At 31.1% G+C, this 278,983-nt stretch overlaps 9 protein-coding genes across 15 annotated transcripts in view; 3 read left to right on the forward strand and 6 right to left on the reverse strand.

Annotated features, from left to right (window-relative positions):
* The window catches only part of LOC136969337 (zinc finger BED domain-containing protein 5-like), a 1,473-nt gene extending 175 nt beyond the window's left edge, over window positions 1-1,298 (reverse strand). The window contains exon 1 of the mRNA XM_067263468.1: window positions 1-1,298. This exon is cut by the window's left edge and continues 175 nt beyond it. Coding sequence (XP_067119569.1) covers window positions 1-1,298 — 1,298 coding nt within the window.
* Window positions 1,299-12,374: 11,076 nt separating this feature from the next.
* Ttc7 (tetratricopeptide repeat domain 7) lies at window positions 12,375-98,298 on the reverse strand. 3 transcript variants are annotated; one of them, XM_067263429.1, is made up of 20 exons: window positions 98,141-98,298; window positions 86,234-86,275; window positions 67,523-67,674; window positions 58,692-58,860; window positions 55,305-55,599; window positions 51,064-51,142; window positions 48,568-48,698; window positions 46,152-46,215; window positions 43,298-43,405; window positions 39,115-39,252; window positions 37,423-37,506; window positions 37,058-37,341; window positions 33,090-33,162; window positions 32,437-32,597; window positions 26,457-26,573; window positions 18,674-18,765; window positions 18,333-18,562; window positions 17,551-17,655; window positions 14,059-14,150; window positions 12,375-13,952 (listed from the first exon to the last, which is right to left on the reverse strand). In XM_067263429.1, exons 1-20 carry the CDS (start codon window positions 98,199-98,201, stop codon window positions 13,820-13,822), a joined length of 2,610 nt encoding a protein of 869 aa, XP_067119530.1. In that variant the 5' UTR covers window positions 98,202-98,298; the 3' UTR covers window positions 12,375-13,819. The 3 variants fall into 3 exon arrangements, with proteins under 3 accessions (XP_067119530.1, XP_067119529.1, XP_067119531.1); XM_067263428.1 differs by lacking the exons at window positions 86,234-86,275; window positions 98,141-98,298 and adding an exon at window positions 75,429-75,777; XM_067263430.1 differs by lacking the exons at window positions 43,298-43,405; window positions 86,234-86,275; window positions 98,141-98,298 and adding an exon at window positions 75,429-75,777.
* On the forward strand, window positions 79,719-110,966 carry senju (UDP-galactose transporter senju). The gene is made up of 6 exons (XM_067263442.1): window positions 79,719-79,845; window positions 104,357-104,474; window positions 104,746-104,792; window positions 104,943-105,082; window positions 105,164-105,337; window positions 110,387-110,966. Exons 1-6 carry the CDS (start codon window positions 79,746-79,748, stop codon window positions 110,870-110,872), a joined length of 1,065 nt encoding a protein of 354 aa, XP_067119543.1. The 5' UTR covers window positions 79,719-79,745; the 3' UTR covers window positions 110,873-110,966.
* Window positions 110,967-113,576: 2,610 nt separating this feature from the next.
* LOC136969311 (WD repeat-containing protein 26-like) lies at window positions 113,577-192,348 on the reverse strand. Of its 3 annotated transcripts, none has more exons than XM_067263432.1 (15): window positions 192,212-192,348; window positions 189,309-189,576; window positions 171,945-172,044; window positions 162,736-162,792; window positions 148,377-148,513; window positions 140,741-140,838; window positions 137,075-137,231; window positions 136,860-136,998; window positions 132,815-132,955; window positions 127,194-127,313; window positions 126,960-127,105; window positions 122,612-122,690; window positions 117,144-117,273; window positions 115,922-116,104; window positions 113,577-115,848 (listed from the first exon to the last, which is right to left on the reverse strand). In XM_067263432.1, the coding sequence occupies exons 1-15, from the start codon at window positions 192,219-192,221 to the stop codon at window positions 115,808-115,810; spliced, it is 1,806 nt and encodes a 601-aa protein (XP_067119533.1). In that variant the 5' UTR covers window positions 192,222-192,348; the 3' UTR covers window positions 113,577-115,807. The 3 variants fall into 3 exon arrangements, with proteins under 3 accessions (XP_067119533.1, XP_067119532.1, XP_067119534.1); XM_067263431.1 differs by having other exon boundaries at window positions 189,309-189,741; window positions 192,212-192,236; XM_067263433.1 differs by lacking the exon at window positions 189,309-189,576 and having other exon boundaries at window positions 192,212-192,333.
* On the forward strand, window positions 192,308-202,235 carry LOC136969319 (actin-binding protein IPP-like). Of its 2 annotated transcripts, none has more exons than XM_067263447.1 (6): window positions 192,308-192,386; window positions 192,567-192,818; window positions 197,882-198,040; window positions 200,391-200,596; window positions 200,673-200,873; window positions 202,084-202,235. In XM_067263447.1, the coding sequence occupies exons 1-6, from the start codon at window positions 192,363-192,365 to the stop codon at window positions 202,184-202,186; spliced, it is 945 nt and encodes a 314-aa protein (XP_067119548.1). In that variant the 5' UTR covers window positions 192,308-192,362; the 3' UTR covers window positions 202,187-202,235. The 2 variants fall into 2 exon arrangements, with proteins under 2 accessions (XP_067119548.1, XP_067119549.1); XM_067263448.1 differs by having other exon boundaries at window positions 200,730-200,873.
* A 3,501-nt stretch (window positions 202,236-205,736) lies between these two features.
* On the reverse strand, window positions 205,737-207,425 carry LOC136969352 (putative protein phosphatase inhibitor 2-like protein 1). The gene is made up of 5 exons (XM_067263481.1): window positions 207,334-207,425; window positions 206,408-206,458; window positions 206,154-206,318; window positions 205,994-206,061; window positions 205,737-205,891 (listed from the first exon to the last, which is right to left on the reverse strand). The coding sequence occupies exons 2-5, from the start codon at window positions 206,452-206,454 to the stop codon at window positions 205,785-205,787; spliced, it is 387 nt and encodes a 128-aa protein (XP_067119582.1). The 5' UTR covers window positions 206,455-206,458; window positions 207,334-207,425; the 3' UTR covers window positions 205,737-205,784.
* Window positions 207,426-221,839: 14,414 nt separating this feature from the next.
* LOC136969338 (thyrostimulin beta-5 subunit-like) lies at window positions 221,840-222,905 on the forward strand. Its single transcript, XM_067263469.1, has 2 exons — window positions 221,840-222,037; window positions 222,684-222,905. Exons 1-2 carry the CDS (start codon window positions 221,840-221,842, stop codon window positions 222,903-222,905), a joined length of 420 nt encoding a protein of 139 aa, XP_067119570.1.
* Window positions 222,906-226,186: 3,281 nt separating this feature from the next.
* LOC136969353 (thyrostimulin alpha-2 subunit-like) lies at window positions 226,187-259,837 on the reverse strand. 2 transcript variants are annotated; one of them, XM_067263483.1, is made up of 5 exons: window positions 259,237-259,837; window positions 251,730-251,868; window positions 230,272-230,389; window positions 228,367-228,542; window positions 226,187-226,697 (listed from the first exon to the last, which is right to left on the reverse strand). In XM_067263483.1, exons 3-5 carry the CDS (start codon window positions 230,372-230,374, stop codon window positions 226,605-226,607), a joined length of 372 nt encoding a protein of 123 aa, XP_067119584.1. In that variant the 5' UTR covers window positions 230,375-230,389; window positions 251,730-251,868; window positions 259,237-259,837; the 3' UTR covers window positions 226,187-226,604. The 2 variants fall into 2 exon arrangements, with proteins under 2 accessions (XP_067119584.1, XP_067119583.1); XM_067263482.1 differs by lacking the exon at window positions 259,237-259,837 and having other exon boundaries at window positions 251,730-251,965.
* An 814-nt stretch (window positions 259,838-260,651) lies between these two features.
* Window positions 260,652-262,615, reverse strand: LOC136969305 (RING-type E3 ubiquitin-protein ligase PPIL2). Its single transcript, XM_067263422.1, has one exon. It carries the CDS (start codon window positions 262,477-262,479, stop codon window positions 260,941-260,943), a length of 1,539 nt encoding a protein of 512 aa, XP_067119523.1. The 5' UTR covers window positions 262,480-262,615; the 3' UTR covers window positions 260,652-260,940.
* Window positions 262,616-278,983: the final 16,368 nt, after the last annotated feature.

The following is a 278,983-nucleotide window of genomic DNA, read 5'->3' on the forward strand; positions in this document are numbered from 1 at the left end:
ACACCCTCGCCTTGTAAAGACATATTTAATTCATTCAGTTTACAAAAAATGTCAGCTAAATACGCAAGCTTTTGCAGCCAAAGAACATCGGATATACAAGAAGACAAATGAAACGGATGATTAATAAAAAATGATTGAACTTCAGACTTCAATTCAAACAAACACGTCAAAACTTTACCACGGAAAAGCCATCTAACTTCTGTGTGAAGTAGTAAAGAAACGTGGAAACTTCCAAAATCCTCACAAAGCGTACGTAATAGACGGCAATTTGTAGCACGCGATTTTATAAAGTTCACAATTTTCACAGCATCACTTAAAGTAGTAGATAACTCTGCAGGAATACGCTTACATACTAAAGCTTGTCTATGAATACAACAATGAGTCCATTGAATTTTCTCGTTGATCTTCTTCACCCGTGCCACAAAACCAGAAAATTTTCCTGTCATTGATTTTGCACCATCTGTACACACACCCACACAATAAGACCAGCTTATTCCATTCTTTTCAAAATACCCATTGATCATATCGAAAATCGCTTCTCCAGTTGTGTAGGTTTTCAAAGGTTTTGCAAATAGTACATCTTCTTGAACAATATTCGTAAAAAGATATCTAACGTAGACAAGCAAGACTGCGGCATTTGTTACATCCGTCGATTCGTCAAGTTGAATTGCAAAATAATTCAATTTTATTCTTTTTAGAAGTTCGTTCTCCACATAATTAGCCAAGTCATTAATTCTACGCGACACCGTGTTGTTTGATAAGGGAACTAGCTCAATTTTCTTTGCTGCCTTTTCCCCAAGCATACATTTGGCGATATCTTTCGCACATGGTCCAATTAAATTTTCTGCTATTGTATGCGCTTGTCCAGATCTTGCAATTCTATAACTTACTCGAAATGATGCTTCAAGGGCCATTTTACTATCTTCGTTTGAAGTCAAGAAAGAAGAAAGGCTACACTTTTTGATATCTGCTAATTTTCTTTTGAAATATTCAAGAGGTTTATCTTTGTGTGTCGGATGTTTTGTTTCAATATGTCTACGAAGAAGTGATGGTTTTAAACTGCTGTTGGCAAGAACTTCGTTACATATAACACAAAGCGGTTTAGGTTCCGACTCATCCCCAGTAAAATGAAAACCCAATTGTAGATAGTCGCTGTCATATTTTCGCTTTTTCCCTTTTCTATCATCATTTCCTTTGTTTTTCGTCTGGTGAAACGGTACCTCACTACAGCTTTCAGTACTATCATCTCGATTATCATGTCTCGTTTCTAAACGACCCGTTTTTAACCATCGATCCATAATAAAAATAAGCTATAATAATAATTAAATTAATAATTATTAAATCATTTACACGAGAACTTGACAGTCACAGTATCACTATCACTCAAGCTTTACAAGTGCTAAGCCTATGTATGAACGTCGGTTAATACAACACTACTCTCCCAGTTTCCGGTTGTGAACAAGTATCTAATTCTAAAATCTGTAGTAAACTGCCTTAATTTGATATTTATTTCCAATTGTATTGTAAAAAAAATATTACATAGAAGGGAAAACTGCTGCAATGATTTTAAATATAAAGCAGAACATGATACTAATCACATTGATAAAATGTTTTAAATATAAATAAATGTTTGTAATAAAAAGAGAATAGTATTTGATTACTTGAATAAGAGGACTAAATTATAATGTATAAAATTGTTGATATAATTTGATATTGATAAAGTAATTTTAAAAAACAAATACGGAAAAAAGAAATGAAAATATTGAAATTTATTATAGATTTCTTAACAAACAGGCAGCGAACAATCTGTTTTACAGTGGGTGTGTTCTTTAATTTTTGTGTTTTTGTTTTGTTTTTTTTTTTTTGCTTTTGATTTTAATGGCGTTTTAAAAAATCCGCCATTACAATATTATTTTCGCGAACCCCCTCTGCAAACACTGCGAACCCCCAGGGGTTCGCGAACCACCGGTTGGGAATCACTGATTTAGAAGGATCTATCTTTAATCTTGCCAAATATCAATGTCTAGGGCGCACGGAGACAGGAATATCTAACTCGTAGTATTTGCCGAGATCTGTGAAACCTTCCATCAGTCAGTTTTCTAATAAACAGACAGTAAAAAAATTCTTACAGAATCATAATGAACATATATAAGAAGCAATTACATATTAAAAAGGTTTCGTAAAATATACACCAACAAAGAGTGCAGATTACGCCTCACCTCCTCACGAAACTAGAAGTGATTAGAGACGGATTTCGGAGATGGCGTGACCTTATTTTAAAGAGGTACTAATTTGTTTTTATGCCATGTAGACCCATTAGAGATTGTTCGAAAATTCTGGACACTAAGAGATCTCTTTTTCTATAATCGTCGTGTCCACATGGGGGGTGACGAGGGACGGAGCCCGACGAATTCGGGACAGACCGTCTATAAAAAGTCCTGCAGTTTCGCCTGCGTGAATTCTATTCCTGTTTCCCAGAATGATAGATCGACGTCTTAACCGCCCGGGCTATCCACTCGTTTATTAATGATAATCACAAATTATAATTTAAATATTAAAATTTATAATTTAATAAAAACCATTTAAATGATTCAAATTTTAAAGATAATTAACAATAGATTTAAAGTTGATTAAATTCGGCACCTCTCGAAATATCGTTGATATTTTCATTATTAGCATAATTTTGTATTAATAACTAATGCGGTAGTATAATTTATATGTACACGTTTGAAATAATATATTTATGCATTTTTTTCGTTTGTTACGTTGTTGATATTTTTCCTCCTTTTGTTTCTCTTCTTTCTCTTCCTGCGATTCCTTTTTCTTTTCCTGTTTAGACGAAACAAATCCCGATTAAGTCTCTTTAACTTTCTTCTTTTTCTTCTTCTTCGTTTCCTTTTTCTTTTTGCTGTATTTTTCAATTCTCTTTCACAATTCTTCGATGTTTCCATAACTGATTCCAACGACATGAATTCGAACATTTCCACCATTTCTTCCATCGCTTCTCCTTCACAATCCTTTGTGTCGTTCTTATATATTGTCGGCATAAAAATAAATTGTTCTCTTTTGATTTCTTTAATGTTATTATTGTAAATTATCATCTCCTTTAATGTATGCGCGGTTTTATTTGTAATCGATAATTGTAAAAATAAAATATATATATTTTATTTTTGTTTACTTTTGGTCGGTTTTAGCATGGCAGCACTGTGTTGGTGGTGGGGTTGATATGTATGGGGTGCGGGACCGGCACAGGGCATTTTTTTTTTTTTTGTAACTCTTTCCGCCCAGTGGGCACTAAGAGGGCCTCTAATAGCAAGCCCATTATGGGTTCGGCCAGGCCCACAATGGGGCGGCTGGGTGGTGAGGGACGGGGACCGACATATCCGGACGGACCACCCCCCGAAAAACTCCTGGGGATTTTTCGACCCGTCCGGATTCGATCCCGGGTCCCCCAGGGCGGCAGGCTGCTAACCTTGACCGCTCGGCCGTCCGGCCGCTGGCACAGGGCATTCTGGTTCCGGACTTTGAGCTGTTAGGAGTGTGTCGTCCTTTGGGAGCTGTAGATGTAACTAGTGAATTTTTCTTTGTTCGTTGTGATGGAGATTGGTGATATTGTAATTCGTTTCCATCGGTAAAAGGAATAGTGAAACACGGGATAGAATTTATATACGTCCGTTAAGTGCCTGCTTTGCAATATCACCGAGTGGACATTTTTTCGTTTGTTGGAATTTTTTTGTTTTAATTTACTCTTCGCTAAAGGACTCTGTGAACCGCCACGTGCTGTGTACCCTAGTGTGTGTTGGATAATGTGTATATCTGTATATATAATTTTGTACATAAAGATTAGTTTTAAGTGACTGTCTTGCTTCTCTCTCCTTGTGGTAATCCGAATCACCCATTACCTGCGATTTTTAACATCACGGATCTTCGCAGTTCTCCACACCTTCGATGTTTTCATAAATTTGAACATTTCCACCATTTTTTCCATTGCTTATACTTCTATAATAACTCTTAACTTTTTTCAAGAGGCACCGAAATGAGAAATTTTGTGGAAATTCTCTATCCTTGATGGTCAGCTTTCCTCGTTTCGTCTTTTAAATTTGAAACTTGTTCGATATTTAGAATGGAACTAAAATATTCCGATATACAGTATTTCTAATTCGTAAACGTTACGATACTGTTCTACAATTTTCAAAACGTTGCAAGTTCTAATTAACTTAAAATTTCAAAATGCTGATTCACTCGAAAGTTCATTATAAAAATTAGCTTTCAATCCTAAATTTGAATTTTGAAATTAATTAGTATAAAGAATAATAACAACGTTAATTAACACGGTGAAAAATCGACAAGCAAAATATCCGACACGAGATATGGAAAAAGTAATCATTTTATTACTATTTTTACAGATTAGAATCGGATAATTGCTTATACAATGGTCTTCTCCACAATGGGCATGACAAATCCGGGATAATTTGTTTTTACTTTTCCATTCTGTGGATACTTTCGCTTTTTATCGTGTCCATTATGGCCAGGCCTACGATGTGGCCGACCAAGCGGTGAGAGAAATGGTCCGACAGACTAGGCGTAAAAAATTCCCGGACTTGCCTGTCCGGATTAGACTTTTAATTAATCAGATTTTAATACTGGCGATTCGGATCCGAGTAATTGTTAAAAGTATCACTTGTTCGAGATCCTTAATATTTTTATATCCGAAAATTATTTGGAGTGGACCAAATGCGTTGATATCTGTACTGATGGTGCTCGTTCTATGTCCGACTATTAAGATCGCAAGAGCTTATACGAAGCAAAGCTCCTGATGCTCTGTGGACTCATTGCGTTATACACAGGGAAGCACTCACATCAAAATATCCAAGTTCTACATTGAACCAGGCTTTAGAAAATGTAGTAAACTTTATAAAATCTCCGCCGTTGAAAGCTAATTTTTCAATAAACTATGTGAAGATATGGAATCAGAGAACACGTCTTTGTTGTACTACAACACTTCGCGATGGATCTCTCGTGGTAATGTTTTGTCTCGTACGTTTAAACTGCGACAGGACATTTATATTTTTCTTAAAGAGGAAGAAGATCACAAGTGCGTCGAAAATTTTGTGAATGAAGAATTTTTGGTAAAAGTAGCATACTTATGTGATATTGTTGAAAAGCTGAATGCTCGGATTCTCTTCCTGCAGGGAAGTAACATGCACAGTCGATTGGAAAAATTTTAGCTTTTATAATAATTAAAACTACGGAAGACAGAAGAAAAGAATGCATCCCCTTGTTGAAACAGTTTTTGACCTCCAGTGGAGTAGGTATAAAATCCATTTTTGAAAACCATTTATCACACCTTACTGTGTATCACTTGGTTTGAGAAATATTTTCAAAATGATAATATCGATAAATTTGCATGGATTCAAGATTCATTTAATGCCAGTTCTCCATCTGAATTTACTGCTGCAGAAGAACAGAATCTTGTTGAGTTGTCTTGCGATAATACGTTGAAAACAAAATTTAGCAGCATGGAATTAATTGAATTTCGGATACCAATAAAAGATGAACATCCTCTTCTGAGTGGTAAAGCTCAGAGAATTTTAATTCTATTTGCGACTTCTTTTTCGTTCAAAGCTAGGTTTTCGGCTGTAGCTGTGATAAAAACTGAGTATCGCACGAAAATCAATGTGGAGAATCAAATGAGGGTGGATGTGTTCAGTTGATTTCACGATGAGAAAATATGCGGTGATCAACAGGTTCATCATACCACTAATTATAATTAACTGATTAAGTAAATTGTTGGCTATTTCGCTATTTCGCAAATTTTATTTGTTAGAATTTGACATAGGTCGCCTTGGAAAAACCTGGATATAGCAATGGCGCCGAGAATCGAAAAAGTTTGGGAACCACTGGTATAAACAATATTATTATTTCCGTGCACGATGTCTAGTTTATTAAATGTTTACTCCGAGTAAGTGTTTACATTACAACAATAATACAGAATAGGAAAGTCACTTAGCACCTCTGCTACAGAATATAAAATATACCCAAAGTTAATTCGCTGACGTTACGAACACATTAGATTAAGGGGGAAACAGATTGATGTGTGTTACAAGATGGCGACCGTATCGATTGCAACTCCGAAAGTGTAAATGGGAAGGGGATGGTGTGATGTGAGGTGGTCATTCAGGGTCAGAATTTCACAAGGAATTGATTACCGAAAGATTTTATTGACCTACCTCGAACGGTTACATTTATGCACGTTACACGATGTGCTCGATGTACGGTACTGTACATTCTATATTCTGTAGCAGGTTTTAAGTAACACTCTTTCCCACCCTGTATTTCTATTGTTATAGTAAATCGATTAATAATATATTTATATAAAATTTCCGACACTATCTGTAATTACAGTTTTTCTCAAATCTGTTTCCAAATATAAATAAATATCTGTTCCCGCTTCGGGCCGATTTCTTTTCCTCCAGTTCCAAATTATTAAAATTATTTATTTAATTTAATTATAATTATTAAGTTTAGTAAGAGATGGCGCCTAACGCCAAGCTCTAGTGCCAAATTGTCTTATTAATTATTTATTTATTATAGCCAACTCTAGCCCGATAATTCGGCTCTTGTGGATGTATAGCTCTGTTTCCAAATACAAAAAAAAAAAAGAACTTTTATTGTATTTGGAAACCGACACTTCCGAAAAACAGATGCTTCTCAATAACGGACGTTATGTTTCACGAGATATACTGTATATTTATTTTTTACGAATACCTTCGTGATCAACTAACTACACGCGTACACTTATACTCTAAAGTATTCTTAATAGACATTTTAAATCCTAATAAAATGGACGTCGCTAATTTATTATTATAAAAACTAAAATTCTATTATTTACATCTAGAAAAATCTACAGTTTGAGAGATGAGAAATGGAATTCAAGAGAGAAAAACCAGGAATTTTTCAGAAAATAACCCGTCCCTCACTACTCGATCGCTTTCATCGTGGGTCTGGAATATGGAAAAACACCCTCTTGGTGTGGACGGGGGAGAAAAGAGTAAAAAATACAAAACTTTTGATGACGATCGATAGAATTTTGTTTGTCGATGATGATTTAGTTACTTGACGGACGATTCGGAGAGAAGCGATAGGGACAATCCTTTCAAAATTGAATATTGTTTTTATATAATTTAAGTTTAAGTAATTATTAAACCGATAAAACTTTCAATTTTTTTACACGAATTAAAAATCGGACCCTAAGATTCGTTCCCGGATACTTCTTCAAGTTACGCTTTGTAAATCCCGTTTAAAGATACTCGGAAAACGTCGGCATTTTCCTTGGTCGTTTAACTTTCGAGGGAATGTAATAGTCCTTATTTACTAAATTTAAATAAAAAAGAGGAGTTAATTATATGCGAAAAGTTAATTTTAATACGGTAAATAACCTTTTATAATGGTATACGGACAGGAGAAAGTGGAAATGTCGAATTCGTATGGTCGAAATCATTGTCGAAAACACGAAAAAAATTACGAAGGGGAGTTGAAAAATGCATAAAAAAGAAGAGGGAAACGAAGAAGAAAGTCAAAGAGGCAAAATAAGAGAAATAAGAGGAAAAGAATGGCAGGAAGAGCAAGAGACGGAGAAAGAATATTAACGAAATAAGAAAAGAGAAAAGAAAGCAGTCTAGTTTAAATGTATTATTGCAAAATCTGCACATTATAAGTAATTCTGACATAATCTAATAATATAAGAATACTCAAACGTTAAAGGGAAAATTTTATTCGATTTTAGTTAACGAAAGTTCTGACGTAGGAAATGATAAAAACTGTCGTAAAAAGTACGAGTCAATATAGAAACTTATTTATTAGATCAGGTAAGAATTAAACTTGTACGAATTATTTAAATATTCTCTTAAATATTACGGTTGGTCTGTGAAGGTTTGTAGATTACTGCAGCGGTCGACCAATGTAATTCGTTTATGTCTCGTCTACTTCGAGAAAATGCCAGTATTGTGGTTTCTCGACGTATCTGCCATTTACAGTTATAGCAAAAACCATTGAATCCTTTTTACGTTTGATTTTTTCTTGCAATCCATTGAGCTAAGGAATTCTGAAGAACTGCAAACGTTTACGAGAACCTCTAAATTAAAAATGATTAATTTAGAGTAAGTCAAGTCTGTTCAACTTCCTCGATAAATTTATTCTATTTGAGCAAGCCAAAGTCGAAAACATAATCTGGTAATTGTCGAGTAGAGCAACTCTTTCACTAAAGCATACCTATATTTTTAAACTATTTTACAGATGTTCGATACGTTTAATATGTTACTTCAATTTGAAAAAATTGGACTGACCTGTCTTACTACTAAATTCCAGCGATTGCCGGGTTCTAACTTTCTCCAGCCCGAAACATTACGCGTATTCCAAAATGTCCCACCCATGTTTTATCCCGGAAGAAACTAAAATAGCGGCAGCTGCGGGAGAAACGCTAAATGGACCGAAAGACGTTGGCCATTTTAGAACAAGAGGTTTGCGGTTTTATCAAATTGCATTCCAAAAAACCTTTACGAAATTATTCCGGTAGGAGTTACTTTTAGATGCACTTTTAATAATTTCAAAAACTTCTTTCTCTGCGGTTGGTTATCGGTTATAATAAAATAAATGACCAATATGAAAACTTTTTTAAGTAATGTTTTATTACTCGTTATCGTTATATTTTTATTAGTTACATCATTATCTCTCTCTTAATTACCGAGCAATTTTTCCACTGTCAAAGTATAAAATACAGTGCAGAGTCTGTCTCTAAAACGCTACAGAACATATTAAGAAGAATCAGAGTAATGGATGCGTACAGAAAATATCAAATCTGATATAAATTCATCTATACATCATTTTTGACACGTTCTGTTTAACGTGACTGCATCGATCCGAATTTAAATCTGATCTTACGTCACTTCCAGCGTGGGAGAACCGGTTCGAATTCGATTCGAATTTCATTATTTTTCACGGATTTAGAACTTTACCGCTATGACTCCGTGGAATCTGTTATGCATATTACGGATCGGACCAATCCACAAGGAGTCGCCATATTATCTTATACACTAAATTCGATACAGGAAATATTCCATTTTCGACGTACAGGGTAGGGGCTCTTATTATCGGTCGTCTAAGTCCAAATCCGTACGTAATTAGTCCATCTTGGCAGGAAGCATCGTAAGACGATCCTGTTGTCGATGGCACGTAAGAGTAACAGGTTGCCTCGCTCACGGAAATGGGAAAAATTATTGCGCGACACCTCTTCCGGTAGTCGACCGCGTAAGGTATTATCGGATCTTTAAAACATAACAAAGGTTCCATGTTTCGGGTGCGCATTTTCTATAAAATGATTTTTTTGAGCTGGCTTACTTATTTTTGTGGGTGGTAAACTATCAAAGCCGAAGCTAACAATTTGAGTCAATTCTGATTTAATATGTAGATAATGACTTTACTTTTTCGTGACGTGTGTCTATGATTGAAAATGCCCTTACCAGGTCTCCCTTTCACAGTTGCTACATATGTGAGGCTCTGGTGAAGAAAGACTCGGTTGTCGGTTGGCACAGAGTAACCAGTGATCGACCACTGATGCACACCGGCTTTCAATGCCTGTTATTCCAGTAATATTTAAATGTCGAGCCAATCGAAATCACCCATAAAACTGAAAATAACAAAATAAAGTCGTATAATTCGTAGTTTTAAAAACCTTGCAGATGTCGGAGCATAAAACTGTCACCGGTAAAAAGAAAAGTCCAAAAACGCAAAACAAATCGGTATAGGGAAAAAGCACTCTCTCTGCTATTAGAGACCAAAAAGTGTCTATCGGAACCGCATCGAGTTCCGAAAATTCCGAAACAATCCAGTCTCATTCGAATCTATCTCCGGCAATTCCATATACATCATCACGTTTTCACGTGATGATGTATATGGAATTGAAACGTGTTTCCTGGCTTTTTCGTCATTTGTGTCAGCCACGATTAATGGCTACAAAAAAAGAACGTCCACTGAGTGCTATTGCATCCAATTCGCAGAGAAGGTTCGTGTTGTAGTGGCAAAGGCAGAAAAGTTCTTGCATCACTAAATACAAATGCAGTTGGGATCACGAGAAGCAAGTGTGCAAGTTGTGCCGAGGATTCGGATAGTGATATAGAAATGAATGAACTAAAAAGTGTCGACTGTGATTATTGCAGCGGATGGCACCGTTTCAATAGCAGGAACCCCTTATGATATTGCTTGTAACAATACAGCTCATACCCGATGTTTGTGTAATAAATAAACCGTAATTCACATAAATGTTCGTATGTAGAATTTCCCATTTGTCCAACTGAATTTATATAAATAAACACTGCAGTTGATTTATGTGGTCGGACTTGAGAAATTCGTGGTCGACTACTGGGTGAACGGCCCACATGATTGTTTAATTTTTTTCATAATTTAAACAATGATCAAATAAAAAATGTTTTCTTTTCCATAACAAATACAGAACAAATTATTTTTATATATGAATTTTGCTTTTTGCGTTACTATTACTACGCATCGTAATAAAAAATATTAGGATCCAAAACAGCTGTAAACTGTGGACATTGTTGCCATTACCTTACTCTGTCAAAAAATCTAGCAACGAATGCTTACCTTTCCCGGCAATATTTGATGGCGCCATCTGTTACGATATTTTTAATTATTATATGATAACAAAACAACTTAATTTTGAGGGTAGGGACGGGTTTTATAAAAAAGAAAATTGTAAACGCTAATAACGAGTAAAATCGTCATCAAGTCCAACACTACTCGACATACGACCCCTTTTATTTCCCTACCTCCTTCAAACAGGGTAAACAAAATCCTGCCTCCCCACATACTGAAAACACTCTGAATATTTTCAAATTTCTCGACGTTCAAGATGTCCCGAATCCAAAAATGTAAAAATTTTGAAGATAACTTTTTGACCGATGGCCATACTCCCTCTGTTATATAACAGGGTCGGGAAAGTAAAAACTGTCCGCTCAACATGATTTTCTTTTTTCGGGCGAGCTCTTCGTGGATAAACATGCAAATGACCTTGATTTCGTCACTTTAGCACGACCCGTTGGCATATAATGGAAAACAAAACTTGTCGATGATCATCGTTCTTGGCCATCTTAGGCACTTGAGAAAACAAAAAAAAAAAAAAAAAAAAAAAAAAAAAAAAAAAAAAAAAAAATGCCTGGACGTTGTGCTAGAGCTTTCTAGCAAGTTAACAATTGGGCAGATCGCGGGTCTCTGTATTGCCAGCTGCTTTCTAACCTCATTGGTTCGCACCTTTTATTATTGGTATCTTGATAGTGTGGGGTACGTCGACATTTTACCACTCGCCGCCCTTCCCTTTTGGCCGAATTAGGTATTCCATTACTAGCAAGACATCTGTGCACATATAGACGATATCCTACGTACTGTACCTTCAAATCGCCGACACGCCACTCTGGCTAGTCGAGTCCCCGGATTAGCCCATCGTCATGTACGGGATGACGTAGGGCATGAAAAGTTAGCGAAGATTCGGCAAGAAACCACCTCATTGATACAGTAAAGAAAGTAAGTGGAATAATGTATATCTCGGGATTCTGTATGATTCGTTACCGAATCGTATTGCAGCATATATTACAGCAGGAGGTAGCGTACCCATACCGAATCTATAGTTTTTAGCGGTATATTTCTAAAATAAAACCGTGTTTTCTGTGAAATTTAGATCATTTTTTAAACTAAGCTACGTGGTTTATTTACTTTTTCTTATTGCTTTGAAATTCTTTTTAACTTCTAAATATCTAGTTAATAATTAATAGGCATATAATGTAAGTTAAAGTGTCATTGAAAGTTTTTAATTCGTTATAGTTTCTTTCAAAATTCGCTACCCGAAATAAAAGAAATACCAATTTATAATACTTAAAGTAATTGTCAGCAAAGTCAGATTACCAGATTAGTTGGAGATTAAGAAACTATAGTTTCCGGTTAATGTAACCCTTGGTACCAAGATGGCGGCTCGTCTCTGATTCCAGCAAGGAAACAGTGGGACGCACGTTTTAACCTAACCTATTCTAATAAATTACCATAATTATTAGCAACCAAATTATTAGAATAGGTTAGGTTAGGTTAGAACGTGCGTCCCACTGTTTCCTTGCTGGAATCAGAGACGAGCCGCCATCTTGGCACCAAGGGTAAAATTAACCTAGTTTCCTATATCCTACAGGTCGGCAATGGCATTTGAACCCAAATACGGCGCAACTAATTTCACATTTTTCTTATAGATTATTTAAATTTACGCAACTGTTTTTAGTATATAATAAAAAATTAATTTCTGTTTAAACATAAGAATGCACTTTTTATATAACAATATTTATTTTAAAGATTATTATAATTAAACCTTACAAGAGACTTAATTTATATAAAATAAAATTTTAAATCTAATTTCTTTAATCAATACAATTAAATTTACAAATAGGAAACGAGTATTTACAAACTCGTCAATATCTGTGTTTACATTCAAAAAATATTAAGTTTCTCTCCACTATACAGACTATAAACATAGAATTATCATTTGGAATCAAATATTCTTAGATGATGTCATTACAAACAATTTTATCTACATTTAATCAAAATATCGGAATTTAAAATTCTATAAACGGCAGTATATTCTCCAACTTCCACTATAAGTTAAGTACAATACTCATCGAACTAATTTAGTTTCGTTAGGTGTAGAAGTGGGACTATTAAGGTGCGAAACAAATATAAACGAACACAAATGATAAATCTGACCCTGTTAACGACGATTATCTTTGGATTTAAATTTATTATGCATAGTTGATAAAAACCATATTTTGTAAATCAATTTTTTATGGTTTATTAATGGTACATCTCTTACATCCGTGTGGATTAGTTTCTCTATATCATGAATTATACTTTTATTTACAATAACCCTTTATAAATTATACATTTAAATCATTGCAATAAAATTAATGCTATATATATATATATATTTAATAACATTATCATTAAATGTGTGTGTGTGTGTGTGTGTGTGTGTATATATATTGTATATATCTTCACAAATTCTATTATTCAATATTTGATAATGGTTAATTTAAATTATACAATTCTTTTTAAATTACAGAAAAAAACAATTTTAAAATGTATTCTGAATACTATTTACAATATTTAAATTTCCAAACTACACATTTATATACACACAAAGAAAGAAATTCAAATACAACTTCGTACATATGTACATAAAAATATATATATATATATATAATTACATCTTTAAACATATAAGAGGAGATTATGTTTTTACTTGCCATGGTTACGGAAGAAATTTTTACACTCGCAGTTTTTCTTGCTGTCCGTTAAATGAGTTGATTTCGTACCCGTTATCGACCTGGAGCGTTCCTACCTTCTTCGGTTCAATTTTGGCAATATCTTAGATCAGAGTTCGAATTTGTACTGGAATGGACTTGTTTGAAAACTTCGACGATTACATGTTGTATATTAAATACCTGGAAATGGTCTGAAAAGTATTGAAAAAATTTTACCTTCTATTGGAATTTTTGAATATTTTATCATTAAATGGTTGTCTGCATTTATTTAATACAAATATCGAGTTTAATCCGTTAATCTATACTTCGTATCCATATGACTTATCGAAAGAATCTTCTGTAGAGATACTTTAATACATAACATTTAGGCAAAAATTGAACATGGCATCAAAAAATATAGATCTATGTTCGGTAACTATGGATTATTAAATGTATCGTTTAAACAAATCCTGTCATTCGAGACAATGAGGAATGTAAAATAATGGAAGAATGGGACTGGTTGCTTCCAGTTCGATGGCAGTTGCCAGACATTCGCTTGCAGATTCATAATCGCCCATATCCTGTAGCACCTTGCCCATATTGAACCTAAAAGAAAAAAATATATATTTTTTTAATTCTACTAATTACAATTTCATTTATTTTCAATGAAATTTCATTTTTTTTAAACTATGAATTTTATAAATAACATTACCATGATTGATGGGACATGGGATCAATTGTTACTGCATCTCTCAAAGTCTTTTCTGCCAAGTGATTACTACCCAAATTGTGATATACAAGTCCCTATAATTATGTAATAATAGTGGCAATGAAATATGTGCTAAATAAAAGTAAGTTTTAAATTATAATAAATCAATATATCATGACAGTAGTCAGATGATAATCTAAATTATTAGAAATATGACTATTTTGAAAATAAAAAATAACTTCCTTTTTAATAAATAATTTGTTAGAACAATATTCATTCTGATCAGCTGTTAAAAATTGTTTTCTGATGAAATTTAAGGATACAAAAATCTTGTTTGGGGTCCCAGTAATTTCTATCAAACTTTCTACAAGATTTTCAACTTCTAGAAAGTTTCCAGTACACCTTTACCATAATAAGGTAATAATAGTGAAGAAATGTAAGCTTACATTTCTCTCTTACATCTCACTAGATGAATAACAACAATTTAACATAAAAAAATCTCATATGTAGTGAACTACAAATGTTATCGTTATTACTCACACTTGAAAAATTTAATTAATTACTCAATTAAGTAAATTTTAAATCAAAGTGCCTTTTGATTTAAAATTTTGTTGTAATCTATATATATATATAATCGAGACGAGTTGATAATAATAATAATAATCAGCGCAGAGCCCAAACGGTTAGGAGTTGAAAGTTGAAATTTGGTACACAGTTAGGGTATGTCACGAGAATGCACACTAAGAAGGGATTTTTCGAAATTCCTCCCCACGGGGAGAGGGACAGGATTGAGGCTTAACACTTCCATCAACAATGGAAGTGCTACATAACAATGGAAGTGTTAAGTAACAATGGAAGTGTCAACAATGGAATTGTTAAGAGAAAGTGACGTGCAAGATGCAGATGCAGTTTTTTTCGTTTTTGCAAGAAATCGAACATATTTTTAGACCCATCTAAAAATTCTCTAATTAGTCCAGAAACAGGGGGACCCAATTCTTGCATTCTGTGAAAACGGGTAAGGTAATAATCTTAATTTTTGGTATTGTTACTTTTGCCCGAGCAACACCAGGCCCACTCGCTAGTCTGTATATATTTTGATAGTACAGTAGAGAGTCGTTTATCCAAATCAATTGGGGACTGGGGTTGTTTGGATAACTGATTTTTTCGAATAACTGATTATGTACGAAAAAATATATTAACCTGTCCGATGTTGAAATTTTTCTCCATTGCGTGTTGCTTCGTGTTGAATTTTCGTCGATTTTAAAAATTTTTATAATAATAATCGAGGCTATTGTATCATTAAAAATTATTTCTTTATTTTGTACAAACAAAATAAATATATTGAAAAATATAAAAACATAAAAATTATACTTTAGAAGTAAATCTAGTATCAAAAAAGTTCAATTCAGCATGACACAGTCCGACTGGAAAGCGTTTGGATAACAGACGTTTTGGATAACCGGTGTTTCGGATAAACGACTCTCTACTGCAGTTATATATTTATTAATGACAGCACATCCAGTTTTGTTACAGATAGCTACAGTCAAATTCAAATTTTACTTTATAACATTTAAACTCTAATTTTTTCATCTAAAATTAAGATACAAATATCCATCATGTTCCCAGCCAATCACTGGAACTGATCTGTCCAGATACTAAAGATAATTTGCATTTATTTACCTAATGATTATATTAGATATGTTCAATAAATAATAAGACTTTTGTCTGAGGTGCACTCGTGCTTCCTAATTTTGTTAATGGATGTCACTAGGAACACTACACAGCTTCTGTAAGAAACAAGAAGTAATGTCCTGGTAAAATTTTATTTCTCTCTGGTAAGAAATAGTTGTGCTTGACATGTTGTAATGCAGTTTTGACTGTGGGAGTAATGCCACCAAGGAAACTCACAAGCACTTAAAAACAGTTTATGGCTCTGCTTGTCTGTGATTTTTCAATTGTGCAAACTCTTTAGTGGTAGACAAAATGAGAGCACTGCAGTCCAGCCGAGATCAGCAGCACCGTGTTGTGCTGTTTTGCCGACAACAACTATACATGCGATGTCGTAGTAAAGGCTGACCAAAGAATCACAATCGGAGAACTTGCGAACAGATAGACGTGAGCATCGGAACTGTCAACGGTATCATGCATTTGCACTTAGACTGTTGTTTTTTTTTGAATGATCAAGTGCATGAAGCTTTAGAGAACAAGTTGAAGCAACAGCCTTATTCCTTCTATGTTACAGGAATACACTTATGCAACAGTGGGATTGTTGTCAGAATGATGGCAGAAATTATTTTTAAATATATTGCATTTTGATTCTTTCAGGCAGAAAGTCTCGCTATTTATCAAACAAACCTTATTCTGATTTTTGAGAATGGAAATTGTGCTATTTTTTTCGTTGCTGGAAACACTTAATGTCATAATTTATATTCAAGATATTAAAAAATAAGAAGTTTAAAGAATGGGTGACTGAACATAATGCAACAAGAAACATTACGGGATTTCTAGAATATAAATAATAAACTGATATAAAGATGACAAATATGAATAAACTGCATTGATACAACAGTCAATGTAACTGAAGAGAATTTTTTTTAAATTTACAACTTAGAAATTAGTAGCAACAGTACAGTTATTGAATTATAAGATTAAGAAAGTGCTATAGTTTTCATATATTTCAAACCCCCCCCAAAAGTTCTGCATCAAGCTAGACTGGCAGTTCAAAATATTTAAAACCTAAAACTGTTTGTGCAAATCAGAATTGTCCACATTATCATAAATGCTATCGAGTATATAAAATTAATTCAATAATTAAAAGCCTATTTCTATTTCGGTTACATCATAATGTAGCTCTACCATTCTCTGAAATTTGAAAAATCTCTCTCTACCTAACAGATCTTGACTATTTGCTTACTGTCCCAAATTAAGTTTAGTATGTAAATAATTGAGAAATACAATAAAAATTTACAGTAAAAAACCAACATTTTTTTTCAATGAATAATTTCCAGCATCTTAAAAATATATCAAGAAAGTAAAGAAGATAATATTAAAAGAACTGTGATATTTAGGTAACAAGGATAAAAAAAGTAAAAACATTTTGAAAAATGTTAAATTAACATTATATTTGAATTTCTATATATAACAGTAGATATACTGTACTTTATTAAAGATAATACGGAAGATATACCACATTATTATTCATATTATAAAATAAAACATAACTTTTGCTTACATTGCATAGTTAAACATTAAAAATATCTTTTGTCGGTTTTTTTATTATTTCAACTACTGTCATAAATTAAAAATAAATTAATAAAATTACATATTAAAAGATTTTTTATGTTTAAGCTATATTTAAAAAAATGTTTCTAATCATTTTTTAAATTTCTGATTAAAACCTTTTACTAATAACTCATGTAGTAATGATAAATATTACTTTTCTTAATCAGTCTTGCATTAATTTTGAATGATATAAATTAAAATCATTAAACTTACTAAATGTTGAAGAGCTTTCACATGAAGTGGGTTAATAGCAACTGCATTTTGAAAACATGTTTTAGCTTCATGATATTCTCTTTTATATTTATGGATCATGCCTTTCTGTTAAAATATAAAAAATCAGCTTTGAAATAAATCTGATTATATTTTTTTATATAAAAACTTTGCCTCTAGATAATAATCAAGAACAGGTTATAAACTTATACCATCATCTTAAGCCAATAAAATTCATATTACATTGTTTTCTAAAAACTTTTAAAATATATTTTTTTAATATTTTACACAGATAGATAAACAAATTCATGGTTAATTGTAGCTAAGATTTTTTCTCATCCTTGATATTTGCATGGTATTATATCTAGAAAACACTTGTAGAAAAACTGGAAACAAATATACCAATCATACTACACTTTACATATTTTCTGGCACTAGTTTAATCAAAACAAACGTTTTTGACCCTGTTCAAAGGTCTGCCTCGGGTTTTCTTTAAATTTGTATTCTAATACAAATTTAAAAGAAAAGAACAAAGTTCTAATGGTAGAACTATAATGGTATAAAATCTGAAAAAGGTTTTTCAAATTTTGTAAATTTAAAAATAGCAGTTATAGTTCTACAATTAGAACTTTTTTTTAATTTTGATACATTTTTAACCCGAGGCAGACCTCTGAACTGAGTCAAAAACATTTGTTTTGATTAAACTAGTGCTGGAAAATGTGTAAAGTGTAGTGTGATTGGTATTATATCTAAGATATTATCATCAATTATAATAGAAGACTTACCATAACCATTAATTGATGACACAGTGGAAATATGCTGGAAGCTTCATGAATGCACGCTTCTGCTTCTGATACCTGACCCAAATGTAAATAAAGCTCAGCTATCAGCAGCCAGATGTGTAACTGTAGTAACCAAACTGTTTGTGGACCAGGTTTGGGTTGAAAACCACCAACTGAAGATGCAACTTCTGACAGAGCTTGTTCAATTCTAGTAGCTACTATCACAGAATTTCCTAATTAAAAATAAACAAAACTAAAATAAAACTATTTAATATGTAAAAATTTTCTAATTAAACAAGAAATAAATAAAATTTTCTTTCTATTACAGTAATACATTAAATTACCTGAATCACCATCAGACAGTTCTGAAGAATGCAACTGGAATACACTTTTATTTTCACTTGTGACTCTTTGCAAACCACCATCATTCATATCACTAAAAAGTAATAATCAACACTTTTATTTATCGGTAATTTAAAATTTTATTGACATTGAACTTTTGATGATTTATCTCTAAAACTAACTGTTTACAAAACAATTTCAACTTGGTATATTACCAGACACTTTTTCAAATTGGCTATCTTTTATAATTAAATACCAAATTAATTATTGAAGACATAACTAAAGAATGGAAAAAATGTAAAAGATACAATTGTTTCACCCATATATACAACTTTGAAATAATTATCATTAATCAAGTTAAATACAGGTATCCCAGTATAGCACAGTTTGAAAATTAGGGATATCTCCTGTACAATGCAATTTCTGGTTTCACTCTAACACAATTTGAGAATTTGGAAAAATCCTCCATACAAAATTTTGCAACTTTTAAGTGCAAATGTCTTTATTCGATACTTTTTTTATTCAAGTAAGCATGCATGCTATCTCAAATTTGTTTGTGGTTTTTAGAATATTAAAATTTTCAATATGTTTTGTGTTTTTCATCAGGTTTAATAAAAACTGATGAAACAAGGAAGAAAAAAATTGCACTAACTTTCCTATCAACCAAATAGCGTTGTCTTTGCTTTCAGACTTTAGCCTTCAAGACGGTCACTGTGTTTTTCTTTTTTATAGATTAACGGTTGTATTTAGTAAAGTGTATTTAAACATTTTGTAAGGAACCAAGTCCGAGCGTTATTTTTATTTTACTTTTATTTTGCTTATTATTCTATTTTTGTTTGGGGCTTATGTTTTGTTAGGACGAAGGTTTCCTCACCATTCACCTTAAGTATTTAAAAAGAGAAGAAATAAAAACCAACTCACCGACGGGAAAAAAAAAGCGCCATCGGACTCGCGCACATTTGCACTTCCCGAGCGGCAAAGAATAAGTCCGCACTGAGAAAGAGGGGGGAGACCCCACAGGAACGAGATAGGAACTCGCTAGACCTTAAATAATAAAACCGTCCCGGAAAATTGTAAAAACAAATAATGTAAAAGGTTAGTGAGTAATTGTCGGAAAAGAGGCTGCTAGACGACGAAACAAGTTATTGTTAGCATTAAGTATGTAAATGAGGGGAGTGATCGCATTCAGAATTGTGACGTCACCTCACACTATAAATCCCGAGTCTCAAGTGAAGACGGAGAGGTGAATTCCGGATAGCAACGAGCTTGGTGAGCTTCGTAGCAGTAAGCGAGAGAAGTGTCCAATAGGATCGAATAATTCCAAGGTGATTTTGAAGTGATTCGAATATTGGATCGACGATTATAGGAAGTCTTGAGAGTTTGAGGAAATAGGTTCTGAGTATATTGAGGTGACGATTAGGATCTCTAGTTTATAAGAATTATTGTTATAAGTTAAAATTTTGGTTTTGTCGGATTCCCAAGGGGAATAGAATTAAGTTAGAAATAGATTGAATTGAGTATTGTTGGGTTGGGTTTGTTGCATTTCATTGAATAAATTATTGTTTGATTTTTTACTAAATATTGTATATAGTTATTACTAGATGACTAATTAAATATTTGCTTTTGTTGTTGACAAATCTTGTCATTATTTAATTCGGTGCACGCTTAAAGTCCAGGCCTGGCACGCTAACGCGAATCCGCGTAAAGTACCCGGTAGGTTAACGGTTATTTCCGGCACACGGTAGAGTCGATAATCGTTGTAAACTAAAATAGTACTTTACAATTTTTAGGTAAATGTTATTAACCTTTCTTTAACCATAGGAAAATAATCATATGTAAAAATGACAAACAAAATACTGCGTTATCTCAGTACTTGAACTGTTCCCAACTGAAACAATTCGGTATTTGAACACACATTCTGGAAAAAATTGCTCGGTCCTCGATTGAACAAATGCAAGCTGCTAAAACAAATTTTCGATTAGTAACATATTTTTATTTTGTCATACATAAAAAATTTTTATGGTAAAAATAATGAAAAAAACAAAGACACTAGATATTTCTGATCAAGATCAAAACAAAGCTCAGATGATGACAATATCTTGTAAAAAGAAAACCCCCTCATTTAAAATTAATATTAATGCACAATACAGCATTTTTAATTGTGATTTTTAGTTAATTATTGATTGCTTTAATAAACATATTTCACTTACTAACAAAAAAGAATAGTATACTTTTGTTAACTTTTGGAACTTAACCCCATGTTTTGTATTAGTTCATTGTTTTGTATGGCACAGATTCCATAAACAACAAAAAAATAACAGATATGAGAAAAAGAATATTATAAACAACATAAAGTATAGAATACCTAAATGTAAAATTATAGTAAAAACACATAAGAAAGAAGAATCTTATAGACCAGGGCTTCTTAAACTTTTTTTATTCACGACCCATTTATGATTGTGATTTTTTTCGTGACCCAAAAAAATATAAAATAAAGATATATAAATATTTTGTGATGATTTATTGATTAGGTAACAATATATATAGACCTACATATGAAAAAATATAGTTTTAGAATTTGTTTAAAAACATACAAAAATATAAAATTAAAAATTGCATAAAAAGTTGTAAAATTGTATTTATGATAGTTACAAAAATTATATATCCTATTTTTCATCAAAACTGCATTTCTTGCAATAACATAAATAAAGAGAATATTGGGCAAAATATATTGTTGCTGGTATATATTCAAGCCCCAAGCTGGCATATATTCAAGCCATATAAGGCCATTTTGGCTGTCTTAGTTCATTCGAATATATTCGAGCGCAGCCGTTAAATGGGTGAGTATACAAAAATTAAAGGAAAATTGTTTTTTAATGAGACAGATGTGCTTGCTTTTTACTGCATAACAAACTAAATCTTGGTACAATGTTTGACACTGCTGAATGTAAAATCTCTAACATTTTTTAGCGATGAATGAAATTGGGATTTGATGTGTGTTAAAGCTGAAAAAGTAATTTCACATAAATATGTGGTGTTGAATGGCAGAAGAACATTTTCAAACTCTCACAAATTATTTTCAATATTTTGCATTAAAATCTCGCGACCCCAAATGGGGTTGCGACCCATAGTTTAAAAAGCCCCCTGTTATAGACCATTAGTGGATTTCAGGTATACAACCTTATATAATTTAGAGCATTTTTTAAAAATTAAATTAAATATTTATTCTAATTCTATGTGTATTACAAAGAATGCAAGTATTTAATAGTAAATAAATTAAGCAATTTTAAAAAGACACAAAATCATAAATCATTGAGTCTAGATGTAAAAAGTATGTACCCTTCTATTAATTGGAAAATGATAGAAATTAGCTTATTTAACCTACAACAAGTAGAAGATTGGATAATTGGACTTATAAACTTTGCTTATACTAATAATTATTTTGAGATTAACTCTTTTTTTTTTTAGACAAAAAGATGTAATCAGTATGGGTTCAAAGATAGAACTGAAATTGGCAGAATTAGCAATGATAGAAGCAGATAATTTCATAATGAATATCAATGGAGTCAAATTGTGTTTTAGGTATGTTGATGACCACATCATAATATTTGAGAGCCAAAAACTACAGAAGAGAACATTGTTAACCAAGCTAACCTTTGGAATACCAATATACAGTATGATTATGAAAAAGAAAATAGTAGTAAGTTGAACTATTTTGATTTAACTATTATAAACCAGAAACAAATTTATTTTTTGAAGTTATGAAAAGATATGTAATGTACAAAAAACAATTGAGTACCTTATGAAACCGATGATCAGAGCGCAAAGAAAAATAAAGCAAAAATTCACCACAAACATTTTTGAACTCTGGGCAGTCCAAAAATGTTCGTGGTGAATTTTCAAAAACAATTTAAGTCCTATTATCCTCAAGCCTTAAAGAAGAATGCATATAAAATGGAATTACAAAAAAGATCCATACAAGAATTACATATGAAAAAGATAAGAATGAAGAAATCAATAAAGTGAGAAATAAATTTATGAAAATTAATTTCTGTCTGTCTGTAGTGTTCCTGTTTTTGCCAAAAACAAGAACCATCAGTGTGAGGCCAAAAACAGGAACCACCATTTATTTACTTCTAGTGTTCCAGAATACGAACATTTGAAGACTTGACCTTTCTTTTTAGGCTGCTTGACTGTCAAATTTAAAAAAATCCTTAAAAAACATAATTGCCATCATAAGATTGCCATCTGACGAAATTCTACAATAGAAACTTTTGCAAAGATTCCTCACCATGGGAAGCTAAAAATCTACATTTACCAGTGCTACCTTTCCAGTAGATATAAAGCTCAAACATCCCCGTTTGGTAAGGATGGAAAAGAAAAAGATGATTCTTATGTATAACATCCTTTTAATCCAAAGAATTTTTCTTGGTAGATGATCTCATAGCTTTTTGGTCATAAAATTACAGTTTTATTTTTAAAAAAATTTGAACTATAAATGCATTTCGGGTTGGTTTAAGTTTCCAACCCCCTCTTCAGTGCTGTTAAAAAATAAACAAATTGTAATAAAGGACATGACATTATTTAAATATCACATAAAAAGATTTCTACAATACAAATACTTACATATCATATAAGGGTACATATTAAAAATTCTATTTCTATATTTTTATCTTTCATAGGTATATATAACAATTCACTATACAGTGGAACCTCGCTTAACGAGCACCTCGCACGAGTATTTCGCATAACGAGCAAAACAAACTGTAAAAATTTGCCTCACTTAACAAGCAATGAGGAGAGGAGAAGTTCCGAATTGTGCACATGCAGCATGCTCCATCAGTCTGTGTTTAGCACTCGTTCCGCTAACATCTTAGTGTCACTTGTGTTCACACATAAACATCAACACCATAGCCCATTATATAATAAACACGCCAAAAGATATGCCAAATTCTTGGGTCATTAAATTTAATGACCGATTCCAAATTAAATTTTAGAAATGTCTGAATTAAAAATTAACTATTTATAATTATTAAATTTAATATGAGATGGAAACATAACTGCCTACCTCTGGTCAAATTAATTAATTTCTAATATTTAATTATAGCCTTTACATAACCTAAGAATTTGGCATATCATTTGGAGTGTTTATCAAACATATTAGCTGTGATTCTTTTTATTTATGTTTCTGCAAATTGAATTCTCATTCCAGGATGGTTCATTCCACACTAGAAGAAATGATGATGATGATTCGCGTTCCTTAACAGTGTATATTGTACAATTTTTTTGAAATAAATGTTATACATAAAACATTTGAGTATTTTTTCAGCATAGAATGCATTATCGTATTTTACATTAATTTCTATGGGAAAAATTGTTTCACTTAACGAGTGTTTCGCATTATTAGTAAGATTCTGGAACGAATTATGCTCATTAAGCAAGGTTCCACTGTATTATAAAAATACAAATTATTGCAGTTTAAAACAATTTATAAAACTTTATACATTTTAACAGTATAAAACATATTCATTTAAGATTTTCTATGATAGAATTAAATACAGAATTTAAAATGTTGCTACAGCAGCATTTTTAATTCTATCCAACTCTTTTATCCTGTCATATATGTTGGAGCAATACATGAAAGGTGTTCTTATTAATGCTCTAAAAGCCAATAGCTTGTAAATTTAGGGGTCATTTGACCAAGAAGGAATATACAGAGGGTCGTGCATGGGTTTAATGTATACCTTTGTGGTCAAAGATCCATCGTTAAAAACAATGTCAATATCCAAGAAATGTATTTGTGTTGGACTTATTTGCTCCATTTTAAGATTCAAACCCTCATTATTTAAGTTGACCTCATCCAAAAACTACTGAATCCTATTTTTGTTTCTCCATAATATGAAGACATCATTTACATATCTTTTGTATAGTACTAGATCAGTCATAAAATGTATAATAGTATTCTTTTCCACAGAACTAACTCATATAGCAAACTTTCTATTTTATTTTATTAGTTTGTTATTTTAAATTATGTATATATTACTGTAATTTATTCTTTAGATTCAAATAGCTCATTATTCCAAAGAATTTTAAATGTTCTTAACTGTTCTATTTCAAAAAGAATAGTTATCAATGTTCCATGAATTACTAAAAACCTGAAGATGGCCTGTAGAACAGGTTGAAAATATTTGTCAAGGTTAATAAATAATTCTCAGTGAGATAGGTGTTGTGGAAATTAAAAAGTATCTAGATGAGTATTAATTAAGTATTTAATTACCAAAACACAAAAGCAATACAATACAAGAGCATCTAATTGCTTGAATCTCATCTTCCTGAACAATACAGTTTGCATGAATTTTTAAAAATAACTTTTATTTTTACTGCTATTTAATATAAAACAAGTAAAATAAGTTCTGTAAATAAATTATGTTTATTGTTGTAGTTATTTTGAAAAATGTTGTTATATGCTTTGTAATAAAATGTTATATGAATGTAACATTTTATTCATAATTTCATTTGTGGAAAATATATTTTTGTATCAGTAGGTGCTATTTTCTAAAACAGCACCTACTGATACTGATGTTTATTATAATATCAATCAAAGAATTTATAAAAAGATGAAAGCTTATCTAATACTGACAAATTATGAAGTTCTTTCATTAATTTTTAATATAATAAATATGTACTAGACCCTACACAAAATAATGAATTATATAATTTAATACGATAATCAAATTATCAAGTGAGCTGAAAATTCAATATACCTCAATTATGAAAAATGTCGACAATATAATTATATCCAACTTTTTATTTAAAAAGTATATTAAAAAAAATAAACATAACCAATTAAAAATAGATTAAATAACGTACTATACAATATGTATTTTGGGATGCATCACAAGCTTTATAAATTACTGACATATTTTGTGAAGAGCATCTACTTATAAAATCTAATATTGACTTGAAAATGTCAACACTTACAGTTTTTGAATATTAATTGCTAAAAATTATATTTGAAATTACTTAAAATATTTAATTTGAAAATGATCAATTCAATTATAGTGAAATTCCATTAATCCAGCCCTGTCGGGACCAATGTAGTGCCGGTTTATTAAATATGCTGCCGTATCAAATGACGGAAAATTTTCTAATTTTTCAATCTCCTGAATAAAATTTCTGATATCTTTGTGTGTAAAACTGTACAAAACTGTACAAATCTGCTTGTGCATCTCACACATTTAGAGAAGTCGAGATTTATAAGGCCGCTGGCAAATATACCTCCTTTAACTTTTGTGAAGAAGATTCCTTCTCCCAGAATGGAAGTCATTCTATGAATTGTAAACTTACTATCCTCCCCCTCTCTTTTTCTTTTATCACCTTCCCTCTTCACACATGTATGGCAATTCTCCGTTATTTCAACAGCTGTGGGGTCATTTAAAGGTAATTTTACTCATTATTAGTATTTACAATTTTTTATAAAACTCATTCTTACCCTCAAAATTAAGCTTTTTACCATTTTATAATAGTTAAAAATATAAAAAGTTCTTTTAATAAAATATGATAACAGATGACACCAAAATTTTAAATGTTGCCAGGAAAGTTGAGCAACTTGTTGCTGGTTTATTTTTTCAAACCAGCCCAATAATGAAATTAAAATGATATGCAACAGAACTTCAGATTCTTCCTTTTCATTGGCTATAAATACAACACTACTACCTAATACAATTAAATTACTTGTATTACCAAATATTGCAAATTCAAATGATAAAAATTTGAAATTTTTACCTTTTAAGTTTCTTTTCATATAAAGTTTTCCACTGTTGAAGCATTTGTTTACTAGTAAGAAGAGCAACTTCTCCACCAACACAATGCAGTTCTAAATGGGCTTTTGTGTACATAAGACTAGAAATAAATTAAATAAATAAGTAAAAGCATTGTATTAAATATAATTAAGTAATAAGTGTAAAGAAGTTTATTAATATTTACAATGCTGGACTGCAATTTTTAATCATCTTTTAATTTAAAAAAAATCATGCCACTTCCAGTCTAGATTGAAAATTTGTATGTAGTTAACCAGGATCTCCAGCACCTGATATTTCCATATCTAGTTTCAATTTTAGTAGTCTTGCCCCTGTATGTCACACTTCTCCTAACAGCAATCAAGTCACGCTGGTCATCCATTTAACTCCATTCTTGAGAAAATTTTGAATTGAAATCACGTGACTTCCAGTCCAGACTGGAAGTTTCTATGTAATTAATTGGAGCCGCTGAGCCCTAAGCTTTCCATATCCAGTCTGGATTTTCATCTAACTAACTCTGTTCTCAAGATTAATGAAGGACAGACAAATGGACAACAGTGGGAATGTATACGTTCTGAAATTTGAAAATTGCAGCCCAGTTAATAAATAATATACAAAGTTAGCATATTTAAAGATATCAATTATACGAGATGATCAAACAAAAAAAGGGACTCATGAGCAGTTTGATGACATTGCAAGTTGAAGTTGCCTCACTGATTTATTATACATCACTGACTCACCTGTTAGCTCATTACTATTGTTTAAATTGTGTTGCAATTGAAAATGCCTCATGCACTACAAAATAAAATTTTCATTCAATATGAATGCTTAAAACATTTTAATTTTAATTATGAATTTATAAATATATATTGATATATTGTGGAAAGTTCAATTAAAAAGTAAATAATATATTTAAGGAATGTTAACATTTCTGAATTGATTAATGGCCATATCACTTATAAAAATTTAGTAATGTATAATGTATTTTATTTAAATAGACAGTCATCTAAATTATAATGTTACATTGGTCTCACTCACCGACATAAAATGTTTGAACAAAGCATACTTCTTACAAAAACAAATCAAATGGTACAGTTAAAGGAAACATGAAGTAAATTAAGCACAACCTGCCTATTTTTAAACCTGTTTATTAATTTGTTCCATATTATTTAAAATTATAACATTTTTTTGTCTTATTATCAATTGTTCTTTAGTTATTTAATGAGTATATATATATAACTAATATTGCATATAAAATAAACAATTATTATGTAAATTGAAAGAGCAGAAGAGTATGTCATGCAACACTAGTTTGAATAGTTTGAAGACAAGACAGAGTCCTACTATTTCAATATGGCAAAAGTCCCATCTGAAATTGAAAATGTGGTTTATCTTAATACAGTGGTACTTCGTACTTCAATCGTCAAATTCAACAAATATTTGCTTTGGAATTTGAACTGTGCACAAAATAAAAAATGTACTCAAAGTGTAAAATAAGCATCTAAACAAAAAATAAAATTTCAAATTAGTAAGTATGTGTTAAAAGTCACAACTGTTTAATTAAATCATACATCTATGTTAAGTAACAACTGTTAAAAATACTCAAAAATTTTCTGTTTAACCCAATAAAACCTTTATTTATTAATCATGGTATCCAAGAAGTGCATGGAAGCAACTAAGTCTAAATAGTTTAGAAGAAGGCTTGAAAAAGGTTAAGATGAAAAAGGAATTTATTGCAAAGCACAAAACTGGTACGTATGTGACAAATCTGGGGGCTATGTTTAAGATGCCAATGTCAACAATATGCAACCAGTAAATACAATTTACATTTTATTATACATTATTAACATATTTTATTTATTGTTTTTGTGTTTTAATTTATTTTTAAGGCACTTCATTGTGTTATTTTTATTTTAAATAATGAGTATTTGCTGTTTTAAGTTTATCGAAATGGGTATTGTTTTGGGGTCTGAGGATGGATTAATTTGCTAATGGGAAAAATTGCTTTACACTTCAAATGATTTAGTTTAAACAGCCTCATGGAATGAATTAAATCTGAAGTACAAGGCACTAATGCATTTGTGAAAAAATTTTATTTTATTCAACACATCCTAAAATGAAGAAAATGTTAATTTTTTAATTATCTAACTCTAATAAATACTTTAAATTTTTTAAAATAAATTGCTCATTTTATCAAAGCATGCAATTTACATAGTTTTTCATCCACATTGTTATATAAAACCAGCCATTTCCACATGTATATGTTTACCAATAATGTTTGGATATACTGTATTTTCATCATCATCCAAGCTTTAACACATTCTTCGGTTAAAGTTTACCTAGGGAACCCCAATGGCCCCGCTTCCGGTTGCCATTTTGTTTGCTGTACTAAGCACGCGTACTACGTTCAAAAAATTATGCAAATTAGTATGTATAATTTTTTGAAAAAATAATAATTACATTAGTAAAAAATAAATGTTTTAAGATTATTTTGCAAGTTCAGCTAGCTATGAAATATAAAACAAACTGTTACTCACGTGTTTGACGCTCTGTCATACATTTCCTTTCCGTTTCTTCTCGCTTTTCCTTGATTTGCGATCCTTATCGCTGATGTTTCTATCTTTACTTGATATTTTTACACGTTTTTTAGTTTCGCCACACGAATGTGCCTTACTTTTTCTTCCCTTCTTACACTCGTCGCATTATGGAGCAGCTGGAACGGACTCCGGTTCTTTCCATTTCGGCTCGATTCCGGACCCTTCTCTGCACACACCTCCTACAACCCACCTCGTCCCCTTCAATTTTCTACCTTTCTCGTATTTTCTCTTTGCAATTGCTGTTTCGTCTATTTCCACAACTTTATTTATTCCGCCAATCTTAAAAGTACATAGGTTATTAATGGAAACCATCATAACAAAACGTAAAAAGTTTGCCCAGTCGACTGCTGTTTTTTTGGAGATTCCCGAAGCTCCAGCAGCAACAGTTAGCGAACACTCTAAACACAGTAGGTGCCAGATAAATGACAAAATACTCTCCCACGACAAACGACCACATTTTCCTTTAAAGGTTCCTTGGAAAGCTGAATAATTCATCTTGCAAACATTACATCGCATCGATAGAGTTTTTATCTGCTCTATACATTAATTTACGACGTTTCCCACATTTGTCACATACCTCTTCTACATGTTGCAAATTCGAGAATATTGCAAATTTCACATCACTAGGCATTTTCTTATCTATTGCCAAATCATCGTAACCAGAGTACATTAATCTAAAGAAACGACCGGAGGTACAATTAATCCAAAAATTTTCAGAATTAATGTATGCAGTTTTCCATTTTGTCGCCAAAAAAAAAGAAAAAAAGTCTTACAACAATTACGAATACGATAAAATTATTAAATTTGCTGCACGTTGCATCACGAAAAGTAGACGGAATAAAAACTTACCTATTTTACTATTAAAAATAGCAGAAAGTAGCATTTTTTCTTCAAAAATGTTTAACTGGTGGGAAAAAAAAACCACTCGCAGCAGTCGAGCCGTCACGAAAAACAAAAAATTTGCGCCACCTACACCGAATTTCTAACATCACCTGCCGTCGAGATTACCGGAAGCGCGGCCATTGGGGTTCCCTAGGTAAACTTTAACCCATTCTTCATTTACCAAGTCTCTAGTCATAAACTGCTAATTGTCCTTTGTCATCTTATAAGCATTATTTCTATAGCATTATTCAAGCTAATCATTTCTATTGTTATAAAAGTAGAGAATAACAAAATATGCTAAACTAGAAAACATGTTTAAAAATAATGAATTTTTTTAGCATTGTGAAATATGAACTCATATCATTCATTAATTTTAAATACAGGTACTCCTCACTTTACGACCTATCTGCTTAACGACCACTTGCACTTACGACCAATCGAGTTTCGATCTGCAATTCAGGGAATCCCCTTTCTCAGCTTGAGTGTCGGTCAGTGGCGAATGGTGACATGCGCACTAAGCATACTATAATAGGCTTGCGCATACTATAATAGTCTTATAGTACAGGTAGCCCTCGATTTACGCCACAGTTCTATTCCTACAAAAGCCGGCGCAAATCAAATTGGCGTAAAATGAACCCATATTTACAGTGAGGTATAGGGTTAGGTTCTACATAAGTGAAAAATAAACAAATAATTTTGTTTATTGATACAATATAATACAAAATACATATATTATAAATTTAATTTTTTAAAATGTATTTTATGATGAAATGTTTTTATTAAAAAATCTTAAGAAAAACAAATGATATTTCAAAGTTTCGGAATCTCTTACATGTTTCGGGAAAAAGTATCCATCTTTAATTGTTTAGATTTTTGTTTTCTTTCATTAAGAATTTCAGAATATGTTGAATAGATGCGATGATGCTCCTTTTTACATTTGTACTTCACTCCCAATTATTGTCTAACTCACAAAGTTCATCCGTCAACCTTTCCATAGCTGAAAGGATACGCTAACTCAACGTAGAGCTACAGACGAGCAGAGACACTGATTGGTCGACCACTGGCCGCCATAGCGCATATATAAGGTCAGTTTGAGCGGGAACATTGAAGGTGGCTAAGGAGAGAGATAGATATCGTCTGGCTAATAAAAAAGTATTGTCTGGCCAATAAAAAAGTATCGTCTAGCCAATGAGTAGTAGATTTGTCTCACCAACGATAATTTGTGATTGCTGGAAGTGCTACTGCGTCATAAGGTGTTTTCCTGAACGAACTATACAGGATACGTTCATTGGCGCTATGGATTCGAACGCCATTTATTGGACTATTAAGTTTAATAACTTGGCTCGTGGATACCTAAACATTTAGTATTTTAATATTAATTTAATGCAAATGTATACATACCCAATAATATTAAACAGAAAAAATAAATATATTCAATAAAAATCTTTGTTTTAACGAATGTACAATGTTGCGGCTCGGTAAATACGTCAACACTGAAACAAAAATCATTCTAACATAGGGAAAATCAGAGAATTACACCAGGAAATGGCGAATTGCGCCGCGGCGTTATTGTGAATCGGCGTAAACCGAGAGCTACCTGTATTATAATAGGCTAATAGCATACTATAATAGTCTTTTTATGAATAAATTTGAAGTTTGTTGCATAATTTGTATAATTTTATAATGATTCTATATTTCCAGCGCAAGCTCCTTGCTTATCGATGAATTTGCTTAATGACGTAGTCGTCAGAACGGAACTCGGTCGTAAAGTGAGGAGTATCTGTAATAAAATTGTAGTAGAATCTCATTTAGAATATTATGTTCAAAATATAATATTTCCATTAATCTTTTTACATTCTTTGATAATTAAATGATTTATACTTGTAAATTACTAGTAGTAGAAAACTGAAAACTATTATCAAATTTTTTAAACTTTAAAGTTATGAAAAGCAAGATATAGTACAGAAAATATCTATTACAGTAAAATAATGTTTATTTTAAAATGTAATGGTAATTTTCTGTTAAGCTATTCTTCAACATTGTGTTAACAAAGATTATATTATATTATAAATATTACATTGTAAAAATAAGCTACAAAATGTTTAAAATGATTGATAAACTGCAAAGTAATGTCTTAATGTTTTGTTCAGACTGTATTCAAAGAAGATTTTTTTAAAGAAAACATTTCAAAATTAACATTTTGCAGAAAATAAACTATATCTAATAACTATTAATATCTTTGTGTTTTCACATTTGACATGTTTTAAATGATTTTTCAGAAGCAACTGTTTTCAATTCAAAAAGGAATGCATATATTAAATTTATTTCTAAATTCAAAATCATTATTTATTATATTTTTGTGAATTTGAAATTAAAAATATTTATAATATAATTTATCTTATATCATTCATTATTTTAAATGATTCATTTTTGATTAATTCATAAATCATCACCACAAAAAATATAATAAAAATAAGATAAACTTACTTAAAATTATCAGGATATTCTTCGAGTGCTGCCTCAACCAACTGTAATGCTTCCAAATATTGTTTCTGTGCAGACAATAATAAAACTAACAGATGTAGAGAATGGACATGCTCTCCACGCAAATAAAGTGCAGATTTTGCATGTAATATAGCTTCAGGTAACTTTAAAATAAAATATATATTTTTATATTTACAGTCTAATAAATTAAATTTTTTATGTTAACAAATTATTTATTAATATACTTATTTAAGTAAATAAGCTAATTATTCATTTAATTATAAGAAGATTTTTTGATTATAATTATCAGTTATATTGCAGATTAATATACAGCTAATATCAAAATTAAAATAGTGTTTTTCAAATAAATAAAAACTGTTAAAATTTACTCATTTTAAATTTTCTATTTAGAATCCTTCTAAATTGCAAAGGAGTTTTATGTTGATTTTAAAAAATTCTGATTCAATCCAATATAAATCAAGCTTTCTAATTTCATTTTTATGAATTAAATTTTATTTTAAACAATTGTGGAGCAGTTATTTATTTACACCACAAGTTACATAACCATCCAAAATGTCACATGCTCACTTGATGATAATTTTTGTCTTTACTTCTTATACTGATTTAATTTTCTTTATTTTTAAAGCTTTACTTACTTGTCTGGCATGAGCATAATGAAGGGCAAGGTAAAATTCAGGCAAATGGTCATTAGGATCAGCTGCTTGTGCTCTAAAATTAATAAAATAATCAAAAGACATTTTAAATTATCAACTATATAAAATATTAAAAAGTTATGTTTATATTACCAAAAAAAAATTATAAAAAAATAAGAATAATAAACATTCATAATTCTAATGAGTATTTAAATGTTTTTGAAATTGTTAATCTATATATATAAATGAGGATATCTGTTTGTTTGTTCACTATGCATGCCTAGGTTGTTCAACTAATTGCTACAAAACTTGGTAGTTACGCTCAAATACTTCTAACTTAGATAATGCTGTACATCCCACCCCAAATTATCAGTTGAATTTCTGTATATCGATTAATTTCTGTCCACATTTGATTGCTAGCTTTACACATAGCACCATCTACTGGAAAAAAGTTAACAAAATAATTAACTAAATATAATTCTTACAAAAAAAAATTTTTTAATATATATTGTATTCACTGAATTACTGAGACAATGATGTAGTGTGAAATAGATGCACCATTATGCCTTTACTGTGACAGGTATCACATAGCACTTTGCCTGCGTAGAGTGTAGTCATGTTTTGCCCCTGTACAGTACACCATACTTTTCCTGTTAGCAATAGAGTCATGTCAGTCCCATATATCTAACTCTGTTCAAGGAAAAACGTTTTTGAATTGAAATAACATGACTTGCAATACAAATTGGAATTTCATATATAGTTAGTCTGGTCCTCTTTTTCTTATGATTTCCATGTCTGGTCTCAACTTTCATCTATCAAACTCCATTCTAGAGATTAAGGAAGGACAGACAACCAGACAGACAATAGTGGGAATTTATAGGTCTATAATTTTTTCAAATTGCAGCCCAGTTAAGTACCCTCCAGTAACCGAGTAGATAAAACCACCGAACACCAGTAGTCATGAGTTTGGAATAGAGTCAAGTCGGTCATATATCTAACTCCATTCGAGGGAAAATTTTGAATCAAAGTAGCGCTATGTCCATTCTAAACTGGAAGTTCGTATATAGTTACTCTGGGCCTCTTGCACTAAGCTTTACACATCTGGTCTCAACTTTCATCTAATTCTTTCTCAAGATTAATTAACCAGCTAATTTTCGTTTTACAAAATCTTAGTGATTTTAAATATATTATTTACAATTTGTTTCAAAATGAAAAGCTAACGTAGAAATGTAAATATTAAAATAGCTAGCTTGATTTCTTTGAAAAATGGACTTAGGCCACTTTCAAAATAAATGGCTCATTTGGGCATCAATTTATATCTAAGTCCAATTAAAGTTTTCCACAACTTTGATACTTTCTGTGATACACATTGTACAGAGTTAAACTGACACTAAAATTTGATGCATCAATTATTTAGTATTGCTAAAACAATCAACAGGTCACAATTTGTTACCTATGACCTGTTGTGCTACAATCTGAACATTTTGCTTAGAAATTAAGTGCTTGACATGATTATAAATAATCAATTAGTTGATTGATTATGGTAAATATGATAAAAACAGTCAGTTTTGGTAACTACTATAAAAAAAGTTTTTGAGATAAATGAGAGTGGAAAAGTGGTATAAGTGACAAAACAGTTTTCTTTATTAAACATATAGAAAAGTATTAGTTTAAAAATGAAAGGATAAAAATTCAATAAAAGTAAATATATCTATTTATTTATTTAATAAAATATGAATTTTTTCCCAATGTTAATTTTATCGCTAATACATGATGTTTCAAATAGAATGCAACCCAAAAGATAAAACAGTAAAATTTACTGTGCAGTTAGTTTAGTCATCATATTAGGCAAGTGGCAATGCTATACTCAAAGTTAATGGTTTCTAACTATTGAAATAATCTTGTCATGCACTAGTCTAACTTAAACATTCATTGTGTCAGATATGTCATTTTCCAAAAGATGAATGTGTATTTTGTTGAATCTTAGTTTTTCATAAAAGTCTTACAAATATGTGAGAGAAGAGTATCAGCTGAAGTTTCCTCAGACTGCAGTTCCTAACAAGTTGAAAATATGTTGTTTAATTGATAAATTTCAAGACACTGGGTCTGTACATGATTCAAAGAGCTCAGGGTAGCTATCACTGTTAATTGCCAAAATGTTATGAAATGGATAAGAATCTGTATCTAGGTTAGAGGAAGTCATTTTCAACGTAAGGTTAAATGGTAAATTGTGCCTTTTATTGAAATAAAATTTTGACAATAAAATAAAATGAAATAAAAATTTATGTATAAAAATACAAAAGAGGGTTGCATCCTTTTTGAAGTGCCCCTGTATACCCAAATTATACTATATTTCACTTGTATATTACTTTTCCACTGAATCCCTAAAATAAAAAGTTTTCAAAATCATTTAATAATACTTAAAATATATGTAAATTTAAACTGTAACTTAATATTACTTTTAAAAACTAAAGTTTTCTCATATTCTTTCAAATAAGAAAAAATTTAATTTTATCACACTTAAGAGCATTTAATGATTATAAATTACAATTTATTTTCTCCTTAAAATTTTTTACATTTTTTACCCTACCGTAAACAATACCAACAGTGCATTCACACACATACGCATCGTAATTAAATTCTATATTTGGTTGTACTGTATGATTTAATCTGATAAATATAAATAATTAAACAGACCTACCATATAATTTGCCATGCAACACTAATCTGATAAATTGATGTAAAAACTTTTTAAATTAAAAGAACACTTTAAATTTAAGCAAGTGATATCATTATAAGATAGCACATATAATAATATACTTGATGTAATATGTTGATTAAAAGCAATAAAATCAAAGTTTATGCCACAAATGATTTTTTTTTAGAATGCCTTGCTAATTAACAGGCTTTTTAATGACCAAAAAGTACAAAATTTCTTTATGACAACAGTGGTTGTGAAATTTTTCTCTGAAAAATTATTTAAGAAATGCATCAATTTTTTGCAAAAATATAAAAATTTTAAGAGTTTAAGAGTTTTTGACTGACTTTTTCATTATCATTATTGAAAATAACATTTATAAAATGATGATAAAACTAATATTCAGCAGAATACACAAGAAATATGCAAGGAAGTCTGCTTCCTTTGGCATAATATATATGCCAGGCAGTCTACTACCTAGTTCATAGCACATTATCTTGATTTTGTTTGGTAACTTTTACTAATTTCATTTTTATTGATATCAACAAAAATGAAGCTAAGATACAATGTTACATATAGGTGTCCAATGCATAGATTTCTTTCTATAAAACATAAAATCTTTGAGACGATTTTCTGACTGACTAGGTGTAATTTAAATGTAATTTGTAAAAATTACTAAGAAAATAATCAAAACTTTATTTATGCTAATTGATTCCCATATATTTGTAAATACAAATTAAAAAAAAAAAAAATGTAATTGAACCTGTCTAATTTTTAATAATCAATGGCATGGATAGAAAATAATCAAAATTTCGCATATTCTTGTAAAAGTTAATAGAACAGTAAAATTATGATCGACACAATTATAAAGAATTTCAAAAATGTTATGTTACCAACAACTTGGATGAAACAGAAGATGCTACTGTTCAAGAAGACTAAAAAGTATGACAGCAATGAAATAAGAAACAGGAATGATAAACAATGAAAGTGATGAAGTATTGTTTCAATGACTTTCCAATTTTTTAAATGAAAACTGCTAAATTTTTGTATAAAAATAAAATAAGAAATAAAAGGTTAACTTATATAATGTTCTAATTTCTTTCAAAAAGTAAGGATTCCAAATTTGTGAGTCAACTTATTTTCAGGCCAATACAGTATATTATGTATAAATGTTTGAAAAATAAAACATACATTTTGAGTGTTTTAGAAATAAATGGCAGTCATTTGATTGTTACATATTGCATTTTCTAAATTTAAATTAACAGAAACTCACTTCAGAAAGGCATCAAAGGCTTTACTTCTTAACTGCTGGCGATGAGTTTGAGGTCTAACTTGTTCTGACATCAACTCTAAACCAACCCCTACAAACAAATGACAACGAGACAGAAGTCCTTGTGATTGAGACAATTCTCTTTCCAAGGCTTTTTCAGACATTTTCAATCCATTATCAACTTGATTCAGATTTTCATAACAAATTCTTGCAGCAATAAGACAAGGTAATGGATTATTAGGTTGAAGTCTTATACATTCTTGAAGCACCAAATATGCACGATTGTGCTGAAATTCAATTTATATTGACATAAATACAAGAATTATTATTTGAATATTTCTATAAATATTTATTAAATTGTTTCTTACCTTCCCTGCAGAAGTTAAGGAAAGAGCAAATTGGAACCATATATGAAATTCTTCAAAAGCAAACTTCATCGCTCGTTCAAAAGACTACAAATACAATTTTTAATATATCAAATAAAACTCATAGCCAATTTTATAATTTTTTAAAAACAATTTTTATTGGTTTATTTATCTCGCACATGAACTAGTTTCGTAAAGAATAAAAAATTTAATTATTATTCTATGTACTTTAATTTTCAGTATTATTGTTATTAATATTTCTCTAATTTATTTTCTCTTTACATCATCAAAATATAACATTTCAAATTTTTTATAGGAAAGGAATAATTTTAATATATAATAGAACTAAGTTAAGCTTTAATTTCAAAGGTCCCAATTTTTCCCCCATAAGTAATGTGTAAATGTTTCCATATTTATGAAAATTTTCTGCATAAGTATACTGAAATCTGGTAAATGAATTTGCATAAGAAGTTTTTCAACTACTGCATGCTATATATATTTTACGTAACAAAAGGGATGAAGCAGGCTACACTAGACAAATATCTAATGTGGGAGACTTCACCTCCCTGCTTGTTTTGCTTACTTGTCCCATAGGCTTGTTCCCTTATTCATTTTATTCATTAAATTTTATGGTGATTCATTGATTCCTGGTGCTGCCATTTTTATTACTTTTTTCATCATGAGAAAAGTATTATGATGATTTTAAGCTAAGTATTTTATATACAGAATAGATAAATACTGTGTAAGTTTAATTCATAGTAATGTAGCAGAACATTGTTAAATAAATATGGATTATTTAAAAAAAAGCTACATTATTTTCATTTCTGCTTGGTCCCTAGAAAAATTTCTTAATTGAGTTTTACTGTATTTGCATAGAATCTACATGAAAAAAAATAGAAAAGTACTAATTACAGAATATTATTTTTTAACAAAAACATTACATTAATTTTGGTTTATATAGTCTTTACATAAAAATATAATTTTATTTAAAAATTAATTATTTGATTTTATAAATTACAATAGAAATTTAAATAAAATTATGGGTTCATTGTTAAGAATTTATGATGTTAAACTATTTAATGTAATATCAAAATATCTTAGATCTTACATCTTAATTATGATTCATGTGGTTAAAAACAAGAAATATACTGTTAATAACTCCACATTAAAACAAAATGTTTGTGATTCTGATATGATAACAATGTTGTTTTTTTTTTTTAATTTTCAATTATCTGAATTAAATAAAAAAATATATTTATATATTATTATTGGATGAAAATTAAAGAAAATAATAAATTATTCTCACTTATACCAAAAATATGATAAATGTAACCATAAGAAAAATTTTTAATAAAATATGAATTTATACTTAAAGATAATTTTTAAAAAAATATTTTTACAAACTGGAAATTATATATTAAAATTTCCTAACATATTTCTTTGTATGCCAAGTTCCATACTTATATATTATGTATATATATCTATACATGAGAAATTTATTCAATATGTAATTATTTTCAATCTAAATTTTAGAAAAAACTCAACAAAATTTTAAAAAAACTTAATTCAATTCATTAATAACAAATCTGTAATTAACTAATTAACTTAAATTATATTAGTCGCATACTTGAAATAATAATCATGATCTTAAAAATAGTTTTCAATTGTTTTAATCTTTTAAATTTAAAAAATTACCTCGCCTAACATTTGAAATTGATTCCGTCTCACTAATGCAATTGTAAGAAGATCATACACTGCAGTAACATTGAGATATGAATGAATTCTTGCGTCTTTAAATTCGGGTGACCGATCCAATACAGCATTTCTGACTGCCTACAGATAAAGAAAAAGTACAATAACTCTTGTTAATAAGCATAACCCTCAAAATATATACGGTAAATACTAATGATACAAAATAAACAGCCATATAATGAAAAACTAAGATCCAAAAATATATTTTAATGGGAATCTAAACCTTATCCTTTAATAATCTATCCTTAAACAAAATTATGACAGTTTTTATCACTAAGCTGTTGAAATTTAGTAATTACAGTATTCTTATATTAGTGTCCTAGAAATCTCAATTATATTATTTAACATTCCATCAAAAAATATGTTTCATATCTGATTGAAGTCAACTGTATTTTTTCTAATCCAGAAATACATTGTAAAATTTAGAAAACTAGAAAACATATTTTTTGAATTCTGTTGTGAACAGCCACATTTCTTCTGACTGACATATATTGAATGATAGTGTCATCTGATTAGTCCTTGTCAGTCAGAAGATATGTGGCTGTTCAAATCGAAATTTAAAAAATATATTTTTTAGTTTTCTAAATTTTACGATGTATTTCTGGATTAATTAATGTTATAACCTGATTCATAATAGTGAGATTTAAAGCTGTACGTTTTCTATTTGAAAAGCAATTTTCTGTTTGGATGAGCAAGTGTATTATCATATTGTTCTGACATGTTTGAATAAAACATTTTTAAAATATATTACTAAAATAAATCCAAATTAAAATTATTTTCTTTAAATTTTGATTTAATTATAGAATTTAGTATTTTATGTTAGTAAATTATCAATTAAATAGAATTACATTAAATATTGTATTAGTTCTGATTATTATTATTATTATTATTATTTTTTCTTTTTAAATTGGATTAAATTAAGAGCAGCTGCTATTTTAATTTTTAAAAAATTCACAAATATATAGTTTATATATTTGTGAATTTTTACAATTACCTTCCTGGCAATTTTTATTAAATGTATATTATGATTTTTTTTATTTACTAATTTATAAAAAACATTGACTTTTGCTTTTTCTTAAATAAATACAATAATGAATAAATTACATATTTAAAAATATAAAATGTTTATCAATATAATACATATGCTAATTACACATACTTAAAATCAAATAATACTCATTATAATAATAAATTTCATCATTTTTAATATACAATAGATTCTTGATAAGTTGAAGTTCCTTAACTTAAATTTTATTTTTGTCCCAATTTAACTCCCATAGAATTAATGAATTCTCTGTTTCTATAAATTGAAGTAGTTTTGAGATCACATTTCACTAACTCAAAAATTAACATTGGGAAACTATTTCTTTCTATTACATTTTCAAGAGAATAGACATATTATTATGAAGTTGAAGACAAGTATTGTACAGAATTATGCCTCTAATTGCAAAATATAAAATTCAAAATTTTAAAATTCCAAACCTAAAGTAATGATCTTATTCTTAAACCAAATTGACCAATCAAAATCTTAGCAGTTTAAAATTGCTAATGTAATGAACACATCTGCAATTAGACAATGTACTGAGTTATTAGCTAATCAAATCTATAAGTTTGTTTACATATATTTTGTTATTTGAAACTAAATATTCATACTGTATAATTTGAATGTGTGTTGACATTTCATTGTTAGTAATGACCAGTTAATCAGTATACTGAGCATTTTCATTGCAAAATAGAATCAGACAGAACTGAAAAGTATGCATAATTGTGAGTATCCAGATGCTGAAAAGTATATGCTAAAGTCATTTGTACAATATAGAAATAATAATATTCCTGTTGATAGAAAAATTCTCAGAGAAAAAGTTGAGCTATTTAGACAACAGTTGGGATATATCACATTCAAAGCAAGTGGCGGGTGGCTAGATAAATTTAAGAAGCATCAAATAATTTTCAATAAAATCTGCAGTAAAAAGTGCAGAAGTAGAAGGAGAATTGCATGAACCAGTTGAAAAGTTTATCAGAAATTGTACAGAAATACAGCCTGGATGATGTTTTCAAAGTAGACAATACAAGACCATTTTTTAAATGTCTATCGGACAAATCAATATTGTTCAAAGGAGATTCATGTCAAAGATTAAAAAAAGCAAAGAACATGTAACTGTTTCTTTTGGAAGCAAACATGATAGCTAACAAAAAACTGCCATCATTATTAAGTGGAAAATCTTTAAAGTGTTGATGTTTCCACAATGTCAAGATACAGAAAATAAGAAATACGGATGACATCAGGATGTTTTTTAAATTGACTGAAAAAGTTACACACTTGCATAATTGCCAAAAACAGAAAAATTATTCTTTTTATAAACAATTGCAGTGCACATTCAATGATTACCATACTGAAAGGTAAAACAGTTCAATTTTTATCACAAAATACAACTTCTAGATTGCAACTTTAAATCAGGGAATCATTCAAAATTCTACAAAGCTTATTGTATGAATAATATTGCATTTTATTAAAGATCATTACAAATAAGTTTGGAATGAGCCTACTATATGCAATATGAATGATAAACAAAGCTTGTTAATCATTCCTCAAAGCTCCAATGCAAATTGCTTTACAAAATCAGATTTCAGTCAACAGGTTTTTGATCTTTAAAATAAATTGGAATTTCTATCAGAATCCATTGACCATACTGAAAAAGACTGGGCCAATCTCATTACAGTAATGAGCGATTCAAAAAAAGTGTAATTCAAAGATTTTGTCAGTATTGACAATGACTTAGCTGTCTGCAGATACTTATCTGAATATGACTCATTGCTGAAGTAAAAAACCAATTGCAAAAGACAAGTAATGAAGATCAGAAAAAAAAATCCAGTCAAGGACCAATATCTTGTTCTCCCTACATGTATAAATATGTGAGGACAGAGAAGCTCTCAAACTTTTAAAGGTTTTCCAGAAACTACATCATTCATGAAACAAGATGCTTTTGAAGTGGTCAACTGCAAGAGGTATTGTTGGGCAAGAATCAATGAAGTGTCAATAAATAACACTTGTTTAACAGATTTTTTTCACTAAAAGTGTCTATGTTAGATAATTGATATATATATATATTAATGACATATATATAAATATCTAAACAATACTAAATTAATATGTATTTAAGTATAACTATATTAAAGTGGAACCTCTATCCAATTCTTTTTTAATTTAAAACTCTAAAAATCTTTCTAAAACTCTAACAAATTTTCAAAAAACCTTTAGGTTAAAATTCAAGTAAAAACTACTCTTTTATATCCGATTTCGAGTGAGTTAACTAGCGTGCAAACAAATAAACAACGAAAGATGCTATACTTCAAGAAACTTCTTATTTATTAACATCCCAAATGCATCTCGCAAAAGCCTCATCAGTTGGTAATTGAACCTCGGCAACTCCCGTTCCTTTTATACCGGGTAACTTTTTCCCAGCATGCATCTATTTGCATACCGTCATTCTGATTTATCAGATTTACATATTCTATTATACAGAAATGTTCTATTATTCTTCTTTATAAAGTATTTTTACATTATTATTGTCTATTTTACAATGATTATTTTTACAATGTAGATACCACGGTGACTCTTCTCTTTTTAATCGTATTGCACCAGTGAAGAACAAAATCAGGAATTAAATTACTTGGACGTTACCATAAAAAGAAAGGAAACTCGATTGGTTTCGTAAGTATGAAAAATTGTGTAATACGAAAAAGACAGTTAACTATAAATCATATTGTCCCGCAGAAACAAAGAAAAATGTCTTTATTATGGACCTTAGAAAAATAGTGAACAGAACATCTTTACAAGAAGACATAGACAAAGAAACAAAACAGCTTTTTAAAAAATATTTATTGAATGATTATCCAAAGAATTTATTATGTAAGTGGTATAATTGTTTTATAAATTACAGATATAATGTTAAAAATCATATAGGTAGTACTCTATATGTTGAATTTCCGTATGTAAATAAACTTTATGAAAGATATAAATCGATTTTTAAACAGTACTCTATATGTATCGTGGCAAAACAAAAGAACAAATTGTTGAATGTAGTTAATGTTATAAACAAAGATGATACAAATATGTTAAACAAACTTGATGTTGCAGGTGTAATTTATAAATTGTCTTGTACTTGTCCACAAACAAAGTCTTACGCTGGAGAAACCGGAAGTAAGCTGGAGATACGCTTGAAAGAGCACGAGGCTGCAATACGATTAAAAAGAAAAGAGTCACCGTGGTATCTACATTGTAAAAATAATCATTGTAAAATAGACAATAATAATGTAAAAATACTTTATAAAGAAGAATAATAGAACATTTCTGTATAATAGAATATGTAAATCTGATAAATCAGAATGACGGTATGCAAATAGATGCATGCTGGGAAAAAGTTACCCGGTATAAAAGGAACGGGAGTTGCCGAGGTTCAATTACCAACTGATGAGGCTTTTGCGAGATGCATTTGGGATGTTAATAAATAAGAAGTTTCTTGAAGTATAGCATCTTTCGTTGTTTATTTGTTTGCACGCTAGTTAACTCACTCGAAATCGGATATAAAAGAGTAGTTTTTACTTGAATTTTAACCTAAAGGTTTTTTGAAAATTTGTTAGAGTTTTAGAAAGATTTTTAGAGTTTTAAATTAAAAAAGAATTGGATATATTACCCGATCCCATTGATTTTTTATCTCTTTGAATGGAACCTCTATATTCGTAATATTCAATATTTGTCACATTTTGACAAGTTTTTTATTTTTTGATATTTGTCAGTATTTTCTGTATTTGTTGTCATTCCTAACACTGAAAGTGGCACTACAATCACACATCCATGCCAATCAGCTAGCTGTGTTAGCCAGCTGTAGTTAATCAGTCTGCTTTGTGTGGTCGTCATATGTGTTGTTGAGTTATTGAAAAATAATCAATGCAAGAAACCAAGTTCCAATCGCTCCAAAGTGGCACCCAAATGTTGCTATAGTCAACCAAAATACAAATACATTCAATAATAACGTAATTGCCTACTTCAGAAAAGTTTTAAAAAGCAGACAAAAATACACAACACTAGACAAGTTCTTTATTAAATTGAGTGCTACTGAATCATTGGCAAAACAGATCCCATGATCATAATTGGAATTACCTAATGTTTTAATTGATATGTCTTTTTTCTAAACAATAATACTATATTATTAATATAGTGTATTAAATAATACTGTTCTTCTCCTTCTACCACTATACTGTATTTATTTAGTACAATAAAGATAAAGTTTACAAACAACAACATTTTTACTCTTGTATCTTTTTTAGGATAGGAATGGATTAATTGAATATCAGTTATTTATTATGAGAAAAATTGTTTCTATATTAGTCATATTCCGTATTCATTAGGTCCTTAGGAACAGATTAATGACAAATATAGAGGTTCCATTGTATTTATATTGTGATATTTATACTCTCATTAAAATAATGATAGTTTCCATAACTCAAAATAATTAATGTGTACCTAGGTAGCCAAGATGGCCGACCTGCCGGTAATCTCGATCCAGGTTACTTAGTGACGTCAAGATGGAGGGAGCTGCGAACTATCGCGTTGTGATATGCAAATTAATAGTAACGACACATTTCGTGTAGAGTTATCGGCGGAAAGTGGTAACAGGTGTAATAATTGCGTTGATTCGATTAATTTTTGACTTTAGACGTAATTTTTTTTTTCTTTTCGAAGTTTTTCGTTTAGTATTAATTGGATAGTTATGAGTTTTTTCAATATTTATTCCCAAGAGTTTTGTGCAGCGTGTACCACCCATGATTTCTATCGAGTGCTCGAATCTGAATTTTCCGAATTAGGTATGGACCCCAGAATCGATAAAGGTTTTAAGTTTGCGGTGAGTCTAGGATTACAGCATATTGAGGAAGTGTTTGTAAAAATTGTTCCAATTCGTGCCAAATTTTTTTATCGACACGACCGAGATTCGTGTTTGATGAGATGCAAAAAATGTCGAAGAAATAGTTCTGATTCGAAGGAACCTTTAAAGGTAAATGTGGAAAAATATCATGGAGTAGAATCTTTTCTTTTATATGGCATTACATTGCATTGGAATGCTCTTCGACCACCTCGGGTATTGCTGTAGGCATTTTGAATAAGGCTGCTGTCAACTGGTCCAACCATATACGTTTTGTTATGCTAGTTGCTCTGCACAATATGACGTCATTTAAAATCGGAGGTCCGAAGAAAACCGTCGAAATCGACGAGACTGTCATATGTAAACAAAAATATGAAAAAGGCCGCAGACTAAAAAGTACGAAATGGGTTGTAGGGGGAATATGTCGAGAAGACAAGAGCTGTTTTATCTGTTAAGTAAACGATCATTCCGAAATCATGCTAAAAATAGAACCCGAGACAGTCCCTGCAGCCCGTTTCTAATATTCAGAAAAAAGTAAAAAACGTGGTCGAAGGAAAGAAAGGAATGCAATATTACTGATGATGATATCGATAAAAGTAGGAACGAAAGAAAGAAGAACAGAAAGACAAGTAGTCAAACGGTATCAATTCCTGTCCAAATCAAGTGTCGGAAAAAAAGAGAGGAACAGCAGCATGCACAATGACGTAAGTAATAACATTATATTTTTATTTATTTTTTAATATTTCGAAATAGTAATTATTTTAACAAAATCCTTAAATTCTAAAATCGGGATTTAGTATTTAATAAATCGCGGAGCAAATCACGTGATCACATCTGCTCCATCGTAAATCACAGTCAAGATGGCCGCCATCTTGATGTCACTAAGTAACCTGGATCGAGATTACCGGCAGGTCGGCCATCTTGGCTACCTAGGTACACATTAACCCTCAAAATTTTGTCAACTTGAAAAGCTTTCTCTATCCATCCATCCATTTAAAGTTATCATGAATCTACTGTATTAATAATTCTGAAAAGTAATATTTTGTTGTTAATACTTACCATTGCCTCACTGATAAACAACAAAAGTAAAATTTCTTCATTTTCATCTTTTGGACAAAATAAACTGTAATTTTAAAAGTTTATTAATTAGAAAATATATGCGTACAGTTTAAATACAAATACAATTGATTTTAAAAATTTATTATTTTTTCTTTATTTTATTGCACATTAAGCAAAACTGTTTAATATATCATAAGTTTTCATCCACAATAAAAATTTGCTCAATAAGTTTTTTATGTTTAAAATAAATTAGAAATTCCATCAGAACATACTGAAGAAGACTGGGTCAATCTCAGACCAGCCAAACTATCTGGGCCAAAATTATCACAAAGATCAAGATCTAAATAAAAATTTGTTAAAATGACATTATTCATTCACGACATAATAATTCACCAAAGAAGGAATAATACAACCATTGATAAAAAAAATTACACACTTAAATAGAATTGTCCAATTACTGCATAACTCAACACATACAACTATGTAAATAATTATATTTGCCTGATAGCATGCCAGATGACACCACCAGTGTCTTAAAATTATTACCCCCGTATCCTATAAAAAGACTTGTAGAGGCTCTCTGTCTTAAAAGTTTTAGTGTACAGTACACATTACCTATTGTTTACAGGCATGCTGCCTGTACAATGCAATCAAAGACATGCACAGCTGATGGTGTTTGACGAAGGCTGCATCATCTGACTGAGAGAAGCAGAATGATCGTTTTTTCCAAATTTCCCCATTATCTGGGTTATTCTGACCCAACTATGAGCAAGCGTTGGGGACAATTGATATGTCAGGGCGCACATACCTTCTTCCAATTGTTTAATGTTAGATAAACAAAACAAACAACAAATGTTATCTAGCAAAATTCTTAGAACTAGCCAAAATTCAACATTTTACTGACATGAAGAATAATATAAAATAATTTTTAGAGCAATTATTCTTATTAGCAATATAAGAGTAATTTTCAAATAAAATTGAAAAGTTGTATGTTAGTCTAACTTGATACATAATGAATTAAGTACTATCTAGCAAGTAGTATACCTTCAAAAATAAAGCAATTAAAACATTGAGTGGATACTGGATTTTTACACAAATTTTTTCCTCTGTGCACCAAATATACATTTTAGTGTTTTTGTCTTTGAAACCAAAACATTTATATTTAGTATTACTACTACTCCAATGTGAGTTATAGTAATTTTTAACTTTTCCTTCTTTTGCATTAATAAGAATGTTACTCTCCATAAAACAGAAATCCACAACAACAGAAAATTCTGGCTGTTGCCATTGTAGTATTACTGGTGGGACTTGAATTCTCTGAGAGAAGATGTTATCATTGAGGAGATGCGATAGTTGAAAAAGGCAGGGGAAAAAAGAGAGAGGATTTTGAACGGAGGCTGCCAAAAAGGGTCAGTTCTCTGCCGTAGAATTTCATGAACAAATATTTGCTTCTTATTTGTTACAATTGTTGGAATCACCACAGAACAAATCAGGTATGACAACCATCAACATGATGGTTATTGTACCTGACATCTATTTTTGTCAGATTGTATTGCATTAACTTAGTTGTAATTAGAAATATACCAAGTGCTGATCTAAGTTTTGGATACATATATGACACACACATTAAGAGGATTTGAAAAACTAATTGACAAATAATTTGCACTGAAATAATTTCAAAAACAAATTTTAAAGATGTTCAGTTAAGATTTTAAATGTTTTCAATTTTTCTTTAATCTAATAAATGACAAACCATTTTTTGCATCAAGAAATGATTACAGTTTAGAACAGAAGATCAAACAATATGAATTGTCAAGCAGACAATCAAAACAGAATGTGTCTTTAGCTATTCTGAGTGTCAGAGTATTCTGAAAATTTAACAAAAAAATAAAAATAAATAACTTTTAATAACTTACACAAAAAATTATTGAAAAATATCTTTAAATCTTAGTATGAAGAAATTAAAATAACATCACTCTAACAATTTCCTCACTTTTGCTTTTTTAATAATTGTTTGACTAGTAGCAAATGTACTGTGTGATGCTGCAAGTATATTTTTATTTTTAGCTAGAACTTGTGTTTAGACAATCTTTTAATTTTTCAATTTAAACATATGTAGTAAATAATATAAATAAATGTAATGCTATTTTCCAAGGATAAATAGTTTAAGTTAAATCTTCATGTAAATCTTGAATATTTATTCTAAAATATTTATTATTTTATATAGGAGCAAATTTTCATGTGAATGAAACAAGCACATCTATAATTGATAATAAATACTTTGTTCATATATATTATTAGAATAAGAAAAATAATTAAATTAATAAATTAAATTATTTATAGTGTATAAGTATTAATTAATAAATTACACATTTATAGTGTATTTACTTGATAAATATTAATTTTAAATACAAACCTTTGCCCACTATATTTACGAGGTTTCCACGGACCATCTAAACTTTTTCCATTGCGATTGAATAAATAATTTGAATAATCTTTCTCACTTACTCCTCTCAACAATACTTCTGCTAATTGTCTGGACATTGTCTAAAAAGCAGTAATAAAATTTTATTTTATTAATATTTATATTGTGTGATATATAAAATTATTATGTAAAAAGAACAACTTTTGGTAAAGAATATTAATCTCAAATTTTAAAATGATAAATTTTGGCCAACAAAAGTCAATAACTGAAATCAAAGTTCACATAAGGAAATGAATATATTTTTATTTCTGAAATATTGAAGATTGAGATAAAGTATCAATTAAAATATTGTATATGAGACATAGAAAACTTAACAGAAATCATTAAATTATTAATATAAAGCAAAAAGATAGACAACAAGAGAAAAAGAAATTGAAAAACTGCGACAGGCTGAACATTTATTTACTTAGAAATGTTGAATCAATCTTTTTGGATATATTGGAATAAATACAGATCAAAGTTTGTATTTACATAAAACTTACATCTAATAAAATGACACTAAATGCACGTATAATATTTTTACTTTGAAGTATTTTGAAGCTATATGCCTGAAAAATGACATATCAGAAGAAATAATAAGGAAAAATGTCACAAAATTCAAAACTTGGACATTTAAATTTAAAAATTCAGAATTTATTTTTTATTTTATTAAAGAAGATAATTATAATTTAATAAAATAAAAAATAAATTATGAATTTTAATCATAATTATTATCTTTATCTATTATAAAATTTAAAGTTTGACTTTAATTAGCCTAATTATTATTAATACAGCTGATTATTAATTTTTAACTCTAACATTTATTTTTAAACAAAAAATGACTTGGAAAATTTTCAGTATCTTTCCATGAAATATTCAACATAGTTTTATTTAATGTAAATTTACTACATAATTGACGACAACACAAATGAATTCATTCACATTTTTAATTAAGGATAAACATTTTGAATTTTTTTACATTGAAAGACATATTATTATATATCATCAATATTACTTTTATTACAGGTAGAAAACAATAATAAGAGATATTAGTTTAACAAAATATTTTAGTGCATGTGAAAATTATCATCTAACTTCAACATATATTAAATTTTATGGCAATATTATACATAATAGAGAGATATTTCTTTAAAAAAAAAAGCTAATGCAATGTTTTCAACAGATCTTAACACAAAATAGATTGTTGACTACTGTTAGAAATAAACAAAATTTATAAAAAAAAAGGCACTAGATTATAATTTTAATGTCTTAAACACTTACATGAGAATTGCAAACAATAATGGCACTTTTGTAAATTTTGAAGCCTCACTCAGCATCAAAGAGGAACAGAAACAAAGCAAAATATATTCTGAATATAATAGCCTTGAGATGATTAACAATTATCTATCACAGAAATTATTTTTTTAAACAAAATGTCAATAAAAATGTGTCAAATATTTACATCACAATAATTTTTCTCAAAGATTTCCTGTAGACTGAATGAACCACACCAGTTTATATTTTATATACACTCTCTGAAGAAACAATGTAATATTAGGGAAAAAAAGACACCTAAATACCATGATGTGATGCAAATAAATAATGTTCAGACTCTGATTAACTATGCAGAAAAGTGCACATATAAAAAATAAATGTGCTGTGACAAAAATTATCTCAAAACTGAATATGGCAAAAGGTAGATGATCAATTTGCACCTGTAAAACAGTAATGTGAAATTTTTCTATAAACAACGAAAATATAACAATTTACAAATAATATATTTTCAGATATTTAAATCTGAACTGAATAATGTAAGTATATACTGTATAGTGGAAAATATATATTTTAGTAAGTACCTTATGAATAATTTATGTTTTTTACATTGTTCATGTACAAAAATGAATAATTACAAGTTCCAACAATAATGTTATTAACTATCTTTTGCATTTCTTATGGGCAAATGCTGCCTGCTAGAATTGGGAGTGGAGAGGAGTTGTTACATTGTATTTCTGTATGCTATTATGTATTTGATATCAAAATACAGTTATTGCTTAGAAAAATAGTTTTCAGTGCATGTTTGTATTTTTGCAATTGTCCTAGACTTAAATACTTTCTCTTGTGATTTTTGCAAAAGAATGGCTTCTAAGGTAGGAATTCTATTCTGTAACATGAATAAAAATGTCTCCCACTGGTCCTCCACCCTAATGGTGCCAAATTACTGAATGTGCTGGAAGAGCAAAATGCCAGGTTAGTGAGATTCTATGGTACTTAAATAAATACAGTAAAGTCTTTTTGTTATTTCTAGAAGCATATAATTTCTTTTTGTTGTGTGTTACATAATTAACTGACAAATTTTTTCATATTCTTAAATTAACTGCAATTTCATAAGTATTACACATTCTTTTATTTTTATAATTTTAGTAATTCAATTTTTATAAATTTAATTACCTGTCTAAGAGACTGAGTAGAACTTGTTTCAACGGCATTTAACACTTTCCTGTATTGCTCAATTGCAGCTGGAAGTTTTCTAAAATAAAATAATAATAAAAACACTAATTAAAATAAACTAATATTTTTCAAATAAATCAGGTTAAAATTTTCTAATTATCTCTATATTTAATTTAATATAATAAAATACAAGGTATATTCAAAAATTTTCTAGAGTTTAATCATAAACAACATTAGAACAACCAGATTAGAGAAATTTTATCTAGCTTATTGACAACATACTATCATCATCCCAATAAACACACTCAATTATGAGTCTCTCACCACACTGCATTCAATTGTGAGACTGAAGGTTCATGATCCATACTTCAGTGTTGTTGTGTAGATAAACATCACTGAAATTATGAAAGAATGTAGCAACAAAACCAAAGAAGAGTGAAGAAAGTGAATTTAAAGATCGTTTCTTGCAACATTACTGTTATTAACAGAAATGTGTATTGGTAAAAAGAGACAGTTTTGTTTTATGATAAAGTGATTCTGAAATCTTCTTAAAATTTACTTTGTATATTGTAAAGCTTCATTATTTGCAATTTTAGAAATAGCCTAAAATCAAGGAATTATTATTTCAGAAACTGATGTAATCTATGGGAGGAAATTATAAGCAGAGAAATTGAAAAATTAATAAGCAATAAAAGTTTTCATAATAACAATGCATATATAGAGTAATCATTATTAAAGAGTAGGTATTCAGAGCTTTCTACAAAATGAACTATTGAGCAAACTAATATACATACTATTATTCTTCATACGTAATTTTGGTTTTCCAGAAAAACTTTGACTTCAAAATTCAGCTTCTAGAAAAAAATTTGGTCCCCTAATAAGCATATTACATAAGTTTTCTAACAAATTTTGGCATTTTTATTTCAATTACAGATGTGAAATGTGGAATTGACAATTACATCAAATACATGGTTTGATGTGCCCTGAGCATGCAGGTGAAGGCACCTGCATGCTCTAAAAACCACATTCACATTTCATTTTTGTAAAATTCCATGTGGCAGAGGAACTCTTCTTTAATTTTTTAAAGTGCCAAAATGCCAGTATGTTGTCAATAAGCTAAACTGGTATTGCTGTTTTGTTGATAGAAGACTTTAACAAGTAATGCCCAATTAAGCAAAGTGACTACGATGACTTTTACCAGTTAAAGGATTGTGAAGAACATTTTATGACTCTTCTTATACTTGAAATTTATTAGAAAACACATGTAATAAGCATACTTAGGGGACATCAGCACCAAATTTTATCCTAGTGACTGAATTTTAAAGTGAATTTTTTTCCCCAAAATCAAAACCACATACACAGGACAATATGTATATCAGCTTTGGTTAAGATTTGTCCAATAGTTCTTTCCACAGAGAGTTTGGAACACCTGTTTTAATTGCTCTTTAACCTATCCCATGTTGAAATTTTTCTCCTTTGCGTGTGGCTGCCATGTTGAATTTTTGTCAATGTTAAGCCTAATGAAAAAAAATTTTTTTTAAAATAAGAATCATGGCTACTGTGTCAATAAAAATTATTTTTTATTTTGCACAAACAAAATAAATGTATTGAAAATATAAAAACAAAAAAAATTATATTTCAAAAGTTCATTTTAATACAAAAATTATGACGATAGCGACATCCAGTATCAAAAATGTTCTGATGCAGAAACAAGTATATTTGGGTTCGACAGATCAGGTCAAATGAGGTCAACACGAAAATACTCAGGAACAACACAGGACAGGTTAATTATCATCATCCTTTATATCAAGAGTTACAGAAAAAATTTACTCATTAATTTGTAGACTACTCATATAATATTAATTTATATCAATGTAAAGAATTGATATAAATTATTATTATATGAGTAGTCTATAAATTAAGACATACTTCTAATCACAATTATCTGGCCAGATGGCCAAGTGGTCAAGCCTACCACTCTGGAAGGCCCAGGATCAAATCTGTATGGGTCAAAAAATCCCCAGGAATTTTTCGGGAGTGGTCTGTCCGCACATGTCGGGCCCCATCCCTCACCACCTGGCCTTCCCCTTGTGGGCCTGGCTGAACCCATAATGGGCTTGCTAAAATAGCCCTCTTAGTGCCCACAGGGCAGAGAGTTTAAAAAAAAAAAATCACAATTATCTTCAGACAATCTTATAACAAAGTTTATTGATATATGATTCACATTATAATAATTTCATAAAAAGTTTTAAAAACTTTGTATTATTTTCAAAATTTTTTATTTTTCATTAATCTGATAAATGAGACCATTATTCAATGCAAAAATGATGGCTAAGGTTGCAGATTAATCAGATAACATTTTACAAATAATCAATTGAAACGTAACACGTGGCTGTACCTCAGAGTTGTCAAAATATTTCAGAAATTTAAATAAACCTCCTATGAACACTCTACTATACTACACTACACTCTTTAACCTTTTGGCATGTGAACTATTCTAAAATGTAAAACACTTACTTTTTCGTTATCATCTTTTTACAGGTTGATTCATGCTCCTTCGTCTCTTAAGTATTCTTCCATCAATACTTTTTCTAAGTACATGCAAAGTTACGTTTACCATCCTTTCATAGTTCCATTACTATTGTGCAATTGTGAAAGCTAAAGTGGCTGTTGTATTTTTTTACAATGCACACATGCTCATGTGCAAGTTTCTTTATGAGTTAGTTCTACTTTTTGTGGTTTTTGTGTTCTTCATGTATGTACATTATAAGCAATGGCTAGACAACTTTGAGGAGAAGAAATACCAGAAGTTTTAAAATGAGCATTATCAAAGATGACGATGATGAAATGGTTATTTTTGATGACAGAATGTTTGAAAGTGATGAAAATGTTGAATTAAGTAATCATGAAAATGACACAGACAAATTCAACAGATAGCAAAGAAGGTAATGATGATATTGAATACAATTATTGCCAGTACTATTTAGGTAGAAATAGCAGTACAAAGTGGAATAAAATACCAAATTTATAACAGACCAAAACTAAGCAAAAGAATATTGTAAAGATATTTCCTGGACCAAGAGATGAAACCAGAAACACTTCAAGATTTTTTTCAAATTTTTGGATATGAACATAGTAGATGAGATTGTAGATTGCACTAATAAATACATCAACAATATTTCCAGTAAATTTAGAAGACAAAAGGACTGTAAAAACGTAACATGTAGTGAACTGTTGGCTTTGATTAGATTGTTGTATTTGATTGGAGCAAAGAAAGGCAAGACCAACATTAAAGAATTGTGGGTGACTGATGGCACAGTTATAGTATAGTATAGAGATTTTACGTGCAACAATGAGTTATAAAAGATTTCTATTCTTACTAAGATGCCTTAGATTTGATGATAAAGTCACTAAAGATGAACAAAAGAAAACGGATGAATTGGCAGCTATTTGAAACATTTTTGACCCTTGTACGTAATTGTAAGGAAAGTTACAATCTAAGTGAGTTTACTACAATTGATGAGAAGCTACATCCTTTTAGAGGGTGTTGTTCATGGATTTAGTACATCCAAGAAGCCTGCAAAATATGGATTAAAAATATTTGCAGTGTGAAACTGTTAGCATTATGTCAAAAATTATATGTTTAATTTCTGCATTTTGTCTTCTTTCTAATGACGTAAAATACTCATAGAATGCAGAAAGTGTTTTTCTTATGTTTATTTTATTATAATTTGATTCAAAAACACAAAAATAAAATAAACCTTTCAAATTTCAGAAACTAGCTATAAATTATCTCAACTTACACCAATTAACATCTACTTTGTATGAAATTTGAGAGGAAGGTGTTATTTTTAAGATCAGAGTAGCTTGTCAGTGCAGCCCACACTGACTAACTACTACTACTACTACTACTGCTGTCAATAAGCTGTTAATTGTTTTATTGTCTATAAACAAAAATTCTCTTCCTAATGTTAAGTTGGTCAAATTACAATGTTATTATTTTATTGTACTAGGAAGAATGTTTTCTTTAACATTTATTTAACAACTAGTTTTCTTAGATCTGATTAATTTTACTTTTTAGTCTAACCTGCATATAATAACCCTGGGGTTTCTGGCATGCCAGTCAATCCACAAAAAGTGGTAATAAACAGATATACAGATATTTAATCATTATCTAGAAATGCTTTATTTAGTAAATGTGTGTGTGTGTGTGTGTGTATATATATACATATATACATTACCCATTCTTAATGTAAAGAATAGGAGCCCTCTGTAATGCTGTTTCTAATATTGGTCCAATACGATATTCTGTATTTGGTGGCAATGGAGAACCTGATCCAGGAATATTCAATGATGATACTCCTGATGTTAACTGAGGTAAAGTGCCTCCACTCAAACCTTGCGTTCTTTCTACCTCTTGTAAATAACGAAGAGTAAGGTCGCTTGCTGTCACAAAACATTTAATTACTTGATCCTCTCTTTCTGCAGCTTTATATTTGCTTGTTGAAGATAATGGAACTTTTTCTAAACATAATCCTAAAATGTGAGAGAGTAAATTGAGTTTTTTTTAAATAAAATGTTCTCAGATTACACTTAGATTAAATATATATTCAAAAGTAAATTATATAAAAATACAATAATTTTACTTAAAATAAATTATGAAATTTCTAATATCATAAATAATGTTATTCTAATTTAGAGGTGCAACTTTTATTTCTAGAAAATAAATTCTAATAAACAGTTTTTAAAATTACATTAATTTTTCATTTCTAAATTTTCAGATTGTATCTGCATGTTAGTTACCAATGTGAATTCTATGATTATACAGTGCTCCACAAAAATAGAACCACTGCAAATTTACTTTAAGAAGGTTGGGAATTACATGTATGATGTAGCTACTTTACTTATATTGTTCAAGATTTATGAAAACATAATTTGTCAAAACTCATAGTTTCCTATATTGCATCAAACAGTATAAATTGTAAAAAAACTGATTTTGAGCACCACAAAAGTATAGAATTGACTAGTAAATGAATGTAAAATGAATTATATACTACAAAAGAGTTTAATTTAGTAATTTATTTGCACACCTCCTTTACTGGTAACATTGAAAATGCAATTTGGTATGCTATCAACAAGGTTTTTTATGATCGATGCCTCAAGAGAGTTCCAAGCAGTGACAATTGCTTGTTTTAAGTGTTCAATGTCGGCGTACTGATGATTTTGGTCATAAATTTGGTCAACCAAGATCCCGAAACGTTTTCTATAGGGTTGAAATCAGGAGGACAAACTGGCCAATTTGTTTATTTTCAAACCACTGTTTTGTATCTTGTGATACAGGGATAGATGCATTGTCCTGTTGAAAAATAAGAGGAATTCTTCTGAATCTATGTTTGTATGGCAGCAATTTTGTTCTCCAGAACTTGTTGATAGCACTGTTCATACAACAGGTAACGAATGCCAAATCCAATTTTCTCAAGGCAGAAAAAGCACTCCAAACCATAACACTCCCACCACCGAAAGTTCCTTTGCAAAAAGTACTTGAGCTTTTTTTGTAAATCATGCCAGTAGAATGCTAAACCATCTGGCCCATCCAAATTTTTTGTCCAAAAAAATTATCTATACAACAAAAAGGTTGTTATTTCTTGTGCTAGAACGATAGGTCTAAACAAAACAAAAAGCTTACCTTATTCCATTGAGTGGCCATATTTTTCCTAGCAAAATTGAGTTGGGCAGCTTTGTGCTCAGGCTTAAGAGCAGGGCACTTCTCATTTGAGACCAAACAATGTTGTTGTTGCCATGTAAAACCCTTTGAACGGTTTCATGATGTACTTAAATACCCAAATAGTCCCAAATTTTACACATGGACACTGTGGAATTAGAAGCTGCATTAATAATTCATCTGTGGTCTTGCAGGGTAAGCTTTGAAAGACATCCACTTCTATGCTTTGGTCCATAATTTTCAGGATTTGACAAATAAGGCTGAACGACCTTTTTTGAGCATTTGATGCTGTTTGCTATTGCCTGATGACTTAAATCAATGCTTCTCAAAGCTACAATTTGTCCTTTCTTAAAGTCTGTTAAATGGGTACCACAAAGCATGATGAAAAAACATACTTTCACACTTCAAACTTGCAAGAAAGATGATGGTTCTATACTTATGTGGCAGTATGTAAATTGACTTCCTCACTATTTTGCCGTCAGCCACGAATTAGTTTCCTAAAATTATGTTTTTATAAGTGCTGAATTACACGTAAAAAAATCTATTTCTATCTGTTAGTGCATGTTCTGACCCCAAAAGACCAATTTTTTGAATGGTTCTATACTTTTGTAGAGCACTGTACATTAAAATATACATATAAAAACATTTCTTTAACTATTGTCTTTATTCTCACATACATAGTTATTAAATTATTACTACTAAAAAGAATATAATTTTAAATAAAAATATACAGGTATCCATCATATAACATGGTAGTTACATTCCAAAAAAAATGCAGTATTATATGAATCCATGCTTATACAAAACAAAGGACTAATGCAAAACATAAGGTTAAGTTCCAGAAGTTAGCAAAAGTATACTATTCTTTTTTGTTACTAAGAAAAATATGTTTATGAAAGCAATAAATAATTCATTTACAATCAATAATTAACTAACAATCATAATTAAAAGTACTGCATTCCACATTAATATCAATTTTAAATGAGGGGGTTTTCTTTTTACAAAGTATTGTCATCTTCTTGGCTTTTTTGTTGATCTTGATTAGAAATATCAGCAACATCTTCATTTTTTTATTTTTATCATAATTTTTTATGGATGATAAAATAAAAATATGTTATTAATTGAAAATTTATTCTAGAAGGTCACATTTGTTCAGTCGAGTACCAAGCAACTTTTTCCAAAATTTGTGTTCGAATACTGAATTTCTGGAGTTGGGAACTATTTAAATACTGAGATAATGCTGTATTTCATTTGTCATATCTATAGTTAAAAAGAAGTTTATTTAAACATTTTAGGTAAATGTTATTAAACTTTACTAAATACAAAAATTAATCTACAAAAAAAAAAAAAACCACAGTGACAGTCTTAAGAGCAAAGTCTGAAAGCAACGACAACATCTGGTTGATAGGAAAGCTAGAACAAGGAAGAAAAAATTAGTTTTCATTACAGTAAATCTGACAAAAGGTACAAAACCAATTGAAAATTTCAATATTCTAAAATCCATGGGCAAATCTGATACAACATGCATGCTTACTTTAATAAAAAAAATATATTGAATAACGACATTTATTTTATTTTAATTTATCAGACATTATTTTATTACTTATTATAAAACGTTTACTTTATTTTAATTTATAAAACGTCAGTTTTATTGAAAAGCTATCTCGGCAACACAAAAGGTGTAGTGTGATAAATTAATTATTTGCTGAGCACGTTCTGTTTAACGACATTTACACTTTCAAATGGAGAATTTCCAAAACCATGTTAGAGTGAAACTAGAAACTGTGTTGTATGAGGGATTTTCCCAATTTTCAAACTGTGTTAGAGTCAAACTTTGTTGTAGAAGTGTCATGTTGTACAAGGGATACCTGTATATTCATAAAGCATTTTAAAATAAAATTTGAACCTTTAATTGCAAATGACTCTGCAACAATTTTCATTATACGATTAGAAAATTGTCTTTCTGCAAGTTTATCTAGTCCACTCTTAGCCAAATGATTTAATGCTTCATCATAATATCCCTGGGCAAATAAAAGTTTCGACAGCAGTAGATAAGTGTCTGTGACCAATCCAAGCTGCAAAACATTTTTTCAAGATATAATTAACAATAACTTCATGCATATACAAAAAATAAATTCTCTTTCTGTAAATATTGTAATACAGTAAACCCCTGTTAACTTGGACTTTGCATAATTCAGACAAATTTTTTTGAAAAATTAAGTAAATTAAAATTATAGTTAACAATAAAAAAAATTGATAAAAGATAATAGAAAAGTTATAGTTAGCAAGAAATTATAATTATAATTTTATTACAATTAATGTGTGTTTTTGATATTTGGAAGTCTGCAATACTGTGCATTATATTACTGTAGTCAGCACATTACTAAAAACTGTATATTGCTGTTTACTATATATCATTATGAAATTTTTTAAGTTCATTTTCTGTAATAATAAATTCAAACTGTATATTCTACTAGAATTGAGTAAAACTTCTGTAAAAATAATAAATTACTGTACTGTATATCCATGTTCCCATTTTCCATGTCATAAGAGAAAACACTCCACTAACTTTTCATACACTCAGACCAATTACTCCTGGTTAATGGGGGTTTACTGTACATCACAAAAAATGTATTTAACAATAAAATTTCACTTAAAGCTTTTAATGAAAATAATTAAAAAAATAATAAAAGATAACATAACTTTTTACAATTTTTATATATTTTAAAATTTTAAATAAACATGAATTAAATTAGAAGTACAGTATATCGGTTCAAACTATAAAAACCATTTGCACATTTTTAAGAATTGTTTTTATGTAGCCTTTTATATACTAGTATTTGAATTAATTTATTATTTGATTATTTTTTATAATTTTTTGCATTTTCATATTAAAACCAACTTTTTTGTAGTAAACTGAACATTTTTTAATAAAAATTAGCATTATATATCACCAAAATATTTAGAGCTATTTTTTAAATTATTCTAAAATTGTTCTACACACACTTATTGTACTGGAGTGGAAGTATAGCACCAAACCTTCTTTGTAGAACCTTCTAAACAATTCTCCAGTAACTTATCATCTTGATGACAACTAACGTTTTCGATCCTCCAGGTCGAACATAAACGTTGCATTTTAAAAATGTTTCCTTAATCGAATGCCTTTGTGTTTTAAAAATGTTCTGTTAATTGAATGCGTCTCCAGGTAAAATCCAGGTTAGAAATGGGTTAAAACTCCGCCTGCAGCCCTGAAAATGGCTGTTGCCGGTCCCAAGCCCGGGTAAAGGAGGAGGGTTGGTGTCAGGAAGGGCATCCGGCCATAAAATATCTTGCCAAAACTACATGATGAGTCTCAGAAGCTGTGATAGAAAGAGAGCTAGGGCGTACCCTGTAGGCGACGCGCAGCTAGATCGCCCTAAAGCTGCGAAAAGTGGGCAAGGGCTACCTCACCAGGGGCAGATGAGGTTAAGGAAGCAAGCCCTACTTGAGGAAAAGGTGTTGAGAGTGGGAACATTGAATGTGGGAAGTATGACGGGAAGAGGAATGGAGGTGGTGGATATGATGCGGAGAAGGAGGATTGATGTCTTGTGCGTGCAGGAAACGAGGTGGAGGGGAGACAAGGCGAAGGAACTTGGAGATGGATGTAAATTATTTTATAGCAGTACAAACAGGAATGGAAGAAATGGGGTTGGAATAGTGGTGGCTGGCAGGTGGAGGAGCGAGGTACTAGAGGTGTACAGAAGAGGTGATAGGATGATGCAAATGAGGCTGAGTTTTGGAGATGATCTACTTGTGGTATTTAGTGTGTACGCACCCCAGGTAGGATGTGCAACAGTGGAGAAAGAGTGTTTTTGGAATGAATTGGATGAAGAAATGAGGACACTGGAAGGAGGGGAGAGAGTAATTGTGGGAGGCGACTTCAATGGGCACATAGGGGGGCGGAACATGGGCTATGAAAGGGTTCATGGAGGCCATGGGGTTGGGGAACTCAATCAAGAGGGGGAGAGTATATTGGGTTTTGCTGTGGCTTTCGACCTGGTGATTGTGAATTCGTTTTTCACCAAGCAGGAAAGTCATCTGATAACTTTCAACAGCGGGCCTCATAGTTCGCAGATTGACTATATCCTCACTAGACGAGAGCACCTTGCGACAGTGATAAATTGTAAGGTTATACCAACAGATCAGGTATCGGCGCAACATCGGTTGATGTGCATAGACATGAAGTCAAGAATGCATAGGAAAATTGGAAATACACAGATGAAGAAAATTAAGTGGTTTCGTTTGAGGGAGGAGAAGGTGAGGGCGGATTATGTGGAGAGGGTGCTGCTACAAATCTCGCAAGATTGGGAAGAGGTGCAGGACTGGTGGCATATAATGCCCAGGCTATCAGGAACTGTGCGGAGGAGGTGCTTGGTGTAACATCTGGAAAGATTAGGGTACAAAAGGAAAGTTGGTGGTGGAATGAAGGTGTGCAACAAGTTGTTAAGGTAAAAAAGGAGGCAAAACGGAAGTGGGACAGGTCACGTACTGAGGAAGATAGATTTGCGTATAAAACGGCAAAGCGTGAAGCTAAGAGAGTAGTGGCACAGGCAAAGGCAGGAGCATATGCGAATTTATACGAGGAGTTGGATACAAGGGAAGGACAGAAGAAAATATATCGTTTAGCCAAACTCAGGAATAGGGCAACGAAGGATATTTCGCATGTAAGGCAGATCAAGGACACGACGGGGGTGGTCCTACGAGGGGAGAACGATATAAGAGAAGGATGGAGGGCATACTTTGAGGGACTTTTGAATACAGAGAATGAAAGAACGAACAGAGAGGAAGGAAGCCGAAACATGGGCATGGTACAGATGGTAACTAGAGAAGAAGTGGAAAGGGCCCTAAAGAGGATGAAGAACGGTAAAGCGGAGGGCCCGGATGGAATCCCTGTAGAGGTGTGGAAGTCATTGGGGAGGAAGGGTATTGATCTGCTATGGGACCTATTCAAAAAAGTCTTTGAGCAGGAGGAAATACCTAACGAATGAAGAGAAAGTATACTGATACCTATCTACAAAGGAAAAGGGGATGTTCAAGATTGTAAAAATTATAGAGGAATAAAGTTGATGTCTCACACAATGAAGATTTTGGAAAGGGTTTTGGATGGAAGGTTGAGAGCAGAGGTGACTATTTCAGGAGAGCAGTTTGGATTCATGCCAGGACGATCAACAGTCGATGCCATTTTTGCCCTTCGGCAAATGTTGGAAAAATATTGGGAGAAGCAAACACAGATGCATATGGCATTCATTGACCTGGAGAAAGCTTATGATACGGTGCCTAGACAAGAGCTCTGGAGGTGTCTAAGGGAAAAGCTGGTTCCTGAAAAGTATGTTAGATTGATCCAGGAACTGTATAGGGATGTGGCCACAAAGGTTAGGAGCTGTGTTGGAGTGTCCCGGTGCTTCAAGGTGGGAGTTGGTTTACATCAAGGGTCAGCACTGAGCCCCTTCTTGTTTAACATGCTGATGGAGGTGATCACGGACAAGGTCAGAGAAGAGGCGCCTTGGACCATGTTGTATGCAGATGATATCGTTCTGTGCGCCGAGACAAAAGAGGAGCTGAGGGTTAAATTGGAAAGGTGGTTGGGTGTGTTGGAAGGGAGGGGCATGAGGGTGAGCAGGAGTAAAACAGAGTATATGTGTAGTGGGGAGGTGGATGGTGCCCGGGAGAGTGATCTGGAGTTGAGGGGAGACGTATTTCGCAGAGTCAATACCTTTAAGTACCTGGGGTCAACTATGGCTAAGGATGGAGGTGTGGATAAGGAGGTGACAGGCAGGATTCAGGCTGGTTGGAGGAATTGGAGGGACATGTCAGGTGTGTTGTGTGATAAGAGGGTGCCGCTTAGGTTGAAAGGGAAAGTTTATCGGATGGTGGTGAGACCAGCTATGCTGTATGCTATTGAGACTGTGAGCTTAAGGAAAACCCATGTCAAAAGGATGGAGGTGGCGGAGATGAGGATGCTCCGTTGGATGTGTGGGGTTACGAGAAGGGATCACATTCGAAATGAATGTGTGAGGGGGACTGTGAAAGTTGTGAACATAGAAGCAAAGATACAGGAAGCAAGGTTGAAGTGGTTTGGTCATGTGGTACGAAGGGGAGAAGAGTATGTGGGAAGAAGGGTTATGCAGATGACAGTGAGGGGGAGGAGGAGGCGGAGACGGCCGCGGAAACGGTGGATGGATCTTGTGGCGGAGGACTTGAGAGAAAGGCATCTGAATGTGGAGACAGCCCAAGACAGGGAGCAGTGGAGACGACTCATCAGAAACAGCAACCCTACATAGAGTGGGAAAAGCTGAGGAAGAAGAAATGGGTTTAATATCATGTGTTCCACTTTATAACAATGATGTCATGCAGCAAATTTAACGTGGAGATGCATTCAATTAACGGAACATTTTTAAATTGCAATGTTTATGTTTGACCTGAAGAAGATCCAGATGAAGGATCAAAAACATTAGTCATTATCAAGATAATACACTACCGAAGAATTGTTTAGAAGGTACTACAAAGAAGGTTTGGTGCTATTCTAAAATTAATTAAAACATAAGTTAGACAACAGAAATATGCAAATTACCATATTTTAATGGTTGACAATTTAAAACAAAAAACTATTTTTATACAAATCAAACAGCTAATTTTATTATAATCTCATTTCTAAATTCCTAATCCAGTCTCTAAGTGTTACTTCTTCACAGATTTAATTTTACAGTACAATTAGAAAAAGCAGGCAAAAACAATTAATTATTTTATTATTTTTATATAAATATAATAACCATTATAATAATAAACAAGAATAAAAATCTAATGAAAGTCATCATGATTGAAAAAATGACCATTCGAGTAAAACATAAATTGTCACACAGTAAGAAATTATCAATCATATATTTTATGAATAATAATAATAATGTCTTAAATTATTGTATTGGGTTGATGCAAAAGTTTGTTCGTTTTTAGCACCAGCTGGCTTTGCATCACAACACTGGTGTTATTTCCTTCACATGTGTAAAATTTCGATGTTTGACAAAAGAGATCTCCGCTAGTATTTGAGAATAAAGTTGTGTTACTTAGTTGTATTTTTTAAATTTGTTAAGCATTAAAAATGGCAGAGAATAAGGAGCATTTTCAACATATTATGCTTTTTATTTCTGAAAAGGCAAGAATGCTTCGCAGACACAAAAGAAGATATGTTCTGTGTATGGTGAGGGAGCCATTGATGATTCCACGTGCTGTAAATGGTTCAGAAAGTTTCGTGAAAACAATTTTAATCTTAGCAATGCACCACGTTCTGGACCAGCCGAGGTTGATGACAACAAAATATTGGCACTAATTGAAAGTGATTGACATAAAACAACTTGAGACATTGGAGAAATTTTTGGAATCAATCAGTCAACAGTGTCAAGGCGATTACATCAACTTGGAATGGTCAGCAAGGCCGATGTATGGGTGCCGCATAGTTAACAGAAAAAAATTTGATAGACCAAATTTCTGCTTGTGATTCTCTATTGAAGCACAATGAAATTGATCCATTTTTAAAGCAAATGATTACAGGTGATGAAAAATAGATTGTGTATAATAATGTTAAGCGTAAAAGATCATGGTATAAGCACAGAGATGCCCCTTCAACCAGCGCAAAAGCCAGTTTACATCCGAAGAAGGTTATGCTATGCATTTGGTGGGATTGGAAGGGAATAATTTATTATGAGCTGTTACCTGAAAATCAGACCATTAATTCAGAGAAATACTGTTCACAACTAAGTGAATTAAAGCGAGCAATTGACCAGAAGCGACCTGAATTAGCCAACAGGAAGGGCATCGTGTTCCATCAAGACAACGCTAGACCACACGTGTCTTTGGCCACCTGACAAAAACTTTTACAACTTGATTGGGATGTTTTGGTCCATCCACCATACTCTCCTGACCTTGCACCTTCTGACTACCATTTATTTAGATCACTTCAAAACAGCTTAGATGGTAAAAAGTTTACGTCCTTGGAAGACTTGAAAAATCACCTGGATCAGTTTTTTAGCCAAAAATCTCAGAAATTCTATGAGCACGGGCTTATGCAACTACCAGAAAGATGGAGAAAGATCATCGAACAGAATGGCACATACTATATTGATTAAATGTAAGTTTTAGTAAATAAAATTTTTCTTCAATTCTTTTCAAAAAACGAAACGAACTTTTGCATCAACTCAATAGGATTTTGTCGGATGGCAATTTTATGAAAATTAATTTGAAGACATAGTCTGTCCCAAACTGGTAACCACCATTTATTCACTTCTTGTGTTCCAGAATACAAATATTTGACGACCTGACCTTTCTTTTTAGGCTGCTTGGCTGTCAAGTTTAAAAACATACCTTTAAAAAACATAGAAAAATATCCAATTAAAATTACAAAGTTAAAATTGGAACTAGTGGATCTTACAGACATTTCCATTTTTCTTTCCATCCTTACCACTCAGAGATTTTCGAGCTTTATATCTACTGAGGAAAACGCTCTGGTAAATGTAGATTTTCGTAGCTTCCCCTGGTGACAAATCTTTGCAAAAGTTTCAATTGTAGGATTTCAAAAGTTTCAATTGTAGGATTTCAATCTTCATCAGATGGCAATTTTATGAAAATTGCCATCTGACGAAGTTTCTTAAATTATATTTTTTTAAATAAGTTGTCAGAATACATTAATAAACTTGTAAGCTATATTCTTTAAATTCATTCACTTAAAATATTTAATAAATTTTCAATTGTAACAATATTAAAAAATCCATCAACAATTTGCATAACTTTCTCAGCGGTTCAGAGATTTTATTTGAAAATAACTTTTATATTATTAATCGTGCTATTAATTTAATAAATAAATTGTTTGTGGTGGGTGCCACATTGTGAGATTGTGTTATAAATTATTATTATAATTAGTACAAAATGGCAAAAACCTTAATTTTGAGGGTCAAGAGGAGTTTATAAAATTTTAAATTCTAACAACAAGTAAAATCATTAAATCTAATCCCTCTCAAAATATGACATCCCTGTATCTTCCCAAACCTTTGACCTTTAACCAGAAAAATTTTATAGCATCAATGCTCCTTATACACAAGCTACCATGCCATATTTCATTTCTTAATCTTTACCCCATTCTCAGATATTAAACAAAATAGATACACACACAATCCATAAACTTTTTTTTTGCCATTTTTTTACTTTTTTGGATTCAGGAGGAGATTTGCAAAAAATCCAAAAGGTCAAAGTATTGGAATCATAATTTAACATGATTCCAATACTTTCCCTTGTTATGTATACACAACAGCTAGGAAAGTAAAAGTTGACTGTATCAAATGTAGAAAATATTAATCAATTGTTAAACCATCCATAAACAACTTGTATGTGAAATTATCATTTTATTAATTTTTTAGATATTTCACCAACTTGTAAATTGCTATGTAATTTAAAATTTATGCATAATCAACTACTTAACTTTTGATTTCTACCATAATTTATGTAAGGTTAAACAGTAGATGTGAAAAACATAAAACGTATCAAGGAAAAGCTGAAGTGGCAGGGACAAAACAATATTTAAACAGTTAGTTCAAAGAAATAATTCCAAAGGAAAAGAAACATTAGAGCAGTAAAAAGTTTTGTGAAAGACTATTAATTGAATGAGAAACTTTTTAAATAATTTGTCCTTTCCATTAATTGTAAGTCCTCTTAGAAACTGATATGGCAAACATACATGTTAAATTCTTTCTATTCTGCTGCCATATGAACTACAAATAGCTTTTAAAACAACTGATTAAAGCATTGTATAAAATTTTTTCATAAGATATATTTCTAGCAAATACAGTCAAACCTGTTTTTATGCGGGGGATAGGGACCACATTAAAAAAAACCTCACGAAACTTCACGAATGGCTGTAAATAATAGTTTTCGCAACACAATTAAAAAAATAATTTTTTTATGTGGTCAACAGGGACCGCATAAAAAAAGTCTCACAGAAAATAACTCAAAACCGTACGAAATAGAATTTATTGACAACAGATGTCAGCACTTGACTGCATCGTCTGGTCTATCGTCTGTTTTACATATTTTTGTCCAGGTGGTGTTTTGTTGACTTAAAAAGTAAATTATTTCATTTTTCGCATATTCATGCAATAATATTACTATAATAAGTGCATTTATGCTATAATAAGTTTATTTAGCTATAATAAGTCAACGTGAGACATGACGAATCGCATGAGACTAGTCGCCAACTATACCGCACAAATTAAAAATTCGCATTAAAAAAATCGCACAAATAAAAATCGCACATAAAAAGAGCGCATAAAAACAGGTTTGACTGTATAAATAAGGATTTCAATCATTAATTTATCTTCAAATCCATTCTAAATTTTTTTTATTAATATTCCTTTTATCTGCATGTCAGTATTTGTATCTCATGTATTTGTTTTCTTTAATTAAACTTATTTTAAATGTTGGTTTTATTTGTTTAAATCAAATCACATTTTTATTTATAATACTTCTAAAAAATGCTTTTCATGTGGAGAATTTGTTTTTACTTAACACTGTATATAAGCTTATTTGTTTTGTTAAATAATAAATTTTAATATATATATATTATATTTATACATATATAGTAAATTATGTACGCTTTACCGAATACAATTAAAATAAAAAATTTGTACTTTATACATTTTATTCAAAAGTACTAACCTTTGCACCTTGTTCACTCAAACATGATACTAAATATCTTTTTGCTTCTGTTAATCCTGTTTTAGCTTTAGCAACATTTTGTTCCACAGGTACATATTCTTCTAAATACTGTTCTAATTTACTTTCACCTATTAAGAAGCTCACTAATGTATCTGTAAATTAAAATAATGATAAAATTATATCAAAAATTATATTATCATACACAAAATACATTGACTATAGAGTTATAAACATTGTAATAAATAAATAGTAGCCTAAATATATACAAAAACCAGAATTCTAATGTAACAAAAATATATACAAAAGATACAGTGAAAAAACTAAATAAATATTATTAATTGAAAAATATAAATGTCTGGCATTGAAAGCTGAAGCTAAAAGAAAAAGATTTTAATAAACTTTACTTCAGCATTTAAATACAATTAATTTGAATGTAACGTTCAATGAATCAAAAAAACAATACAAAATCTATCTATAAAAGTAAAGGTGTTGCAATTATATTAACATTATATTAATTAAATATTTAAATGATTTTAACTTATGTATTGAAATACGTTATGAAAAACATTTTGTAAATTATAACCTCTGTACATTTTAATAATAGTGTGACTGATTTTAAAACAAATTAATGAATTAATTTCCTGAAACCAAATAAATAAGTTAGAACTGTTAAAAATTACATATTTAACATTGTTGTTTTTGAAAAATATTCAAGTTTCAGCATTAGATATATTCAAAATAAATATTCATAGAATACAAAGCAATTTTATAAATATTTATGTAATTGTAAATAAAATCCAAAGTGAACTCCTATCTAGTGACACATGAATAGTAACTACACATGACTTTTTATATTCATTATTTACAAGGATTTAAAGTAACAAACACACTTTCTAAAATTTCAATGTAATGAAGAAAGAGGAAAATAAATATTGATTATTGCCACATACGTATCATGAATAGCAATTATATTTGATATGAGAATTTTGCAGATCAGAGAAATACAAAACCATAAAATAAAACTAATTCATCTGTTAATATAATTGTATTTTTAGAAATATTTTAATGCTTAAGTTTAATCTGAATATAGATAATTCATGTATATTTAATGGACATAAACAATTGTAAATTGTATACAATTTACAAGAATTTTCTATTTATGGGACATAGTCAATAGCAATTACTTTGCAAAAATAGATCTCAATTTCTATTAGAAATATGAAGAGAATTTTAGGAGAAATTTGAAATTTAAAAGTCAATAATATAGTATCAAAACATTTTGAGTAATTATGAACTGCTTCAAACTAATAGAGATTCAAGTAGTTCAATAATATAAATATCTAATGATTAGTGAGCAACTTACTTAAAACTAATATTATTTTTGAACAATCAACATCTAGCCATTACTCAAAAGTAATGGTTTTATATATCACTATTCCAATTTAATAAATTAAGTGGAACAGTGATGTATGAAACCACTACTGTACTTTACATAAAATCATTAATAAAGCAAACTAAAAGCATATTTATAAATCTAAAAAAAGCTGATGAATTTATAGATTTAAAATTTAATTAAATTTTAACAAATACATTAACAAAAGTCAATAATTTAACATAATTAATAACAGATAGCTTAATAAACAATATTTGATAATATTCAACTTCATTACAACTTTATCATATACTGAAATGGATTAAAAATTTTTAATAAAGTCATTCAATGAAAGTAAAATATGAACATTTTAAAAATAAATCATCAACAATAATATTAAAAAACTGATTGAAACAGTAACAGCAGATTCAGAAACAATTATTTTTTATATTTTAAATAAGTTATCCTAATTCTGTGAGTCAATTAACAAACTTTCCTACTTTTTATTTCTATATATATATATAGAAATTTCATAAGTCATATATCAAAGTTAAACTTAATGGCTTTAATTTTTCAGTAACAAGTTTTAAAAATGCAATTCTGACCTATTATTTAAAAAATAAAAAGCTAAAAATAAGAATTTGATTGAAATATGTAATTAATAAAATATATTAAATGTTTAAAATACTAAAAATAATAAACAATGATATTGGTAGTATTATATAGTATATCATATATTCATTCTGAAACAATAAAACTTAACGTTATAGATACAGCAGTAAATTAGGTTAGTTAAAGTCAATATAGTTTAGTTTGTTTGTTCGGGGCCTGACATATGCTGGACTGCCCTGCCCATAAAAAATTTTTAGGGTTTATCAAATTTTCCAGATTCTATCTGGCAAATAATTAAAAAAAAGAAAAAGGAAAGAAAATTAATGTTTAAAACATGTCGTCATTAATCATAAAATCAATTGTATAGTTGCAAATTCATTTAAAGTAACAATTTAATTAATAAAAATGTATGTAATTCATTCATTCATATATAATTAATTAATTATTAATGACTAAAAAAATGTTTTTCACACTGTAATAACAACAGTAAAATTTTTGTTTACATTTACAAAATCTAAAACTGTTGTTGACAATACCTATATTAAGACAAACAATGTATGAAATATTTTTATACTGAAAGTTTCATATTACAAATATTTAAATCTGCCAAATGAAAATGTTCAAATTAGGGTTTGGTTTTTACAAATTAAATCAACTGAAGATGCTTAAATTGAAAAGTAAGTTAAACTACTTTTAATATAAGTTAAATTATATATATATAGATTTACTGGTAGTAACTCTCAAAACTGGGATAGGATAAACACAACGTACATACATACATACATACATACAAGAAAGACTTTGGCTGTACACGAGGTGTTTAGCCAGCAGAAAAAAGGGTAAGGGAAAGGGGGAAGGGAAGAAGGAGGGAGAGGAGACAAATAGTACAGAAAGATAGGATCCCCCTGAATGGCATATGTATGGCTACAGCACCCTCCATGTTTGATGTTGGAGTGAAGTTTTTAGGCTGCAAGGCCATAGTCCCCCAAAGGGTCCAAAAGAAAACCTGAGTGTAGCAAACACCAATGATTCAGTGCCGCCATGAATAGCTAAGTGTAGAAGTTAGTGCCAAGTGGCTGTTAGTAGGGAGACTTATAACTACTTAATACTAATGAAACTGAATGTGAGCACGAATCTTAATACTACTTAACAGCTAGACAGACAGCACGAAAAACAAACGAACACAATGACAAACTAGACAAGACGAATAGACAGACAAAAGACAAACAAGCAAGACTCCCAATTTTTTTTTTTTAACACAAACAACCAAATCACTATGTAATTAGTAAATAAAGAAAAATATTTACTAACATTTTCATCCATTTAAAATAGACATCATCAGGCACATAACACAGAACAAAACGGCTACATTAAAATGGATTTTAGTATAGCTGCTTTGTTCTGTTATGTGCCTGATGATGTCTATTTTAAATAGACAAAAACTGGTATTGGTTTGCTAGTAATAGTTGCTGGTATTGGTTTGGTTGTGTATGTTTATATTTATATTTATTAACATTTTTATTATAATATAATAAAAATGTTTAGTATCATATAATGGATTATGTAAATCAATTTATTAATATACCGTGTTAAACTGGTGCTCCACAAGGAAACGGTGATTCATTTGAGTTCTGCAACTTCAATTTGTGAATACTTTATATATGAGAATTTGATATGAGCTGCTTATTTTATTTCTCTTTTCTGTTTGAGACAAACTTCTTAATACAATCAGTACTAATTAACTGTTTCAGTATTTATTGTAACAACATTTTTAAGAATAAAATATTCTGATCATGTCTGTAATGAGAGTGAAATTTGTCCATATTCTGATTAGAAAGTTCATCAGTTCCAATCTACATTTTCTTTGTTTCATATACACTGTGTATTTGTTCATTAGAGGTAATGTCAATTACTCTAATACAATTATGCAGTTAAATAAACTTTATATTATATTTAAGTTTCCGTTTCTATTCCATTTTTCAAGCATCAAGAGGAGAAAATAAAAGATGTTAACAAGATGTTTTTGTTAAATGGATACAATAAACATATATTAAATAAGTGGTTCACAAAATCACAATATAAAAGAAAAAATAGGAGTGTAGATAGCAAAATTACAGAACCAGACATTTAGCAAAATAATTTATATTCAGAAACTTTTCAAACAAATTAAGAAAATACTTTATCAATAAAATATAGTATTGTTCCTGGAACAAAAAATAGAGTAGAACAAGTATTATGTAAAACAAAAATACCAACAATAGAGGAAGATAAAATTAATGACTTGTTAAAAAGGCAAGGTGTTATATATATAGATTTAATCAGGAACCATTTACACTTATATCAGAGTGAAAGGAAGAGAGTTACGTGAAAGAATCAAGGAACATGTTAGAGCAATAAAATCTGACTACAAGAATTCGGGTGTTGCTAGACATTGCGTGATGAACGAATGTCAGATTGATCTTAATGCATTAAGGATGGTTCAATCAGAGAAGAATATGATGAAGTTATATAAACATCTAGAAATTGTTAGAAACAAAAATTTTTTATTATTATAAATGAAAATGATGGAATAAATTTACGCGAGTTGTTGGATAGGAGGCAAGAGGAGGAGGTGTTCTGGTTGCAGTAGGAGTTGCAATTAGTTGGTGAATGAGGTGAGGAACAATGAATGAAAGTAATGACAGCAAGGAGTGTGCAAAATGTGTGGTAAAAGAAAAGAACACAGGCATTGCAATAATTTGAAGCTCTAATTAATTTAATTTTTAAAGAAATTAAACAATGACGTTTTAAAAAAATATGAAGAAATAATTTTATTATAGAAATATTGAAAAAATAACAATTGGACTATTGAAATATTGTGTAAGGTAAACATTTTAAATTTTTAGATGTATAATTGTAAATTTATTGTATTTATTGTATATTCACTAGAGTATTAAAAAAATGTTTGTGCTTTATTTGACTTGTTTGAAAGAAAGCTAAACGAAGGAGGGAAATATTGTACAGTAGAGCGTCGATAAGTGGAACGTCGGTAAGTGGAATGGCCGGAAAGTGGAACGATTTTCAGTCGGACTGTGTCGTGCTGAATCGAATGTTTTTGATACTAAATTTACTTCTAAAGTATAATTTTCATGTTTTTTATATTCTTTAATATATTTATTTTGTTTGTACAAAATGCAGAAATAATTTTTAACGATACGATAGCCTCGATTATTATTATAAAAATTTTCGTTAGGCTTAAAATCGACGAAAATTCAACACGAAGCGACACGCAACGGAGAAAAATTTGAACATCGGACAGGTTAATGTATTTTTTCGTACAAAGTCGGAAACTGGAAGGACCCCAGTCCCCAATTGGTTCCACTTATCGACGCTCTACTGTAATTTCTGAAATGCATCTGGGTAAAATAAAGTTGTTGATTGGTTAGTATTTTTGGAGTATGTGATAATTCCTACAGAATAACGATGTTTGAACCAGTTACATATTGATATTTGAAAAAAGAAATAGAAGCAGAAAAATAAATTATAGATAACATATATACTGTTATACACAGTTTATTGTATCTAATATCTAAAGAAAAGTTTGTTAGCTTGTTTGCTTGTTCTTTGTGCAATCAGAAATGATTTGAATAAATGCAATGACAATTTTCAGGGACTATCTTCATTGTAAGAGGTCAATGACCACTCTTGATCAAATATATTTCATCTTCATACTTGCAATGATCTCCCTTTCTATCTGACCAGTGAGATTGCGACATTCAAATAAGAGAATTAATAGCATATTATGAGATTACACTTAAAAGTTTTCTGAGGATGCTGAGTTTGAATATTTGGTTCATTTCTTGTAAAATCTGATTAGTTGGCCAACTACCAATTGGAATCCATCTACAAAAAATTGAAAAAAGTATCAAGATTTTGGAGAAAATGATAAAACAAAAGTTTTATAATGCCTGAAGAACCCAGAAGAGGTTTGAAAACATTTACGTTAGTTTTTTTGTTTGTTTTTTCTATTTCACACCGGTTATCAGTTGTGTATGTTGTTAAGTTTTGAAATGTAATCAGTTCAAATGTAGAGTCTATTAGTGTAGAGATCTTATTGCTTGCCAAATAAATAGAGAAATTAACTTCAATTGGCTTAGATTAGATTATCTTATATTCACTTTTTCAATCCTGATTTTACAATACAGTATAGATATCTATATATGTATGATTGATATGAACATGGAATTTGATTTTCTCAAATCTAGTACTTACTAAAAAAATCCAGCAATGAGAGTTGAATAACTTTCCTGGCTGTTATGAGTTTTTCATTTAAAAAAAAAAAAAAAAAGATTTATTTATATTATTAAGCAAAATAAATAAAATTGTTTGTGGTGCCATTTGTTATAAATTTTTTTTTATAACAAACTTTTTATATTTTTAATTACCATACAATGACAAAAAGCTTTGTAAAACTCAAAAAAAGTATGTTAATAACAAATAAAATCTTCATTAAGTTTTACCCTTCTCTAGATACGACACGCGACATCCCTTTATCTCTTCACCCTCTCAACCTTTAACCACCAAAATTTAATAGCATCAAATTTAATAGCCCTCATAAACAAGCCACCACACCAAATTTTGTTTCTTAATCTTTACCCCATTCCAAGATATTAAACTAATTAGATACCAATGCATGTGCACACATCCATGGAATTTTTTGCCTTTTTTTTCTTTTTTTACTTTTTTGGGTTTGGGAGGTCTCAAAAGAGGAGATTTGCAAAAAACTTAGAGGGTCAAATCCAACATGATTCCTTGTCACATACACGTAACGGCAGGAAAGTAAAACAAATAAAAATCATCCGACCCGTCACTCCAAGCCCACAGACAACATCAAGAATATTAAACCGTTGATCACGTTTTGCCGAATATCTGATGCGCACAAACATAATTCACAACGAATACCAATTTATACATAAATATAAATAAAAAAGCAATATTTCATTTTATGTATGTATTCTTAATGACTGAATTGTTATCATTAAAATATAAGTTAATAAATGTAATATATAATTATAAATAAGTTATTCATTATTCATTTAAAAAATTTAAAGATTAATCATCAATTACACGAATAAATTTGCAGGTTATAATCAACGTATTTCAAATCTTCGCAAAGATAATTTGCGGGTTTTGATTTTACTTTTAAAATCGAAAAGACAATAACAATAAACCAAGCAAAAGAAATTTTATACAGCTAACTCTAATTGGATGTTGTTTATTTATAAAATACATAATTAATACAGATAAATTTTAACAACTAAACCTTGCTTTATATCATTAGAAACATTAACAAACACAATTTTATTTTGAACTAAACACAGAATTAATTCAGACAGGATGATGTTAATTACAATAAATAATACATGATTAATATGTATGGAAACGCATACTCTTATAAATTTGATTTATTAATTATATATATATATTTTATGGACTTTACCAAATACAAGAAAGGATTGCTTTGTTTGTTTGTTTTATTAAGTTACGGCAACACAACACTTGGGCAATCTGCCTAGGGGAATGCCTTCCGGGAGGTCTTTTCAAAGATAACTGGCTCCTATTCGGACATTACGGACGTGGAGAAAACCCGGAAAATTCCACGTGACCTGGCCAGGCACAAACACACGCCCGAACTCCCAGCGTTCGGGGAACGGAACCGCTTAGGTACCGGCAGGCCGAAAGGATTGCTACATCCTTATTTTTTCATATAATTTACGTTTGCTGCATATCAATCATTACATTGTGCAGTATGTGTCAAAAATTTAGTTTGCAAACATATATTCTCTTACACGTTAAAAGCAAAGAAAAACAGCTTGAAACTATAATCTTGATTAGTTAAAATAAGTATAAAGAAACTTGTAAAATGATAAAAGTAGACCTCACCAAAGCCAGTATTCCTTTGGGATAATTGTTCGGCCAATTCAATTACTTTTCTCCAATTTGACTCCTCGCGATTTTTCTCGATGTCGGACTCTAAACGAGTTGCTGTCTTTGGTTTTGATGTCATTGTTTATCATATCTTTAATTCCAAAGTTTTCATAATTAAAGTTACTAAAAAATTTAATTTAATTTCCGAATGCATCACGTTATTGTCCGTTCTCTCGACATCGTATACGATCGTAATTTTGAAAAATCATAGAAAATAACGTGAAAAAATAATTTTAAATAATTAAAATTAACTTTTCAACCGGAGTTATCTACGACGACGATCATGATAACTACAGATAAGAATCCACCTGGTGGTCGAAAGATTTAAAAACTATTTTTTTTTTTTAATATTAATACTTTCGTTTTTTAAAATCGTTTTATTATTGTTTGATTATTCTATGACGTTACGTTGATTCGTCAAATAATTAAAAATAATCTTTTTAAACCAATTTATAAGAAAAATGGATACTTTTACATTTTTGGACTGTCTGCCCAGTGACGCTAACCCGTCTTTTCCGGTGTGACGCTAACCGGTCTTTCCCGTGTCCAACGTGAGTTCGGTCGTGCCACAAATGGAAGTGGTGAGACCCGACATATCCAGAATAAAACACCTTTGAAAAATTCCTGTGATTGCTTGCCCGTAACTCGATCTCGGATCCCTACAGCCTACCGCTATAGCATTCTTATGTATTTAAATTTTGGCATCGGTCGTCCGATCGGCCAAAATTTAAATGCGTAAGAACGCTTGAATGAACACATTTTAGTAAGTTTTATAAAAATCTGTCGTAGCAAAACCATTTTTATGCGGCCGGATGGCCGAGCGGTCAAGGTTAGCAGCCTGCCGCCCTGTGGGACCCGGGATCGAATCCGGACGGGTCGAAAAATCCCCAGGAATTTTTTCGGGGGTGGTCCGTCCGGATATGTCGGTTCCCGTCCCTCACCACCCGGCCGCCCCATTGTGGGCCTGGCCGAACCCATAATGGGCCTTCTAAAAGAGGCCCTCTTAGTGCCCACAGGGCGGAAAGAGTTACAAAAAAAAACCATTTTTATGCGAAAAACACTGACAGTAATTATGATATACGAATGTCTCCACTTTCTATTACGGATGGTTTTGATGAGTTAAATGAGCATAAATAAAAAATGACCTTAGTTTGAATAAAACATGACAAATCGAAAAGCATATTTGATTGAATTTTACGTCTTTTGTGGTTAAAAAAATTCCTTATTCGGTGGTTGTCGGAACAATTTAAATACAGAGTTATACAAATAAAATTATTTTGTTTCGGCTTGTACCATGATTTTTTGATTGTCACGTATAATGACAATTAGTGATGGGTTGTTATTTAACCATTTGTTATATTTTTTAGCTGTTATTCGAAAAATAATAGTATATTATTATTTAGGAGTATGTACTTTTTTACCAGAGGAATATACGCACGTATATTCCTCTGGTAAAATAGCACTTCATCCAGATTGTTTCGTTATACAGATAGGATAAGTTCCTATCTGTATCTGTAGGACCATTCAGAAAAAACGCCAATAATAAATAATATTTTTCAATTTTATAAAACCTCATGACGGACACTGAAACTAAATCTATCTGAGTCATGGAGGACGCCATGTGCTTTCCGTCGTAAACTTACTACAAGCAGCCATTTTTACTATCTAACGGCACCTACTCCGACCAGAATATAAGAACGCGTTCCAGAGGAATTTTTAAACAGATGCAAGCGTGGAGGAATAAACGAACACACCATATATATGTGTATAGAAACACCGGTCAACGCTACTCTGACAACCATGTTTCAGCTAAAACAGCCGAATCTACTTCATCGTGGGCGCTATATTTCTACAATTAACGAATCACAATGCATAAAAAAGTTCTTTTATAATATTTATACGAATAGTTGTTATAAATTATTTTATTTTTAAAGTTTTTTAAATTTCAATTATATTTTTTTGGACAAAGTTAATAAGAAAATTCGCTTAATTATTTCTTCCCAGTTTCCATGATTTTTGAATATCGTGAACAGCATGAAAAAATAAGTTAGATAGATTAATCTTAACCCGATTCGATATTGCATATAACCATATTAATTAAAACTAATTTCGTGACATATTTTACTGTCAGAAATGTCAGTAGTGGCTGATAAAATTTTAACAATTAGAGAATCGATTTAAAGTAAAATTTACAAATAAGACTTTTTTCCAAATTTCACTTAAAAACTTGTAAAATATTTTTAATCTATTGCTGATTAAATCTAATTCCGTCTTCGCTAAAGATTGTTTCCATGTATGAGAGAACTTATTGACGTGTTCTAAGCATTTGCATCCAAGTTTAACTGTTAAAGTCTCTTTCTCTCTACTAATAGCCATAACCTTCGTTTCCTCGTAGCTGATTCACATACCGAAATTCCTACAACTTTCCCCTAAATTATTTAAAGATTGCTGGAGGTCCTCGAGTTTATTGCTTAGTAGAACAATGCCATCCATATAGAGTAAAAGACCAATTTTTAATTTCCCAAACTGAAGTTTGTCAATAGTTTTGATTTTTTATTAAATTATCCATAAAAATTATGAATAATAAAAGGGACAATGTAGTCTACGTCCTTGCCTCACCCCTAGTTTTATTTGGAATCAGTCACCTATTTGTCCTTCTATCCTTACAGCTGAATTGCAGTTCCTATACAAGCCTTGGATTCTCCTGAGTAGAATATCCTTGATGCCATATTTCTTAAGAACTTCGAAAAATAATCCTTTAGGGACTCTATTAAATTTCTTCTCCAGGTCAATTAAATCCCAAGTATTGTTTCTTGTTATATTCCCATGCTTTCTCTGTCAATTGCCTTAGTGTAAATATTTGATCTTAGCATCCTCCATTTGATCTAAAGGCTGTCTGTCCTTCTAGATCACTTTCAACTATTCGTCTGACGCTTTTTTATAAAATGCTGGCATGAATTTTCTGGTACACTGAGGAGTGAGATTCTTCTATAATTACTACATTCTGTTTTACTTCCTTTTTTATGAATTGATGCAATTAAAGCTTTTCCCCAATCTTCTGGAACCTTCCCTTCGGACAAACATCTTTGAATACTGTAATGTAACCACTGTACTACTGTTGTTTTCACATACTTTAGCATCTCTGGTCTGATAACATCTACACCGGCGGCCTTTCCACATTTTATGTTTTTTTTAAACTCCGCCCTGTGGGCACCAAGAGGGCCTCTTTTGGCAAGCCCATTATGGATTCGGCCAGCCCACAATGGAAAGGGACCCACATTTCATATTTTTTGGTCTTATCTACTTCTATAACCGAGATAGGATCTGATAATTCCAAAATTTCGGTACTTTTCTCTTGTTCGGCTAAATCTGTCACTCCTTCATTCAGTAGCTGTTCAAAGTATTTGCTCCATACTTTTAGAATATCTTTTTCTTCTGTTATAATTTCACCTTTATCATTCTTTATTCATCTAGCTACGGTTTTCCCACTGGTTCTGAGATTCTTTACTAATTGCCAGAACATTTTCTATCCTCTTTCTACTTGCTTTCTATTTCTGTTCCAAAATTTTCCCAGCATCTTTGTTTAGCTATCTTTACACACAGTTTAGCTGTCTTATCACTTAAATCCAGTTCGGTAATGGAGATGTTAATAGCTACGGTATTAACTAGAGTACCTAGATATCAGAGTAGCAACACAAGAGTCATCGCCGCCATGTTCTATCGAATGTCATCACGTGGTCTATGGGTTTACATTAAACATTTTTTTTTTAGTTTAATAAAGCATTTTTACGAATAAAATGCTTTATTAAACTAAAAAAATCGTCATTTTTTAATATAAACCCATAGACCACGTAATGACATTCAACAGAACATGGCGTCGATGACTCGTGTGTCGCTACTCTGATATCTAGGTACTCTAGTATTAACCATATTTCTGTATTTAATGGCATTTGGAAGATCTGATAATTTTTCCATTCTTATCTGTTAAAGAACTGTTTTACATCTCCTATTCCTAATATTGATAACTGTTTTTAAGTTTTTTTAAATAACAATAAAAACTTGTTTCTGCTACTTTCAAATAACTACCTTGCCCATAACTAAAAATCTATCATAGAATATAATTACATTTTTTATATTTGTATATTCTTTAGTTTATATTATTATTATCTCATTTTTTAAAAATATTATAATAGTTTATTTATTTATTTTTTTGTTTATTTACTTTTAGTGTATATTTATTTCTTAGGCAGGTGGCGCGTTATCTCATTCAAAATGGCGGAGGGTGGATCCAAATTGTCGTGGAAGGAGCTCTTCCCCAGTAAACAAAGTCTTGTTATATTTATTGCTTATATGACTTTATTTATTAATCAAGGTAAGCTATCAAATATGTTTTAATACTTGTAACTATATAGTTATGTATTTGATTATGGCTAGATTATCAAGTGGGCGTGATTCGTATGACACTACACAGCATGCAGCAGAGATTTGAGACCAGCTGTTTTATTACATAAACATTAGTTTTACATTATATAAAGTCGCACGATGTTAGATGAGAAATTATCCTGTTACAATGCTTTTGATTCTCACAAAGAACAGATTGTAAAGTTTAATAGTTTTGTTTGGTTAATGAAACTGAATAATACCGGTATTTATGTGGAACAGTAATTTAGTTCACGATTAATATAAAAATGAAATAGATGCAGCTCTGAATGAGGCAGTTAGGACCTTATCACAGTTATAGACCATGCCCACAAAACGTATAAGGAGGGTCTAAAATTTGAGGGATGCAAACTCTTCATTCAGAACTGCAATTTTATTATATTATGTAATTGTTTAACTTAAGTGATTACTCATGGAATATAGAGGTTTATTTACAAAGCTTCAACTACAGATCTCCCTCCAGAATTTAAACAATTTGTAAAAAAGGCTAAAGTGTACCTAGGTAACCCCTATACAGGCACTTCCGGAATCTCGATAGCATTTGCGATTAGAAATGCAAATTTTTAATTTTCATGGCCCATGTTCTAACCTAATCTAACTTAATCTATTCTAATAAATTACCAAATTATTGGTAATTTATTAGGGAATAGAATAGGTTAGGTTAGAACGTGGTCCACGAAAATTAAACATTTGGGTTACTGTTACCTATGTTTCCAAGATGGCGGCTCGTCTGATTCCAGCAAGGAAACAGTGGGGATGCATGTTCTAACCTATTCTAATAATTTTGTTGGTAATAATTATGGTAATTTATTAGAACAGGTTAGGTTAAAACGTGCGTCCCCACTGTTTCCCTTCTATTTTCTGGAATGAGAGATGAGCCACCATCTTGGAACCATAGGTAACATTAACCAAAATTTGCATTTCTAATCGCAAATGTTATCAAGATTCCCGAAGTGCCGCTATAGGAGTTACCTAGGTACACTTTAACCATAAAGGATAACAAAAGTAGTATTGTATTTGACTGAACTGATCAAATCTAGCACTGTTTTACAATACTTTATGTTATTTGTTTTATACTGATTAACCGAGGAACCAGCATTTAACAACTTAACAGCTATTTAACAACTTACAGGTAGGTACAATATCAGTTATACTGGTATAATCATATCAAAATAATTATGCTTAGATGATTGTTTGGCTTATAAATTGAATAGTGGAACTGATAATGTATTTATTTAATTTGTCAATGTTTTGAATTTAAACCCTCACTCTGATTCATTCTAATTTCTCAATTAATCGTTGCAAAAACTCAATTAATTATTAATGTTTTAAGATGGCAACATTAATTATTACCAGTCAAATTGTTTAGTAAATTACTCTATATTTGGCTTAAAATTAACTAGAAAGGAATTTGATAATTTTGATTATTTATAAATATATTTTATAATTTCATTACTAAGGAAAGTGGATGTATATAATTGAGTTTATATAAATAAATAATAAATACTGAATTAATCAAAAAGTTCATTTTATAAGGAAAAATGACTCAAATTTTTTGTTTAAAACAACTTTATTTGTATATACAGTAGAGCATCGATTATCCGACCCCCGATTAACCGACCGCGTTCTAGTCGGCAAATTCAAATGTCCGCTAGTGATTTGGCGCTACAATATTTAGTTATGTCTTGGCTACTTTAATATTATTTTTGTTAAATTTTTGCATGTTTTAGCTGGCAACACTGGCTCGACCATGAAAGGGAGGCTAGTATTTAAACTAGGCCTAATACACTATACTAATAATGTATTTTTTCATACTTTTTGGTTATCCGACTTTTCAGTTATCCGACCAACCCCAGTCCCCAATTAAGTCGGATAATCGATGCTCTACTGTAATTATTATTAATTAGTATAACTTTAGCCTTTCTTTCAAGTAACGTCATAATTTCCTGCACAAAACCTTGGCATTTTTTGCAAAGAATGTGTCCAGATAGCTTTAGAAGATGACACTGATTTTTTTCATTCAAGTAGAGTTCTAGATGTCCATATTTTCTAGGATTGTCCCTTTTTTTTTCAACTGCCATCTAGTGACAGGAGGACTTTATTCCAAAGACTGTTCCTACAGTGAAGTTTCTTTTTCATTTTCCACATTTGAAATGTATTTCTGTCACTGGCATAGTAAAAATACTCATCTATTGCATGTCCTGGAATTGAAGCATTCCAGTATCTTTCAGAAAGAACTAGGGTAGATTGTACCAGTTCTGGCCAGAAAACAAATTTAACTTAAAAATGAATAACGAACCTACTGGAACTGGTATAATAAAGAGAAAACAACACCTTTCTTAAATTCCAGCAAAAGTTTAACTATATAAAAACGTTTTCAACTGATTTCATCAGTCTTCTTCAGTTACTCGAACAAAAAAACAAAAAGAACGAACCAAATTCAAATTTACAAAATCACGAGAATGGAAAGAATTCTCGTGATTGCGCAGACTATGCAAAAACGATGTACCGATAAACGGTAAAAAATGCAAATTCTTGACAAAAAAATGCAGATTCTTGACAAACTATATATAATATCACAATCTTACGTTATCCAATGAATGATTTCCAAGCAGACGATAGCCCATCTGCGTCCCTGTGGTTGATGCAATGGGATGTTAATTGTGCCCTATATATTTCTAATTTCTCCAAATGTCTAACGGCCTGTTTAGATCTAGTGGCTTTTATGATGGAAGCACTATCCCAGTGTACCGTGATCTCCTGTTGCTTAGCAAATGCTGCTAGGACTGTGCTGTCAACTGTCCTCTTAACTGATTGCTTATGCTCTTTTATTCTTTGCTGTAAACCACGCAAGGTGGCCCCAATGTACACTAGATCGGATTTAAAACGTTGGTCCCTGATTGGAATTGAGTACACTCCTGTTAGCTCATTTGGTTTCTCTTTCCTCTTATCATTCCTTAACAGACGGTATACTGTCGGGTTGCGCCTATATATTATGCGTAAGTTCCTTTCTTTGGATACCTTCTTAACAATACTTTTAATAAACGGAATATAGTCCATGACCACTGTTTTTTTCTGTTCAGTTCTGTGTTGTTGATGTTTACGTCTCTGTATATCCGTAATTAGACGGTTCACTACCCTTCTCTGATAGCCAAACTGTGTTGCTACGCTTCTTACGTACTCCAACTCCTTGTACGTGTCGCAAATACTTGAGCAATGTGTGTAAGCTCGTTGTATCCATGCTCGTAAAGCCGCTAACTTAAACTGTTCAGGATCCACGGAGTTTCTGGGTATGATGCTAGGTTGATATACCGGTTTCCTGAAGATATCCGTCTGTATCTCCCCATCCTTACATGTGATCGTCAAGTCCAAGAAGTTAACCCTAAAGTCACTCTCTTGGTCCAACTCCAATGTGAGTCCGTAGGGGTTGCTGTTGATTGCATCAAGAAAGCGACGGGTATTGCGATCATTATGCCATATGATGAATATGTCATCAACATATCTGGTATAGAAAACTATGTCTTCTTGGAATGAAGGTAATATATTGCATTCTAGGTTTCGTAGGACCAATTCACAGAGCATCGCTGATATGGGACTACCCATCGGGACTCCCCTTCCTTGCATGTATGTTTTCCCTTGAAATTCAAAGAAAGAAGAATGACAGATGAGATCAGCTAATTCCAAAATTTGCCTTTTGTATTTGAATGAATTCACGACGTTGTTAAACAAGAAGTCCCTTAAGGCGCAGAAACACGGAGGGAGTTTTATCGAGGGATACAAGGCCTTAAAGTCCATAACCGTCATGTGTTCCCTGTCTTTAAGCATAATTTCATTCATTCTATGTACGAGTTGCAAGGAGTCTTTGATGCAATAAGGGTAATCCTGGATCTTATCCCGAATAAATCTGACAAGCTGCTTTTCTAGTGCGAACGTGGGTGCATTACATTTTTCCACGACGGGTCTTATCTGATAGCCTGGTTTGTGCGTCTTGCCAAATGCAAAGATCTTTGGTGGTCTTGGTGCCTTCATAATGATATTGTCCAAACACAAAAGGCGTGCTAACGGAGACTTGGCAAACCTCTTAACTCTATTGTGTAATTTTTCTAACAGCTTGTCCGGAGCAATAACTGCATTCTGTGTTAGTAATATACTCCTGCAATTTCTGAGCATATGTATCCCGTTTAACAAGTACAATATCCTTAGTCTTATCGGCTTTCATAAGAATCACTTCATTCCTCCGCAGCCATTCTCTCGTTTGCTTGATGTAATTCTGAAACTGTCCGGAGCCCGTCCTAGCCCGTTTCTCTCTTTCGGCCAAAAACCTTGTTTGCCAACGTACGTAATCCTGGTTAGTGTGACCCAAATTAGAGATAAGTAGCTCAATATTAGGTATGATGGTATCCGGACTTATTTTCGGGTTGGGAGCATACATAGGACCATATTCTAGTGCTCTTATAAGACACTGTGGTGGTGTGATGTCATCCCATGCGGTAATGGAGCTTTTTAATTTCGTACGTGCATCTTTCTTTAATCTCGAGAACGGAGTTAGATAGATGAAATCCGAGACCAGATATGGAAACTTTAGGGGCAGGAGGCCCAATTAACTATATATGAACTTCTGACGCAAACTAGAAACCACGTTATTTCTATTCAAAGCTTTTTCCCCGAAAGCAGTTAATAGATGACTGGCACGACTCTATTGTTAAAGGAAAAGTATGATGTACAGGGGCAATCCACTACTAATTTGAGGTGGAGAGCATATATTTTAAATTAAATAAATTGAAAAATGTGATTAAAAATTGCAGCCTGGCATTGTGATGATGTCACATTAAATAATTGCTCGCAGCTATTGGGAATCTGGCACTTGTGCTAAATCTGAAACTGATACCTGCTGTTTTGTCATTATACACAGAAAACTGTTAATTAAACTAATCAATGACTAACAAATCTGATTTATCATAGCTTTCAGATGTGTGTCCAGTACACCAGTAAAGCTGTATGTACATCAATTTTTTTCATTTTAATGACCTAAAATAAAAATACTAAATAGTTTTTTTAAAATTCAAGATAACTACTACTGTTTGAAGAAATTTATTCTAGATACCTGATATTATGTATGAAAACTACTTCACTGAAAATAATTTTATAAAATTAAAATTTTCAGTCACTGATGATAATATTGATATAATATTAATAACGTGAATATTTTTCTGGACATGGCCTGAAAGCAATAGGAGGGCATTTGTTTCAGATTTAGCATAATGCATGGTAACTTAGATTGATAATTGTTTACTAATACATAATTATTATTATTGTTATTTTTCAGCTATGATAAATGTGATATTAATAAATAACAATTAAATAAAGATAAAACACAAAATATTTGTTAAAGAAACCAAAAATCAGGATTTATTAAAAATGCCCTACTACTTGGCCAGCTAACTACAGCAGTTAGCATAAGCTAGCCAAAAGCATTTTAAATGTGTGTGTAGTTTTGTTCATTTCTCAAATAATGATTAGAACTGGTTAATCAAAGTTTTTATTTTTAATCTAAAATAAAATTAAGTGATTTTGATTTATTACTATTATTATTATTTTATAAATTTTGTTTTTGATTTTTTTTATACTTCTTTATTGTGATAAATAGATGCAATCAATTCTTATATGTTTAAATAATTTGAAATAAATTAATGGTTCTTGCATTGTCTGACAGCTGAAAACAACTGTTCTATGCTTCAATGAAGTGTTTGCTAAAAATAGATTACTATACATTGTTTAAATTGATGAAATACAGTACACTGTTCTCAAAGACAAATTATAATTGTAACAGCTTTATTACTTGCTTTGAAAGATTGGATAGAATAGTAATAAATTAAGAGAGAAATTTTAAACTATGATCATAAATTTAAATAATTAAAATAATGTATTACATAAATTCTAATTTTTTAATAGGAAAAAATAGACATTGTAAATATAATTATTTAAAATGCAAAATTTGTTTTATTAATGGAAGGTTAAAACTGTGTGAACTGAAATAAATTTAACCAGAATATTATCATTTTTTCATATCTTTACTGACCACATTTAGTTAATTCATTGCAAGATTGATCCAAGATGAAATACTAAAATAAAGTGTATGTAAATTTTTATATGACTACAAGACTAACAAAAACAAAAGGCAAAAGAAATTTATAAGTAACTAGCTAGCTAGATATATTTGTAACCATTTTTCCTCAAATAATTATATTTATAAACAAATAACTTTTACGTAAATTCCTTCTAAAGCTTTATATAAAATATAAGTAAATTTATTTACTTACCAAGGTTCACATCAGATGAAATTAAATGATTTGGTCTGTCACCTTGAAAAAATTCAATGATTATTATTATTATTTTATTAGTTTCACAATTGGTTTTACATGTTTCTATTAATTTTTATTCTGCAAGAAAACATGCTTTTCTTGGAAAGTATGCTTCAAGAAAATTAATGCTGTAAATATTTAAAATATTTAGTGCTGAACATTAGAAATTTTGATTAAGTAAACGTCTTTTCAATCCGAAAAATTCTTCAGTAGACTACCTCACAGCCAATTCAGGTTATAAAACTCCTTTATTGTTTTTTTACAGATGCATTTCGAGCTAGGTTAACTTTCTAGCTCCTCTTCAGTGCTACAAAATAAATTTCAATTCTTAAATTGACAAAAAACAACTAGAGTAGATAAGTTCAAAATAAATAAATATAAAACAAATTTAAATAAGACTATCAATTTTTTAAAAACTAATAATTTGTCTATTATTAAAGCTGATAAAATGAAACAACTCATAATAATAGATAATAATGATTTGGAAAATAAAACAAAAGAAGAAATTAACAACGAACAATATATCAAGTTGGATAAAAATCCATGTGAAAAAATTTAAAAACATTTAACGAAAATAATAAAAGATATGTATTTGAATAATAAAATTAATTAAATGGATAAAAATAACATACAGGTATACCTCGAGTTACCTCATTTGTCAAAAAAGTATATGGAAAAATAAAAATCAAGTTTGTCATTTTATTCGACTTTACATCCATTTGCCACAAATATTGAAGTCGTAATATCACTAGAAAAGTGTTAAATCACATAAAATCATATTAAAATATGTACATTTACAGTAAATGTTAATATAATCATCATAAATCCTAGAGAACGAAACATGAAAACATCTGTGTTTCTGTGTTGTCATCTTATTTAGCGGTCTTTAAGTGCTCATTATTGGCGTTTTCCACCATAGTTTTGACTTACATCGTAACTACACAAGTAAATTTGACTTATGTCGCCTCTCCTGGAATCAATTACTGACGTAAGGCGAGGTATACCTGTACTCGATTTAAAAAATAATAGAACCCCAAGATTAAATATACAGTTAAAAACACATAAAGAAGAAGAAAATTACAGACCCATAGTAGATTTTAGATATTCATTACTGTACAATTTAGAAAATTATATTAAAAAACAATTAAAAAATATTGAAGGATCTATAAATAGCATAAAAAATGCTGATGAAGTTATTTATATAATTCAAAAAAGAAAAAACACACACATTAATAAGTTTAGGTGTAAAAAATATGTACCCAAACATAAAATGGGAATTAATAAAAAAACAGCCTTATACAATTAGAAACAAATCAAACATTAATAGATCTTATAGAATTTGCATATAAAAGAAATTATTTTGAAGTTTGTAATAATTTTTATAGACAAACAGATGGCATTAGCATGGGGTCAAAGATGGGGCCAAAACTAGCTGAACTGGTAATGAAAGATATTGATAAAAAAATACAAAACATTCCCAGTGTTAAAGCTGTAATGAGATATGTGGATGATTATTTATTGATTTTTAATAATGAGATAACAAATGACCAGATGATTTTAAATACAATAAATAATATAGACCAAGATATAAAATTTGACATAGAATTAGAAAAATATAATAAAATTAATTTTTTGGATATAACTATAACAAAAGAAAAAGAAAAGTTTTCATTCAAGACACATAAAAAAAACCATCTAATGTAAATAAAACAACCAATTATTACTCATATGCCCCAATAGCCATAAAAAAGAATACATATATGATGGAATTAAAAAAGATATACACAAGAACTACCAACAAAAATGAACGTGTAATGGAATTAAACGAATTAGATTATAAATTCATCCTCAATAGTTATCCAAAAAGAATTTTAAAAATTTGGCGCACACAATATTACAAAAAAAGGTTTAATATAAAAAATAAAAAAGATAAAGATTACAAAGCCTTCCCTTACATAACTAATATTTATGATAACTGTTCTAAACTTTTAAACATGGATAATGTAGTTTTGGCCCAATCTTTGACCAATAAAATCTCACATAAAATTCATAAACTAGGAAAATACAAAACCAACATTGATAAATTGAAAAAAACTGGAATAGATTATAAAATTGATTGTAACTGTCAAAATCCAAGAGAATACATAGGAGAAACAGAAAGGATTTTAGAATTATGCATTAAAGAGCATGAAGCCACCATAAGATTAAAACAATAATTCCCCTTGGTTTAACCACATCAAAAATAGCAACTGCCAAATAAGATATAGTGTAGGATTTTAATATTATTTCTGAGAAAAATATTTATAAATTAAATTCAAACAACACATAAAGATAATAAAATACAATGGTGATAATTTAATAAATGTGTCAAATGGTATGCAAATCGACCAGCAATGGTACAACACAATAGAGGGCGCGACGATAAGTTAGAAAATTATATTGTAAGAATTATGCATTGTTGCATATGAAAAGTTATTTTGTATGAGAAGAGTGTTGAAAGATTATACAACATATACTGATATTTTAAAATAATATGCTTTTAATTAGAAAGAAACCTGTATGTATATTTATTTTTTTTTTACAAAACCTTTTTTAAGATGTTTTTTAAATAATATTGTAGAATGTTACTAAGAGTTATAATTTATAATTACTTGTGTAGCATGATGAACATTCTTTCAATGTAACACGATATACCGCCCTTAAAGTAATTTTTAAGATTATGAAAATATTGTAAATGGGACTAGAAGTACCGTATAGGTGTGAAAAATAAGCCATTGAAACCTGTGAAGACCCTTAGGGTATTATGAAATGTGTTTTTATTGTTTTGTAAACATTATCTACTCGTGTTGTTTTTTGTCAATTTAAAATTGAAATTTATTTTGAAGCGCTGAAGAGGAGCTAGAAAATTAACCTAGCTCGAAATGCATCTGTAAAAAAACAATAAAGGAGTTTTATAACCTGAATTGGCTGTGAGGTAGTCTACCGAAGAATTTTTCGGATTGAAGAGGCTTTTACTTAATCGACAGATAAAACAGTTACCATTAGAAAATTCAGAAATTAGAAATTTTAATACATTGAGAGCATGCAGTTTTTTTGCTTTTCAAAAATCCACATTGTTTTTTTTCTTACGATTCCAATGTGGATGGATTATTGACGATAAGAATGTTAAGATAAATTAATCATTATAGGATATAAAATTAATAAAATATTGAGTTAATGTGAGGAGATACATTTGGGAGAGAGCACATAAATGAGAATTTGTGCAATGCAGAAATACATTAAAATTCCAGAAGATTCATCCTTAAACACACAATAACTAACCTAAACAATTTTTCAATTTATGTTAAATATAAAGAACTAATTTATTGACATAAATTTGAAAACAAAAACTTATTGTATTTAAAAAAATTTCATTGTAAAGTTAGAGGTTAACTTCATACACAGTTTTTTAAATCTTGCATGAACGTATTAATGTTAATTTTTACGTGTGTAATAGGACATATATATTTTTTTCTTTTGCATTATAAGACCACATTATTTTGAATTCACTTAAAATCATATCGTGTAAATTGTGATCAAACTGTCTTTTATTTTTATTTAACATTCCAATAATACGGCCACTTATTTTTATTAACAGTTGTAGATTGTCATTAAAACTACCTTGATAAATTTTAAAATTTTTATTTAGAATATTTTAAAAACTAATATTATTTGTGAAGAATTATTATAAAATACAAGGAGAGCACTGAGAAATGCTGGGGCTGATCCTTAGTATGATATAATATTAAACACTATATTTAAATTTTAAAAACTCACTGTTAATTAGGAAAAAATTATGTATTTGAGACTATAATACTTTTAATTTATCAGTAATATTGAAAAAACTTTTGAAACCTTACAATTATCTTTTACACTCTCAGTTTGAAGGAAGATGTTAAGTAGTCAGGAATAAAAACAATGCAAAAAAAGTATAAATTGTAATTTAAATAGTTATATAATTATATATATATATATATATATATATATATATAACACACACATAGGGACCAGTTTTCCCATAGAAGCCATCCAAGAAGTTATCCTCTTGACAAATCACTTGTGTTGCGCCTCCTTATCCCATCATTCTAATTCAAAATTCAATTTATTAATATTTTAATAAATTCAGAAAAAGTACAAATTTAATAAACTTCTACTTTTTTATAAAAGACAACAGAATTTATTAATGAATTATAAACTTTAAGAATTGCTTTTTCTCCTTCTTTTTGAAGATACATAGGCTGTAGATTAATAATTGGATAAGTTTTTGTATAATTAAACACCTTATTTTAAACTTTAATACTTCAATAATTCTAAATATATATATATATTTTTATTTAATATTTTAACTAACCAAAAAGTTTATTTTACAAAATTGAATGTTTTTAGATCAAAAATGACAGTTCATTAGAAAGAACATTCAGTCAAATAGCTGAAATAGCTGAATTTTAAAAAAAAATTTTGCTTGTTTGTAATTTTTTCATGTTGTGTACACACAATTTTTTAAATGGCTACCCATTGAAACAAACATGTACCTGAAGTTCAGTATTACAAATGCGTAATTTATACTTTTATAAATGTAATACAGGGTGTTTGAAAAGTCACACACGTGTGTTAGGAATCAATTTTATTTAGTGAGGTTAATGTATGAAATACAGAAGATAGTAAAAACAAAATTTATAATCTGATCTTTAAGAAAAGCAAAATCAAATTATGTTATTTACAACACATGTTTGAAATGGCCTCCTTGTTTATGAGTGCAGGTGCGAGCTCTTTTTACTATGTATGATGCCACCTTGTGAAACACCTGAAAACTGATTCCGGCAATTGCCATTATAACATTCCTCTTTAGTTCATCTTGTGTGTATGTGGATTAATTTTATACAAGGCTCCTTTGAGATACTCACAGAGGGAAAAAAATCCGAGGGTAACAAATCTGGCAACCGCTAGGACCACAATCCTTTAAAAAATAAGACAGTCGCTAAAGAATTCGTGCAAGAACTGTAGAATCTGGATATTTCTAATGAAACTCATCTGCAACATGTGCATAAAAACAACTGGCGAATAATGCTCAACAATGAAGATCTGTTGTTCCTGGGAAAAACCATTTCACTTCAATGAATAAAGTTATATTGTAGTCAATTTATGACTTTATCAGAGTTTCTATTAATAGTCAGCACTAACTATGGCACATCAGTTAGATATAATAAAAATAACTTGACAATTTACACAAACTAATGTTTTGATGTGTGCAAATTTTTAATCATCCTGTATAATGTAGTACATGTTAGGCTCAAAAATAGAAAATGCTCAATGAATTTTCATATTAACTTAAAATAATCATAAATATATTTGAAATAATAACCAATTGGAAACAAGCAGTAAAATATAGTGGTAGAAACTTTAAAGTTTAAACACATGTTGCAGTTTTATTGTATTGTAAGTGTTGTTTATACTCAGTGCTATAATTGTAGAATCCTATTAATAATGTGTATGCAATAACTTATAATAATTGTACTATTAATGTATATTGTAATGTTGGCAAATTGTCACCATAGGCTGTTTTGTATATCACCCAATTGATAAAGGCCAGTAAGGCTGAAATACATTTTGGGATAAGTTAATTAAATAGGCTGGGTGTATAATAAGCCTGTTCATTAATCATACGTAACTAAGTAAGTTTTGTAATTGCAGTAGAGAGTTTACGTCTTTTAGGAACCATTTACAAAACAAAAATTTCTCCTATAGATCTCCACCCTCTTCCACTTTACCCTTATTTAAAGCCAAGTTCCTCCAGACCTTGGAGTACAGATAATACAGTGTAGCTAATTAGATTTTGGAAATTAACACAAATATTTAATTCTATTAATAACTTTGTAGTATTTACCAATGCATAATTAATTTAACAATTTAGTCTCTAATATCAGTTATTAACATTATTAAAATGATGGAATTTCGGTGTAGAAAGTTTAAAGACCATCGTAGGCCTACTACATTTTACAAACTGCTGTTATTTTTAAAACGTTTTAAATTGAATAGTCTTTGAAAATCAATGCAAATTTTTTAAGTTCAAGGTTATGGACGCATTTATTGCGGATAAGCTATAAATAGTGTACTTAAAATATTTAATATGCCATGTTCCTGTCGGAATGTTGAAAAAGTAAAAAAAAATCAAGTTTTTTGAAAGTTTATAGTGTAAATATGATATAAAATGTGGTACAAATTTTACTCTATGAAAACAATTTTAACTGTTTTAACTCTTTCCGTCCTACGGGCACTAAGAGGAACTTTTCAGCAAGTCCCCATTATGGGTTTGGCCAGGCCCACAATAGGGTGGTAGGGTGGTAGGGTGGTGAGGAACGGTAGGACTGCTATCAGAACACCTAATGGTAGATCAGAAGAATTTGAAGTTGGAGTGGGGTTACTCCAAGGATCAGCTTTGAGTCCTCTGCTGTTTATAACAGTAATGGATGAGTTGAGTAAAACCATTGGCGGACAGGGGCTGTGGGAGTTACTTTATGCTGACGACATAATGCTGATAGCGAACAGTGAAGAAGAGTTGCAACAAAGGTTGGGGGATTGGCAGAAATGTCTGGAGAATGGAGGAATGAAATTAAACATTAACAAAACAGAGGTTTTGGCAAGTGTTAAAAATCAGAAGATAAATCTGAAGTTAACGGATAGAAACGGTCTTGACATCACGCAAAAGGCTAAGGTTAAGTACCTGGGAGTGATGATAGATGAAAATGGAGGATGCACCGTGGAGGTGAAAAGTAGAATCAGTAAGGGGTGGTTAAAATGGCGAGAACTGGCAGGGGTACTTTGTGATGCCAAGATGCCGAGGAAATTGAAAATCAAAATTTATGAGGCAATAATAAGACCGGTCTTTTTGTATGGATCGGAAACGTGGACCCTCCGAAAGACAGAGGAGTTGATGTTGGCGAGGACCGAGATGCGAATGCTGAGATGGTTGTCCGGTATTTCGCTCAGGGAGAGAAGGAGAAGTGAAGAGATCAGGAGAGAACTTGGGGTTGAATGTATTTTGGACAGGATAACTAAATCTCGATTGAGGTGGGTCGGACATATGCTGAGAAGAGGAGAGGATGATATGGCAAGGAGGGCTTTTGACCTGAGAGTAGAGGGGAAGAGAAGTAGAGGAAGACAGAGAAAGCGATGGGTTGATGTGGTGGAGGAGGATATGAAAATAGTTGGACTGGAGAAAGGGGACGCTTTGGATAGAGGAAAGTGGCAACGCAAGATCCAGGAGGCCTACCCCTGCAAAGGGACAAGGGCAGCAAAGTAGTGTGTGTGTGTAGTGTGTGGTGGTGAGGAACGGGCCCAACTACAAATACTGCTATAAAACGGAAACGTATTATCTTATGTAGGCCATCTTATGTGATACTAAACATATACAAAATATATGGATTTTGTTCAGGGGCGGATCTAGGTTTTTCGGGCCTAGGGCTTATTGAAGTCCAACGGGGCCCCATTTTTTGTTAGATTAAGAATCTTTAAATTAGGGATTAAAATTCATTTTTAATAACATCAAAATCAGAGTTGAAATATATTTATTTATGAAATGGTGCTGATTGACAAACTTTATATCTTATATAAAAAAAAACATAAGAAATAAATATTTACATTGATTAATTACTGACCAATTACGTTACATTGATTACAATAAAACAAATAATACTATAAATTATCATTATTATTATATTATTAATATTGACTATTTTTTACTATACAATAAGTGCTCATTGTTATCGAAAAAGTATTAAAAATTTATGATGATAATTCAATTTTTGCGGGTCCTTGACACTTGGGGGCCCAGAGCTTAAGCCCTATTAGTCCCTATATAGATCTGCCCCTGATTCTGTTACATTCCGAAAAGAATCTAGCGAAGAGTTGCTTGACTTTCCCGTTTAAAATTGCGTATGGCTCCATATGTTGTCATATTTTAAAAACTTTTTATATAACAAATAAAATGACAAAGAGCTTAATTTTGAGAGTAGGGATGAGTTTTATAAAATAATAATAATAATAATAATAATAATTATAAATGCAAATAATAAGTAAAATCTTCATTAAGTCTGACTCTATTCATGATATCACACACGATCCCCTCGATCTTTAATCACCAAAATTTAATAACATCAATCCCACTAATAAATAAATCTCCCAGCAGTTACAGAAATTTTCGACAAAAAACACAGGAATTATTAAGCTTCAATGAGGGTGAACAAAATCGTGTTCCCTACACACTAACAACCATATACAGTGGAACCTCGCTTAACGAGCAAAACGAATAGTTAAAAAAAATGCCTCGCTTAACGAGCGATGTTTTGCATAACGAGTGAGGAGGAGAGGGAAGTCTCGAATTGTGCTCATGCTCGATCAGTCTGTGTTTAGCACTCGTTCTGCTAGCATCTTAGTTTCGCTTGTGATCACACATTTTTCCAAACTTGTGTTCACACATATTACTTATAAACAACAACAACCAATGCCCGTTATTTAATAAACACCCCAAATGATATGCCAAATTCTTGGGCTATGAAAAGGCTATAATTAAATATTAGAAATTAATTAATTTGATTAGAGGTAGGCAGTTATGCCGCCATTTCGTATTAAATTTAATGACCAATTCCAAATTAAATTTTAGAAATGTCTGAATTAAAAATTAACTATTTATAATCATTAAATTTAATACGAGATGGAAGCATAACTGCCTACCTCTAGTCAAATTAATTAATTTCTAATATTTAATTATAGCCTTCACGTAGCCCAAGAATTTGGCATATCGTTTGGAGTGTTTATCAAACATATCTGTGATATATTTTTTTTTTGTTTTCTGCAAATTGAATTCTCATTCCAGGTTGGTTCATTTCGTGCTAGAAGAAAAGATGATGATGATTTACGCTCCTTAATGCTTATTGTATAAATTTCTTTGAATAAACATTATACATAAAACATTTGACGGCCGGATGGCCGAGCGGTAAAGGTGGCAGCCTACCGCTCTGGGGGACCCGGGATCGAATCCGAACGGGTCGAATAATCCCCAGGAATTTTTCGGGGGGTGGTCCGTTCGGATATGTCGGGCCCCGTCCCTCACCACCCGGTCGCCCCATTGTGGGCCTGGCCGAACCCATAATGGGCCTACTAAAAGAGGCCCTCTTAGTGCCCACAGGGCGGAAAGAGTTAAAAAAAAAAACATTTACTTTTTTCGGCGTGGAACGCATTATCGTATTTTACATTAATTTCTATGGAAAAAATTGTTTCGCTTAACGAGTGTTTCGCATTATGAGTACGACTCTGGAACGAATTATGCTAGTTAAGCGAGGTTCCTTGTTTCTTCTTTCTTTTCTTTTTTTTTTTGCATTTCTCGACGTTTTAAGGTCCCGAGTACAAAAATGTAAAAATCTTGGGAGTCATTTTTTGACCGATACTTTCTCTCCGTTACATATAACAGTTGGGAGAGTAAAAATAAGCAATGGTAATGATGAAGTCGAACAAAAAAAGTAGTTTGTCTTTTTTTTTGTACCCTGCAAATCGTGATAGGTTCTTTACAATTTACCCCCACCGGTGGCCGAGTGGATAAAACCATTGAACGTTGGTAGTTGGTCGTGGATTTGTGCCCGGCCAACGGGCACAAATCCACGTGGTGTGTTCTTGATTTTCTTCACGTTTGTAACACCTAAATAGGAGCCAATTTCCCATAGAAAGTCCTCTCGGGAGGTATCTTCCCTAGGCACATCGCCCACGTATCGCGTTGCCGTATACAAACAAATAAACACTGCGTTCTGCCAGGTTTGCAGTGTGGTGGCACGATGTTGAGGAACGGCATTTAACATATCTGGGTCAACCTATTCAAGCAAGTTTCTGAACTGATCCAGCATTATACTCTCGGGTCCTTCAGAATGGTAGGCTGAGAGACCCGATAAAACGATACGCTCTACTTTCATTTTCGTCTCTCCGTTCTGTGGACGCTAACAGGACTTATTCCATGCCCACCATGGGCTTGGCTAGGCCCACAGTAGGGTGGGACCCGACATATCCGGACAGCCGCTGCCAGGATCCCCCAGAGCGATAGGCTGATGATTCCTTAACCTCCTCGGCCATCCGGTCATCTTCGTCTGGGTCATCCAGTATAAATGTTCATCAATCCAGTAGATATCTACTGACCTTCAAATGCAGACTGTAGTTTCAGATATCTATCTTACGTGTCAGCCAGATTGTCGAGCAACAAGGTGTCATTTTACCACCGTGAGGATATCGCGTGGATCGAATCAGATGTAAACTTTTATAATTTATGAAAGTTGGTTTAGATAAGGACATTATTTTCCTTTCCTCATTCATGCTAACCTATTCCATTATGCATCGGGTGGGCCTGTAATGGGTGTAATTGCATTGTTTATGTAGCTTCACTGTGCTGGTGCTTCCCCGTTAATCGATCAATGCTTTCAAAACACGAAAATTCTACATTTTTAGAAATACACTCTTAACAGAATAGCAATTCCCATAGCTTAAAATGGCCATTCCACGCCTTTTGCACTTGGCCTGAGTTTTTACTTTCCCTCTGTTATATATAACAGCAGGGAAAGATTGGTCAAAATTATCCCCAAGATTTTTAGTTTTGGACTCGCAAACCTCGAAACGTCCAGTAATACAAAAAAAATTCGGGTTTCCCCCTGTATGTATGGATGCCAGTGTTCGTGGAGGGGTACAGTTTGTTCAACCACTTTAAAATTTAATAACTCCTGTGTCTTTTGTCGAAAATTTCTGAAATTTTGCATGGAGATTTATGTATTAGTGGGATTGATGCTACTGTGATAAATTTTGGTGATAAAGGTAGAGGATATCGTGTGTGATATCTCGAATAGGGTCGGACTTAAGATTTTACTCGTTAATTGCATTTATAATTAAAAAAAAAATAATAAAAGTCATCCCTACCCTCAAAATTAAACTTATTTTTTGCCATTTTATAATAATTAAATATCATAACAGATGACATCACACGCAGTTTCAAATGTTACCGGGCAAGTTGAGCAACTCGTTGCTGGATTTTGTTTTATACTGTGTTCCGGTTTTAAAAAAATAAAAGATATTCTAATTTTATCAGGGAAAAAGCGGAGTTTAAAAGAATTATTTGAAATCTTACTATGCGGGTCGTTACACGTCTTGCATTAAACTGATTAGCCTTTCGAGTTCAAATCTACATTTTTATGGTTATGCTATTTATAAATAAAACGATCTTTGTATAAATTATGGCCGTATGACTTAAAAAAGTTTCTAGCAATGATTAATAAACAAACATTGAACTAGAAATTTGAAAATTAAAAAAAAATAATTCGTAATTTGTAAAATATAAAATTACATATAGATCGATTTTAATTAGGATCAGTAGCGGGTCCAGAAGAACCCGAAGGGGGATAACTCAAAAATTAAAAATATTTGAATAATTAATAACAACCTTTTAGTTAGTTCACGTGTTACTAAAAAGTGCAAGACTATCGTAGTGCGGATGATCCGATAAACTGTTTTAATTTGCAGTTCGAACAAATAATTTTTTGTGTCAATGGGAAGGGTTTAAGCCTGTAGCCCCCTCGGATCCGCCTCCGTCTCCGATTAGAATCGAAGGTACGAATTCTAAAAACTCATTTCGAACTTCGTGAATTTTCTTTTAATCCGTTGAAAGTACGCAACTCCGAATTTCGTGATTTATAATTACCAGATATAAATGTTTGTTCTTAAATTTGACTAGACTTTGTTAATGCCTTTACTAATCTACACTTCTAATAAACAAATTTTGCATTTTTCTGATGAACTCACCAAAATATGAAGTATAAAGCATTTGATGTTGTTCACTTAAACTGCGTTTCCTTGCAAACATCGTTCTTTAAATAAAAATAAAAGTTTACACTTCGTCTAGAAGTAACGTTAATCCAATACGTATAAATTCACTGGATTGTGCGCTCCACTTATTCTATTTATTTTCATTGTCCTTGACAAGAGTAAAATTCAGTTTCGTATGACGCATCTTTAACATGTAATTACACTACGCTTAGTCATTGTAATATAAATAAAAATTTATTTTAAAAAATATTTTATTAGCATCGGATGATAGATTTTAATAATTATTTTTCACCATTTTCTAAATTCCTTGAATGAAAATATACACAAATAATATATATATATAATGAATGTCCAGAGCAGAAAGTATTTCTGACTTGCAAAAATTCATTTTTAAAATGGTTGTGAAATGCTGATTAATTTACTGCATTTTAAAATTGGTAATTATTAAACAAAAAAAAAATTACTTGGTAGGCAAGAGATTTATGCAAAAAAATTAGTTTTAAGAAGTTACTGCAGGGTGAAAAAATGGCACAATCTGAAATTTGTAGTGATCAAAGCAGTGATCACTATGCAATGAAATTCAACTTCGTGTGATTTAAACTTCGTATCATGGTGCTAATGTCTTGTTTTAATTCATATGTTTTCAGTCTTACCAATGGTTGTGGCTCAAGTGTTTCAAGTGAAACAGATAATTATCAAATTATCCATTAGAAAAACATAAAATTTACAAGTGAAATGACGTATGGTTTTTTTTTTTATTTGTGTTTGCCAGAAAATTAAAACACCAGTATTTATATGTTAAATTTAAATTAAATGTAATTAGAATTAAAAAATATAATTTTTACGATGTATAAATACAGTAGATATGTACTGTATTTATAAATCCATATCGATTTAAGACAAAAAATTTAAAACCTGTTCTACTCACAAATAGAGCATGTTAAAGGTTGGATTAGTGAGTCAATCAATGTAAATTACTCAATGTACTGTGTACTGTGCAATTTATATATATATATATACAGTCGAGTCCGCATAAGTCGACATCCCAAGGGGAAGTGGAAATGTGTCGAATTATCCGATGTGACGACTAAAGCGAAGTTGGAAAAAAATCACAAAACTACAATTAGGAAAATACAGTAGTGCGTTATACAGTAGTACAGGCTTACAATACACTGTGTCCTCCATTTACAATTACTCCGTAGATGAAAAACTGAAAAATTCGTTTAGTGTTGTTTGTTTTGAGCACTTAACTGTCTCGACTTTCTTTTTCAACGATCACGAACGCCTTGAAAACATCATTATCGCAATTGTCAATTGTTGGCAAATAACGTTTAAGGATTCTTAATGCCTCTAGCGTGAGAAAATGCAAAATTAGATTCTGGTGTGACGTTGATGTAGATTGTATATTTTCTTTTTGTTTATTTGTTATTATTTTATACATAAAAATTCATAAAATGTTAAGGAATTTTTATTAATACGAGGGCTATTTTTTAAATAAGGTCCGTTTGTGAATGAGAGTGAGAATAATGCGCAATCACGGCAGTATGCATGCGCTTCTGCTCCGAGCAAGCTTGACGCATGTTTTGACGCCATTTGTAGCCATATAGTCTGTCTGTATGCTGAGCTGTAGAAGTTTAAAATGTTTAAGAAAATTGAGTCTCCCGCCGACTGTGAGATACGATCTCTTATTCGATTCTTGAGTGCAAGAAATTTGGCAGCAGCGAAAATTCACCGTCAGAATTGTGAAGTTTACGGTGATAATGCTATGAGTGATAGTAAAGTTCGAAAATGGGTAAGAATGTTCAAGGATGGGCGAGTTAATGTGCATGATGAGCCACGCCCTGGCCGACCTTCTCTGATTTCTGAAGATTTGGTTCGTGATGTGGATAACAAAATTCGAGAGGACCGACGATTCACGATTTCACGGTTATCAATTGAATTTCCACAGATTTCAACATCAGTTTTGTATACCATTGTTTTCGGAGAAACTGAATTATCGAAAATTGTGTTCTCGGTGGGTTCCAAGACTGCTTTCTGACGATCACAAAACAGAAAGATTGAACAGTGCTTTATCGTTTTGACTCGATACGATTATCCACACAGTCCAGACCTTGCACCCAGTGATTTTCACTTGTTTCGATACTTAAAAGAGTTCCTTGGTGGTCAACGGTTCAACGACGAAGAAGTGAAAACTGCAGTCGTGGATTGGGCTTCTTCACAGGCGGCAAATTTCTTTGAAGTCGGAATTCAAAAAAATTGTTGAGCGGTATGACAAATGTTTAAACAAAATGGAAATTATGTAGAAAAGTAGATAAAAGTATGTAGTATATGGAAAAAAATATATTTTAATGATATTTACAGTATTTTTCTTCTCATTAAAAAACGGACCTTATTTAAAAAATAACCTTCGTATGTATATATATATTAATAATAATAATGTATTATTATATTATTAAATGTATTAATTATATATTAATAAATAAATCGACTCCCCCTCCTGAAAAAAATGAGTTCGCACCATACATGCGGAGTGAATTCATTTTTTCAGGAGGGGTATAGACTTATCGTCGTGTGGGACGGCAAAAGTATGTCGACTTATCCAGTGGTGTCGAGTAAACCAAAGTTTTTTTAACATTAATGCCTATGTATGTCGGCTGGGACCACAGAAAAGTTGACTACTTAACCGACGGTGTCGACTTATGCGGACTCGACTGTATATATAAATGAGGATGTTTGTTTGTTCGCTATACACTCCTAGACAGTTCGACCAATTGCTACGAAACTCGGAGGTTACGTTCAGATACTTCTAACTTAGATTATGTCGTACATCCCATCCCAAAATATCGATTGCATTTCTATAAATAAATAAATTTTTATTTTACATTCGATTTTCTGAGTTACAGGTAGCGCCATCTATTGGCAAAAAGTTAATTTTAGAAAATATATATCTTTAGTTATCTTATATTCACCAAATTACTGTGACAACGATATAGTGCAAAATAGATATGCCATTACTGCGACAGATAGCACAGCACTTGCCTGTGTGGAGTGTAGTAGCGTTTGCTACTGTAAATCACACTTTTCCTGTTAGATACATAACCAGCACAATTCTATTGCTAACTCCACTTGGGGGAAATTTTTGTATTTAAATAACGTGACTTGCAGTACAAATCGGAAGTTCATATATATATATATAGGCAACTGGTCCTGTCCTTTTCTCTCGCGATTTCCATGTCTGGTCTCGACTTTCATCTATTTAACTCTGTTCTCGAGATTAAGGAAGGTCAGAGATGGATGGACGACTGGCAATTTATAGTTCTATAGTTCAAATTGTAGCCCAATAAGTATACTCCAGTAACCGAGTGGATAAAACCACTGAATACCATTAGTCAGTTGTAGGTTTGCTTGTGGAGTTTTCTTCACATAAATAGGGTTCAGCTTCCCATAAGCCTTCCCGGGATTAATCCTCCGCGGCAGATTGGTTTATTTGATTACGGCAACGAGCGATTATGTAGTGTGACAGCATCATAATGCAGTCTTTCGTCACAATGTTCTCAATTTTTTCAGTGGTGGTCTTGCCCCTGTACATGATACTTTTCCTGTTAGCAATAAAGTTGTGTTGATCATATATCTAACTCCGTTTAGGGAAACATTTTGAATCAAAATAATGTTACTTCCATTCTAAACTGGAAGTTCGTATATAGTTAATCTGGGCCTTCTGTCCTAAGCTTTTCACATCTGGTCTCGACTTTCATCTATCTAACTCCTTTCTGGAGATTAAGGAAGGACAGATAGATAGGTGATGACAGTGGGAATTTATATTATAGGTCAATAATTTTTTCATAAATGTGATATTTACAAGAACACACTTCCCACATTTCCCACGTACAATCTGTTGCCAAAAGTGTAAAAAATTTATTATCACATAAAAACAATTATTCTAGCATTTTTACAAGATTTTTTTTTTATTTAAACAAGTCATACAAAGTCTTTCGGACATTAAGATCAGCAACTTCGATCAAGTGTGGAGCCATCAGAACCCATCCAACACGAATCACTTTTCAAATATTAATAGTAGACCGGTATTAATGAGTAGTTGTCATTAAAAGTAGTCGACTCCCTTCTGCAACAGTTCCTTTTTTCTATCGGTCCAGCGGTAATGGCATTTAAATAGAAAAATTACATACTGGCTAGCACAAAATATGATTTAAGTGGTTTTTGAGAGTGCCAAGTTTCAATATTTAGTCTGATTTTTGAGAAATTTGATTGGTTTGCAGATTACTGTTTGATATTTGGCTGTGAATGGTACAGTTTCTTAGAGTTAACATTAGAAAAATTTTTCAGATATCTTCTAACATATATTTTCATTCATGTCTACTTGACCATTGAAAATGTGCCATTTTGTACCATCCAAGTATCGTGATAAATGTGACATTGGTAGGCTGAAATAACCAAACTCTTTATATGGTTTTCATTTTAATGTTTGTGTTATGTTATAGTACTTGATTTAAATTAGATTCAACAACTGCAGTGCCTTTGACCGGTGTGCTTCTTCTCTCTTTCTCTGTAAATCGCAAACGTTTTCGAACCTCGTTGGGTTCTTCCTCAGGCGTAACGGAATTCTGTTCTACAAATTTAAATATCCCGTCGAAGTTGACTGTTGATTTAGAAAAAACTGCATTCTGGAACGCTGTCGCGTGTAGCCGATGTCGTCATATTAGACTTGCGCAATGAGAGTATAATGCTACTTCAGGGATCTGTTAAAAAAGGCTTCCCAAGCTGATGATAAGTTGACTTCCTTTTTAAAATTGATACAGTGTGTATTGCTGCAGGTGTTGAGTAAGATGTATACAGCTTCGAGCCATTTGAGGTGATCTTGTCGAAACGTGGAGTGAATAATTCCGGCACGGGTGAAAAGAGGCTCTATTTCTGGGTCGGATGAATAGACTGCTAGGGCGGTATTTTGTCTATGGTGTAATATGTCCGCTTTGTGCTCATTAATCCTCGTTTGTATGTTGCATTTGGTGGATCCGATGTAGATGGCTTCGCTGTTATCTCTGTGGTCGGTGATGGGTACAGAGTTCCGGGAATTCTTTGTGAGACCCTATAGGTATTGTCAGTTCCAGTGATTAAGCTGGCCATAAAATTGCAGAACAATGGATTGGATGGCAAAGACCAAACATGTTCTGTGATTGCCTCTCTAGTGCACAGACTTGTGTATGGCCTTGCATTGTTGCAGAGGAGAACTTTTTTGTGGTGATGAACATGCTGGAATCATTTCTTTAACTTCTCAAGAGTCTTAACATAGATTTCTGAGTTGATTCTTTCACCATGGGGGAATACAACAATAATCTTGCCCACTGACTTGAACTTTTTTCCAAGAATAAGTTGTGTGATGTTACTCTCTGGATTGCCTTTTTGTCTCAGACTCAAACTGATGAATCCACATTTCATGTCCTATGATGATAGTCAATAAGAAATTGTTCTCACCAGTCTCGTACCAAGCAGGCAACTTGGCACAGACAATCCTTTTTTGCTCTATGATTGTCTGTTAGGCTTCAAGCGACAAGGTTTGTGCCTGGTGAGGACAAAGGTTTGTTCTCATCAGGCACAAACCTTTGAATACCCAAAATTGTGGACACTTACGTTGACACTACTGACGGTGATGCCAATTTGAGTTCTCTGTGATTTGCTGATCATCCCAAATAAGAGTGCAATAGCGGGACATGTAGACAAAGCACAGGAGATCAGACAGATTGCCTTTACCTTGTCCTGATGATGACAGTTACTTTGCTCAACGACTATGCTTTTATCCACTGCCATATCTCCATAAACGTAATTTAAGCACTGGTGAATGTTTGTGTCTGTCTTGTTTTCTCCCAAAAATTCACTCACAGCTCTGTTTAGAACACACTTCAGTCACAGACTCTATCTTGAAAGTTAAATGTAGTGCTGCCAAACAATAGAAAAAGATGAAATTACTGCAGTCAACACTGGTAGATTTAAAGATGTTCCACATAATATATAGAATTTTTCCAACAAAAACTGGACGAGAAAACAAACATTGTTGCATTAAGTATGCTTATACGTGGGGGGGTTCAATATTTTCCAAGTTATTGATTTGTAAGACCTTACGTGAATACCCTGTATATTTCATTTCTTTTTTTTAATATCAACTATTTTCACTTGCAGGTATTCTGGTAACAGCTACAAAGACAGCAGATAATAAGTACACCTACAGCACCATTACTGTTGTTATGCTCACAGAATGTCTCAAACTTTTCTCTTCAATAATATTTTACTGCAGAGAGTAAGATTGTTTATTTAATTTTAATTATAATATGTGTCAGTTTGGTTTGTTTTCCATTTATTATTATTAAATACTTTATGAAAATTTGCATAGAAGTGACACAAACTTTTATATTGTCTTGTCATATTGATGATAGAAATATTTACAGTACTAATCAAATGAAAATGAATTAAAGTAAATTAATGACTTTTGTTTTATTTCTAATAATCATATATTAATAAAGTTTTTAGCATATTCAAATTTGTTTACTAACAATTAAAATTATTTTCAGTAATGCTATCTCACATCTCTTCTATGACATTGTTAAAAATGCAAGAGGTAAGATGTTATATAATTTAAAATTAATACAATATGAATGATATATTTGTTAATTAAAATGGTTAAAATTTGTTTAATAAAGCACATTAAGTGAAAAAATAAAGATTAATCATTATGCTATAATTTAATAATATACATTTTTTTGGACAGTTCTCTTGCTATATTTTGTTCCGGCCTTTTTATACTGCCTATACAACAATTTAGCATTTATTAATCTAACTGTTTTTGATCCAACGACTTACTACCTTCTTCTTCAGTTCAGGGTTGTTGTTACTGGAATAATATTTCAAGTAAGCTTTTTTAAAATTTTTATATATTCTGAAAAATATTACAGTAGTTCTATAAAATTTATTTGTGAAAATCTCTTTCAGATTTTATTTAAGAAGAAATTAAGCAAGAAGCAATGGATTTCATTGCTTTTATTAACTTTTGGCTGTGTCATTAAGCAGCTGCATATATTACCATCTTCATCCAATTCTACAAGTTCTCCAAACACAATTCAAACTAGTCATATAGGATTTAGTTTGTTTTTGATTCTTCTACAAGTAAGATTATATTAAATTAGAAAAATGTGTGTCTTTTTATAAGTTTTAGAAACTAAATTATACTTATGGTTGATTTTTAGTTGTCAATAGAAATAAGCTAAAGTATAAATCTGATTAATTTTAATGATGTGTTTGTATATCAAAGTGCTATTGGAAATTACCTCTGTTAGGCATGGCTACAGTGATATATTGACTTGTGGCTGCCTATGCAGTCAGCCAGTTTGTTAAGTGCTTGTTGTATAGTGTATGTGGAAACATGGCTTGTGTCATCAAAGGTGAGGTGCACTGTGTCCTTCAGCTTGCTAAAAGACACAGTGCAGCCAAGATTCACCGAATGATGAGTGTTGTGTACAGTGAAAAACCTGGATGCTCCAGGATATTCCAGTGAATTTTCTGGAGCATGTCCAGCATGAAATTGCACATTGTTTGCAGAACTTGCAAGAGGCCATCAGAAGAAATGTCTCACAGTACTGATCAGCATTTATTGTGCATCCATGGTCTAAGGCAGGGATGGGCAACCTGCAGCAATATTTTTTGCAGCCTGCCTCGCATAAAATATGAATAAATACATCAATTTCCCTGCTTAACATTTGAATTTTTGCTGCATACTTCCTTATTTTCTACAACTTATGTTTGTGAATAGTTTTTCCACAATGAACTTAGTAAAAATTAAAACCAGAAACTGGCTAACAGACACATTGAAACTAATTTAGAACTACTAGTGACTAATATTTAACCAAATATTTCCAATATATTACGTTTACATCAGTTCCAGAAGCTAAATTAAGTATACCTATGCTAATTTATAATTATATATGAATAAATAATTGTGATTTACTGACATTATTTTTCTCTTTTCTCTTGTATGCAGCCAACGTCAGTTCAAAAGTTTTTGAAGTGCAGCCCTTACATAGAGAAAGGTTGCCCATCCCTGCTCTAAGGAATTCCAGAAAATGAATACTGTGACCTTTCTGATGAACAAGCATGTTTCCACTCTATGGGTGATTTCTTGCATTGTTAATGCTGCACACAGCTTTTGTGACAGATGAAGTGCATTACTCAATGTATATGCAATATACTGCAAAGCTATCTTTTTGTCCTGTGCAATAACTGTGGTCGTCGAGGAACACAAATGTCTACTTTTTTTTGAAACCTGGATTTTGGCTACTCAAATAATGTCTACCAGATGCAAATGTACAGCATTATTTCATGACATGTTGCCTTGACATAACCTTCAAGCTGTCAATAAATTATACTGTTGGTACCTTCATTGCCCACAAATTGATTGCACTTATACCAGAGACATGTTTTTAAATGAGTCATCCATTTACTTTGCTTACAATCCCGTGATGTCATGTTTAAGCATATAGCAATGAGTAGTGACATTCTCCCAAACAAACATGGACCATATGAAGCTAATACAAATGCCCTACCTATGATATTCTGGACATGTAATCTTTTTACTGATTGTCCCTTGTGTCAGTCATTGGTTTAAAAGCCCAAGAAAATATACTGCAAAAGAATAACTGTCAAAAACTTTCCATTTTGCTCAACAGTTATGGACTTTGTGCAGTGTCAGATTGAATGCTTGAAATTTATCCTCTTATGAAACATTGCAAAGAGCAAATTGTCATCAATACACAACTGTGTTTTTGTTACAAAAGAGATGAACATGGCAATGTTAAAAGAATTAACTGTATCGAGGTAAATGTATCAGGATAAGATACTGAAAATGAGAAGATCAGACAGAAGTAAAAAGTGTATGCATGCACTATGGGTTTAAAAGCCTATTGTCCATATAAGAAGCCAACAGGTTATGTAGGCTAAACAACATGTTGACACAAGGGATTACATTAAATTTGGATTCATATGAAAGCATAACCTGCTTGGATCTAATGGTAAACCCTATGTCAGGTATAAACAATGCCTTTTCTACATCTGGACCTATAATAGAAATTGCTTGATGCAGATGGTAAGATTTCTGGTGAGCCAATTGGTGTGGGAAATTGTCACTATTATTGGTAAATATAAGACAGTAGTTTGCCAGGTCTTATATTTCTTGCATACCTACTTAACCTGGATAACAAAAACCACTATCATCATGCAACATCAGAAGGGTAAAGAACATGTCGAACAGAGAAATTACAACTCATAGTCATCACCGATCTCCAGTTAAGTCACCAAACAGTGTGGAAAGTCATAAAAAGTTTAGATGCAGTTGCAATCTCATTTTTTCATACCTTTAACCCTCTTTCCAACATGTCAACCTTTAGTGGCATGTTGGAAAGAGGGATGGAAATTTGTGATCTATTCAGATGGGCCAGATGGTAATAACTACTCCTGGAATGGGTTCTGTAGGAAAACTGACTACTCACCATACATTTGATCTTGCTGTTTCCTGCTCAAACAAACTTCAGTACATCAGGAAATGCTGATTTTGCTTGTCTGCTCATAGGTGGCAATAATCGGAATTTTGATGCAACACAGCGTGTTGTCCCATTGAGTTTTCACAAAAAGTTGGTTTGCAGTTTTATGGCCATTGCATAACCTGGATCTTGATTCCCTAGAAAATGTATAGGGTGTTCTGGCACAAAGTTCATGCAAACAATAATTTGTATGCTTGAAAGTTCCCTAATCATTACAGTCATGGATGAATGAGATAAACTACTGGTAGAATTCTCACTTTTGCAAACACTGATGTACTACAATTTTTGGAAATTGCTTCAAACTCAATTTAAAAATAATTTCAATAAAGTTGTAAAGGTAAACTTTATTGACAATTAACTTTCAGGGTGAACTACAATTGTTAATTACCATCAATAGCAGTCACATCTCATCACCTTTGCTGCAAACTTTTAATCCCATGGGCATAGAAAAGCTGGTTTTTTTGTTTGAAAAAGTGTCGAATATTGGGTATTATTACCGAATTGCATATTGGTAATATGGTTCTGCAGGGCACAAGATAGATGGTAGTCAGTTTGTGCCAAGTCTGCACTGTAAGGTGGACGAAGTAAAACCTCCCAGCCTGGACTGGCCAGCTTCTCTAAGGCCAATCTTTGCTCTATGTGCTGGCACATTGACAGTGTGATATTGCCATGACAATTTTTGGATGAAGTTCTTTGATCTTGGTGCCAAAACAATTCAATTGTTAACACTAGAGTTCTTTAGTGACAGTGATGTTCGTTGGAAACAGCTCCATTATGACAATGCCAAACAAACAGATAATAGCCTTCTGCACTATCGAACCTTTCATATTTACAACAGCTGCTTGATCTTTGTTAGAGTTCAAGGATGAACAAACACTTTACAATGAAAGCTCATGATCTCATCTGCAATGTGGCCATTTTTGAAGTGATAAAATAATGCATTCTTGTGGTGTTGCCCTAAAAGTACACATTGCCCTTTAGTTACTCTATCATTTCTAGAATGTTCAATAAATAGACATTAGGAAAAAAACAAAATTTTACCTTTAAACCTAATATGACAGCTCAAACTGGCTTTCTTCACTTTTTATGACTGAAATTAATTTGAAGAAATGTTGATTTCATTGATCGTTTTTTAATGGGTGTGCTATCATTTCTTTACATTTTGTCCTAATCTTATGTATAATGAATTACAGCATTTCTGTTAATAATAGCGTCTCTGAAAATTATAATAAATGTTTATTGACAGAAAATAATCTTAATTATTAAATATCAGGATCACATATTTTGTTTTTAAGTTTATGTATTGTATGAGGGCTGTTCGGAAAGTTTGCGGCCTTGCCTATATGTGGCACTGCAATCAATTTAATTTTTGGAATAATTCAGCCATCTTTGCTAAAGACATGATACCAATTTCTGCCACGACAGCTTAGCAGATAGTCAGTGTGCACATGCTTTGTCAAAAATGGAGAAGACGGAGACTCGTGCGGTCATAAAATACCTGACGAAAAAAGGTTGACCTCATCTCAAATCAAAGCTAACATGGATGAAGTTTTGGGAGAGTCTGCTCCTTCGTACACCACTGCGAAAAAATGGACAGCCCTTTTTAAATCTGGCAGAGAGAGTGTGGAAGATGACCCTCGCAGCGGACGGTCGTCAACTGCTGTCACTGAAGAAAATATTGGAAAAGTTCACGATTTGTGTTAGCAGATCGCCGTTTGAAAACACGTGGGATAGCTGAGACAACAGGCATCTCTGTTGATCAGGTGCACCACATCCTAACCGAAAATTTGGGTATGACGAAGGTCTCAGCAAGGCGGGTGCCGCGTCTGCTGACCGCCGAGCAAAAACATGTTCGCACTTTGATGTCAAAGGAGTGTTTGGACTTCTATCAGAAAAACCCACAGGATTTCTTGCGTCGGTTTGTGACTACTGATGAAACGTGGAACGACTATACACTCCTGAAACAAAAGGACAGTCGAAACAATGGAAACATCACACTTCGTCACCACCAAAGAAGGCAGAGTTCCATCAGCGGGGAAAGTGATGGCCTTTTTTGGGATGCTAAGGGCATCATCTTTATTGACTACCTAGAAAGAGGAAAGACCATCAATGCTGTCTATTACTGTGAACTTTTGGAAAAACCGAAAAAAGAAATCGAAGAAAAGAGGCAACACTTGAAGAAGAAAAAGGGTTCCGTTCCACCACTATAATGCACCTGCACATTCCGCCAGAATCACCAAACAAAAGATAAATGAACTTCGCTTCCAATTAGTTCCACATCCACCGTACTCACCTGATTTGGCCCCCAGTGACTCCCATCTTTTTCCAAACCTAAAAAAATTCTTGGCTGGAAAGAGTTTCCACTCAAATGACAAAGTGAACGAGTATTTTGCACACTTTGACAAATCGACCTATTGTGATGGCATAAAAAAGCTAGTGCATTGCTAACAAAGGAGGACTACATTGAAAAATAAAAAAGTTTTAACATTATTTTGTTTGTTGTTCTATTTAAGGCCGCGAACTTTCCGAACAGCCCTCGTATAATATGTAGACCACCATGTATTGAACTATTTAAAAAGCATTTGCTCACATTCAACATTGAATTTATGTTCTAAATTTGCAGATATTCTGTTCCTGTTTTGCCGGAGTGTACAACGAGTTCCTACTGAAGGGAGTTGGAGCCGAAGTTCACATCATGGTACAAAATGTCTTCATGTACGTCGATTCCATCGTCTGTAATTTCGTAGCTCTCGGACTTAATGGTGAAATTGCGACAGCCTTCACAAAAGAATCGGTAAAATCGGTATTTCGACCACTAATCGTGTGTGTCATGATAAACAATGCAGGTTGTGGAATCGTCACCTCTCTCTTTCTCAAAAACCTCAACTCCATCCTTAAAACCTTTGCCAGTGCTCTAGAATTGGTATTTACTGCAATACTCTGTTGGATTATTTTTGGAATAACAATAGACATTTTTACAGTTATCAGCATTTCGATCGTATCTTATTCCACTTACTTGTACGCTCAAAATCCTGTCGTCAATAAGAGCCACAAGACGCACGAAAGTCAAGACTGTGCCAAATTGCAGAAAAACATCCAACCTGTGTAAACATTTTCACAGATTACATATGTAATTGCCGATGTAAAAATTCTTTTGGCTTAATTATAGCAAAAGTCAACACATTAAAATCCTTAGTTCTTACCGTTCTTAAAACTTGTGATCAATACTGGCAGAAATGTGAACTTACAGATGCATCCAATTTTTTTATTTGCTGTCGAAAACACTCACAGATGGTCTAATATAGTTTTAAAATTACTCTTATTACAAAACTGATTAATTTAGAATTGACAAGTCCAAATCCACAATACCAACCTCTATAACAACACCCATTATTGCAGAAAAAGTATTTTCTAAATTATTAAACTTGTACATGATTGTCATTTACTTATCATTTGTGTGAAATATCATGCAATAAATAAGAATTTTGACTAAATATTTCTATGTATATACTCTAGAGTACACAAGAAAAACTTGTTAAAATGAGATTTTATATCATCATCATTAATATATAAATTTGTTTTGTAACTGCTCAAATGTGATAGAATTTAATTTATGATAAGAAATATTACAGAATTCTTGTTTAATTCTTTTATTCTGTGCATTAATTTTTATTTAAACTTTATGAACTATGTTGTTATAGAAGAATTGCATACCAAAACACTAGAAAAAAATGTGAATTGCTTTTAAGATTTAAACACATGGAAAACAGGAAATTAACAAATGCATTATATATATTTATTAAAATTAATCATGAGCATAAAATATAACATATTACCAAATAATTTATATATTATAAATCAATTATTAAAAACTCTAATTAAAACAGCACTATTAGTGTGGCCAATAGCCACAGTCGAACCATTCTAATTAGGGGAGTACCTCGAATAGAACCCAACCGAAACAAACATGTTTAGAGAATATATCAATTGAACAGAAATATTTGGCTAACGATATTTCACATTTCTTTTTACCATATAAATTTTATTCAAATATTTTAACTACATACATCAGTTACCCATATTACTAAATGTATGCAAAAGTAGAATAGTTATTTCGACGGAAGCGGGCGATTGCGACTAGCGTTACACGTCAATCTTAGTCTAGACTCTCACCTTAGAAAAGGGACTAGACGAAAATGCAACCAAGTAATGCCAAAGCCAAATGAAACGGATTATAAACAAAAATTTGGGGTGCTCTAATATATAAGCATCCCAATTGCCAGGCAGTTCTCTAATAAGCTGAGCGTCATTATTTACAACTTCATTTTAAGCAATCACATAATTATCATACAATTTTCCTCCTATAGAGAATCGCCGAATAATACAGGTAAAGCCGAAACATATCTAAAAGGATCAACCGACTACAAATACAACCCACAGGTATTTCTATATACAGTATAATTGGAATAAATCATCATATTTTTCGAATTCATATTAAAAGCAATCTAGTTGTATGTAAAATAAAAAGCAAACAGCAACAATACAAAATGCCACATAATAACTCGTTACATAGCAAATGGATTGAGGTGGTCCAGAACAAAACATTATATTTCCATTTTTAAACACTTTTTGTTGGATCGTGTCGTATTGCCAAAACCTACAGAACAACATACCGAAATCTCTCCGCACGTAGTATTATTATTATTATTATTACGTTGTTGTTTCCCAAAAAACTTAACAGCAGAAACTTGCCCTTTTGATCTGGCCTCTACAATTACTCTGTAAAGAGGTTCTCCGTATTTGACGAGTGTCATTAGCAAAATTTTAATTTTTATACAAAGATGTTTGTTAGAAATGTTGTTTATTTTATAATAAGTGAATTTTTTCCTTATTAAAACATTCCATCCATTACGAATAGCATTTTATCGTTCGTTTACCCGAAATTTCGAGAATGGATCGATTAGAAAACCATCGAAGGACTTCGCAAATACTGTTTTGGTAAGAATTACATTTCAAAACTGCTATCCTTGCATTTTAAGTTAAATTATTAGATTTTGGATTACTTCTTTTTACAAATATACCAGAAAAATTTGACAAAAAAGTTAATAGTAATGCAATATTATTGTTTTAAACTATGACAAACACACTTTAAAGTACTACTTAATCATAAAAGTACAAAGAATGAAAAATTAATTATTAAACTCTCTTCTAATAACTTGATGTACGATAATTCGTTTAATTACTAACTTATCATCTCTCTACCAAATGGAATAAAACATCAGATCGAAGAACACAATGTTCAAAAACGTTAACTTATTGATTTTAACCTTTGAGGTGTACAGTTTATTAATATAAAAATAAACATAAAGGAATGCCCTAAAAAGCTTTTGCTATAACTTACGACAAACTTCTCGATCGGCAAGTCATAAAACGAATAATTATAGTTGCAGCACGAGAAATTATAGCGAGAATAGTTGAAAAAAATTTACATATTTTAGTTCTGAAGGATCAACGGAAATGATTTAGTTGTTAATTTCAAAATGCTATTCGTAATGTTGGAATTTTTTTTAATGTAAAAGTTATTTAAATTGTTCTCAGTATTATGTAGATGCATTTATAAAATAATTTATTGTGATAGGTGCAATATTTTGTTACCGATATCAGAATTTTGTAATTTTTAGCACTTAAAATCTAGTCAAACTAATGAATGAATTTAAATAGTAAATAAAAAAAAGTATTTTATTAAGCTTCACTTTGATGTAAATTTCTTTAAAATATGTTTGAAAAATAAAATTTTTTTAAAAAACAAGAACTGAAGATTGATGAAATCTTTTATTTTAATAATTTCCATTCAGTGAAAGACATTTTTTTTTCTTTTCTTTTTTTTTTTTACAAAATAACATTGTAATTTAGTATGCAGATGCCTTCATTACAATGTAGTTTAAGTGTTGAAATTGGCAAACATTTCTATTAGAGAGTGTATATATTTATATATGGAACGGGAAAACTTTCACTATACACAATGCATACGGGCATGCACTCGAATCTGCATACGTACAAGTTTAAGCACCTCTAACATCAAAATATTTTGCACATTTATCACCATTATGTTAAAACAGTATCGTTCGATTATTAAAGAATAAACATTTGCATTTTCATTTCCGTTTCGAGGGGAATGTAAATTAAAAAAACTACCGGAAAACAACAGTTTTGTTAGACGAAATGTTAAAAATAACCACGGACGAACGGCATTTAAAAATATACAATTAAAGTGGAACGAACACAGCTTTAAAATATGAACTATATATGATTAATGATAAATATGTGGGCTGATATATTATCGTTACAATCTATTTTGAAAGTCGTTAAACTTGTGCAACGTGACTGGTTTTATGTATAAAAACAGTAAGAAAATTGTCTTGTTTATGGCACTACTCATTATAAAACTATTTGGAATTTTCTTAACTCAATAAATAAAAAAAGATGAAAAATATTCTTTCAACTTTGGAAACTTTGCTGCATTTGATAATGATTTGCATAATTTTAAGCATTTGTACAGACATTTATATGATGATAGTTTTTATATATATATTTTTTTAAAGTTTTAGGATTTGCTTATGTTTAAAAACGTCAAAAAATGCTTTTTTAAAATATGACAAACTAAACTTTTGAGTAGGTTTCGAAGAAAATTCCAACATAATTTTCAAAGAACAGTTACAATATGCTCTCTTTCGGATTATTGCAATTAGTTCGACAAAATCTAAGGATATTCTATTGTGGCATACCACGCTCGTCTACGGATTACGGTAAACGAGGTTCGGGCATCGAGAGCTACAATTTTTATGGGTTTTAAATAGGAATTCCACTTACTCAAACTTAATGAGCATTTTGTTCTGTTTTTTAAAATTCCTGAGTATTAACTTTAGTATATACTTTTAATTTATTACATTAACTGGAGGAGGAAAAAAATATATATATATATTATCACAAAACACAAAACTGTTGCACATTTTTCCCCTTCATGATAAAATTTTTTAAATTGAAGTTTTTAAAAACAAATCAGTCACACGTACATACAAACTTGAGGACATTCATATCTGAAAACCCATGGAAACATGGTACGCTACACAACCAAACATAAAAACAGAACAAATAAAATTCCTACAAATGAAGTACTGCTGCAATGTATAATGATTTTTTTCCCAGTTAATATTTACACGTGAATCAAAAATTATAAAATTAATCTTTACATCCTTGTTTTTATTACTAAGGATAATTTTTTATCACATTTTGTTTTAGTAATTCTAATCTCAAAAACGAATTATCGATTTTCTTTTCTTGTATGTGACGCATTTACATTGAAAGAGTAAAATCAAAATGGCAACAATGTAAAAAAATAGAGACAATTTTATTGTCAAATGTCACAAACTATATAGTATTTATAGAAACAATAACGATAATATTTACATTATTATTATCATCATCTTGGTAGATTACAAATTGCTTAAAACTTTTGTGGTAATGAGTATGCGAATCTATTCCTTGCAAAGAAGCTTCAAAGAAATTTAATAACTCAAAATTTTCTAAATTTTATAAAAGTTTGAGATTTGAGAAGATAATTGTTAAAAAGATGACTGCAATATAGCATATATAATAATGAATTTTTAAAGAAGTGAATTTTGAAAAAATGGGGTGCAATCTATTTTTTGTTGGAATGTGCTACGGTGATGAAATTTACAGGAGGATATAATTATTTGACGTACAATGAAATGGTGCAAGGAAATAGTAAATAAATTATTGCAGCCATTCCAGCAGCACTTCACAACAGTAGGTATGTACATAAAATAAAATATTTCTATTTTTGACAGGAACATTTAGTATGCAACAAGGCATAACATTCCTTACACTAAGCAATATATTGAAATTTATTTAATTTGTTGGTTGATTTTAGAGACATCACATGTGGAAAAGGCCCCCTACAAAGTATATAATGGAAGAGTACATCTGGTTAAATTAAATTGGCAATTTTAAATACCAGATGATACTATAACGTTTTGTATGAAGAGGTAACACCATTAACATGATCTGTAAATAAAAAATTTACGTTTAAATAAATTTACACAAAAATTTCAAGAAAAAATTTAGTAAACTCATTTACTAGATTCTCTCTTGATCTTCTTTTCTGCGGGGCCCCATATGCGAACGGTTCCGTCGTCGGAGGCACTCGCTAACATAGAAGAATAGACGGGATTCCAGCTGACGCAGTTTACGATTCGACTGTGGCCGGAGAGCACGGCTATGGGTATCTCTTGTCTTATGTGCCAAATATACACGCAGTTATCTAAAGTTAGAAATGTAAATTAAATGTAATAATTTTTACAATAATAATTCTATAAAAATCATATTTGTCTCGTATTTAATCACGAAGAAATAATTATCTCCAGTTTGCAAAAGGGGGTTTGTTGTTATTAACTTATGTATGAAACATGTTAACATTATATCTTGACAAAATTAATATTTGAGATTAGTGTTGTATTTATTTTTGTCTGCCTACAGCTGTTTTTGTTGTAACATCATTATATACTGGAATTAAAAATAAACGAATATTTTAAATTTGGGTTTGAGTATTTATGCAGCTTTGATAACTCAAGATATCTGCATTTTTGAACTGAAATGCCAATATAAATGCTTAAAAACTTGTTTCAAACTCATTCGTTCACTTATTTCAGAGTATTATTTGATAATTTTCCATGCATTAACAAGTAAAATAATCACAGTTTCATAAGATATGTAAGTTGGTGTTTTGTTGTCGTTCTGTGTAATTATCATATTTTTGGTCTTTATGCTTTGATGCAAGAATTACAGATCTTAGAAAGAACTTATTTACAAGAAAAAAAAATCATAATTTGTACATTGTCACTCAAGTTTTTAATAATATTTCTTAAAATAAGACAATCTCGTACAATCACAATTTGTTGTATTTAATATTATTTTGAAATATTGTAAAAATTAAAGAACCAAAACCAAAATTATCGGAAACCCTTTAGTGTTCACTTGATCTAAATAATTTAACAAGTTTATATACTTATTTAGGAAAGAGAAATTTGACATCAACCCGAACAGTATTTGAGCAAGATTAGAAACAATATATTAAAACCATTAATTTCTGATCTATTAACTTAAATAATATAATCATTGCAATCATTACGGTATACAACCAATTTACAATTTCTATATCTTAAAAATAAATTGATATGGTAAAGAAATTTCCGTGACTTTGTTAGATGAAAGATTATTATTGTTTGTTTAATACAAAAATAAACATTCGTAATAAATCTTGAATAGTGTAATTACAGTTAGTTTTTTAATATGAATCTTACCTTCACTTCCACTTGCAATGAACACTTGATTTTCCCCACCGAAACACGAATGAATTGTAAAATGACCTTGAGTTAAACCTTGAAATTTTCGTATTAATACTCTATCTTCTAAATCCCATAAATGAACACCCTAACACAAATAAAATAAATTTATTTATTAATTATAGTATTGCTAGAAATATAAATCTATTTAACAAAATTTTAATAAGACAAAAAAATATTATATAGGATTAATACAAAAAAAATCTGTAGTTTCGTAATTTGTTGTTAAACCTTACATTTTTAAGTGCTTTTATACAATATTTATTTTAGTCAGTCATCATTTAAAAATTCAAACAAACAATTTTCTTATACTGTTTAAAACTATTAGAATTAAATATTGTTTTTTAAAATTGTTATTATTTTAGATGTTAATTGTGCATTATATTTTCCTAGAAATTGCAAATACTGTTTACTACATTTTGATAAACCTTCCAAGTAGTTTAATTAGAAAACTCTTAGGAATTATTAGTGTAATAAAATATTTTCAAATGGCCTTTAAAGCGCACAACTTTTTATAGATACTCTGAAGGATCTTACTGACTGAAGTCTGGATTATCAAATGCTTTGTATCATCAGTTATGATGAAATTCCTCATAAATTGCCAGAAAAGCAAACTAATTTATGATATTGTAGTATTTGAGACTTTCAACATCTAATAGCTTTTGTAAGTCAGTGCACTAGAAAATTTGGTAGCCAAGTATTTGGCTCTATTGGTTCAATCAATTCAATTGTTATCATAAGAGAAAGTCAGGAATATTGCCAATTCAAAACTTCTAAGATGTCACCAAATGCTTAGAAAAAAACAAAAAAATTCCTCACAGTGGAATTAAAACTCTATAGAATGTTACATGAAAAGATCTCATTATAATTTGACATCATGAAAACTATTAGTTTATCAATTTTTTTCAAGCTCCAATATTTTTATTAATATAATTATTTGTGTCAATTTTGGGCAGTTTTCGTTGCACACTTAGGCCAGTTTTCTTCTGTTTTTAGTAATAGTTTACTTTCTATTGCCTTTCTTCTTTCCACAAAATCTTTCCTCACATATTGCAAACACACGAGGAAAGAGGACAAAATTTGAAATTGTAGGTGATCCTTGATATATGTGGTTAATTGATTTTGCAAGTATGCCATCATGTCAAAATTATCAATGGGAATTACAGTCGATTCTGGTTATTAGCCCGGTCAGTTAATAAGACAAAACATTCGAAAATAGAATCAAATCCTATAATGCAAGCATAATTTACTTTGTCTACTGGCCACAAAATGCTGCTTAGTAGCCCTGATGGCACAGTATTTCTCTTGGAAAACTAAACAAAAGAGACATGAATTTGGATATTTTCAGCTTTTCCATAAGCAACCTCCGTCCAGTTTCCTTTATCAGCTGTCAATCATGATTACAAAACACAAGAAACTTTTTAAGAGTGCAGGCCTTGTCTTTCTTTTTCTCACTCAATCGTGTCAAATTGGCTCCACCACTCATACAGACCACATGTTTCAACAAAGTGTGTACCACTGCCTTACAAAATGACAAATTCTCAAAAATTCTTCATTCTCTACCTCACGTCCCCATCCCACTTTTATCTTTGTGGCCATTAACTGCGTGGAGGTCTGACAGAGCACATGCCCTTTAGTTCTCTACTGTTTGATATAAGATGCCACAAACAGAATTGATGCTTGCTAAGAAAATTAATCTGCTAGATCAAATCAGAAGAGAACACCCTAGCACCAGCTATCAGCAACTGGTAGAGATGACAGGTGTGACCAGAAACACAATCTCATGCTTGATATAGCAAGAAGACAAACTTCAAGAAGAATGGACATCCTGCAAAGGAATCCAAGGAACAACTCGGAATTGGAAACATAAGGGCAAGGATCCAAAAGTCGACAGTGCTCTCAATCAATGGTTTGCCGCTGTAACTGCAAAAGATGTTCGTGTCAGTGGTCCAATGCTCAAATGTCAAGCAGAAGTCTTTGCTATAAAGCTGAATTGCCATGATTTCAAAGCAACAGATGATTGGTTGTCTCAATGGAAATTGAGGCATGAAAATCAAATTTAAGGAAGCTCATGGTGAGAAGGAAAGTGCCAAGACCACAAGTGCAGATGAATGAAAAAACACCAAATTACCCAAACTTCTTGAGAAGTTTTCTCTAGATGACATCTATAATGCAGATGAGACTGGACTTTATTATTGTGCTAAAAACACATTACTTTATCTGGTTCCAAGAAAGCAATAAATCGCATAACTGTGTTGTGCTGCTCGAACTTGTCAGGTGGCAACAAACAGAAGCTGTTGGTAATTAGGAAAAGTACAAAGCCCCGATGTTTTAAAGGTCTTTGAATGGACACCTTGCCAGTGGTTTACCGTTCAAACAAAAATATATGGATGACTTCTGAATTTTTAAGAAACGGCTTAAAACATGGGATCGAGAGCTAGGACGAAGCTCAAGAAATGTCGTCTTGCTGTTGGAGAACTGTGTTGCACATCCTCATTTGGATTGCCTGAAAAACATCCAGATTACTTCTTTGATACAGCCAATGGACATGGGAATCATAAATAACTTGAAGATACTATACAGTGGACAACTGGTAAATTTTATTCTCCAAACAATTGAAGACCTATTAATGTCATTTTTAACCACCATCAAAGTAAGCTCAAAGGTCAACATTTTACAAGCAATCCAGTTCCTAAAGTGACAGTTGGCAGAAGATAAGCAGCAAGACGATTCAAAACTGCTTTGGTCACTGTGGTTTCAAGCACTTGGACTTGGCAATGCAAGCAATGGCAGTAGACAGTAACGAGAATGACATTAATACAGAAGTGCAACAAGTCCATCAATACAATGGAGTTTTTATGAGTTGATGACAATCTTCATTGCCATGAATAAAATGAAGATCTGGAAGATGGGATTGTGCCAGAAATCATGGCAAAACATCAAAAGATCTCAGAAAACCAAGAAAGTGACGTAGACGACATTCCTGAGCTAGTAACAAACCATGATGGCAAAAAAATTCATCGATGGACTATGGTGCTGCTTCACACTGGAAGGCAATGAAGGCAGTCCTGTGTATGAGTGGATATCTGTGCAGATTTTGTTTTGGTGCAGTCAATCAAAAAGATATCAGGTCACACTGGACAGGTTCCTACAATAAATCTGGGAAGAACACTTTATTTTAACATAGTATTTTAGCTAGAACATTTGTGTAGATATTAAATATTTGTATACAAATCCAACAATACAAAACTATGTTAAACTCAAATATGTCACATAGCTTTATAGAAAAACAACACTAATGCATTTATAAATTTTTGGGTAGGTCTAACAAATATTTTACCAGAATCATCAATAAAATATTTAGCAGATCACATGCTTTGTATTCCTGTTATAAAACTTTACTTATTCTAATACTGTCTTTTTAACATTCATACACACATTGATTTTGCAAAAACAAGAAACATTACTCGTTCACTGAGGATTTCTGAACTTATTTCCTAATACAGATTAGTACAAATGAAAAATCATATCATCTAACAAACAAATTCTTACCACTAATGTTATATTGAAAGACTAAATAACACTAATCATAAAATGATCATCAGTAATCTCAGTCAAGCATTTGTTAGAAAAGTTTTCCTACAAAACTCACTCTTGTCCTTCCCTTACATGGTTCCCTACATCTAAAAATCATTAAACTAGGTGTTTTATTTTACCCCATTCTGATGAGAAAAGAAAGTCAATTCAGCAAAGCCCATTATTTCCTAGGAAAGCTAACTCTTGATCACTCAATCTATGGTAAACCAAGAAGGGAAATTTATTGAAAGACTATTGAAAACCAAACCAGATTCTTTTTGCTACACACATTAACCAGTTGTTTGTGGAGTACTGCTATTGGAGTAACCGGTTTTCGTTAAACTGTTGCGGAGTACTCCAGTTGGAGTAACTGTCAATTTTCTTTCGTAATTAACTAGTTGGTGGCGATTTAAGCACTGATTGGCTTTTATCTACATAGACTAAGTCTGTTTCAACGAATAAGATATTTGTTACCACCCCGTATTTTTAAATTTAGGCACAAAACTCCTCCATTCCATGTTAAGTCTATGGGAGACCTTTCTTTTGTTCATTTGACAATAAAATCCTAGTTAGCATGCCTGTTAAGTTCTAATTGGTATATTATAGCTAAATGACTATCCTTTGACCAATAAGCATTGACTTGGGTTTGCGGGGTGGGAACTTTCTTGGAAAAAGTTATACCAACTTCGAGCTACATTGTCAGCTACAAACGTAAACAAACAATTATAAATTGTTATTCTTATCTATTTTTAGCATGAATTTAATAAATTTTGATGTATATTTATCATATTTAACAAATAAGCTTGTTTTTTTAAGCCATTCAGCCATAAATCTTTCAAAAAACAAAGTACTTCTGGTTATGGTGATACTTCCGTAATACATAAGATATACATGTATAGTCGTTAATATAATAAAGTAATAATCACTTATTATAGTCTACTATTAGTAAAATAAATTAAATAACGTATAAATAGAATCAAATACACATCATCAGTAATAAAAGTGTATTAACCTAGATTTAGAAAGGCCACCACCCCCCACGCCGATCGGCGTTATAATCTATAGGCCGTATTATTTCTCTACATTGATTTAGAAAGCTGCAGTTTTTTTTATTTGACAGAAAATATACATGTCTAAGTAACGTATGTAACAAATTAATGGAAAATTTATAAAAAAACGATTTTTTAAATATTTTAAAATCTTAAATTTTATTAATTTTTTTAAACGTACATAATATTTTGAAGTTAACAATCGTAAAGTGTAATATGTACGTGATAGAAAACTGAAAACAGATTATATCTACTACAATTTTTAAGCGAGATATCGCAAATTGAAAAACCACTTTAAAAACCACAAAACCTGTACACAACAGCGGTGTTGTTTCGGATTATCGAGTGTGCAGCTGACAGGTTAAATAAATTATAAATTTATCCATTGTTTATAATGAAAATTATGTCAGTCTAATCAATTGGATTTACTATTAAATAATATTTTTCTTTCCATGACATTTGTATTACCTTTTAATATTTCAAAAAAAAAAAAAAAAATTAAAAATGCCATATAAATTACTATTCACTGTTTATGTTTCATTACAAATCAATAGGTTTTTTAATAAATCTAACAGAAGAATCATCAGTTAGTCGACTAATCATCGAACTGTCATTTATACTATAATCAGATGTATTCCGATAATAGAACTAATCTTGTTTCTTAATAATTTTAATCCGAACATTTAAATTTGAGTAAATTCGATGGTCTATTCATTATTATAAAATTATCTGTATTACATTAATAATAATTCACACCACAACTTAACAATGTAGTAGTCAAAAGCATTTTTAAAAACATACCTGTGTTGCCACATTAACCAATGCTAATCTTCCAGTTTTATCTGAAGTAAAAGACATTATTGAATGATCTTCTTGAATTCTAATAAAAATTAATAATTATTGATAAATATTCTCCTCATTATGTTGCTTCATGTATAGCATTATAAAGCATTCTTATTTTAAAAATTACTTAAAAATCAAACTTTAAAATACTTATTTTTGAAATTAAAACTTCAATATTAACATTAACAGACAACAAAAATTTAATGTTATTAATACTCTTGCCGGACTCACGTCGGGTCAATATGACCCAAGGTAATTTTCAAATTAATAAATTTTTATTTTGTATTTGCGAGAGGAGACTGACTTTTTGTAATCTTCTAATGGGGATAATTCATTGTTCAGTGCTATCATCATCTCAGTACTAGAAACATAAGCATGTTCATTTCATATTTGTTTTGACCCGAGGCAAGTCCTTATGTTACTTTCTGCATGTCATTATAGAATATATGACTCGAAAAAAAACTTCTATTAGATGAATTAAGTATGAGATTTAGTTATAAGTAATAATTAAAAAAAACTTGATAAATAAGTTACATTTTATATATGTTTATCACCTTCACTTTTTCCCAATTTGGTCTTACATTTTATTACATTACAATTTTCAAAATTTTTAAAAATTCATGTTTACTTTTACTCAAGTTGAGAAATTTTTACTATAAGAAAAATGTGTATCTTCTGTGAAATGAAATAATTTATTGATTTTATATTGCATTAATAAAGCAATTTTAAACAAATGCAATTTCCGGGACATATATGATCCGACATGAGCTCCAGCAGAACATTATTCATGAGAGTCCTGAAGGGATACAATAAGTTATTAAAAAATATCGTAAAATAAAAAAATAATAATGATGTTTTGAACTAAAATGTTGCTTTAACTCTTATTTTTAGGATGCATACAAATAAAATACTGGATTTTGTCAGAAGAAACTAAAAATTAAGCCTATTACGTAAGTCAAAAACTATGTAAATCAAAAGTACAAAAGCCAATGTGATGTTCACAACTGCTTTTTAAAAATTTAAATTGTTATTAATAACATTTACCTACATTACATTACATTACTAATTAATAAAATATAAGAATAGTTATTGCAATTTATTTGCAAACTGATAAAGTTTCAGTTTGTCAATAAATACATTTTTTAATTATTTATTTATGTTGATATTTAAATGTAATATTTTCAAATCATATGTTAAATTTTAAAAAAGTTGTTAGATCTTCAGTTTCACGATTTTTAATAAACTTTTTATCATCCTAAACAAAAACAATTATATGTCAAATATATGTTAAATATTCAGGGGCTAGATTCACAAAAGTTTCATTACTAATGACGACGTTGAAAACAGTTTAATTATCTTTTGCAGATGCGATTCATGAAAGTCATTGTAGAGACTACACTGCTAACGACAAAGTAGCATCCAGTACTTAGAGTATGGAATTTTGCCAGCACCACCATTGGCCAATAAGAAAATTAGAAATTTGTGCATTAACACTTAAGTGGTGGTAATCATGAAAGGAGGAAAGAGAAAATTTCTTAACTTTCTTTTTATGTTTAAATCAGCTCATAATATGAAGAATCATACCAGCTTTATAATCATTATATACAACTTAACATGTTTTATATGTTTAACAAGTTAAAGACTTCATAGAGGTGTACTAGTACAGTTGATGTTTATCATTGATAAGAATCAATATACTTTAGTCTAATTTTACATAAAGCATCACATAATTAGAAATTTATTCTAGATATTACTTGATTAACATGATCATATACTATAACAGAAAAACTGCCATTCAAATTTTGAGATTAAAAAAAAAATCATATTTTAATTTATTTAATTTAAATTATATGCTCTCCACCTCAAATTTGTAGTGTCTTGCCCCTGTACATTATACTTTTCCTGACAACAACAGTCATGCCAGTCATCTAACTCCTTTTGGGGGAATTTTTAAATTAAAATACCATGACTTCTGGTGCAAACCAATAAGTTCGTAAATAGTTAATCAGAGCCACCTGCCCGTAAGCTTTCTATATTTGGTCTTGGCTTTCATTTATCTAACTCTGTTCTCAAGATTAAGGAAGGACAGACAGAAAACAGTGGGGATTTATAGATCTCTAATTTTTTCAAATTGCAGCCCAACAAGAGTAATCACTAGAATGGCATGTATTCTTAGTATATTCAATTGATACTGCACAATTAACTTTTTTAAAAATTATTTTTTTGATAATAAATATCTATTAAGTATAAAAACTAAATCACCACTGACGGACAGAAAGGAGTAACTGATAGATTTGGCATGAATGTTTATTTTCATCACTGACAGTGAGCTAGTTTTGCCTACCTTCTGAAATGACACTTCCTGTTGTCATAAATCCAGCCCCCAGACATGGAGATTATATTATTTGCTTTCATAAGTAAGTTGAGAAGAAATATGAATCATTCACTTGCCAAATCAATTAACTCCACAAAACAAAAAGTATAAAAATTGATTAAAAAAAAAATTTTTTTAAATAGTTTTTATGAAGTTTAAATTTAAATAAACATTGTAGAATGTATTTTTATATATTCATAATGCATAGCTTTAATGTAACAATATATAAAATTAGTTACGTGAAAAATTTAAAAATAATAACAATTATATTAAGGATTTACAAATGGAGTTAATCGATCTGGCCTGTGAATGGCTCATATAGAAATTATACAATTAAGATTTCATCAGTCGCATTAACTTTTTATTAATACTATATAAAATCATAGGTTCTATTGATATTCTATTGATGAAATTGGAAACTACAGTACATTTTAATATTTTAATCTCAATTTTTTTAATACATTTTATGATATTGAAAACACTTCATAGAATACATATATGATACTTTAATAAATTTATTATTTTAATAGTGTTGACTCTTGCAATCCATCACTGCGTGCATTATTTTCTAATATAAAAATTTTGACACAAATTGTATTTTATATTCTTTATCACAAATAAACCAAAGCTTTATAAATAAAAGAAACCATCTTTGATATATCATTTTCTAATAGAATACACAAAACTTATAAATTTTATATTTCAGTTTAAAATGAGAATTTACAATAAACCTAGCTAAAGTCCCCATACATTTTTATAAAATGCCTGTTTTGTCTGCATTTTAAGTGAATGATGCTTTTCTTCATTTTGCAATACCAGACAAAAAGGGAAAGTTTTTCTCTATCATAACACTGTAGTGTTAAATTTAGTATTTAGAAGTTGGCTGCCTAAACAATTACATCAGCAATCATTTCCATTTCCAATAGTTCATTTTTAGTGTTGTTTTTTGTTTTGTTTCTTTTTAATGCCAATTTCAATTTCAATCTTCATTAGAAGCCAGTTTCACTTTCAGTTACATGTGAATGGTGTGTTGCATTAACTTTAGCCACAAGCTTACTGTTTATGATAATGTACAGTTTATTCATCTAGATTCAAAGGAATTGCTTACTTAATGCATAATAATGAATTGCAAAAAAATTAAATCTAGTGACAAATATACTGTACAGTGAGCTCAAAAAATATTTAAGTGTGAATAATCTTTGTTTTCTGTAAGCCAATTTTTTTCACATTGAAAAAAAAAATTGGCTTACAAAAAAACACTCCAAAACATTTTTAACCTTTCAACAGTGGAACAGTCAGGTGTGGGGCTCCCACTTAGTTGTGGAGAAGAAATGTGGGAAATTTTTAAAGTATATTTTCAAGCGTTTTTTCTCATTACTGTTTCGGAAAAAGATTTTGTAAACAGTTCTGTCTAGTAAAGAAAAGTCTTTTTTTATTGTTACATAATTCATTTTTTATGTGAATTTCTTTTTCACGGTAGTTTTTGGCAATACCCCCAAAAGAATTTAGCGAGTATAGTTGTCTCTCACCACTGCCACATGATCGCCTTGGACGATTATAATCGTCCCTCACTGTTAAGAGGTTAAACAAAACAGCTTAATATAAATTTATTCACAAAACTTTCTAACAGTAAGTATTTATCTCAGTGTATTATTGTAACTCTCATAATTAAAAAAATTTTTCAGAGATTCATGCTTAACTCTGGGCACGTGACTGTCCACATTTTGGTCCATATTAAGAATGTTTAGACTGTCCACAATTTGAGGTTTCACAATATGTTAACTGTAAAAGTTCTGCATTCCTGTTATAACAAAATAAGTAACATACAGACAGCCCCACACACAAACAAACATTTATATTAAATCAAACAACAGGTACACATTATCACGATGAAAGCAAATAAAAGGTTAAATTTATATAATAGTTACTCACATATTGAAGTCAGTAAGTTCTTCAAAGTTGTAACCTCTAATTCTATGATGTTTATCTGCAGCTAACACAGTTTTTCCATCATTTTTGCAAATTAAACACTGTACACGTACTCCTTCCCACGAATCTAAAACATTTCCATCTAAATCCTAAAAATAATAGTTTATATTAATCATCTAACTTAAACGTATTAACACACAGTAACAAAATGATGACAAATAAGATTAAATAATTTACACATTGATAAAATTGTCCTCTAGTTCCTCCAGTCACAAACTTTTTCCCATCTTTATGCCAAGCACAAGACGTTAGGCTATCTTCAGGAGAATGTGACATTTTAACTCTTAAGTCTCCTGTCTAAAAATATTTACAATTAAAAAAAAAGTAAAATGTCAAGTATAACTTTCTTTAATCCAACTATTCCGACTATTCAAATTTTAAAATAAATGTTTTAATTAGCATATTTGTTGCAATATATTGTGAATAAAAGCTTAGTTGATTAAGTTGATATTAAAATTGTAAATTAGTGGTTATTTTTGAATAATTAATAACTGATGAAAGAAGTTTATAGCAGTTAAATTATAAATTATACTTCTAAATTATAAACTTTTAAATTTTATTTTTAAAAAACTGGTAGAAAACAATCATTTCTATTATAGAAAGTGTGTTAAATGTATAGAAAGTTAGATGATAATGTGAAGAGCAGTAATGTGTCAGGAAAATTAAAACACAGACTGTTAACCATAGATATAACAGTGAAAACTGGAAGAAAAAAAAATTAAACAGGTAAGAAGACAAAACAGACATGATAAACATATTAAGGATTAATATACAAAATAAAAAAAAAAGAGTACAATAATTTATATACAGGTATCCCTTGATTAATGTGGTTAATTAATCCCTTTATGCCATCATGTATATCAAAATTACATTCATCAAATACAGTGGTACCTTGGTTACTTGATTGAACAATCACCATCTGCTAGAACAAATTTTTAGTTAACAACAAATATTTTTATTTTAAATCAATGAAAATAGCAAATTCAGCAACACCTGATTAACCAAAAAAAACATGTCTATGTTACATAAAGACAGCTGTTAAAGCTGCATTAATTAAAATTTTAGTCATGCATAAAAAGAATTGCTGCAGTTATTTTTGCACATTAAATCAAATCCCACGTTAAACAAGGGATACATGTACATCAAGTTCTCAAATATATAGCAATTTTGAAAAATTTTATATTATAATGATGTGTAATGATGTAAAGAGAATTCATTTCTATACTTTTATTAAATTCTGTTTATAACACAAGTTAATCTTTTTAAATATGTATAAAGTATTACATTTTTCTCAGATTCTGCTATATATTGTAAATTATGAATAGAAAATAATTTAGATATTTTAATAAGTTGCTGAGTAAAAATATTTGAAAAAAAATATATTTATAATATAAAAAGTTTTTGAAAGAAAATACACATTTCTGGAAATGGATAGAAGTCAGCAAGAATTTGACAACTCAATAAAACTTTATATAATGAAATATGTGGAACAACAAAAATCTCTACTATAAACAATTGTAAGAAAATTGTTAGAATTAAATTCCAAAAATAAAATTTCACAAACTATGAAAATTTTGTTTATGAAATTGATGTTTTAATGCAGCTTACATTCTTTTCGTAATTTATGGGTTGATGCCAAAGTTTCTGAATTTTCCAGAGTTTTATAGTACAACATTTATTTCAAAAATAAAGTATATTCAAGAAAATAATTGTTATTACATTCAAGCACCTTCTTCCATTGATTGCACCAGTCATGGATTCATGCTGAATAAAACTAAGAATTCTGAAAGTGTGATTTTCATCTAATCATCAGCAAACTGCTTTCCATCCAAGAAGTGTTGCATGAAGCAGAAGAGATGGGTAAGTTGGGATGGTGCAATGTTTGGATGTGCGGGTGGCGAGGGAGAACCTCCCAGCCAAGATCAAGCAGCTTCTGCTGCACCAACCTTGTTACGTGTGGTCCTTTGTTATAATGAAAGCACGCAATGTTTATCCGTGGACAAACTGCAGCGAATTGGTCACAATCAAGTGTTTTGCTCATTTCTTGTATGATCAGGCATAGGTTGATTCCATCAGCTCCTGAAGATCATCATCCAATAGGATGAAAGTCCTTCTTGAGCATGGCTTACCTTCTACTTCATATTGCCCAGCATTAAATTTACTGAACCAATCATAGATTTTAGACTTGGAAACAATATTCTTGTCAAAAAATTGCACCATACGGTAATAAGATTCAGCTGTTTTTATACAAAACTTATGATCATAGCATGCAAATGTGAAAATTTGGTCACAAATAAAATGTTGGCAAACTTGATATTTAAAAAGTTGTCATCAGTACACAATATCTTTTCACTTATGTTTGTCTACCTCAACACACTTTATTTACATTTGCAAGAAACTTCTAGATGGCATCTGTTGGAGAACAATTTTGAATATTCTACAGAGATCTAAAAACATCCAATAAAAGCAAGCATGCTAATGAAATATTTTATTTCACTACAATTTAGCCTAACATTTTTATATCCTTAAAAGAAACATAACTATATAATTTATATATTTTAAAGTAATAATTACTGTTGGATACAAATTGTGCAAAATCAAATTGATTCGACTGTTCCAAAATTAAGAGCTAAATCTTAAAATTTGTCAAGATATTTTTTAATGTTGAAAATAATCACAAACATTGAGAGAGAGAAGTGCATTTTTTTTTACTCCTCCTTCAGACTTACATGACACACATACATTGATGTTCAAGAAAAATTAAATAAATAAATAAATGATGTTTTGTTTACAATGGTAAGCTCTTTTGGAAAATACATAAAATTAATGAGAAACTAAAAATATACATTTTAAAGCCAAGTTTTAGTTTTCAGTTTATATTTTATTTTATAGTTTTTTCATATAAAAATTCAGAAATAGGGAGAATCAATCATCCTAGGAGACATTAAGGTACACAAGTTTTCCTCCTCTTAGATTAGATATGTGGCTAAATTTTATTCAGTTTTGAGTATTATATGCTCTTGTAAGTGAATTCAATCCATGGATAAGGGTACTAAATCACTATAAAAACAAATTACAATTAAATAATTTATGCTCTTATTATGTATATCATGAAGAATGTTGATAAAGTTTTTAAAAGTAACACATGTTAGATGAAGATTGAAACAAAAGCTTTAAGTCTAGGTTCTACATTACTTGAAAATACAACTGAAGCAAAAAAACAGAGTTATGCAATTTGAGTTTTTTTTTTATATTGATTTGGCAGAAATTAGAGTGAAAACAAATTTTAAAATTTTAACTTTTCTATTTCTGTTCAATTTTTCACTCATAATTTAACCAATAACAGTATTTAAGTGAATCTGCAAGTTTTGTAAGATGCTTCAACGATCAATATTTTTAAGTTGTTCAGCATCTTTTAAAATTTTTTTTAATCATTTTTACATATTGAGGTGGGAAAAGTGGCCTATAAAAGGAAAGTCGATTCTGCCATAAGGACCGTTTATTCCTGAAGTGCGTAAAGGACATTCGAAATAAAGAAGACATGTCTGTGATACTTCTATGCATTTAATTTTGTAATCTTTGAAAATGGTGACAGAAGAAATCTTAATTCACCAGTAAGAGGTTATCTGTAATTGAAATGAAACTTCTAAGTAGTCAAAACAACCTCTATTTTGAAATAATTTTGGTAATTGTAACAAATTATCTAAATGATGTCTACTGGATAATAAAACTATTTGCCAGACTGCCTATAAATTTATCTGACCAAAAGTACAACACTGGATTTCATACACAGGCATTCAAACACTATATGATGGTCAACTTGTGTCGCACATTAGTTGACCATCACAGGTTTTTTATTTAGGAACATTGCATGTAGGGCAAATGAAAATTGTTTGATTAAAAACAGTTAAATAAATTATAGAAAATATTTCCTAATCATTTTTAAAATTATTTTTTAGGTAGTATATGATTTTGTGTATACAATCTTAAATGTATACCCACAAATATGGATAGTACCCAATTACCTGGATTAATAACTTTGTACCCATTAAATGTGTCAGGTATATGTTTTTATACCTGATGTTCAGAACCACAACCAGTCAAATATTCAAGTGGTTAAAAAAAAAAAAAGCTGAACTCACAGAATTACTAATTATCATTTTCTTTAATTTGCAGCTTTATGTATTAAATATCTTGACTCTTAAATTAATATCTTGTCTATGAGATCTGTTATGTGTTTTAATCTTTTCATTTAACTTAGCATTACAATAAAAATCAGACAATTTCAGATTTACACATTTAATGTTTTTCTTCTATGCTTTTCAAATACACATAACATTAAGTAGTTTTATTAAAACATATTACTTTAACCAAAACATATTATTAGTGCTATGTTTGCCTCCAACGTTTTATTTAGAAACATTATATGCAGTCTTTCAGCACCTTGTAATGAAGATCAAGTAATGCAAAACCTCATCAACTATCAAATAGCATTTCACAGCTGTAACATGCTATATAGCTTAGTATATTGCTGATATTATTGTAAATATCATCAACACAAGAGCTCCGAGTTGCAGAAATGGCCAAAACTAGCCGAAGTGGTATTTACCACTAGATGCCACATAAACAACTTGCAGGAATTAATTACAGGATTCTCTCTCCATCTGTTCTGTTACTTATGTAATTAATAATTTATTTTATTGCATATAAACTTTTCAAATAATGGAAATTTCATCTGGCTTAGTTGGAAAAAAAGCCTAACCAGTAGAAAACCTATTTTCAAATAGGATAGAGTTTAAGTAAAACAGTAATTAAAAACAAAAAGAATCCCTTAGCTTTTCAGTTATCATCATTTTTTGTTTTCAGGCACTACTGATTGGTTAAATGCCTTAGGCATCCTTTAATATAATATACTTATTAAATTCACTTAATAAAATTGCTTTTATAGATGCCTTTGAGTTTTATAAATTTATCATTAGTATATTAGCTTCTACTTATTCCATTTTACTAGTAATAAGAAATTTCCATGTATAAGTTTTTGAGAAAGAAAAATAAGAAAATTTATCTACATTTACTACAAAATATAAAGTATTGTTACATATAACCACTATTTCCATATTTAGTGAATATATCTTACTAACTGCTTGATAATTTAGGAAGTAAAAGGAATTTAATCCTGTCAATTTACTTTGCATTATTAGTGCAGCAAAGTTTATTAACAACATATGGTTTAAATAGTTTAAAAATATAGTTGTGAAAATAAACTGCATGATATATTTAAAAGTTCCCAATATACTTTTGTATTATTTTGCTAACACAAGACAATACTGCTGTCACTGTACAGCATATGTTAAAATCAATACCAAACTAACACTCTGATTACACATAAGAAAGCCAAAGTCAAACTATTTATGCTATAACTTTTTTAAATGGACTGTATAAAAATGAAGTTGTTAAATTAACTATTAGTATTATGAACTGAATATTACAATATAAACTGGCATTATTATATCATGTGTAATAGAGAAAACAAATGTTCACACAAAAATATATGCACTCTAATATATTAATAATAAATTAAAGAAAAAATGAAGCATTTGTATATGAAAACTATATGAACATTAACTTTTTAGTTAAAAATGTAATATGAAAAAGAGGAAAAAATGCAATTTTTGAATTTAAAAAAATATTTATTCAAAGTTCTCAATCTTTATAAACATCTAAAAGGATATTTAAAACAATAAAATGAAGGGAGTTGATTAAAAAAAATTAACTTACTTGAAAAAACAAATACTTACTTCTACATTCCAAACCCATAAATCTGAACAATCATCAGAGCCACAAGCAATAAGATAAGTGTCATCTGGACTCCAACAAAGATATGATATTCCATACGAATGGCCTTCAAATAGTCTTTTATGATGGACTTCTAGTGTTTCCTTAAAAAGAAACACTTATATCTTAGTAATCGAAAATTAAAATGTTTATCAATGAGGCAACATTTTCAAAAACAGATTTTAAAAAAATAAAAATTATCACATTTTTAATTCAAACTTCAATGATTTAAAGTTTGAAACTAATATGCTGTTTAAATATGTACACATAAATACAATCTGTAATATCTACTTAAAAAAAAAAATAATATATTTGAAATCATAAACATAGTAACAGTTATGAAAATAACTGTTGTATGGAACAGTCCATACTAAAAATTTGATTTTAGAGTAACGTGATGAAACAACTATTACATCAAGATTAAATTTAAAGCAACAAAATTATCAATGTAAATTTCTAAAGAAAATATTACGGAGAAAAAATAAAAATTTGGAGTAATTAGTTTTACAGAAATAATGCACAAATAAAATTTTGCAATCTTAAAAAAATTTTAGTCAGTCTAATATAGGTAAGTATATACAGTCAAACCTGTTTTTATGCGGGGGATAGGGACCGCATTAAAAAAAACGCATTAAAAAAAATCTCACGAAACTTCACGAATGGCTGTAAATGATAGTTTTCGCAACACAATTAAAAAAATAATTTTTTTATGCGGTCAACAGGGACCGCATAAAAAAAGTCTCACATAGAAAATAACTCAAAACCGTACGAAATAGAATTTATTGACAACAGATGTCAGCACTTGACTGCATCGTCTGGTCTATCGTCTGTTTTACATATTTTTGTCCAGGTGGTGTTTTGTTGACTTAAAAAGTAAATTATTTCATTTTTCGCATATTCATGCAATAATATTACTATAATAAGTGCATTTATGCTATAATAAGTTTATTTAGCTATAATAAGTCAACGTGAGACATGACGAATCGCACGAGACTAGTCGCCAACTATACCGCACAAATTAAAAATTCGCATTAAAAAAATCGCACATAAAAAGAGCGCATAAAAACAGGTTTGACTGTATATTTATTTAATGTGATCGTGCTTTTCATAAATTTACTATTTGATACGATCAAATTTTATATATATATATATATATATATATATATATATATAAGTTAAATTGTTTATTAAGGATTTATTTTAATGTAAGTTTTCAAGAAGAGTGCATTTGACAATCTGTCAAAGCAAATAGAAGAAGACATTTTCTTAAATAATTTTTAAAAATAAAATTAAGCAAGAAAAATATGAAAATGTGCAAAGCACCCCTATTTCTTCTCCACCACTTGACCGAAGGGTCGGAACATTGTCCGATCAAGACTGACACCACCGAATCTTTAGGGAAGACAGAAAACTGGTGTTTGGCCATTAGTTGTTACTTCACGTGAGTGGCAGTGTACTTGGGCAGTTGGATTCGGGACAGAGGAAATCGAGAGACAGGTAACGGAAATAATGCACCCCACAATGCATATAAATATTAATATCCATTAATTTACACAAAAGACTTTACAACTATCAAAGCAAATTATTATAGGAAAGTTTACATGATTGAGAGGGAGAGAAATTTTACAATTAATCACAAGTTGTTAAATTTCTGGATTCATTGATTTGTTAATCCTTAATGATCTGAACTTGGACAGCTGAGTCAAAGGAGAATAGGTAGATGGACCCTGGATGGGTAGGATGTTAGATAGTTTGATGAGGAACCATCTGGTAGTAGGAAAGTTAGGCACTAGCAGGTTGGTGATAAGTGGGTATTTGTTGATCTGTTTGGAATAGGTAGGTTAGGCACTAGGTCTGGTAATAGGTCCTTGGCAGCTATTGGCGGCACAGAACAGGATAATGGTGGAGCACAGCAGAATCTCTTTCACAATGAAGCAGGTAATGAACTCGCCATTTACCCAGAGACAAAAGCAAACCCTATTGTTGTCATCAATTTCTTCTTTTATTTGAGGATCCTCCTCCTAAATTCTCATGCCCATTTTTGGTAATGTTGATGGCTAATCCAATGACGAATTTCGATGTTAAGTTCCCGATACATAGTCAAAATCGACACAGTGACACATTCAGAAGATGTGTCATCTCTGGACAAGGAAGCAAATCCATAGGAAATAGAATCACTTCCTGCTACCTTTGTCGAGAGTTGAAAAATTCAACACTTACGTGGGAATTTTAGAGAGATATTTTAACCTTCTTAAATAAAATTTCTCTATCTAGCTCAGGCTCTCACACAAATGATAATGATTAAATTATCTTAAATGTTTCAACTACAAAAGTTCTTTTATAAAAATTTTCATGTGATATATTACATTAAAATGCCTTTTGAAGAAAATATATTATAAAAATTAAAAAACAAAAGTGAAATTTGATATGCTCAATGGAGATCTTTAAAGATTTATTATTTTCAGAAAGCTGTTCAATACTTCACAGCATAGCTCTTCAACCAGTATGCCTTGAGATGATGCTAGGTGCTACAGCACAATGTTTCCAAGAGAAGGAAAAGCATAGTTTATGGTGAGTATGTAAATATGATAAATACATGTTGATTCAAAAGAGAATGATTTGCCTATTACATGTTTGATGCCACTGATGTTTGTGACAAAGGAATTCTATCTTTTACACATGTACAGTAATATTTTACAGATTATGTGCATGCCTTTACTCACAAAATAGTCTTTAAACAGTGAGCCATATTTCAGAATCTGTGAACATATAAATTTGGTGAGTCACTTGTCATAGTTACAATGTCAATTTTAGTGAAGCAATAAGCAGATGATGTCTTTGTTATGTGCACTTACAATTATTTGAGTCTGGACCCTGATCACGTGCTATTCATGCTAGGACTGAAAGATACTTTTTGTCCAGAGTGGTTTCTGGGTCGTTATGAAATCAAAATAAATAATAAAAAAAAAAAACAATAATAATAAAAATATTTGAATTTAATTCATAATCACAAATAAAAACAGTAAATCAGCATATATTTTTTTTTCCTATTTATATGTACTGTACTTTATAACTCCATTATGTTTTTTTGCATATTCTACAAATTATAATTGTAAAAGTGACTAAAATGTGTAATTTTACACCCTCAACCATGGGACACTTTTCTAAGACAGGCCCCAAAAAAGTAAATAATTAAATAAAATTTGTTGATGTAAATATTTGTCTCCAAGCTTTTCCATGGGGGAGCAAATTTTCTGTGGATGGTTTACAACATATTTGAATATAGTAGTGACTTAACTGTAGTGTCTTGTTGAATATTTACCATAATATTTCAAACTGTAAGTTACATTTTTCCTTAAAGTTTTGTTAAATAATAATAATATACAGTCTGGTATTCAAACTATTTGAACTCCTGTTACAACAAATAATTTTCTTTTATCATTTATCATGATATCTAAATTAAATTGTAATATGGATCATTTCAAAGTAAAAAATTAAAAACTGTACTGGTAAAAGTGGAAAGCAATTTTACTGTTTCCAGTGTCTTTGTTTCTGTGTTCTAACATAGTTATGCAGTTTAAAAACTTTTGTTACAAAATTTCAGTGCAATCTTAAGAACTTATTCTTAAAAGTGCATTCAATAGGTTCATTATCTTGTTTATTTTCGTTATTGTGCTTTTATATAATATTACTATTTCAACATCAACACACAGCATTATTACAATATTTTCATTGCAATCTACTGTATATTAAAAAGAAACTTCAGTTTATATATAATTCCTAATAGAGTTACTATATTGATGGCATTGTTGCCGACAAAAATATCCTTTAATAAATAATTGGAGTCTCAACATTTAGGAATGCATTAATTTGAACAATAGGAAATGGTTGTATGTAATGTATCTCAATTAATAATCTATCTACTACTCATTAATTTAAAATAATCCTGAATATAGTTTTAGTTCATAGCTTAGTTTAAAAATATATTTAAAAAATAAAAATACTTACTGGATCTACATCCCAAATTATAACTGTACTATCTTTGGATCCTGTTGCTAATTTTGTGCCATCATTAGAAAACTTACAAAACCATACCTCATCACAATGATCATTTAAAATCTGTAATGTTTCAGTTGGAAACTGTTCTCTGAATTTTACATAAAAAGTTATCAGGAAATTGCAATTTAATAAATTATTATAAACAACATAAAAATTTTATTTACCTGCTACATACATGATCGATGAGGAGAGAGATATTCTCAATACCAATGCCTGGTTTTGATATATGATAAGGACAACGATCCCTTTGTAATTCAACAGCTTGACATAACAATGTTTGCAATCGCCTGGGAGGAAGCATGATGGTTGGTGGTAGATATGCTGAAATATGTATATTGTACATGTCATTAAATACTTACAATACCAATAATTCTTTTAATATATATTCTAGATTAGAATCTGCACATATTTTTAAAAAAAACAAGATTAACTTACTAAATGTAAAGATAAACACATACATATTAAAGTTTTAATTATATACTTAAATCCAATCTTACAAACCTTGACAATAATGATTAAAACAATTCATTCATAATAAAATGACAAATATTTAATATACTAATTGGTTTTTACAATAAAACTTAGTGCTTTAATAATTTTAATATTTATTTGTATTTTGTCTCTCAACTAAGTTGTCATTATCATTGTGTTTTTGTTAATTCAAAAATTATTCATGTTTTTACTGTATCACTGTTACAGTAAATGTAAACTTAAAATTCAAAATTTGTTCCATATTTTAAAGTATATTCTATTTGACTTCATTAATTCTTGTATTTTGAATCGCTAACCATCTGCAAATACAACAAAATCATCTAATGAGAGCCATTTTCAAATTGAAGTACTATGAATCAACTTCCTATCGTTAGCAACAAGAAAAAAATCGACAACATAAAAACTTTATACGCAAAGCAAACTGTACTTTTCTCTTTCAAATTTATAAAGCTTAAAATGCATAACAGTTATCTTCTAAACATTATTGAAAATCATCACAGGAAGGATAACTACTGCCATCATCTAAACCGTAACTTCTTAAAACCCTCAACAAAACTTTTGATTGGACAAACTGCCCCAGTCTTTCAAATGATAAAATACTGGAACTTGTTATTTAAAGACTTTCAAGAGATAACTAAAAGAAGAAGAAATTCAACTTAAAACATAAGAAAAAACCCATCAGCCAGATCTTTAAAACTGAAAAACCAACAATTCTGCAGATCAAAGACTTTTCCTGAGAGGAAGTAAATTTCTAAAGGGATTTTGACTTCAATAGATTAATTATGTCTTTGTTTTAGTGCAGTGAAATTTTTTCTTTGCTATTAATGCATTTGTATTTTTTTGATGATTCTTAGATTCTTTTTGTTCCTCTGTTTGTTTATTTTGTATTTTTGAGGCACTTGAAAAAGGCCAAATGGCCATAGTGTCCTTTCATTAAAGAATATAAACAAACAAAGTGTCCAGTTACCTTAGGCAAAAATGTGCTAATATTTCATTAAATATTTGGTACTAATTTAATGTTGCATTGGCCTTTTTTTTAATTATATAGATGATTAAAATATACAATACAACGTTTTCTCCAACCTATTAACCAGAGTAATACTTTTTGATATTTGCTAACGCTTTCGATGCTCCTCCTGGGCTCTTCCTCAGGCATTCGATAAACATCGTCAAGCGTTAGCAAATATCGAAAAGTATTACTCCGGTTAATAGGTTGGAGAAAACGTTGAGTATATCATCCCGGTGTATTAGAAGTGGAGAATATTTATACAACACAACTTTGAAAAGTCACTGCCTAACACTTTCAATATTTCTAATAAGTCTGATTTCCCTAAATAAATAATAAAATGACATAAAATTCTGTGTTTTAGTTTTACTTTTTATTTCAGTGACTAGAATGTTACAAGACATAGCCAAACTGCATCTCATTATGAGGTCTGGGGTTTCTTGTTGAAGTCAAAGTGTTAGTGGAGGAGTCAACATAAATGACATGCAATACCAAAGTCAAAGACAACAAAAACCATCTCCAAAAGTTGATAACAATAGGATCTGTAGCAGACATTTGAAAATCTAGATCTGCTATATCATCAAATAAAAATATTAAGACCATTATAGAGATGTTTACACAAAGTCCATCAAAATAACTTCAAAGTATTTGTAATGATACAAAATGGCATAAATTTCTTTAATAATTGTTTTGTGCAAACAAATCATATACATGTGTGTACACACATGTACACGTATACACACACACTTGTCTATGTATAGTATATAGGATATTTTAAAAATAAACATACAAGTAATAACAAAATATATAATTAAAAATAATGTATAATAGAATAAGCAATTATTTATTATGACATTGTCACAATGCTGGACTGCAATCATATTTTTAATTTATTTAATTTAAAATATATGCTTTCCACCTCAAATTAGTACTGTAGTGTCTTGTTCCTATACATCACACTTTTCCTTTAACAATACAGTTGTACCAGTCATCATTCTAACTCCTTTCAGGTGAAGAGTTTCAAACTGAAATAATGTGAATTCTGATTTGCATCAGAAGTTCGTATACAGTTAAATCAGGGCCATATCTGGTCTTAGATTTCATTTAACTCCATTCTTCAGATTAAGGAAAAACAGATGGATGGTCACCCAATTTGATCTACAATTTTTGCAAATTGCAGCCTAAGTATGAAAATTGTTGTAGAAGGGCAACCTGTACAGATATTTAATTTTCAAAAGACAATTGATCACTGGATATATAAGAATAATAGGTGCATTAGACTGAAATATTTGCTGAAGTGGTTGTAGTTTAATTTGTTATTAAAGGTGCTCTTATGTTTTCATAATCATATCAGTTCTATTCTATACATTGCTTGACTAGGACACATGTTTATATAAACAAAAGTTGCAAAACTGACTTAAATTACACTGATCTGAAAGTACCTTTCTCTGCAGCATCATAGTTTTCCCACGGGTGTCCCCCCCCACACAAATTTCTGGCTATATTCCTGATCAATGTACAATTGAACTTTCACAGTACAAAATTCTACATTCAAAAACTATCTTTTCAATAAATTTTTGTGAAATGTAGGAGAAATATCCTTATTTAATTAAATCTAATTTATATAGAACAAACTTTTAATCCAAACAAATAAATGAAATAATATTTTATTATATCAAAACCAGAAGTAATTCAGACAACTGTCATTGGCAAAGTGGCTGTTGTCAGTACAGTACAATCACTGTACTGTATTCCACTCCTAAGGAGGTTGAAAAACCTTATCTAAAGATAATTTCAAATAACTTTTTGATATGTTCAAACAAAAAGTTATTTGAATGAAATTTTTGACTATTTAAATAGTTATTTTATTTTTGATAAATGATTCTAATGTTTTGTAAAAAAAAAACATGGGTAAAATTAAGTACAAAAAATAGATAAAGTACTCTGAAATTCATATGTTTATATTGAAATTGAGAAAAATGTTTTTTGATTTTTTTCATGTAAACTTTACATGAAAAAATTACTTAATTTTGAAAATTTAACTAATCTATTCAAAAAAAGTGTATAACTTAATTTATATTCAATTATTGGTTATATCTTTTGAAAATAAAGTTAATTTCATTTTGTTGAATCAATGTTAATCTGTTCATTTCAAATATCTTTTTCTACAAATGTATAATTGTTTAATGAATAAAAATTTTAACAAATTTTTTCTTCCTTTTTCAGTTACAAGTAATAGAAAAACATGTTTAAACAGCAAGAAATCGCTAACTAATAAAGCACAAAGAGGAATCAGATTTTATGACATAAATAATGGAGGAACAGAAGTTACCTTGAAGTTTTTCCATCAGCTTCTCCCTTGAAGTCTTTCCTTTTCCTTCCCATTTTGAGACTTTATGTAATTCATCACTTGTACTACACATCATAAAACTGTAAATTTTAATGAAAATTTGATTATTACATATTGTAATTTCTAATCATTAAAATAAATTTTTATTTTCAAAACTCATTAATGGACTATGAACAGATAAAATGCAGAATATTCAAAAAGTTTTACTAAATAAACAAAAAATGAATATTTCAAAAAGAGAATTGGATCTTGAATTACATGTTAAAGCTAAAAAGGATTATGTTTTGGTATGAATAACAAAACTAGTACACTTCAGGAAACATTTTAATCTATTATTTTACCCCTTTTTTTTAGCAATAAAGTTTGCAGCTCCCATTTTTAAGATAAAGTATTATATTCAGATTCCTCAGAAGAAAATCAAAAACATAAATAAAAAAAAATAATAATAGTTTTTATGATCATTATTCTAATAATGAAATTATTTATCTCATTTTCGTACAATGGCTTTTCTTTCATTTTGGAATCTTTCATTTAATAGTTATTTTGGTTATGACTAAAAAATGATAAAGTAAAAAATATTTTTTTAATGTTAAATAGTTCAATAGTTCAATGGATTTCTTTAGTTTTAAAAATTTATATAAATTCATTAAATTAAAATACATTAAATGGGATTTTGCATATATTAAAATGACAATAATAAACTTGAAAAATGTTCTGTTTTTATTAGAGTTAAATGTATGCATGCAAAACCAAAGTACTTTTGTAAATGTTACTTAAGTATCAATAAAAATTCTCTTAATTTAATGGAAAATTGCTACAACAGTTGAAAAATTGCGATTTTCATTGCAACTTGATTAAATACTAGATAAAAACTATTGCTGAGATTTACAGATAAAAAAAATTTTAAATTTCTTTAAATTAAGAATTTAGTTTACCCATTTAGTAATCACAAGATCTTACATTACATATACAAATGTAGGAAGGAATAAGAGCCAAGAATATAAAATATATGCACTTTAGTTAGAAAAAAAATCCTGTATCATCACAAAAGGAACAAACAGAGGAAATTAAGTGTGTTTCTTAAAAAGTAGAATATTCTTACTTTCCTACTAAAAAGTAGGAACGATAAGATGAATGAAGCCTGCAATGTAATTTATATATGGGTGTTTATAAACTATCATATTAGAATATACTGTAGTGCACTTAATGCATCATTTTTCAATCACCAAATACAGGGCAATTCACTCAAGACTGAACACTTATTATGTAGAATTACTAATATAAAAGCTATGTGCATGTGTACACAAATTCCTTATAACTCCTGCAATTTTTGTCCAATCCAGATGAAATTTTGATTATATTCGTATTATGTTCTGATGGAAGGTATAAGCTTATTTTGCAGAAATATTAAGCTATAGAATAAACATTTTATCGATGCAGGATTGGTGATCATGTGTTGCAGTGATGTTGGTGACCAGGTGACATTCATGCTTGATGAGGGAATTTCCCTTAACTTGCATTTTTAAATATTTTGGCAACTGGCATATTTTACTTCATTAAATTTAAAATTTTTCAACTTTAAAAAATGAAAGCCACATTGTGTCACTTCTATAACAAATTTTAAAAATCTTTCTATAGTGACCACATAATGTTCTATTAGCCAATCAGAAGTAAGGATCTAACAAGCCTGTTATATAGAAAAAGTGTTCTCGCTCATCTAACTAACGTACATATAATTCATCTTTGTTTTATCAATGTAAAATTAAAAAGACTCGCTATTTTGTTTTTAAAAAACATGCCTAAGGGAAAGCATAAGAGTAAAATTGGTCATGTAAATTCTAGATCTAAAAGAATAAGAACAGTGAACGCTGTAAAATCTGATTTGGATAATATTGAATAAGAATGGTATTTGTCAAGGGCTGTAGAAACACCATAACAACATCAAGCACAACTTGAAGCTCTTCTCAATTCTCCAATCTCTACTTTCTCATAAAAAATATTCCATCATGCTTGACAGGGGAATTTCTAATATCTTTGTATAAAATGAAAAGATGAACATGAAATACAAGCTGAATGAGTATTTCATGACAAAGTAGTCAACCAAGGTATGTTTAACATTACATGTTATTCAAATGTGACTGTGCAATCACAAGATATGAACAAAGTGAGTGTTTAGTACCAAGTGAATAACCCTGTAGTTAATATATTTAGCCAAACAATCACCTTATATGCAGTAACATATAAAATCTAATGCCATTCAACAAATATTGCATTTATAATACAGCATAGAAAAATAACACAGTAATAAAAAGATTTGTTTTAAAAATGCAGACAAAAATTTAAAATAATAAAAATCAAGTCATAACACATTCTTATTAAATGTGTGGCTGACTACTATTAGGGATATAGCAATTAGAGATGCATTTTCCATTTCTTGACACATTGTGCTTTTCAAAATGTCTACATATCATTCTAGTGTTCTTATAAACTTTATTTAGAATGTAACTTGAGATTTTTCCCACTTACTTTGTTAAAGATACCATATTGAATTTTTAGGATGTAAATATAAGTTTATTATATAAGCATTAGCAAAAATGTAGCATTGATAAATATGTACATTATATGAAGTTTGGGTATTAAAAACCAAAAGATGTTCTACAAGGAAAACATTGAGGACTGCTGTAGCTATTATTTCATAAAATATGAGGTGTTATTGTTACTTTTCATATTATCAAACTCATTTTTTCACTGTATAATATTCATACAACAATAATTCAACAAAATTAAATATCATTATCTTCCTTGGCAATATATCCCTAAATCTATTTTGGGTAGTCTTACAATTGAAATGACAAAGAATATCATCAAGAGTAAGAAACAAAATTAAGTTTTTTTAATTATAAATTGTTGTACCAAAGCATATTTCCAAACATTTTGACACTGTTCTTTTTGTACCACCTAAACAATGTTATGCTGCAGTTATTTTTTAAACTGAAGTCATAGAAACCTTTCAACAATACACAAAATATTGCCAAAATGTTCACTGGCTTCAGTAAAATATTTAAAAAAAAAATTTAATTCATATAAACAATACAGCTAATAAATACAAGTTGTGTTTAAGAGAGATTTTCAGAAGTATTTAACAAAGTAAGAATGTCTAGAGAAAATTTCATAAAAATCATAAGAATACAGAATTAGAATTGTCAATAAGACTAATTAAGAAATTATTGTTAAAGAATAAAAGTTTGATAAGATTGAGAATATAAACGGTCAAATATTGTAAAAATATTTTACCATTAACAAGAAGAGAGACTAAGAAATGACAATAAACCAAAATGAATATATCTAGAATTTAAGAAATAGCAAATAAAATTCTTAGAACTTAGTATGTAATAGTGTAGTGAGACTATCCAATACAAAGATTTGTCGATGAAGCTAAATGTCATTTCATAATCATAACACACATACACATTGATATTTTATTATATAATAAAATGTATTTTAACTAATTTGTTTATTAAACAGACATTTTCTTAGTAGCTGATGAAATTTTTCTTAATGTGTTGATATATATTTGTATGATTTCCAAAATCTCACAGATTAATTTCATATTTGTAGGTAAATTTATCTAACAGAAGTAACTTCCTACTACTAAAGAAATTATATACTAATTCAATATTAATCCTATGCATTCAATTTATAGCCAATAAAAAATGACGAATTTTCACTAAAGCAAAACTACTTTTGCTTTAGTGAAAATTTATTTCAATAAGTTGTTTAGTACATCTGAATTATTCCCACTGAACCATTTTTTCTTTTGATGTTATCTAAAAGTTTTCAAAATAAAGATGCTTAAAAACAAGTTGTGATTTAAAAGACAAAGATGAAATATGTTGCAGAAAAACAACCAATCAATGTCTAAAAATGGTAATGTGAAATCTTTCAAAAACTTATTATGATAAACATTAAAAATTCAGACTAAAAAATTTCAGCAAAGATACTTTTAACCTCTACTGATACTTAAAAATGATTTATAGCAACACTGTTTCTCCCTTCTTAATATGGCATCAATACTAACAAACAACTTACTATTTTAGCTATTATTTCTTAAATACAATGATTTGTAGAAATGTTGATTTAATTACAACACAACAGATTATAAAATTTCTGAAAATATATAACTTACAAAAATCAACAGTTTGAAAATAAGAAGCCAAATTTGCTCTTAATATCAAATATAAAGTAACAAAGTACTCTTATTCTAACTGTTCAAAAAGTTAATAAATTTGAAAATTACGTCAAAAACAATGTCAAATCTCTTCTATGAAAAAATTTACAAATCATGATTAAACTATTTATTTCCTGTTACACTACTTTTAAAAATATATCTAATTTTTCAAAACAGGAAATGAGAGTACATGGAATTATTTTTTATAAACAATTCTATATTTATTTCACTATTTAGTTTTATTCAATTAAAATTTAAACAGCAGAACATTAAATAAGCTCAATATCAAATTTATATATATATATATATTAGATTAAACTAATGGCAGATCCAGAAATCATTAGAGGAGTGTAGGAAGGAAACAATATGAATTACAAGGAAAAACTTCTGCAGGAGCAGTTTAAAGCATTAAACTGAATTTGAATAGACAGAAGATCCAAAAAATATTTCAAAATTAATTAAAAACAAAAAAATCCACAAATAAAACCTAATCTGTAGCTATTAAATACTTTTGTAAAAAAAATAAACTTTTGCATTTGATAAGTGCCTTTGACATTTCTTAAAAATATTTTCCTTTTTCAATTACTTATCTGAATTTGTTCCTTATGCTTACCCTTTGAGATCACATGCTGATCAAAATGACAAATTAACAGCTAAAATAAATTCTGCTATTAGTGTAAGAGGAAGATTTTAATGGAAATGATTTGTTAAGTTTCTTCCCAATTTAAAACCTATGGCAAATTTGTTGTTTATGTCTGTAATAGCTCTCAGAATTACAACTGTTTTATAAGATCATTTAATCAAACAGCATCATAGGTGGTTGTGTTATATCGTTTCAAATTCACATTTTTAATTTCTTTCATGGAAGGTAACTATATCATTATATATAATTACAAATAGATCTATTCAATATGATTAGGTTCATTGCTAATCCAAGAGCATAGTATGTTTAAGCTCATTATTATGGGCAATGTATAAATTAAAAATACATGTAAATGTTACATGAAAAAAAATCTAAGCTAACTTTAACCAAATGAGTATGTCACTAATTTCAAAGTGAATTATTGAGTCAAGTTAATAGTATTTTAATTTTAAATTCAAATAGGTTCTTAGTTTTTCTGAGCAATATAATATTTTATCACTTAGAAACCTTTCTATAATAATAATACATTTTAAATGTATTATTATAACTGTATTATAATGTAACTAGCTATGTAAGTACAGTGTATTTTTTGTTTAGGAAAAAATGTTCAAAAGTAGTCAACTGGATTATTTGAGTTTCACTTGCTCTAGTACCAACTTTCTGTGAAAGAAATATTCTAATGAAAGTGTTGTATTTGTCAACCTAAATTCTCAGGAAGGAAGTCTAAACTAGAAAAAAAAGTGCATTTTTAGTGACAATTTACATATCAAAACTTTATATGATTTCAAAAGATTGTTCACTGTTTCATGAGAGGTTGTTGTCTTTTGAAATATTAAAATTAGAATGAAACAGAAGTTAAGTTTTATTTGGGTTGAACTATATCATCATCTCTTGATTTTGATAATAAGGAATATATTAAAAATGACGACTGAAGTTTATACGAAGATTGTTTTTTTGGTCAAATTAAAGTGTGTGATATCAATGAACTAATTCAATTTAAATGTTATATTTCTCTCAAATGGTTAATTTTTCTGTTTTAAAGATGGTGTAATAATCAGGGAAATGTCAAATCACAGTTTCAATTCTTATTTTGAAGAAGAAAATACCAGATTTTTAAATCCCGATATCATTAAGGTTACGAACAGTAGGGTGTACCTGTGTTGGAGAACAACAGGGTCATCTTGTTGGTACATTTTAATTAATAAGCAAGCAGAAGTACAATTTTAGTCATTTTAAATCATCAGTAGATTCCTTGGAAAAAGTTACATCTATTAGACCCCCTTTACTGGCCTTGTAAATTAATTTCTACAGTGAACAGACAACAGACATATATATAATAATAAAGAATTTAATTTAATAATGGAAAATAAATATACAGGGTGGGCCAGCGAAACGAAATGGCAGAGTGTTCGTGTTCGTCCAAGCAAATCGCTCGGACAGGTCGATTTTACTCTCGAGGGGACATCTTTTTAAATAAAGTTTTTGCGATTCTGAATACAACAGACAACAATAAATTTTAAAAACTCATTTATTTTGTATTAACTAAACAAACATTTATTTCGAAAAAAATGTTTGTTTAGTTAATATTCAGAATCGCAAAAACTATTTAAAAAGATGTCCCCTCAAGAGTAAAATCGACCTGTCCGAGTGATTTGCTTGGACGAACACGAACACTCTGCCGTTTCGTTTTCGCTGGCCCACCCTGTATATCATTTGGCAAAAAAAAAAAAAATTCACAAAATATAGTCAAATTACCCATTCATGACTACACGCATTTCCATGTATACACACATTCCATGTGATACCATGCTCAATAATGAACACTTAATTTAAGCACAGGTGTTCCTCACTTTAACTTGCTTTGTTAATATGGCATTTTTCAATTACAGTAGAGTGTTGTTTATCCGAATCAATTGGGGACTGGGGTTGTTCAGATAAGTGATTTGTCCGGATAACCGATTATGTACGAAAAAATATTTTAACCTATCCGATGTTGAAATTTTTCTCCGTTGCGTGTCGCTTCGCATTGAATTTTTGTCGATTTTAAGCCTAACGAAAATTTTTATAATAATAATCAAGGCTATTGTATCGTTAAAAATTATTTCTTTATTTTGTACAAACAAAATAAATATGATGAAAAATATAAAAACAAAAATTATACTTTAGAAGTAAATCTAGTATTAAAAAAGTTCGATTCGGCACGACACAGTCTGACTGGAAAGCGTTCGGATAACCGGGGTTCGGATAAATGACTCTCTACTGTATATTCAGGTTTATTATTTTCAATGTTTGCCTTACTCTTTAAAACCACCTTATTGTTTTTACTTTGTATCTGCAGGCCTAGCACTATTATGTAGTTATAAAGGCCTTATATATCATCATTTGTTATGTATTGACAAATTAAAAAAAGGGGGCTTGTTTCACTTTAAGACAGTAGTCTGAAATCTAACATGCCTGTGTTATCCCTAGTTCAGGCAAGGTATGTCTATACTATGGTTAGTAAAAAAAAAAAAACTTTAAATTTAAGTTTTTTTAGAAAATGTAAAATTTTTAAATTTTTCTGAAATAAAAAAAAACAGAACTAATTATGTAAATAATAATCCTAATTAATTTACTAACATAAAATTTATTTATTAATTAGTTAATTTTTTACAAAAAAAAGTCAAAATTTTTTAAAAGATAATTTATGATGATGATTAAGTCATAAATTAGTTAAAAAATGATCTATCAAATGTAAAGATGCATACCTGCTAAGTTCATGTACACGAGAAGTATTATGTTTTAAAGGGGTTAACTCGTGGCGAAGACACTGAAGAGCTTCTAAGATATGGCCGTCTTCAAGTTGTTCTAAATATTTTTGTTCCAGCAATAAAAATTTCATTTCCTATAATAATTAAAAATGAACAATTTTGATTGTATACAATAGATTTAAACATATGAACACAAATATATTCATCAGTCTTATTAAGATTAATTTCATAAGTGATGTTCTAGCAACTAGTCAAATATATTTTTAATCCAGATATTGATAACAGATTTTACAAATTTTATCCAAAGTATTTTTACAAAAACTTTAAACTTGATATTTAATAGAGCAAAACTTCAATTTAACAGATTTCAGATTTAAAAGAACAAAATTTCTGGTCCCTATTTCATAGGTGAAAATTAAAATCCTGTTAATTTTAAAAATGCTTTTTATATTAATTAAATTAACACATTGTTTTTTTCAACTCAAAAAAAGTCATTGCTCATCAATGTTCCCTCTAAGCTGCACGGCCACGCACTGCTCAAATTGTTGCCGCGCACGAGAATTTGTGTGCTGTGCAGGCGAGCATGCACATTGATTTGAATTGTTGTTTACTTATTTCTAACTCTGCAACATGATTATTGCTACATATATTTTGATTAAATACATTAAATCATTGACAAAAGATAATATTTTGTAAGGAAGTAGGTTTTAAAATGAATTTTAATCTCTACTTTATAATTAATTATTTTAATTTTTATACGAAAAAATAAGATTATATACACAGTATGGCAATTAAATTCCGGGACCGAAGCTATATCTCAGCAACCAGTAGCGACATCTGTTTAAATTTTATGTCATATGAAGTTTGGACATATATGAACATAACCTAAAACTTTTATTTAAATTGGTTGACATTTATCATTGTTTTTGATATTTTGTTTATCTGTTTATTTTGTTACATGTCGGAAAACAATAACGGAACAACGTGCTGTTATTAAATTTCACGCTAAACTTGGCACAAGTGCCACAGAAACGTTTAAAATGATGCAAAAAGTGTATGGAACCGTTTATCACGGTCAAAGACTTTTCAGTGGCACAAGCGATTTTTGGAAGGCAGACAATTACTGGAGGACGACAAACGTGTGGGAAGGCCAATAACAATTCAAACAGCAGATTCGATTCAAAAAGTGGAAGAATTTGTATCCAACGATCACAATGCGACACTGAGAATGATGGAACAGGCATTAAACATTAACAAAGAGACAATACGACAAATTCTTAAAGAAGATTTGGGCAAAACAAAGGTCTGTGCTAAATTTGTTCCGCACACACTAACCCAAGAGCAAAAATTGATGAGACTGGAACATTCCAGAGAGATTGTACGAGCAGCAAATAACAGCTCAACCTTCCTCAAATCAATTGTTACTGGTGACGAGACCTGGTGTTTTCAATATGACCCACAAACAAAACGTCAAATTGCCGAATGAAAGTCAAATTCATCACCTCAAGCCAAGAAAACACGAAAAGTTCCATCAAAAATCAAGACGATGTTCATTGTTTTCTTCGATAGCAAAGGCATCATCCACCGTGAGTTCGTCCCACAGGGTCGAACAGTTACTGCTGCTTTCTACTTGAGAGTTTTACAACGATTGATGGGAAGAATTCGTCGAATTCGACCAGAATATCGCAATTCTGATGACTGGTGTTTGTTACATGATAATGCACCAAGTCACACATCATTGATTGTTCGTCAATTTTTGGTACGAATCAAGTCTGTGTGTTGAATCATTCGCCGTATTCCCCCAATTTAGCACCATGTGACTTCTCTTTATTTCCAAAAATGAAAATGAAGTTAAAAGGACGCATTTTTAATGATATTGAAACCATCCAAAGAGTCTACGCGCATATTAGAGGCAATACCGAAAATTGAGCTTGAGCAGGCATTTGAATCACTATTGAATCACTGTAAAAGGTGTATTGAAGCAGGAGGAAAGTATTTTAAATAATTTAATAAAAAGATTTGAATAAAATTGTTTTGTTTCATTTTTATAGATCCAGTCCCGGAATATAATTGCCGCACTGTGTATATATATAATCTTATTTTTTCTCAGAATCTGCTCAGCAAAAATTTTTTTGTTCAGAGAAGTATATGTTCTGCTCATCTACAAAAAAAATTAGAGGAAACATCGTTGCTCATAACTTCACATGGCAACTTGTGTTTCTCAATATTTTATTCCCCTTTGGATAATAACAAATTTTTTGTGTGTTTTTGTCAAACTCAAATTTTTCCTTTTTTTAAAAAAACACTAATCTATTTAATTAAACAAATAAAGTATATTTAACAAAAAACTGTTTGTTTATTTTGATTTAGATCATATAGTTGTTTTTTACAGTCTCAGAAATATATTAAGTACACAAGCAATAATACATACAGAAAACTTTTCTGTGAAATTAAACTTTTCATACATACTTAATTTTAATTACACAAATGTGTCTACATAAGATAAAATATTGACATATTAATTAGTTTAACACAAGCATTTTAAAAACCTACTTTATTATATAATTGACTTTCATCTTTAACAGACCCCCTTGCCAGAATTAGTCTGTTAAAAACACAGTAAAACCTTGATTTAAAATTATTACTTAGTAAAAAAAATAGTCCTTGTTGATTTCAGATAAGAAATCATATGAAAAAAATTACTGATCACTTATTAAAACAAATTTATTTGGATTAAAAAATGCCATTTGAATTTGCACATTATTATTTGAATAAAAACTTCAATAATGATAAATAGAATTTTTATATGTAAATTATAAATCTTGCCTTTCAAAAAGCAAGTTTTTGAATCTATATTCAAAGTAGAAAATGATCAAGTAGAGAGCATGACTAAATGCTTCATACAATTTTGGGAGATACAAATATGTATATATTAATAATTTTATGAATAATTGCATAAGGTGGTGGTTACAATTTTGTGATCACCACACTACAAAATAGCCTTGCATTTTGCAAATTCAATAACATAACATAAATTCTAATTTTGTTATATTAATATACATTGTGTGTTTTCGGAATATGCTCATTTTTATCTTAGAAGTAGGGAAAAGTCATATTCATACAGGTAAAAGTGGACAACTGAATACTTGAGCTACCCACAATGAAAATGCAAGTAAGAAATATAAACAAAGTTTCTTGCTAAAAGAAATATAGTGTAATTTTGTCAGTCTGTAAGTGATAAAAAATGTATCCACAAGCAATCATTGAAAAGGTAAATGAGTTGTTTCAGAACAGAAGGGGTATTTGAGAAATTTCTTGCAAAATGGCTATTCCAATAAGTTCTGTGCACAAGCTTATACAAAATGATTACTGTAAAGCCAAAAAACACAAGTTATCTCAAACATAAAACTTAAATTAAGAAAGGAGTGAGTCAACTCAGTGGACAAAATGGACATGTTACATCGTGTAAAAAAAATCAAAGAAAACTGTCATTTGCCTGCAATACTGATTGTACAACATTCAATAAAACAGGAAAGATTTATATACCACCACGTGAAGCAGCAATTACCTTTAATCTCAGAACATAGATTGACTTGCTGAAGTGATGGAATGGCTACAGGATGCATATCCATTTAATAAAACTGTTTTCTTTGACAAGAAGTTTTCTTCTAATGGACAATAGCGAGGTTGAAGCAGAAGTTTTAAATGCGAAAACAAACATGTACGTTGGACGTTCAGCGCCGCTTTCCTGTAAGCCTAGAAGTTTGACAACTGTGTTTGGAAAGTCAGTGGAATCATGCTTGACATTCCAAACGCCATTGTCAAACTTTTAGGCTTACAAGAAAGAGGCGGTGAACGTCCAACGTACATGTTCTCGTGTTTAAAACTTCGGCCTCAACCTCGTGAACATATTCTTGGAACCTACAGTGATGACTCTTCCATTCTTTGAATGTCGAAGTGTCAGATGGGAGGCAGAAGTATTATGATATAGGCTGTGGTGGGTCCTGAAGGATTTGTGCATGTTGAATTACTAAAGTTTGTAAAAGCTGTTGAATATTTGAATATTACAGAATTGTGTAAAGTCAATACTATATGCTCAATTCCCAGATGATTAATAGTTTCAACACAATGCACAAATTTATACTGCAAAAAAAAGAAATAAGAAAACATGGATACAGTTCAGCATCAAGAGACAAATCACAGTGAGAAGATACGAGGTGAGATAGACTACTAGTAGATATATATTACCTAAAGGTACAGTACATCTCAAAGAAAACAGACAGTTAAGAACACTTTCACTTCCTAAGTCTATCAGTAAAAACATCCCAACACGGAATTACATTAATTTAAAAATCTTGAAATCAGCTATAAAATTTAAATATATTAAAATTAGAAGACTAAAGCACAGTTTGCAGAAATATAGTAAACAGAAAAAGCAAGAAAAAAACGAGGAAACAAAAACTTCACACAGAATCAGTGTTGATAGTTACAGAATGAATAAACGTAAATTGGTGAAAAAGTTCAAATATCCTTCTATGGAAGAGATATTGGAATGGAAAAATCCCTTGTATTGAATAAAACAAAATTCGTGATTCCTAGCGATATTCTCGAGATGATACAGAAGGGATTAGATTTCAACGGACCTAATAGTTGGGAGGTTATGGATATAGTGCCCGGTCTGGACTGAATGTGTAATGAGTTAACAGAGTAGACTCTGAAATTCTAAAAATTAAATTAAGTAATATAATTAAAAAATATACAGTGAGAAAAAAAGAAAAAGCAAAGGTAAAGATAAAAATTACTATAGTTATAAAACTGAAATAGAAAAATTACATATATTTCTGCATGATAAACTGAATATCATAAGAGCTGATAAATCCAAGCAGGTTGTTATAGTGACTCAGGACTGGATAATTTCAAAAAAATAGAAATTGTAAAAGGGAAAAAATGTAGAGAATTACCAATTAACCCAAAGAAAATTATATACGATGAACTAAATAAAAGAATCACGAAATTACAAAAACTTAGTGAAATTACTAAAAATAAAAAAGACTTCATTTTATATGAGGATAATGACAGAACACCTAGGCTAAACATACAACTCAAGACCCACAAGAAGGACGAAAAAGTAAGACCAATGGTAGACTTTAAATTTACTGTATTGTATAATTTGGAGAAATTTTTGAAACAAAAGCTTAAGAATTATGAAAATTCAAAATATTCTATTAAAAACACAGATGAACTTTTAGATGATCTAAGGCAAGTTAAAATAAGAAATACATCAAAATTAGCCAGTCTAGATGTGACCGACATGTATCCACCAATAAAATGGGAAATAATTAAAAATCAACTCGGAAAAATGAATATAGAACCTTACATTATAGAATTATTACAATTTACTTACAAAAGTAATTATTTTGAGATAGAAGATAAATATTATACACAAGAGGATGGTATTAGTATGGGGTCGATCATTGGACCAAAGCTTGCAGAAATAATAATGATTGAAATAGACAAAAAAATTAAAAATATACCCGGTATACAATATTACAAAAGTTGATAACGTTTTGATTGTATATAATGAACTAGAAGTTAGAATTAAAGAAAGAAATAGAAAAAATAATAATATACATAAGGAAATTCAATTTACAATTGAAGAGGAAAATATAACTGACAATAGTATACGGTATGCAGATGTAGTACAGTAGACCCCCCTAAAACACGGGTTCATATAACATGGATTTGTATAACACGGCGAAAAAATTGCTATCGTATTCCTATAACACACTAAGAGAGACTCGTATAACATGGTAAAACATCATCACCAACTTGTATTGTGACAGGATTAGTTGAATCTGGACCAATAGCGGACATTACACAAACCGGTGAGTTTAAATGAGCAGCGGACTTACTAAAAAAAACAATTATTATTTAATGGCCATAAAAATTATATTTATAATAATGATATCTCCAAAGTTCAGCAAAATTTTTGCAGAAAAATAACTTATCGGGAAACAGGGGCCTGCCGTTTGATGAGCCGCTCCGCGACAAAAACAAGCATAAGCAATGGCGTTGTCGAATGGTGCATACTCGGTAAGTAATCCTACAATTTTTTGTTTATAGCATAGTTTATATGGACTATTCCCAAAAAATTATACGTGATTTGGAAATGTTGAGTCAAATTAGTCTAGAATCAATTAATTTTATGGAAGAAAACCTTTCAAATCAGCCGTACCCCCTAAACTGCACACGTGCTGGGCCTGTGATTGGCTCACGTATTTAAGTGACTCGTACAACACGGATTCATATAACATGGAACGTATCTACCGTGTTATAGGGGGGGGTCTACCGTAATCACAAGAAAAGGAAACCTTTGTACATCAAAAAGAATGTTTTTTATATTCCATATAAAAAATATTACAAAATAGAACTAGTGAAGAAATTAACAAAAATAAATACATAAATGATCTAAAGTAAAAATTTAATTTAAACGGGTATCCTACTAGATTAAATAATAAATGGCAACAAAGAATCGATAACACTATCAAAATAACAGAAGAAAAAGAAAAAATAAAAGTAAAATTCAAATATTTAGGTTTCCTATATATAAAAAATATGTACGAGAAAATAGATAGAAAGATGAAGAAAAATAATATGAAACTCGCCCCAAAATATAAAAATTTATTTTCTAGATTGAGGGCTAAACAAAATACGAGAAAACAAAAACTAAATAGAGGAAATGAAAAATATTGTGTATAAAATACCTTGTACTGTACATGCAAAAGCAAGTTTTTATATAGGCGAGACTAAATGCAAACTTAAAATACATGTTAAAGAGCATATATCTGATTTGAAATATCACCGTCTAAATTCTGTATTCCACAACCACTGCATAATGAATAATTGCAACATTGACAAATCCAATATACAGATCTTACACAAAGAAACGAAGGCATATCATAGAAAGTTTAAAGAGAGTGTAGAGATAATTAAAAATAAACATCAGAATTGTATAAATAGAAATTTAAGTGTTAAAATTTGCAAAAACTGGATAAAAATAACATAAATATGTTAGAGATTACTGGATATTATTGTACATTAATTACAAGTGCTTAATGTTTTTTTATATAACAATTTAGTAATTATAAATATACGGATGTATTTTGGGTGATGATTAATATTATAGAAATTTAAGTTTGTATCCAAAATACTCTATTGCTGCATACCGATATATATGCAAATTGGCAGACTGGATTGTGCTGTTGGGATAGTTATGCGTGAGACCCATCTGAACAAACCACAACACTTATTGTGTAAATCTGTATTATGATTTAAGATATATATCATAGGTAAACTAGTTACCGTTATAATGTGTTTGTAATTTTTATTTGAACATTAATTTTAAACTACTAAATTTCGTCATATTTAAATGTTATGCTGTCAAGCTTGCTACATGTCAAATCAGCTTACTCTTCACTCATTCCATAGAATTGGATATAGTTTACTATGTTTCTTGCCTGTACGTTCATATTTACAATTTTAAGCAAACCGAATTGCGTCGTTGTAACAGATGTATGGGAGCTGTGTCCGTAAATACTACAATAGTATTTGTACAACTTTTGATGACGAATTAGGATATAAATTAAGTTCGTCAAGTTCGAATGTCCTGTCGCCAAGTTCACTACCTGTCAATCCATTACCTTGCTGTGCTGTCTGTAGGTTCATAATTTATACTTTTAAGTTAGCTGAAGAGGGGCAAATGCCCGAAACACAATTTGTAACTAGCGTTCTAACTGAATAAAAAGATGAATAACCTGCCAAGTGTTTGAAAGAAGTCACTTCATTGTGTCAGTATAGAACAAAAAAAAAAAAAAAAAAAAAATTATATGTAGTATGTTAAAATAGTTTTGTTTAAGGTTTGAATATGGCTTCCTAAGAGTCCATACTTGAACATTACTGAAAATGTTTGTCATTAACATCATGACCGATCGTCTGCCAATGAGCAGTTTCCTTCACAAACTGTATCCTAGGCAAAAATTCAGAAAGTTGTAAAAAGTCATTTAATGAAAACAAAAATCAAACATTATTTCTAAAATGTTTGACACTCGTAATCACAGATTGTTGGAAATAATTAACAAAACAAAGATGATGAAAAAATATTAATTATTCATTACATTGAGCTTACTTTTGGATTGTTTTTGTAAAGTATATTTGGTGTTCACAAAATTATGTCCACACTGTATTGTGCATTTTTATGGTTTGCTCAAAACTAAATTACCGTATATCTCGGCAGATAAGACAATAGTTGAATCATAAAAATAGGCCCCTAAAATCTGGGATCGTCTTATAAGACAGATACAAAAAAATTAGATTGAAATTTATTTAATTTAAAACCATTATAAAAGAACGGACAAATCGTAATTATTTACTAGTAGAAACTAGGGTATGTGCACAAAATAGCATAGCCCATACAACGTTTTTGTGAATATCGAAGTCATTACCCGAATGTTTGCAACAATCGCAAGGCAGTGCAAGAAAATAAAATTTGTTCATTCAAAAAATTACAAATAGGACGTAATTCCGTATACGCTACACAGTATTATTACTCAAATGATGATCGCTGATCTAAACTAAATTCACAGGCCGTTGATAGTTTGAGGGGTTGTCTTATAAGACATATATGCTAAAACTATAAAACTTAAACGAAAATTTATACCTCGTCTTATCTGAAGGTCATCTTATCTGCCGAGATATACAGTAAATGTATTTTTTTAAAAGTCCCGTAGCTTATTTAACATTAAATCTAACATCAGAATAAAAATATAATACATTTGCAAAAACTATTTTTACAATGTTGTGTTCACGTTATAACTAACGTAACCATGCGTCCTGTTTTTAAGTAGTCTATCCCATTGTCCCCAAGAACAGCTTTGGGATGCCAAAATGTTCCATTTTCAGAGAGAGAACAACCTGCAGTAACAATTTTGGAAAAAAAGAAGCAAAATATCATCTGACAGTAATGCCTAATAGTGAGGTGATGACAGCATAGCAATACATCTCACACATATGTAAGTCAGAAGCTTGGTAGCTGCTGTGACAGAAGGCACCTGGGCTTATCATATGGTACAAGAGAACCACTGTTTTTGCTCAAGCGATTGTGCTTCTAAGTTAATTCAAACTAGTTTTGAACAGAAATTTAGATATGAAAACAGAAGCTATTATTGTAAATGTGTTAGCACCAATAGTAACAAGTGAATTAAAAGATTGCTTTAGCAAATGCAACTGTGTTACTATATTAACTGATGCTTCAAACCATGGATCCAAAAAAATATTCCCTTTTTATTATTTAAACTGTCTACTAGGACAGACTGTATTACTAGGACTTATTATACAGTGTCCAAGTCCTGCAAAATGAGGAAACGTATCCAGAAAAAAAAAGATCTTTATTGCTGTCCTGATTTACCTGTACACAATTTACACACTATGTTTCGGACCTTTTGGTCCCTTATCAGCAGTTTGCTGCCACCATGTGCTAGAAACAAGATTTAAAAAGTGGTTACAATAATGCTACAATAATTCACCGTACAATAATACTATTAAAATGACTTACATTATTTTGGTTTCTAATAACATTGAAATATAAAAATAAAATAAAAATCCATATTAAGTCTCAGATCCTGTATATATAAATCAACTATTTTAAAAAAAAATACATATTTAAAAAAGAGGGTTGTGAAAACATTTTCCTAAAACCAACATAGAAATGATAATATAGTTATTAATAACAACCCAAAATTAGTATCATTAGATATTAAAAATATGTACCCTACTATAACTAAAGAAGATATTAAAAATTCGTTATTAAGAATAAATGCCCCACAATGGATAATCAAACTATGTTTATTGGTAATAGAAAATAATTATTTCCAGTTTGACAATAAATTTTACATCCAAACCAATGGAATACCGATGAGAACATGCATAGGCCCAAGATTGGCGGAAATATTCAACACAGATTTATGAAAAGATTAGAAACATACATGGTATCCAATTTTATTTATAATATGATGATGATTTTCTATTATCAAATATGATAATACAAACGAATGAGAAAAAAATTTAATATTAGAACAGGCTAACCACATTAAAGAAAATATCCAGTTTGAATTAGAAACAGGAAGACAGAACAGTATTAATTATTTAGATATAACTATAGAAAGGAAGGACGATAAATTAGTTTATAGCAAATATGTCAAGCCTATGCAGATACCAAAAGTTCTTAATTATAAGTCATTTGTACCAAGAAGTATGAAATTGAATATATTTAAAATGTATACAGAAAAAATGGAAATAGAAGAAATAGTCAAAATATTCATATTAAATGATTACCCAAAGACACTACTGGAAAAATGGATACAAAAGAAGATAATGTACAAGGAAAAAAAAACTAACTATTTGTTAAGGATAAATACTTTGTGAAATTAACATATATACCTAAATTTTTTGAAAGGGTTAAGAAAATATTAGCTAATAAAATAAATTTAATACCAGAAAAAAAAGGGACTCAACCAAAGATATATTACAGAAGTAATAAAAAAACAGGAAATAACAGAAGAAAAAGATGTAGTATACTCATTTGATTGTAATTGTAGACCAAGAAAAACATATATAGGAGAAACAAAAAGATAATTGAAAACACATATAAAGGAACACACTCATGGTATTAAAGGTAATTATGCATATTCAGCAGTGGCTAAACACTTCAATACAAATGGATGTGAAATAGATTTAAATACAGTTAAAATAAAAAGAAAAGAAAGCAATAATTATAAAAATCAACTATATGAAAATATGTACATTAAAAGACAAAGCAATAGAATTAACAACTTGGGATAAAAAATCCATCAATCCTGGGACAGTATTATCAACAGGGGTGGCGGGTTGACACATTTATAGAGAAAACGTACTTAGAAATACGATAATGGTCCAGGCAAAGGAAGGTGTTGGATATGTTGGTTTTAGGAAAATGTTTTCACAACTACCCTTTTTAAATATGTATTTTTTAAAATAGTTGATTTATATATACAAGATCGGAGACTTAATGTGGATTTTTATGTTATTATTTTATTTTTTTAAAATAAAATTGTGGCTGACATTATTTAACATTTAATAAATATAAAAATACAGAGCATTCACAAAGATAAAACCTTTGTCATTGCCTTTTCCTTTTGTCATTGCACACCATCAGTAGTCCATCAAAAATTACAAAAATTATGGAGACGACCTTTCTTTATAGGCTACTGCCTCTGCAACAAACATGCAAAAACAGTAAAAAAAAAAGCATTATTGTGATATGGCAAAACACCAGAGAATGTTTTACCAGCATGTTTGTTGCAGAGGCAGTAGCCTATAAAGAAAGGTAGTCTCTGTAATTTTTGTAATTTTTGATGGACTACTGATGGTGTGCAATGACAAAAGCAAAAGGCAACAACAAAGGTTTTATCTTTGTGAATGCTCTGTATTTTTACATTTATTAAATGTTATTTTTATATTTCAATGTTATTAGAGACCAAAATAATGTAAGTCATTTTAATAGTATTATTGTACAGTGAATTATTGTAGCATTATTGTAACCCCTTTTTAAATCTTGTTCTTAGCACATGATGGTGGTAAACCTGCTGATAAAAGACTGAATGGTCCGAAACAGTGTGTAAATGTGTACAGGTAAATCAGGCTCTGGATAATTTTTAGTTCTTATCTGACTTTCCAACAATCTTGGTTTATTACAAAAAGCTTTGACATGCCCATGCAGTTCATGAACAAATTGTCCTTGTTTTTGCAATTTAAGATTCAGTTTGTTAATGTTTCTGGTGACATCTACAAGGAATGCTAAATCACACCCACTCATTGTCTTACTTGGTTAACTGCATTTCCTTTTATGTCCATAAAATCTGCAATGTCTTATCTCAGATCATAAAATCATTTTAACATGTTACATTTACTCAACCACCTCAGTTCACAATAATAAGACACATCTTCATAATCCGAACATAGGTCTACCAAATACTCCTTAAATTGGCAGTGATACGGTAAGTGCACATGACAAAGTTAATACTGGCTACTAAAACTTCCATAACATTTGAGAATTTAATTGATTTTGCAGACAAATTTTGTTTGTGGATAATGCAATGAAAATTTGTTAAATTTTCCAAATAGATCTGTAGATCTATTGCTTTTTCACAAACTATTCCAATAAATCCGTTCTGTGCACCAACCATTGCAGGGGCTCCATCAGTGCCTACGCCAGATAATAAACTCCATTTAAGTCCAAATCTCTCAAAGGTTATATTGACTACTTCAAATATATCTTCACCAGTAGTTGTTCCTTTTAATGACTGGAGCACCAATAATTCTTCTGTGATGTTGAAATCTGCATCAACTCCTCAAATAAATATTGCTAGTTGTGCTGTACTGGAGGCATCGGTTCTGTCATCCAAAGAAATTGAAAATGCTTCCAATCTAACAATCTTCTCTTTTAGACTTTTTTGATATCATCAGTCATAATTTCTATCCATCGGACAACAGTATCTCAACATACAAATATTCTTAAAGTCTTTCTTTTCAAGACTTGCAACATCCATCAGACATTCTTTGATAAAGTCTCCTTCACCAAATGGCTTAGAATGCTTAGTGATTTTTTTGCTTACCACAAAGATGACTTTGACAATGCTGTGGGTACCACATTCTTTGCTTGTTGAACATTTGCTGCTGGGTATCCAAGTTCTTCAACTTCTGTATTTCATCTTTTCATAGTTGGCCATCAACTTTTTGGTGATCCGCATGTCTCAAAGTAAAGTGTCTCTTCAAGTTGTATTCTTTGTTGACGGATATAAATTTGTTGTACATCAAACATACAGGCAAACCTTTATTCAGAATAAAATAATAATCCTCCATTCACATGTCTTGAAATTGACAATTCTTTGCATCTACTTTTCTTTTTTTGACATAATCCCCGACATTGTCCCAAATTTATAAGCAATATTCGAAACTATGAAACAAAACTCTTCTACACTACAGGCCCTGAACAAAGCCCAAGACCAATGCAAGTGCTTAACTGACACATTCACACATGCCCACTAGCAAAAGTGAGAGAGAGACCTTGGTGGGAGAAAACATGGTATGTTTTATACAATTCATATGATGTCAGCTTAATATAAGTTAGTAGAACATGCCATGTTTTCTCCCATCATGAATCAGACAAACTTGCTGAAATAGATTAGGGCCAGATCAAAAGAAGTAGAGAGCTGAATCCAGCCTGCAGGCAGGGGTTGCTCATATGTGCCTTAAACCAAGAGAATTTTGTGGTTTCATTTACTTTGTTGTCCTTGTTGTCTTCTGTTTCGTCAACTTTTTGTAAATTTGTAATGCTTTCAATAATTTCGGCAGTCAGTCAAAATTTCCACAACGGCTTTATTTTCATCTACGTGTAACCACTTAAAATTAAATTAATAAGTGGCTATATGAGAAATGCCATTGGATTGTTCAGATGGCAGCTATGTATGTTGCCAGTAAGGCTTTCTTCAATAGAAGATATTCATCATCACAGAATAGATTGTCATAATGCATAATAGCAGGCCAAGGTTAGGTTTTAATTCTTATTAAAACCTGCAGGAAAAAAAAAATCAGGTAATGCCTTCAAGTGAAAGATGTTCACACTATCTTGTTCAAAAACTGTGGTATACACTCAAACCTGTTTTTGTGTAGTCTATTTTTGTGCGATTTTTTATTTGTGTGATTTTTTGTGCGCGATATATGAATTTCAATCAAATTGGTATACTGCACAAAAATAATTGCACAAAACACATTGCACATATAAAAAAATCGCACAAAAAAGACCGCACAAAAACAGGTTTGAGTGTACACATATTTTAGTCAAAGGAAAGCAGCAGTAGAAGTGTCTAACCCATCTAATCCAATACAAACAAAATGAGTCATTTTCTCAAATCACACTGCTCTTGATTCCATTGGTCAATCTCCTGATGTAAAAACACACACACAGCCACACCCCCAACTTTTGCCTTTATTTTCACCCTGAGTCTTTAGAACACCGTATGTCCAAAATTATTCCAACTCCCTGAATACTAGCCTGCAGGATCAAACAATTTCAGATTGTTGGTTACTTTTCATAGGGTTCCAGATTACTGGCCATTCCGATTAGCAAGCACTAAATTAATGAACTTCTACTGTACAACATGAATACAGAGATAAAAGAAAATACAAGACAAGTCAAAATAATAAACATATGCTGCAAATAAATAATTTAAAAAATCCAAAATCAAATTTAAAACAAACTTACCACTAAAGCTTTAGATGATTCCAAAAGGGGATTTAGATCAAGAAGATCTAATTCTGCCTGAAAAATATATCAAAAATCAATTTCTACTAGAAAATTAATCTTTTTCAAATGATGTACATAGAATTGATAAAATTACAATTAACATTTTAAACAATAATGGACAATTATCAAAAATATTTCATAATTTTTGCTATTTAAGTTTATTCTCATTCCTACAATACCATTATTAGAAATGAAGTTATCTTCCAGTCAATTCTGTTTTATCATCCGTAATTTATTATATCAGACCAATTAAAAATGTGTATAGTACTTTTAGTCTGGAAACATGGATTACATCATATAAAATTAAAGAAGAATCAAAATCATTTCATATAAAAATTTTCAAATTGTTATCTATCCTACCTATATAAAGTATAAAATTTTTCATTTCAAAAGTACTAGTATCTTTCTAAAAACTATTAGTAATTTAAATATTTGAAATTCTAATTTAACCTCTTTAAATTTACTTTATTTATTTAAGAAAAGTTATCAAGAGTAAATAATTGCTGCAAAATTGAACAAAAAAAAAAACTAAGAAAAATTTAGCATTATATATATATATATAGTATTATTAGTACTATATATATATATATATATATATACTAGTGGGTACGCCTGGCGTTGCTCGGGAAAAAGTAACAATAGCAAAGATTAAGATTATTACGTTATAGTCAACCTTACTCGTTTCCACAGAATGCAAGAATTGGGTCCCCCTGTTTCCAGACTAATTATAGAATTTTTAGATGGGTCTAAAAATATGTTCGATTTCCCGCAAAAACGAAAAAAACTGCATCTTGGTCTTGCACATTGCTTTCTCTTAACACTTCCATTGTTACTTAACACTTACATTGTTGATGGAAGACTTAATCCTGTCCCTCTCCCCCGTGGGGAGGAATTTCGAAAAATCCCTTCTTAGTTAGGGTACGTCACAAGAACGCACATTATGTACCAAATTTCAACTTTCAACTCCTAACCGTTTGGGCTCTGCACTGATAATGATAATGATGATGATGATATTATTATTATTATTATTATCATCTCGTCTCGATTATATATATAGATAATGCAAAATTTTTCTTGGTTTGTATACATACTGTATTTTCCCATGTATAAGATGACTTTTTAACCCAGGAAAAATCTTCTCGAAAGTTGGGGGGGGAGTCGGACAGTACTACTATATATATATATATAGTACTGTACTTTCTGGCATATAAGACGACTCCCCTCCCCCAACTTTCAAGAAAATTTTTCCTGGGTTAAAAAGTCATCTCATACATGGGAAAATACAGTATGTATGTATGTATGTACATGTACACACATACACACACTGTATTTTCCCATATATATATATATATATAATGTTATATATTGTTATATATATATTTAAGTGATTAAGAATACACATATTTGTACAGATCTGTAATGTTTTTAAATGGATATTATGCCTATTGTAGCAAAATTGTTTCTTGACAGTTATCACTCAAATTTGAATTTAATGCCTAATTAGTTTCATACTATGATATATGCAAATAATTTACACAAAAGGATTAGTTTTTCAGGATATAAGTCCCATTTTAAATTTGTTTGTTTATTTTATATAATTATTGCAGAGAAACTACTCCATCTGTACAAGTTTTCTCCAGACTACAAACTGTATTTTGCATAAAAATTTCATTGAGTTCAAAAACAAAAAAGACAATTAAAAAATGTATTGATGTTGAATATTATAAAGTATACAATAATAAAAATTATTTCTAACTTTCAGAATTTAAAAATACAAATTTTGAATTAAAAATTATTTTTAATCCAAAAATAGATTTTTTGGCCTCATATCTTAAAAGTTCAGTTCAGACACACACAGTATAAATACACATCAGTTCGGTTTTAAAGCAATTTCAGTGAGAGCGACTAGGACAACTATTTATAGAATCATCCTGTATATAGATTTTGATGGTACAATTCTTTATATTAGTTTAATTAATATAAACAAAAACTAATGTTTTCATTTATATAGTTCCCCTTCTTTTCTATTATATAGAGAGAAACCTCTAATTTATTTAAAGCTATTGATCTGTTTATTTATAGTGTTACATGACAACATGAATATCTAGCTGTACTAAAAATTAAAATAATTCAACATGTTTCCATACTTTAATTCATTTTACCAGCTATTAGGTACAATTAGTTATACATTTTAATTAAATAAATAAATGCATATATTTATTTATGCATTTATTCTTTAATCTTTCTCTTCCTTTGAGAGAGAAAGATTTTTTTGTTTTAAAGTATTTATTTTTAAATGAACACGTTTGACTTTTTACTTGAAAAAATAATTTAATCCAAGGTAATTTAAGTTCAGGTAAGAATAAGAATTTTTAAATTAAAAAAATTACTAAATAGAAGAACCAACTCAATACAGTATTAATAATTATTTCATAAATATTTCTTTTTGCAGGTTTTATATATTATACATCAAACAGTAGTAATTTTAAGTCAGTCAGTCAGGTAACAAAACTTTTAATGGTTTAATAATTAATATTTTTATCTAAAACTAGTTCTCAACCACTAGAACATGAACACTAGGTCAGTAATTGCAAACTTTTATCTCAAAAAGGTGGTCAAAATTGAACTCAAAATTCGTAATGCCAAATTATGGGGCAAATATTTAATTTAATTAATTAAAAAAATAAAAAAAATGCTTACAAATTTTACTTTATTTTTTTTAAATATAGATTAGAAAGTTAAACTATGTAGGTGAAAAGAAAATAATAATAATGTGATAAGAAATATTTTGTTTAATGAGAAATTTGTTTAATTTTTCTATCTGAGGTTCCTAATTAAAAAGCTTTCATGACAGCTTTAGGATCCTGCTTTCACACTAAATATGCAAAGTTTTGAAATCTATGAAATATTTTTATAATTTATAAAAACCCAATACTTTCTAAACATTCAATGCAAGTACCTTAAAATTGTCATGTTGGTTTGATATTATTGTTCTAAGACAAGAATAGAAACCCTAAATCTGCTTGCTAAAGTAGGCATATTGAACTTGTAAAAAAGTGTGCGCGCTGAAGCTTTAGAGTTCAGAGCTCAAACAATTAGTTTTAAAGAAATCAAGTAAATATAATTTAATTACAATAAATTTAAGAAAAAATAATTTCATATGATATGTTGTCTGCCAGGCAAATTCTTCCAGTATGCTACTTCAGGAACATGTGCCATAGGTTCTTCATCCCTGCCGTAGGAAGTTGCAGAAAGGTCTCATCAATTGAACATTTAAAATTTATTCAAAAAGAAATAGGAAATGATATATTTAGAGAGAGACAGAAAAAATTCAGATTATTAAATATAAATTTTTTCTTTATTTCATTATTAAATCTGTTTTTAACTTTTTCAATGAATGATTCAAGACTAGTTAGACTGATGAAAGACTTGCTAGACGATTTCCTCTCCCTTGTTTTTGTTATTTCATAACTTGCATTTAATCAGAACCACTACAGAACAAGGCAACTAACCATGGCTTTGGAGCAGGAGACCTGATCATGGATCTGGCTCTAGCCAGTCCAGATGACTTTTCTGGGTCTGACTCAACATTTAAATCTTTAAGTACAATTGTTCAAGATAAAATGTGTTGAAAAATGTACTTCTATTTTTCATTAATTTATTTATAATAATCTGTTTATACTGCTTTATATATTTCTATTATTTATATAATATTTATATCTTTTGATCATATATATATAATATTTTTTAGCATTATTCTCAGGTATATCAAATTATAATTACAATGATATTCTCTGTACAACAAATCTAAATTGTGTGTTATAATGCTATGATAGTGTACATTTATATCCAAACTTTCAAAATAAACATTCCTTAATGGTACAGTGGTAATTGAGAAACTGCATATGACCTAAAATAAAACATTTTTATTGTTATATATAAATGTATTGATGCAATTCTGAGAAAGTTATTTTATTAATTTGCATGTATTTTGTAAAACAACTAGACGATTTCCTCTCCCAAAATAAAACCTTAAAAATTTTCCATAAATGCAGCCTTAATTTTGCTAATAGTGTAGATGAAAAGAGCATAAAAATCACATTATATTGTAACAATATACAGGTGAATCTGTCCATCAAATGTCACAACAAAAAGGAAAAAAAATTCAAAATAGACAGGTTGAGATATAGAAGTTTCTACACAGTAAACAGTAATAGATTTAATTGGGGTATGGTATATTATTATTATTAATAAAATAGCAAGTACAGTACATACCTGTATTAGGTGTAAATAAAACATTTGACATACATTAAAAGAAATAGTTTGTCAATAGTATCCGACTTTCTTCAACCAATTAGACACAAGCCAAAATCATAGCCAATCAGAGAAAAGCAGCATTAATTGCAACTACATAATGTGTTACAACAGATGTTTCTCAACTACAGTTTATGCTATCATAATATAGTTGCTAAACTTCAAAGTTTTAATTGACACTTCAGTCCATAATTTGAGATAGAGATTTTGGGAGAAAATTACTTGAGATAAATATGGAAAATATTAAATTTAGACTGAAAATGCAGGAAAAAAAATTGAAACAAAGAAGTTTGAGATACAGATTCAACTGAACCAGAATTAGCAATATATAATATATACAATACATATCAGTATTATACTATGTGTTTATATAATATGTACTGTACAAGTAAATCCCTTCTTATTGCTTTTTAAGTTTAATGTTTTATATAAAATGAAAAAATTAAATATAAATAATAAGTTAGTGAAAAATATTATATAAATATTTTATACATCAATTTAATTTGTCTCAGTCTTTCTACCTCAGGAAAGAAATTTAAAAGCTCTTACTTTATAATTTAAATTCACATTCATCACAATTCAAATTACATACTAGGAAGAAAAACTAACAAAAAATATTTATATGACGACTCAAGCTTCACAAAAAAAATTAAAAACTACTAAAAATATTGACTATTATTGATATTTTTTAAAAGTAAAAAAATTATTATTATTTAAAATATAAAATAAGTTAGTTAAAATAAGTAAAAAATTAATTTATAAGGATACGCCAGGGATATACATCTGACACAATACTGAAGAGAAGTTCTTACAAAACTTTCGATTAGATTCACAAAATTTTTACTTTCTTGGCTGTTATATAATAGAAGGAAAATATAACAATCAGTAAAAAAAAGGACCCCCAAGATTTTTATATTTTTCGACTCAGGACCTCAAAATGTCAAGAATTGCAAAAAATAAAAATCAGCTGTGTTTGTGTGCGCATGTGTTTTTTCTACTTGCTCTGCCTTCTGTTGAAAATTTTTGAAATTTTGCAGGAATGTTTCTAGATTTTCAGGAAAAATTGGATCATTGATCCTGGAGATATTAAGGGGATGAGCCATTTCTTGAAAAGTTTCCAATTTATGAAATATTTTACATAAAAATTAAATGTATTTGTTCTGAAAATTTTTTTCAAAGATCCCAATATTAACAGATTTTGAAGTTTTCTTAAATAACTTTTGATACTCTTCACTCAATTGGTTTATTCTATTTTATTAATATATACATATTATAAAAAAAATTGATATTTCCCCTATCCCAGGTCTGGGGTAAAACTATAAATAAAAATCTATTTTTTTCACAAAATTCTTTGAGATGAAAATTTAGGATTAACAAAAAAATACTTATCAAAATTAGACAATCATCTTGTTGAAGATGTAGAGAGGGCAATATTTTTAAAATAGTTACTTGTAAAATGGGGGCCATTTAATCCTTTGTGTTAGTCTTAAGACTTAGGAAAAAGGTAATGATAGCGATTATTAAGGATAAAAATAAAATTCCATAAAAATCCAGCAATAAACACAGCCAGATTTTTAAATAAATGCAAAGTGAAAAGCTCAAAACATTCTAGAGAAAAGCTGAAGAAAGTAACACCCAAGAAAAAAGAAAGCTGAAATTGAAAATTTTTAAAGAATATATGGCTCCAAAAGAAAAAAACTGAAAGCTTCAATTAGCTCTGGCTCCAAAGCCCTGCAACTAACAAATATATAGTATTATAAAAAGTAATATTTCAGATATTAATTCCAAATATTAATTTTTAATAGCTGACTAAAACTTGTCTGAAGTCTTTAATGATGTAAGTACTCTGCAGTTTCAAAGGATTTAATATTTTACCTTTTTCTGAAATAGTCACCTTCAGAATCAAATGAAATGTTTTTTTTTTTAAATAGGAAGTTTCATTAATGGTAGACCAGTTTTTTTATATATAGCTTAATATTAAGTATTATTTTTTTACCAATTTCAATGAATCACCATCATATACAAAAAAACTTCAAAAATTTCTTTCATCCATATTTTAAAAAATTACATGTAAAAAAAATTAGAATTTTAGTCGATGAAAGTCATGGTACTAACGTAGATTGTTAGGCAAAGTCATTAGCTGTAAGAAAAAGTTTAGGAAATGTTGGCTTAAACCAATAGATTTTTTATACAAAACTATTTACACTTGTATAGTCACTATCATAAGTATATATAATCAAAGTTAAAATATTTTATGAATAAATGTACATAGTGTGTAACAAAAATATTAAAACAGTCGTAATTAACAATATTTTAAAAATTTGTGACAATAGGTACTTGTAGGTATTGTCACAAATATTGTAACAATAAAATCACTATTTAAAATCATTTTATTTGTGTGTGTTATGCAGAACTGCTGCAAGTTCAACATTTATTTTGTCATTCTGTTCAGAACATATACTAAAATAACCATTAGGACAATTTCAAATTATAAACAGTTTATAAGCTAGTAGTGGTTCTTTAAATTTAATATCAAAGAATCAGACCACTGTTCAACTAAACAGGGTAATCCATTTTAATCAATTCCCTAGAATAACTTGAAAAATACACATCTTAAAAACAGTTATCATCATTGGTTTAATGAATAAGTGGGCCACAAGATAGTGCTACAATAAACAAAAAATGGGATCAATTTCATTTTCTTAAATGGGAACCTCCATTCTTTATTGCATATTATGACTACATAAAATATTTCAGATAAAAGTTTCTTCCCCTCTAAGATAGTTATGAGCATTTGAACTTTTACACAGCCACCACATTGTGTGCATCTATGGATACTCTGAAGGTTCACTGAAGCAAGAAGAAAAACGACTTGGAATGGCCTTTAGTCAAACTTGATTTCACCTGACTTATTTGTGGGGATATTTAAAGAATTATGTCTGAACAGGGACCAACTAGAGAAGATTTGATCAAAAACATTCAAAAAGATTGTAAAAACATACCAAAGTAACATGTTACTAAAAAAAGATAGTTCCGGTAGAAAATTGACTTATGTATTCAGAAAAATAGAGATGTTTCTGATCATCATTTGTAATGGAAGAAAACAGAGGCAGGAGAACTCATGTTAATTAAGCACTCTGCTAAAAGTATAACTTGAAAAAATGTCTTCAAAAAAATTTAAGGTGACCTTCAGCTTGAGGACAAATTTTAAAGATAAATAAAAATCAATCTATTTATCACAAGCTTGATGGCTTTAACACACCAAAAAGTTTTTGTATCAGTTCATAATTTGAAGAAAAAAAAGAATTATTTCATCAAATATTAGTTTCCTAATAATTTTTCTTCCTACTTTCAATGAATGCAACAGTTATTCAGACTTATATATGTGCAGTGTGGCAGCAATGTAAAAGTTCAAATGCTCATAACTTAAACAAATAAACATTAACGAAACCCGATAATATAAGTAACAACACACCCAACAGCCGTAAGTGAACGGGCTAATTTTAGTAGCACCATCTCTTGCTCAAACTAATAATTAGAATAATTTAATTTAGAATAAACTGGAAGAAAAGAATCGGGAGAAAAGAATACTTATATTATTGGGTTTCGTTGGTGTTTATTTGTTTATCGTTACCTGGCTGGGGCTTCTGTTGGCCGACTGAGTTGCCTGTGTGGATGTTGCAGGCCGTGGGCACGGATGTGTCCCCAGTCGGGACTCGTATATGCTGGAAAAGGAGATTGGAACGAAGGTCCGGGTAGCGTAACTGGCAACGTGTCCGCACGGCAAGCAGGAGTTGCGGGTTCGAGTCCCGCTTCGGGCCGATTCTTTTCTTCCAGTTTATTCTAAATTAAATTATTCTAATTATTAGTTTGTGCAAGAGATGGCGCTACTAAAATTAACCCGTTCACTTACGGCTGTTGGATGTGTTGTTGCTCATAACTTCTGATTAGATAAGTAAATCTTTCAGAAAAATGTTTGATTCTTTTACATATGAAATCATGATATGAAATAAAAAAAGTTTCCAATTAAGAAAATGCAATTGGCACCATTTTCTTAATTGGGAACCCCAACTGTAGTGCCATCTGTGTTGAAAATCAAGTGCCATGATTGAAAAAATTAAGATTAAATCCATTGAAAAACAAGTAAATTTACAAAAGCTGAGTAGATGCTCAAATTCAGTAGACTGCATACTGTAATCACAGATGATATCAAAATTAGCAGGTCCAAAAATAAAGGTTATAATATATTATAAAATCTTTTCTTATTGTAATAACAATAACTGAATTCCGATTATCTTCAGGTAAATAGAAGCTGCTAGCAGCTTCTATTTACCTGAAGATAAACAGAACAGCTTCAACACAATAATATCACATTATCAGCCATCATTAATTTAAAACACTTGCTAAGGTTGATAACAATTTTACATGTTATTTGCACACAATACAGCAATTTAAACTACTGGTATTTTAAACAAGCTGTGGTTTAAGCTGGTAGCAGACAAATATTACTGGATGAATTATTAATTAATTATTAGCAACAATTTATTAATTCTTCAAGTTATATTAAATTAAAAATGTATATGTCTTTTTAATGTCCAAGCCAATAAAACTAGAATTTCCTCTAATCGTAGTCATAGTTACCAGACAACATTATCAGTCTAGGTGAGTCCCAAAGTTATTACAATAGGCTAAATCTACTGTATCTAAAACAAATGTTGAGACCAAAAAAAACAGAGCACAGTAAAAAACAACATTCATTCCTTCCTAATAAATTACTCTTTACACACAAATTCTATATTTTTTAGCTTATAAACTAAAATCATTTCAAAATTATTATATAAAAATAAACTTACCTTTTCCCATTCACCTTCAAGAACGTGCACTTGAAATTTAACAGCTGCTGGATGATCAAGTCGACAGCCAGATTCTTGCATTAATTGTTCAGCTGTTTGACTAAACAAACATTTAATTTTAATTAATTTTTAAATATTTTAATCATCTTCAATAATAAATATGATTTATTTCAAATCATACATTAATTTCTCAAATTTAAGACAAGATAAATTTTTCTTGGTTAGTATAAATAGATTTAAGTCTATTCCTACTAAAAACTCACATAAACAAAACAATCAGCAGCTTTAAACTACGTAAGTATAAAAAAAATAAATCAAGTGTAATTATGAAAATGATACAAGTTTGTTAAATTCTATTCAGAGGTAAACAATGCAGATCAAACTCCTAAAAATGTCATTTAAAACTGTGTTTCTCAACCAGAAGCCACAGACCAAAAATCAATTTTTGAAGAGCCAAACAAACTCTAGGGGAACCACAGTCAGAATAAAATATTAAAATTACGTGAAAATGATTAAACTTCAATTTAGCATCACTTGTTCACCTTTAAAATTGGAATAAAATTGAATGTGGAGCTAAACTTAAACTTATTTAAAATTAATAATACTGTATGCATGCAAGCTTTGAATTTGAAAGTTACTTGATTTATCATCAATAATGTCACCTCTAATGCAAAATGTATCAAAATGCACTACTCTAATGGGGGCCCACAGGAAAATATTAAGCTCAAAATGGGCCAAAGATCAAAAAAAGGTTGAGAAACACTGATTTAAACTATCTTGATACCAATATATAAAAAAGTTCACACATTCTTAATATTAAAAAAAAGGAATGTATTATATTAAACACATTAATATTTCAAGACATGACAAGTACGGTAGAGCGTCGTTTATCCGAAAGCTTTCCAGTCGAATCTGTGTCGTGCTTTCGTGAGTTTTTGATACTAGATTAACTTCTAAAGTATAATTTTTATGTTTTTATATTTTTCAATATATTTATTTTGTTTGTACAAAATAAAGAAATAATTTTTAACAATACAATAGCCTTGATTATTATTATAAAAATTTTCGTTAGGCTTAAAATCGGCGAAAATTCAACACAAAGCGACACGCAATGGAGAAAAATTTCAACATCGGACAGGTTAATATATTTTTTCGTATATAATCGGTTATCCGAACAACCCCAGTCCTCAATTGATTCGGATAAATGACGCTCTACTGTATGTATAAATTTTTTCACATCAATTTTTAAGAATTATAAATTTCATCTGAATAAGGTATAAAATTTTATGAATGTACTTTAGCTTTTTACATAAATTTAATTCAGATTCAATAAGTAATTCAGACTGTTTTATTAAAAGAAATAAAAATAGACATAATAATCTTTGATTAAAATAAAGTTCTAAGAAATTTAAAATGTATTTCATAGAAGTCTATGTATTATAATTATTCAAATAATTCAATGAACATATACAATTCAGAAACCACAATGGAAAGTTGAGAGCTTATATTTTAAAATTTCAATATAGAAACCATAGCATTAGCATTTACCATGTGTATTCTATATACTAAAGTATAATTCAAAAGATTCAGCAACAAATATACAAATAAAATGCCTTAAAATAAAAATAAAAGGCTAACAACATCTTAAAAATTTATACTATGAAAATATAAAATGCATTTAACAAAACAATTATCTAAATATGTTAGCCATGTACAAAATTTCTGACAGTATAGTAGCTGTCAAATATTGAAAAACAAAAAAAAGGCATTTGCAAATTTCAGCTATTTGCATATCATTAGATATAGATAATTACAAGTTTTATGGATGTGACCATTTATTTTTTTTATTAAGTCAAGTGAATGTGGTAACAAGCGCATTCCATTTTTGGCAGTCATGTGGAATTAAATCAAGCATTTCCAATTAAGAATATTTCTGTAAAGAAGGATCTATGAAAAAATAAAAATCTAAAAAGGTATTTCATTTTCATTTCTAGCAGCCTTAGAATTTCAGATATGCAGATTAGGACAGCCCAATGTACAGTACAGTACAAACTAAAAATTATTATTTCATACATAAAGACAAAAGTAATTTAATGACCTAAAAAGTTAATCATTAAGCAAATGATTTTTATGGATCCTTGTGGAAATATAGCCTATTCAAAAACATTCTATCAGTGATTCTTAACCAGGGGTCTGTGGACTTACATTAAGATAATTGATTTTTACCTTTTGTTATTATGTGAAACTTAATTATTGTATTAGGAGAGAAGCCTATATAACACTATCATATGGTTTTTATTCATATGTATATGTATTTCTATATAACTGGTTCCTTTTGTAATTTTATATTATGCATTTGAAAACAATTATTCCAAGGAGTCCATGACCTTCACCTGATTATAAAAAGGGGTCCATGGAACAAAACAAAACAGAAAAAACAGGTTATGAACCCCTGATCTAGATAAAGTTATTCACATTAATTTCAGGAAAATTCTCTTTTATATTAGACAAATTTAAAATTTTACTTTAAAATTATTTCTGTCGATAAAAATAGTCAGTCTTGAATAAAAATTTTTGACCAATATAATGTAATATTCATTGTTGTGATAATACAGTGAACTCCTGTATAATGTCCCTATAACACGATAAAGAAATTGCAACCACAGTAGTACTCATACAAAATTCTAATTTTGTTGTCCAGGAGGTATACATTTTCTTTAACTTCAAAATTGTCTGAAATGCATGTCTCAATAACACAATTTCCTATGATGCAGAATATATAAAAGTTTACTATATTATTAATTATTACTACAGAAGAGTTCTGTACAGTGCAGGAGATATTCCTGCACTGTACAGAACTCTTCTGTAGTAATAATTAATAATATAATAAACTTTTATATATATATTCCTATAATAATTTGTTTAGAAAATCTAAAACATCATCGATTTAAAAAAAACAGTTATAAAATGATTTCAGATGCTCAAAAATCATCCTACAACTGTTTTTTCTTTTTAAATATTATTTTGCCAAATGAACCAAAGTCTTTAGAAATATTGTGAATAATATTTTGCTCAAACATTTTTTAGCAGTATTTGATGAAATTAATGTACACACTGTATACATATAAGTATTATGTTTGATGATAACTGCAAACTAATTATACATAAAAGTATAATTAGTTTGCAGTTGGTGGTAGCAGTAAAATAAATGGTTGATATTTATGAACATTTGAAATAAAGTCTAACCTTTGTGAAGAACTTGTGTAAAATACTCTACAAGTTTTGATAGAAAGAAATATATTTAATGAGTTTGAAAACTGTTCAGAAGAATTTTAGTAAAAACTGATAAACCCATGTATATCAAAGCAGTGTAATATAATAAACTTCAGACTTATGAAAGAAAAGACATACAATAGTTAACCTCTAATGTAGGGGACACATTCTTCATTACAAAAGAGAATTGTGATAAAACAATAAAACTATTATTTTTATTGTTAAGTGTTTTTTCACTTTATTCTATACAAGCTGCATTTTGAAATTTATGTATTAATCTACTGTTTTATAAGGACTGCCATAGGATTTTACTACATTATACAAGCATTGTTAAATTGCATTAATAAATATAAAATTTAGAGAGGGAAAAATTATGATAAAACTACAAATTATTAAATTTATTTTTCATCTTCATACAAAATGATTTTTAAATCAACTAAAAGTTCATTAATGCAGTAAACCTTAAAATTATGTGAAAAGTACTCAAATGTAAATTTAACTGAATTAAAACAGTTTACTTCAAAATTTAAAATGAAAAAAAAAAAAAAAACTTACCACCACTCCTTCAATGAATATAATAAAATTAATGTGTAAGATTCTTATTAATTACTGTATTATTTTCATAACCAAATGGTTACATATTGAAAACAAAGTCATTTTTATTAAAGGCAGCAATTTGTTTAACTCAGTTAATTGTATTGTAATTGGTCTGTATGTAAAAAGAAAAATTACATAATAATTGGCCTCTAGCCAGTTATTAGTACCACTAAACTTTTTTATATACTACAGACTCTGTTAAATTGATTTTCTGTGCATGTCCTTATATACTATATTTATTTTGTAACATTTTAATAAATCATGTATTGCTTAAATATGTAATTTTACATAACAAAAGTGGAAAAATACTACATAATAAAAGCACAAATTCCTCATAAACAAACTGACTTTTTATTGCAAGAATATCAAATGATCTAGTGTTGAGTTCAAATAAGTTATTGTCTTGATGAGTCATAACATCATTTACCTAAAGTTTAATTTAATGCATCAGCAATATGTATTCATTTTATAAAAGTATTCATAAACTATAAAATTGTTGTTTGTTTATTTAAAACTTTTTAATTCCAACATTATTTCTGGAATACCATTTTTTAAATATAAAAATTCAACAGTACTTAATGCATTATAAATTTAAAATAGCATATGTTTGTTTAAAATAAAAGTAAAATTTATATTTTTCTGTAAGATGCAAGTGAACTTTCTGATGATATTTTTTTTTTATTCTTCTTTTTGTTTTAAAAAAAATTTAAGAACATTTCAAGCAGCTGAATCAGAAAGAAAGAGGAAAAAAAAATACAAGTGAAATAGTTAAATAAAACTCAAAATATGCATGTATTTTTTTTCATTTTAAATAAAAATTAATTTTTTTTTCCTTTATAAATTCAAGTAAGAAGAATGAACAAAAAGGTGAATCAATCAATATAATGCTTCAATTCAAAAAATTTGTTGGCTTCAAATACACAGTAAGTATAAATGTTCCTTTATAAGGACAAAAGAGTTTCTTCCTATATATATCAGACAGCTTGAATTAAAAAGTTTCCTAATTCATGACATGTGTTTATACACATGCATACAAGCACAATTTCTATTTTAAATGTGCATTAAAATCATAAAATTATTAAATGATTTTCAAATTAAAGAAATCAAATAACAAAATTAGGGACATTTATTCAAGTTTAAAAAAATCTTTTGGTATTGTTGAATAGTAAAATAACTGTATATTCACATTTATTTAAATTTTTTTCTATACATATTATATACCTTATTTCCAATAACAACAGGTTTCTTATCTAGTAAAAACTGAATTTATTGTTATACAACTAACATCGTAGTTTCATGTGTAAAAAAAAATATATCGAACATAAAATGTACTGTACTTTCATATTTTTTACAGAAAATATTTTGCCCAAATCACCAATTTTTTGTTTTTTGGATGTATCCATAAATCATTTATCAAAACACTAATTTGTCAATTTACTTTTGTACTATTTTGTCCATTAGAATATATTAAACAGAAAAGATGGAAGTCTAGATATTACGTGCTATTAAATAATAATTTTGAGTAAAATAACTGAATTTCATTAAGAATTTCAAGAAATGTATTAAATTGTCAGAAAGATCTTACTCTCATTTATTCTACTAAATACAAAAAAAAATTGTTAAATACACATTCATGTATGATGTTGACTATTCAATATATGATTATCTTCTAAAATAAATAATATGTATGTATTCTGCTAGAGATATGAAGTGAAGTATATATCCTCATTTTGGACCAGATATCTACAATGTTTTTTGCTTACGTGGTAAATGTACACCAGTGTATTGATATTGTCATTTCAAATTTTAAAAATGGCAATTCATTAATTTGAAAACTATTAAACATATAATACATTTTAGATAGTAGTCTCATTAATGTGAGGCTTCCAATCAAGATCATAACCAATTTCAGAAGTTGAAGAAATGATTGTTAATAAAAATTTACCTGTATTTGATAATTAGTTATACTTTAGGATATACAGGCTGTTTCAAAACTATATGTCAGAAATGTGAAGGCAGGTAGAGGGAACTAAATAAGCAGATTTCTTAAATGAATGTGGGTGAGGAAATGCAGCGATGAAGTGCTAGCACATAAGGCAGTATTAACAACAGGTAAGTGAAAAGACAAGTAAAGACAAAGGAAAGCAACAAGTTTATAACAGCTGCTTGAAAGAATGACCACCAACAGCAATACAAGATTCACAGTGGCAGCATATGGATTGGAATACATTAGTGAAAATGTCAGGCATGTCACGTACATTTCCAGCAACAACACACAATTGGGCAACCAGATCTTCACACATTAAGGGACTATCATACACCACGCTCTTAATGTGACCCAAAAAGAAGAATTCCAAGAACGTCAAATCTGGGGAGCGCAGTGGCCAAGGAACAGGTCCACCCTGTCCTATCCAATGCTGGCCGTAGACAGCATCCAGATGATTCCTGACGAATGGAGTGGCTGCTCACTTCAGCAGCCACTCCATTTCCTTGCACAGCCCCATACATGAAATGCATGTTGGCAAACTCTGTATTGGTGTAACAATGCATGTTGCTGAAAATCTATGTGGGAAATGACAATTCAAGCCAGTGAAACGCTTTCATCCACCGAACTCAACAGCACCCTCTCACTGCATTTCCGCACCCACATTCATTTACGAAATCTGCCTATTTAGGACCCCTCTACCTGCCTTTACATTTCTGATATAGTTTTGAAACACCCTGTATTTTAGCTGATTAGCTTAAGAGAAGCAATATTAAAGACAAAATACTACAATAATATAAATAATATTAGCTAAGATTTAAATTATATTCTACAACTATATTATAAGCTGAATATATTATATTAATGAAATGATCAACAACAACTAAATTCATAAATTACTCCATTTCATTACTTTGCTGAACTGATAAAAATCCAAACAAAATGGTTTTATCCTGTTCATCCTATCAAAACTCCATAATACAGGTGCTTCCCTTCTTACAAACATCTTAGGTTCCAGACACTTTGTCTTAAGTTGAAAACTAACTGACAAATTACATTTCTACATGGACTAACCACTTATTGTTAGGGTTTGATCCTTCAATGTACTTAATAGAATATACTACATTCATTTGCCCACTTGCTACTGATTAGTAGCAGGTGTTTCAAATGCAGTGTTCTTCATCTAATGTACTTAGGTTTTATAATGTCAAATTTAGTTTCCATAGTAACAGAGTGATACTTCCTGCATTTATCTCCACTGCTAGATTTACTCTGTGTTTTATGATTAGTGCTTCAAAAATTATCCAAAAGTTTATAAAAATTGCAAAACAATAGTAAAAAAACAGTTGTTACTCTAATATCAACTTCAATGCCACTTCACAAGTGACAATGGGCCCTCAAAATTGACACAAAAATGAAAAATGACAATATGCAATAGAAATAAGCCCACATTAATTATTTATTAAAAATTTATTTATTTATTACTGGCCAAGTACAGTCTTCAACACCACTCCTTAAGTGACAAGAAAACTTCAAAATCCACATAAAATTTAAATTTTAGATGTATGGTCATATCATTCATAAATCTGAAAATTTAAGTTGACTATAAGTAGAGAAGCACACGTAAAAAGAAAAAAGGAATCTTTGGTTATCCACGTTAACTGGACAAATGTCCCGTGTACTGTACATACAAATATTTGCATATGCTTAGGTGAGTGTAGGTAAAAATATAAAATTAATCAATTTATGGAAAAAAATTAAAAAAATATCACAATTTGATTTCCATTAAAACTATAAAAATGGCTATACAAAGTACAGATTGCATTACTAGTTACCAAAGAGAAGAGAAAAATGCATTGATAAACATATTAGTAATTTGATATTTTTTTACCAGTAAATTTGATTTTAAAAAAATAGGTACACATGTAATAATTTTTTAAAGCAAAATATTTACCTGTATATCCTTTCACATTTATTTTTATATTAAAAACAGAAGCTTGAAAACTTTTATTTAAAACCACAAAAGTATCTTTTTTTTAAAATGTAGAGTACTAATGTTTCAAAGCTGGTTAATGCTCTATTTTAAAAATCCCACTGTTAAAAGGCACATTACGTAATTTAGCAAAGTTACTACAGTGGCTAGTAAATCATCTTCATTTATGTTATTTGTAAATTATTACTTGACAGTTTCTTACAATTTTTAAACTATCATATTACAGCATTATGCTGGATAATTTGGCCATTTGTTTCTTAATTGTAATGCCTAGTGCAATAGTGATTTTAGTTGAGTAACATTTTAGTTAGAAAAATGGAATGCATTTATTTGAAATGCAAGTGCTTGCAGTTAATAAAAAGTGACATTACAACTAAAAACTTACAGCTTGCTCTATTTTTCAGGCAAAACTTTTGCTATTAAAAAATTGGTCATAGAGACTACAGATTGTTTAGTTGCTGACTCATCAATGCGTTAACAACTAAAACAATCACTAGTTCACTAATTTTTGCATTTGAAGTCAAAATTTAAAAAATACCAGTTTACTGGTAAACCAGTAGTTTTGAAAAATTTATTGTTTTACTGGAAATAAATAGTCAGTAAATCTGCTGCCCCTAATATAAAGAAATATAATACACTACACATTGAGAGAATTATTGAGACAGCAAGGCATACACTTACAATCATCTTTATTGCTATTCTAATACCTTGTTGATGTAAAAGATAGTCTTACAACACTATAAAACAATTGGCCTACAACTATCCATCAAGTTTTGATAAATCTAAACAGGGATAGCCCACCATTCCTCAACATAGGAGCAAGTCCCAATTAGATCTGGGTAACTGGAATATGACTTCACACTCAGTGCTCCAATTTGTCCCTCAAATGTTTAATAGGATTAAGATTTGGGGATCTGGACTGGCCAGTCAATAACATTAATTTGTTTCTCCTCAAATTTGTGCTGTACAGAGCAAGCAGTATGGCAAGGCATGCTATGTAGTTTTTCAGTGAAGTGCTCTACATTATTATTAAAAACAGGGAATTAGCCAGTTTATCATGATATGTTGTCATAGGAATATTTCTTTGCATAATGACAAGAATGCTGATGCTAAATCAGCCCAAACAATTAGGCTTCCTCTGCCAAATTTTGTTGTATACATGACAATCAGGAAGATGATCACCCAGCATCTGCCACTTCCAAACATTGACAGATTGGAGCAATGAATCTTGTTTAGTTCAAACAACTTGCCTCCACTGCTCCATCATCCAAGTTAGGATAATCCTTGCTCCAACAGAAATAATGCTTTACAATTTTTGGTGTTATTTTCAACTTAAAAACCATTGCTCTGCTAGGGTATCTGAACTTTTGCAGCTCCATGTGAATAGTTTTAGTGCATAACATCAGTCCAATTGAAGAACTGAGTGATTGTCACCACACCTTTCATGCAGTTGCCTTTCACAGCACTTTTCAATACTCTGTGGTCTTTGGGGGTCATTAGGTTAAGTCTACCTGGGTGTTTTTTTGCTCTTGTTTATTCCTCTTCTGCAATTGCTTGATAACATCCAATACATTTTATTTTGGGAGTTGCAGCTTATCTCCAAAAGCATGAATAGAAAGTTCACACAGATGTCCCAATTATCAGTAATAGCAACAAAATCAAAATGACTCACTTTCTCCATCTATCTTCAGTTCTGAATGGCATTCAAATTTGTTAATTTAACTGAAAATTGAAAGTCTTAAAAACAAAAAAAAAATTACCGTATTTACTCGAATATAAGATGCACCTCGTCCTATATGCAAGGTCGACTTTAAAGATCAAAATAAAGAAAATTAGTTTTAATACAATTCTAATTTTATTTTATCACAAGTAAAACATCAAAATGAATGTAAATGCACAGATTGTCCTGTAAAAATTACTAGCATTTTAAACTTTAAACTTTAAGGAAAAATCTTGTCAAATTGACAACATAATTTGTTCGTGTAAACCTGGACAATCGGGAACCTTTTTTACCAATTTGTAACAGTCGAATCCACTCTCCATCGATTACCCTTGAGAGTTTCTCCGAATTCTGATTTCCGAATAATCATCTGTGGGAATGGATTAAAACTTATATCGTGCTCCCGTGTGATTTTGAAATTTCAATCTGGAATTCAATTCGAAAGCTTTGCTTTTCCTATTGCTATTCATCTTTATTCCTGACAATATACAAGAACGATTCAAACGACCCAGATAAAATACTTAATTTTAAATACAAGAGGGTAAGCATCCAGTAAAAAATGCAAATACACAGTTCACAAAAATTATTTGCAGAAAAGCAAAGAATTTTTTGTTCATGCATATAGGACAATCTAGGATTTTGAAGCTGTGATAAATGAATAAAAACCTTGTCTTACATGTGAGTAAATATGGTAATTCTTAGCATTTAATTTTTCTTCGACTAATTACATTTTTGAAAAATCTTAAAAAAACATTGCTATATTAAAATAGTTCTTTTCTTGTTCTTATATATATGATTAGATTTCATGTAGATATAACATATATAGCGCATAAACTTTCAGATAACACATAAAATTTTTTTACGTAACATAATATTTAAAGACAGTCTTTGTAACAAAAACTAAGTTACGAGAGAAATTTCTAAAATTATTATTTTAATGATTTTTTCCATTACATATGAAATTTTTATCAAATACAAATACACTTATGTATAAAAAAATTTTTTACCATCACTGCAAATCAGTTTTGACATATGTTCCAGTTAAGATGTCAGAACTAAGCCAAAATACAAAAAATTTCTTCTTCACCAGATCAACTTTGTAGTTGTTTTAAAATATTGCAAAAGTCAATGTTTCTATAATTGTATCCATTACATATATCAACAAATATTAATTTTGGAATATATTTATGGTCTGAAAAAATTTATACATTTTAAAATTTCAGGTATACCTCACCTTACGTCAGCAATTGGTTCCAGGAGAGGCGACGTAAGTCGAATTTACTTGTCACTAGGCTAAACCACAAACTACCATTCCCAGTTCTGTATTTTAATTATAAATGCATTTTTAATAATATATGGTTAATAAGAATTATTTTAAACTTACAAATAAATTTTAGTTTTTAATATAGTACAGAAAAAAAGTAATCTAAATTTATGAATACATGTACAGTACCATACGTACAGTACATACTTGTAAATGTAAGTATATGTTTACAATTTGGTGATGTTTACTGTACATTGCAGACTCTTTATTTGTGAATGTGGTTTCTCTAAGACATTATAAAATAAGATGATGATTTTTTAAGGTTAAATAACAAATACAGTTATTAAAATTATTTTGCGACAGTAGAAAATAAACTAATTTATGTTAAATTTACTAATATCGAGTGGTGCTGACGACACCAAATAGTAGATATTGAAACTATCGTGAAAAACGCCAATAATGAGCACTTAAAGACCGCTAAATAAGACAACACAGAAATACAGATGTTTTCATGTTTCGTTCTCTAGGATTTATGATGATTATATTAACATTTACTGTAAATGTACATATTTTAATATGATTTTATGTGCTTTTAACGCCTTTCTAGTGATATTACGACTTCAATATTTGTGGCGGACGGATGTAAAGTCGAATAAAATGACTTAAAGTTGATTTTTATTTTTCCGTATACTTTTTTGACAAACGATGTATAATCGAGAACGACGTAACTCGAGGTATACCTGTATAAAATTTAATTCTTTATTTCAAAGGTTACTCTACTTAAATTTTACATGTTTATCAATAATAATAATAATAATAATAATAATACTAATAATTTAGGATTTTTTTTAGGAAATTAATACAAGATTGTTTCAATTGTTTTTTCAATTAATTCCTACAGTTGTAAACTTATATTAAGGTGTTTAAAAATTTTACTATATTATTTAATTAATACAATCTTTTTCTTGCATACATGTTATTGACAACAGAAAAATTATCAAAACAAAGCATAAAACAATCCATAGCTTATATATTTCGAGTTCGAATACTACAAAAAAAAAAATTAAACTGAAAATTTGATAAATGATTGTATATAAAACAATCATCAGTTTCAACCGATTTCAATTTTTTATATAATCGACAAAGGAGGTTTTTGGTCATGTGAACATTTTTTAAAGATCCAATATGTTCCATCATCCAGTTATGATACTTGCACCTCTGCAAACAACACTGGCACAACTAGTGTTTCATCTATAAATTTTTATTAAAAACTTCTAAATTATTAAGAAATCAATAGACTTATAAAAATAAATCTATTAAATACCTTTTTAATTTTTGAAATATTAAATTTGTTATATATTTGTAGTATTGACGATAAAAATAAATATTAAAAATATTTCTCAATACACAGTGAAATTATAAACATTTGGGGAGGGGGAAAAACTATTATAGTGGTGTCTGCCCAAGCAACATTTCTAAAAATGCCCTTTAAAAACAACATCCTTTAAATGTAGCCTGCACTATTTTTATTTACAAACAATACATGTATTACTATTTTTTTGCATAATACAACATATTACAGTAAGTTATGAATTATCATAAAAAGAGATACTGGTTGTTTTGTTTTTAAAATAGTATCTTTTTTACACCTGATTGTAGTAATCTAAATATTACTTCATTGTAGTAATCTGCTTTTCACTGTGATTAATTAAATCTTGTGCTAATTTTGTGACATCTGCATCTTTTTTTGGATGTAAACTGCTTCAATTTGTTCATATAGTCCAGAGAATCTGTATGACTATTGATGGCTCTATAGTAGGTATCATTTCAGTCATGAAGCCATTGCCATCATCCTCATCCCTTTCTTAAATCTCAGAAAGTGACTAAAAAATTTTTGTATTTTGGCTTATGTTCCAGTTAAAATATTGGAATTATGTCAACAATTGATTTGCAGTGATGGTAAATCCTGCTGCATTCATGAAACTGTTGTCTCAATATCGTTCACAATAGATACTGTAAAACTAAGTATTCTTATTGCTGGAAGAAAATATGACTTTGAAGAAAACTCTGAATTGTTAATGGCATGACTCCAAGCATCTACAAGACAGCTTTAAAGATATGAGCAATGTTTCACAAAGTACTCTAACACAGACAATCTATATTTGCAATTATGTGCTTCAGTCATTTGTGTCTGTACTTTATGTTGAAATTTTGAATTACTTTTTGATCCAAAACGTTGAGAGAGTAGAATGCAGTAAAAAAACTCTTTCCTGTTTAGCTGTTCCAATCATTTGTCATCATTTCTCATTCTCCAAGGTCTTTGTTTGATTTCCACTTACTATGAAGTTTTGTACAGTACTGAATCAAATATCCAGTTTCCAAAAATCTGGAAATCAGAAAACCAACTATTTTTGAAACTGGTTAATTTTTAATGACTCCAGGAAGACTGGAAGGCTGTAGTACAACTGTAGTTTGCTACATGGCTACTTCTTTTTGATTTCTATGACTTGCATACCACATAATGCCAGATCCAGTGCTACTGCTGGCATACAGTGTTAAAAATGGTTTTATGTACTTTTCTTCATTTAATTTTCATCCCATATTATTATAAACATTACACTTTATTCATGTTACTCTATATTTTAAGAGCTTTTACATGAATTAACAAATATGTTACACTATACATGGTTTGAGGATTAATAATGATCAAACAGATGTTACTTTAGAAGTGTATTAATTTGTATCTGTTAAACATAAATACAATTCTGTTCTTTCCAAGTATAAATATACCCTGTTTCCAGAAAGCCAGACCACATCCAGTCCCAATATTGCTAGATATTTGATCTAGCACTGTAATATCTACATTCTTGAAACATCTTGGTGTGGCAGTCTTTCCAATTACCATAGGTCTCTTGCAAACTGTACATTCAATACCCTCACAGACAAAACTTTGTCTGAGAAAACATGAAAGTATAGTTCTGTTTTGTCTATGTTCAAAATATTTTCTGGATAATAAGTGATAATGGAAGAAAGGTTTTAGCTTTTCACTGTGCTACTATATTATGATCAACTCTAGATAATTCCCCACAGACAATTTTGAATTTGATATTAAAATGTCACTTTTGAAATTTTTCAGGCCATTCATTTGAGACTTTAGTCCACAGTACCTAATTCAGATGCAAATTGCAAAGCTTTGTCTTGTATGATTGGCTCTGATAAAGGAATATTGACTTCTGACTTTGCAGAACCATTCTACAACCATAGTGCTATAACAAGTGCACTATTCCCATCTTGAAACTGTTGAATTTGCTGCTATTACTATGATAATACAGTAGAGAGTCGTTTATCCGAATCAATTGGGGACTGGGATTGTTCGGATAACCGATTATATATGAAAAAATAACCTGTCCAATGTTAAAATTTTTCTCCGTTGCATGTTGCTTCGTGTTGAATTTTCGTCGATTTTAAGCCTAACGAAAATTTTTATAATAATAATCGAGGCTATTGTATCGTTAAAAATTATTTCTTTATTTTGTACAAACAAAATAAATATATTGAAAAATATAAAAACATAAAAATTATACTTTAGAAGTAAATCTAGTATCAAAAAAGTTTGATTCGGCACGACACAGTCTGACTGGAAAGCGTTCAGATAACCGGTGTTCGGATAAACGACTCTCTACTGTATTATTATTAATTGTTATTATGAGTAGCACTTCTTGTTTTTTGATAATTTCCACAACTTAAAGATTAGGGAAAATTAAACACTCCTGCTAATTTTCTTATTTTGTACTTTATAATATTCAATAACTTTTTATCTTATCTTTTAAAATGTCAGTATGAATTACTGACATTTAAAAGATAGTGGATTCAAGTGGAGCCATATCAATACTTACAGATTCTCTTCAACACACAATCTGTGGTGAAGACGGAAGATATGTATTTTAAAAATAAACAAGAATGAAGACAAAATTTTTCAAAATAGCCAATCAGAAATACAATTGTATTTATCTATGAAACACATCACAAGCAAGAAGATGGACCTCCAAGTAAGATACTGGCCCTATTCAGAATGGTTGTTGAATGGGTAGGCAATTCTGCAATTGATACATTCATCAGTTGCATTTAAGTGGCAATTAAATAATTTCAACCTATCATAAGCAATACAAATGTGAAAAGAGAGATTGAAAGAGCAAGACCACAGGTCTAATAATTGTCTAGGGCTGTGGTTTCCAAACTTTTTTGATTCTAGGTGCCCTTGCTAAATGCAGATTTTCCCAAGGCACCCTATGTCAAATTCCAACAAGTACATTAAATTCTAACATTGTAAAAATTTTATAACACTTCATGACACCCCTGTGAGGAAGCCGTGGTGTCCTAGGATGCTGCGGCACACACTTTGGGAACTGCTGGTCTAGGGAACTGTTTTAAACCAATCTAATTGGCATATCATCTTAGTGTATTGAAAACAATTGTTTATACTAATTATGACTGTAAAGTGTACATGTCCTGTGGACTGATGTGAATCCTACTAAGTAAATCCTATATTTGACTAAAATTTTAACAACAACAACAACAGGATACACAATATTGAGTTTTTTGGAACTGATTTGACTGCAACTAAAGAAACACCATACAAAGGAAGTCTACTTGATGAACATCTACTACTACTACTACTACTACTACTACTACTACTACATCCATTAAGAAAGATGAGACAGCAACAAAAAGTGCATTTCATGTGTCCATAACAAAGAGCATCTGCTTAAGAGGTCAATTGTAATGAAGTTATGTACTTTTTATATTGGACCACAACTTGTTAGAGGAATGTCTATTTTAGAGAGGTTTCACTGTATATAAATCTTATTTTAACTCTATTATTTGATTAGATAACTCAATTATATGATTGACTAAAACTGTAGCAATTAATTAATTTCTTTTACATAATGAACAGTTAATTTTAATATTAAATATTTTTTGTGAGAAGTTGCAACTAACCATTAATCATATATATAAAGTACTATGTTAAGAAAAAAGTTATTTAAGTATAATTTTTTTCAGAGTTTATGCCTTTATATAATAAAAATTTTTTTCTTAATATAGGTTCAGGCATACACTAAGATGTTAATTTTTCTTGAATCAGTTAATTTTAATTGAAAATATTTTTCTTTATTGTTTACATGTAAACAATGTAAATTTACACATCGTAAACAAAGTAAAATATGAAAGATTTATTTTTTACTTAATGAACTAAGAATGAAAACATCATGCTGACATGTAACATTTTAATAATAATAAAAATCAGCAGTTATCTGACAGTAATAACTACATTTCAGCTGTTTCTTTTAGACTATCAATTCATATAGAAATTAAATTGCAACTAATAATAAATTTGTATCAACAAAAAATTACATTTAGAACACTGAATTTCTATTCTAATAATTATGATTGAGTTAAGTTACTATCATACACATGAAATACTTTAAATTTAGTAATCAAAACCATAAAAATAAAGATTAATAATTTAATTTACAGACATCTTTCGAAAACTCCAAATTTACTAAATGTACGACAAGCAGAGCTAGTTAAAGTCGAAGCACGGGTACACACGCAGTAAAGCGGCTTTAACATAACCAGATAAACAAGCCAATGATATGGCCTGCTTCATTCGAAGCGGTATATATCGTCCAACATTAATTTCGGCTTTATTTTGTCAAAATCTTTTTCTTGAATTATCCTTGAATTAAAAAACTAATTCAAGAATCAGTAAACTGTAGATGACATACTATATCAGAAGACAGTATCAAACTGTTAACTTTATTAACCAATATTTAATAAGTCCAGATTGTGAATAACACTTTTTAATTTAAAATTACAGAAAGTAATTCATTTTGTATACTTGTTAGTTATGCAAAGAAAAATCTGAGAAACTTTTCTTTCTATGTTCTCATTATTAATAAATCTATCAATGACAATATTACAACGGTATTATAATGAATTAAAAAACAAAATTGCAGTTTATAATAATTACAAAAAAAAATGAACCCAATGAAATTCTTAGTCGAAAAACTTTGGACTTCCTTTACAAAAAAAAAAAACAAACAAAAGAAATTATTATATTAGTCAAATGATATATTTTATTTTAAAAAAAACTTTGGTAAATCAAGGTCATAAATAACTAACTTTATTCACAAATGTTTAATAAACAATTATTATTTATAATTAAAATAAACATATCAGAAGTAAACAAGTTAAATTTGACAAAAAAGAAAAGAAATTAGCATTTTTATTTAAATTACGCATTAATATTTGAGTAAATATATGACACATTCGTCCACGACAATAAATTCTCTTAAAATATTTACATTATGAAGTGGAACGTTTGTATGAAATATTCTAAGCAGGATTCATAATTATAATATTAGATTATATTTACCAATATTAATTAAGTTGAAATCAATAAAATGATATAGACATTATAGGTAAAAGTGAATACGCAACAAACAAAACATGAATAAATAGAAGTGACTCACTTGAGACCAAGACCTCTGAGATACTGTCCAATTAACCTGATAATATCTTGCTCCATCTGCGACTTCAATTTAACGTCGGACTGCTGAGAATCACCATTAGCAACACCATTTTCTATTGCTATGTCGGGCTGCTGTAGGCCTATACCTTGACTTGTGCATTGTTGCAGTTGTTGTTGGGTCGATGGCATGTTGACACTCAGGCGCTGCTTTTTAAGCGGTGGTGAAGGTATTCCACCGTCGTCAGACTCCGCACTCGATTCCAGGCTTGCTAGTTTGTATAAATATAGTACATGTGGAAAGTTTCTTTCTGTTTCAACTCTTTCATACACAAATTTGTGTATAGACACAAAACTAACACTCGCACTTAACAAATCTATCCTCCTAGCGACGATTATGCGACCTCTGGTGCTCGTTAATGCATTTTTCGAAATTCCTTTTAAATTAATATTAATTAAATTTATATTTTAAATACAAACTTCTTTGATAATATTTATAATTTATTCGAATGAAGTGTGTTTATTTTAATATAATTAACATATTTAAATTTTCCTGTAATATCAAAACGTGTAAGAATCGTATTCAACAGAATCCACTAAAACCACAAATTCTTCTATTTTTAAAATGTCATAAATTATCAAATCAGGGCCGGATTATCGAATAGGCAAAGTAGACAAATGTCTAGGGCCTGTAATTCGGAGGGGCCCGGCTTCAGTGCACAAGATTTCTTTGTTTCGATTTCGAAACTTTAATCGAAATTCGATAGGACAGAAAAGGCTGTATTTAACAATTCTTACTAAGCTCCGCTCGAGTAGCCATTACCTAAAAAAAGAAAAGGTCAACAGCCACCCGCGTGCCAGAAGTAATGTACGGCACGAGATCTCTCGCGCCATCTAAAAATATTCCTAGGGGCCGCGTCTCATGGTAGTACTGATGTATGGATAGTTATGATTTATTTTTTAAATCTACACTTATACGTCGCGACATCGCATATTCGGTATAGCGTTCAAGTTGCTCGAGTGCGAAGATATTACAATTCAATAATGTTTTATAAAAGAGTTAAAAAGTTATGGGTGACACTACGATATCCGCACCGGGTGTCACCCATGCTAGCTACGCTAATGTCACATTATATAAGATTTGTTTAGATGCAACTTATTTAAATGGAACCCCAATTTAAATTTTGTCTAGGGCCCGCTAGAGGCTTAATCCGGCGCTGTATCAAATACATCTAATTAATTAATTAATTAATTGTGAGTTTTAATTTCTCGTTTTTATTTTGTTTTAATTTTCTCCTTGTGGACATTAAGTGGTGATGTTTAATCGAATCCTCAATGGGTTTGACCAGACCTGTATTGGGGCGGGATCCGACATATCCTCAAAAGCTTCCTGGTTTCTAACCACGACTAAATCCCGGGTTCTCATAATGATAGGCACTGTACATGCCTTATTAATAACAAAAATTTTCAAATTAAGATGGCACCGAACTGAAGAAAAACCCGAAATTTATACATTTCAATTTTTTTCTAGAAACAATTAGAAAAAAATGTAGGTATATAAGTAGATTAAGGGCGTTTTATCACATATTTCATTGGAAATGAACTCATCGGCAATGTCTGATAATACGAAATTTTCAAAAGAACACATTCGCGTGCTGTTGCTCTATTAATTCAAAAGTGACCACAATGAAAGCTCACGATTTAAAGCGTTCGTGAGTGGAAAAAAAAGCCGTTAAAAATGTCAAAGGCAAAAGAAGACAATAATTTACGTTTGTTTGGCGTCATCATCCGAAGCTGATCCCAACCAACATCACTGTCACGAAAGAATTCTACCATACAGTTTGAACAACTGGATCGTTTAAACACCAAGATCAAAGAATTTCCTTCATAAATTGACAAAGTCCGATACCGCCACGACAGTGCGCCAGCACGTAGAGTGAAGATGATCTTAGAGAAGCTGACTAGTCCGCGCTGGAGGTTCTGCCTCATCCACCTTACAGATCAAACTTGGCACTAACTGACTACCGTTTATTTCCCGTCCTGCAAAACCGTATTGCCAACATGCAGTTCAATGACAACACCAGACGCTCGAAACTCTTCAAAAAAAAAAAAAGAAAGAAATTCCAGTCGTTCTACACTCACGGGGTTGAAAGTTTGCAGCAAAGATGGCGAGATGTGGTTGATATTAATAGTAATTACTGATTACCTACCAGGCCGAACTGTAATCGTTGTTGACTTAATTGTCAGTAAACTTTTTCAAAATGTTTAAATTTCACCTTACAACCTGACATTAATTTGAAAATTTTTTTATGTCTTTGTGTTTTTTTCTCTTTTGCAATTTTAAGACAATCTACACAATATGCAGTAAATAAGAATCAAAGTAAAGAAGAGTCAAAGCTGAAAAAGTTACGTATCTACATAATTGCCGAAAACAGAAAAATTTCTTTCTGTGGACAATTTCAATGCACATTTAATTTTATTACTAAATACAACTTATACATTTCAACCTTTAAATGTTTGTTTTTTTTTTTAATTTTATCGTCTTATGGGAAGTAAGAGAACCGTCTTTTTCTGGCCTATTGTTTCAAGCCCATCGTTAGTTCGGCCAGGCCCACAATGCAGCAGCCGAATAGTAAGTGATACGAGCCAACCTTTTTTGGGAGGAACCACTGCAGATATGTTAACCTCCCTTGCAGAATTGAATCCGGACTGGTCGAAATATATCAGTCCGGATATATAAACTTAAATATAACGATATTTAAGTTTATAACCGAGTCGAAAATGAATTTATAATTTAACTGATAATACTTTTTAATATTTTAAAAAATCTTAGCCATGCCGTAAAATAAATAATTTAATTATTAATAGAAAAATACAAATTATTATCATAAAAGAAGATTTTCTTACCATTTCCCATATTTATAGTTTCCAAAGAGTTTTACAAATGAAACGAATTCGTAATTAAATTCTTTTAAATATAAAAGTTTATGTTCTATTTTTTTTAAATTCTGAAATAATCTTCGATTTAACGGCGTAATTAGAATTAACGAAAAATAAAATGGAAAATAATTCTACAAAAATTGTAAAAATATATGTAAAATTTAAAAAATTATTAATTTTACAGGAAATTTCTCTTTGTTAATATTTTATGTTAAAATTAAAAAAGATTTGATACTGAAAAATACAATATATTAACGTTATTTTATTTATTTTACCATTTAAGATTATTTAATAGCATTTATATTTCTATAATTATTTTCAGAAATTAACAAGTATAACTGAAGAATCTTTGCGAAAGTTATTAAGTGATGACGAAGTTCCTACTAGTGACGAAAGCGCCGATAAAAATCTTATAACACATGATTTAGATGCGAAATCCTTTTCCAAGAAAAAGCTGTCTACAGACGTTTATATATATATTAATGATGAATGCTACCAAGCTCAGTCTTCAGTACTATGTCATCATAGTCCTTTTCTAAAGAAATTACTATTGACCAATAATAGAAAGGAAAAGGTAAGTCTAAAGCAACTGTTTTAAAATAAGTTTTACGGCATTAAAGCCGGCTGTATATTATAATTATTCAATTTAATAAGAGATGGCCTACCTCTAGGCCAAATTACTTAGCATTTAATAATTAATAGAAGCAGTAATATAGCCCGATCTCATCCGGCAATCGTTTTAATATAACTAACCGGCTTAGAGTTGTGTGGTAACTTAATAAATTCCTGTGGATTTTTCGACCCGTCCGGATTCGATCTCGGGTCCTTGAAACGTCGAAAAATGCAAAAAATATGTGGGAATTTTTTTTGTATATATGGATGCCAATGTATATTGCATGATTTTTTCCACCCAGTTTGAAGCTTAATAATTCCTGTACACTTTGCCGAAATTTTCTGAAATTTTGCAGGGAGGTTTGTGTATTGGGGGATCGATGCTATTAAATTTTGGTGAATAAAGGTCGAGGTGAAAGGGAGATAAAGGGAGATAAAGGGTGTCTTGTGTATCTCCAGTAGGATCGGACATAATGACGATTTTACCGGTCATTAGCATTTGCAATTTCTTTTTAATGAAACTCATCCCTTTCCTTATTTTGCCGGGGAAAAGTTGAGTAATTCGTCACTAGTTTTTTTTCAATATATATATTAATAAAAGTTTTAAAAAAAAAGGTATTTTCCCAACGCCAGGTTTGGGGTAAAAATATAAAAAAAACCTATTTTTGAATGAAATTCTTTCAGATAAATCGACTTTTATATATATTTTTGTATATATTTCGTTATACCAGAAACTCTCTTATTATGCAATTAATATTGTATTAGTACAGTGGTTCTTAACCTTGCTGGAGGTACCGAACCCCATCAGTTTCATATGAGCATTCACCGAACCCCTTTTAATTGGAAAAATAAAATATAATTTTTCAAATTCAAAACATAGGTATATATTTTATTGGTCCACAAAATAAACAAAACCATTATAGAACAAAACATTCATAACAAAGAATAAAACATTAAGAACAAAGAACAAAATTTAAAATCAGTGTGACTGCTGCTGTTGCCTTTTAGACACCAGTTCGGAAATGCGAGGCTTTACCTTGGAAAGTGCCACTCGCATGTCATTTTCGCAACTAAGTCTGTTCCTTTTCTTCGTTTTAATGTCCAGCATCCTCGAAAAGGATTGCTCGCAAAGATATGTTGTCACAAACGGTATCAAAATCTCCAGAGCTTTCTTCACAATAGCAGAGTACGTTACTATTTGGTGGCACCAAACTGATGAGAGCGTTGTTGTTTTGAAGAGTTGCTGTTGAACCTGGCTTTGCTGAATTTCAATGATTTTTATCCAGGTATGTATCATTAACATCTGTTTTCTCAACATCAAACGTAAACGGCTGCCTCACCCATGCTGGATATAACTCTCTTGAAGGGTACTTCCCTTCAAGAGACTTTGCAAGCTCGTCTAAGTGCATGGAAATTGCGTGCTTCAGTTCTCCCGATACAGAAATATCTCCGATTCCAGGCACATCATAATTCTTATTTACACATTCGTCTAGCAGGGTAAAGTTTGCAAAGTTACCGTTTTCTATTCGTCGTTTCCACAACGGTAGCTTTTTTTGAAACGCCTTCAGGGCTTCTTCCGCTTCGATGATGTTGACACCACCGCCCTGCATCTGTTGATTCAGATGATTGAGAGCTGCGAAGATATCAGCCATGTACGCAAGCATGAGAATAAATTCAGAATTTTTGAAGCAATCTGCATGACCATGTTGGTGCTCTTGCAAAAACAGGGCTAATTCCTCACGTAGGGCAAAAACACGATTCAGAACCTGTCCCCGGGATAACCACCGAACGTTTTAATGGTACAGAAGTACCTCGAATTCAGACCCCATTTCTTTACACAACTCCTTGAAGATGTGGTGCCTCACAGCACTATTTCGCACATAGTTCACGCATTCCACTACAATTTTTAAGACTTCTGCCAGTTTTGGAGGCATGGTTTTGTTGCCAACAAAAACCATGTCTGTGTAGAATACAATGTGTAACAACGATGTGTGGTGCATCGGCTTTCACTAGCGCACCAAAACCAGACTTTCTTCCCAGCATGGCTGGAGCTCCGTCCGAACAAACTGCAGAAACCATATCCCACGAAAGATTATTTTCTTTGAAGAAGTCATCCACAAGTTTCTTTACATCGGCTGCCTTAGTTGTTGTTGTAAGAGGCTTACATAATAAAAAATCTTCCTTTATAACGTCGTCTTTCACATAGCGCACAAATACTGCAAGCTGACTTAGATTGGAAACGCCTGTAGTTTCGTCGAGTTGAAGGCTGAATTTTGCCGGGCTTGAAATCAGATCTGCAACTACTTGGGCAAAGATATCTTTGCTCATGTCGTCTATTCTATCACTGATGGTGTCATTTGAAAGAGGAATTTGGGATAACTTAACTTCAGCCGCTTTTTCCAGCATGATATTCGCCATCTTCAACACGGCTGGTTTTATGAGTTTTTCACCAATATTGTGTGGTTTGCCCTGCTTTGCGATAAGGTAAGCGACTTCGTACGATGCTGTAAGGATCGGTTTATCGATGAGTACAAAGCCGAGGACAGGCAGACTACCTTTTTCATCAAATCTGGCCCTCTTCACCTTGAATTCAGCGAGTGTTGTATTTTTGTAATTTCCATGCAGATTAAAGAAGTGTTTTCTTAGTTTTGCCGGTGCTAGACTAGAATTGCTCAACTTGGCATTGCAAATCATGCAACAAGGACGCTGACTCCCATCACGTTCCGTTATACATGTGAATCCATATTGTACATATTCGTCCGACCACTTTCTTTTTTTGCTCGACATAGTATGAAGGGATTAAAATATTAAAAAAGAAATCACACGACGTACAATCACGACAGTCACAATTCGAATACTGGGCGCACCAAATTTCCTGCAGCATAGAAAGGCCAAGCGATGTTGCGTGATCACCCGCAGCCAATGATAGCCGAGTGGGGCGTGTCATCACGAACGTATGAGTCGGGTGTGTGCTTGACCGTCTTGCAGGTCGTTTATACGTGTATTCGATTGGGACCTCTTCACTTCGTTTCAGTTAGAGAGTAGTAGAAGTTAGAGAAGTTAATTTCCCAATAGAACACACGTTTATGTAGCATTAGTTTTCGTCACGATGACGTCAGGTGGTTGACCTCCGCCGAACCCCTGAGACTGACTCGCCGAACCCCAGGGGTTCGGTCGAACCCAGGTTAAGAACCACTGTATTAGTATTTGTATTTTCTATTATTAATAAAAATTTTAAGTGACATTATTTAAGATTTTTTTAGAAGCAACTTATTTAAAATGGGCCATTTTAAATTTTGTCTAGGGCCCGCTAGAAGCTTAATCCGACACCGACTACAAGAATAATGAACTCAAAATCTTATTAATACTGTGGATATCCACAGTATTAATATGATTTTGAATTCATTGTTCTTGTAATTATACGAGGGCTATTTTTTAAATAAGGTCCGTTTGTGAATGAAAGTGAGAATAATGCGCAATCACGGCAGTACGCAAGCGCTTCTGCTCCGAGCGAGCTTGGCGCGCGTTTTGACGCCATTTGCAGCCATATCGTCTGTCTGTATGCTGAGCTGTAGAAGTTTAAAATGTTTAAGAAAATTGAGTCTCCCGCCGACTGTGAGATACGGTCTGTTATTCGATTCTTGAGTGCAAGAAACTTGGCAGCAGCGGAAATTCACCGTCAGATTTGCGAAGTTTACGGCGATAATGCTATGAGTGACAGTGAAGTTCGAAAATGGGTAAGAATGTTCAAGGATGAGCGAGTTAATGTGCATGATGAGCCACGCCCTGGCCGACCTTGTTTGATTTCTGAAGATTTGATTCGTGATGTGGATAACAAAATTCGAGAGGACCGACGATTCACGATTTCAACGTTATCAATTGAATTTCCACAGATTTCAAGATCAGTTTTGTATACCATTGTTTCGGAGAAACTGAATTATCGAAAATTGTTTTCTCGGTGCGTTCCAAGACTGCTTTCTGACGATCACAAAACAAAAAGATTAAACAGTGCTTTATCGTTTTGACACGATACGATTATCCACACAGTCCAGACCTTGCACCCAGTGATTTTCACTTGTTTCGATACTTAAAGGAGTTCCTTGGTGGTCAACATTTCAACGACGAAGAAGAAGTGAAAACTGCAGTCGTGGATTGGGCTTCTTGACAGGCGGCAGATTTCTTTGAAGTCGGAATTCAAAAAATTGTTGAGCGGTATGTCAAATGTTTAAACAAAATGGAAATTATGTAGAAAAGTAGATAAAAGTATGTAGAATATGGAAAAAAATATATTTTAACGATATTTACAGTATTTTTCTTCTTATTAAAAAACGGACCTTATTTAAAAAATAGCCTTCGTAGATATCCCTGGTATAACACGGCATTCCTACAACACGGTCCGAGAATTGAAGATATCCCTTACAAAACGAAATAATAGTGTTTAGCAGTGAAAAAAAAATTAATATTACCGTGCAATACTTCTGATTGCTTTAATAAACACATTTCTCTTAATTACATAAAAGGGTTAATGTTACCTATGGTTCCAAAATGGCGGCTCGTCTCTGATTTAAGGAAACAGAAGAAAGAAAAGTGGGGACGCACGTTCTAACCTAACCTAACCTATTTTAATAAATTACCATAATTATTAGAATTGGCTAGGTTAGAACGTACGTTCCCACTGTTTTCTTTCTTCTGTTCCCTTGAATCAGAGACAAGCCGCCATTTTGGAACCATAGGTAACATTAACCCATAAAAGAATAACACACTCTTGCTAACTTTTGGAACCTAACCCTATGCTTTGTACTAATCCTTTGTTTCGTATAGTACGAAAAATTCCTGGAGATTAATCGAAACGTTCGGATTCGATCCAGGGTCCCCCCGAGCGGTAGGCTGCCACCTTGACTGCTCGGCAATCCGGCCGTCTATATTTTGATATTAAAATAACATACGATATTTTCATCATTTGAAAAGTCAATGTTATGCTATATCTGTTCTATATATATTATTTTATTTTATATTTTAATTTAGAAATATATTAAAATTTTAAACTTGCGACCGTCGATATTTGAAGCGCTGTTACACTTCATGTATACTGGTCAAATTCGACTTTCCTGCAACGTAACTTTTGAATTGTTGACAGCTGCTAAAAGGCTGGAAATAAAAGCTGCAGTTAGAAAAATTTATCAGGTAAAAATTAATAATATTTTATTTATGGAAAACTTTTAACTTTAGCGCATTTATTCTAATTTTTAATTTTTTAATTATAAGTTTTTTGTTTAAGGTATAAAAATTTTGATACTGAGCAATGCAAAATTATTCCTCAAGTAAATCTAATTAAAATACATTAGATCCTACTATTCGAGGTGGTGTTTATCAAAAGAGTGGCAAGGCGAAAAGAATTTCAAAGAAGTAATGCTAATGTACGAAGCAGTGGCGCGTTATATCTTCGCGGGGCCCAGGCAAATTTGAGCCAGGGACTCCATATACGGTATTGATTACCGACATTTTTCTTTGGGGGAAGTTTTTGATACATATTTTCTTATAAAAGATTGGTTTGGAGCTCCGGGCAATTGACCTTTTTGCCCATACGATAACACGCCACAGTAACAAAGAAGTGATACCACTTGAGTATGTACTAAACGACAACGGAATTCACGATAGAAGATTACTGTCGGTTCAGAGATGATTTTAATGATGCAATAGTAATGAGTTTGCCATTTGTGATCATTTTAAACTGTTATTTGTTTGATTTGTCACTTTAAAATAAGTATATTTAACTATCATTCCTATGAGATTTTTTCCATTTACCTAGATCTTCATTTGACATTTTTCTGCTATGTCACTCCTTTGAAAAAAACTGGATCCGAATAACACCGCGAATAACACAAAATATTTGTTAAATTACTAAATAAACTCAATTTGGATTTATTAGCTTGTATAATGTACTGTAGATCAGACCTGTTTATTGAACATGACGACTTTTACATTATACGATGATACCAATGCCCCACAAGAGTTGGGGAAGAGCAATTGCTGTCCTGAGAATTACTTTATTCTTTATTTTCTTTGCAATTTTCAAATAAAAACTTTACAAAGAAACATTTTATGTAGATGGCCTTCTAATTTTCCTTAAAGCTCTTTATAGGTACTGTACTATTTGAAAGACTCCATGTTTTTATAGTTAGAATGTTTCCGTAAAGATGAAGGTAATATAAGTAGAAGCAAATAAAATCTGTTTAAGGAACGTGGCTTTAGTGTAATTATTTGATATAAAGTGTATGTATTTTGTCTCTTCCTGTGAGCGCAGTTTAATAAAACGCTTAATTTTATTTAAAACTGTATTTATTAAAACAAATGTAGACCTAAAATTACAGTTAAAATTGTTTTAGTATTGTTTTAAAATTAATGTTTTGCGGGAAGTCACCAGAGTAAAATCGCTTCAAAACGTCTTGAGCCATTTGCTCATCACTGGGACAAAATTCGCGAAAGGTTCCCGCGAAAGGTTCCCACGAAAGGCTATCTTCAAAAGCCTTTTTAAAGATTTGCAGCCTCTCGGAATGTATACACATAACTGTGAATGTTTCAATAACATAATCTCATCTCATACATCTACTATTAGGAGAATTCGTGGCATATTTTCTCGCTTAACATCAGTAGCACCAGCCTCTTTCGCTACTTTTCTGATCGTCTTTATTTATTTTATCTGATTTTGTTTTAAAGACAAAACGAAATAACACAATCCCTACATCCAAATCCTAATTTTTAAAACCGTAACAGAAAGAAATATATCAGTTTAAGCCTATTATATATAAATTTGACGCTCTTTATACCTGAATATTTATCGCTTTACACGACATTCGATTATTTTATAATGTGATGTACAGAGGCAAGACACTACTAATTTGAGATGGATAGCATATATTTCAAATTAAATAAATTAAAAATATGGTTAAAAATTGCGGCCCGGCATTATGACCATGTCACAATAAATAATTGTTCCATTATAAAATAATTTCTCTACGATTTCTTTAACTAAAGGAAAAAAATATAGACATATTGCACGAAATATTAGAAGTTCAAGAAATTTCTTAATTTCAGACCTAAATTGAAATTACAGAATATTTCTTTCATACTACATTACAATAATCAATAGTCAAAAATATGGGAAATTACAAGAAAAATGTATAAACTCCGACTCCTGCGATAGCCTACAAGTGAAGGTCTGATGTGAGGTTCAATAATATGGACTTTGTTTTACTTTCCTTTAAAATACTTATATTTAAAAAGTAACAGTACAATAAAACCTGTGTAAAACGGAACCTTAATAAAACAGAAACCAAACCAAACCTGGAGAAATATTCCATATCGTGCGAGTCCGGTTTAAACAGGTTCTATTGTATATTGAAATCAACTGTCAACGAATTTTTATTCTGGTTACATATTGAAAATCGTAAAAATTATCATTTAAATCTTTAACTCTGTTAAAGTTTTACTCGATTACTAATTAAAAATAACAAATAAATATTTAATTATGTAGATTATTTCTGAAGAATTAGATGAAATAAGTAAATTGTTTTATATTTACGTAATATCAAAGCAATGTGGAATTCAAAAGAAATGGTTATTATCATACGAAACAATTCTTAAACGTTTCGAAGAATCGGTTTTATGTCCCGAGTTTCTAAATCTCAAAGTAGACGAAATTTGCGAAATCCTTTCTGGAGACTGTATAGCTGCGAGAAGGTAAAAATAAAACTATTTTAAATTCATTCGTTTATTTATCCTTCCTTTCTCTACATTCAAATAAATCAATTTTTAGTGAAATTATAGTATTTTTGGCTGCTCTAAGATGGATACAATGTAATTATTTAGAAAGGGAAAAATACGCCATTCGAGTCGTGAGCTGTGTCCGATTCTCGATGATGACGCTCGATGAAATTCTTGCCTGCTATCATCCACCCATATTACAAGATATTGTACACGTACCGGAGATACGTGCAAAGTTATTAACTTCGACATGGTCAGTGAATTATGTTTAAGCGTGCTCCAGGCTTTATTTAAACATGCTGTATGTTTCTTGTAAGCAATAAAACTTATTTGAAATCTTGAAATCCACATTATGACACTTTCCATAATAATTTTCTACTTCAATCATTATTGGACCCCTTTTTATTGTGTTGTAATTTGAAACGATTGTAGACCTATAAATTTCCACTGTTGTCTGTCCTTCCTCAATCTCGAGAATTGAGTGAGATAGATGAAAGTCGAGACCAGATATGGAAAGCTCGGGGACAGCAGGCCTTGATTAACTATATACGAACTTCCGATACAAACCGGAAGAAACCGTATTTCAATTCAAAATTTTTCTTCAAATGAGTTACATAGATGACCAGCACGAGTGTATTGCTAGCAGGAAAGTATAATGTACTAGTAATTTGAAATGGAAAGCATATATTTTAAATAAAGTAAATTAAAAAATACGATTAAGAAATTGCAGCTCGGCATTGTGACCATGTCACAAGAAATAATTGCTGGTTAAAGAAAATATACATTTCAAAAATAAGATCAATATATGCTCTCCACTTCAAATTAGTAGTGTCTTGTCCCTGTACATAACACTTTTTCGTTTTCAATGAAGTCGTGCCGGTCCTTTATCTAACTCCTTTCGGTGGAAAATTTTTCAATCGAAATAACGTAACTTCTGGTTTGCGTCGGAAGTTCTTATATGGTTAACAGTAACGTCCGGCTCCTTCGTACGGTATTCGTAGCCTTTTGGTAGGATAGTAACAATCAACAAATGTTTAAGAGCTGGTATTTGGTAAGAAGGGGTTTCAGCCACTCCCCAGTTTATAGAACCATTTTAGTTCTATAAATTGGGAATGGCCGCAGCTTTTCTGGCGATATGCGGACCCCGGTATAGTACCACCCATTTCGTTTGGTCGGTGTAATTTCATAGTACCAGGTATATATTTTTAGTTAAAATCAAAACAACTAAATTAAATCATTAATAAAATGCCTTAGAATTTTTGATACGGTATTAATTATATTTAATACGTGTAATTTTTAAAATTAAAAAGTTCTATTTGACAAATTTCGAGTTTAAGAATTAAAATAAAACTTTATACTATATAAAATATACAAGATAAAATTAAATTTTAAAAATTTATATATTTCAATACATTTATTTATTTATATGTGGTAACATTGATCGTATTTGGCCTATTTTATAGCTACGTAGCGGCTAAGAATTTGGGAATGGAGTCGGAATTTGAACAGTTTTCGTCTCTGCCTAGGACGTATACCGTGGGTGGAAAAATACACCATTTGTATTAAAAGTATCGTTAATATAAATTATGAAAAATTAAATACAATAAAAATGTTTTTGGCTATTAAATAAGTAGATTTTGGTTTTGTTTTCCAAGAATGATGGCATTTATATTTAAAGAAGTCGACGACACATTAACGAAAATAAAACCTTTTTATAAGCGCCCACCAGTGGTCGAGTATCCGACGACCGTATCGTATATAATCGGAAAGTTATTTTTCGGAGATTATTCGTTGTTTAGTATAGTTATCCTTTGTCATTTTAATCTATTTTAGGATTTTCGAAAGATAGAGGAAAAAATCCGGCCTCCTCCTGCCTGTTCTCGGTATCCTCCTGTCTGTTATCATTTCGTTGTCCAATACGGAGATTTCGGCTATTTTCTCCCATCCTGCGCCCACCGGCAGCTACGGAAGACGAAAGTTTCGAGTGCCGCCAGGCGTTTCCGGGAAGAGGAGGCGGCGGGCGGTCGGTCGGTCGGTAAAGTAGAGCGAGACGACTCGGAGCCTAGGGCTGGGCGGGTGGTATTGCGGGCAACCAAGACAGAAGTACCGCACCGTTTCGTTCCGGCCACCATGCCCAGACGGCCGGTAGCGTTTACGCCTGTCTGCAATTAGCCTGCTGATAGGTTCAAGGGTAAAAGACCGTCGTCCGAGCCTGGGTTAGGGTTTCGGTAGTTGGACGTTGTCTCCACCGACAGAGATGGCTCTGGCTCTGGAAACGGGCTGCCTCGTCTGCCGCCTGGTTCATTGGAACGCATCGATGTCCAGACTTCCAAGAGAGTAAATGGCCATTTGAGTCTCCAGATCCATAATGATGGCAGACCGCCGGTAAAAATTGCCGTCTGGCCACGGCCCGCCATAGAGCCCACGCCTCTGCCCCAAAGATGTCGCAGCCCGGATCGACGTCGAAGACCTCCGAAAGGACCACCCCTACGGCGATGCGGCGCACCCAATTTTGCCGCCGGTCAGTGGCCGCTGGGCGAGAGTGGGCGGGAGCCGCCGTTGGGAAATAGTAATAAGTAGACGACGGACGGGAGCCAGGAAACGTCCGGAGGGATAGCCGCTTGGCGGTGACAAACCGGTACGCTCATACCGGGGGTAGGGGCTAGTTTTAGGAGAGTGTACGAAGGACGAGCAAAGGGCTGGGTGGCCGAAAGTAGACGGAAAAATAAAGCATTCTCCGTCTTTTCGAACCAACTCCCACCGTCGGGAGGTGCTCTGCCTTCGAACGGTAACGAAGAAGTGTAGGCTGCGGACCGGCGTCCGGAGACCGGAATCCCTTCGGTGGTAGAAAAATCTCCAGTTTCCATGATTAAAACTGCACGGATAAAATGTGCGAGGATTTAAACTGTCGCTGAGGGGCGGCGTGGAAGAGCGAGGAACGGGGAATGCCAATGGTCGTTGGGAAGGAGGTCGTCCGGGTTGAGTATCGGTTGTCGAATGAAATGCGCCGATGAGGAAAAGCCCGCCGAAGGTGGAAGCCGGAACTGGAAACTGACCTCTGGAAGAAACCGTCGAGAGCCGGTCGAGTTCCCAAGGCTGCCGGAACCACTTTCTGACTGGCCCCACACCTGTCGCGGCCGCGTGCTTAATTTTCTGGGTAGGGATGAGTTTTATAAAAACTTGCAAGTGCTAATAACCACTAAAATCGTCGTTAAGTCCCACCCTACTTGAGATACACGCCACACCCTTTATCTCCCAGCCCCTCGATCTTAAATCGACAAAATTTAATACATCGATCCCCCCTAATAACCAAACCTCCTTTCAAAATTTCAAAATTTTTTGACAAAAAGCACAGGAGTTATTAAGCTTCAAAGAGGCTTGTGTCTGTGTGAGTGGCACGATTTTCTTCGCAACAAAATCGTGCCCCCCATACACTAATTAACATCCATACATACAAGGGAAAAAACCCAAATATTTTTGCATTTCTCGAAGTTTTGAGATTTCCCGAGTCCAAAAATGTGGGGGGGGACATTTTTTGTCTCATCGCTATACTTTCCCTCTGTTATATATAACAGCCGGGAAAGTAAAACACATGATGTGGGAAACAACGAACGGGAAACACATGATAATCATGTGTTTATCCATTTTTCCCGAAAAAGGACTTCTCATGGGGAAAACTAAGGAAGAAATCTGCATGGTAGGAGATGGGTTATTAGCCAAACCAAAGTCTAATTCTTGTTTAAACATTTCTGCTTTGAAGATCGGCCCACTCTGGAAGGTCTAACGGTGGATTCTGAAGCTTTATTAGAGCCAATTTGCTCATAAACATCTGTATATTGTCTAATGAACTGTTTAAAAATCTACATTTTACAAGAAACTGATTGTGAGGTTCCAAAATCCAGTCGAAATTACGACTAATTATAAAATTCCTAAGACGGGAAATTTCGGTTGTCAAATCAGACCAAGAAATTGTGTTAGTGATGTAAAACAGAGACAGGGGGAAAACTACATATTTATATAAAAATAAACGCGGCATGAAGATGAACGATGTAGAGGAATGTGGACAGGGAGAGAGAGAGAGAGCTTCGACAGGATGCTCGTATACAAGAGTCGGAGTTTAAAAGATAGAGAAAAGACAGGAGTTAACAACCAAAAGAACATCTGTTAGGTCGTTTAAGTTCTAAAACGTCAGGGAAAAGACAATAACGAAGTAAAATACGAGCGCAGGTTTCAAAGCTTCATCAACACCTCCAGTCAGATCAACGAGGGTGCCGGGGGGACTCCCAGATGCGGACCTTTCTCGCGACTCGAATAAGTCTCGGTTTTCGCCTGGATACAGGAGAATGACCAATCGGGAAGAAGGAGAAGGAACGAATGGCCAATCAAAAAGGCAAAGAGGGTAAAGAACACATAAAAACCCCGAAATCTAAGATCAAAGGACGGTTCTTTCCAGTTGTGCCCAGCAGTGACCCGTGCCACGGAATTAGACCATTCACCTACATCAATCGCCGGAGTCTCCCCACCTGTTTCTCGGACTTACCACCACCGATAGTGCCCTGGGGCTACATCCGAACATCGTACCACGACTTTACCTCGACCGCCAGCATGTGTCGTTCTAGAACGAACTGTTTGTACTGTACGTCGTTCCTTACTTACCGTACTATTTATCAATTAGCTTTAAAGGTTAGAAAACAGTTTTTACGCATTATCCAATGATCCTAAATAAAACAATGCCGATTAGATTACTCTCCAGTATAAAAGAAGCTAATATGAAACGAGAGGAGTAAATACGTAAATTATTAGATATTTCTTTAAGAGTAAAAAAATAAAACTTATTTAAAATAATAGGCTAAGTAAGTAGAAAACAAGTAAAATAAAGTAAAATAAAATTCTGTTTAGGGCGTATCTCCAATAGGGTTAAACTTAATGACGATTTTACTGGTTATTAGCATCCATCCCTACCCTCAAAATTAAGCTTTTGCCCTTTTATAATAATTAAAGATATAAAAAGTGTTTTTAATATGATAACAGATGGCGTTACCAAATGTTACCGGGAAAGTTAAGCAACTGGTTGCTGGATTTTCTTGTCTAAACGAACTGGCAAATTACGTCACAACCGAATTTATTTAAGTCCGAATTTTAACGGTAAAAGAATTGCCGAAATTTATATAAATTCTATATCTTGATCACCGAAAAGATCTTTCACCAGTTTTGCAACGTAATACTCGTCGTAGTGTAATTTTCTCTTCCGTTCGAATGTCCGGGTTGCAGCTATTCGAATAAATAAATAAATAAAAAATTCTTAAAACTTTATTTTTTAAATTTATTATTTTTAATTTTAAACTTTTAACTGATAATGATCAGTTGAAGTACCGGAATCCTGCAGATTTTCGTCGTTGTTTCCGGAGCATGTTTTCGGTTGTACTGCAGATGACTCGAGACTAAAATTTAAATTATTAATACTTTTACTTGGAACCGAAGTTGTTTTAAAAGTATTACAGTTTAGAATTTGCTAATGAAGTTGCTAACTCACTCATTTCTCGACATTTCAACGTTTAATTCGCCATGGTCTTCATTCACGTATTCCTCGTGTTCTTTGTTACCTCTGATTTCCGTATCGCCAGAGTCTCTCTGGGACGGTCGCCATGTTTGTTTGATGCTAAATTCGTCCCATTTCACTGTTTTTTTATTTTTTCCGCTAAATAAAAACGGAAAAATATAGTAAATACAGTATCTTCGTGGTGAAATTTTAAAATTATTATTACATTAAAATGTGATAATAATTACCCCGTAGATAAACGATTATCTCTTAATCTTGGTTTATTCTCATCCATTCTTCTGCAGAAAAAGAATAATTTATCGTTTACAGTAGAATTACTCGTCTTTATATCTCAAGCATTTATACTTGTACGCAATTGAAATAGTTACCAAAAAAAATTAATTATAGATAAATTAAGGTACAAAATAAATCTGAAATCTATATTTAAAAGTTTGGTTAATGTAACCCTTAGTGCCAAGATGGCGGCTCGTTTCTTACTCCAGCAAGGAAACAGTGGGGGATGCACGTTCTAACCTAACCTAACCTTTTCTAATAAATTACCATAATTATTAGCAAACCAAATTATTAGAATAGGTTAGGTTAGGTTAGAATGTGCGTCCCACTGCTTCCTTGCTGGAATCAGAGACGAGCCGCCATTTTGGCACCAAGGGTTACATTAACCAAAAGGTGAATGAAATTATAATATATTAAGCATCTTTATTGAAGTTAATTATGTAATTTATTGGGTTGCAATTTGAAAAAAATTGTAGACCTATAAATTCCCATTGTCGTCCGTCAGATGTCTGTCCCAGAACGGAATTAGATAGACGAAAGCTTAAAGGTAGGAGGCACTATTAACTATAAAACAAACCGAAAATCATATTATTTCGATTCAAAAATTTTCCCCCGAAAGGTGTTAGATAGGTGACCGGCACTACTCTATTGTGAAAGGAAAAGTATGATGTACGGGGGCAAGACACTACTAATTCGAGGCGGAGCGAATATGATTAAAAATTGCAGCCCGGCGGCATTGTGACCATGCCATAATAAATAATTGCTGGTTTTACTTTAAATCTTTTCCATTAAAATTAGTTACGCAAGCTTCAAAATATCAGCTTTGTTTATGCAATGCCTGATATAGACTTGTTTGTCATTATAATACTGTTTAACCAACCTGTAACAACTCTTTATAATTTTGACTTTGATCTCAGAGTTAAATGGACGTAGTATACTTGCAGTACACAAAGTTATTGTTGCACAATAGATGTAAAATACAGATATTGTTTTGAAAGAAGTTCATTTTATTGTTAACAGTCGTATTTATTAAAAGTAGCTTAAACTTAATACTTTTTATTTTTAATAACTTTTAATGGGACTTTTTAAGTACTTTAACCACTTGGCCACCGGGGAGCTAGACGGGTAGGAGGTCCCGAAACTTTTTTGCCGGTACCATCAAAATCACAGTCGCGCCACCGGGCAATCGATCGATGGTGGATCGATTTAATTAATTGCGATTCGGTTTAATTTAAATTTATTGACTCATCCTCTTATCTATTGGGCATACAAGCTTTTCAACAATTATATATATCAATAATACAGAAAAAAATTATGCCAAATACTTTTTTACTTTACAAAATTTATACTTTAATTTCTAGATAATACCTTTACTAATAATAAAAATATACAAGCAAACAAATATACAATATACAAAAATATACAATAATAAAAATATACAAGCGAATATATAATTAGAATATAACATTGCTTAATTTTAATCGAGGCGGAGGGTTCGCCAAGCCTCTTCTATACGACTTACGGAATTGTGTTCGTTGTCAAAATTCGATCGATCGATTTTGATAATGTTTGCCATTTTCCATTAACTCCAACGGGGAATCCAAAAATGTAATAAAAAGTGAGGGTTTGCCACTTGGTTTTTGAAATACACTCGTTGCCATAAAAATTAGCGTACAGAGGAATTGTGGTATCGCCGCGAAACTTGGAATGCAGATAAGACTCGAATAGATAAAGAAGTGATTAGAGTTATAGCGCCATGGCTCGTGGCGTAAAGCCAGCAGAGGGTATTAAAGTGTATCTCCGTTAGCCTATGAAAAGCGCACCAAGGCATCTCGTCTGTAGTTTACCTGTTGCGGAGGGATGCCGTATCACTAGAGATGCCTTTACGTCGCAATCGAAAACCGTAGGAACAACTAACCGAGTTTGAGAGGGGAAGGATCATCGGGTAAAGAGAAGCCGGATGGCCCACCACCGAGGTCTTTCTGACAACACTGCGAGGAGGTGTCGGAACCGGTGGACGAGAGACAGCTGGCACACACGGCGCCCGGGCTCGGGACGCTCTGCCCATTACATATCGGTGCACTTCCAAACGAAGGCGACGGCCATTCACCGTCGCCTTCGTTTGGAAGTGGTGTCGCTTCCGACGGGATTGGACCGCAGCAACAAATTCAGATTAAGTTTGGACACTGACTACGGCCGTGTGGTGAACGCCTGGAGCTTGCTTATGCTTTGGAGCCACACACCGCCCCCAAAGCCGGTGTGACGATCTAGGGTGCCATCACGTAAGACAACCGGTCACTTCTAATAGTGATCGAAGGGACCACGACGTAGTGGTACGTTAGTGACATCCCGCAGCCACACGTGTTACCTCTCGTTTAAGGACTCCCGAGATCCATTTTCCAACGGGACGATGCTCGACCACAGGCGGCAAGGGTGTCGGGGGGACTGCCTCTGCCACATTGCCACTTCCCCGGCCTGCCCGGTCTCCCGATTTGTCACCCATCGAATCATGCCTAGGAGTTTGGCCGAACTAGAGGACCAAGATGTTGCGGGACAGTATACGGCACCCGTATCTCTCCATTCCTGTCCGTATTGCATGGCGTATTGACGCTAGAGGTGGCCCAACGGAGTAACGGAACCTCCTTTCATTTGCAGATTTTACTGCAATAAATGATCCTTTTGCTTTCGTTCTGTAATCACTTAGATTACCGTTACGTTCACACGTGTACAATTTCGTTAGATTCCGACAACTCCTTCTCGGTGCGTTAGTCTTTATGGCAACGAGTGTATAAGGTCATAGCACAAAAGCGACAGAACATCTGGACAATGGCACGTCCCGAGATGGCTAGTACGTCTTCTACGTAGCTTACGGAATTGAGTTCGTTCTCAAAATTTAACGAACTGATTTTGATGAAATATTGCCATTTTCTGTTAATTGCCACGACGAATTCAAAATGCAATACAAAACGGAAGTTCGCCACTCGGTTTTCGAAATAGGTTGGTGTCGACGTGACGATTCCCGGTTCCCCGAGTGGCCTAATGAATATTTACGGGGAGAAAATCGGCATGGCTTGCGCCTAACGGAAAATCGGACCAAAAACGAACAGAAGACTCTGGGAGCTCCTCTTTATATCGGCAAGTTCAAAGATCTCTTCCGTGGTTTGCCAGTGTAAGGATCACCTCTTTCCGGCTCCGCATCAATTCTATCGCCACGCAGAAAAATAATTGCTAATATTTATGCATAAATAATTTTATTTTTATTCTTTAGAAAGAATTAGTTTTAACTTTGTATTACATAAATACTGTACTATATTTTAAATATTGTTTTGAAATTTTGTTAAAAGATGGCGCTAAAATACTTTTCGAACTTATTTTGGTTATTCTTCTGTAAAAACGTTGTGTATATTTAAAAGAATGAAAGAAAATATTTATAAGGAGAATGTCCTAAAATAAAAAATAAGCGTACGAAATTAAAGAATTTCTTTTATTTCTATAAAAGTAATAAAGGAAGTTTAAATGTATAAATTCGTAAGTATAAAAAACTACACGATGATAAATTTAAGGGTTGAAAATGTACCGAATATATAGCATTGGCGCTTAATAAAAAATAAATAATATTAAACTTTCTATAAGCTAATATATATATTTAAAATACACATTCGAAGGGGAAAAGCTCTTTCTACAGGAAATTATAAAACTGTTTTCGTGGGAGTTTTAATTATGTTTTTCTCAATCGATAGACTCCATAGATCTAAAACAAATTGCTATTTTTCTGTTAACTACCATAAAAATTGATTATTAATACTCCATTTTTAAAAATTGCTTTCAAATACAATCGTTGTATCGACGATAAATATTAAAATATTGTTTTAATTAATGTGTAAAAAATTCTTAATTATTTATTATATTTTTACCACAGAATCTTATTCGATAAATTTTCGTATCTGTTCTCGATTTTTGTCTATCTAACTCCGTTCCGGAGATTAACGGAGTTAGACAGACAGATGGATGGACGGACGGACGACAATGGCAATTTTAAAATTGCAGGACAGGGAAAAAAGTTCTTAATTTTCTTTAAAATATTTTCGTTTATAATTTTAAAATGTAAATTCTTAAGATAACATTCTTTATAATTTTTACGTTAAACTTAACTTTTATAAATGATTTGAATAACTCTGTAATTTGAATACTTTCTGGAAAAATAAAAGTAAAAATGTGGTAATGGAGGCGTATTTGAGTGGATATTGTTTAATAATCATCCATAATGAATGGCCCATTCGACTAAATCAAATTAATAGTTGTTTATATGCTCTTGTTAATTAATTAGGCTGCAATTAAAAAGTGTAGACTTATAAACTTTCACTGTCGTCCGTCTGTCTGTCTTTCCTTAATCTCGAGAACGGAGTTAGATAAATGAAAGTCAAGACCGGATATGGAAGGCTTAGATTAACTATATACGAACAACTTTTTATGCGAAGCGGAAGCCACGAAAAATTTTCCTCTGTAAGGAGTTGGATAATGACCGGCAGGACTTTGTTGCCAACAGGAAAAGTATTATGTACGGGGGTAAGGCGCTACTAATTTGAGGTGGAAAGCATACATTTTAAATTAAATAAATGAAAAATATGATTAAAAATTGCAGACCGAAATTGTTTTTAGATTCCATTTAGTTTAATAAAAATATCTCACTTAAGTGTTATTTGAAACATAGTTTTGTAAGTGGAGAAAGTTGAGGCGTTAGTTTGAAGAAGAAAGGTTAAGAAAGTTGGTTAAAGAATGATAAGACAGATTGGTGACACTTTCGAAGCGTGTTCACGAGCCGTTAGTTGCCATGACAACATAGTTAGTGACAAGTCACTTATGACAGATTATTGTTAATAATAGTTTTATCTTTTGAACAGAATTTGTTGCGATCTCTCGAGATCCTTCGAACTTTTCCTCTGTAATAAACTACTGTAGAAAGTATTGTTAATGTTAATTAAATAAATATAATATGATATGAATATTTAAAAGTTACAAAAAATATAATAGTAACTTCCTTCACCCAATGAAGACTCTATAATTTAGGAAAAAAGAACAAAAATAAAACTTTTTTTTGTGTTTCCTTCCTCTTTCAAAATAGAAAAAGTCAGTTTTATATTTTAAAAATAAACATCAAAATTTAATTTTAAATTATAGTGAATTAGAATGAAAATTATAAACTGGTGTAAGGTATCATTTTAAAAAAAATTCTTCTCGCCCTAAGAGTCACTAAGAGGGCCTCTTTTCGGCAAGCCCATTATGGATTCTGCCAGGCCTACATTGGGTCAACCGGGGCCAGGAAGACGAGTAAGATGTCAAAGGTTATTCAACAGGTGATACCTCAGGTACTATGTCCAGAATCGATTTAGTCTCATCACCATAGTAACTAAATCTTCCTTCTCTTTATTATCTATAATAATAAGTTAAATTTTCATAATGTAACTAAATAAAGAAACAATTCTTTGAGTTAATATTAAATTTTAATTCCAATACAAAATAGAAAATAAGTAATAGTTATTTATTATTTATTTTAATTTACATATCATATTATGTATTTACGCCAGATTTGTAGCTTTATATATCTATTCAATTATAATTCTGATAAATTCTTTTATAAATTTAACAATTTCATACAAAATAAATGAGATGAAGTAAACACAAAACATTCATTTTTAAATTGGAACTTAGAAAAGATTTTATCTAATTAATTTTTAAAAATATAAATATTTTATTTCATTAGAAATTTAACATCTTAAATGGAAATTCATATGAATTGAAATACAATTATCCCTCAACTTTCTTGTTTCTCTAAAGGTTAATATCTAAACACCTAATTAATTTATAAACTGTTTTCAGTAGTTGGCTTGTATTCCGGGGAAACTTCTTAATAGCATCATTATTATTAATAAATAGAGGTATTTTTACGCTGTTATAAATAAGAAGTTGTGAATATATTTAGGAGTTTTTGACTTTATATTTGTTAATTCATGTTTTTGCTCCACTTCTTTTATTCGAATTTAAAACTACTTTTTATATTCAAGTAAGAAAAGTTATTCTATACTCTATTCTACTCTATATTCTATACTGAATACTCTATACTCTAAGCTCTGTATTCCACTCTAAACGTTCTATATTATATTCTATATTAACTGCTCTATTTTACTCTATATTAAATGCTCTATACCAGAGGTGGGAAAGCAGGAGTTCAACGGGAGCCGAAATGTAGGTTTTGCAAAATGCATGGGAGCCGCAGTTCTGTACTGTCGTGGCGGATAGTATGGTAAGGCTGGGAAGGATAGCACTTTCAGCAAGAGCCGCATGTAACTCGAAAGGAGTCGCATTTGCCCATGCTTGTTCTATACTGTAAGCTCTGTATTCTACTCTATATGTTCTACATTATACTCTATACTAAATGCTCTATTCTACTTTGTTACTAAATATTTTACAATTTTCTATATTTCATCATTTATGACGTAATTATAAATAATTTATTACGTTTATTACGATATTTTTGTATTAATTTTAAAATTTCATATCATCTAATAATAATATTATTATTTTCTCAACTATTTTTAAAATAAAACTTTGCCGAGTTTAACTTTGAATATCTGGAAATTTATTGTTTATAACAATATAATTTAGCATTATAATCGAAATTATCATCAATCATTTATCGGCGAGTTATTATTCTTATTATTATTTTACATTAAATTTTGAAAAATTCTATATAGATTCTTTTATCGTTGTAAATTCTGCTGATACTTCTCCATCAGTTTCAATCAACGCTTGAGTAAAAATAAAAGTGCAGATATCAGATATCCAACAATCCATGAACGAACATCCTGTTATCTTCAATGAGATTTAAAGAGATATAAGCTGCAGTTTTTTTTTTTTATATATTTTTTAAATGGCAGTTCGAGTTAAATATATAAAAGAAAAATAACAATAGATAGTTTCCTAGATAAAAATCAACAGTTTCTATATTTGAGATGTTGATATAAAATCAATAATTTGATATGGAGACGGAACAGAAAAATGAAGTAATGTAGGACATACCGAGTTACTTCGACTATAAAGCTTCTGATTAGATTATATAAAGAACAATTATAATTGTTTTTCTCTTTAATAAGTTAATAATTATCATAGAAACTTTTACAATGAATTTTTTTTAATAATTTCCTGTAATATTTGCTTAGAAATACATTCTTTAAATGGCCATTCTTTAGAAATCTTGTATTTATTTTTATGCGAATTTTATTATTTTAAATCTATCAAAATTTGGCTCTTGTAATCTTCTTTTATTGCTATTTTAACGAAAGAAATTTATTCGTAACCCGAAAACGTGATACGAGTTTCGGATTCGAGATGGCAGCATGTATCAAGTATCGATATAAATTTATTTATATGATTTTTTTCAAAAATAATTAAATTACTTATTATATAAAACATATAAATTGGAGTGAATTTTATATATGTTTATGTAAAAATCAAAATAAATAGTGAATATATATATGTGTAAATAATTTTATTAAAGTTAAGCTCCGGATTTAGTTTTTGTATGTTCATTACGCTCAATGAGTAATTATTGAAAACGATTAGTTTGTATTTGACGTAAGTTGACGGCCGTTTTAAAAAAACGGCCGTTAACTTACGTCAACGGTCATTTGACACGTTTCGTGAAGGAGTTTAGTTAAAACGTTATTTAAAAAAGAATCGATTTTTGAGTGAAATATTCTCTGGAAACACGAAAGAGTACCTTTCTACTATATACTTTAGATGAAATTTATAACTGCGACGGAACACCCTCTACCAGTCAATAGAGAAACTATAGAGGCTAAGTAGGAAAGGTGGGGGCAGCCACTTGCCGAAGTGTGGGTGGTGGTATGAACCAATAAGATTCTCGAGCGGGAGATAGTGCAGAGAATTACATCGAACGCACGCCACAGATACCAAGAGGAAGAGTTGACGTATGCATTTGCCAATTCATTCACTACTTTACTACATCTGTAGACAGTAAAGTTACGGAAGAAACACTAATATATAGTAAAAAAACAAGGTAAGTTCCGCTATGGCTAAACCAAATCATCCATTTTTTTTCCGTTGGCGGTAATTTGATGGCGGAAAACTATTAATAATTATGTAATAACGTGTAATTTTTGCTTCGTATACGAAAAAAAGTTTTGCGTACCTGTTGAACCAACGTCATTAAGATTTTTAAGCGTAAAAAATATATATATGATTATTTTATAAAATATAAAATATTTAATAACGTTAAAATATGAAAACTGTTTTTTAAATGTATAAAAATATTATAAACATCAATCTGGAATTTTATCAAGAAGCACTGCCGAGCTGTTATATAATCTTGTTGCTTAGGAAATACACGAAGAAGCAAACAAAATATAATTTTTAAATTTGTTAAACAATCATTCTAGTCTAATATTTTATAAGAAAAACTCGTATAATTTTATATTGAATGTGCGGAGAAGAGATCACTTCACTACGAGCGTAACTAAGTACTCATTAAGCATTATATCAGAGAAACTTTTTGTTTGCATTTATCAATTAATCAATGCATAACAGAGAGAATTCTCTTAAAAATAGATTTTCTAGAACTTAAAAAAATTTCATAAAGATATTGATCTTCATTCTTTGAAATACGTTCATTTCGGAGAATTGTATACCAGTAAGTAGAAAATCTTATTACTCTCGTATTACTCTTTTAAAACTTCAATTATAAAAATTTATTCTCGCTTACCTAAATCGGAATTCATTTTATATTTATTTTTCTGAAAAATTCATTGTATTTTATATACCAGGCATAGAATATAAAATTATATAAAGTGAATAAATCTCCCGATTTCTACCTACAAAACTCGAAGTAAGAAATTTTCTCCATTCTTTTATGAGTCGCCATTAATTTTATGTTTCCGAGAATATATTCTGCTTCGTCAAACAATTAATTCGAGCAAGTGGTCTAGTACTATAACGGGATTATTGAATACTACTTGCAAACTTCATTGATGATTCTCATTAATCCCTTGATGTAGATTGAAACTCTTTTCCTGTTCGGGAATTGTTCTATTACTTCGGGCGTGGATATTCCAACTGTAATTGCTTTCTTGTGTAATCTAGTTATGATTTATTTTCATTTTTATTTTCTTATTTAATATCGGACAACAAACTTTTCTTGATAATTCTTACAAGATAAACATCGGCCGAAATACAAAAATCTCATAATCTGCTGCCGGGCATAACGTGGTAAGAAAAGTTACTTAAGAAGCTTGTTTTCGTAATAAAAGTCTACTTATAAATTTTATTTATAACTCTTTAACAAGTAAGGATATTAATTTTACACTAATGTTGTCACCGGTGCTCGATTTACCTTCGAAGGGACCCCGAGCGATTTCAATTTTTCGGGCCCCTTGCAATAAAAATAACTAAATAACAAAAGAAGTAAGAAGAAAGGCAAAAATCGAAGAAGAATTAAACTCATTACGACTTAATATTTTTTTAAAAAATTATAAATGGCCCCCAGTTGAAAGGGGCCCCAAGTAGTTGCTTGTTTAGCTTCCTGATAAATCTGCTACCGGTTGTCAACATATTAAAAAACCGTTAGACTTCATACCCGAATCAACAGGAAAATATTATTTTGTTATTCGACACGAGAGAAATTTTTTTTCTTTTTCTTCTTTTAATTCGAATCGATTGGTAAATTTTTCACGATTAATAATTTATATAAATAGAATTTTTACATGATTAATTCTAAATAAAACTACGAATTAAACAATTGTACAGCTGATGAATTTTATGCTAAGAGAATTAAATAACGATCGATCATTTCCGTGACGTTAATTCACATATAAATTTGATATATGAAAACGGTTTATATTTTATTAAAAATGGGTTTTCTAGTTTGACAATTTCTCTACGCGAGGCATTCAATCTTCTTCCCATCCACTAATGAAAAATTTATCATAAAAAATATTTAAAAATTTTTTAAACTATTATTTTAATATTATTTTTAAAAAAAACCTGCACCATTAAAGGTTTTTTTCCCCAAATCAAATGTAAACAAATCTGCAGTAAAAATAATTTTTCTGTTCTATTTTATTTACACAGTTTTTAAAATACTAAATCAAACATTCCAAATTTGTTTTTTAATCTTTTAACCTTAATTTTCTGAATTAAACTATTAATAAAAATAAATTAGTGTTGCAAGTGTTGTAATAAAACAAAATATAAATTAAAATAATAAAAGTTGCTTCTTATATTTTATTTTTTAAGTGACTTCTAGCAATTTGCAATTTATTTGAAAAGAATATTTTAAAATATTTCCCATAATAAAATATATAATATTCTGGCTGATGAAGATAACAATTTATATATAATTTGTAACAATACGACACTTTATATGTATATATATATATATTTTCCTTAAAATCTGATGGAGGGAAAACGCTTTTATATTGTAGTTTCTCGTATATTTTTCCCCCTGACTGAAGGTAAGCATGGAAGAAAAGGTAATAAATTTTTTATCAAATCACAATGACAACTGAAGAATTGGTTATATTATACTTCGTTTTCTATTCTTTAGTTGTCATAGCAACAATCTCGACGATGTTTCCATTCGACACAAGTTTCGATTATACTTCAATTCCCGTAACAGAAAATATATACATACATACATACATACATATATATTTTCTTTTACACAAGAAATAAAATCAATTTAAATGAGTAAAATAATTAATTATAATTAAAATTTCGAATATTATTCATTTTTCTACATTGATTATATATTTTAAATATTTTTCTAGCGATTTATCTTATATAAACACGAACGAGTGGAAAATATTTCGTGCATATCAACTTTATATATTTGTGTATATAAGATGATAATTTAAATGATAGACTCGTCTTTTGGTACAATCGTCGTACAAGATCTCGTACTATTTACAAGTAAACATATTGGGCTAAATGTCAGAGAAGTTTTTATCGTGTATTAATGTTATCCGAGAGTAATTCTGTCGACACACACGCAATTTGGCTATCATTGAAAATATATATTCTACGAGAGAACAAATTGAATTCTCGTCCGATAACGCGCCAGTTCTTCTTATCTTCCCCTCTGCAAATGGCGGTTCATTATCTATAGAAAATTTTATTCATTAATTAAGATTAAACTGTACGATTTTTCCGATAATAAATGAATTATAGGAGGTGGCATTTATGGATATTAATCATCTAAGCAATAACAGTTGTTTAAATCGAGTTCATATCCGGAAAAAAGGGAAGAAAAATATAGAGATTCCCATCGGAATTGCATGAGTAGGATTTTGTCCTTTGGAGAAACAGCTTGAAACATCTTAAGATCTTATCTTCTGACCATTCACGTCATCGATTGTATCTTACAAAATGTCAATTATAAACAACATTTTTTATCGTTTTATAAACCTTTCGTCGGGAAATTCGTCATTATTTTCATTATATTTTCAAAAATATAATAAAATTGTGAAGTCGAAACAACGTTTTTCCTCCAGTTTCAACTAAAAATTATTTCACCTAATTTTCATTTCGATACATATTATATATAATTACCATTTTAAATGGGTCTATTTATGAATAAATGACTCATCTCATTGATTTTCTTTAAAGTAAATAAATATTTGTGAAGAATAAATACAAGATATATATATATATATATATTTTTTTTTTTAAGTGAAGAATTTTATCTGTTGAATAAATATTTGTCTTAATAATAATCTAGAATTATAAACAAAATTTGTTTTAAAAATATGAATTACGATAAGTCTAGTTATTATTTAAGGAGAAAATAATGTGACTTTTCAATGTTTTAATACTTTTTTAATGGGAGAAACAGTAGAATAGAATAGTTTCCTCGGTGGCGTACGTATTAAAGTATCAATATGGAAACATTGCTGTGTTAAATGCAGTGTAGGAAATGGGAAGGATATTGTTAAAACGTGAGAGTGAGCATCTTATCTAGAAGAGAAAGAAGGAGAGATGAAGAGGCTTGATACAAATCCCATGGCCGGATGATGCCGAAGACCGGCAGGCATATACTTGTTATGTTCCTTTGTTTCCATAGAAACATTATCCCCTTCGAAGTTTATGATATAGATACAAAAACTTTTGCTCAAATAGACTTGACACTTTCTAATTTATCTCGTAACAAATATTTTACAAAAATTATTTATAATGAATTTTAATGAGACGAGACCGGAAGCTGTTAATTATTTGTTAAATGTCATCGTTTCCGATGGCATCAGTTTGAATTATTCTTAAGCTTATTCAAATTTGTTCCGACAGATCGAATGTTGATCCCATTTTACAAATGAAATTTGAATAAAAATCTTTGAATTTGTCGCCTAAATCGTTGTTGATATTGAATTTAAGTGTGGTTTTGAGTAAATAAATTCTATAAACATCGAAAATTTAAATGCAAATACCAATATAATCTGTCAATAATTTTAGAAATAATTGGCAGGAATAAATTAACTAAATTATATAAAATTAAATCATCTTTCATTTATCTAAATCCGTCCTCGAGATTAACGAAGAACGGACGGACAGACAGCGAGACGGACGATAGTGGGAATGTATAGATTTGCACTTAGAAAATTGCAGCCCATTTACATTTATTTAATCTCGAGTTAAGCTAATATATTCCAAATATGTAATTTTTTTTGTATATATATTTAAAGAAATTCTCCATTTAGCATTCCCGTATTTAACGTTTTTCCCACGTTTAACATATTTTTAAATTCAGTTTAAATGTAGGACAGGATTGGACTTGGACTGCTTGCGACACTAAGCTATAGCATATAAAAGGTCTTTCCCCTCCACCAAAAAATAATACGTGTAAAAATATGAGGTCCTAAGCTACCACTTGTTTAGTTTACGCGAAAATCCGGCTCTAATATAGGGTCTACACACGAAAATAATACAGAGATGCGATTATTAAATTATTATTACTTATCTATTATACTTAAATTACATGATGTAAAGTTTAATTTCTTAATAACTAAATCTTCTAAATTGGAGTTTTAGAGGTTCCTCTATTAGAATAAGAGCGAATCGTTTGGAAAACATTGATCCGATTCATTAGAAAAATTAAGAAATTGGGAAAATAATTGGCTAAATCGTGTTATTACCGTAAATATTAATTGCAATTAATTATAAGAATCTCTATTTACAATAACTTAACTAGAGACGAATAAAAATTCCAGATTTTCATTTATGGGTTCAAAATAAACGTGTATAAAGTTATTTATTACACGAATAAATATAAAGCACGACCTATTAAAAGTAATCATTACTTTAATTAACTTTTTTAAAAAACTTTTATGTAATTAAATTATTTAAAACTTAATTAAATTTACATATAATTTTGTCTGAGGTCATCATAATCGTTAACGTAGACGACTACAACAAATTTTATTAGTGAAGCTACGTTATCGATGGCAACCCAGTTAATTCGTACAGAACTACAATAAATCACAATTAATATTTATGATAACTTTCATAAGTGACAATTAATTCTGAATTATCCTTACTAAATTAATTTCAACTCATTAGCATCAATAAGGAATAAGTTAAGTATTCGGTGTCCTTAAACTATTAAAAATCTGTGTAGAGCTTAGTTAATAGACATATTTCATTGTCTAGAATTTGTAATTTTAATTAATATCCGTTAAGGAAAGAGAAAAACTGGGTTATTTATGTGTTAAGAGAAGAGAAAATGAAATTTATGACATTTATAGAAACCATTTTCTAGTGTGAACACGAGTAGGATAAGCTTTGACACACGAATGAAGCTCTCTCGACACATTTTCGATTTTGTTTATCGATAGAAGCACGAGCAAAGATCCATTCCATCTATAACATAACCTTCGAGCAAATATTTGGTCACCTTGAACGATTAAGCGATACGAGGATCAATCTTTGGTCCTGTAGATTTACAAGTCAACAAACAACGTTGCTCTCAATGTAAACAATCTTTACACTTTCAGTTATTACATCCCTACGACTGTGTAGATTCACACCTTTTCATTAAGTAAATTAAATTATTTCGATCGTGCTCTTCAACCTCCCTTTAAAAAAAAAAAAAAAAAAAAAAAATTCTTCCAGTCAATGTTTGTGTGGGATTTTTTCCTCCATTTAATTAAAATATCCGATTTTTTTCCCCCTTCTTTTCGCCTATTTTGTAGCGTAAGAGATGAACTTTTCGAAATATTTTATATTTCTTCTAAGCATACTTTACCTTGTAAATTGATGTCTCTCGAAAGCTGCAACATTGGTCTTAATGGGCGCGAATTTCATTTTTGCTTCCATTTTATAGACTATAAATTAAACTAATATTGTAAAACGATACTCCTTGGTAAAATCTTTAATAAATTCTTTAAAGAAATAAAATATTTGCCTTATATTAAAAAAAAAAAAGAAAAAGTTTAATAATGGACGAAACTAAATTTCGTATGGTTTCTGTTAACAAAATTTACAGGAAAAAATGGCTAAAATATAGCTTTAAATGACACTTTTCTACGTTGATTTTGTACATTTAAAGAAAGAAGTCCTATAAGAAGAATAGCATCATTTATCAAGTTTATAACTTAAAACTTAAATATAGATTTTGTTATTATTAAAAAAAAAAAGAAAGAAAATAGAAGAAACGTTATTGCTATTTTTAAACAAATTCAGATAGGATTTATTTATTTATTTATTTTTATTTTTAGAATTGTGAATAAAACATTTTGACTGGTAACGCTTGACTTCCTCATAAATATAAATACTCAGTATATAGCCCACATCCAGTTGAATTTAAGTGGAAAGATAGAAAAATCTTTGAACTACGTCACTTTAAATATCTACAAAATCACTGAATGGAAGCATTTTTTAAGTTTATTTGCAAAGTAACTGTCATATCGGTTTACTATTAAACTACTTACCGGCCGTTTAAACGGATAAATGCATTTTTTTTTACTTACTTTTCTACGCAAAAAAAAATATATTTTTTAAATAAAAGTCGTATATAAATCTTTTAAAATTGTTTCGAAAGTGTTTATATTTATTAATTTACAAATATAAGTAATTTTCACTCGGGAAATTACGTTAATATTAAAGCTTTTCCCTTGACGAAGTGTTTCGACGAATACTAAACAGAGCGAATGTTTAATAACTATTGTATAGGGCAAAGGCGTGTTTGTTGTGTTATATTTTATCTGATTAATTATTTAAATGTATTTGCGCGATTATATTTTAATTTATTTTATTTATTTATCTTATTTTTTGTAGTGAAAGAAGAATATAAAAAAGTAAAGTAAAGGATTTCTGCCGTCAGAATGGTCATTCGGGGTTTCTTCTTGACAGCAATGTTGGCGACATTTGTGACAACTTTGTCTGCTGTCGATCCCCTATCCACACTGGAATGCCGCAGAACAGAATATTTTTATAAGGCAACGAGAACGGACGAAAGGGGACGACAATGTTGGGATAATCTTAGAGTCATGTCCTGTTGGGGCAGGTGTGATTCTATTGAGGTAAATTGAAAAATAACACTACATTTTATACAGGAGAATTGAATAATATGCGAAAAATAAGCTTCTGATCAATTCGTTTTGTCGATGTACAACTGAAAATCGGTAATTTACATCGAAATATTGTCAAGTAGCCCCCGTTATAACGCTCATGTGGCGAGACAAACCGAATGTGCGTTATATCAGATAAAAGCGCGTTAACCAATGATAGATATAAACAAATAAATAACGCGATGTATCCGAATCTGCGATATAACGAGGGACTACTGCAAAAGATTCCATTACTTTTTTAAGAATTTATAGCGTAGGAAAACATAAATATGGAAATGTTAAAAAGGGTTAAAACGTGGTTGGCATTTAATAAATGCTTTTTAAAGAAAGTTTTAAGTAGAATCATTATTAAAATTAATGTATGCAGATGTCATAAGCAACATTAGTTTAACATAATGTATAATAAATGAAGTCGTATACGAGAATATAAAGCACGACCGCGAAAACTTTGTAACTATAACGCAAGATAAGTCAATTTTATACAAGTAATGGAACCCGAATTCTTAAAGTTTTATATAGAATTATATAGAGTTATCTTATTTATACGACCTCTCGCCTTATAGAATGTTTTAATTTCGTTTATTTTATATCCTTTCAGATTGCCGATTGGAGGTTTCCTTACAAGAAATCCTATCATCCCGTCTGTATGCATAAAGAGAAGATCTTACGAAGGATCAAATTAAAACATTGTGATCCAGATGCTGGACCAGAATTGAGAAAATATCAATATTACGAAGCTATAACTTGCTCTTGTCAATTTTGCGAAAGCTCAACGGCGAGTTGTGGTAACGTAATACCTTACAGAAATGGGAGACGTTAATATTTAAAACTTAAAAAAATAATAATAAAAATAAAAGAGAGAGAGAGAGAAAAAGAGAAAAAATAATAATAAATTCCTCCGTTTCTCCCCCCCCCACACACACACACAAAAAAATAAAATTTCGTTTTTATTTTTTTTCGTTTTTCGTCTTAAAAAAAACCACGCACTTTTTTGCCATTCCTCCCACCAATAAACGGTCTTGGATTTTTACAGTCCGTGACGAAAGCAAATCCGGTCCAATCAGAATTAAAAACAGATAATTTAGGTAGGTGTTCTTTAATTGGTCGAATTTGAATTTTAAATTTAAAAATAATACAGTATATACATATATATGAATGTAAAGTGGATTTATGATGTTAACTCTTAACGATATTTTCTTCTTTTCGTTTTTTAACGAGTTCGGAACATTATATTGAATAAAATATGAAAATGTATCGATAAATTATGCACGACATTAAGCTTAAAAAAAGACTGTTTTTTAATAATAAATTGTAAGAAAAAAAAATGTTTTTTCTCGTCTAACAAATCTTAATTTATATGTTTAAATCGCATGGGGAATATAATCTTTATTCGGAGAAGATTAGGAAAAATTAAATTATGTCTTTTTAAAAATAATAAGTTAAATATATATATTAATAAATAGTAATAAAAGGAAAATGATAAATAAATATCGATAATATCATTTAAAATGTATGACCTTTCATTAAATTTAAACATTAATTGAGACAGTTTGGTGACTTATTGTAAAGCAGTTTATATAAGATAATGAAGTGTTTAGAGAAGAGTTTGTTCTTCGAATTTAATTATACAATGCCGTATATGATAATTAATTATATTCGCTTCCAACTACAATATTTCCCTTGTTAATTTAAAACCGCTGAAAAATTCGAGCCGTGTCTCTGTAACAATTACTTAACATCGTTGCTCCCCCATGTAAGAATTTGTATAAAAATTGCGTTAAAAATAATAAAGCTCAAATTAAATATGCTAAAATAGAGAGTGCATACAAATAACTTACGAGGAAGGTATTTTATTAGATAAAAATGTTCAATTTAGTCCCATAAAACACCTCGGAAAGAATAAAGTAATGCATATTTATCGCTTGTGTAACTAGAGATGTCTTCGGAGGTTGAGAGAAATGTTGTAATTTCGATCAAAAAAGTACGTTATCATCTTGTAGAATGAGGTTTAATTAAGGAAGAAGATACGTTAATGGAGAAGATAAAACCTGTCTCTAGCGTACGAACATTTGATGAACTCTTAGAAAACTCCCACCATTCCTTTTCTTCAAATTAATTTCCACCAGTGATATTTCTAAATATGAAAAAAAAAAAAAAAAAAAATTACTTTACTATTTTAATTTTCCTATCTTCTACATTCTCTTGATATCTCTTTAAATTTGTCAATTAATGCTAAAGACAACTTTCATTTTATCTATGAAATGTAGGATTGGTCTTTTGTTGTGTCGAATGTATTAAAAAAAAATCTTCCCCTGGTTAAAAGTATTATAAAATCCCAAAAAGTATTTAACGAGAATAAAAATCTTTGCGGAAATTTTCTTCGTCTTCTTGTCTTCTATTCCTCATTAACATTTACATCAACAACAAACAACAACAAAAACAACAACAACAACAACAACAACAACATCCTTCGCCTGTTCTAGAATGCTTGATCAGAAGTAACATTTTTATAAAATATAAAAAGAAAAGTTAGAAGACTTTTACAAAATTCGATAAATATTTAATAATAAACTTTAAAGACTTGGTAAATATTTAATTTATTTTTAAATATATTTATTTATGGCCTGTAAAAGGCAAACGTAGTCACGAATATTAATTTATAAACAAAAATGTTAGCAAATAAAAAAATTTAATTAATTGCCAATTAAATCTTCCTTTAACATCGTTATTTAAAATTAATGTTATAAAGAAAATTATTTAATAGAAAAAATATATATTTTTTTAACGTTACACGCTCCATTCTTCTTATTAAAAATATAAACAAAACACTTTTTTTAAAGTAATTTTAACAAGTTTTTTTAAAATAAAGTTTAAAATTTATTAAGTTTTTTTAAAATATTATTGTAAATCTTTTAGGTGACGGATACAGAAATATATTCTTTATATAGAACAGCACCTCTGATTGAATGGCAACTGACAAACAAATTAAGAACTTAATCACTCGCGAATCAAATTCGAAGTTGACAAATCGAATCCTCTGTTAGAAATATGTTAAACAAGCATCGATTTGTAAGTATATTTCAAGAATTTACAACATTTCGTACAAATCTTTGAAATCCCAATTGCGTGACGTTACTTATTACAAGACATCGTATTGTAATTTGAATTTTCCATAAATTTTGCTCTTATTAATCATTAACATATAACGAATCGTTTCGCTACTCTGATAAACAATTAATTGGCTATATTAACTATTAAATTATATTACAAACAGGCTCATTTGCATATTCTCGCGTGTCTTGTAGAAAGGACTTCACACGAAGAAACCGAAAAAAACATTGTTTTTTCAAGAGAAATTTTTAGAAATTTACACCATAAATCTACGTCTAAATACGCTTTAAATTTTTAAATATATTTTATATAATTTAATTTATTTTCGCTTGATAACTTTTTGGGAATTTTAAGGTGATCCACGTGCTCGTTTAAACCGATAAAATTCCTTTATGTCATCATCGCGAGTTTAAATTGGATAAACAAATACGCAATCGAGAATTTTTGAAATATTATGAAGATATAATCATTAGCAATTGGTAATTTTATATCCGTTTTGCAAGAACGTCAATCAAAGCGATTTAAAAGTAAAATAAAATAAAGCTGGCCACGTTGTTGCTGAACTTTCCTAGAATTCTTTATTTGTTTTTATATCTAACAAATCTTACCATTAAGTCTTCGGGTTGGTTGAGCGATATCAATGGGGTGGAGTGATACGTCCCAAACCAATGTTCCGATTTTCCCGAAAATTTCTAGAAACATTTTCCCCTAATACCCAAATTTCCCTGAAAAATTTCAGAAATTTTCAACAAAAGACACAAGAGTTATTAAGCTTCAAATTTGGCGAAAAAAAGTCGTTCTCCCCCACACACATAGGCATTAACACCCATACATACAGAAAAATCGCCATCTTTTTTGAATTTCTGGACGTTTCAAGGTCCTCCGAGTCCGAAAATATAAGAATCTCGGTAGGGGTCATTTTTTGAACGATCCCTCTGTTATACATAACCGCCGATAAGTACGTAAACACAATAAAAACACATTAAAACATATATTGCATTAATTTTATTGCCTTTTTTTAAACATTAACGGCAACACGTCACTACATATAATAATATAATTCCCGTACATCACTGACGAAGGAACACGTTTAAATGATATCTGACGTTAAGAAATGAAAATGAATCAATGATATCTTACTTCAAACAACAGCAAATGTTATTAATTTTTTTCTAAGATGTACATTCGTTCACATGTAAGGTGATATAGAAAGATAATTTCACGTCAGAATAACCATAAAGAAATATATTAAGGTATTCTCGGTTGAGAGGTAGGAACGAGTAGAAAATGATGAAAAATAATGAGGATAGAAGAGAGGGGAAAAAAAGAAATGAAAGGGGGCGAGAGGTGCTTCTGTATTATTATTATTATTATTATTATTTTATTTTTTTTTTTTAAATATTTTCATTCAGTCCTTCTTACAATGAAAGCAAGAACATGTTTTAGCCGATTTAAACACCAGATTACGTGTACCCTCGAGACACATCACCTGTACATTCACCTGTAAATAGAGAAAGAAATAAATATTAATATATATTATTCAACAAGAAAATTATCCGCGTGATATATGATAATATAAATTCCTAAATGTGTGTTCGCTCTTATCGATATTACTACAGAATCGTAAATTACATCAGAATCCAATTTTATTATATCAAATAATGAATAATTGAGTCCGATGTCGTGCCTTTATACTATAGAATATATTGTTTATTATTGTTTTTTTTCGTTATATCGAAGGGGAAAAAATACGTAAACAGATCTCAAGACAATTCTTTCTTGGAAAAATATTCCAAGTCCCCTTAAGTTATAAATAATTCATGAATTTTGGACATATTTTCTTGGAAAGTAAAATTGAACGGGAAGAAATCTTTGCCTTATTTTCTTCTTTATCTTCCAGGAATGTTTATTAAAATAATTAAGGTAGAACGTCGGTAAAGAATTTTACACACGTTTCTGCTTAGTTTATTGCTCGATAATTTAAGAAATGATTTAAAATATAGCCCTTGTTAAACATTATTTAAGTAGATTTTTCTTGATTAAAATCTTTCATAATTTATTAGCCTATCTGTTACCTCTAAACACAATGTATCGTTGCCGATTTAAATATGCTTAATACTTAAATCATTAAACGAAGTAAACAACGTTGTTGAGCAATTATTAACCAGCATAAATATATAGACATTATTGAGTAACAAACTAAAAATATATATGATGTGGGCTACATTAAGTAGCTTACATTTTCAGTTTGTTACTCAATCATCTGTGCATATATACATATTAAACCTAAAAAAAAAAAAAAAAAAACATTTAAAATAATAAAATTATCGAGAGAAGAATATTTTTCCTTAATTTCCTCCTTGTAATATTTACCAAAATTCGATTTTTTACGCATTATCTTAATATTGAAAAAGTTTATCTCCTTTCTGACGACGTCAAAGCTTTGGGAAATTCGATAAATATGTAAACGATGTTATGTAAATAATTTCTAACTGTAGAAGTAATTTAAGTAACTTCTTCGATTTCCAAGGAAATATCCAGAGGCTTTTACAATTGAAAATATATTTTAAAGAAGCGTTACAAGTGCTTTTCGTGCCTAACTGTCGAAGACACGGTGTGAACGTCCGCTGATGTAACGCTAACTTTAGTGTTATTTCTAGGTTTCTATGCGTTAAAAACAATCCCCAATTTAAAAAATATATATACTTTAAAATCTCTCCCGCTTAGTTTGATTCGTTTGATGTATTTCTTTTAACTGTTTTTCTCCAATTTTTTATCGAATAAAAAGAAATACTAGCACCAATGCCCGTTAAGTAAGTAGTTAGTAAGAAAATATAATTTAGGGGTTTATATTTTTCGAGAGGAAATTATATAAGAAACAAGAAATTTTATTTTGCAAACATCAACCAGCACTTCTTTGCAAATAGATGATATTCCAAACATATTAATATTCATTCTTGGTGTCATATCTGTGTCTCTGACGTGCTATCAATCTTGATTTACGTGTGAGGGGGTGGCCATTTATACCTTTTCTAAATTATCTCGCGGGAATTACCGGCCGTTGGCTAATATAGTTATTTTTGCCACGTTTAATTGGATAATGTGTTACGGTGATCCAATTAATCAAACTGAAAGTAAAAATTTACAGAGTAAGGATAATAATCACTTACGTCTTCTGTTTCCATAATGTTACAGCAATATCCCATGGATGTAATTGCTTGATGAGGATTGATTCTTAGAGTCTCTTCGGATGAAGGAATCGAAAACGAAACACAGAATCCTCGGCAGGCATTTGTAGTGATATCGAACTCCACACAATCTGGTATACTAACCCTTCTTGTATGCCCTAATATAAGAGAAAATTAAATATTTTTTTATTATTTCTTATTAAACTAACACGTTTATTGCATTCGCGCCTTTATTTAAAAAGAATCAGACAAGTATTTTAAAAAATAGCAAAATATTTAGTAAACAATGGTAATAGTACAGTAACACAATACTAACAATAGTAAAGTATTTAGTAAACAATAGTAAATACAAATAGCATAGTAACACAATAGTAAAGTATAATAGTCTTTTTAATAAAAGCATTATATTCACAGTAAGTAAGTGAAATTTATTATATTTTTAAAAATACCATCAAATATTCTAAAAAGAAACGATCGTACACCAGAATTTTTATTAGATTTACATAAAGGTTATTTCCAAAATATAAAATAAAGGTAAGAAATTTCATAGAAATAAGAAAATATATATATATATATATATATATATTCAATTTTTTTTATACCCCTCAATAATTCATATAAATATAAAACATTATCTAAATTTATACGGATGATAAATTCTAAGTTTTATCCCCAATGCCAGATGAAAAGCCAAACTTTTATCTGGTGTAGAAGAAGTCGGCCATTATTATCTGGCATTTTTGTTATTCAGATTCTGTTGACGGATGCATTTAACTTCATTTCGCATCGCAGCTGATGAAGTGTACAAAAAAGAAATTGCCATAGATTCCAGTCGATTGTTGTCTCCGGAATGCTAAAGACGTCGACGATAGAAACGGGTTGAGCAGAAATGGTCTCTTGTGTAAAACGTTTTTGTACTTCTGTTTAAGTACGAAGCTTACGCAACTGCCAGTGAATAATAAATGTCTCCGGTGCATTGCTTCATCTCTCTCATACACAAGCATTAAATTCCATCTTTAAAGAGCCCGAAAAATGATATGCAAATTACTCTATAACATCTTCCGTCAATTGCCGTGACGTCAATAAAACTGTTTATAACTTAAAATAGTTTTAATTGATAAATAGTTTCCTACGTCAGCCTAATATTTTTAAATGGACAACCGATTGATGTAATTACCAATAGCAGATTGGAGAAAATGACAATGCTGTAAGGATCTTAACGATTGGGTAAACTCTATTTTTAGGCCTTTTAAATCGTGGCAAACGTTAAATACTAGAAGAACTATTCAAAAAGTTAGCTTTTTTTTAATTAAAAACTTTTAAAAAATAGTTGAAAATACTATTTCTAATCAATCGACAATTAGTAATTACGAAAATGGATAACGTGTGTTAAATTTACCCGCCGTTGAAATAAAAATGTATTGATTGGGGGTGTAAAATGCACTCGATTAAATACATCACCGAGTGTCAACTGTCAATACGCATATAACAATGGGAAATTATTATGGAAAATGTGTTTTGATAAAGTTAGAAACACACAAGCGTAGACCTATATTTATCAATTAATCTGATGTTTATTAATAGTCGCTTCCTTAACGTTATATTTGATTGTTGCAACGAACTTATCCTATTAACAGTTACTGAATGAGTACTGACAGTACATTAACGGCTGTTACCTTGCTTATGATGATCGTTGGCGTTTTGCTTTACGACGGCAATTAAACGTTTCCTATTAATAAAATAATCCGTCTTTTGTCGTATCTAATATAAAAGACCACTCGACATGCAAAAATTCTACCGTAAAATTCTTTAAACCGGTAGTTTTCTGGATATTTTATCTCAAAAACTAAAATAATATATATATATTATTTGTGTGTGTTTACGTACCGACTTTATGGCATCCGCTCCTTTCCCAGAAGTAAGCCTGTACTTGGATGCACAGGAAACAAGAGTAAAAAATCCAAAAGTAGGTCTTTGAAATCGAAATCATGCTTGATAAATAAAACTGTAAAAAGAAAAAGAAAGAAATACTCTTGTTAAAATCACTTATAAATATTTTCTTCAAACCTTACAAAACTTGTAAATATGATAAACGTGATTTAAACGCATAAACAACTTTAGATATATAAATACTCGTGTTAAAACACTTCTTAAATACGAAAAACAACATTTTATATTTATAAATCAACGTTTTAATTCGTTTATTTGCACTTATATGTATTTATTTCTGTATTAAGTATAGCGAAATTTACTATTAAAACGTTTGCAGATTAGTTCCATTTTTAACTGTAATTTTACATCCAATATTATACCTATATATTCAATTTCTTTTTTTTTTAAATCAGAAGCGCAATCGGAGAAGGGGCAAGGGGAACCTCGCTTCTCCTTCCTCTTATTGCGCCACTGTGTTTTATACGAATCTAAAAGATGCACAAATATCTACTAAATACTATAAATAGTCATTCCAGACTATCGAGGAAAAATGACAACTTCTGAACGGATGATGACACCTGTGAACACTTTATTACAGTAAGCAATGTTGTGGTAATTCTCTTCGTTGCAGATAAATATTAACTCCAAATAACACGTCTAGGGTAAAAGAAATAGAAAATTTAAGGCACTTTTGCTCATCTTGTCTAAATGTATGGACAAGATGGTACACCACAATGCCTGTCTTGTACACATAATGAACAGGATGGTATATGAGAAAAAATAAGTGTGTGGTTTAATTGTCTTTAACCACAACTCCGAATTGTTTCTATTGTTGAATTTCGTGTATATGTATATATTTGTTTTGTGTTTCCCCTTTGTGGTTCCTTCTGTTTGCGATGTATTTATATACTCCAGAGCGAGAAAGTAATGTAATCTATAATTACCATTAACGGATGGATAAAGTTTCCGAAATGTCGGCTACAGTAGAAAATTATATTTATACATTATACGTAGACAAGACGGGTATATCCCATCTTCTATGCCCGTTTTTGACAAGAAAGTCTAGCAAACTACCAAACTCAATGTGACACGTGGAATAAGATCAATATACACGCATACCTCATAAATGAAGTTACGGCATTAATAATGCACTCGGTACATTCTGTAGATTTTATAATTCGAGAATAAAATAGGCGCAGGGCCTCCGAAAGTTTGTACGGAACCAGGGGCAAAACTGGCCCCTGTTAGTTAGTGAACTCCTCTTGCCATTTTTTTTTTTTTGAACAAATAAAATAGGTAAAATGTTTCTTTATTAATAAAAAGCAATCTTAAAGACTTTGGTTTTAAATATCTGGTCTCGGCTTTCATCTATCTAACTCTGTTCTTGAGATTCAAGAAGAACAGACAAACGAACGAACGACCGACAGTGGAAATTTATAGGTTTAGAATTTTTTCAAATTGCAACCCAAGCTTGTCAGAAATTATACTCAACGCCATCAAACTCCGACTTTATACGAATTGAATGAAGAGATAAAGAGAATTTTTTTTTATTCTTTTCAAAGTGTCTTTGATTGTGGAATTCCTTCCCAGCCAATCTGGATTGAATAATTTTGTCTCTATATTTTCGATCTTCGTAGACGATTTAACAAAGAGAAGAGAATAAAGAAAGTTCCGTAGTGAATAAAGCAATTCGGGAAGGCGGTGGATTATTTATTGTCAAAAGAATTACATTTAAAGAAGGGAATTGAAGAAGTAAGTTGAAAAAGGATAGTTTCTAACATTGTAATTGCCACCATGGTTCGCTTTTAAATTACAACTGATTGTTACTTGATGATATTTCCGAAAAGGGGGAGTAGGTTGACTCCTTATCACCCGGGAATGTCCACTGGCTGTTGACAAGTAAAGAGGACACACACAACAGAGTCGTTGACTCTTTCATCACTTTGTTTAAATTTAATAATAATCCTAATATAATAATATCGTGCTCTCATTCCGACCGATAAACAAAGGTGAATGATCATTCGGACAAAGAGTAAACTAAAATTATAGATTTAAATTTATAAAAACAAAGTTAAAGTAGTGTTCCGTACGTAAAACTATCAATAGATAAAGCTGGAAAATTAATCCATTTTCTCCAGGGAATTTATAAAGTGGCATTATAAGTCATTGTCTTGCGTTTTTCGGTATGTTTTTCTGCTTAAAAATCGATTTTTTTAAAACGTTTTATTTGTGCAATATCCGTGTTAAAATAATAATAAATAATTTCCAAGACGGGTTTATTTAAATAGCACTTTTTTCTTATTTTTCTTACGAAATTCGAGGTAAATGCTTTTATAAATGTTTATAAACCTCGTAAAGTTTCAAATTTCCTTTATTTTAAGGTAAAGAAAGAGAAATATTTCTCTCTCTTTTTGTATTTATATTTTCAATAATATCGCCACTCGATTGCAAAAGATTCAGAAATGGAAATTCCGTTTAAGGCATTCTTAATAACTTTCATACTTAAAAAAAATAAACATTTTTAAAGTTAGCTCTCGATATTCCTCTGTTAATTGTGGTCTGTTTAATGAATAGGGCTTGCGACGATCGATATAAGAAAGCTTTACCTGTTGACCGTTATCTGAAAAGATAATCGAAAGAACAGTTTCCAATTAGTGGCACCTTTAATTATGTTCTTTTCTAATAAACTCTTACCCCCAAAGACAATCAATAGCGCTTACTTTTCTTAAATATCCTCTAGGTGATTGCATCAGGAAACGAAAATAATAATAATATGTACAATAATAATGATGTTTTGCTATACAAAACCTTCTGGTCGTACTTGAATTGTATTCAAATTGAAGTCATTAAATGATGTTTTCGTAAGTTACTAGGAGTAAAAATAAATAACATTTTCCCATTATTTTTCCTCTTCTGTATTGCCGATTTCTGCGTACTTATCGTGGTTTTCGTCAGGGTGAACGTACTCAAAAATCACACTTTCAACTTAACCTTATCCACTTTCTCGTTCGCGTGTATGCACATGACTAAGAAAGTAGATAAATTTACCAAAGTATAAATTTTAAAATACATATTCTCCGGTGAATAAATTTCCCATAAAAAAAGTAAACTAAACAAATTTTTAAAGTAGAATTTTCAGCAAGTTTCTCTTCTATTTTTATATAAGAGTAGACCCTATATAAGCGCAATACATGTGTATAGTCCCGTACAAATTTATAAATCATACATAAGAAAGAATTCCAATTACTCCTACGTTGTTTTTTTAACCGACTAAATATTTAAAATTTAATAATTTTCATTAGAAAATCATTTTATTAATGCAAATAACTTCAGAAAAACATACAAATGAAAGGAGGGGAAAGAGATATTATTTATATTTGGTGTAGCAATGAAAATCAATTCTGGTGATGTTTTTCTTTTGTTTTTTGGCAATTAGAAGACGTTTCATCCGACACAAACACCTTGTTAATGTAGTTTCCTTCGTTCTTTTCGAGAGATGTTGTGCGTCTCGATGTCCCTCGATACATACACACAACACTAGGAACAAGCAAAATCACTCAAACTATTTTATTTAACTTCTCATTAAACTAATGAGGGGAATATTAAATCAATTAGTATCGGCCGATACTGCACTTGTTTCTTCCTGTGGGATTCCTTAATTAATAACAATAAAGAAGGTATCCTATGCCATCTAGTGAGCTTCGATCGAATTATTTTATTAATAAAAGTTTATTACTAAGAAACGATGAAGATTATATTTATTCCTTTAATGATATTCTATTCGAGTGTTTTCATTTTGATGTATTCCAATTAGAACTTCATTAACAATACGAAGTTCTACGGACGAAATCGGTAAGAGTTAATGTGCCGCATTAGTCAATACGGATTTCAACTCTGATGTGTTGTTACCGAATAATAAAACACGTTAAAGATTATGGATATAATTGGGGGAAATGTATAAGTAAAACACGCGTGAACTAATTTCCGTTTCTTTAAACGCATTTCTAAGCATCTGCAAATGGAACTTTGTATCCATTTTTAGGAAAGAAATCGTAAATTCAAGGTTTCTATTATTTCTTTTATATAAAGTTTGCATTACCCAATTACGTGGTACGCATCGAAATGAAATAAACACTGCTTAACTTTGCGTGTTTGTAAGTAACGAACTATACCATTGGTTCACTTACTTAGCTGCTTGTCACTTAGAAGCGCCCCATGGTTTTTAATCACTGCAATTAATTATATTCTACTTTCGTACGGCACCGAACGCTCACTCTATTCAATATTTCACGATTACGCGGTCATTCTGTAAAACATACCTCGTGTTTCGTGCTCGTCTTTTCATTCTGTAAGCAGATATTCCACGTAATGAGTGTTCGTTCTCGCGTCAACATTATATGTTAAACAAATAAAATTTAATAAGATGCGGAATTGTATTCCGAGACAACTGAAGATAATTAATCTAATAAAAATGAAAAATAACTCGTCGGATGATTTTGCAGCCGTCTTCTCGTGTAAATATATTCCCATAATCTAAATCCGCCATCCGAATTAAAACAGTCTTTCGTCTCTCTAAATCCATTCAAGAGATGGTTAATATTACCTATGGTTCCAAGATGGCTGCTCGTCTCCGATTCCAGCAAATAGAAGAAGGGAAACAGTGGGGACGCACGTTCTAACCTAACCTAACCTATTCTAATAAATTACCATAATTATTACCAACAAAATTATTAGAATAGGTTAGGTTAGGTTAGAACGTGCGTCCCCACTGTTTCCTTGCCGGAATCAGACGAGCCGCCATCTTGGAACCATAGGTAACATTAACCTAAAAGATTAAGGAACGGACGGATGGACGACAGAAGGAATTTATAGGGCTACAATTTTTTATTTTTTCCAAATTGCAGCCAATTTTAAACATAATCATCATCCATATTTGCTTTCTCGAATTTCGATACATCGCCTTTGGATATTTTCGCTTTTTCATAGTCAAAGATAGGCGAATTGATTTTATTTTCTTGTCATTCTTACGAAAAACGTGTTTATGTATCTACATTTGAAACTAATTCATTGATGAGTGGAGTGCTTAGCGTGGGAAGGGAAAGTAGGAATTTTTCTAAGAAATGAAATCCGTCATAATCGATACGTCAAAAAAATATTGATGTTTACACTGAACGATAAAAGAATTCATTCGGAAACACTACTTTCATGCTTTTGTTAAGTGTCGTTGCTTGTAGTTTCCTCTCTTTTTCTTTTTACTTTCCAGGCTGTTATATATAACAGAGAAAAAGTATGCAAAAATTTCGGTTTTTTTCCTCTGTCTGTCTGGATGTTAGCGTGTGTGTGTGTGTGTGTGTGTGTGTGTGGATGGGACGATCTTGTCCACCATGTTTGAAGCTTAATAACTCCCGTGCTTTTCGTCGAAAATTTCTGAAATTTGGCAGGGAGGTTTCTGTATTAGGGAGATCGATGCTATTAAATTTCGGTGGTTAAAGGTCGAAGGAGTGGGGAGATAATGGCGGTCGTTTATATCTCCAGTAGGGTCGGACTTAATGAAGATTTTATTCGTTATTAGCATTTACAATTTTTTTATAAAACCCGTCCCTACCCAGAAAATTAAGCTTTTTGCCATTTTATAATAGTTAAAAATATAAAAATGTTTTTAATAAAATATCATAACAGATGGCGCCACCAAATGTTGCCGGGAAAGTTAAGCAACTGGTTGCTGGATTTTTCTTAATTACAGAAATTGAAAATTACACGAAATAAATTAAAATATTTCAAAGTTTAGAAAACTTTTGGTAAAGTAAGTTTGTTTCTTTCGTTGTTGACTTGAAAGAATAAAGGAAGAGACAGTCGTAAGCCAATATCAGACCCAATAGTTGAATTATTGATGAGAAGAGATTCACTTTTAATTTTGTTTTTGCTTTATATATATATATATAAATTTATTTTCTAAATGTTAATACCGGTATATTTATTTATTTTTAACTTTTAACAATTTTATTCCACGATTTAATTTTTATACGTGCATATTTATAAGTCTATGTAGTAAATTTACAAGAACATTATCACCGTGTTCTTATATTTTAATTTAAAACAAAAGTTATATAAATTATTTTTATGATTAAAATAGAAATTCATTTTTATAATTCAAAATGTTTTTTTTTCATTTTTAATATTAAAAAAAGTTTTAATATTTTAAAAATCACAGTTTTTAGAATATTATATGATTTTTTATTATTATTAAATATATTTCAATTTAAAAAATGATTTTGTAATGAAAAATTTTGCTGTTTAAATTATTATTTTTTCACCAAACAATTTTATAAGTATAAAGTTTTATTAAATATAAATATTTTTCAGATTTTTCGGTAAAATATATTCCGAGAAAATGATAAATATCGAATCTAAAAATCTTACAAAGCGCTAAAAATAAAATTAAATCTTCGCATAAAACAAGGAGGAAAAAAAAAATAATAATAATACTATTTTTAAAGCTAATTCCTTACAAAATCCATTCACGATTTATTCTATTTTGCTTGATTTAACGGGAGATTACTTATCCTGTAAACGTTTTATTGCCGCTTCTATAAACGAAAATACAAAGAAAAACTACAAAACTTATTGATTTTTCGTATTATGTAAGTAGCAAAGGGTCCAGTTTGTACATCAGCTTATCCTATTCTTCTTCGTTAATTAATTATATTATGTCAATACTTTAACTTGAATAGCATTAGGAATTTATAAGCACCCCTTTCAGAATTTGTAAACCCGAAAATTTCTCGATAAAACTCTTATATTTTACCTGTTTAAAAGTTTTATAGGATGATCCCGTAAGATTAAACACATTATTTAATAACTAGAACCGTTAAAAGAAAAGGAAACGGCTGAAAGATTAACGTTCTAACCTAATTATTTTGATAAGGAAATGAAAAGATGTCGAGAAGAATCACGGGGTCTAAGAATTATGTTTCTTGTATCATCACGTGCTTGGAAACAGTACGTGATACAAACAATACGTGGATAGGCATCGGTAATAGGCATCCTTCCAACTGACTTGATTAATTGAGGAAGGAACAATTGCAAAAACTGTTAATACCCCTTTTAAAAAATGTTATTTATTTATAGTTTTATATAAATAAATTTCATAGAAATACAATTTTTTTAAAATATTTTTTTCCTTCTATTCAGTGAAATTCATGTGAACGGTTTCTTACTATCGATCACTTTAAGATTGCTTTACAATTGAATTTTATTGTTGAATTCACTCGCTTTACCTATGTATTTTTCATATGGTACTTTCTATGAATATATATATATATATTCATAGAAAGTTTAAGCCAATTTTACTATAAATTTGAACTTTTTACTTTTCCGGCTGTTATACATAACAGTTTGTATATTAGGAACATTGATACTATTAAATTTTGGCGGTTAAAGGTCGACGGGGTGTTGAGATACAGTGGGTCACGTGCCGTATCTCGAGAGGGATTGGACTTAATGAAGCTCCTTATTAGCATTTACAATCTTTCATAAAACTCAACGCAACCTCTATTCTCAAAATTAAGCAATTTTACCACTTTATAACATAAAAAAGTTATTTTTTAATAAAATCTCGTAACAGATAGCGCAACACACAACTTTAACTCAAGCCGGGAAAGTTACGCAACTCGTTGCTGGATTGATATTTTTTTTAATTAAAACATTGCTCTCGTGCAGATAATTAGAAAATAATTTATGCAAAAATAATTTTAAGTTTATTTTTCGAAATTTCTTTAGAAAATTCGGAAGAAAATAAATCTATTTTTAATGTAAGAAATATTAATAATAGAAATGTCAATTAAAAAGTCAGCGTGTAGTACAAATGCTCCTGACGTTTTCAAGATTGACTATTATTTTCAATAATAAAAAATAAAATAAAATAAATGTTAAGGTTACATGTAGGTTGCTTCCTACATATAAAGTTAATATAATATAAATCGTATACAATGTAAGCTATAACTTGCGTAACCAAACAAATAACTTTACGTTCAAAAAGTCAATTTGTTATCTATTGCATCCGTAACAAATGTTTACAAAGCTTTCATCCTATTAATATATCAGTAATGAATATTATAGTGGACGAATATGCAGGAAATAAATTGAATTCTACCGATTATAACTCAATTATAAAAATTCATTTGTATGACGTCGTGCCTTTACAACAGTAAATTTCATAAACTAATTTCCTCTCGTGTTTATTCGCTATAAATTATTCCACAATATATAAAATTCCAAATAACTGCCACCTCTGAACGGCGGCCATTTTCTTTTCGGGAACGTTCATTTTTGAAATGCATACAAAATAACTTCTACTCGCGTTTATCACCAAAGAATCCAACAATTAAACAAAATAACCTCTAAGCAACGGCCATTTATCGTCTTCTCGTGGTTTACAGGTTTGGCTGTATATAGGCCTATATTATTAATTAAACATTTAAAAAACCCTAGGGAAGAAACGTGAGCCAACAGAAGTAGTGTTTGAATTTTTGACGTCGTGCATGACGTCATTGGGATCACGATATCGTCAATTCGTGACAACACACACCCACATATTTCATGATAAATTTTGATAAATTAGCTATAAGAAATTAAGTTAATATAGAAAACACGAGAAATATTTTTTCTTTAAATCTTTCTTAAAAATTATAATTAAAAAAAAAAATTGAAGTCTTAAATATTTTAAATATTAATTTTTCAACTTCATAAATAAAATATTTCTAATTTGCTGTAAACAATATAAATAAATATAGAAAAAATTGCGAACTTAAATCTCTTATAAAATTTTTATTTAAAAGATATAAATTCTATTCTATTCAACGTGGATAAATAAATATATATATATATAAATCCGTTTCTTCTATTTTATAAACATATTTTATTAAAATCCTATAGAAAATTATAAAAACTGAATCCTTCTGTTATTTTCTTATTTATTCAACAAGCTGATCTATTGTTTTATTTGCATACTGTTTACGTATTTTTATTTTCCTGGCTGTTGTATATAACAAAGGAAAAAATTATCTTTCCCAAGATTTTTACATTTTCGGACTCGGGGACCGAGTCCAAAAATGGAGGGTCCCCTTCAACGTCCCTTCATGCCAAGAAGTCGGGGTTTTTTCTGTATGTATAAATGTTTGTGTGTGTGTAGGAAGCAAGATTTTGTTCATCCAATTCGAAGTTTAATAATAATTCCTGTGCCTTATGTCGAAAATTTTTGAAATTTTACAAGAAGGTTTGTTTATTAGGGGTATTGATGCTATTAAATTTTGGTGGTTTAAGGTCGACGGGATGGGGAGATAAAGGGGGTCGTGTTGTATCTCCGGTAGGATCGGATTTAATAACGATTTTACTCGTTATTAGCATTTACAATTTTTTTTTTATAAAATCCGTCCCTACCCTCAAAATTAAGCTTTTTGCCCTTTTATAATACAGTAGAGCATCGTTATCCGACCCCGATTAACTGACTTATCGGTTAACCGACCGCGTTCTAGTCGGCAAATTCAAATGTCCGCTAGTGATGTGCGCTACAATATTTGGTTATGTCTTGGCTACTTTAATATTATTTTTGTTAAATTTTTGCATGTTTTAGCTGGCAGCACTGACTCGACCATGAAAGGGAGGCTAGTATTTAAACCAGGCCTAATACACTATACTAATAATGCATTTTTTCATACTTTTCGGTTATCCGACTTTTCAGTTATCCAACCAACCCCAGTCCCCAATTAAGTCGGATAATCGATGCTCTACTGTAATTAAAAATATAAAAAGTTTTTAATAATAAAATATGATAACAGATGGCACCACGCACGCAATTTTAAACGTTGCCGGGAAATTTAAGCAACTGGTCGCTGGATTTTTTTGAAAGTCGACAAGAAAGAATTATGCTACTTCCCAAAGTGCTTAACTTGATTATCTACTCTTAGGATGAGTGAAGTAAAATAACAAAATGGGACATTAAGCATGTTGATCCGTAAGAATGTACCCTCGCGGGAACAATTTATTCTTTAACAGCAAATTGATCTCATCAAGAATTAGTTATATCTTAACATTTGAAGTAAGAGTTTCCTTCGTCGATACTAAGAATAGCGAATGAGGAAATTAAACGCGAAATAGTATCTGAAAGTGCTAAATTAATTCTTAATAAGATGATGAGTTCTTTAGTTAATTAAAATAATTTGAGTAAACAGCCTGTTATTTAATAATAGAGCGTTGCTGTCTGTTGTATTTGCCCTCTAGGATTTGAAATTAAATTCGCGATTTGGATTTGTTTTTTCCTTTTTAATTGCAATCGTGAATAATTGATTGCGGAATTATCTTCGTATACGCCTCGCTAAACAGTTGAATTACACAATGGATCGCTGTTTACATATTGAGTATAACAAAATGTGCAAAGACACGTTAAATATAAAAGTGTCAAAGAAATACAAAGAACAAATAGAAAAAGCTGGCAACGTTGTTGCTAGCTTTTTCTATTTGTTTTCATCCCTAATAATTGATAGCATTACTTTCATAAGTCTCCAGATTGGTTCGGAAGATATTAAGAGGAGGCCATATCTCCATAACTAATGGTCCGATTTTCCTGAAAATTTCTCTTTCATACTCAAATCTTCCTATAAAATTTCTGGAACTTTGACAGAGAAATTCTGAAAAAAGACACGGGAGTTATTAAGATTCAAACTGGACGAAAAAATCGTGCATCTCCCCACGTACACACGGGAAAAAACCCCAAGTTTTGCACTTCTCGACGTTTTAAGGTCCTCCGAGCCCAAAAATGTAAAAATCTTGATGGTCATGTTTTGACCGATCGCCATACTTTCCCTCTGTTAACAGCCGGAAAAGTAAAACTAGTACAGACACATCAACAGGACGTAACATGTCTATAAAATAATCATACTTCACGATTGATCGATCTTATATTCCAACCGAATCACAACCGGAAATATGTAAAAGTGATGACAAGAAAAGCAAATGTCATCGAGTATTAATAGGCATAACAGAAAGTGAATAAAGCGATTTATGTTATGCAGATAGAAATAGAAAATTCTGATGAAAGAAAAATCCAATTCAGATGATAAATTGTAACCTCTTCCACTAATGGTGCAGAATATGAAAGGAATCCCATTTATCTAATCCATTTACTTTTTCATCTCTGTTAGTCTGTTCGTGTTTACATATTTTTATAATGTTTAAACGATTTGCTTTCTATTCTTACAGATTATCACCTCTATAAAATCATAACTCGATGCAAATATAAATTAACCAATTTTAATTATGAGGATCTACGATATTTATTATAATTACCAGCATTCATTGCCGATAATCTCAATTAAGATTGATTAAAAACTACAGGAAGTATATTAAATTTCAAGCTGACAATTTGTAGATGGTTTGAAACAAATATCTATAACCGTTCTAGAATTCTCATCTTATAAATAACTGAAGCATGAATTAAAACATATCAGGTATTACTCGTTAAAAATGTTTAGCTTAATGTCTATTGGTAGAATATAATATCGTAAAAGTTACATATAAAGTAAGTAATAATTACTATAACAAAAAATCAAGGCAAATTTAGTAATACAGTACAGTCTCAGTAATCCGGCCGTCCAGTATTCCGACGGCTCTGGTATTACCCGCTGTTGCTGTGCGTTGCGTCGATGATCGATGGCTTCGAACATCGATTCCAAGATGGCGTCGTATGCACTATGTAGTTATTGGCAGCAGGCGCATATCCAGAATATTTTACCACTGTTTATCTTATAGTGTCCAGTTGAGAAGAGATAGTTTGATTCTTTTTTGTGATATACCGTATTTCCTCAATTAAACTGTAGGGGTTAATTTCTTTAAAGCGTATGTATCATCCAGGATTTATAACCTTGCAACGGGAGACGAGTGGGTAAAAATTTAGAGAAATATCTTAATCTTCCGAGCTATCGAAACCATTTATTGACTGTATTCATGGAACACGGCTACAACTTTTAAAATAATTCCTGTTTTTATAGTTAACCCGATTTAGTGTTTTCCAAGTCGGCAATTACGTTGCCATTCGTGTTTGTTCGATGTCGTCGTAGGAATCAAGATCTTGACTACCATCTTCTGGTTCAAACTCATCATTTCTTTTGAAAAGACACGGTGAATTCGAATCAGTTTTCCCAATCACCTTGTGGCCGATTAAGCTACCGACTTACGAACTCCATATAAGCTAGACCAAAACCAGACATAATCACAGAAAAATAGCTAGACCATAACTAGACATAACCATCGATCCATTGTCGATGATTTAACAAACCATGGATGATTTTAAAGCCATCGCACAGCGCTAGTTGCCAAGTCGTAGACAAGCTTCCCACTATTTCAAACTGCAGTTCACACTAAACTTGATCACCTCCCACTAAACGTGGAACGATATCGAGCCCGAAGTTAAACACTGGAGCTTGGGATGATCAGAGGTACTAATCCAGAGAGGTACTAATGGTGCTGCAGCACCCCTATGATATCAAAGCAGATCAGTTTTATTACGGTACTTTAAAATAAATATCAAATTATAATAAATCATATTGCCTGACTCAATTAGTAATACAGTATTACATAACTGTTGGGTAAAGCAATTCTAAGGTAATTGAGTAACATTCTCCGGAAAACGACAGAGGGAACGTGCCTTAGTCCCGAATCTATCTTAAGCAGAACCTATATACTCAAAATACTGAATACGCACTAGGCACATTAAATATTGTTAGACTCGTCATCTTAGGCTGTTCAAAAAGGGTACAGCAGCTTATAACACAATAATACAAAAGCCGTCGTCTGTGTGTGTGTGAATTCTCTATAACTCCTGCAATTTTTGTCCAATCCAGACGAAAGTTTGGTTAGGTTCGTTTTATGTTCCGACGGAAAATATAGGCAACTTATTTAGCGAAAATATTAGCTATAGACTAAACATTTTATTGATTTCGAATCGGTGATGGCAATTACGTTGCAATGACGTCGGTGACCACTTGACGTTCGTGCCCAACCAAGGAATTTCTCTTAAGTTGCACTTTTAAATATTTTGACAAATGGCATATTACTTCATTAAATTCAAAATTTAAACTTAAAAAAAAAAAGCCTCATCATAAAAAGTATCCCGTCATTTTTAACGGGAAATTTGTAGTACTAAATGTAAAAATCAGTCCTCGAAAATTTTAATCAAAATTATTGTCCGTCACACTAAATTTATGGGAACTAAATTTACTAAACTTGGCAACACAATTACCGATAGCGCATCGACAGGTGTTTGTCGGATTGCCGAGATTGTACTGTAGAGATATAAACTTCGAACCTTTATTCAGGTGAACTCGGCCTCCCAGTGGCACGTAGATAAAACCACCGAACACTGGTAGCTAGTCGCGGGTTCGCGCTTGGACAACGGGCTGGTCATGCGGAGTTTTTCGTTTTCTTCAAGTTTGTAGCACCTAAATAGGGGCCAGTTTCCTATAGAAAATCCCCTCGGAAGGCATTCGCCCACGTCTCGCGTTGCCGTAAACAAACTAAGCCAGATGAACTTGGCAATACTCAAATTTTATATCATAATCCTAAAAAGAATAAACGAATTTAAAATATTTATATTTTAAACACTTATAATCAATAAGATTCACAGGGGGATCAGGAAAATAACTGGCATGAGGGGCACCACAATACAAATAATTGTATTATCTCTCTACCTCCTTCCTAAAATAATCCCTGCATGCACAAATTACTAATTAAAAACTAATTTAAGCAATGTACTAAGTTAGATTATGTATAAATATTTGTGAATATTCTCCGAAAAAGCGACAGGGGAGCGAGCACATGCTCGATGGCACTAATCTAAATCCATTCTTAAGCCAAGTGGCCGCTTAAATGAGGTGGCTGATTGTCACTAAGATGGGAATTTGATTAATATTAAAACGTATGCAGTTTTACGGTGGAATTTCCTGATTGACAACATAAGCGAGTGGCCACAGAGGTTTCACTGCATATCTCGTTTAAGTAACTTCTGGCCACGTTGTATATATACGAAATACGAAATAGTTAACAAAGTATCAGAATACTTTTTATTGGCAAATAGATTTGTTATCGTTCTGTTACAACCTGAAAAGACTCGAAACTTCAGAGCAGTTGATTAAACTTTTTAATTAACTTTTATAATCTGATTATATTTCTCATAAAGTAAGCTCAAATCAGCTTTTTGACGATAATGCCACGATAAAATTGAAATACAAAGATCGTAACACTAAAAGGTTCAAATTTCATCAACATCTTTAAAATTCAATATTCTTCAATATGATGCTAAGTTTTAAATATTATAAAAAACATAAATACGGTAAAAAAGAAAGTGGCATTAATAAATATTTTAGTGGATTTCTAATCAAAAACTTTATAAAAAGCAATTATTTATTGCGACACGGTCAAAATGCCGGGCTGCAATTCTTAACCATATTTTTAATTTATTGATTTAAAATATATGCTCTCCACTTCAAATTATTATTACTGGCTGGCCCCCGTACATCATACTTTTCCTTATAACAACAGAGTCGTGCCAGTCACCTATGTAACTCCTTTCGGGTAGTCGGGGAGGGGAATTATAACTCAAGACTGGATGAAGCAAAACTTTTGAAACTTGGCAAAGTCATTTTTATAAGTGGGGATTTTATCCTATTAAATCTAAATAATTATAAATTTTTCACGAAGTTTTGTATAGCAATTCCTGACGTTTCGTCTCTCACCATTTTTGGTATAAATCGTCTCTGTTTTAATCATTAACACGATATTAGGCGGACAGACACACGAATTAACATAACATTAAGCTGACAGATACATAAATTAACATGATATTAAGCGGACAGAATACTAACTTAGCCTTTTTTATTATTATTTTTTAATAAATCTCTTATACTGATATTAAAACGCGAAATGTTATGTAAAGAAGCAATATACGACTAAATAAAATTAGAAATTTATTTTATTTTCTATTTTTGAACGTCTTGTTTATAAACTATATTAAAAAATTCGGTTTTTAAAAAACAATTTGGAATAAAATACGAATTTAGGAATTTAATTATATGTATATGTATCAATTGACTTTTATTTAAAGAGAAGTTAAAAGATTTAAAAATTGATTTGCATGTGAATAGAAAACGAAAAGCCATAGAATCAAAAGAGTTTAATTTAGGGGAAAGGGGAAAGAAGAAAGCATCAATATTAATTTAATTCAGACTAATAGAAGCAGATTTGAGCGAGAGAAAAATATTTAAAGTAAGAATTGTCAGATTAAATAGAAACCCGATAAGTCCATGGCAGAATAAATAAAGAATCCCGTATACAGACTTTGCTGATTGTTTTTTAATCTCTTTCCCTTTTAGAAAATATATATTTATGTGTTGATAATATTGTAAAATCATATTAAAAAAAAAAAAAATACAAATATCGAATGTTAAGAATCCTTTCTAAGATTAAGTTCAAAGAATTGAAATATTTTGAACAATAAATTTCGCATAAATATTAAAATTCCATGCGAAATTCCCAGTTTATCTTTAAGAGAAATCGGCTTAATTGGTGGATTTGGGGGTTTCTTTATCGAAAACTTCCATAAAAGAGTCATCTATTTTAATGGTCTCCTTGCTCCTTATTTGAGGAATCCTTAGTTGCGAGATTAGTTGCAAGATTTGTAGAATGATTGTTTCGATGCCGATAACAAGAGAATACGAGATCGATTTGATCGATCAGCTTTTCTTGTCAATGTCGCGATGACTCCGAATAAATGAAACCCGGTTGAATACATTCAACGTTTTTAAATACGCTCTTTAAATTTAAACCGACGATTCAAATGACCATTTCGATAGCAGAATTTATCTGCGTACAGACAAACCTCCGAACGACGAACAAACGGCCAACGACGGGAAGATAAGAACGGACGTTATATGGAGGTGACCGTTGTTTGGAAGTTATTTCGTGTGCATTTCAAAAGAAAAGTTCCAGAAAAACTGGCCGTCGTTTACAGGTGGTCGTCATTGGAGGTTCGACTGTAATATTAAAAAAAAAAAAAAAAAAAAAAAATTCATATTTCTTCAAAATTTTCTTTAAAAAATTTCTATTCTGTCGTTTAAATATAAGATATTTTTAAATATATTTTTGCTCACAGGCAAATATAAAGATATTTTTAATATATTTTTATTTTTACTCGCCGGAAATATATAAAATGTAAAATATTTTTATATATTTTTGCTCGCTAGCATTAAGTAAAAAAAAGGGGGGAATGTTATTATTAATATCAGATGCTTTCTTATGTTAAAAAGTATCCGGAATACATAGGAAACTTCATTTATATAATGATGTATGTTGTAAAAATTGCAAGGTTAGCATATCGAGAGAATAGAGAATGAAAAATAGCAAATATTTGTAAAGCGAAGAAATATTTGACAAGTTGGAAACAAAATTTATTTTTGTAAAGAACAATCGACTGATTTGATTTTCAAAACATTCGCTCAAAGAATGACAAAAACTTTCCCTTAAAGCACAGTTTTTTTCTTTTAAAATCGCTATTTAATGTTTGATAAATTCGGATATTTAATACCTTTTCGTTTACGAAATTTTATTCTTGTTGTCCAGCGAAAAAAAAAAAAAAAACCTAAAATAGCAAATTTACAAGAGAATCGAGTAAATTATTCTAGGTACCTTCATAACTTAATATTATAGAATAATTACATTTTATATACAGTATATATATATATATAATAAATCTATACAATGTTGTATTGTAGATACATAACAGCTTATTATTCTAGAATACTTACGAATATTATATATTTTGTTATTGTATGCTCTAGAATATTAATAAACATTCTACAACGTAGAACAACAGAAATTTCTTAAAAAATTAATTTGATTCATACAGTATATCTTATTTAAAATTACATACGCATACCAGTATTATATTTTAATTGTTAGTTTCTCTGGAATTTCTCTTTACTGCATATTCTAGAATATGTTATTACTCAGTGTCAAATTTCGATATAGCGCCATCATTTGTTCGCCTTCGAAATAGGCACGGAATCGAATGCGGCGCTAAAGCCAAGGACCTCGAAGGTAAAACAATGAGGTCTGCACACAAGTTTGAAGTTTGAGAAATGGAAACTTGATAACACTACCTTTTCCGGTACATTTAGTAATTGTCAAAGATTCGAGCATTCTCTATTTAATATTTAAGAGGAAAAAATCCGTTGGTGATATTCATTTGAGCTCTACGAAAGTGGCGCTTTATAGGGGGTGGCTATATCGAGACTCGACTGTGTATATATATCGAATAACATTATTACTATTATATTTAAAATTTATTTATATATAAATAATATTTTAATCATCTTATTGGTTCTTTTTTTAAAATTTTTATTTTTCTAACAATTCAAATCCAGTTATGAAAACACAAAAACAAATACATTTTTAATAACATCCAGGTATGTAAATAATAATAAGAGAATTTTTGAATAATAATTAAATTATTCAAATGTTAAAATAGTTAATTAATTTTGAAGTGTTTATCGACTGTAATTAACAAACAAGAATGAGAAAAAGTAATAAAATAAAAGAATATGCGTTATTAATTAGTTTTTAAACGAGATAAGTTTATATTTTTCTTAATATTAATGAAGAAGACAAATATCCCTCGTTGGTATTTTAGCCGATTTAGTTAAACGAATGTATATTTTTTACCCCTTCCCTCAAATAAAACCCGTTTGAAACGAAATTAATTTTCCTTATATAGCATTACAATCGATGTTGATTAAAGTTATGAACTCCGTCGACCGTTTAATGATTGATAATAATGTACTTTGCTTATTTTCCTCTTTAATTACATTTACTGGAATAATATCTACAATAATGTTTTCGTCGGCAATTTATTTTTCATTAAAATATTACAAAGTTGTTATATAAAACAGAATAACGCGGTTACATCGAACTTTTATATATCAAATTTGAACCCGGACTCGTTTATATATCCTTCGATTTCATTTTATTTTGTACCGAAACTAGTTAAATTTCTGCTTAACTAGTTGGGCTGAATTTAAAAAAAAAATTGTACACCTATAAATTCCCACTGTCTGTCCTTCCTTAATACCGAGAACGGTAATACCGGATATATTATAGATGAAAGTCGAGTTCAGATATGGAAAGTTTAGGGGCAGGATGTCTCGATTAACTACATACGAACTTCCGGTCTAGACCGAAAGTCACGTGATTTTAATTCAAAAAAATTTTCCCGAATCGGAGTTACGTAGATGACTGGCACGACTCTGTCATCGGGGAAAGTGTGGTGTATCCCCATATACCACACTTTCCCCGATGACACTACTAATTTCACTACTAATTTGACCGCAAGACACTACTAATTTGAGATAGAGAGCACACATTTTAAATTAAATAAAGAAAAAAATACAATTTTTGCTCGTTAATTTAGTGTTTTATTTATTAATAAATGTTTTAAAAATAGATTTTTCAAAAAATTGCATTTTCAATATAGCTAAAGTTTCTCATTCGCTCTATCTGCACAGTACCTTCTCTCCTCTTTGTTATCTAATTTGTCATCCTCCTCATTCTCATCCTAGATCCTTGCATAGGATCTTATCCCCTAATAATACAGCTAACGTGTAACTTATATAATTTATAATTTATTTTTTTTAAAAAAATAGAAGCTTGCTGTTAAATTAATACCATTTTGGGGGAATCTCCGTTCCGAAGATAAAATCTCTCATTAGTAATCAAAATTAATGTATTATTATTAACTAGACAGAAGCCAAATATTGAACAGAGCGGGAATAATAATATATCTAATCAACTAGAAGCAACTTTTATGTAAAATATAAAAAAAGTTTGTTTTGTTACTTTCATCCAAACAACTTCGTTTTAAGAACCATAAAGCATGACTGAATAACCTAACTTCCAACGTTTCGGGAGTTATTTCGGGACAAACCCAAATAAAAACAGTTTAAAACAAGTTTATATAAGAAATAAAAAACAAAAAAATTCAACTTACAACTACCGAACATATCGAATTAATTTGTTTTATGTCTACTTTATAAATGATTTCAAATCGAATTGCTTGTAAAAAATGAAATTTCGAGAAAACTTTATTAGTTTTGTTTTATTTGTTCCGTTCCTTTCGGGAATATCACTCAATTTTTTGGGCTGCAATTTGAAAAAAAAAAAAAAAAAAAGAAATTGTAGACTTATAAATTCCCACTGTCTTCCGTCTGTCTGTCAGTCTGTCTTTCCTTAATCTCGAAAATGGAGTTATATAGATGAAAGACGAGACCAGATATGGAAATATTATGGACGGGAAGCCCAGATTAATTGTATGCGAACTTCCGATGCAAACCGGAAGTCGCGTTACTTCAATTCAAAAATTTTTCTCCCGAAAGGAGTTAGATAGATGATTCTATTGTTAAAGGAAAAGTATGATGTACGGGGACAAGCCTAATTTGAGGTGGAGAGCATATATTTTAAGTTAAATGAATTAAAATACTGTTAAAAATTTCAGCCTGGCATTGCGATCACGTCTCAATAAATAATTGCTGGGATTTTTTTTTCGTATTTCGTTTATTCAAATATTTTATCGAATTTAAGAATTGAATAGAAATTGTTTAACCGGTGTGAAGGGTTCTTCACTCTGTATTTATGGTAGAAGCCCGAATGTACTTTAAGTCGGACGTATCCTTGGTGGCACATAATGGCTATTAATGTTAGTAATTTGAATTTATGTGAAGACGATCGCTTAACTATTCTCTTAAATCGATCTGTATTGAACATAACATGTAACGTTATGTCCTTCTAAATCGTCTCGTGTTAAGTCTTCGTTCAATCGATGAATTGATGTTTAGAATAAAAATCTTATCTATTGATCTATTTATAAAAAGTTAATAAGCAAATGTTTTCGTGCAGGAAAATATATATATATATAATAAATAAATAAATAAAGTTTCTGAAAATAATTAAATAAATAATTAATTATTTTCAGAAACTTTAATACTTTCGATCGATTTTTATTATAACATTCAACTAGTGTGCTGCCTTTTCTTTGTATGAACTGAAGGCAAGGAAGAAACTCCTCTGTATGATAACATTTCCGCCAGTGTTTAACAAATAAAACGAAGAAAAGAGGATAATACAAGACCCTTTCACGACATACAGATGATACAGGACACTTCCCTAAACTTTGGATGATATAGGCTCTGTTCCCGTATTTAATGAAAATTATGAATAATTATATAATGCTATATAATTGGACATATTACATAAAAATGTATATGTAATATTGAAGAATATATAACAAATGGTTTTCAATTCATATTTTGAATCTGGTTTCCTCATTCCCCCTTTGTCAGGCTTTTCAAAGAAATACATTCACTTGTAATCTGTTATTTTTATATTTTTTCTTTGTATAGTTTCGTATATTTTCTATATAAATATCTAGAAGAATTATTATATTTAAAAAATAATATATTTTTTAAATATAATAATTAAGTACAAACGATTTCGATCCATTTTGTTTAACGTGGAAATCAAAACAATTGTTTCAGTCAATTAATTAAAATTAAATAATTGTAAAACAAAATAATTTTTTTAAAGAAAAGTACTTACATTTTATAATATAAATTAAGGAAAAGTTTTCAGTTTTATTCTTGAAAATTTTAATTTTCAAGAATAAAAAAAGAAGCTGGAAATGATGTTACTGGATTTTCTCGCATTCTTTATTTGTTTTCAATCCCTAATAATTGCTACCATTACCATAAGTTTTCGAATTAGTTCGGGAGATATTACAGGGGTGGGGGCCATATCTCCCGAACCAACGGTTAGATTTTTCTGAAAATTTCTATAAATATTTCCCCCTGATACACAAACCTCCCTGAAAAATTTCATAAATTTTCGACAGAAGGGACAAGAGCAAATTGGATAAACAAAATCGTCCTCCTCCACCCACCCACACACACGCACACATAAACATCCATACATACAGAAAAACCCCAAACTTTTTTCGCATTTCTTGACGTTTCGAGCTCCACCGAGTCCAAAAAGTAAAAATCTGGGAGGGGGTAATTTTTTGACCCACCTCTCTACTTTCCCTCTGTTATATATAACATCCGGGAAAGTAACTGAAAATTTAATTGTAGAAAATAAAACATAACCGATAAATAATTAATAGAGAAAAAAATTCTGTAAATTAAATTTTTATAATAAAATAAAAATTATATGTATAATACTTTAATAACAAATTCATTTTTATTATTTTTTTTAACAAAAAAAAAGGGTGATATTATTTAATATAACGTGGGAAAGAATAGAGCGATTGTTAATCTTACCTGATAAATCAGATAGAATTGTAATATGGCTGGATAGAACAGTGGCTGCTAATTTTAAAATTTGGCCTGAATGATGTAAAGATGTTGAAGAAACTTAGCAGTGCCACAAGCGATGGTTGTTCTTCTGTCCAAGCTTCTGCTACAGATAGAAAACGGATAAAAGTTTACATTTATTATCCACAGAGGGCAGCATCGATCCGCGTAGATCTTTTATTATTATCACAGTAAAACTATTGATCCCAATTTATATTTATATTCTTAATAATATCTATTGATCTATAATGATGCAAAGAATTTCATTTTCTTTTTTTTTTTTAAATTGGATAAACAAAGCTACTTTCTTGTAAAATTTAGCTTGTTTAATATTTTCTTTAAATACAAAAAGTTAATTATTGATTGAATTAATATCGAATAATTATGTTAAGAATTTTAAAAAAAATAAATAAGTAAACAATAATATTATTCTAGTTTATTATTAAAATCTATGTAATTTTTATTAACCTGTTATAATTTTAACCAGTTTAAAATTTAATTGAAAATATTATTAACATAATTTAAATTTCATTGCATTAATAAATATCGTTTTAAAACAAATATTTCTGAATATTCTAGAATTGCCGATGACGCCACCTGGTGCCTATAAAATAAAATTTTAGTTTGTACACACTATATTCAAATTTTTATCTAGTACACCACAAAGATATATGATTTTTTAAAACAAATAAAATGATATTTTGCATTATAAATTTTATTTATATTTTTAATTATTCGATATCCGTCCAGAACGTAATTTAAAAAAGTTACTGTAATATGTTGGAAATGTCTCACGTTATAAAAATTCTTGTTAATTCATTTCTTTCATTCTTATTGGTTGAAAAAAATTTATGTAGTTGCTTAATGTTTACGGCTATTCAGAAAAATATTTTTGTTTCTTTCTAAAAGAGTTTAGAAAAGAAGAAAATCCATAAACACCAGTTAATTTTAGTTTTTCCAAGGTTCTTTGGTCAAAGGACAAAGTGATTGTCACTTTAAATAACTTTTATTTATATATAATTTCGAACGCTTCCAGTTCATAATTCGTGTAATTGTTTTAATTTTTAACTTATCGTGATTACCCATTTTCAAATGATCGAGCGGCTATGGTAGCGACCTACCGCTCTGGGGATCTGGGATCGAAAAACCCCAGTAATATTTAGTAAGTGGTCGGACCCGCGGCGGCCGGATGGCCGAGCGGTCAAGGTTAGCAGCCTACAGCCCTGGGGGACCCGGGATTGAATCCGGACGAGTCGAATAATCCCCAGGAATTTTTCGGGGGTGGTCCGTCTGGATATGTCGGTCCCCGTCCCTCACCACCCGGTCGCCCCATTGTGGGCCGGGCCGAACCCATAATGGGCCCTCTTAGTGCCCACAGGGCGGAAAAATTTACAAAAAAAAAAAAAAAAAAGTGGTCGGACCTCGTGCCTCATCCCATTAAGGCCTGGCCAAACCAGTAATGAGCCCACGGGGCGAAAAGAGTAAAGAAAACAAAATTTAATTGTCGATTTTACATGTACATAATTACGAAATGAAAGTACAGTGGAAACCCATACAACGCGGGAGACTCGTTTCGCGTTATAGAAAATCGCATTATCGGGCGATTTTATACGAGTTTAAACCTAGGCCTAGAAGTCGAAGAAGAAAACGTAAACTATACCTCTGCAAGACAAAATTGGAATTTTGTATGAGTACTTGTTGCATTTTTTTTCGTCGCATCATGCGAATTCCCGTTATATAGGAGACCGTTATACTGGAATTCACTGATCTAAGGCCCATTTCAAAAATATTCAAAATTATTGAAACGCAATCGTCGATAATGCGGCGCTGAATATTCTATCATTGACGACAAAGTATGTTTGTTTGTTAAGTAAGTCATGGCAACGCAATAATAGTGCGATCTGTTTAGGGGTATGCCTTCCGAGAGATCTTAAGAGTATTCAGGCGTTACGGACGTGGGGAAAACCCGGAAAACTCCACGTGGCCAGCCAGTCCTGGGCCCTTAGTCTCGAGCTTTTCGTGTTGTACTCGAATTGACGTCATTGAACTCACTCGTGTTACTATGACTCACATAATCGGTAGTGTCGAGTTAGATCCATCAAGCGAGCTCGAAAGGCGAGCGGAAGTAGGTCATATTCATTAGCTTACGTGTGTCGTTAAGCATGATGTGATTATTTACAATGCGTCTGGGTTTGCGACTATAATGATTAGACCAATCAACTTAACTAACAAGTTGTAAACAAATCAACGTGAATTAGTTTACACATGTTATAGTTAAAAGTGTTGACTTATAGCAATATATCACGTAGTACGCAGAAACAAAATGGAAACCTCCAATATTTTATTCTAAAAATAAGCAAAAAGGACAAAAAGAAATATTAGTAACGTATATAGAAAATAATAAGAAAACGAACAGTGGAAAATTCGACAACGAATTTACAAGAAAAAGACAATTCGATTTGTGGAGAGAATTAGTTGAAAAATTAATTGTGTAATGGAAAAAGTATTTTAATTTAATCCTTTCTTCATATAGTTTTCTTCCTTGATCTATTTCTTAAATTGTTTTGTTTATTAAGATTATTTATTAATCAGAACTCAGCACTTCTGATTAATAAATAATCTTAATATAGTGTCTATGCTCTTAATAATTTATACATTTAATTTACTATCATTTTAATTCTATTTTTCGATTAATTAGATGCAGTACTTTTTTATTTTGAAAACATTTGCTGTATAATTTTATCAATTATGAATTAACATTTTTTTTACAGTTGACTTGACATGAAAAGAAATGGCATCTACTCGTGGTCGAAAAATTCGTTGCCTTCTTAAACGACTCTTTCAGCTCTTTCTAACGCTTCGATTGCGATCAGAATAACGTATCTGTCAGCCATTTTCACTTTCATGTAGGGATCTCACATGCTCAACTCAACGTGAGTAGCAACTCACATCGTGAGATGGGAAAGCACGTGAGTTATAACTCGAGACTACCGATTAGACGTCAGAGTGTGAGATGTACCACGTGACACCTTCAACACGTTGGGAGTTGTAACACGAAAATCTCGAGACTAAGGGCCCTGACGAGGCGCGAACCCACAACCGAATTCCCAGTGTTCAGGGAACGGAACCGCTTGGCCACTGGTGGGCCTGTTACGATGAAGTATGAAAAAAGTCTGCTCGAATTAGATTGTACACGAAAGATTTTCTTATTTCGCAGATGTTCAAAAATATATGTAAAATAAAATACTGTATCTCTTTATTTAACGATATAAGATAAAAATTCTTTAATATCGCGCCTTCCCGAGTCTTCGTCGCTATTTGTCATTACTTTTAATCAAAAAATATAAATAATATATAACAATGTCTTTATACATAAACCGAATTCTGTACATTAAATGATGTCCCTCGATTATGTTAAGAGAGCTTTGAGATGTTTCATTCTGTAGTAAATTGAAAATAAAACTATGGTGCTTTAATGTTTAAATAGACTAATAAAAATAATGTAACAAGTGTAAAGCTCGTATGACCTTATTACGAGGCTGGCCGATGGCCGAGTTGGCAAAGGTATTAATATTAGCCTATGGCTCTGCCAGAACCGGGATCGAATCCGGATAGCTAGAAAAATCTCATAAGTTTTTCGAGGGTGCTCTGTCTCGAATATGTCAGGCCCCAGTCCCTCCAACTTGGCCCCTTATTGGATCAAACCCATAATGGGCTCGATAACGATGCCCTCTTAGTGCCCACAGGTAGTCGGAGAGAGTAAAAAAAAAAAACTACTTTACGCTTTCAAAATATATTTCATTATTTATTTCTGTATTAAACTTAAGTGTCTTTCTGCTCCCGATTTATTGCACGTAATCGTAAATTTAAAAAAAGAACCCGTTTATATTTTACCAAAAATGAGTATTATAAAATGGAATTTATAACGGCTCAAAATTTCCATTTCTAATTCTGAATCTAAGTATTAATGCCATTTAAAGATTATTCGATATTGAATTTGTAATGTTTCCATCCATAATGATCTCGTGTTGCTCGAAATTAATTAATAGATGAATAATAATAAGCCAAATTGTAATATCAAGCTCCCGAAACTCTCATTTCGCTCTCGCTAAATATTATGTAATTGAATAGGCCTTCCGAGATCATCAATCTTTAATTGTATTTTAGTCGAAGCCTCGATAGTCCATTAATATTAGAACATAAATACCGTTCAATTATTCCAACATTTAAATGGTATTGCCCCTATTAAAAGCCTTAAAAGCAAATATACCACTTTATTTTCAAAGTTTTAAAGCTAATTTATCGCGTTTTGCTGAAAAAACCATATTAAAACAACGAATAATCTTACTTTTTATATGAAAATGACCAAATGCCTTATTCGGTTTTAATAAAAAAACAGATTAAAATTAATAATTTATAAAATTTTAACAGTAAATTTTCCTGCAAGCTTTTAAAGTAATTGTTTAATAAAGAAATCAAAGACACGTCTTTATTTTTATTATGTATTATGCAACCTACGCTTAATAATATGGATGCAAACAGAAATAAATTGCATATTTACATTAATGAAAAATAGTTTTGTAGATAGGAATAAAGTAACAAAGAATAAATTGAATTGCATAAGTGAAAAAATAAAATTTTATCAAATTATTTATAGTACTACTGTATATTGGAACAGAAGAATGGCCACGATCTGTAGGCGTGTCTGTAATTCAATATGCACCGTATTTATGGAATGACACATTGATTCTGTTTTTTGAGGATTGATAAGAAAATACTTCTAATAATTTAAACAAGATTCTATTTGACTCATCCCGATAAGATCGGAGATGTCTCGAAATGATTTATAACATGATCATCAGATCATGTGCCTATTTGTGTTTATTTTTAATTTCAGAAATTGGTAAGCCACTTATTTCTCAACAGCACTTTATACTTATCAAGCATTAATCTGATCTCGGCAATAATAATTGCTTTTTCTTCTTTAAAATTTTTACCTTGAATTAATTTTATTTTATATCTTTACTTTGTTTCTATTAATATATATATTTTTTTAAATTATACTTAAAAATAATTAAAACTGCAATTAATTTAAACTCGGTACTTTTAATGTGTGTTTTAGCTTAATTTAACCATAAATTAAATTAATTACTGGACGAGCGGAGAAAGAATTTCCGATTAAAAAATCATTGTTTATTAAACAGTCTGGAATTGTTCTAAAATTATAACTCAATTTATGACACGTTACGTCTAGCCCCTGATCATTCTATATCGTTCGATATTTGCCAATTCCTATTAAGCAATGTAAATTTGTTAATAATATCCATAAAAACGGAAATTTGAAAAATAATTAAGATAAAACTCATCGATTCATGCGGATTATTGAATTGCTAATGTTAAATATACACGAGTAACGACGAAATAAAATTCTGTTACGATAGCTGCGTGGTTGAGTTTTTCCAGAAAATATGGAAAGTTCATTAAAGCAATTGCAAAATTGCATAGTTTTAATTGATTAATTACTAAAAACGAACATTTTTTATCCATTAAAATATATACATATAATGGACTACGTGCTATGTCAGCATCTGACTGGTTTGATTTAGTCAGATGCGGTAACGCAATACGTGGGCGATCTGCAAAGTGGGAATGTCTCCCAGGAGGATTTTTTTTAATGGGAAAATGGCCCTATTTAGGTGTTTTACGGGTGGACGAGCGAAAAAAATCCAGTAAATTCCAAGTAGTCGAAACGTTGATAAGGCGCCAACCCGCCACCCGGTACTCCGGTGGCGGGTTGGCGCCGGTGGTACTCGGTCACTGGTGGGTCTTCGACATCTACCACTTTTGTACGTGTTTAATGAATATTCCAATTCAAAAGTCTATTACGAAACCATTTGAATTTTCGGAGTAATTTTAGAGCAGTCGTGCATCCTAGGTTCTTAACCTGGAGTATGGAGGCCTTAACCGCCATGATCGAGGTTAAGGCATCAGCTTACTGCTCTGCCCTTTAGTAAGCCCGGGAGATCGATAAAATCAAGGAATTTTTCTTGGAGAGCTCGACGCATCCCGAATATGTCGGGCCCAGTCCTTCACCACTCGGTCGCCCCATTGCGAACCTAGCCGTATCCACCATAAGTATGAGTAAAAAGACCCGCTTAGTTCCCGTAGGGCAGTTTAAAAATAAACAAAAAATTGGGTTGCAAGATATCTTTTCTGGAAGATAAACTTTTTCTTTGAACTTTTAAAAATTTTTTCATTTCTAAAATATGATGATGAATTTTCTTCGTTAACGCATACTAAAGCTAGGTTAAATACGCGAGAGCCCTTTTAAAAATTCGTCAGATGCGAGCGGCAGAGGTGAGAACCAATTTGTTTTATACCTCGGTATAAACTATTATGCTATATTTGATCAGAATCAAGAAATTTTACCATTTAAAGTTCTAATTTTCTTTTTTCTCCTATTATTAATGACTATATAATATTTTGGGGGGTTAAACTAATTGGGCATGTATAAAAACGATGTATATATAAGTAACATTGAAAATATTGATATTCCATGAAAATCAATTCATTTTTCCAATTATATTTGTTTTGCAGGTATAAATCTATATAGAATAATGTATAGATTAGGCTAGAAACTGTGTATAGATTAGGAACTAATTCTACTCATATAGAAAATAATTGTACTTAGGCTGATTCACATGATTTTAGTTTGCTCTTAACTAAAACCACATTAATCAATTTGCATGAATTCTAAAAAATAAGACAAAAACTAATTTCGAGTGAACGATTTAGAAATGTGTAAAGATTTAATAATGAAAATGAAGCTTGGAAACTGTAAGAGTTACTAAGAAATAACAAGAATTATCTCTGAAAGAAACATTTCAAACTTATTAAAGATTCTATCTATAACAAGTTTGAGAGATTATACGTCAAATATTCCTTTCTTTTCCAAATTTACCTTCATGTATAGTCTCTCTGTTTAAGAGGACAAACAGAACATCGAAGAAAAGACCACGCCGATTAAAATTTATAAATGCAATGATTTTTAACAACGTATCTATGTAATATATACATAAATACAGTATGCATAGATTTAAATCTAATAAATAATAAAATATTGAATAATAAGACAAACATAATTTTAAAAATCTAGACAGTTTGATACAAGAAAAACGATAATAGTACATAGGGATAAGGAAGAATATCGTTAAAATAAAGATAACGAGGATAAGGAAGTAAAAATGAAATCGTAATCGAGTAAAATTTGTATAAAAGATACATATATATATATTATCTATTATACAAATTTTATCATTTTGATAGAAACAATAAAACGGTAAAAATAGTAAAATACAATAATTATATAGAAAAGAATGTAAAAAAGGACAATAAAAAAAACAATAGAAAATCGTTAATTCAAGAATTAAAAATAAAATAAATCAATTGACCAGAAGATGCAATAAACACTTACAAAATAACAAAAGTTACCAACAAAACATGTAACAATCCATAGAAAGAAATCCAAAGCTAATCAAAACGGGAACTGGTTTACACGGGTTCTAACCACGTGCCCTTAAATATGCCTGTTCAGATCTAATGTTAAGATTACAAATATTCAGATAAGCCCTTATCAAAGTCTGATGTTTAAAAATTCTTTTAATATTTCAATCAATATTGACTTGGCTTAAAAATCGACATTTTTTAAAAATGTAATTTAATTTTTTGACACATAATTAAGCATACAATAGTGTTATGTATGATGTCTTTATTGCTAATTAACTACAGATGTATTATTTTTCTAGATGAGCAGATCCATAAAAAAAATAAAAAATAATAAGTGTTAATGAAACTTTTCTTAACAGAAAAATGATTGATTAAGTACAAAATATGCTGATTTTTCGAAGTAATTTTTGACGAATTTGACAACGAGTATCTATGATTAACGACGGGAAATCTGACAAAACTAGATGATAAATTAACCTCCAAATCTCAAAAGATAACTGCATTACGTGAAAACAAATCTTACACGTGATAATTTTTAAATATTTCATACTTTCTGTTGGGCTATTATATAATAATAGCCCAACAGAATGTATGCCCAACAGTTATGAAAAAGATTATGTAGTAATTAAACATTTTTGTAGTCTATGTCAAGATACATATCTGATATAAATTTATTATAAACATAAGCAAACTCATTTTTGTCTTAACATAAAAATTTTTGTATTAATACATCTTTTTCTATATTATTATTATTTTTAAACATGCAATTCATACATTTTTCATTGTAGATTTCTAAATACTGTATATTCTTTTATCATTACATTATTAAATTCTTAATTGCAATATTAATAGTTGTTTCTATCAGTTGATAAATTAAATGACATTCTTTTATTTTTAACATAAGTTATTGAACTCTTGATAAATATTGTGATACAATCAATATTTGTAATTTTGTCTATATTCTTTCAATTTATTTTTTGTCTGAGTTCAAGAACTTAAAATTTTATAGAATCAACTCCCACTTTTTCTCCCAGGAAATTTAACAAAATTCTAAATTATAGTTAAAATTTGTGTAAAAAATTACTTGCATTTTTATTCAGAAGGTAATGTGATTTTAATAGAATAATAAACTTTATTTGAAAACACTGAACTAAATGAAGTAAAATAATAATAAAATAAAATTTTTATATATTTTAATATACAAAAATATTACCTATCTAATCATGAAATATTCTAAATGTGAAAATTGGAATAACAAATGTTCTCTCTTTTTACTCTAAAAACTTTATGTAGGATATTTCTTAGGCAAATAAAATTAAGAATTAAAATTAATTTTGAATGTTAGTTTATCATTTAAATTTTAAATAATTACATATGCAGTAATTATAACTTGAATCCTTTTATATTCATTTAAGTTATATTCTTAACATACTATTTTGTATACAATATACATACAGTACATACTAAAATATATACATTGATGTAATAGTTAAATAAGCAATTGAAATAATTCCCAAATAAAATATTTTTTCTAAATTTATACATGTTCTATTAAAGGTTTAATGAAGGTTTGATTAATTCATCTCATTTTAAGTTTTGTACACGAAGAAAAACAAATACTGAAAGTTTACAAATTTATAATTAATCACTATAAACATAATTATTTTATAATTCACCAAGAACTAAAATCGCCAAATCCTCCCGAAATTTCTTTTTTCTTTTTCTGCGGAGGTTCAATCGTTTTCTCGGACGGAATAATTGGACCGATAGTCGCTTTAGAAAGATACTTCCCTATACCTTGACGATAGGCAATTAGTGGCTTATCTTGTAATTCCTTTGTACTCTCTTCCTTTTCTTTTTCTCGAGTTTTTTCTTCTTCCCGTTTTTCTTCTTCTAACTGTTTATCCACTTCTTCGTACGGATCAACAAATACCGTCGTCCGAATAATTTTGATTTCTTCTACCGGTTTGTCCTTTTCGTCCGTCGAAATCGATTCTAATTTGGTGAGTGTGTCGAGACCGCCGACGACTTGTCCAAATACGGAATGTTTGTTATCGAGATGTCTGCACGAACGATACGTGATAAAAAACTGCGATTTGTTAGTGTTAGGACCGGTATTGGCCATACTAACGACGCCTCTTCCCTGATGAACTAGATTTGGTTTAAATTCGTCTTTAAATTTCTTCCCCCAATACGATTCGCCACCCGCACCGGAACCCGTGGGGTCCCCTCCTTGAATCATAAAATTTTTTATAGAACGATGAAACACGGTATTATCGTAATAGCCCTTCTGACATAACTTCATAAAATTCTCGCAAGTCTTTGGTACCATATCACAATGTAATTGTATATTCAAAGGACCGAAATTTGTTTGCAATTGTAAATAGCCCTTCTTTTTAATCCTGGAATATCTAACGACGTCCACGTCCAAAACGGCAGCTTCTAATTCGGTAACCGGTTCCATGGCGGTGGAGGTAAAGCTGGCGGCCACGGCTCCGGTGGAATAATGAGCGGCGTTGTACTTATTGGCTTTCGTCTTCGACACTTCTTGTTTCTCTGCCGGTTTGTACTCTCTGTTGAACTCTTCCAAAATTTCTCGAGTCACCGTATTCATATTATTCAAACGATAGGTGGGATCTTTCTTGGCCTTTTCTTCTTCCTCTTTCACAACTTTTAAATTATGTTTCAAGTGATGGAATTTAGAGAGATCGAATTTTTCTAAATTATTTGGATCTTGAATGGTGATAATATCGGCTCGTGTGAACGGTTCCTCCGTTAAAAGATCTTTAAAGTTTTTCGGTTTAAGGTTCAGCTGTTCCACGGCTTCGTAAGAAAAGACATTTCCGGTTGTTTTAATAGCAACGATATGAGAATTTTGGTTAAAAACTTTAAAGAGAACGGGACAATGATATTTTCCATCGAAATTCTTGGAAAAATTAAGTTTAATTAAAGATTTAGAATTTAGTTTCTTTCCGGTTGCGGGATCCAGTCCGTATTTCTTTAGGAATGGAAGAATGTTTTGAAGATCGTAAATTACGCCCTCGTTTGTACAAAATGGATGCTCGAAAGGTTGAAGGGAGAGAGAACAGTGAAAAAATGGCAGTCGTCTGAACTGCGATCGGTTCTCGGTACCGGAGTGACCACCGTACAAAGTGGTCCACTCGGTACACGTTAGGTACATTTTATCTTTCTGATGTTGACGCTTTCCCATCTTCACCGTTCTAATAAATCTATTCTATTTAAATACCTTTATTTATACTTCCGATAACAACCGTCGACAAACGAAATACAAACTTCTTCCGACTAAACACTGGTCTACAAGTGACAGATTGGCACGACTCGTTACTAAAATATACCGCCCAAAATCCGCACGTATCTTTATCTTCGTATAAAATTTGGTTTTTAAATAATTAATGTTAAACGGTAAATAATATACTTAATTAAAATATTTATAGTAGAGAGGTTGCGGTCGACGTTTTTAATGTGAAAACGTGTACATCGGACATTCAGCGTCGCCTTCCTGTAAGCCTAGAAGTTTGACGATGGCATTTGAAACATCAGTGGAATCATGCTCGACGTTCCAAACGCCGTTGTCAAACTTCTAGGCTTACAGGAAGGCGGCGCTGAACGTCCGACGTACACGTTTTCACGTTGAAAACATCGGCCACAACCTCTCTAATAGAGGCCGGATGGCCGAGCGGTCACGGTGGCAGCCTACCGCTCTGGGGGACCCGGGATCGAACCCGAACGGGTCGAATAATTCCCAGGAATTTTTCGGGGGGTGGGTCCGTTCGGATATGTCGGGCACCCGGTCGCCCATTGTGGGCCTGGCCGAACCCATAATGGGCCTTCTAAAGGAGGCCCTCTTAGTGCCCACAGGGCGGAAAGAGTTTTTTTTAAAAAACCTCTCTAATATATAAGAATGTTTTGAATGACAAATAAACACTTTTTTAGAACTCTGTCCCGTGAGCAAAATGGCCTTTTTAGTAAGCCCGTTATGGGTTCGGCCAGGCCGGATGGTGAGGAACGGGACCCGACGTATATTCGGACGGAGCACAACCAAAAATTCCTGGGGTTATTCGACCCGTCGGGATTCGTTCCCGGGTCCCCGAAGCCGTAGGTTACTGTTTTAACTGCTCGACTATCCCGGCTGTTAAATAGTATCTTCGATGACGACAAATTATCTGTGTCATTTATTATTTATTTGAAAATGTTGATTTACTTGTCGATGCAAGACACCACCACATTAAGATTATATTGCGGGTGATAGTTTTTGCCCGTTAAAGGCGGGGATGATCCGCCATCTGGTCGGTTGACATGGATGAGAGTGCGAATCAATCTATCGACCCATACCGAAGGGAAACGTTTTTGTGCAGCCATTCTAACTAGCCTTAAATGGACTTGCAATAGCGATTTTTAAACTTTTATAACATTGTATAAAACTTACAAAGTTTTGTTACCTGGCCAAGTCTATTGACGCGTTGTCAATGGTCGAGGTCGACAAGTAATCGTACTAAAGTTGCACAGTACATAGGTAAATTCAGATTCAGTTTGTCACGAATCACACAAAACATAGAAAGTTTCTCTCAATATTGCTAGAGTTAACGGCCGGATGGCCGAGCGGTCAAGGTGGCAGCCTACCGCTCTGGGGGACCCGGGATCGAATCTGAACGGGTCGAATAATCCCCAGGAATTTTTCGGGGGGTGGTCCGTTCGAATATGTCAGGTCCCGTCCCTCACCACCCGGTCGCCCCATTGTGGGCCTGGCCGAACCCATAATGGGCCTTCTATAAGAGGCCCTCTTAGTGCCCACAGGGCGGAAAGAGTTAAAAAAACAAAAACAAAAAAAGAGTTAAATGGAAAACTGCTAAACTTGCTAATATTCAGTTTTTTAATTATTAATCAAAATGATTAAGCTATAAACTAAAAGGGCTTTTTCGATCGTACTCATAATGGGTGCGCCCAGACTCACAAAGGGGAGTGGCCGGATGGTGAGAAACTGGACCCGACATATCCGGGACAGACCGTCCGTAAAAAATTTCTGGAAAGTTTCTCGCCCCGATTTGATTCCGGATCTCCAGAGCGAGAGGTTGAAGCCTTAACCGCATTGGCCTTTAATGTTAATGGTTCAAGAACCAAATTTTGCTTAATTCTTACATTAAAAGAGATTGTCAATTGCCAGTGTATGCATAATAGCAAAAACACCTAAAATATGAAGGTCCAATTTATATTTCTGACAGATAGAAAAAAGATATTGCGCGGCTGGACAAGTTAAAAACATTAGCTTGTTACTCTGGACACTGTGGCCAAGCGGTCTTCGTTCCCTGAACACTGGGAGTTCAGTCGTGGGTTCGCGCCTCGCTCGGACGGGCTGGCCACGTGGAGTTTTCCGGGTTTTCTCCAAGTCTGTAACGCCTAAATAGGAGCCAGTTTCCCTTAAAAAGACTTCCTGGGAGGCATCCCCTAGGCGTTGCCCCTCAAGTGTTGCGTTGCCATAACTAAACAAACTGGACACCTTACCCTCTCCCGATTTCATTCCCTCATTAACTGCTAAACCCTGTTGATAATCCGATGGATCTAAGTCCACGGATGTAATAAGGATGTATATTAAGGACTCAAGTAATGACCAATTACACGTGCACGAATTTGGCGAAACAACAGTAATTTATTCTAACAGTACAATAACCGCGAGATGCTTCCTAACCCTCAAGTTTACACGATACACGACTTAAAACTAACGAAATTTACAATACTCTATATACATATATACATACACATTTTCCTTCTATACATTAATTGCATATATTAGCCTTCGACGAATCACGGTATTATGTTAAGTAAATGCAACACGATCTCGAGTTCCAAGCGTTCCTTTTCTTTACGTTAATTCACAAAACTAATAGTTCTTTCCGATACCTGAACGTAATTTACGTCACCAGAAGTACGTCCCTCGTTGATACTTCTCAATTACACTACGATGGAAACGGATTGTGCTTCCCGACTGAAAGTGGTCGCCCTTTCTAGACTCCTGTTCTCCCGGTCTAACTCCGACGTCCTTGCTGACCCTTCCTCGGCAACCTTCCTCGACGAATCCAAAAAACAGCCAAAAAATGTCCTCAATCGTGAGAGTCCCTCAATTTATATTTTCCCGCTCTCCAGAAGTCCGCTTCACTTATTGTCTCACTCTGGACCAATCAGAAAGCTTCTCACGTATCCTAAGGTGACATCATAAGAAAATTCCACGCGACACGGTACAAACCAAGAAAACCCGATACATACAAAAAGGAAACCGAGAAAATAATATATAATAATAATAACAATAATACATAGTTGCGTAGCACTACATATCTCCCCCCCCAAGCGACTCACTTCCCGTAGTGCAAACTACGGAAATCAATTTTGCGTTCACGTAGGTTATAAGGTTTCTTACGCACCTCAAGGTCAGTGCACTTCTGCACACCACTTGTGTCAACACCTTGCGTGTTAGTGACCACCCCACGTCTCCTCACCAACCGATCATCCAGGACTTCATCATCATCCTCCAGTACAATTTTTCTATCCTCCCTCTTTTTTTTCTTATTACAAATCGGATAGCCATAGCAAGGTTTTAGGCGATCGACATGGACAGTCTCCTGATCCTTCATATTGCAACCCTCCACACGATACGTAGTTGGGTTTATCACCTTGGTGATCCGAAAGGGTCCTTTATAATTATAAGAAAACTTATTCCCTTTAACACCTTTCTTTCTCACCCAAACCCTCTGCCCTTCCGAAAAACTTACTAATGTTCTCCCTTTGCTTCGATAATCCCTTCCTTTCTTGTTGTAATTTCGCGCATGGATACTCGCATTTTCCCGTAATGCACGGAGTTTCGTGACCAGGAATGCCCTACGCTCATCGGTAGACATATCATCAGGCAGGTATTCGATATTAGGGGTACGGGGATCAACACCATACAAGAGGAAGGCAGGTGACTCATTTATGGCAGTGTGGTGCGAATTGTTATAGGCAAAACATGCAGAAGGTATCATTTCATCCCATTCGACTCTCCCATCGTCAGAGGATTTAGTTATCATTTCGACTAACGATCTGTTCACCCGTTCGCACGTGCCATTCGCACAAGGTCGATAAGCGGTAGTAATGTTCCTCCTAATTCCTAACCACTTGCAACAGTCCGAGAATAAAGATGATAGAAAGTTGGTACCTCTATCGGAAATAATTACTTCAGGGGCACCGTACCTACAAACGATTTCATTAAATATTGTATTACTCACAGACCATGCAGTTTGGTCCTTCAAAGGGTGTGCTTCGACGAAACGAGTGAAAATATCTACTATTACAAGGATGAATCGGTTACCGCTGCTCGATGTGCGGATAGGTCCTACTATATCCACAGCAATCTTTTGGAAAGGTGCCTCAGCCGTCTCGTTTTCTTGGAAAGGAGCCTTTCCTTTGTGTACATTATGCCTCTGGCACCTTTCACACGTCTTAATGACACCTTCGACCTTCTCTCTCAAATTCCGAATATAATAGTGTTTCTCAATGTTAATTATAGTTTTTCGCACGCCCCAATGCCCCGACAGATTGTTTTCGTGAACAGCCTTAATCACTTCCCTAGCAAGATCCTCCCCTACGCATAATTGGCTAACATACTTGTCACGGGACTTCAAGAGGCTTCTTCTATACAGGCATTCGCTTATTACTACATACTGGTGCATATAGCTCCCAATATTTCTATTCCCGGGGCTTCTCAGTAAATCCCTTTTTATGGGGCCAAAAGTTTCATCGCGATCCTGTGATAAACCAATCTCGTATCTATTAGGGATTACAGCCCTTGTAGATTCAACATCGAAGTGATGAACCCCGTTAACGTTCCTCGAAAGGAAGTCCGCTACTTTATTGTCAACGCCTTTCACATGTTGGACTTCTATATGGTAGTCCATAATCTCCATTATCCAACGAGTCAGACGCTTGTTCCCATTTTGAATGTTGCTAAGGAACACAAGGGGTTTATGGTCAGAGAGTATTATCGTTTTTTGGCCTAGAATTAAAAATTTGAAGTGTCTTAAGGCTAAAACAATTGCTAGACATTCTTTCTCAATTGTGGAATAATTGATTTCTGCCCCTTGAAATCTCCTACTAAAATAGCCTATCGGAGCCAGTCCCTTTTCGTGCCGTTGTTCGAGCACCGCAGCTGCCGCGTTGTCAGATGCGTCAGTGTGCAAATAGAATGGTCTATCAAAATCCGGGTGAGCTAGAATTGGTGGGCTTGCTATTGCCTCTTTTAACTTTTCAAAACCTCTCTGACATTCTGGGCTCCATAAAAATCTCTTCCCTTTCTTGGTGAGTTCTGTTAATGGAGCAGCGATATCGGAAAACGACGGGATAAAATTCCGAAAAAATCCAACCACACCGAGAAAACTGCGGACCTCTTTTACACTACGAGGTGTTTCCACTTTCTTGATCGACTCAACATTGTTGGGATCAGGTCGCACACCCTCGCTATTAATAATATGTCCTAAATATCTCACCTCCTTTGCTAATATTTGGCATTTACTCGGATTTAATTTTAGGCCCTCATCCCTTAATGTACTAATTACTCGATCGACAAGCTCAAGATGATCCTCCAAACTTTGTGAAAATAATACAATATCATCTTGAAACACAAAGCAGCTATTTCCGACAAATTTTGCTAAGATCTTCGTCATAATGTATTGGAAAAACCTCCCACTATTCTTCCCACCCTGAGGCATCCTACAAAGTTGGTATTTTCCCCATGGTGTGGAGAACGCAAATATGTGTCTTACCTTGGGATCTAGAGGAATCTGGAAATACCCTGCTTTTAAGTCCAATACCGAGAAATATCTGTTCCCATTAAGTTGGGATAAGATATCGTCTATTCGAGCCATCGGGAATATTTGGGGTTCTGTTATATCATTAATTTTTCGCAGGTCCAAAGTGATACGAATCTCACCAGAGCTTTTAGGAACAACATGTATAGGAGAGTTCCACTCCGATGAGCTCTCCTCACATATACCTGCTTTTATCAGCTCACTAACTTGCTTCTTAAGGCCAGGTAAGTAACTGTACGGAATTCGGTACTGTCTAACATTGACCGGACGTTCCGACGTCAGGCTAACAGAGTGCATATGTCTGCTAGTGCCAGATAACTCGGCAATTTCGCTAGCAATAGCGTCCGGATACTTTCTCAAAATATTTATTATTTTCCTCTTAACCGGTTCATCTAGGTGATCCAATCTCCACACCTCTCTTTCTACCTCTGCCACCCCTACCTCACTATTTATATTAATACAAAATCTCCCTTCACGACCTTGCTTATCTGCCTTAACCACTGATTCGATCCCCACCAACAGCCCAGGGTGCTGGCAAATAATGTCCATCCCGATGATCATCTCGTAACCTGCCCTTTCAGGAAACCCAACACTTGGTGTTGTTGTGCATACCTTTTTCCCATCGTGGAAACAGCACTCGATTGCTACGGCCTCATCACTGTTTATGAGTGCTCCCGACATCCCACTAATACATGAATTGTTTGGGACCACCCAATTCCTATTTTCACGCCTGATATATTCAGTCAATTCATTCTTAATTACGGTCCTTTCTGCACCTGTATCTACTAGACCAGCAATTTCACGTCCTAGGATTACACCTCTTACAATCGGTAACCCCCGGTCTGACAAGTGGATCTTTCTGGTCAGTTCTAATTTAACTAACCGGTCATTCGCCTGACCTTTCAAATGACCTCTGACTAGTTTAAATCTCTTCTCTTGTTGCATTTTCTCGAAATATGGCCTATTTCACCACACGTGTAACAACGGCGCTCTTTTCCCCACCTCTCGCGGTTATTGTTCCCCTTCATGTGCTCGAGTAAAGATGCCATGGACTCGGTCAAACTCCTTATTTGAGTCTCCAACTCCTCTACACGCTTACCCAATTGTACTTCCCTTCTCTCCAACCCCCTTTCATGCTCAACATTTGCGCATACCTCACTTATCCCACCTCGTTTGTTGCAGGCCGATTCGATTTCCTCTTCTTCTTCGGCCTTTACTATCGCCTCATCCAAGGTGTCCGGCCGCCTCTGCATCACCTGCCTCCTAATCTCCGCTAGTAGTCCTTTTATAAAGCATTCCTTAACAGCATTGTCGCGAAGCGTCGCTAAATTAGAATTGCGCGTCACCGCTCGTGAAAACAACGACTTAATCCTAATCCCGTATTCGCAAACCCTCTCCCCTCTTCTCTGGGAGATCTTTAATACCTGATCAAACGGGTCCTGTTCTTTTTCTTTACGACCAAAGCACTTTATAAGAGCCCTCCTTATTTCATCATAGCTCATGACGCCCTGGTCCCTTAAATCGAAAAATAAAGACAAGGGCTCACCTTTTAGGCGGGCTTGAACTACAGTGACCTTCACAGTCTCATCCCAGCTTGCCAACGACGCGACGTTCTCGACGGTTTGGAAAAACCTACTCACATCTAAAATATCTCCGGGCAGGTTCGAAAAACATGGGATCATGCCCATAAATCCCGTTACAATAGGCACATTGCCCAATTCCCCTGCCCCTGAAGATCCGCTGGTAATTTGTTCATCCATAGTTTACCGAAACCTTTTGGTTTTACAATAATATAATTTACAATTCCAATGGCTATAATTACAGATATAAGCGGCAGTAGGATGAGGGGTTAATACAAGATGCACGTTTGGTCGGTCCTTTTACAACAAACAACCCGATCAATATCCTGTCGCGGACGCCAATGTTGATGATCCGATGGATCTAAGTCCACGGATGTAATAAGGATGTATATTAAGGACTCAAGTAATGACCAATTACACGTGCACGAATTTGGCGAAACAACAGTAATTTATTCTAACAGTACAATAACCGCGAGATGCTTCCTAACCCTCAAGTTTACACGATACACGACTTAAAACTAACGAAATTTACAATACTCTATATACATATATACATACACATTTTCCTTCTATACATTAATTGCATATATTAGCCTTCGACGAATCACGGTATTATGTTAAGTAAATGCAACACGATCTCGAGTTCCAAGCGTTCCTTTTCTTTACGTTAATTCACAAAACTAATAGTTCTTTCCGATACCTGAACGTAATTTACGTCACCAGAAGTACGTCCCTCGTTGATACTTCTCAATTACACTACGATGGAAACGGATTGTGCTTCCCGACTGAAAGTGGTCGCCCTTTCTAGACTCCTGTTCTCCCGGTCTAACTCCGACGTCCTTGCTGACCCTTCCTCGGCAACCTTCCTCGACGAATCCAAAAAACAGCCAAAAAATGTCCTCAATCGTGAGAGTCCCTCAATTTATATTTTCCCGCTCTCCAGAAGTCCGCTTCACTTATTGTCTCACTCTGGACCAATCAGAAAGCTTCTCACGTATCCTAAGGTGACATCATAAGAAAATTCCACGCGACACGGTACAAACCAAGAAAACCCGATACATACAAAAAGGAAACCGAGAAAATAATTAATAATAATAACAATAATACATAGTTGCGTAGCACTACAACCCTTTGTCCGATCTGCATCAAATTTTTCATACTTATTCTCTGAAATTCTGAGGAAAATATAGAATTCCGTGAAATCTGAACACCCCACTCGGGGGCGCCCGTATATTAGGGCACTCGGGACACGTGTCCCCTTTTCTTCTCGTTGTCTTTTTCCTAATCCCAAGGGGGCCTAAACAACAGAAAATTCGTGACTTTTAGCCTATTCTACAAATATAAAATAAACTAATCAACGATATTTGTTAATTTTTTCCATGTAATTTCGTCGTTTGTTGTCCAAAATTTCATTTCTTGTTTTCAAGGCCAAGTTAGCCTCGAATGCAACCAGCGCCAGTTTGTGGGAGCGCTGATTTAACGTCGAATTATAGTTTGCTCCTTTCCTCGCGTAATGTACTGTACTGGTACTAAAGTTTCTCAAAGACGGCCGGATGGCCGAGCGATTAAGGTGGCAGCCGAGCGGTTAAGGTGGCAGCCTACCGCTCTGGGGGACCCGGGATCGAATCCGAACGGGTCGAATAATCCCCAGGAATTTTTCGGGGGGTGGTCCGTTCGGATATGTCGGGCCTCGTTCCTCACCACCCGGTCGCCCCATTGTGGGCTTGTCCGAACCCATAATGGGCCTTCTAAAAGAGGCCCTCTTAGTGCCCACAGGGCGGGAAGAGTTAAAAAAAAAAGTTTCTCAAATGGGATCCCAGTTGTTTTTTAACCCGGAAAATCCCGCAAATTTCTTAAAAATTTACTTTTTTCTTATTTTGTGTTAAGGTTGAGGAAATTTTGCAAATAGAAAGTATAATTAACTCATAAACTGTCAGAATACATTTATTTGTATTTATTAATTTTAAACCTACTTATTAGTTTTTCAAATTTTTGCTTATTATGGCATAACTCTTTACTTGTCAGAACCTGTAATATCTGGAATAATTGTGCTTATGTTGTCTTAATTTTTAACCATGCCCAGTAGCTTCAATAAATAACTGCGTAACGCCAGGTTGTGCAAATTGGGCAAGGATACAAACGAGTACGAAGCCTCAAGTGTGAAATTTTTCTTCATAAACCTGATTATTAAAGACAAACGAACTGCCGAATTATCGGGCTATAAGCTTGATGTTTCTATTAAAGCAGCAGAGGTAGACAAATCAAGAATACTAGAGAGCAAAAGAAGTACTACAATCTCGAAAATCTTCCAGGCTACAGGTGAAAAAAAACACATAACATCTGTCTTCTCTTAAATGCATTAAACACGATTCCGCTCACATCAATTGAATCGGAAAAGGCATTTTCGGTAGCAGGACTTTTCATTACTAAAATAAGAACCAGATTGAGTGATGGGAGTATTGACCATCTTTACTTTTTAAAATCTTATTATAAAAATTTACAATAATATTTTGTATTATGTTTTATTTAAATAACGAAAATTCCTTTTAAGTTAGATGTTTGATCTAAGTTCATTGTTTTTATTTTTTTTTAATTTTCAACTCAATTCAAAGGCATTTTTGTTATTGCTGTATGCAGTTTCCAGCAAACTTTAATAAATTTTTTCTATTTGTGAAAATTTCTACGTAATTCAAAGGAAATGAGAAACCCTAACCGGTACGATGCTCTTTTTTATAGATTGTGCCCCCTTTTTCATGGTCTGCGGGCTCCGCTGACTTCATTCTTCCCCAATTCGATCTCCTGGACACTTCGTGATAATATAACGGTAGGCTAAAATAAATATAATATAAATAAATATAACGATAGGCTAAAATAACCAAATTTGTAAAATGGTCATCATTTTACCGGTAATATTTATCCTTCTTACTTGTTAGCCCAGCAATGCCGGACATAACTGCTAGTTACTAATAAAACAAACAATTAGAAACTGATAAAAATATAAATTGTTAAAATGTCTTCATAAATTTAAAATACTCTAAACTAATTTGATTATTCCTAAAAACTCGTGGAACGTTTTCATTGAGTTGGAGTTGAAATCCAGATAAACAGTTGGTGAAGAGCCGTATTCATAAAAGTAGAAAACAAGTAATATAAAAAAATTTTTTTAAAGTCAATTCCTACTTAGGTCAACAAAGAAAAAATTTATTCTACTTACTTTTTATTAAATACAGTGGTGCCTCATATAACGTACTTAATCCGTTCCAGGTGCACGTCCGTTAAGTGAAACGTCTGTTATACGAAACGCATTTTCCCATAGAAATACATGTTAAAACATCTAATTCGTTCCGCAGCATAAAATAACCGTACTGTATCATAAAAAAATGAACATGGGGTGCGTTCTTTTATTCCTCCGCGTAACTCTGCGCGAGCGACATCCGTTCAAAAATTCCTGCGGAATGCGTTCCTAAATTCCGGTGGGAGTGCGCGCGCCGTCGAATGGCAAAAACGGCCGCTTGTAGCAGTAGTTTATGGTGGAAAGCAACATGGAGTCCTCCATGGCTCAGATAGTTTCGTTTCCGGGTCCATTATGTGGTTTTATGAATGAGAATTTAGAAATTGTGAAAGCGCGAGTTAGCGCACGCGGTGATGTAAGTGTCTTTACGAATTTTTTTTTCGAGGCTATTTTGAATGCTTTTTCAACAAATAATTCATTTTATGGTTGAATTTTACAATTGGGACCCTTCTTTTGCCTTTTAAAGCTCATATTTTAGAGTTATAGATTCCTCCATCACGATACTATCGATAGTGCGGGCGCCGCCATCTTTCTTTCTTTCACCGTCGTTCCTAAATGCCTACAAACAGCAGTGCACTCCCTTAGTAGCGGCGACGCAGAGCGACCGCTATTAAAGAACGCACCCATGGAGCAGTCACCAATTATGCCGGAAAGTCCGTTGTTCGCAGCCAGTCCGTTGCTCGAGTCACGTAACGGCCAAACAGAAAGTCCGTTGTTCGCAGCGTCCGTTATTCGAGGCGTACGTTATACGAGGCACCACTGTAATTACAATTAATATAAATATATATATACATATGCTAAATATCTTATATAAGAGAATTTTTTTCTCCCATATAAAACTAAAATTAATTAATTAAATTTAATTAATGAATTAATATTTGAAAAAACTGTATTAACATCAAGTGTCATCCACTACAAGTTTAAAAAAATGTATTTGAACTTGAGTGGATGAATAAAAAGTATTTTATTAACGATTGAAAATTTGAACAAGATATATATATATATATATGCATGTATATCTTGTTCAAATTATATATATATATATATATATAGGGAGATGGCGAACTAATAGTAGGAATTTAATGAAGAAGGCGTTAGCAGTTCCGAGTCAGGAACGGTTCCGACCCGGAATACACGCCTCTAGTTAATAGTGAAATCCAGAATCTAAACTAAAACTCGAAAACAAAACTTTAATTTTATGATAAAAATAAATTAAAAGGATTACGTTTAGGAAAGGCGAAATTTGGATGAAAATAAATGGTAAGTGAGCGAAATTTTATCGAATTAAGAATTTACACTTCTAAAGCATTACCAAAACAATATTAATTTGTTTTGATGATGTTTCCAACATAAAATCTACTCGCCCTAATCTTAAATTTAAAATTTATTTACAAAATGTTCGTTTGATTGAAAATAAGTGTGGCTTTGTTCCCATATTACTAAATGAGTTTTATTGTTTCTTTGTTTTTTAAATCGACTCGAAATTTATTTTGCGTATCGTTACCTAGCTTTCATCTTTCTTTGTCTAGACGGTCTTTTTATTATCGCTTCACTTTTAAACTTTCAACCCCTTTTGTACTGTGGCTTTAAATCCCACAAATCAAAACGTAAAAGTTACATTACAATTGTAATTACTTTTTAATAACTTTATTTTTATATTTCGTTATTTTTTACTATTTGATCATGTGCTCTATTCGTTATTGTTTGTCTTGTATTTTATCTTTTGTTGGATCTGTTTTGTTTGTTTTTATTAGGCATAGTGATGTATCTCTACCTTGCACTGTGGTACTACCAATAGAATTTATAAATAAATAATCCTCGAGAATCCGTGTCGTAGACACTTTTCTTTTTCACCATAGGCTATTCGCTTGTGCCAACGATAGATCTGACACCTAGCGGTATTAGCGCGAACTACATAATGGCGGCTGCTATGGATATAAAGTAGTTTGTTAGAATAGAAAGTGTTCACCCTATCTAATATAGGCCATCGTCAGGTTTAATATTATAAATGTTCCAAAATGGAACGTACCGTTTTCGAATATTTTACATATTTAAAATTCAAAAAAATAATTTAACTTTAAAATAAATTGAAAGAAGTGTGTATATTAAATAAATAAATAAACAAATAAAAGATAGAAAACAAAGCTAAGTAGAAATAAATGATTTAAGGGTTTTTAAATGCCATTCTTTTTTCTATTATATATTTCCACACTGTTGGAAGCGCATTAGCATCCATAGCATTTAGGCAACGGTTTTTCATTTTACTTTTATAAATTTCCGCCTTTTCCATCTCCAACGCAATGGATGGAGAGTGCACCGTTTAAATGACTTTAGCCTCTTCCCATTTTACAATCGTTCCTTCAGTCTGTGCTATAATTGATAATATTGTGTTGTTGTGTCGTTTATCAACGTTGTATCAAATGCTCTTTTTCTTATAAAAATCGAGAATGATCTATAAAAGAGCACCTAATATCTGTAGCTTGCTACGGAACGATAAAGACAGCGTAAAAAAGGAAGGTAAAGCTGGGATATATAAAATTCCATTTGAAAATCAACAGTTAGGAATCGAAAAAGATTATGTGGGTGTGACTAGAAGAAACCTGGCGGTACGTCTGCGAGAACACACATACAATTTTGACAAAGCGACACAACACTATTAGCAATTACGGCACAGACTGAAGGAGCGATTGTAAAATGGGAAGAGGCTAAAGTCATTTAAACGGTGCACTCTCCATCCATTGCGTTGGAGATGGAAAAGGTGGAAATTTATAAAAGTAAAATGAAAAACCGTTGCCTAAATGCTATGGATGCTAATGCGCTTCCAACAGTGTGGAAATATATAATAGAAAAAAGAATGGCACTTAAAAACCCTTAAATCATTTCTTTCTACTTAGCTTTGTTTTCTATGTTTTATTTGTTTATTTATTTATTTAATATACACACTTCTTTCAATTTATTTTAAAGTTAAATTATTTTTTTGAATTTTAAATATGTAAAATATTCGAAAACGGTACGTTCCATTTTGGAACATTTATAATATTAAACCTGACGATGGCCTATATTAGATAGAGTGAAAACATTTGTATAAAAGAATTTTAAGCTCAGCAAAATTAGCTGTGGTGAAACTGAAGTGAATTGTTTGCTGAGAAAGAGCTGGATAGATGTGAAGTTATCAGTTTTAGTATTTCCTCTCCTTCTGTAAGACATCTTTTTCGATCAGCCACATATTCTAAAATGTCACAAAGTGTAATCATCGTGACTTAAACAACTACGAAATCAACTAGGATTAATGTCGGATACAAATGCGAATAAAACGTTTTGACTACAGAGAGAAAAGTTATTAAAAAGACAACACACAAGTAACTCTCGTACGTTGTCAAGCACGCTATACCCTTTGTGGCAGCCATTTTGGTCGACTCATACGCCACCTATATTTACTGGCACAAGCGAATAAAATCGCAGTAGTTAGTGTAATCTCGTATAAAGATAATGCCAAATAACCAAATCTTAGTTACCATAATTGTTAATCAGAGCTAAAGTTCAAAATAATGTTAGCATTATTTTTCAAAATAAATGATTTGCGTAAAAAAGCTTAATTAAACTTTGCTTTGCTGTAAATAGAACATTCTTGTACGTGTACAATTATCCGAATCATTTCATTAACTGAAGTTACTCCTATCGAAATTAGCGAGGTTCAGGCCGAAGTTTTAAACCCGTAAACGTGTACGTCGGACGTTCAGCGCCGCTTTCCTGTAAGCCTAGAAGTTTGACAGTGGCGTTTGGAACGTGGAGCATGATTCCACTGATTTTCCAAACACCATCATCAAACTTCTAGGCTTACAGGAAAGCGGCGCTGAACGTCCGACGTACACGTTTACGCGTTTAAAACTTCGGCCTTAACCTCGCTATTAATTCGGATAATGTACAGCATGTTTCACTCGATCGAGTGAAACAGTCTATATATCATTCGAGGCATCCTCACTATACGGCTTTATTTGATTTTCGAGAAAATCCATAAATCCATGGTGGTGCAACGTAAAGGAGTTAATTTTAAAAAAATTTTAAACGTCGCTACAGCATAAAACACAGATGCAAAGACAATGAATCTTTTATGATTTTCTTTAATGCTGATTTTCGTGTACTTTCTGAAATTCTAAGTCGAAAAAATTTTTGTTTATTTAAAAATTGTTTGTAAAGAAATTGCTATTGTTATTATTTAATTTAAAAAAATACTATTATAACTTTTTAATAAAAGAAAAAATTATATTTGAAAATATTTGATAAGTGATCTATACAGTTAGGTTAGCATATAAGATATGTTTCAAACTTAACTTCGTATTGATAAATTACGTGATAAAGATACTTTGTTTGCGTGGTTTATTTATCTTACTGCATCAGAACTGATTCATTAAAAGTTCCTGAATTATAACCTAAATTCCATGTAATATAAATGAATATTATTTTCTGCGCATACTGTTCGAAAAATATTTAAATATAATTTAATTTAAATTCAAAACAATTACAGAATATTAACATAATATACTTTTATAATCTATTATATCTATGTAGGCCGAACAGTTATATCAATACAACATCACTCTTCATCAATGTAGATTTTCTTTTGACCTACTTCAATTTTTACACGAGTACAAATAATTTTGTAACATTTATTACTGAAGTATATTTCAAATGGATTGCCATTTTATGTTAATATATATATATATGCATACATATATATATATATATATATATATATATATATATATATGCATACATACAAAGATTTAAATCCTAGCACAGAACTCAATGATTTAATTACAAATTTTTAAACAAACGTTTCGAGAAGTACATATGTCGGGTCCGTGACTCGTCCCTCACCATCCGGCCATTCCCATTGTATACCTAGCCAAACCCACGATGGGTTTGGTTTTAGTTTAGTTTTATTCGTATGTGGCAACGCGACACATGGACAATCTCCCGGGAGGTCTTTTATGGGAAACTGACAACTATTTAAGTGTCACTATTGTGAAGAAAACCCGGAAAACTCCACCGTGCACAAACCCACTACTAACCACCAGTGTCGAGTGGTTTTATCCACTCGGCTGCTGATAGGCACTCCACGATGGATAGGATAGGCAGGATGGCCGAGTGGTTAAGCGTCAGCCTTTGCTTTGGAAGACTCGAGATTTAATTCGGGGGGTCGAAAACCCCAAAAATTTTTCACACCGTCTCTAAAAAAATTCTGGATACGTTAGCCTCGTTCCTCTTCACCGGGCCATCCCCAGTGTGGGCCTGACCGAATCCACGATGGGCTTGAAAAGAACCCTCTTAGTGCCTACAGGGCATACCAGAAAAGAAAAAAAAATTATTGGATATGATCCAAACGACCCTTTTTGGTGCTCACAAGGCGGAAAGCGATAAAAGTGAGAATATACACTGCAAGTATATATTTAATTGATTTAACTGGTTATAAAAAGAAATATTTCGAAATAAATACAATTTTTCCTAATACAAATCTCTCTCTATATATATTTATATATTCTAGCTTTAATTTGTTTATAAATTTATTCTAAAATTTATTATTAGAGAAAAAAATTGTATTTATTTCGAAATATTTCTTCTTATAGCCCGTTAAATCAATTAAATATAATATAAATAGAATATAGAGGAAAGACAGTGTTTAATGACAGTATGCTTAATATTTTTTAAAGTATAATTAATTATATTTAATATTTAAATTTTAAACATTATGCGACTGTAACACTATTCGTACGTTTAATTGTACACAGAACTGTACGTGTAATTACACTAAAGACAACACAAAAAAAGTTAAATTATTATTATAAGAAATTTAAGGGTACGTTCGTAAAGTCGAACGAGTTAAACGAGAATGACGTCATCGTTATTCTTATTTCGTTAGACTTTTCGAACGATTTGTGTATCAACTAAATAAAGTTTTCTTGTATAAAATACAAAAGAAGTTCTATCGTA

Source organism: Centruroides vittatus, unplaced genomic scaffold (assembly GCF_030686945.1).
Source record: "Centruroides vittatus isolate TY-2023 unplaced genomic scaffold, ASM3068694v2 contig_1776, whole genome shotgun sequence".
NCBI classification, from domain to species: Eukaryota; Metazoa; Arthropoda; class Arachnida; order Scorpiones; family Buthidae; genus Centruroides; species Centruroides vittatus.

What these genes read in the sequence shown, in the direction of transcription:
- LOC136969305 (XM_067263422.1), bottom strand. Translation starts at nt 262,479, where the DNA reads ATGGGAAAGCGTCAACATCAGAAAGATAAAATGTACCTAACGTGTACC.
- LOC136969352 (XM_067263481.1), bottom strand. Translation starts at nt 206,454, where the DNA reads ATGGATGAGAATAAACCAAGATTAAGAGATAATCGTTTATCTACGGG. An exon ending in GATAATCGTTTATCTACGGG is followed by an intron (nt 206,319 to 206,407) that starts GTAATTATTATC and finishes GTTTTTATTTAG; the next exon opens with CGGAAAAAATAAAAAAACAG. An exon ending in CGAAAATCTGCAGGATTCCG is followed by an intron (nt 205,892 to 205,993) that starts GTACTTCAACTG and finishes TTATTCGAATAG; the next exon opens with CTGCAACCCGGACATTCGAA.
- LOC136969353 (XM_067263483.1), bottom strand. Translation starts at nt 230,374, where the DNA reads ATGATTTCGATTTCAAAGACCTACTTTTGGATTTTTTACTCTTGTTTC. An exon ending in GAGCGGATGCCATAAAGTCG is followed by an intron (nt 228,543 to 230,271) that starts GTACGTAAACAC and finishes CTCTTATATTAG; the next exon opens with GGCATACAAGAAGGGTTAGT. An exon ending in ACATTATGGAAACAGAAGAC is followed by an intron (nt 226,698 to 228,366) that starts GTAAGTGATTAT and finishes CTCTATTTACAG; the next exon opens with GTGAATGTACAGGTGATGTG.
- senju (XM_067263442.1), top strand. Translation starts at nt 79,746, where the DNA reads ATGGCGGAGGGTGGATCCAAATTGTCGTGGAAGGAGCTCTTCCCCAGT. An exon ending in TTACTGGAATAATATTTCAA is followed by an intron (nt 105,083 to 105,163) that starts GTAAGCTTTTTT and finishes AATCTCTTTCAG; the next exon opens with ATTTTATTTAAGAAGAAATT. An exon ending in TGTTTTTGATTCTTCTACAA is followed by an intron (nt 105,338 to 110,386) that starts GTAAGATTATAT and finishes CTAAATTTGCAG; the next exon opens with ATATTCTGTTCCTGTTTTGC.
- LOC136969311 (XM_067263431.1), bottom strand. An exon ending in TTGAAGGTGAATGGGAAAAG is followed by an intron (nt 162,793 to 171,944) that starts GTAAGTTTATTT and finishes TATATTTTTCAG; the next exon opens with GCAGAATTAGATCTTCTTGA. An exon ending in TATGGGTTTGGAATGTAGAA is followed by an intron (nt 127,314 to 132,814) that starts GTAAGTATTTGT and finishes AAATATTTTTAG; the next exon opens with ACAGGAGACTTAAGAGTTAA.
- LOC136969319 (XM_067263447.1), top strand. Translation starts at nt 192,363, where the DNA reads ATGGAAAATAATTCTACAAAAATT. An exon ending in GACTGTATAGCTGCGAGAAG is followed by an intron (nt 200,597 to 200,672) that starts GTAAAAATAAAA and finishes ATCAATTTTTAG; the next exon opens with TGAAATTATAGTATTTTTGG. An exon ending in AAGTTATTAACTTCGACATG is followed by an intron (nt 200,874 to 202,083) that starts GTCAGTGAATTA and finishes CCTATTTTATAG; the next exon opens with CTACGTAGCGGCTAAGAATT.
- LOC136969338 (XM_067263469.1), top strand. Translation starts at nt 221,840, where the DNA reads ATGGTCATTCGGGGTTTCTTCTTGACAGCAATGTTGGCGACATTTGTG. An exon ending in GCAGGTGTGATTCTATTGAG is followed by an intron (nt 222,038 to 222,683) that starts GTAAATTGAAAA and finishes ATATCCTTTCAG; the next exon opens with ATTGCCGATTGGAGGTTTCC.
- Ttc7 (XM_067263428.1), bottom strand. Translation starts at nt 75,552, where the DNA reads ATGACATCAAAACCAAAGACAGCAACTCGTTTAGAGTCCGACATCGAG. An exon ending in AATTACACCTGCAACATCAA is followed by an intron (nt 39,253 to 43,297) that starts GTTTGTTTAACA and finishes CTTTATCTGTAG; the next exon opens with GCAGTCAGAAATGCTGTATT. An exon ending in AATTTCAAATGTTAGGCGAG is followed by an intron (nt 37,507 to 39,114) that starts GTAATTTTTTAA and finishes TTGTATTTGTAG; the next exon opens with TCTTTTGAACGAGCGATGAA.